The sequence below is a fragment of the Lytechinus variegatus genome, chromosome 11, assembly GCF_018143015.1.
Source record: "Lytechinus variegatus isolate NC3 chromosome 11, Lvar_3.0, whole genome shotgun sequence".
NCBI classification, from domain to species: Eukaryota; Metazoa; Echinodermata; class Echinoidea; order Temnopleuroida; family Toxopneustidae; genus Lytechinus; species Lytechinus variegatus.
Window position 1 is genome coordinate 18,181,043 of NC_054750.1, and position 246,214 is coordinate 18,427,256.

The 246,214-nt window shown below is 35.9% G+C and overlaps 14 protein-coding genes and 1 long non-coding RNA gene across 20 annotated transcripts; 10 read left to right on the forward strand and 5 right to left on the reverse strand.

The window, feature by feature from the left end:
- The first annotated feature begins 7,886 nt into the window (after positions 1 to 7,886).
- On the forward strand, positions 7,887 to 8,886 carry LOC121424318. The gene is made up of 2 exons (XR_005971359.1): positions 7,887 to 8,137; positions 8,225 to 8,886. It is a non-coding gene; the product is annotated as an uncharacterized LOC121424318 (long non-coding RNA).
- Positions 8,887 to 12,040: 3,154 nt separating this feature from the next.
- Positions 12,041 to 27,529, reverse strand: LOC121424365. Its single transcript, XM_041620024.1, has 12 exons — positions 27,316 to 27,529; positions 23,590 to 23,770; positions 23,104 to 23,221; positions 22,331 to 22,543; positions 21,853 to 22,051; positions 21,114 to 21,276; positions 19,517 to 19,743; positions 17,556 to 17,692; positions 15,265 to 15,474; positions 14,170 to 14,816; positions 13,473 to 13,584; positions 12,041 to 12,289 (listed from the first exon to the last, which is right to left on the reverse strand). The coding sequence occupies exons 1-12, from the start codon at positions 27,467 to 27,469 to the stop codon at positions 12,254 to 12,256; spliced, it is 2,397 nt and encodes a 798-aa protein (XP_041475958.1). The 5' UTR covers positions 27,470 to 27,529; the 3' UTR covers positions 12,041 to 12,253.
- Positions 27,530 to 27,694: 165 nt separating this feature from the next.
- LOC121424285 (F-box only protein 4-like) lies at positions 27,695 to 35,845 on the forward strand. Of its 3 annotated transcripts, XM_041619914.1 has the most exons (8): positions 27,695 to 27,787; positions 28,324 to 28,479; positions 29,584 to 29,792; positions 30,558 to 30,778; positions 32,002 to 32,077; positions 32,896 to 33,155; positions 34,138 to 34,310; positions 35,257 to 35,845. In XM_041619914.1, the coding sequence occupies exons 2-8, from the start codon at positions 28,342 to 28,344 to the stop codon at positions 35,335 to 35,337; spliced, it is 1,158 nt and encodes a 385-aa protein (XP_041475848.1). In that variant the 5' UTR covers positions 27,695 to 27,787; positions 28,324 to 28,341; the 3' UTR covers positions 35,338 to 35,845. The 3 variants fall into 3 exon arrangements, with proteins under 3 accessions (XP_041475848.1, XP_041475846.1, XP_041475847.1); XM_041619912.1 differs by lacking the exon at positions 27,695 to 27,787 and having other exon boundaries at positions 27,805 to 28,479; XM_041619913.1 differs by lacking the exon at positions 27,695 to 27,787 and having other exon boundaries at positions 27,805 to 28,479; positions 30,558 to 30,775.
- A 4,018-nt stretch (positions 35,846 to 39,863) lies between these two features.
- LOC121424535 (phospholipase A2-like) lies at positions 39,864 to 46,842 on the forward strand. Its single transcript, XM_041620252.1, has 5 exons — positions 39,864 to 40,103; positions 41,500 to 41,562; positions 42,653 to 42,800; positions 44,633 to 44,763; positions 45,821 to 46,842. Exons 1-5 carry the CDS (start codon positions 40,100 to 40,102, stop codon positions 45,988 to 45,990), a joined length of 516 nt encoding a protein of 171 aa, XP_041476186.1. The 5' UTR covers positions 39,864 to 40,099; the 3' UTR covers positions 45,991 to 46,842.
- A 1,979-nt stretch (positions 46,843 to 48,821) lies between these two features.
- LOC121423985 (phospholipase A2-like) lies at positions 48,822 to 56,608 on the forward strand. Its single transcript, XM_041619544.1, has 5 exons — positions 48,822 to 49,140; positions 50,768 to 50,849; positions 53,452 to 53,599; positions 54,748 to 54,896; positions 56,316 to 56,608. The coding sequence occupies exons 2-5, from the start codon at positions 50,789 to 50,791 to the stop codon at positions 56,471 to 56,473; spliced, it is 516 nt and encodes a 171-aa protein (XP_041475478.1). The 5' UTR covers positions 48,822 to 49,140; positions 50,768 to 50,788; the 3' UTR covers positions 56,474 to 56,608.
- A 5,255-nt stretch (positions 56,609 to 61,863) lies between these two features.
- Positions 61,864 to 72,736, forward strand: LOC121423966 (phospholipase A2-like). Of its 2 annotated transcripts, none has more exons than XM_041619520.1 (5): positions 61,864 to 62,064; positions 64,634 to 64,697; positions 65,023 to 65,176; positions 69,180 to 69,307; positions 71,100 to 72,736. In XM_041619520.1, the coding sequence occupies exons 1-5, from the start codon at positions 61,879 to 61,881 to the stop codon at positions 71,231 to 71,233; spliced, it is 666 nt and encodes a 221-aa protein (XP_041475454.1). In that variant the 5' UTR covers positions 61,864 to 61,878; the 3' UTR covers positions 71,234 to 72,736. The 2 variants fall into 2 exon arrangements, with proteins under 2 accessions (XP_041475454.1, XP_041475455.1); XM_041619521.1 differs by lacking the exon at positions 61,864 to 62,064 and adding an exon at positions 62,111 to 62,250.
- Positions 72,737 to 75,318: 2,582 nt separating this feature from the next.
- Positions 75,319 to 89,257, forward strand: LOC121423895 (phospholipase A2, membrane associated-like). Its single transcript, XM_041619426.1, has 5 exons — positions 75,319 to 75,549; positions 78,692 to 78,745; positions 86,210 to 86,378; positions 87,272 to 87,405; positions 88,525 to 89,257. Exons 1-5 carry the CDS (start codon positions 75,495 to 75,497, stop codon positions 88,821 to 88,823), a joined length of 711 nt encoding a protein of 236 aa, XP_041475360.1. The 5' UTR covers positions 75,319 to 75,494; the 3' UTR covers positions 88,824 to 89,257.
- LOC121423894 (transforming growth factor-beta-induced protein ig-h3-like) lies at positions 79,117 to 82,609 on the reverse strand. Its single transcript, XM_041619425.1, has 5 exons — positions 82,258 to 82,609; positions 81,655 to 81,869; positions 80,377 to 80,563; positions 79,921 to 80,136; positions 79,117 to 79,349 (listed from the first exon to the last, which is right to left on the reverse strand). Exons 1-5 carry the CDS (start codon positions 82,523 to 82,525, stop codon positions 79,210 to 79,212), a joined length of 1,026 nt encoding a protein of 341 aa, XP_041475359.1. The 5' UTR covers positions 82,526 to 82,609; the 3' UTR covers positions 79,117 to 79,209.
- A 3,661-nt stretch (positions 89,258 to 92,918) lies between the features above and the next one.
- On the forward strand, positions 92,919 to 96,791 carry LOC121423846 (plasminogen receptor (KT)-like). The gene is made up of 5 exons (XM_041619352.1): positions 92,919 to 92,958; positions 93,737 to 93,842; positions 94,227 to 94,357; positions 95,010 to 95,116; positions 96,632 to 96,791. The coding sequence occupies exons 2-5, from the start codon at positions 93,762 to 93,764 to the stop codon at positions 96,742 to 96,744; spliced, it is 432 nt and encodes a 143-aa protein (XP_041475286.1). The 5' UTR covers positions 92,919 to 92,958; positions 93,737 to 93,761; the 3' UTR covers positions 96,745 to 96,791.
- Positions 96,792 to 102,947: 6,156 nt separating this feature from the next.
- Positions 102,948 to 144,796, forward strand: LOC121423897 (fibropellin-1-like). The gene is made up of 20 exons (XM_041619428.1): positions 102,948 to 103,471; positions 107,272 to 107,360; positions 112,157 to 112,396; positions 113,376 to 113,538; positions 114,201 to 114,328; positions 115,104 to 115,361; positions 115,874 to 115,999; positions 121,905 to 122,015; positions 122,701 to 122,814; positions 125,638 to 125,748; positions 130,800 to 130,910; positions 131,403 to 131,519; positions 132,533 to 132,649; positions 133,169 to 133,282; positions 134,252 to 134,362; positions 134,826 to 134,960; positions 136,495 to 136,686; positions 137,509 to 137,581; positions 138,118 to 138,190; positions 142,058 to 144,796. The coding sequence occupies exons 2-20, from the start codon at positions 107,282 to 107,284 to the stop codon at positions 142,268 to 142,270; spliced, it is 2,586 nt and encodes an 861-aa protein (XP_041475362.1). The 5' UTR covers positions 102,948 to 103,471; positions 107,272 to 107,281; the 3' UTR covers positions 142,271 to 144,796.
- LOC121423898 (5-hydroxytryptamine receptor 1-like) lies at positions 116,130 to 119,424 on the reverse strand. Its single transcript, XM_041619429.1, has 2 exons — positions 118,580 to 119,424; positions 116,130 to 118,204 (listed from the first exon to the last, which is right to left on the reverse strand). Exons 1-2 carry the CDS (start codon positions 119,220 to 119,222, stop codon positions 118,005 to 118,007), a joined length of 843 nt encoding a protein of 280 aa, XP_041475363.1. The 5' UTR covers positions 119,223 to 119,424; the 3' UTR covers positions 116,130 to 118,004.
- Positions 144,797 to 145,777: 981 nt separating the features above from the next.
- Positions 145,778 to 162,352, reverse strand: LOC121423429 (speract receptor). The gene is made up of 23 exons (XM_041618765.1): positions 162,066 to 162,352; positions 160,890 to 161,059; positions 160,217 to 160,339; positions 159,314 to 159,497; positions 158,934 to 159,083; positions 157,948 to 158,183; positions 157,271 to 157,406; positions 156,793 to 156,956; positions 155,928 to 156,042; positions 155,346 to 155,424; positions 154,801 to 154,984; positions 154,309 to 154,386; positions 153,551 to 153,655; positions 152,467 to 152,707; positions 151,665 to 151,817; positions 150,685 to 150,865; positions 150,163 to 150,303; positions 149,743 to 149,866; positions 149,130 to 149,198; positions 148,583 to 148,757; positions 148,070 to 148,168; positions 147,473 to 147,564; positions 145,778 to 146,337 (listed from the first exon to the last, which is right to left on the reverse strand). The coding sequence occupies exons 1-23, from the start codon at positions 162,304 to 162,306 to the stop codon at positions 146,197 to 146,199; spliced, it is 3,381 nt and encodes a 1,126-aa protein (XP_041474699.1). The 5' UTR covers positions 162,307 to 162,352; the 3' UTR covers positions 145,778 to 146,196.
- A 2,407-nt stretch (positions 162,353 to 164,759) lies between these two features.
- Positions 164,760 to 179,989, forward strand: LOC121424428 (ureidoglycolate dehydrogenase (NAD(+))-like). The gene is made up of 9 exons (XM_041620115.1): positions 164,760 to 165,019; positions 166,323 to 166,508; positions 170,145 to 170,206; positions 170,892 to 171,044; positions 172,051 to 172,192; positions 176,708 to 176,832; positions 177,624 to 177,719; positions 178,926 to 179,036; positions 179,710 to 179,989. The coding sequence occupies exons 1-9, from the start codon at positions 164,860 to 164,862 to the stop codon at positions 179,752 to 179,754; spliced, it is 1,080 nt and encodes a 359-aa protein (XP_041476049.1). The 5' UTR covers positions 164,760 to 164,859; the 3' UTR covers positions 179,755 to 179,989.
- Positions 179,990 to 183,780: 3,791 nt separating this feature from the next.
- On the reverse strand, positions 183,781 to 208,711 carry LOC121423722 (macrophage colony-stimulating factor 1 receptor 1-like). 3 transcript variants are annotated; one of them, XM_041619158.1, is made up of 12 exons: positions 208,406 to 208,710; positions 202,092 to 202,358; positions 200,986 to 201,119; positions 196,623 to 196,826; positions 194,917 to 195,118; positions 193,588 to 193,710; positions 192,798 to 192,970; positions 191,932 to 192,063; positions 188,435 to 188,502; positions 186,571 to 186,611; positions 185,832 to 186,028; positions 183,781 to 184,864 (listed from the first exon to the last, which is right to left on the reverse strand). In XM_041619158.1, the coding sequence occupies exons 1-12, from the start codon at positions 208,512 to 208,514 to the stop codon at positions 184,775 to 184,777; spliced, it is 1,740 nt and encodes a 579-aa protein (XP_041475092.1). In that variant the 5' UTR covers positions 208,515 to 208,710; the 3' UTR covers positions 183,781 to 184,774. The 3 variants fall into 3 exon arrangements, with proteins under 3 accessions (XP_041475092.1, XP_041475091.1, XP_041475093.1); XM_041619157.1 differs by having other exon boundaries at positions 183,781 to 184,870; positions 208,406 to 208,709; XM_041619159.1 differs by lacking the exon at positions 196,623 to 196,826 and having other exon boundaries at positions 183,781 to 184,870; positions 208,406 to 208,711.
- Positions 208,712 to 214,846: 6,135 nt separating this feature from the next.
- On the forward strand, positions 214,847 to 236,902 carry LOC121423584 (tubulin polyglutamylase TTLL7-like). The gene is made up of 18 exons (XM_041618951.1): positions 214,847 to 214,916; positions 216,356 to 216,481; positions 219,457 to 219,591; positions 221,650 to 221,707; positions 222,866 to 222,929; positions 224,497 to 224,564; positions 225,355 to 225,513; positions 226,388 to 226,604; positions 227,653 to 227,817; positions 228,833 to 228,991; positions 229,482 to 229,670; positions 230,086 to 230,346; positions 230,908 to 230,994; positions 231,547 to 231,936; positions 232,314 to 232,442; positions 234,003 to 234,244; positions 234,999 to 235,181; positions 236,107 to 236,902. Exons 2-18 carry the CDS (start codon positions 216,445 to 216,447, stop codon positions 236,231 to 236,233), a joined length of 2,670 nt encoding a protein of 889 aa, XP_041474885.1. The 5' UTR covers positions 214,847 to 214,916; positions 216,356 to 216,444; the 3' UTR covers positions 236,234 to 236,902.
- The last annotated feature ends 9,312 nt before the right edge of the window (positions 236,903 to 246,214 follow it).

Consider the following 246,214-nt stretch of genomic DNA (forward strand, 5'->3'; position numbering starts at 1 on the left):
CTAAAGCTTATCAAAGAGAGGTTTATGGTCCAGAATGATGATGTAAACCTTCTAGACTATGTGTCAAAGTTTAGAGAAAGGCTCTCAAAAGCTTGTGATGTGGCTAAGGAACACTTGAAAGAGTCGCAGGGAAAAATGAAAGCTCAAGCTGACAAAAATGCAAAAGAGCGAAGTTTCAAGCCTGGAGACAAAGTGTTAGTGTTGTTGCCTTTGCAAGGTGAGCCCTTGAAAGCTAGGTTTAGTGGTCCCTACATAGTCAAAAAGAAATTGAATGATGTCAACTATGTGATCAGTACCCCTGATCGAAGAAAGTCTCAAAGAGTTTGTCATGTAAACATGTTAAAAGAATACTTTGAGCGAGAGGCTAGTCAGCCAATAGGTACAACACAGGTCAAAGAAGAAGAAAAACATGTAGATGTACATGGAGAAGAATGCTATGGAAAGACAGATAATGAATTGTCTTATACAGATGTATCTAAGAACGAACCATGTGGTATAAAGTTGTCTAACTCAGAGATGTTAAGAAATATGGATGAGGCATTAAAACACCTGCCTGAAGATCAGAGAAATGATATATCTGGCCTGTTAAGAGAATATGAGAATGTATGTAAAGACAAACCAGGTCGTACACCTTTAACTGTACATGATGTAGACGTAGGTGATGTAAGACCTATCAAACAGAATCCTTATAGGCTCAATCCAAGCAAGTTGGAAATGGTGAATAAGGAAATACAGTTTATGTTAGATAATGACATAATCGAACCGAGTCAGAGTAGTTGGAGTTCTCCCATTGTAATGGTTCCAAAGCCAGACGGCTCTCAGAGATTTTGCATTGATTACCGAAAGGTAAATGCAGTAACTAAGACTGACTCGTATCCAATTCCTAGGTTAGAAGATTGTATTGATAGGGTTGGAAATTCTGCCTATATCACAAAGATAGACTTGCTTAAAGGATATTGGCAAGTGCCACTGACTGACCGAGCCAAAGAGATATCAGCCTTTGTTACACCTGAAGGCTTGTTTCAATGCAAAGTCATGCCTTTTGGAATGAAAAATGCACCAGCAACCTTCCAAAGGTTGACAAATCAAGTGATTGCCGGACTTGACAATTGTGTCGTATACATAGACGACATCCTAGTATACAGTGATACTTGGAATGATCATCTGAATCATTTGCGAGCACTGTTTGACAGGCTGGACAAAGCCAATCTAGTAGTGAATCTGATGAAGAGTGAATTTGCCAAGGCAAAGGTCACATATCTTGGTCATGTGGTTGGTCAAGGGCAAGTGCTACCAAGAGAAGCCAAGATACAAGCTATCTTAGACTTCCCAATTCCCACAACTAAGAAAGAATTGCTCAGATTCTTAGGTATGAGTGGCTTCTACAGGAAATTTGTTCCAAATTTCAGTACAGTGGTTAGTCCTCTGACAAACCTGCTGAAGGCAAAAGTGAAGTATGTTTGGTCTGACGAATGTCAAAGATCGTTTGAGAAATTAAAGGCCATTTTGGTGAATGAGCCTGTTTTGGCAGCTCCAAACTTCACAAAGCCGTTCAAAGTAGCTATTGATGCATGTGATGTTGGAGTAGGAGCAGTATTGCTCCAAGAAGATGAAGAAGGCATCGAAAAACCAGTGTGCTACTTCTCTAAGAAACTCAATCGGTTTCAAAAGAAATACTCAACTATTGAAAAAGAGGCCCTGAGTCTCGTACTAGCCCTTCAGCAGTTTGAGGTGTATCTAACCAATGGAGAGATTACAGTCTATACAGATCATAATCCTCTTGTGTTTTTGGAGAAATTCAAAACAAAGAATCAAAGACTGTATAGATGGAGCCTAATGCTCCAACCATTCCCTTTGAAAATTGTACACATAAAGGGAAAAAAAATAATGTAATTGCTGATGCTTTATCAAGAGTTTAAAAAGTGAAATTGTTCATGATTTTGACCAGGTGTGTCATTTGAAGAAAACATCTTTGATGTTTATTTATTTTAACATGTTCGTTAAGTACTATATTTTTTAACACGATAAATATAAATGATTTATCAAGATGACTTTGAACAGTTAAAAGAAAAAGTAATCTTAAAGAAACCTTTACTACGGTAAAGCTTTCTTTTCTCCGGTGGGGGAGGTGTTACATATATGAATAATTGTAAAAGAATTTTAAAAGGCAATTACATTTATCTATTAGTTATTTCCCTTTAAGGATAGCCAAGAATTGTAAAGAACATTCCAGGATGTCTTTTTATTATGCAGGCCTTGCCTATTTAAAGGCCAAGGAGTTTTATTGTTGAATAAGGAAAAGCCAAACAATAGAATTGTATTGGTAGTGGAAATGAATAGGCTTAGGTATTTTGTTTACACTGTTGATTTCAATGAGGTCATTCAAGAGTGTTCTGGATTTTGACTGCTCCTGAAAGGAGAAAGTTCTTTTGGAAGAAGGTGCTAGAACCTTCTATGGTGGTGACATTTTTTAGAAGCTTCTAGATTAGTTGAAACTTAGTATAAATAGCTGCAGTTTCTTTAATCACATCATCACACCATCACATCATATGAGAGCAGGAGATCACATCACATCATATGAGATCACTTCACCAGATCAGATCAGAGCAGTTTATGCATCAATGAACTGTTTGCAGTTATTTTGAGAGAGAAATTATCAGTTCTCATCAACATCATCAACCTGTTCAATGAACACGTTTCAACCCATGGATTGCTGAAATTGACTGTTAATCATCATCAACATCGTCTTCACGGACATTTCAACTCGTTACAGTGACTCTTATTATTCATCGGACTTCAACATCAGTTTCATCATCACCATCATTGTGAATTTTCGCCAGTCAACTGGGATTTTATCATTTGGATTATTACTTGGATATAGTATCATCACTTCGGGATTTTACATCGGACACTTCAAGAGATTTATGTAAGATCATTATTTGTTTTATTTATGTATAATTATTTCCAGTAATAAAAAAAGAGGAAATTAATCTCAATTTCTGATTGTTATTTGTTGCAGTATCGTAACACTATGTACATCACAATATAATATCAACCTCTTTAGGTGAAAATCATTAATTACCTCTAAAAATTCACTACTAAACTAGATATGAGATATAAGAACATACATACATATATGCTGGAGTTCTTGATCGTAATCTTCATGTGAGAACAAAGTAATTTTCTTTTCTTTGGTAAAAAAAATTGAAATTGCATAGATCCTATTGCAGAGTAATTATTACTAATGAAAACACAACAGAAAAAAAATCAATGGCTAATCAACTCTATGTGGCACAAAGTACCTTCTCCTATCTATTTATCATTGAACAGAATTACTTTAAAAATATTTGTAAATATCAAAGAAAGCAAAATGGGGATGACTATGCCTTAAAGCCAACATAAGTTTTGATAGTTTCTCAAAGAGTATTTCTCATCACAGTCAAATAGTCAGATAAAATGAAGAAATATCCTTAAATGCCATATACAAAAGATGATGGTAATTTAAAACCAATACCATCCATGGGATACATGAAAAGTAGTCTTTATGAGCAGATGGCCTAGCTGTATGCACTGTTAAAAATTGGCATAATTTTGTGGACAAAATTTAACAGAAATCGTCCGTAAACGATAAAAAATACGGAATAAAATTGTAAATTTACAGATTTCTATAGAAAACCCGTAAAAATTACATAATAATCAGGTAAATGATTGATTTTACAGACGTTTTCTGTAATTGTACAGAAGATCATTATTGAAAGGAGACATTTACGATACATCTTGTAAATTTACTGTAAAGTAGATGTAAGTTTATGGATAAGATTTTAAGGCAATGCCCTGAAATTATATTGTGTATAATTTAAATGATTAATTTATTACATGTTTCTCTAATTTGTATGTAGACTTTATTTGATGTATAGATTCTAGAATTAGATCTTAAGGTGTAACACAAGGTTTTACCAAAGAGAAAATTAATGATAAATTAAAAAATGGGGGACATGACCAATATTACACCACCTAGTATGGACTGGAAGTCCCAAGACCCAAGGCTCTATTATACTTCATTGGAGTAATTCCAAAAAAGAAAATTTTCCATGGTTAATTTTAATACTAATTTGCATCTTTCAAACAGTCTCTTTTCAAGGTATTCCCATACTTTTCTACTAAGTGGCATTCAAAGAACAAATGTTCAATTGTTTCAACATGGGAGGTACAGAAAGTACAAGTACTACTTGATTTAGCTTGGATTGTGCACAAGTACAAATTCATTGTAATAATACAGTTAATTAAGCAGTATTGAAACCACCTGATTGAAACATCTGTCATTACTTGAAACGGCATAGAATTAAAACAACGCCATTTCTCTAGTGAGACTTGTTTTCCGATTCTCTCTTCCCATTTTTCTTTTCTTTGAAAGTTATTTGATACCTTTTCTTTTACCAATGGAACATAAATATTTTTACAGCCTTTATTTTGCTTCATCAATATACTAATGACATTTGGTTTGAATGGAGTGGTTAACTTCACAAAATCGTTATCAGGTTGCGAAAAACTCTCCAACTTTTCACTGATCTCTTGTTTTATAATGAAATATGTAAGGTAATCAATGGAAACATTGTACACTTCAATAATTCTTTGTCTACTTAAAACCTGACCATCTGTTCCTATTAAGTCGTTGACAAATCTTAAACCCTTTTGACTCTAGTGTCTAAAGTTAACTAGATTTCTGTTAATAACTATGTCTTCATTATGACAAAGGAGTTCAGAAAAGAATTCTCTTCTACTGGAAAATCTATTTGCTTTCCGAAAAATACACCATGAGGAGAGTACATCTTTCCAAAAAGAATTTGTTATTATACAACAAACTTTTCTAAATAGCCATGACTATAAAGTAAAAAATTGGAGTCTGAAAGAGGGATGGCATGCAAAAAAGAATTTAAGCATATATTATCCATGAATCCATTATGCATTCTTCGTATCCAGGTTAATTTCAACAAAGTAAAGAAACATGCAATATTTACCATTTTCACACCACCTTCCATATAGGAATTACAGATCTGAATTCTTTTGATACGATCAGGTTTTTATTCCACAAAAAACTGAACAGAACCCTTTCTAGCTCTTTTATAAACACAGGTGACGGATTTGGTAAAGACAAAATTAAATAATTAAATTGTGAAAGAAAAAGGGTTTTAATGAGAGTTACTTTACCCAGTGGGGTTGTTTCTATTTAACCAAACTTGAATTAGACGCTTCACCTTGTTTAGGGCAGGTATGTAATTTAGAGATACAATATTATCTAAATTTAAAGAAAAGTTTATACCTAAACAAGTGAAACAGCCATCATCAACCAACGAGTTTCATTTTTGTTTTAATTCTGTATGGGCTATATTTTTTCGATCCAATCCAAACAATTTTAGTTTTACCTTCATTAACTTTCAATCCTGAAAGTGAATCAAACATCTCAATAACAGAAAGGGCACTGTTCAAAGATTCATTTGAACCATCTAAGAAGAAGGTTGTATCATCTGCATACTGAGTAATTTTTCGAGTATTGCATAACTGCTAAAATTTCAGCACACAACAAAAATAAATACGAGGAAAGGGGATCATCCTGCCTACAGCCTCTATTTATAGAGAAACGTTCTGACAAATAACCATTTATGTATACTGAAGACATATTTTCATTATAAAACATTTGAATCCACTGATGAATGGCTAAGAAATTTGATGACGAGAAATGCAATTATACTCTCCTGTGGCTAGGACAATAAGGGATACAAGTATATAGGTCCTGGGCTAAGGAATTCAAGACTCCTGATGAGATTTTCTCCAAACACTTTGAGCCTAAATCAAACTTCCGTGTGAGTAGACTCAACCTCCAGAAGTTCAGACAAGATCAACATGAGACAGTTGGTTTTGTGGCCAGGTGTAAACTTCAAGCAAGGAAGTGCAAGTTTACAGATGCTGAAATGGAAGAACGTCTCATAGAACTCATCATTGTTACCAAGCATGTCAAAGCTTAAGAGAGACTCTTAGGAAAGGACGAGATACTCAAGCTGGATGCAGCACTTGACACGGCTAGAACACATGAAGCAACAGAAAGCCACATGAGCATGATGAAGGCTGTTGGAAACCACAAGATGAACATGGACGCAGTTCGAAAGAAAACACACACCGAAACTAAGTGGCAGAAGAAATGCCAAAACTGTGGTAGATCTCATCCGAGTAAGCAGTGCCCAGGATATGGTACCCAATGTCGCGGATGTGGAGGACAGAACCACTGGCAGAAGTGCAGGAAATCCTCCCAAGGAAAGAAAACCACCTCAGGGAAATCATATCAGAAGAAGCAACAGGGTGAGAAGCATGAGATGAGACCAAAGAAATACCAAAGTCGCCATTCATCAAAGCAGGTCCATGAAATGCAAGAGGATGATAATCCAGATGAGGTTGAAATATGCAGATACGAGACAATTTCTATCGATTACATTGAGCAGAATAAAGCATTTGCAGACATCGATATCATGCTTAAGCCAAAGAAACCAGCAACCCTAAAGGTTAAAATGGATACAGGAGCCCAAGGAAACCTCCTACCTCTACGTTTGTATAAGCTAATGTACGCAGACCGAGTGGGCAAAGATGGCCGACCACTACCTGGGATGCTCAAGAAGACAAGGACAATAGTCACAGGATATGGCCAGAAGGTTATACCATTGTTCGGAATCAACACAATCACATGCATGTGAGGCCACAAGAATATTGACGCGGGATTCTATGTGGTGGATGCTGATAAACCAGCCCTAGGAGGATTGCCATTATAGCTGAAGTTGGGTCTTGTGAAAATGAACTGTGAGGTGAAGGAGTCCTCAAACTGCACTATCACAGACAAGGAGCAATCGAGAAAACTCTACCCTGATTGATTTAAAGGCATAGGACAGTTCAGTGGAGAATATCACATAGTCATCGATAAAGATGTGCAGCCGGTCATTCACCCTGCAAGGAGATGTCCAATACATATCAAAGATGATATAAAACAAGAGTTGGATGAGATGGAGAAACTAGGTGTGATAGAGCCTGTTTTCGATCCAAAAGATCTTAGTGGGCTGTGTGTATAGAGCCCCGGGGAGTGATATTAAACTTTTTATTGAAAATTTTGAGCAACAGATGGCATACACTAATATGGTCAAAAGGGATACGTATGTGCTAGGTGATTTTAATTGATTTAATATCAATCTGTTAAATCTGGACTCTGATAATACTGTGAATGACTTTGTTCATTGCATGTATTCACATGGCTTATTAGCTCTGATTTCTAAGCTTACTCGAGTGGCACGCACTTCGGCAACTTTAATCGATAACATCTTCACAAACTGCATTCATAATGAATTTACTTGTGGAATTCTATGCTCAGATATATCTGACCACATGCCTATTTTCTGTTTTAATCAGGGAAGGGTTGTTGATTTCAAGAATAAAGGTCAGTCAGCTCTCAAGCGTGTGATAACTGATGAGAAAATATCAATTTATAAACATGAACTCATGAACCATTGCCCATGATATACTTTTGAAAAAGCTTGATAATTATGGTATCCGAGGTGTGACTCTAAACTGGTTTCATAGTTACTTGAGTAATAGGAGGCAATTAGTTGTTGTTGGAGGTTGTAAATCACAGATTGCAACCATACATTACGGTGTGCCTCAGGGCTCAGTTTTGGGCCCTATGTAGTAGATTTATCTAGTTGTTTTTAAGCCATGTACAAAGTAATTAGTTGTGATTTTCTGAGGGACCTAATTTACAAGCTCTGCTTCTCCTGGTCACCTCATCTTTCTTCTCTTTCCCAGTTGTAATATATCAAAATGTACTTTTGTATGATTATGTGTTGTATGATTATGTATTGTACAATGATATGAAGTAAGATAAATAAATAAATAAAATAAAAATCCATCGTACAATGTCTTTCCAAAGAAATAGAAAATTGCTAAAGTTATTCCGTTACACAAAAAAGGTGATCGGTCAAATACAAATAACTACAGACCGAGTTCTATCTGTCTTGCTTATCAATGGTTCTTGAAAGATTAATCCATAAACAGCTAGTACAACATTTAAATTGTAATAACGTTATCACTTTGGACCAATCAGGTTAATCAATGGTTCTTGAAAGATTAATCCATAAACAGCTAGTACAACATTTAAATTGTAATAACGTTATCACTTTGGACCAATCAGGCTTCCATTCTAGACATTCTACATCAACTGTCCTAATCAAAGTCACGGATGATTGGTTATGAGACCTTGATGATGGAAAATACACAGGCGCGGTCTTTGTTGACCTCCAAAAAGCTTTTGATATGGTTAACATTCAATGTCTGCTTGAAACACTTATAAGAGCTGGGATTAAAGAAACGAATTAGAACTGGTTTCAAAGCTACCTTTCAGATAGAAAAATTGTAACATGTATTCATAACTGCAACTCTGAAGAATTACCTATCAGGCATGGGGTTCCTCATGGATTGATTTTAGGTCCGCTGCTTTTTATAATTTTTATTAATGATTTACCTACTTTTTTCAATTCTTGCAACATCCATCTCTATGCAGATGACACTGATTTACTTTAATCACAAAGATCCCCACATAGTTTCAACGTTAAATAGAGAGTTGCTTGTTCTCGATAGATGGATGGACACGAATATACTTAAAATTAATTATGACAAAACAATGTGCATGCTTTTTGGAAATAGACATATGCTAAAAAACACAATATACTAGATATACCATCAAACAAGTATCTTTAATGAAATACTTGGGTGTGTATATTGATTCAGAACTGAAATGGGATGTTCATGTTAATCACTTAAGTGAAAAGGTGGGTCGTATGATTTTATTCCTACGTAGATTATGAAAATTTATCATTAGGAATAATTTGAAAATTATCTGAGTGTTACACTGCCCAACTTGGATTATGCTGATGTAATATGGCAATCTTGCTATGACAAATACACAGATCGGCTACAAAAGTTGCAAAATAGAGCTGGAAGAATTATCCTCAATATTAATAATTGATCACATGTTTCTACTGACTCAATTCGTGAAATAATGGAATGGCAAACCCTTAAGTCTAGGCAAAACTTTCACCTTCAAACAATGATGTATAAGATCCTCCATGATTTGGCTCCCAATTATCTAAAAAGATGCATATTTTACCTCAAGACCTTACCATTTTAGAAAAAATAATTTGTGAATCGCCAAACCCAGAACTAATTATTGCAAATGCACATTTTTCTACAGGGGAACTAAGTTGTTTAATAGTATCCCAGATATTCGTAATTGTATGACCTTAAATTCTTTTAGATCAGCGTTGTCACATTTGAGACCTTGATTTTTTTTTCTGGGGGAGGGGGTAGTTGGGTGGGAGTAAGCAAACTGAGAGTGACTTTTTTTCTTTCATTTTCTTCTCTCTTTTTTTTTCTACTTTTTCTTTTTTCTTTCTTCCTTCCTTTCGCTCTTTTGTCTTTTCTTTTCAATTCTCATGTTCCTCTTCCTACCATACAGCTAGGCCCTCCGTATAAACCATAATTGCTTACATCCCAACCACGCGACTCCCATCTTAATGAACTCCAACTTCACAATTAAGACCCGGAACCCAAACAAGAACAAACCAATCATGCACCAAATTCCAAGTGAAAAACTACACTCTAAACGTCTCCCTTCCTCCGAACACCCCGAGTGGTCACACATGATCTCACCACAGCAGAAATCCCACGTATCAATCAGAAAAACAACTGCACACTATCCCAAACTTTCCAACATCCCCCGTGGGTGCCTTCAGAAGAACGCACACACTCTGCGACCTCCTCAAAACGATGTATGATGCCCATGTAGACATCATAGGCTCACATAAACAATAGCACAGTAACTAACAAAACATGTCCCACCAATTCCCAATTGAAAGTAAATCTGATTGAAACTAATCCCAGAGGTTAGAAAACTTAGTCATCTTGAGACGCTCCAAGCTTTTAAACTAGCTACACTGGAGTATCAGAGACAAACAGCTGATCATATTAAACTCTTTAAGACGAGTGGAAGAGAAGATAATCACAAGGAAAGCTTATTTTCTTTGAGTAAGGAAAACTGAACGAGAGGTCATATCTTCAAAGTTGATAAACCACATACCGGTAGGTCCTTTGCTTTTCGGTCCATTAATAATCGGAACAGGCTACCACCTGCAGCAGTACAAGCGACATCTGCTGATAATTTCTAATTTCTCTTTGAAAAGTATCGGCACCACCATCCTCTCTAGTACCCCTTATCATGGCAAATAATATCATGATTGTCAAGATGGGCTCATAAGGTTTATGCTTCAAGTATCAACAACCAAGTAAGTAATAATTATATATTGGGCGATTTCAAGTTCAGTGTCGACCTTTTGGTGTTGGAACTCAATTTTTACACGATTATAACACCAAACATAAAACGGAAAAGTCACTCACTAGTTGTTGAGATGTCAATAGCGTGATCTGGATCAGTTTTGCAAACTCTGAATAAGTTTTGGAGCTAGGGGAAGCAATCAAAACTTCAACACCAACACCAAGGCCAACACTGGACTTTAAATCAACGATTGACTGTGTTACAAACTGGTGATTCACAAACATGTTCAATTTTATGTGTATATTGGCACATAAGCAGAACTTTTAGTTAGATTTTACTCTTTGTGATCCCCTCCATTGTTAATGTTTTTCTTACTCATCATTTATGAATTTGTGTATCCCCCATTTTTTGTTACTTTTTCGTTTGCCCTTTTATTTATTCCTCTATTTTTCTTGTTGTATTGATATTTTTATGGGACTCTCACTGCCTTTAACCAACAAGCTCTGCTTTTACCTTTGGATCCTCATATCCACACCTCTCATTTTCTTTCTTTCTTTGTCATTATATTATAACCAATTACAAGAATACATTATAGTACTTTTTTCTATTGTTATATTAAGTATACATTTCATATTTTATAATATTATTGTTTGTACTGAGTTGTTGATTTTGTTGAAAATGTGACATGTTGATATGAATAAAACCTTGAACCTTGAATCTGACCAGAGAACCTTGGAATGACAGATAGGAATTGGACAAAGTAACATTAAATTGCACATAGGAATATTTGGACACACATGCATGTACTTGGAATGTCTCCAATTACAAATACCTTATTGGAGAGTATCATTATTCATATTATATGGAAATGTATGGTAAAATTCAAAGTTGATCTCCAAAGTCTGTGCATCAAATTAGATACCTACATTATCTAAGATTTAGTAAGCTTGGGAAAAATGTGTAAATGCATTACTGGTGATTGTTAATTACCTTTTGGGCTAATCTGTAATTTGTTTTGAAATTGCACATAACAAAATCAATTGTTTTGTTTTGTAAATATTTATTTGGAAAAGTGTACCAAAATTAAACTTTTCTAATAGTTCAAAGGGAAACTCTGGATTCCTATCGAGACTGTGAAGGCAATGGTTGTGAGTTTTCAAATTTTTTTCATGTAATTTAGGAAGCATATTTGAGTAAAAATGTCTGCAAGAGAATGCTCTTCAGACGCTCTGACCTAAGAGATACTACATAAAATAAGCTGAAATGTGAAGACCACAAATTAATGTGTAGTCCCATAAATGCATTTCCATGTGCCGTGCAGGAGACTCACAGCAAATCAGAGTTAATTTAAGACCATTTTGGTGGTTACAAAATCTTACAGTATCATAACAATAAACAGTTTTTGTATAGTGCATATCACAATAATGAATAATGTCTCTATGTGCTTCCAAGGGACTTGGATATTCTTACCCCAGCTTCAGCTTGGTAGCCGTAATTACTAAGATTACAGCGTACACGCATTTCAAGGAATAAATTCCTGCCAAGTACCCATTCACCTCACCTGGGTTGAGTACAGCACAATGTGGATAAATTTCTTGCCGAAGGAAAGTACGCCATGGCTGGGATTTGAACCCACGACCCTCTGTTTCAAAGTCTGGAGACTACTCCACTGGGCCACAACGCTCCACGTATATACAAGGTTGAATTGCAGAGGTAAAAATCAACATTTTCTAATCACTTTGAAAAAGCCCCTACCACATTTCCATCTTACAACATGAAGTTACACATTTGTTTATACTTTAGTTTCAATTAAAACTGTAATGTGATGATATTAACCTCAACTTTCACCACAATCTTTGTTATTGTGTCCATGATGGATATCTTGGGAAACTAGGCCTCGTCTCCTACTGTCAGCTCCACAAATTTCTGTAAAAGCAAAATGAAAAATGAAAAATAAGAAAACGACAGGCAAAGATAATGTTGGTATCAATCTTTAATGAAAGAAAGATTTTGATTGTTCTGTAAACAATGTTGCTATGTTACAATGGCCATAAATAGCACAAAATTACCCGATTCATTTTGATGCAACATGGCAAGTCAAGACTACCAAAGCCTTCATGCATGAGGATTATATCTAAAGATTCTCTGTTAACAAAGCGGCTGAGTTTCATTTCCCCAGTACAACTTTTATGAAAGAACTTTCAGAACATCAGAGAAGGTAAACTACCACTTACACCCGCTTTTAATTTGGTCTCTTCCCATATAGTCTCATCCATGTTCATCTACTAACCATTTGGTCTTCTTCCCATAAGTCTTTTTTTGTATAATATCCAGTTAGGCTACACACATTGGCCCGTATTCTGAAGTCAGGTTTAACTTAAACTCAGGTTTAAAATTGTGGTTTAAGTATGGGAAGCCAAAAGTATCAACATTTTCATTAAGTTGTACGTTTCTTATGTTTACTCTGCTCTTTCCTGATCCATCAATGGTGAAGACAATCATCTATTTATACTTCCTAGATAACTATAGCCATTCACACTTGAACCACAACTTTAAACCCGAGTTTAACTTAAACCCGACTTCAGAATACGGGCCAATTTGTCTAATATCCGCTTGGTCTAATACTGCTTGAGTGTACATGATGTGACAAACTGTTTATGAACCAATTTTTTGTTTGATAAAGTGAAAAATACTGAGTACATGAAGTAGAAATGCATCAAGATTACAGGGGGCCGTTTCATAAAGCTGTTCGTAAGATAAGAGCAACTTTAAGAACGACTGGTGAACCTTTCTTACGCGCTAAACCATCACCAATACAATATACCACTTACCGCATGAAGGGATCACCAGTCGTTCTTAAAGTCGCTCTTAAATTACGAACAGCTTTATGAAACACCCACCAGGTAAGTGGACATTAGGGAAGTGTAGTGTGGCCCAAACGGCAATTTGACCAAATTGAGAGTAGACTAAATGGGTTTTAGTCCATGCGGTATTTGACTTTCTGCGAAGGAGACCAATTTCTTGTAGACCAAGTGAGCATACACCTTGGGGGGAAATTTAGGTCAGTTAGAATGCAACGGAACCCATTATTAAAGACGGCTTTATTCACCTGCGTGATGTAATCTCTGTACTCTACTTGGTTGACCTGCTTCGTCTCTTCTCGCAGTCGCATCATATTGTCCAAGGCAGGTTGGGCGGGGTAATCCTCACAGTTTGATGGACTGCAAGTTAGTGATGAAAATGCAATATACAGTCCACTTAATTTAAAGCCATTGCATGTAAGTCACAGCCAATTTGAACAGCACCAGCTCAAGACCTTAAACTTCTCCATAATTACAGTTCCTGGATTATTACCCAGGATGAAACAGTCTGGTCACGTACATGCAGTGTCACATGATACATAAAGAGTGGGTGTTCAGGGCTTGAATTACTCCACAACTAAGGCCAAGGTATTGAATACCCTTTTGATTGACCTCAATGCCTCCTACTGACCTTGAGGATTTTCAGTGCCCTCAATGTTTCCCATTTGTGCTGTAATATCAAAATGTGCCCTTTTGAAAAGTGACATTACACTCTAAATATTGAGATCTAAGGCTTGGTGTTATTTTGCAAATATTTTAAGACAGACTGAAAGTTCCTGTTGGCATGACTTTCATCAAGACTTTAGATAAAAAAAAACATGCCACAGAACATTAAAGGGTAAAATGTACTATCTTGTTGCAAAGACATGCTCAATAAAACTGAATCATTAAGAAAAAGTTAAAGGGGCTTCTACTGCTCAGTGATGACTGACTGTAAGAGCTTACCTGTCTACGGCAAATCTCTGCAAGATCTTGTATGAAGCCATCACAAGAGACAAGCAAACAGCATGGGGTAGCACTAGGCGATCATCAGTCGATAAAATCTTCTTCAGGATATCAGGCACCCTCCGACCAAGGGTTACAGCTAGCTCGGCCCAGAAAGCATCAGTCACACTCACATCACAACGCACCAGATGGAAGTAGGTAGGTTTCTGAGGGATCTCGGAGACCCGGATCGGGAGCATCAGAGGGACGTCTGGATTGGCGATCCTCTGTCTCCAGATGGCGACATGGAACTCCTGCACACATTCGGGACTCTCAAGGTAGTGAGGAGACAGGATTGGTACGATGCATTTAGCCTTCTCCAAGGCTCCCAGCTTGTCCTCCAAGTTACTTGGAACAGCGCTGAACTGCAACCCTGGGGCTGTCTGCTTGAGGATTTGTCCAAGGAAGTCAACATACTTCTCATCCTCGCTGTGATAGCTGAAGATAAGGTCTTCCGGAGAGTGTGCATAAGAGGGCTTGAGGATGTCAGTCAGAGTTGGTGGAAATGGGGTTGCTTCCCCTGGAGGGATGTCAGTTCCGCCAAACTCCTTCTGGAACCGAGCTCTTCTGAGACCCTCCATCTCAACATCTGGTGACATATTGGGAATCTGAAGGAGTAAATCAGAATTCTTACATACTATGCTTCTCATGAGTTTAAAAAGGCCATATTACTGCTGGAAGGCATAGCCTTGTATGTTTTTATAGAGTCAAAAGTTTAAAAGAGACAGGGAACCCCCCCTCCCATCTTTCCATCAAATGCAATGTCACAGTCTCTTTGAGGTGGCAAAGTGACCTTATTTTAGCTATTAAGCCCTGGGACTTGGATAATGTCCCACAGATTATTTAGTTATTAAATAGACCCCCCCAAAAAAAATTGACTTACAAGCAGCCTATAACACAAAGCATGATGATTGATAGTACATTTGATTTGTACTCTTGACTGCATATGTTGATCAATGTCATCAGGTGCAAAGCTATGTATTACAGGGCACTGGTCTTATCCTATTATCTATTACCTACAGGAAGTGCATCCTTTGAACTCAAGAAATTCCATACCTTCTCTTTGTCAAAGAGTGAAGCAATCTTCGCACCTACGTCACCCAGCTCCCCTTTCTTGATCCACCGGCAAACTGCTGGACAAACGACCTTGACGACATCCTCAAAGACATCGGGTGTCCCCTTAACCATCGGGATGTGGGTGAACTCTGGTTGCATGGTGTCCAAGTTCTCAAGGGTAATGGGTATCAGTTGAAGGTGCTGTTTCCCCTGCGGAAGAAATTAAGATGATACTTCAGCAAAGTCATTTAAAAAAAAGCTTGAATGATTCACTGTGGGTGCAATGTCACAATGGACAGATTGAACATTGTGTATCTCAGGTAGCTTCCGCTAGGGGGTCAGATTACAGGCTTTACCTTGATTGATGTATAACATGGCTAATATTGAAATACTATGACAAAATATATGTTGGCTGATCGAGGGACATTAATACCATGTTCAAAATGAAATAAAATAAAATCATATTATAATCAAATTAAAACATACACAGAAAGACTTTTAAAAGAGTAAAAAAAAAAGATGAAATGGCTTAAATTTTTACCATAGGCTTTACACATTCATCATATGATTTCCATAGGCAATGTGTTGAGAATCACCTGTGATAGAAATGCCATCTATACCCATGTGTGTGGGCGCAAGATTCTCAAAGGCATTGAAAAGGAACAAAGAAGTGGATGATGTTCACACTTTATTGTAACAAGCTGACAACAATCCATACAATGAGCATTTCATGAAGCAAAGGTCAGTGGGTTTTACTATTTGTTACAAGCTACTGAAATCCTAGCATCTGATCGGCTCAGAGCAAATTTGTAAAGGAAAATCACTGCTTCATACGACACTCCCCACATGTGTTTAAAGGGCAAGTTCACCCTGACAAAAACTTTATTGTAAAAATAGCAGAAAAAATAATAAAAAATATTGCCGAAGGTTTGAGAAAAATTCATCAAATTTTAAAAAAGTTATTAGAATTTCAATTATTTGATTTGTGACGTCATATGCGAGCAGCATTCCTACATAGCGAATGGTAAAAAATCAATGAAATGTCATTTTCTCAGAAAATTGAAAATGGTTTTCACTGTACCTTTTGTATATCAATAGGCAAATCATTTCACACCCAATCATGAATAGAAAACAAAATTAAGTCATCAGGAACCATGCAAAATTTGAAATTCATGCATTTTATATTACATAACACATGGGGCAGCTGCTCGTTTATGACGTCACAAATCCAAAACTTTGAACTCTAATAACTTTCTTACTTTTTAACTGAATTTCCTCAAACCTTCACCAATATTTTTTACTATTTTTTCTGCTATTTTCACAACAAAGTTTTCTTCAGGGTGAACTTCCCCTTTAATGAGTGATTTAATGGGGCAGTAAATGCTGCCTGACAAAATCATGACGTAATTTGAAGAAAATAATATGACATGCAATGGCTGGTACATTGTAATACCAACAATAAAAAAATGAAGGTACTGCAAAGTTGATGCAAATGTAGAATATACTAGGAGAATAAAATGAGATTCAAATCATGCATCAATATCTCCACCTAATATACCAGGTCATGCTACCCCTCAAAACCAAGAAAAGGTGAAAATTAATATTTAAAAAATCATATAGTATGTGTATATACTTTGCAAAGCATGTGTTTTAAAATTCTTGAGAAAGCTACCTAGTGAATATCAGTAGCCGTGATAGAATTGTTACAGTAATAACTATGGAAAATTAAAATTCATCTTTCCTAAAGTTGCACTAAAATTTGGAATTGAGAATCCTCTACAAATTGCTGTATCTGGAAGGCCTACAAACGACAAAGTTAACATTTTTCTGAATGGGGATATCCTTTGTTTTTCTTATGCTGAATTTGTATTGAGCCCAAAAGTATTTAATGAAGGCTGGCTTATAATTTACAAGGGTTATGACTTTTTTTCTTGTTTGTTTATTTACAATTTTTATTATCATTTTTTTTTTTGGGGGGGGCCCTTTCTAAGGCCGTACATATGTTCAGCTGTTCCGCAGGTAGCTAGACATCAACAGTTAGTAGTGAGTGGGTTAGGTTTAACTACCAAATGCCTCCAGGCCCGTCTGAAAAAGAGTAGTGATATCTTCACATCCAACTCAAACTGAGAATAATATAAAAATCAATGATCTACGAGATTGGATCACTCTCAATTTAAGCTGGATTCTAATATGAATTTATCGCAATCCTCAACGGGGGCCCAGGATCGACCATGCTAACACAGAGTGTGGCAGTAGGCATGCCGTCATGCGTAAAGATAATCATGCCTCACTTTTGAGAAGTGTTTAGCCTGGGCCAATGCAAACTCTTCCTGACAGACGGCCGACTTGATGTATGGTGTAGATATAAGGGCTATCATACACTGGGAACCGTCAATAGAGTGATATAGGGTACGCTGCCAAGATTTTCCTGTAATTGCAAGCACACCCAGCGTGATCACAGCATGAACCAAGAAAACATCCCCTCTGTTTTCCTAGTTTCTTTCATTTTAATTTGATGTTCTCATCTCTATAAATATTATGCTCTTCCCGTATTGCAATTAAGCAATGCACGTACAAATCTAGGATGTTAATACACTGGAAAAAATTGATCGAGTGATATAGGATACACTGCAAATACTTTATGTAATTACATCATGAGCAAAGTATGACACTCAAATCATTTTTTCACAAGTTCTATTAAATATTTCCAACTCTATAAAAATTATCACGCTCTTCCTGGATTGCAATTTTGCTATGCATGCTAAAATTCTAATGTATGTAATTCTATACTTTTAAGTCTCGTCGAAAGAGACACATATATGCATTGTTTAAAACATTCCATATGTTAACACCTGATTTATGACCAACTATTTGTTTTTAATGAAAAGTGTTATGGGCTAAGTTCTTATTCAAACCTAATGCTTCCCAAACCAAGAAAAAAATCGATGTAAACATACATTCTTATATCATGGATCTGGATTATACAATGAACTACCACTTAAGCTTTGCCAGCTAGACATGCTTTATATATTCAATAAACATGTTCAGGGATTCTTTGATTATTTTGATATTTGAACACCCACAATCCCTTAATTTGCTATAAAACATGGGTGTTTGCATAATTAACAGTTTTAGATGGGTGAGTTAAAGGGAGTGGTCAATTTTTCATTCAACCATAGAAAGATAAATTTACTTTAAGTTTGATACTGTATGTTATGTCATAACTATGTTTTATTATACCATTGTTCTTGCATATTATTATCATTATATTGGACCCCATGGAAGAACAGAGCTGTTATGCTCTTCAGCTCTGAAATGGGCTATCGAATTGTGTCTATTATTGTTGTTTTTAAAGTTATTGTGTATGTTATATTATACGTATGTTACAAACAAAATCTAAAATGCTCAAAGACATTAAAGTTTAAATCATACATCCATCTGAGGCCTCATATATGATCAGTCTAGCTTCTACTTTAATTGCCCAGCACATGAAAAACCACAACACAACAAAATTCATTACATATTGCCAGTTACATGAAGCTGAGCAAACTTCCTGAGAAAAATTTGACCCCAAAAAAAAAATTGAAGGTAATTTCGTCCAGATAAAATTTGACAAGCAAAAATAAGGTCATAATGTGTGTATGAAGGACATATTCCCATTAAAAGTATATGATGTAACTTTCAAATGGGGGAGGCACACTTTTGTAAGAATGGCATATTTACATTGAAAATATTGACCATGGCTCTCAAAGGGGGGGGGGGGGCACGGGCCGGATGTGCCGATCCCCCTGGATCCGCTACTGGTCCCAGAGCCCTGGTTGGTGATTTATAGAAATGTTGGTAAGTTACAAAGGACTTTTTTCACGACTGGTGACCCTTTCTTGTGCTAAATGATGTATCCCTATGTAGCGGACTTGGTACTTGAGAAAATATTCCAGTCATATGTAAAGCGGTGTGGAACTCTGAACATCAAACACTCACCAGGGGGGTATTTCACAAAGTATGACTTAGAGTCGCCTTTAAATGTCTAGTTGCGTTGTATAAAGGCATGACCGCATTTGTTAAGGTCATGCCAAGAGGATGCCCACTACTTATTGATTTATAAGTATGCGCGTTGCTTATCATGTATGCATCAGGGTTAAAGTGCGATTTAAGTCATACTTAAAATATCTTTGTGAAACACCCCCATGGTCTACTTGTATGAAAAAATACACAAGTAAGATGCCTGTACAAACATAAATGTACAACTCACCAGTCTTTAATTCCTGTACATCAAAGAAGATCTTCATCTCCGGTTCAATGTTCTTGAGGGTTTCCACAAACCGATTGGCCTTCTCACTGTCGCAGTGGGAGTATGATAGGAAGACGTCGTAATGGAGTGGATCAAAGTCCGCCACCGTTAGCTCCTTGTGGAGCTTAACCGAGAGGGAAACGGCGACCTGGGAGCAGGCTTCCTGGATCTTCATATAATCAGCAGGCCTGCAGGAGAAGAGAATGATTCTGTTGACTTGGATCAGCATTCCATAACACAGAGCTTAGTGATTGATCGTACAATCATTAGATGGAAAGATAGAACAATGTGGCCGATGTCAGCATCAATAATCCTGTTTGTTCTCTACTGATACCTTTGGTCTTAGTGGTCTCCAAAAGAATCTGACAGACCAGTGAAAGTCCATAGAGAACCATGTCAAGTGATTTATAACTTAACAAGTGGAATGCCTCTGGCCGTCTCACCTGCATCACGCGGTTCAATATAGCAGCATAACTGACTTTGAATACTACTCTAACTCGCACAAGATGTTCAGTGATACATGGTTACTCTTCTGTCCACTTTTTATGAACTAGACCAATAAACTTATAGAGATATGATGGTTATTCAACAAAAAACCCCAACATGGCCAAAGTTCATTGACCTTACATGACCTTTGACCTTGATCATGTGACCTGAAACTTGAACAGGATGTTCAGTGATACTTGATTACACTTACGTGCAAGTTTCATGAATCAGATCCATAAACTTTCAAAGTTATGATGGTAATTCAACAGATACACCCAATTCGGCCAAAGTTCATTGACCTTTGACCTTGGTCATGTGACCTGAAACGCGCACAGGATGTTCAGTGATACTTGATTACTCTAATGTCCAAGTTTAATGAACTAGACCAATAAACATTAAAATTATGATGGTAATTCAACAGATACCCCCGATTCGGCCAAAGTTCATTGACCCTAAATGACCTTTGACCTTAATCATGAGACCTGAAACCTGCACAAAATGTTCAGTGATGTTTGATTACTATTATGTCCAAGTTTCATGAATCAGATCCATAAACTTTCAAAGTTATGATGGGAATTCAACAGATATCCCCAATTCGGCCAAAGTTCATTGACCCTAAATGACCTTTGACCTTGGTCATGTGATGTGAAACTCATGCAGGATGTTCAGTGATACTTGATTAACCTTATGTCCAAGTTTCATGAACTAGGTCCATATATTTTCTAAGTTATGACGTCATTTCAAAAACTTAACCTCAGGTTAAGATTTGATGTTGATGCGCCGCCGCCGTCGGAAAAGCGGCGCCTATAGTCTCACTCTGCTTCGCAGGTGAGACAAAAACCTTTTTTTTTCATCTCAATTGGGCATGAGGTAACGTCTATTCATCTTACCTAAATAGAAAAGAAACAAATTTTGACATATTGACCCCTCCCCTTTCAAAAAAAAGGATTCTACAGTATGGGCTTGCAATTGCTTTCACCAAAGTTGGGATTAGATCAACAGGCATTAGACAAAATGGGAATAAACCAAAGAAAAGCACAACAAAAATGTGTGTGAGACCAATCCAACTTACCTACAGTCCACATACTGCACAAGACCCATGTAAGTTGGCATAATATCAACAGAGTGCACATAGACTGGAGCTAGAACGTCTCGCTTGGCTCTACGATTACAACAGAGGGCGATGTTGTATTGGTCAATGCAAGCCTTGTTCCGAAGATAGTTGGGTGTCAATACTAGAGGCAAGAAAAAAAATATGAAAGGAGTGAGGAGGATGAAGTTGCTTTTGGAGACAAGAAAAGAACCAAGGTAATAAACCAATTATACACCACATATCTTGATGTCCCATTGGTTGAAAGTCAGTCATGTGACAAACTATAGTCTGGTCCATCACTAACAAGGTGGAGCCTCATGCTTAGCTACTGTACGTAATCTTCAAAATCAATAGTTTTGATGCTTAGAGCTACGCAATACATTAACAAAATTTGTAGTATAAGCGAAATGAGAGTTGACCTTCACTGTGCAGATTGTATAACATTAAGGAATTTTACATTGTGAACATGCAACCTAGCATGAAAGTGTGTTGCACTGTGAACTATCTAGCTTCAAGTGTGTTGCACTGTGAACTATCTAGCATTCAAGTGTGCTGCACTGTGAACTATCTAGCATCAAAGTGCGCTGCACTGTGAACTATCTAGCATCAAAGTGTGTTGCACTGTGAACTATCTACCACTCAAGAGTGTTGCACTTTGAACTATTTCGCATTATAGTGAGCTGCACCGTTTTCTATCAAATTCTGTCTTTCGCCTCACCTGTGACTACCCTAGCACTCTTCATCATGACAGAGTACATATCTTGCTGGAAGACGCTGTCTCGGTCCAAGGACTGCTGGGAGCTGTCATAGATACGGATGCCATCTTTGACTACACTTAGTTTCTCCTTAATCACCTTGGCAACTGCCTCATCCTCCTCACTGAATGAGAGATAGATGTCAAATTCCAGGGGTATTTCCTACACAAATAAAATAAATGATAATGATACAACTTTTAACAATCTCAGACTTGCCAGGTCAAATATGCTGGGACTGAGGAAATAGTTTTGACTTGGAAAAGAAAAAAAAATGACTTACATGACCGACAAATAAAAACCCTGAGGGGTCTAATACTTTTGACTGATCCCACTGTCGGCAGCAAAATAATTGATCTGAAACCACTAAAATATCTTAATGATAATAAAATGTGGTTTACTGGTCATGGGGTAGAGTGAAGTGGAAATTATCCAGAAATATACCTTTGGAAGAAGGAGTTGCATCTCGTAACGCTCCTTGAGCTCGCTGAAAGTTGCGATAACTCTATCAAAGTTTCTCAGCGAGTGCTTCTGCATTTTCCCGTCCTGGATCCGGCAATAGAGGACCAGCTTCATGAGCCGAAGAGGAAGACCAGCTTTCATCCAGCTCACTGCTCCTTGGACCATTCCTTTTAACATGCTCACCTCCCCGTATCCCTGTGTATGAATGAATGAATTTTATACTTCAATACCACAAAAAACATTACTGAAAAAGAAAATATGAATCTAACATTGTAACATCAATGCTACATATGAAACACCATTTCTTCAAACTTGTTAATCTGACAAGTTGTCACATCTCACAAATTTCGTTGATTTTGAAAAGACTGAAAAACAAAGTTGTCTGACTTCTACTATTGTAACTTTCAGATAAAACAGACTTTGTAGTTACAAAAGACTTCTTATGAAAACATGCCAAGATCACAACTTGAGAAAATTTATGTATAATTAGGTTTACATGTAAAACGATAAATGAAAGTATTTCAGGAAATTACCCTTGAAGGATGCACAATTTTCAGACTGGTGGCCACTGAGAATAACATCATCATATAACAAATTAATTAGGCCTATATCATGGATTGTCTTAAATTAATCTAAACCCTATGATATACAGAGAAAACTGTATGTCATCAACGAATATTTTTTTAAAAGAAAAGAGCCTAATATTCTACTCATAAATCACTCAAACTACACATTGGCTCTATCAGTTTTCTCACCTGATCGCCAGTATTGAGAAGCGGGGTGATAACAGATCCATCCTCATTCTTCAGTATAGACACCAAGCAACGGAATACGTTTGCAACCAACTCTTGAGGGCGCCCATCATGAAATTTTCTGTAAAATTAAAAACATCAAACTGCCATTTATTGACAACATTAGCATACACTTAACAGATTTGAAGAGAGTGTAGTACGGGGTACTGACAATTTCATATTCCTAGCACTCTTAACACAGAGGCAAAAACAGTTAACTGACTAAAGTCATGTGTATGTGCCAATGCACACATGATATCTAACAACACATAATTTCAATGATTAACATGGAGTAGACCATTCTCCTTCAACAACATACCGTAGCCTTACCTATGTGGAAACAATGCCAAGATGTACTAACCCAACAGGGAACTGCAGTGTGAATGTTAGTCAGACTTCATCTTGGTGTAACCTGCTCCCCCCATCCCCCCCCTAAAAAAAAGTACCTACCCTCTTGTTTCAAAGCATAATACTCTCTTGAAAGCTAGATGGTCGGGTAACGGCTTGGACCACCAACAAGAGTAAAGAGAACGCAGGTCTTCTTCCTTGTCTTGAGCTAGGCTGGCAACCGAGACATTGAGACTCTGGCTGAGCGCCCCAATCACCGATGTCCTGGACTCGACGTAACTACCTGAAAATAGCATGAATAAAACAAGACTTTGGTTAACTTTATGAACCTGATGAACTATTCTTATCTTGGGCTAAAATCATGGTGGGGGGGGAGAAAATCAGACACACTCTTCATTTCATTGTTTTATTTGTCAATATTAGTATTTATATGCTCTATTCTTTTTTTATATCCGAATGTGTCACCATGTTTTATATTTGTGTTTGTTTACGAAGGGCCCCAACGAAAACCAGCTTGTTGCTGATTGAGCTACCGTTCTTTTAAATATTTGAAATTAAAAAAATTAAATAAATCAATCAATCAAAACAGGACGCGGAGAATCACATAGCAAGAACTCAGAAGGCACAGGAATATAATTGAACTATTAAAATTCAATGAAGCCTGGTGGTGCACTGCTTCAATGAAAGAATACTTTGCCACATCAGAACTCATAGAAATCAAGTTCATTTGCATATTTGAATTGAAGAAAGACTATCCAATAGAAATTTTAAAAAATAGATCCATGGGGCAACAAAAATTTAGGAGTCCAATAGAGAAAATAAGCTTGAAATTTAATCAAACCATGGACCTACTACGATCAAACCAAACAGCAGAATACCTAATCTAATTGTCAAATATACAGTCCTCAAATATTTTCCTAAAATTGTAGGAATAAAATTAGACTTTGATGACCTTTTCCTATATCTTAAGGACCAAAATCTGAAGATGTCCCAATTAGCTCCACCCCCTATCTCCAATTTCAGCCATGGAGGGTCCTTTATTTCATATTTTCCAAAATCTTGCTCCTTTATTAGCATCCTCTAGGCCTTCCAAAAATGCATATTCACCCCTCATAATTATTGTTTGGTAAATGTAATTCAATTCGTAGTTTGTCGGAAATGGTGGTTCCCCGTACACCACCAGAGAACATTTATTTAACCAACTTTTTTGTATTGCCTGAAGTGTCTAGTTAATGAATCTTGATATTCCCTTGCAAATTGAGTTGCATGGGATTCAAAATTGGCAATTTTTGTGGCCATCTTGCCTTCTTGGGTTAAAAAAAAATTGTCATATATTTTTACCATGCAAGACAATGGAAAAAAGAATGTGCTTTTGACTATATTTTTAGCAGAAGTTGATTGCATTGCAATTTTTTTAGACAGTCTAGATGACAGTTTTTGAGAAAAAAAAGATTTTGTGTCCAAATTTCCATGTTCTGGTAAAAAATTTGGTTGTAGATCACAGCCTCTAGAAGTGCAAGCCTAAATTGCCATCTGTTTAAAGGGGAAGTTCACTGGCCCTGACAAAAACTTTGTTGTTAAAATAGAAGAAAAAATAATAAAAAATATTGCCGAAGGTTTGAGAAAAAATCATCAAAGAATTAGAAATTTAATAGAATTTCAATTATTTGATTTGTGACGTCATATGCGAGCAGGGGCCCGTTTCTCAACACCGTCATAAGTCTAACTTCTTGACTAAATCGGAGATAGTGAGCTACTTGTCCGTTAACCGTTTCACGAAGCCCTCTTTACCAAAATCGGGTACAACAACCTCACTAAATATTTATGACACCTCCGAACCTGTCATAACTTCTTTCTTAATGACGTAGTGGCATCACGTGGGTAGACTATGACATGCAAAAGTGCCGAGAAATTTAAAAATTGTAATCTTACGTAATCAATCATAGAGGTTGAAATTACATCCCAAAATAAGTGGGATAATGCATTCAATGATCATTATAATACAAAGTAACTACGAAAACTGTTGGTACAACGCCACAAAACCATTCATTTTGAAATAGTAAAATAATTTAATCGATAAAAATTCTACCACGTCAGGCCATCCATAACTGGACTTGTATTTGTCGTTTTCAGACCCTATTGACATTTGGATAAATTCTAATCTCTAATTTATGCATAGAATTTGTCAAATCGTAAGATCGGTATCAAAGATTTATAAAAAAAAATGTTCAACTATATTTCGATGATGGTTGGAATCGGAAAACATTGTATAATTATCATAATTTTACAAATAAAACCGTTATGGTTTACTTTCGTAAACTATTAAAATTGGATATCCCGGGGGTACCCATCTCAACGTCCACTTGTGATTTTTTAGCCATGAAATAAATTATTCATAATTCAATTTTTCAGCAATTGAATGCCCCAGTCTTCATGGTCTAAGTATGTATGATGCATAATTTACCTGTGCTATTATTTTTAAAAGATGTAATTCCCAATTCATCACAATATTTGCAATTTTGTCATAATTTTTCTTTTTGAAAATTATGCTATTTTGTGACTAAGGCTACGTCTCGTCTGCTCTTTTTACCGATAGTATCGATATCAAGGTATTTTAGTTAGGAAGCCTTTCGTGAAACAGGTTTAGTAAGATTGGAACTAACTCCGTGGTTTGTGGATAAAGATATGACTAACTTGTCCAGGTGTTGAGAAACGGGCCTCAGCATTCCTACATAGCGAATGGTAAAAAATTAATGAAATCTCATTTTCTCAGAAATTGAAAATGGTTTTTACTATACCTTTTGTATATCCATATACAAATCATGTCACACCCGATCATGAATAGAAAACAAAATTAAGTCATCAGGAACCATACATAATTTGAAATTCATTTTTATATTATATAGCCTATAGGGCAGCTGCTCGTTTATGACGTCACAAATCCAAAACTTTGAATTCTAATAACTTTCTTAATCTTTAATGGATTTTCCTCAAACCTTCGGCAATATTTTTAACTATTTTTTCTGCTATTTTTACAACAAACTTTTCTTCAGGGTGAACTTCCCCTTTATTTATGAACAGGTCAACAGTAATGCCATGAATAAGTATGGTAGGGGGTCCTAAAGTTACGCACCACTCATCGCGCATGCAGTTTTTAATGGCAATTAAAAATGGGCACTTTGTGTGGAATTGTGACTGCAGAGTGACGAACGATTCCTATTCAATTTTTTCCAGAGAGGCTGCAGTAAATCTCTAAATGCAGAGAACACCCACAACTGTTTTGAATTTTTGAGCTATATTCTCTTTAATTTCATATTATCCTATAATAGTATGAACATATTTTAGAAATTGAGGCACAGGAAATTCTATTTCTCTGCATGATAAATCGAGTGCGTAGCTTTAGGACCCCTTCTAACATCGGGCGGCGAATTCAAGAGGTGTTCGGAAAACACGGCGGGATTTTCGTATTAGTGAGTTTTGTTCTTGCTTAATGATCTTTAGAATATTTGTCACAAGTTAGCGACAGATAATTTGTTCAAATATTAAAATGGCTGCCTATTAAAATTGGCATAGTTTCTATTGTTTGTAAACAAAGTCCGTAGCTTTAGGTCCCCCCATCATACCATCAGTGTTTGATACACAATTCAAGAGGATAGACTTTGATAGAGGGCAAATACTGAGCTAAAATGAGACCAAAACTTATTTTGCATGCTTATTGCTAACCATTAACCTCTTCTTATTTTGAATTCGCTCAAACTTAGAATTGATTCAATCTCCAATTCCAAATCCAGTTTCAAACTGCAAAATGCAAACCCAACCCAAAAATACCTCTGAAGGCTGAAACGATTAGAACGTCAACACCATCCTCCTTTTTCAGCTTCGTAATATCCCCCAGGCACAGGTCAATCTTACAAACTCCATTCTGAGTTAAAACTTTAATGGAGTTTTCCACAATCAGTCCATCTCCAGCAGAGGCAGCCATTTCTCAAAGTCAAGTCTAAGCAAAAACGCAGGTGGTTTCCGAAATCCGGATTGCGCCAAAGCAGCTAGCGTGTCGTGTCTACCCGGAAGTAACGTAGGCGGCTAGTTCGCTGGGCCTGCCGAGTCGGCGAAGCGCGCGCCGGGCGCCCAGCGGCGGGCCGTCGAACTGAAAGCTCGGCGGTGTCTCTGCGAAGTGTTACCGGCTTCTTCGACATCGATTACGCAATAGCTTCCAACGTGTAATTGTTTACAAGGAGCAAGTGACGAATAATCACAACAGGTTGGAAAAGATTTAAGTCAACCAGTCGACAGCTCGACGGTAAGATCCAATCATTTAGCTCTCAGAATTCACATAAGGACAGACCTTTAAATTACCTTGGCTGTTTACAGGCCTAGATCTAGGCCTAGTTGAATTAATAAAGAATTGCACACTGTCACTGATCACTGCACGTCTGCCTGAGATGAATTGAAGTTAATGCATTGTGTCATTTGTGAATTCGTGAATAACCCCGTAGGCCGTACGAGAATAACCAGCCCGGATGACCAGTTGGCATGGTTGGCAAACGTAACTGATTGAATATATCTGAAAAGCTAGAGCATAAGCCAGGCATAACAGTCCGATAATTCAACTCTTTAATCGAGTATCAATTGCTTTAAATTCAAGCATATATAAATTGATATTGATCCATCATGTTCGGGGACCAGAATAACGTTCGTGAAGTGGAAGAAGCCTTGGCGAGGCACGCCTGTCAACCAGCTGGATTTGGCCTTGGCAGTTTCTTAGACCTGGACCAACTTGCACAGCAAGTCCAGACCTTAAAGATGAACCTAGATGTATCTGTTTTACCCCAACAGTGCAAGTCCTTCTTCACCATGGAACCATCAAGTCCAGGAGTAGAATTAGATGACGGTGGAATGAGCTCGATAGAGATGGATGATTCTCGTGCTCACTCCCAAGAAGGAGGCTGTTGCTATGGTGATGATGATGAAGTTGGTCTTCTGAATATTCCTGTGAGTATATCTCCAGCTGCTTCGGTTTAGTTCCAGGGAGAAAACTTGAGCTCTCACTTTTTTTTTTATTCTCATCTCAATCTTCAACAGCTTGTTCTTTTCTTGTTTTTCTATTTCTTTTATTCCTTGGGATGCTTCTTTATTCTGTATTCATTTGTTTATTTTTCTTCATTATTATTCTTTATTAATTTTGAATTATTTTTTATTCATCATTTTCATATATATTCATTTGTTATTGTTCATTTTCATTAGTCATTGTCCATTGTTCATCATTTGATTTAATTTTTCTTCTGTGAATTGAGAGATATTTTTCTTAAAATTGTTTTGCTATTTTACCATAGTATCAATACAATTATCTATGATTGTCATCCCCCACTCTGCCGGGATGTAGGAAATGATGAGGTTCGGTGGTTGCATGTTTGCCTTTGACTGCTTTGAAATTTTCCAAATAAACCTGATTTTTTTCGATTACATTCACGTATCGTTTCAGTAAGCAGTACGAATAAAAACAATGTGGAAGGACACGTCGAAGAAAATAATAGTACGCCTAACGAGGGCGCCCTAACGAGTTGGCGGTAATAGTAAAAAAATGACTGGTCGCCATTAATATCCAACAAACAACAACAACAACAATGTCCAATTGTTGTTCCTCTTGACCTCTTCTCTATCTAGGTCCAAGCATTTAATAATAATAGCCAATTTTTATAAAGCGCTTTTCCCAGGATGGCCCAAAGCGCGTTACAGCATATTATTATCCCGGTCATTGGATTCATTTCAATCCCGCACGAAAAGTGCACAGTTTCCACTCCCTGGGGAGCATTCCTTGCATTCATTGCAGCCTCATTATGGCGCTGGCAAAATCAAACATACAATATCTTTCGCATCCTACCGGGTTCCCATTTAGCACCTGGGTCGAGAGTGGCAAAGTGTGGATTAACGCCTTGCCAAAGGACGCTAGACCGCGGTGGGATTCGAACACACGACCCTCTGTTTACAAGGTGAGAGTCATTTTTTTAAAGATTAAAGCATTTCTTCACATTCTCCAACACCTTGATGCCAAAGACATAAAAATGTCCAATTGCTCTTGACCTCTTCTCTATCTAGGTCCAAGCATTTCTTCACATTCTCCAATACCTTGATGCCAAAGACATCTGCAGTCTCAGTTCGACCTGTAGGCAGTGCAATAGCTTCTGCAGTGATCAACATCTCTGGAAGTCAGTTCTCAACAAGGACATGGTTAAGTGGTCAGAGGTCAGCCATGGAACCTATCCCACAAACCTCACTGCTTCGCAGGATGTGGATTATAAAGATGTGTAAGTTAACACTTAACAGAAAGAAGAAATGATTTTTAAAAGATCACTCAAAACAATTATGAAATAAGTGTATAATTATGTGCAACAGCTAGCCTATGTGCATGTACTTTTAGGGGATCAAGCAAGGGGAATAACTATAATTATTAATTTAAAAAAAAAGATAAAGAGAGGGAGAGAAACCAGGAAAGAATGGGAATCCCTCTACTTTCTTTCCACCACCCCTGATCGATGCAAGTTGCATAGAGTACAGGGGGATTTTCATAAAATCTATATAAACTACTCGTCATGTTGGACATATTTTGATACCTAATTTCTTCACTTGCTATCCTAAGAAAACTGTGCCTCAGTAAACCTGATTGCTACTTTTATATGTGCTAGTCTTCTTCGGTAGAAATGGTTGTATGGTGAAAGGAAGGTGAATTTTCAAGATGGTTTTGATTCTTTGGTTGTAACGAGGCCTAGTTGTAACCATTGTTTATACAGTAACAGAATTCATATATTATGGCACTATATTCATCAGAATTGTCTTTAGGCAATTGCCTGATTCATGATTGTTAAGGTACTGCATTAATCAGCCAACTTTTAAAAGTCTTGAGGTTTGATCTCCGGCCCCTAGCACCTATGCCCATGAGCAAGGCAAATGGATCAAACATGCTCTTTCATTCTGCATAAGAATAAATGAAAATGCCAACAATGGACTTGAGGAATAACATTTATGAATGTATTTTTTGTTGAATTCTGTTTCATTTTCTCTCTGTATTTTAGCTACATGAGATGTCATCCAGAATTGCAGCGAGATCCAGCCTTCAACCTTGCATCCATTCCGCGACTTCTTTGGTCTTTCCTTCCGCATCGCACCCCCATCATCGTCATGTTCGGCCCCGGCCTAGAGACCGACACCTCTACCATCGTCCGAAAGTTCATCACCGGTCACGGTTCCAACATCATCAAAGTGAACGGTGTCTTTCCTGCAATGTACCCAGGTAGCTTGTAGTTAGGCCAATTCAATAAAAATGATACTACTGGGTAAAGATAAATAGTTCTTGTGAAGCGCAGATCACATTTGTCACATTATGACTACATCTTTGCGCTTCCAAAAGATTTGGATATTATTACCGAGGTTTTAGCAGCCATTTACTATACACAGATATTTCAAAGAATTATTTCCTTCCCGGTACTCAATACCTATAAACCTGGTTTGAGTGAATCACAATTTTGATCAATTTTGATCAATTTTTTTGCAGAAGGAAATTTACATTAAAGAGAATGGGAGGTGTATATTCTTTAGACCAGTTCAACCTTGGTCATTGTCTAACTCTGTGCTTACATTATGGGAAGCCAAATTGTGTTTATATTATATGTTGCTTATGTTCTTTCCCCATGCTTTAAAATGATGAATAAAAGTCAAATATATTGACAAATTGAACCTCTACTGTTAAAAATTAGTCTCACAATTGGTTAATGGAAAGTTGACCACAACTTTAGACCAAAGTTTGATTTCTAAAACCCAATTTATGGACTGAAGTTTTCCACAAAGCATCTCATCTGTGAATTCACTGCTAAGTTTTTCAGTAGGTTGTAACAGTTGTCAGTGAAAATTAACAAAATACAAATCTGGGAATCTTTCCCAGAGCTGCCAAGTAGCACTGATTTTCAGTATTTAGTACTGAAAAGTGAGAAGAATACTGATAGTTTCATGTAAAATACTGATTTCTAAAGTTTCAGTTGTATGTGTGGTCCTATGGTATTTTTTGAAAATACTGATTTCCTCACCGAAATACTGATTTTCAGCTTCAAAAATACTGAAATGTTCCTTATCAGGTTGGCAGCTCTGCTTTCCCCACAAAGTGTGGATAATGGATGTAGAAAAATTAAACCTGAATTAGGGTTTAATCCTAATTGGATATGAAATTAAAAAAATTGACATGATGAAGTTCGGTTAATTACTTTAACCAAAGAGTTTGGGCACAAATACATGTAAGTCGTGGATCTGCTTTGGTCTTGTCTCCATGAAAATAAAAGCAACAGAGCATATACATGTACCACGATACTGAGCATCAATTCTGCTCATGAAACTTTTCAAGAAATCCTTTTTCTATATAAAAGTTTCAGATAAAAAGGGTAGTAAAATTTAAATATAGTTCATAGAGTTTTTTAGTATGTCAGTGAATGATGAATAATAATGGAGATTGTTATCATATCTCTACAGGTGTCGGTACCGGTTTTGAAGTGACAGTGAATGACAAGAGCAGAATGAGACTGGTAGTCCTGTACTCAGCTACTAGGTTGGTATCACTTGTAAATATCTACTCATATACAGTGCTTCCCACAAAAGAAGGAAACCGAGATTTACCGATGATTTATCATAACTTAATCACAAATACAATAGACAAATGTCCTACCATTGTAAAGCTTAGAATCTCTTCTTTCATCTGAAATTACTTAGATTATTTCTCATTCATGCATGAGTGAGCAAAAACAATTTGAAGAGGGGATACCTTAAAGTCATTTGGTGGGCTGTATCTGGGTTTCAAAAAGAAAACCACATTTTAAAAAAGTTCAATATCTGCTCTTTAATTTGATACCTCAAATGGTCAATAAATAATAGAGAGCAATTATTGCAGTTGCATATTGTGTATACCCAGATATTGCTTTCAGGACAGATGTTATAGCAATTTAAAGAAAATAACAAGAAATATTTCACAAATTGGTTGAAAATCATTTTGACAAAATTATATCAGGCATTTTTTAGCATTGACTGGTGCTCTTTAGAGTCGCAAATGAAATCTTGTGAATTCAACCCAAGAGCAATATGCATGTAAGACTTAGTAAACACATTGGTGTTGGAATTGGCATGAGCTACACTCTTTTTTGGAAATGTCGTGTGATAGGGTTGGGTCTTACTCTCCTTTTTGGGTATTAATTGTTTTTTATCTTTTATCTGATTTCTATGAAATATCATAACAATCAGAATTGTATCCGTCTGACACGAATCCTTATTCAAACAATCATATCCAGTTTAAATAAACATTGTGAATATACTATATAGGTGATGGTTATATTTTTCAACCATGGTATGAATTTCATGTAATTACTTCAACAGGAAAGAGCGTGAAGCACGTGACTCCAATCAGCCCAGAATGAGCAAACTCATCAAACGAACTTCACCTCCTAACCAAGGTGAGGAAGAGGGCGCTAGTCGTAACGATGGAGAGGATCATGGGAATGGTGCTCCAGCCAGTCGTGTGACGGCGGATGATGAAGATTATTTGAACTTTGAACCCAATGATCATGTGAAGTCTATGTGTCGAGTGGTTGGAGGATTTATATTTGTGGTTGATGCAGCGCAGCAGTTAAACCAAGGTAAAAGACTCTATTTTCACAGGATAACACATGTTGCAAGATATTCATTTGCAATTATATGACACCTAGATAGATCCTTGTTATTTGATTGGTTGTTTGATATCGTTCATTCCGCCCATTTTGCAATGACGTCATCAACCGTGCAATTTTGGATCCATACGATTTTGTCCATTGCACGCGCGCACCGAGACTGCAGCTGCAGGCACCAGCAGTGCGCATGTTATAATGACGTAACAGTCAACAGACCGAACTCGCACTGCATGAGCATGTTTTCATGCATCGAAATTCATAAATTTCATATGAACAAAATAAAAATCAATTTTTAGGTGTCATATAAACTAAATAATGATTTTTTTCATTCGTGCAATGGACAGAATACTTCATTCGGTGAAAGATGAAATAATGATCCATTCAACTTGGCTACGCCTCGTTGAATGGATCATTTCATCTTTCACCTCCTGAAGTATTCTGTCTATTGCACTCTTAAACATTCATTATTTGTATACCAATAGCATAAACGGATTTATGAATGAAAGATCAATAATTGCAAAGAAATTTTACCAGCCAATAAGATTTTTTTAAGGTTTGTCATGTCTCCTGGAGAGGTGTTTAAAATATGAGACAAAACACAAATTTTATTAATTGAATACCAAAATTGTTGACTTAAGTATTGAACGTAACCTCGGCATGCATGTACCCCAATTGTATCCTGGCCTAACATAGTGGGATGAATTTCTTACAACCCAGATGCTTGTAATAAAATAGTACATAAGTAATCTACAAAGATCGGTTTTCATCATCAGCTGATAAATCAAAAAGATTTAGAGTCTGATTTCGGCCCAAGAAAGGGTCAACAGTCATGCTCAAAGTTGTTTGTAGATTCGCTCTTAACTTATACAAATAGCTTCATGAAACACCACTTCAATCAGTACACATTAGCGTTTTTTGTAAGCAATCCACTTCATTTTGTGTTGTAAATCAGGTTCTTGTAGCTCAGGGAGGCCGGAACTATTCGCCTTTATGGATTCAAGATGGACGCCTGAACGGAAGCCACTTCTTGTTCTGTCCAGCATAGCCAACCCAGATGTACCCAGAATACCTTGCGTGAGAGTAGCGGATCAGCTTTCACTGGACAGACTACAACGACCTTGGAAGGTGGGTTTCATTTGTTGTCATGGAGAAAACTCTACTTTTTTTTGATGGGCATAAATGATGACTGTATTTGATTGTGTTTTCATACTATTAAATGGTTATTTGCTTAAACTCACCATAAATTTTGGTTTACATAATCTTTTTCTTCCAAAATGAGAACCGAGATAAAAAAGAATAGTCCCAATGGCCTGAATTATAAAATTGGAGTTGATTGTTCCGTGGTACAAAACCATGGACTATGCTGATTATGATTAGGCCTACACATACTTCTTCACATACACTAAGAAAAGTCAAATTATGGATGCATGATTTTGGCTGATGGGGCATTGCAAGAAACTTGCAATCAATTGCAAGTCAATTTTCATTCACGAAATCAAGCATATGCCGTGTAATTAATTGTAAATTTGCGATTGATTGCTAATCTGCTCCATGAAACAAGGAGCGTAATATGATTTGCTGTAGTTGAAAGTGATCAATCAATTGTAAAATTGCAACAGAATATTTGTGATTGATTTTAAAATTTTCTTGCTAAATCAGTGCTTGAATGAAGCACAATAAGACAAGAAATCTGGTTCTGTACCATGGTACAGTTGAAACCACCTTTGTGAATTTAGGCCATTTGAATAGCCCAAGACTGAATAGGAAATAGCCTACTTCCTATCCTGTATTCAATTATCCACGTAAGAGACTTCTATTACTAATAAAAGTTTGAAGGACAAAGAAAATGTGTGTATAGGTTTAGATAGGTTTTGATAAAACTGGAATTAAACTTAATTTCACCTTTCTGCTTGTACAATCATATTGTGCATACATATAGTTGATTTTATAGGGGGAGTTGATGAGTAATGTGATTTGTTTATGAAAACACTTGGTGTTTGCTGGGATGTGATTTTGATATTTTCTATTGTAATAATTTGATTGATTTCTGACAATTTTTTTTCTCCTTCAGGTTGTTGATTGTGATGTTTCTACACTGAGTGGCCTTTCTGAAGGGGTTGATTGGCTCGTTGGATCAGCACAGAAAATGTAAGGAACTCCAGAACCATTCTAGATCATCTTGATGTTGATTGATTACTCATCAACAGCAGGGAGGAATCTCTTTGACCTTTCAGTGAGGGGGAGTTCATCTACAAACCCATTTAAAACCAATCTGAGGAAACATTGGTCAAGTAAGAAAAGTAAACTCGACCCAGAAGTAGTCAACTGTCTATGCCCTTTAGTGGCACAGAGCCCTTGATAGTATAGAATTTCGTCATCTTTATGGTTGCAAAGGGGCAAATATTTTTCTTTGTAACTATAAGGCTACTTAATAAAAGGTTGACTACTTGACCATACCTTACATTGAAGGAGGGAAAATGAGATGTTTCTTTTTTCATGTTATGGAATACAAAAGAAACAGTGTGTTTGTGTGTGATGTCATCAGGGCTCTTATTTGCATAACCCTGTGGTGGTGATATTTTTTATCTAATTGCTAAGAAAGCATGAATGCTTGTAAACAAGCAACCAGAGGACTGATAGCATAATGTCCTATCTGAGGGACCTGGTAATGAGGATTAATGCCTTACCAAAGGGCACTAGCTCACCAAGTGGGAATCGAACCCGGGTCACAGGAATCTGAAACCCCCGCTCTACCGAGTGAGCTATCGCACCTCCTGTGTGTATTCGGCACAACCGTAAAAAAGGGTGAAACTATTAAATGCTATAAATATGTATTGTGTATCAAACTATGATAGTAAGTGAAACTTTCACAATGCTATTTTGTTTCTATGTTACAAATTACATATAAATGATTAGAAATTTGATTGGAATCATGTTGAATTTCAAATTTTCAGCCGTCTCCTAGCTCATTGAGACATATTTAATGTATGTTCGTCCATGTCATTTGTGGGAATCAATGAATTAAAGGGGAATCCAACTCAAATAAAAACTTGTTTTTATAAGGAAAAGAAAAATCAGACAAGTTGATAGCTGAAAGTGTGAACAATATTGGACAAACAACAAGAAAGTTAAGAATTTTTAAAAAAGTTGTAAATATTGGTAATCACTATACCCATGGAGACTTCAAATTGGCCACATATGGGATGTCATAGTGATGTAAGGCAAGGACTACTCTTCCCTGTACTCCAATGCATATTATGGCTAAATTATCATTTTTCCCAAAAGTTTTATTTCAGATTATATTTTTCTGTCATGAGGACATAAAACAATATGGTAATGGGTACTTGGGAGAAAACCACAAATCCCTGATAATAAAGTACATGGCCGATGGGAAAGTTGTCCTAATTTACTTACCTAGTTGCCAATTTGAAATCTACATAGTATTAGTGATCTCAATTTTAAAACAGCAATAACTTTCTTGTTGCTTGTCCGATTTCTTTCAAACTTTCACCATAATTCTGTTTAATTTATTTTTCTCCTTCCCAATACACCATTTTATGGCCAAGGCTGGATTCCCCTTTAATAAAAACTACCTATCTTTCAATTTGCCCCTAATATAAATGGTCCACATTCCAACAGAATTGAGTGGTACAGGTGCAATATTAAGTGTATACATGTATATCAAGAGCTTTCAGCAGAAAAAGCAACTCTGTAAAGTGAAGTAAAAGTTGCATCTCTCTTTCTCGCAGGAAACCCATAATTGGCCCACATTTCATCATAGGAAAAACATTGGGAGATGTGGGGTGCCAACATAAAAAGTCTGAAATCTGATTTAACTTGGGCCGTGGTCTAACTCTGTGTAAAAATTATGGAAAGCCAAAAATGTCAAATTGTTATGAGCATTGTATGTTTCTTGTGTCTTCAAAGCTCTTCCATCATGCTACAATTGCAAAGAATTCTGGTTCAGTTACAGTACCATTCCCGGACAGTTATGAATGACCCAAGTAGGAGATGAGCTTGTAAACCGAACCTGTAATGTTAAAAGATTTATGTCCCAATTGGCTCTCCATAGTTAATTGCAACTTTAAACGTCCCAATTGGCTCTCCATAGTTAATTGCAACTTTAGACCAGATTTTGAATTAAACCAGAGTAAGGAATGCAGGCCATAGTGCCTGTACAATGGGACTCCTGCTAAAAAGTGTGGCACAGAATTTGGACAGGGTGCCACAGTGCAGGTTTGCCCATTTGCAGGTTGACAAGTCATATAATTTTCTCGCAATTGTCATGATAGTCAATGTGTAATAAGTTGCTAGTTTTAGGCAGCTGAGGTTTCTTAGCAAGTCTTGAACCCTTTATCAGATTTTCATCATGTGTTTGGTATATGTATTTTGGTCAAAGCATATTTTCATTATGAATATTTGTAATCAAGAAATGATGATGAAGACAGTGATAATGATAATAATAGTTCTGTAATGATAATGATGAATATAATGAAAACAGTGATAATAATAATAGTAGTAACAATGATAATGATGAAAACTGATAACATAATGATGGTAACAAGGTGGTTCACAAACCACAAATTTCGCCTGATTTTGCGATCAATAAAACATGCAATGTGATGCATTGACCCCTAGATGAGCTTTAACCTTATGATCCTCAAGGATATCAAATTGTTTTCATCAGTGTACTTTAATAAAATGTTCTTTTTTTAAATAGGTCTTAAGCTATGAAGAACCATGGTAATATATTTGTTATTTTAAAGTTATTGATATAATATAATCTATATTTTTGTAGAATGTCATACTTAGTTATTGCCTGGTTACTTTACTGTGCAGTGCCTATCTGTGTTTTTCTTATGACTCTTATATTTTTAAATACAATATAGTGTACTTAAATTTATTATGAAATGTTGTATGGTGCATCTGATTTTTTATTTCTAATGGGGTGTTGCAAGAAACCTGCGATCAATCACAAGTCTATTTTGGTCCCTAAATCAATCATATGTCTTGTAGTTGATTGCAAAATAGTGATTGATTGCTAATCTGCTCCTAGAAACAAGAAATTTAATCTGATTTGCTACAGTTAATATTTATCTATCAGTAAAATTGCAACAGAATATTTGCAATTGCTTGCAAATATTTTCTTGCAAATATTTTCTTGCAACACCCCCTAAGTCTACAAAACATACAAATTGGCATAAAGTTTTAGTCTGAATATATTCATGGTATATAATATTCAATGTCACAGTGATGGATCCACACTTATGAGAATCTGAGGATGAGGTGTGGGAAGGGGGGGGGGGGGGTATGACTAATAGGAGCAAAAGGGAAAAGACATGCAGAAGTCTATATGCAAAATCTCTGCCATTCCTCATACATTTGTATATTTTTCTTTTTGTTTAATAATAATTTTGATATTGGTCTTGTACACCTATTTCTGTATAAAATCTTGTCTTACTGTATAAAGATAGTCATTTGTAAATATAGATATTATATATTTTACATGCAGATTTATGTAAATAAAAAAAAATGGCTGAAAAGAAATATCATTGTATGCTTGTCTGATTATATGTTTATATTTTCAATTACTTGTGTCGTTAATGTGGAGTTATCAAGTAAAATAATTATAAGCGTTTGACAAATAGAAATGTTTATTTTAAAAAATTAAAACAAACTTAGTATCATGCAATTATTATCTACTTTTAAAATCAAATCTTCTTGATAAATCTGCATCTATCTTCAAATTAGATATTTTTTCTTAGTGCAATTTGCTTAAGCAGGGTAAATTGTGTAGCTTGCGTTCAAGATCTATATGATAGAGGGCGAGATCTAGAGGGAGAGAAAGAGAAAAGAGTCAGGACAAACGAGAGAGATACAAGTAGAAAGAGAGAGGGAGAGAAGGTGGAATGAGGAGTGAATTTCATTTGACATTTGCCAAACAAGTGAGATGGAGGTATTGAACAGACTTCTTCCTTTCTATCTTCCTCCTCAATCATCTTCATCATCGTTTTGTCTTCTTCATCTCTTCTCCCTTTCTTATCTCCTCCTCTGCCTCCTCCTTGTCTTTTGCTTCGTCGTCTTCTCCATTTTTATTTCTTCTTTTCCCCTTCTCTCCCATTACTCCTTTTTATTCCTCTCCTTTAGCTTGCTCTTCCACATCGCTTCCCTCCTCTTTATTGTTCTCCTTATTTTTCGTCTTTTTGTTATGGTTCTCCTTTCTTTTGTTCTTTTCAACCTCTTCGATTTTCTACTAAGGAGCTACATGTTGATGAACTATCTTGAAAGTCACGGGGACACCTCCGTGGGTTATCAGAGAAGTTTCATTAGTTATGGGGACGTCTCTTAGACATCTGCTTTCATGATGAAAAACAGAAAATAGTCTGACCCTGAGCCAAATAATTGTTGAAATAGAACACTATTGTTTCGGCAATTGATGGTGGAATCGTCACTGAAACTTGGAATTCTCTTAAGATCACATAAAATCTATAAAAAAAATCTTGCAATTTCTCGGAGACGTCTCTACGACTATTCAAATTCAGAGTTAAGAACACGAACTTCAGCTTTTCAAGCCCATTGAAATAGCTCTTTACCCCCCCCCCCCCCCCTCCTTACCGCCACAAAATCGATACATGTCGAGTTTCCCCACCTCTCTCGTTATGTAGAGAGATGATTGTCCTGCCGCTGTCCAAACTGAACTGAATCGTCATAGAAAGTTAACCTATTGTCCGATCCCAACACAATATTTGCACTCACACCACTCGGTGCCATACACAGGTGCATATTCCTTGCACATTTTATGTTTTGGGGTGGTTTTGGCGTCCTTAATTAAGATGGCGCCTGCATAGATACGCATCGCGACCTACAACCTGTAACCTGCAACGCCATGATCTGTCGTGTATAATCGTGTACAAATGGGTAATGTATTTTTCACTTCTGGTATTCTATAGATCATGAATTTTAATAGTAATATATGAATATTAGTTTGTTAGGATACATTCTTGCGTGGCCACTGTATAAACAAGCTTTGGTTTTAAATGGTAGGCCTAGTCCAACCATTTGCTTTGATGATATAATATATCATCATATATGTATGTTATATTTCATTGTATTTTATGGCTGAATAACTCGACGATTATGTATAATTAGTAATCGTCATGTATTTTGGGGGTCAAATTATCATGTAAAAACAAGTGGAGGAAACGTTTCAATTTTTATATCAGAGACTCGGTAATCGAACTGCATATTGAAATCGACAGTGAATAAATTAGTTGTTTTGAAGTGCCTACAAATAACCGAAAGATATTCAATGTGACATAACAAATTTCCCAGTTTGTGCATTATAATGTTATGCCACACACTTAAAATAGTTGGGCAAAAATGCTAAACTTTTAACACTAGGCAACATACTGACCACACAACTATTGGTTAAAATCTGCCCAAATTGGGTGATAAACACTAATTGTGAAATAAATGTGCTCGATTGGATGATAATTGCCCAGAATATGTATATATATTTTTTCATTGTAAACATGATTTATTACGAAATGTACTTTGATGATTGTGGAATATGAATATATCAATAAATAAATTAATTGATTTTACCAACACACATTACCCAACACATCACTGTGGACAGTATGTGCCCAACATGTTAAGAGTGTATGCAATTATAACATGTTGCCATGTTGGACTTGTGTCATTTTTCTTAATACTGTGTTCGTGCACATGTTTCATTGCAAGGACCAAGAAGTAATATAACTGTATTCCTGATTATGTAAAAGTGTATCAATATAATGAGCAAGTGAATAAAGGAACGGGGATCAGCCATAACTCATATTTTGGCTTCAGGTAGGCCTACTAAGGATAATAATTTAATTTTATTCTATATTATAAAATATAGGGGTGGAGAATTCTAAATTAATGTGTCCTGTATTCTTAAAGAATGAAAAAAAACATATAAATATTTTGGCACAAGTTGATTTTTCAGAGATATATAGGCCTATTTTGATCTAATATTCATCTAACTATAAAAAGAAATAATTCAAGTGATTGGATATCATGATGATGATGACGATGATGATGATGATGATGATCTAAGGCATTTATATTGAAACATATTTCTGTTAAAACATTCATAGACGCAGGCTTATCAGATAAGTTAGTTACTACTCAACCGCTGAAATAAGTGAGTTTGGGGGTGATTTGAAGAGAAATATATAAAACTCTCAATGAAACTTAATCGAAACGGTATTCAAATTAACTATTAATTTCATGCATTCACAATAATATTTTATGCCCTTTTTATTCCTAGAAATAAACATGACATCTTCAGGACTGATCTCCGTTATAATCGTGCTTTCTCTCTTGTATAGAGGTAAGTCATCTTGGTTAAAACAAAATTAATCAACTATTAAACAAATATTGAGTTTGGTTTTATTCATGCGGTTTTATATAATACTACTACTACTATAATTACTACTACTACTACTACTACTACTACTACTACTATACTACTACTACTACTACTACTACTACTACTACTACTACTACTACTACTACTACTACTACTACTACTACTACTACTACTACTACTACTACTTCTACTACTACTACTACTACTACTACTACTACTACTACTACTACTACTACTACTACTACTACTACTACTACTACTACTACTACTACTACTACTAATAATAATAATAATAATAAGCATTAATTTATATAGCGCAGCTTTTATATGGATATATTCAGCTACTACTACTACTACTATACTACTACTACTACTACTACTACTACTACTACTACTACTACTACTACTACTACTACTACTACTACTACTACTACTACTACTACTACTGTTGCTGTTGCTGCTGCTATTGATGCTGCTGATGCTACTACTATACTGCTATTTTTACTTTTTGGTCTACGTAGAATTTACATAATACCGCATTACAATGATCATGCATATAATATATATATTTGGGGAGAGGGGAGTGGTAAGGGGGGGGGGGTTGTAAAAGGAGGTACTAGGCGATAAGATGTTGTTCAATGCTCAGCATGAATTTTTTTGGGCAGAAGTACTAAAATTAAGTTAATTCACACTTTGAGAAAATAAGAGCAAATATGACCTCCTATATATTTACCCAATATTGACTCAATTTTGACACAACCATTTCTCTAATTTTTCTTTTTTTTCACCAATTGAATGAAATGTGATAAGCTTGCTTTTATTATCGTTTATATTGAAGTAAATTACCTAAGAAACATGCATAACATGCTTTTTACCCAACATTAGGTTAATATTGACACCACTTTTTTCAAACAATGGATGGTAAAGTGATAGTTCTTTTTTTTGTTCTGATAAAGTAAATTTTACCCAATAAAAATCGATTTTCCATCCTTTTAACCAGATATTGAGTAAGCATTCACATAACCTTTTTAATATATGTTTGTTTTTACAGTGGAAGGAAATGTGATAAGTCTGGGTAGCATGCTCGGATGGCTAGATCCGCAGCTACATTCTATATTTGGAGCTTATGGAAGGTTCAATGGCTACGGTTGTTACTGTGGAATCGGTGGGACAGGATTGCCTAAAGATGAAATAGACTGGTAAATATATCTTTTATCTTCTCTCAACCGCAATGTCGTCATTCAGGAGTGGTGCTACATGGGGCGTGTGGGTGTGCGTGTGTGTGGGGGGGGAGGGGGGGGGGTTCATCGCCCACTTTTGACTCACGGCCCTCCTCCGTTCACTTTTAAATTCGTTCCACGCCCCGTCACAGAGTAAAAATTAGCACGTTGTTTTTAAACTTCTTCTTCTTTTTTTTTTTTTTTTTTTTTTTTGGGGGGGGTAATTGTTTAAACTTTTTAAACAACAAAACAGTTGTTTAAACAGTAGTTGTTTAGAAGACTGATTTAAACAACGTGTTTATTTTCAACAGCGTTTTTGCAGTGTATGTACGCTTTTAAAGTGATTTGTTTTATTTCATTTCCAAGCATGTTTTTGAAATATATATACGTAAACTACTTTGCTGTTTCGCGGCTTTCAATTAATAATTAAAATACAATGCTTGTCAGGTAGAATGATACCGCAAACAAAAAGGTAATTTTAACAACAATAATGATAGGAAAGTATAGCGCCATCTATCTAGAAACAATCTATTTCGAGGCGCATTGTTATTATTTTTATTATTATCTAATAATATATTGTAGAAATAAAACGATGTAGTATTACAGTTAAAGTCGTCAAAGTAAATATTCATTGCTATTATCTGATAATGATCAGTCATGCATGTAAACCAGGGAGTTGCCTAGTTAGTCATATATTGCCGTTTTGCTGCTTTCTCGCATCCCATTCATTACCTTAGGTATTTTTTGTTATTTTGTCAAAATTTTGTACTTTTCATTGTTATTTTACTCTATCATTATGGAATCATTAATTTGATTGTTTCGATCACGATGTACTGATTTTTTGTTTTGTTAGAGATGTGAAAATAAATGAATTAGAATTTGATCAGCGTAACCGCTCGAAACATAAAAAAACACTTCAAAACATAGTTGATTCCTATTTTTCATCCTATTTTTGTAGGATATTGCTGGATGACTTTGTAATGCATTTCTCCTTTCAACTTATTTCTTTTTCTCTGTTTGTGCATCAGAAAAGTTTGCTGGATGAAGCATGATGTGTATATTATTATAATTACTATCATTATTATTATCATCATCATCATCATTATTATTATCATCATCATCATCTTCATCATCATCATCATCATCATCATTATTATTATTATCATCATTATTATTATTTCCATCATCCACAACTTGATGTTCTGTTGGTATATTAAACAGCAACCGGACTTCTTCCAGAAATCTAGGGTTATTGTTCTATATTCTATCAAATGGGTCATTATCATTATTACTATCATTATCATTATTGTGGAAGCGTCGTGGTGTAGCGGTTCTGACTCTCGCCTTGTAATCAGAGGGTCGTGTGTTCGAATCCCGCCATGGCCTAGCATCCTTTGGCAAGGCGTCAATCCACAATTTGCCACTCTCCACCCAAGTGTTAAATTGGTACCCGTTAGGATGCGAAAGCCTAGTATGCCTAGCAATTGAGTCTTGGAACTCTTGTTAGAAGCTCCCCAGGGAGTGGAGAAGGTGCATACATTGTTTGCGGGCATGCAAGGATCCGATGACCGGGGTAATAATATATTTTGTAATGCGCTATGTAAATGCGGAATATTATTATTATTATTATAATTATTATTATAATCATTATTATCATTATTATCATTATTATTATTATCATCATCATCATTATTATCATTATCATTATTATTATTATTGTTATCATCATTATTATCATTTTTATTACTATTACTATTATTATTATTATTATCATTATAGACATTTCCAATTCATATTATTCTATTTTTTAGTTGTTGTCAGCAGCACGACGCCTGTTATCAGAGTCTATCAGAAGAAGGATCGTGTACAATCAAAGGAACATTTAGTCATCTTTATCAATTCACTAAATACACAGAGGATGGAAAACCTCACATCAAATGCAGTGAGTAAAACAAATTCTAAATTCCTTAATACAGGCCTTTTTTCTTACAATGTACTTCGGCTTTTGCATAGAATGAAAACGAACTTAAGCTCAAAGATGATTTAATCTAAAAAAAATGGAAATTCATGACATAGATATTTGGTTTGTAATATCTGGCATAAAAAACACATTGATAGTTCTATACATATTGTATTGATAACTTATTTTATTTATTTCTTCTCTTCAAAGAAGGTGGCTTATTTACCTATAGTGAAAAGGAAATGTGTTTGAGTCTGTAAGGTCGACAAATTTCAATTCCAAGTTAACATGGATTAATGATATAATTTTACCTTATTGTCAGAAAAAAACCTCAGAATTATAATTCACTCAAAACTATCATTTAAACTCCTTAAAAATCAATTATTCGATCTTTCTCTTATTTGAGTGGAAAGATCCAATACAGATCGACTACAGGCATTGAGGTTTAGGGGATTATTTTGCACACAGAGAAAAACTCGTTCAGGGGGTGTTTGAAAATTACTTGGTCTCGCGTATTTACAGCAATATATTTGACCCCCCCGCCGGGGGGGGGGGGAGAGGGCGCCCAAGTAATATATATTGAAGAAGGGAAAGAGTATTAAACAGGTGGACTTGCAAATGCAAATACACAACAATTTATTTTGTTTTAAACTAAAACTTAACTTCGTTCTTCTCCCCTTTACAAAATACCCGTGAATACCGGTTTGAAATATTTACACCCATGATTTTGTTGTATATAGCTTATTAATTATAATGTGGCACTGAATAAAAATTTGCAGCAAGAAAATTGCAATGTATTTTAACCAGTCTTGTAGGCCTATGATTGAATTATTAATTTATTATACCCTTTTCTAGCTGGATTGCATAATATTTATAAAATAATCAAACAATTTGAAATTGTGATATCATATAGTTCATTATCCAATAGGAGTTTATTCTACAAAAACAAGAAAAAAACAAAGGGAATGGTTAGAAGAAATCTATTTTATTAAGAGATATCATAACTATGTAATAATTTCGTCTGTTTTCCCTTCTTTAGCGGAATCTGACGACCCATGTGCCTACGAACTCTGTCAATGCGATCGAACGGCTGCTATTTGTCTATCTAAACATGAATCCAAATACGATATTCAGTATAAGAATTACGACCGGAGGACTAAATGTGAGAGACGGAAATGGATGCAAGCTGACTTTTGTCCACTAGAATAAACATCTCAAGAAGGAGCGGTACCAGCGTATTTTTTTTTTTTGGGGGGGGGGATTAAATATATTACAGGGGTAATATAGAGTTCAATACACGAACAAAAACTTTTTAAATTATCTTTTGTCTTCTGCCCTCCCTTTCTTTATCTGTTATGGTCTTTCTCGTCTTTCTTCTACTTTTATTTTACTATTTGGAAAGCAATAGAGCCCGGGTGCCCCTTAAGCGCCGCCCCTAATATCCAGTCAATAAACTTTCCAACATGAATACCCCCAATCCATATATCTTTTCTACAATTCCATATACATTTGAATTTAACATGTTGCTCAGCCACACTGACACAACGTATATACTCTAAACCGACAGATGGTATATTCCATTGGAAATAACGTAGCTGATCGGTCTGGTGTCGGTTTTTTTAACAGTGTGACTGTTTGCATGAAATCAGGGGAGGGATCTCCCCTCCGGCCCCCAGGGTTCTACAAATTCACGAAAGTCGGGGCATAGAAGGACATAACTCACTGTTGTGGCATTTTGAGAAATTTCATCAACTAATGAGTAGCGCCATGGACTGACTAGAGATGATAAAGTCTCCAAATTCATTTAACATTAGAGCCTAAAGTTTTAACCCAATCCATGTTCGAAATGCATACCAAAACATCAACAAAACAAAAAGGAGTTCTTAACATCTCAGTCATGTTAATGAAGTAAATATTTTGCTAACACGCAGTCATACATCTGATTTTCAAACACAACTTTTCTCAAAGTCATCATTGGTGTATAGAATTCCAGTATTTAAGGTCTTTGCTTTTTTAGCCACCTTACTATACCCATTCACAAGGTTTTAAAAAAGATTTAAAAGGGAAAGGGAAAAGATAAGTGAAAAAGAAGTAAAAAAAACATAAGAAAAAGAGTAAGGAAAGAAGAAAAGGGGTGTCAGAAAATATAAGTATAAGTTATGTAGCACTATTACTCCTGTGCTTCATTTGAAAAAGGATGGCGTCACCTGAATATGTCTGTACACATATTATAATACAAGAATGAGAATCATGTTGTAACCTAAATTGTATAGAAAATTGTATTGTATAAAAGCACTGTTCAAAAGAATTGTATAAAAGAATTGTATAAAAATGTATACGTAAATTAATAAGATTTTGTTGTTAACAACTTTCAAGTTTGATTTGTGACCGTTTTATGTATGTACTATCACGTGACTATTTACAGGTGGAATGTGGAGGGGGGGGGGGTAGATGCGAGAAAGACGGGAGAGTTGAATAGTGGGAGAACAGGAATTAGGAAAGGGATGTGAGTGCATTGGGAGAAGAAGAATGAGAAAGTGGTTCAGATTCAGAGATATATATTTTTTTGTCTCCACGCAGATTTAAAAAATTGCAATGTTGATTAAAATAAAAAATCAAAAATATTGGGTAGATTACAGCACATGAAAAATGTAGGTATATAGAATGAGGCTGGGGAGGGCAAGAGGAGAGGGATGGAGCAGACCGACAGACAAGAGATGGAAAGAGAGAGAGAGGAAGAAAAGAGAGAGAGAAGGAGGGGGGGGGGAATGGAAGAGAGAAGACCGGGGATACATACTAGTCATGCTAGTAATGGAAGGCAGATGACACAGGGCAATGATACCATTTTAATTGTATTGAGTGTGAATCTTATTACTGAATAAACAAAAAGAAGAAGAATTAAAAAAGAGCAAAACAAAAGAAGTTGTTATTATTATCATTATTATTATTACTGTTATTATTATGGAGCAGTTGTGTTGAGTAAATAAAGATTGATATCTATATAAATTATAGATTGTACGCATGAATGAATGAGTGCGTGACTTATTATGCAGGTAGGTCATATTTCACGAGAAGTCAGATAATGGAAAGTTAAACACAGGGAGTGTTTCATGGAGCAACTTTCACTGACAAATTTGCTCTGAGCCAATCAAAAGCAAGTATTGCAGTAGCTCATCGGTGATAATCACTTACTATTTATTTCATGAAATGCTCACATGGAGTTTGTTTCCTAAGCTTGTCAGTGAAGTGGGAAATGACACTTGACCCATATACTTGACTGCGTAAGATATGCTGGTCTTAATTCTATTATTAATTCGCATTAAATTAACCAAGGTCGTTCTCCTCCTCAACACAGTTCCTTTATTTTCTATTTCTCTCTCTTTCCCCCTCTACCCCCTCCCTTTCTTTTTCTCTCTCCCCTCAATATTCCTTTCTCACATTTCCCCCTCTCTCCTCCCCTCTCAGGCTCTGTTCATTTCCATTCTCTCCTCTTTCTGTTCCTATATGTGTATATATATATATATATATATATATATATTACTTATCTCTCATCTCATGACTTATCTCTCATCTATTTTTTTCTTTTTCTCTAACTCCTCATAATTTCCCTGTTAACCCCTAATCACAATTTTATTAATTGTGTACAATTTTTTTCTCTCTTTTCACTTTTTATTGAAGTGCCACATATATGTTACATGTATATTATTTGGCGAATAAAGATGATATATATATATATATATATATATATATATATATATATATATTCCTATATCATTTCCTTTATTTCTCTGCTTTCTTTTTCTTTCTGCTGATGAATCCCTTCCCCCTTCTCTTTCGAACCAATCTTTTTCTCCACTTCCTCCTATCTCCATGCATGATCTACGATAGGCCCCCACTATCTATCTTTCATTCTCTCGCTTTTTCATTCTTTTATCTCTTCTCTTTCTGTCACTATCGATACCGAAATCCGATCGATACCTTCCTGTTTTTACTGACAAATAAAGTAACCACACACCAGGATATAATATAATATATGTTTTATGGAATAAAGTACTGGTTGCGATGCAGTGCGACAGACTATGATCAAACACAATCGCTTTATGACGAACTCCACCGATATTCCATAACACACGATCAATAACACACAATCAATACTAGCTCCGAAGCCAAAAAAACGGGGATATACAGCCGTAGCTGTCCGACGTTCTTTTCAATACAACTAAAAATGGCGTCGTGAATGAATGATCAACAACCAAAATGGCGTCGCACTGAGAAGACCTGTTCGAGAGTCATCAACCATTCACGCAAAAAGATTGCTCCTGTATTTCATCTACAACTCCGATTTGATAAACACATAAGGTATGATGTATTTTTTTTCCTATGTGTATTTTCCCGACTATATTTCGAAATCAGTGCATGCAGGCATTCATCCTATGTTGTATCCGGTGTATATCCAATGGTTGAACAAAAAATGAACGTTGGATGTTGCCTACTCCTTGCTCGTTTGCTTTCATGGCATTTACATTTTCATAATTTTTATCCAAACCATGTAATAATGCATTTTTATTGGTTCTGTATCATAAATCGAATCTAAAAGTATGCCTGTACATGTTAAAGGCTAAAGGCAAACTGATTGGTATGCGTGTTTAGCGATTTTATGCGGCGTTCTCCAATACAGACCTTTACATGTTTATAGATCTACTCAATAAAATGCCAAAATATTGATAAAATGGACGAGGAATCTATCTCCTTTTCGAAGATAAATTATTTGCAGATTTTGCAATATATTCTTGTGTTTATTTTTGCTCATATGACTTAAGCAAAGATTGTTATAATACTAATTAGGCCTATTATTTTTATTTTAATTAGCATTATTATTATTGTTGTTTTTATTTTTTGTTGGTGATTACATTATATTATCATCATCATTATCATCATCATTAACAATATTGTAATTTTTATTACATTATTGTTATCATATAGAAGAGTAAAATGTTCATTCAAATATAATATGGTAGGTTAAATTATACATCACTATATAGACCAATTATGTAAACAAAACGATTTTACAATACCTTTCATTTTTTCATTTCATTTTATTTGTGTGACCATTTAAAATCGACATGGTACATGAACATCATAATCATATAAATCATCCATTGACAAACGAAATAACAATTTAAAAATGGCCAGGACCCAAAAGAAACAAACATGCTATATAGACTGGACCCTACATAAAAATACATTTAAATATTAGAGAATAGTTTGTACACATACACACACACCCATCTACATACCCATCCTAATACAGTCATGTACATCCACACATTCATCCATACACAGCAAACACATAGCTCGAGATTAGAGAGAAAGTAGAAAAGGAAAAAGAGTGATACAAGTATAAAGAAGTAAAAAAGAAAACTTTAGAAGATGAAAGAGATGAGTATCCTACTCAACTATGGACTTAGCCTGATGGAAAAAAAATCTGAAGTCACAAACTATAGACTCCGTTAAAATCTTCTTACCCTCATTAGTTCGTCTAGTTTCTTTGTTTACTACTCGATGGTCCAAACTGTCTGTCCTTTGTAATATTTCATTTAGTTGTCTGCCTGGGGTTGTCTCTTCCTGCAGACTCCTTATTCATAAGTCCGAATAGTTGACATTAATAAGAAAGAAACATTATTCTCTAGGTTCATTTCCTAGTCTTCGGACTACACCTTTCAAAGGCTTATGAAGCTTCCCTTTGAGTTTGAGGCCTTGATAGAGCAGTGCCCTAATTCAAATCAAGCGACGTCATTGTTTCGAACGTATACCATAAGTTGGGACTGGGAGTCATAATGTTTGGAATTAACACTCGCCTAACATGCTACCTATCTAGAGCGAATACACATCATATTTTAAGAGTTTTGCGTTATTATCATCATTGGTTATTATTTCAACCATCATTGGTATTATATATAAATTGTTCATTTTGTCTTTCTAACAGGTATCTAGACCAGAGAGGAAAATGGATAAGTCGTGTGTAATTTTAAGCATCGTCTTTCTTCTGTCCGTCTCCGTGTCACTCGGTGAGCATCTTTCTCTCAATTTCAGCTCGATTGAAATTACCAATCTTGTCTCGATACAATTTGATAAAACTCTGTCTATATTAACAATCTTTGTTACATAAGATACGGTGTCATTATCTTTGTCTTCTATTATTTCAATTATTTCTTTATAAATTTATATTTAGAGCTTATTTAAGATAGAAAACAACTTGAACACGACTGAATTGGCTTGTACTAATATCGATTTGCCTCGTCATATAACCGTTCTTAGATACAACACTCATTATAGTGTAAACACACTTATATAGGCCTATGAAACAGCACTTCTTGAAACTCTCTAAGAACAATAGAAAGTTTTGCAGTAAACCAGGTTAAAGAGAAATTTAATATACAACTTTTGTTATTTTTTATTTCTTCTGTGCACCTTTCATCAGCTCCTCAGGTTAAAGGGATGGTCTGGGCTGAAAATATCTATATATCTAAATAAATAGAGTAAAATTCACAGAGCAAAATGGTGAAAAAATCATCACAAAATCGGATAACAAGTTATTGAATTTTAAAGTTTAGCAATATTTTGTAAAAACAGTTATGTGCACATCGTCATGAATATTCATTAGGTAGGTTGATGATGACATATTCACACTTTTCTTTTTCTTATGTTATTACATGAAATCAGAATTGTTTCATTTTTCATACATGTATAAATGATGTGTCTCCATTATGATGAAATAAGTTGCGGCAATAAATAACTAATGCGCTTAATCAGTTTTTAATCCAATTGTTTTAGTTAGTTCTTGGTAGAACATTTTTTAATAAAACCTTTTTTCATGTAATGAAATACAAAAGAACAAGTGGGGATATGACATCATCAGCCCATCTAATGAATATTCATGCAGACATGCCTAAAACGGTTTCAGTGGAATAATGCAATCTTTAAATTCGAATAACTTTGTTAAATTGTAATTTGTTATCAGATTTTGATCAAATTTTCAGCATTTTGCTCTGTGAATTCTACTTTATTTATTGAGATATAAATATTTCCAGCCTGGACCATCCCTTTAAGGATTTTTTTTAAGAAACATGCCTCCTCGACTTTTAGGGGTTAGGTGTTACTTAAGAATGTGACAAACTGTAAAAGGTAAAACAGTGAAAATAGAGAAGTTAGGTGAAAGCCTGTCTTGCTAATGAACAATTACTTATTAGTTACAATCTATTCATCTAAATATCTATTCACCCGCATTTAGATGGGGGCTTGGGGGCTCTTGACTACCCCTCCCCTAAAAAAAATCACGACAAAGAAAAAAGATAAAGGAAAGATAGGGAAAGAAATAAGGGTAAAATATGATATCATTTTCTGAATATCAATTTGTCAAAATATATCACAAACTTGGATTTTTCTAATAAAAATGGATTTTTTTTTATCACTCGCTTCGCTCGCTCACAACTTAAACAAGTTTTACGCGATACGCAAGATCGAGCCCCCACCATTGCTTGGCTCATTACGCCACTGTATCTACCGTCCATCCATCCATCCATCCATCCATCCATCTGTGGATGTAGCTTATTAACAAAATAGCTATCAAATATCACATAAGCACACAAGTGCCGACAGCTGGATGGACCCACACAGGTTTACTCATCTACCATTGTCTACAGACTGAATAAAGATGGTTTACAGTATATTGATTGGCAACCGACCAAGAAATCACTTTTATAATATTAGAATGAATGCTTAATTTCTTGTCATATTCCTCGCGTTTTATTTGTAAGTAACCCACAGGCGGTGGAAATTGAAAAGAAAAAAACTTTCTTGAATATGACATTTCAGATTTAACTACATATGAGTTTAAATATATTATACAAAAAAATGCAACAAAATAGGTATATGCTGACAATTACGAAACCCTTAGTGAATTCATACTATCATGATGACGTGTAGCAAAACATGATCATGTCATTTTGAAACACTACAACTGTTGAGTTGTTAAAGCTTGTGGTTGAACAATCGATTTCCTGTTCGAAAGTGGTATCCTGTTTGGTCAAATCAAATCATTTATTTCTGCAATAATATAAAAAAACATTACAAATGTGTACAAAGTAGGAAACAAACATAATTGAAAAGGAAAGTTAAACGAGTTGTTCAAAATAATGCAAAGAAATGTACATTACTGTGAGTGGATTTAGCATATGATGTTCGAACCTTTGGAAAATGAAAGTCATTGGTAGAACGGGTTTCATAAGAGGGTAACACATGTAGAAGTATGCTTTTTATCTATATATCAATTTTATTTAGCTCTTTGTTTATTTTTTTAATGCGCCTTACGTCTTAAGGTTTAACAAATATCTAAACATTTTTTCAGTAAGAAAACTTCGCAAACTACATGAATAGACTAGATAAGACAGTTCAAAATATACTTTCCTTTTACATTTCGTGTTGTAGGACATAACGAATTTGATTGTCATCGAAAAGATGTAGCATTGTAATTTTGTAAAAATAAAATCCGATATGGATATAAAAACTTTTTAAAAATAATTTTCTTATCTAACATCCGAAAAAAATGAATATCAACACAATAAACAGATAAAAATTGTGCATTACCCATGATTTTCTTTTCTTTTCTAGTTAAAAGTGATGTGTTCGGCTTGGGGACGTTGATTGAATGGGAAAACGAAAAAATGCATTCCATATTTGAAGTCTTCAATCAATACAATGGATATGGTTGCTTTTGTGGACTCGGTGGATCCGGTTTCCCCGTCGACAAGGTTGATTGGTAAGTTGAACAACAGTGATACATTCATTTTTGTTATCAGAAAATAATAATGAAGATCATAGAATGGTAATTATAATGATAATGATGATGATGATGATGATAACAACTACAACAGCAACAATAATAATAATAATAGTAATAATAATGATAATAATAATAATAATACAGTATTGATGATGAATATAATAAAGGAAAAAAATGTAACAATAAAAAGCTACCATTACTACTAGATACACTACTCTTTCTTTTTTAACAACAGCTACTACTGCTGCTTCTATTATTATTACTTGCACTACTACTACTACTACTACTACTACTACTGCTGCTATATTTACACTACTACTACTACTACTACTACTACTACTACTACTACTACTACTACTACTACTACTACTACTACTACTACTACTACTACTACTACTACTACACCACCACCACTACTACTACTACTACTACTACTACTACTACTACTACTACTTCTACTACTACTACTGATACTACTACTACTTCTACTGCTGCTGCTATAATTACACTACTACTACTACTACTACTACTACTACTACTACTACTACTACTACTACTACTACTACTGCTGCTGCTGCTACTACTACTACTACTACTACTACTACTACTACTACTACTACTACTACTACTACTACTACTACTACTACTACTACTACTACTACTACTACTACTACTTCTACTACTACTACTGATACTACTACTACTTCTACTGCTGCTGCTATAATTACACTACTACTACTACTACTACTACTACTACTACTACTACTACTACTACTACTACTACTACTACTACTACTACTACTACTACTACTACTACTACTACTGCTACTACTACTACTACTACTACTACTACTACTACTGCTACTACTACTACTACTACTTCTACTACTACTACTACTACTACTACCACTACTACTGCTACTACTACTACTACTACTACTACTACTGCTCCTACTGCTACTACTACTACTACTATATGTCTATACTACTTTTGATAATGATAATAATAATAATAACGATTATGATTAGTCAGGACATGATAGTAATCATTATAACAGCAAAAACAAGAAAAATAATAATAATATCAATGATACATGTACTCTTTGCATGTTTGTTTGTTTCAGCTGTTGTCAAGTACACGATAAATGTTATGATGACTTGCATGCATCAAAAAATGGTGAAGGGGCAGCTTGTAAAAAAGACGAATCAGGGGTCAGCAAGGCATACAAGTACACAAGGACAAGTGCCGATGGAAAGCATACTATACAATGTGGTAGGTATCCCCCCCCCTGGCGGGCTTTTTCACATTTCATTCCATTATTTTTTTTTATTATTATTCTCTTTCTCTGAATAGAAAGATATCCTGTAATGAGGAAAATAGCCTTAGTATAATGTCGCAGACATGCACTCCAATGAAACTGCATCCAGACTGATCATTATTTTCAATGACATGCCATATTGCGACATCACTATCATGACTTGAATCCTGATTTTTTAAAAATTCCTATTCATCTGAAGAGTAGGCTATATTTAAATGATATAACATTCTACATGTTCTATCAAATGCTTACTGGGTCTCAATCACCTGTACGTTATCTTCTTGAATCTGAATTAATGTCAATTCAATTCAATTCAATTCAATTCTTTATTCCATTTCCATTCAAAACATGATAAAAAGTAATGTAAAGTAATACAAAATCAAATACAAGTTTACAGACGAGCATTCTTACAGTATGATAAACAGTATAATATTGAGCATAAATGGAAATGTCAGAAGCACCAACATAACAATAACTCCGTAATCATCACTTTTCTATTAAATCATCTCCATAGTGGGCGTTATCACAATTTTCATCATCATCGTCACTTGCCTGCATCATCATCATCATTTATCATCATCATCACGGCCACAACCACTGTAATCATCACCATCATCATAACATGGAGCTATTATCACCATCTTCCAGACACCTTCACCATCTTTATCACCACCACCACCACCACCATCATCATTATCTTCATCATAATTACCTTCATCATAATTATCATCATCATCATCTTCTTCCGGACACCTTCACTATCACCTTTATCACCACCACCACCACCACCATCATCATCATCATCATCATCAGTATCATCATCATCGTCATCATCATCATTATCCTCTTACTCATCCTCCTCCTCATCATCATCATCATCTTTACTACCAACATCACCATGTTCCATTATCACCATGGTTACTATATCAACAATGATCAAACGATCTTCCTTGAATATGTGTTTTTGCACATAACTTTTTTTTTTATTCAAGCATAAGCTAATTGATAAACACTATTTGTTCTGATAAAGCAATTCAAGTTATTCCTAATCAAACTTCACTCATCGTCATTTCCGGATATATATTTTTTTTCTGTATCAGAGAAGACGTTCAGCGGGAGAATTTTTTACTTTTACGGTTTAAGAAATAATTTTAAACAGAAGAGTGAATATGAATCATATTTGGTTTTAATTTGGAGTGGAAATTGTACTTTCACTCATGGAGTATTATAGGTATAAATCTAAATGTAAAATATTTACTCGGATTCGCTCTACTTTTTCTCTAGAATACACCACTTTGTGGTATGTTTCCACTCTTTTATCAAGGGAAAATGCGGATGTTACCGATATAACTTCATTCTTTATTCCCCTATAGGTTCCAGTTCGGATAAGTGTGCAGAGGGGGTATGTGAATGCGACAAGGCACTAGCGGAATGCTTTTCAAAGACTGACAGCTATTACGACAAGAATAATAAGAAATATAACAGAAGAACATGTGATGTCAAGCCGAGTCCGACGACTGTCTGCCCGTAAGGACCAAAGGCCGGGACCAAGGCTAAGACCAAGGACTATAATCGTCCGAGGCCGGGGACAAGGCCGCGAGGTCATACAATCGTCCTTGAGTCCGGTCTCGAGACCGAAGCCGGCCCTGAATACAACGTGATAAAAGATTTTTTTTTCATTAGAGTAGTTAGATTTTAATTTGTTGCCTTTTTATTTCTGAAATATTTCCTGGCTTCGTCCGATTACTTAAACACCAAGGCAAATCATTTTATACCTCTGAGGCGAAGGCTGAAAACATTGGGAATGATGAAGAGACTAAAATAAAAACAATATAGTACAACTGCTATTGAGATTTTATTCAGGGATAAAAAAATCAAACAGATGATAAAGCGGATTTCGTATTTTTAGTTCTGATAGAACAATTTCGCTATTTCATCGTATAATTTGCTGTGAATTAAATAAATGTAATTACCTCACAAGAGTATATGAATACAATGTGATGACTTTACGGATACTGTATACATTACTCTTTATTTCATTTAAAGATATGAAATATTTTGTGCATTATACCTATACTTACCCAAGAACTCAAATAAGTAATATAGATGTTTGACGTACTTAAGCCATCTTGAAACTGGTACTGGGTGCTTTATGCGTTTGTCACACCCATTGGCGGCGGAAGCAAAACAATTTAGGGGGGTCACCCAAATTGTTTGACAAGCAAAAAAAAAAGGTTATCAACCAAACATTTTAGGGGGGATCGTCTCCCACCTCAAATTTAGGGGGGAAACGCCCCCCGGTCCCCGCCTATGGTCACACCAACGAAACTGACTCCAGACCGATCAACGGTATTAAATTGTTACCAACACATATACTATCGGTCGATTGAAGTTGATTTCGTTGGTGTAACTGTATAACATTCGGTAAATTACCAATTCGTCAATTGCCAACTCGTCCACCCATCACGTGGTTTACATTCGGTTAGTCTTACTGACATTCCGTTAATCAACATTTCGCCTAACAATTTTGGTCTGTTAACAATTTGGTCCAATAAAATCACTTTGCCGAATCACCAGTTCCTCTGTGACCATTTCGTATCATAACTAGTTGGTCTGAAACCCAGTTTTCTTTTAATTCATCTCGCCCAATTAACACTTAGTCCAATTGGACCAAATGTTATTGGACGGACCAACTTATTATTATACGAAATGATGAGTGGACGAAATAACAGACAATGTGGATAGTGGACGAACTGATGGTAAACCTAATGATTGTAGACGAGTTGGTAATTGGACGAGTTGGCATTAGACAAATTGAAAATAAAACCAAACATCCGAGTTGTAGTTGTATGCAGAGTGAAACTGAACCTTTTACTGCAATGAAAAATTTCGTAGAAATTATTCTTAATCAAGAGTTTGATATTAGAATTATTGATAGTTGCTGATTAAAAAAAAATCACCATGATTTTTATGATTATGCAAGGTGCGGTGTAAGGGTACAGTTTGATATGGGATGGGGACAAGGGGGAGGAATTTGGGTATTTCTTCTCAATGAAAAAAAGGTCACAACTCACCCTTTCCTATCTTTAATAATGAAGTTTTGAAAACTTAAAACAAACATAGGGGTCAGTTCTTCTGCCCTTCATTGAAACGACACCCCGTAATTACTAATGTATTCATACAAATCGATATTTTTATATCAATCTCAATGTAAATTAAAATAGCAACTAAACATATTACACTGATCGGATATTCTCTGTTATTTTGAGATTATGTTTATGGAAAAAATTGCACAGTTATTCGGCAGATTCGTTAGATGGATATAAATTTTAGTCGTGAAATGTGTTAGATTTTACGGAATTCACTATTATACGAAATAGGAAAATTTATAGTCATATTTTTATCATCATCTTTGTTATAAATGATAATCATTACTATTATTATCATGATTTTGTTGTTATTATTATCGCTTTCATTATTGTTATTACTGGAAACAATGATATCATTATTTATTTATCTATCACCATCATATCACCGTTATTACGAGCACTATCATTATTATGTATAATTTTACCATTGATGAGAGAGTTATTTATATCTTATAATTTTACCATTGGTTTTCTGAATGTATATATATTGCTTCATTATTTCATTTCAAATAAAAATTATTTTTTCTTTGTTTCATCAAAAAGTATATGCATTACATGGATTCCTATTGTATTTTTGTTTCTAATTATCGATGTAACAATCATACCAGTCAGGAGCGTTGCTCCCCTAGTTGCCCCCAGAACTTTGGAAAACTGAAGAAAAAAAGTATGTCAAAAATTCTTGCCCGCTTTTGCCCCCAAATTTCCTTTTACTCCTACTTGCCCCCCCCCCCCCCCGTTTTAAACATCCTGGTGCTGCCACTGTCCCTGATCCACAGAAATATCAATAAGCGAGTATAGTCCTTCATTCTTTCTATATTTGTCATGTTTGTTGTCCTTCGACCCAATGCGTGACTGATAATGCTATTTAAATGTAAATTCCATCCTTTTCATTAGAACAAAAAAAACAGTGGTAAAAAAGCATGGTACACCGAATCAGTGGCGTACAGATGGGGGGGGGGGGGCGCTTGCCCCCAATTTTTCACAACCAAGAAAAAAAAGGAAAGAGAAAAGGCTAAAATGCGATATTATTTTCTGAATACTGTGTTCATATCTATCACAAAAAATGGGTATTTGTGATGAAAATGACGATTTTTTTCACGCTCACAACTTTGTTATACATTTTGACCGATACACTTTATTTTTCTAAATTTATTTATACGCCATATCCAGCCCCCTCAGAATTGTTTGCTCGTTACGCCATTGCACAGAATAACCGACTGTTTCCTGTTAAGAGGATATAGAGTACAAATATTAGTTTGTTGGCCTATATCATGTGAGATGAGTTCTTGTGTAGGGAAATATGCATTAAAGGGTTCAGAGGGGAATATGTCAGACGTGAAATGCCAACCGAAAAACGTCAAGGGTTATAATGAATTCCACTTTGAGATTATATCAACATTGTCCGTGTCTTCGTTTCTTATGAGTGTAGGCAATTCGTAATGGATTGTTCTCTCTCACTGTGCCGACATGTTTATTAGTCATGTCAGTAATGTGAAATAAAAATGATTTATATCTGTTAAAAATCCAGGGAAATTTTACAAAAAGATTTATTGATTTTTCTCTAGAAGGGGATTCATTCTCAACACTCTTCTAAACAAAGGGTGGCGCTACAGGTGGGGGCAAGGGTGACCACCCCCTATGATTTCAATATTGTTAAAGAGAGAGAAGGAAAGGAGCGGACAGAGAATGAGAAACCGCCCCCATAGGCCTATTTTTCTCTACCCAATGTGTACCCACACCTTTGAGGCTATTTTGTACACCTTTATTGTTTTCTTGTTTTGTTTAATATGTTTTGTTTTTGTTATTATTATTGCCCTTTTCTGTCACAATAACTCTGATCTGTCATAATAAGTTGTGAATATTGTGATTTCACCTTGGATATGACTTTTTGTTTCAATAAACCATACAAATATATCATATAAACAAAACTCCTACACCTTGCTTGGTGGACATCAATAAATAATGTTTGATTAGTTGTTAATCATTATTTAATAGGATTGTTATACAAATAAAATACAACACTTGTTTTCATTATTGTGGTAGTTCAAAATTGAACAGGCCTACAAATCATTCCATCAAACTTTTCCTTTTTCTGAACACTTGCAAATCAGGTGAGCCATCCGAAAATGTAAACAATAAGTCACATGATCAAACATCCCTTGGACCGGTGTGAAGAAACTTTCACTGGGGTCAATAAACTTTCATCGTGGAGTTGTTGATGATTTATCGTATGACAATGACATCCCGATGTCGTCTATCAAATACCAGTTATCTTCTAATGGATTGACAGTAGTTCTGAAGTGTGTTTGAACAGTAGGGTTGTGACGAGGGCATCGTCTGCTCAAAATGATAAGAATAATGACAGTAGGTTATCGTATGATCACTTAATCTGACAGGTACATGTAGCCATGGACCTATCACAAGTAGGTCCATGATGTATCTGAGATGTTTAGCATTGACTTTACTATGTCAATGCATGGTTTCACCATCTATCCAAATGCTCTTTTATCATATAAAGCTTCCATGACCTGTGATAGTGAAATGTAGGCTAACGGAAAAAATGACCTCAAAACAATGATTGTTTTATTGTTCATGCCATATCCACTGTATACGAACTCGGGGGGGGGGGTTCACGACCAAGAATAAAAAGAAAAGGAAGGAGAGAGGGGTGAAATACTGAATGATATTATTTTCTGGACATTATTTCAAAATCTATCACAAAATTTGATTTTTGTAATAAAAATGTTGAAATTTTTAGCTTGCTCACTTCACTCGCTTGCAACTTCTTATAAATTTTACGCGATGTGACATATCTAGCCCCCTCAAAATTTTGGGCTTCCTACGTCTTTGGGGATCGATAACCCTATTGGTAATAACTTTCAACCCCATGTACCCAACAATATCCTTAAACCCCCCCCCCCGATATTTTATGTGTTTTGAGGGATGGATGGCGAAAGGGGCATGTGCCATTGTCATCGGGTGTGCCGAAGAGAAAGGGAGGGGTCCCCGGGGTGGGGGTACATAACTCACCTCAGTGAGACGGATCCAGTGTTGACTAGTGAGGTCCAGTGGTGTACACAAAAATTATGTCGAGCAAAGGTCACCATCGTAGAAGCAATTATTGCCACAAAAAAAAAAAACGGGTCGGTGGCAAGTCCCACCCCTGGTATCTACCATGATTGTGAAATGTAAAATTATTTGTGTACAAAATTGGAAGAAATTTAAACCATCTCCTTTAAATCTACAAACTATCAAGAGTAATGTTGAAGAAAATTGCTTGTTATCTTTGTTTGTTTGATTGATTGGGCCCTCCGCAGAATTGGAAAAAAAATCGACCTATATATATGCCCATTTTACGAAAGGCCCTAACCTTGTCCTGCTTATCTCGACCAGTTTATCAGATGGCATTCATTCCATTTCTATTTTCAGAGTGTTCTTTTAATTGTCATCGACACATCGGCGTAGATTACATTGGGGTATAAGGGGGGCAGAAGGGGGCACATATCATGTCCCCTTATTTTGGTCCAACGTACGTTAATTCATTAGCATCATGCATGCTAAGAGATGTGTCAACCCATGGACATGTTGGCATACATTGCTGGAGTTTGATTATTATTTATTATCATTAGTATTATTTCACTTTGGGGGGTATTTTTTTTAGGGGAATGGAAAAATAGATTTACCCCCCCCCCCCTCGCCCTCACCAATAATCCTCCCGGACCAACCAATTTCCATAGACGTGATAATTGCTCTAAACTCGAAAACTCAGCCACTTAGCAACAATTTCATGTTTGCTTTTTTCATTGTTGAACCGAAACTGGTTAGAGTTCATCTTCGAAGGTCACACTGTATTCTATCGATAGCTGAGCAGAGAGCTGAGCCAGTTCGCATTCATCAGAGGCAGTCCATTGTCCTGTCTTTGCTTCACTGCTTCTACACGCAACTCATCAGCGCTGCGGGAGAACGGCTATTGGTAAGTTCACCTCTTATGACGTCGGGTTTTTGTGTGTTTCTTTTAATTCGGTTTCTATATGCGAGAGTTGTTCAGTGTTTATGGCGGAGTGAAGCACTAAAAATGGCGTCACCGTAAATATTGTGAAGATGATTACCATTTCAGTTATTTTTTCAACGTTTAACATTTTGATCAGCGATCATTAAGGTAATGACTGTAATCATATTCTCATGATTATTGGCCAGTACGTAAACTCCTACGTGTATTGGTTTTTAGTGTGAATATTATTAATATATAATTATCCCGGATATGTTACTGTGATATATGTATAGGATGGTATGAATAACGATGTAAATATGTTTAACGTGAATTGGCATGCATTTTGATGACTTGGCATATGATATGCAGCAATGCAGTTTGTGTTTCGTTTTATTTTTTGCAACTCTCAAAACTTCCTGTGCCTATACACTTAAATAAAGATTTGATAGAAGGGGGGGGGGGGTAAGTTCAATGAATATTTATAACGAAATTATTTTCACAAAATAAACCATCATGCAGTCACGGATAAGATAAGGTGTCATATTTACGCACAAAGAATAGAAAAAAAATATTACAGATAAGACTTTAGATCGTCCCGAGATCAAATTCAAATGACCGACGCCGACAGTGTATGTCAACATTATGGTTCAATGTTCTTGTAATAAAATTGATAAAAAGATAGAAATTATATCTTATCATCTGTTTTGACACATAGATATAGTCGCTGACTTTAAATTCATATGGCAGCTGAATGAGACACCGAAACGTTTATTCAGACCTTCATAGTGCCATTGGAGATGTTATTATTATTATTATCATTATTATTATTATCAATATCATAATTACTGTTACTATTATTATTATATTATTATCATCATCATTATTTGAAAATTATTGTTGTCATTATTATTATTAGCATTATTAATAACGTTTTATGACTCATGTTTTTCTTGTATACATTCAATTCAATTCAATTCTTTTATTTCATTTCCATTCAAAACATAATACAAAGTAATATAAAACAATACAAATCAAATACAATTTTACAGAAGGGCATTCTTACTTCGTAAAAAAAACAGTATAATATAGAGCATAAATGGATATGGAAATGAGGGGGATCCACTAAAAAGCAAAGCTTGTAAAATTGTGGATTATTTAAAGACACTATCCAAATGTACATGTAATAAATAATAAGCACAATTTGACTTATTAAGCGCCAATACTCTGCATTAATAAGTAGGCCTAAAGAGAAATGTTTTGAGAAGAGTCTGAAGAGATTCAATTTGGAATTAAAGCTATCCCAAATTGTCCGCTTGGATCTGTTTTATCACGAATAACGATATATGTATACGTATTGAAACAGCATACTTAAATGCATATAATTATGTAATTAATATCTATCAACTACAAGTTTCCGTTTGGCTGACGAAAGCGAATTATGAATTATAGAACTTACTCTTGCCTCTTCGATATTTCTATATTGCGCCAAGTGTAAACGAGTCAACACTATACCTGCATGCCTTTTTGTTAATCCGTTTCAGTTCTCGGTTATGAATTTATGATATTTTGGTTGTCATGGGAACCAGTTGAAACGGAAAAATGCCACCTGCTTCATGAGCTGAGACGAAGCTAAACTAGACCTACGAGATACGAGCATTGATGATCAGAACTAAAATATGCGTCTTTTCTTCCGCATTTCTCTCCTTTAATTCTGCAGCCATGTGTTTTCAAGTAAAATCAAAGCTATGTCTTTTGATAAGCTCTATTTCCATATTACAGAGACGCACTAACGATATATTTCAACCAGTTTATTATTACCTGTTGACAATTCAACTATGAGCCTGCCAACTAGGTTGAAAAGCAATTGATGATATATGTAATTTTGTTTCATTCCTTATTCATAGGTCGACCAGCCTATATATTTGTACAGTGTTGGGCGGGGGACAGGGGGGGGGGGCTACCCATATGATTTTTCAACCGATGAATAAAAAAGGAGATGAAAATGATTTTGAACTGGGAAGGTAATTTCGAAGGTCGGTGGTGACCCTTGACCTCTTCTTGTGCTTGACAGAAATTATTTGGCCCTCCAGTAAAATTTTGTCAGGTAGGGCCCATGCCATAATCGTTTGGTCGCCCCTTACAAAAATGCCTTGACGTCGCCCTAGATCATTTTGTTTCCTTTCCAGATTGCACGTTTAAGATGAGCAACTAGGATTTTCCAAAAGGGGACAAAATTTTTGGAGGATACCTTGTCCGCGAAAAAAATTGACAAGCAAAAAAAAAAGAAAAAGAAAAAAGAAGGTCTTTAAGTTCAAAAGATGGGGCACACGTCTGTTTTCATTGCATTTTTCATTACAAATTATTAATTTTGCTTCTCAAAACTTGTGAGGGGGGCAGGGTACGTCCCCTGCATCAGTTGTGACTCGTCAGGGGGCAGTTTGCCCCCTGCCCCCCCCCTTAGGTACGCTAGTGTAAGCAACTGTCATAGATGTAAATAATGTAAATGTGTTTTTAATATTTTTTTTCATATTTTTGTACCCCCCCTTTATAGATCACAATGGAACGATTAGGGCTATTGGTCATCGTTGTGCTGTCATTGACATGCATTTCAACAGGTAAGAAAAATACGAGAGGTTCCGTTGATTAGAAATTTATAATAAATAGAGGAAATCAGACAATTATTGCATTTATTGCAATGTCATAAAGACGTAATATAAAAACATCCTTGTATTTTAAAAGTATTGCTTAATTTCATAAAACAATTTTGTACCACACACGTGATATACAAATGACTCTATGGTGTGTAAACGATTTTTTTTATAAATCTAATGTGTACCCAACAAATTTGCATGTTCCCCCTAGTAATTCAATATAAGGTACATAATTAACTCAACCTTATTTTTGAGATTATATTATCAAATTGAATCCTTCTCTTTTCAGTGGAAAGCAGTAATATGGACATCGGACATATGATTACGTGGACTGTTCGAAGTGTAGGGTGGATCGTCGGTGCTCGAAAGTTCCAAAATTATGGATGTTACTGCAATGAAAAGTTTCCTATTGGAGGAATGGAGCCCCTAGACAAGATTGATGAGTAGGTATATGGGTAATGGATGATCTCATCATCATCATCACCACCGGGCATCACCATCATCATCATCATCATCATCATCAACATTATCATTATCATCATCATTATCGTCATCATCTTCGTCATCATCATCATCATCATCATCACCATCATCATCATCAACATCATCATCATCATTATCATCATCATCATCATCAACAACATCAACATCATCATCATCGTTATTCTTATCCTCCTCATCATCATAATCACCACCAACGTCATGATGATGATGATGATATGGTGACGAAAATTGTGAAAGGGATGTTTGAGGTACTAAAATAAGCAATGATGACGGCGTGAAAATGTTCTTTAGAATATATATATATATATATATATATATATATATATATATATATATATATATATATATAAGCATCTTGTTTTTCCACGTATTGGCAATAAAAAGACATCAGGAATGCGAAACAAATTCACGAGTAATGCAGTTTTTGTAATGCCAACAATTAAGTTCTTTTATTCAATAAATAAAAGAACTTAATTGTTGGCATTACAAAAACTGCATTACTCGTGAATTTGTTTCGCATTCCTGATATATATATATATATATATATATATATATATATATATATATATATATATATAGAGGAAAAAATGACTACGAAGTGGTCGTTGCTCCTTGCTTCTCCATTTAATCAAGCTTTCGATAAATGCATGATCTTCCTCAGGACTATAAATATATAAACAAAGTATAAATACAATACAATAATATAATAATACAATATGATGGCCTCTAAAATAATCTAAACATATTGAGAAAGGCTATATCTTCGTGAAATTAAAACAGTTCAATCACGTACGTGACGGAGTCTTTGATGTCGAGATTTAAACCAACCCCTGATTGAATCTCAAATGAAAAGTCAAAGTCCAATCCATTGTTCTTAACTTAAACTAACTGATTAGTAAATAGGTTAAAGGGCAGTATTTAACCAGGAATTTATTCAGTGCCTGAGTGGTATGTGTCGAGATGGACTGAGCTCTAGAAGAATGTGCAGAAATTGTCGCATGAGCGGGTGGGAAGGATTGGGGGGGGGGGGGCGGGTACTTCCCCACCCCGCAAGAGCGCAGAAGCTTTGACGCTTTACGAAAATTTGAAAGATTTTGTTCATATATATAATTCATTTATCTATTCATCTAACTAGTTTTTTAATACTATTTTATTTATGATTTTTCATGATATGTTTGAATTTGATTGTTTTTCATATATATATTTTGTGAATAAAGATCACTGATGAGGTAAAATGAATCAGGGAAATGTTTAGAAAATATTTATTTATTATCATTATTATCATATTTTTTTGAGGGGGGACTATCCATCCTCCCCACCACCCTACAATCATGATTAATTATCATTTAAAATACAGAAGGACAATGATACTACTTACGTTGAGTGTGATTAAGTATGGAGATATCTATAACAAACATGACTGATGACTACATACAGTTGAAGGCCGTGCTATACCCGAAGAAAGGACGATTTTAGCAAACCGTATTGGAACATAATTAGGGCAGGGGCGTATCTAGAGATAGGGCGGCAAGGGGCACTTTTGTTCAAAGATCATAAAACGACGATTTTTTTTAAAGCAAAAGTAAGGTAATGAGTACTTTGAAACTATAATGAGGATTAATAACGATAATGATGATAAACACATGGCTACCCCTGAATCTAAATTATGTTATGGTAGGGGAAAGAAACGGCATATTTTTTGTTCTTGTGATAGGCGCTGGTATTTTTTATTCAATATTTATGAATACCCTCCGATCCATGGACTTGATAGAGTACATCGAAAGCAATCACCATGCATTCCATATGGTAGGTGATGCATGTAATGTCTAAAAACCATCGGCTTTTTAAATATTGAGAAACAAAATACCTTCTCTAGATTAAATGACGTACCTGCTTGGCTCGGAAAATGTAGAAAGTTTAAATTTGATATGCAACTTGACGCTCGCGCCATACAGGGGTGTGTAAATCCTGTTTTCAGGTGATCAATAATAATACGCTTGCATTGATGACCATCGGGGCTTCTTTCGAATAACGAGGGGGGGGGGGTGCTTTAGGCTGCCCCCCCCCCCTGGTGGGACTGTACCCGTGTATGATACTTGTACGTGGTTTAAGACCACTTATACTGTAAAAACACTGTTACAAAGCACGTACAAGCCCGTCACTCTGTTTAACTCAACTGCTGTTTAAACCTTTTTAAACAAGTGTTTATATTTTTTAAATAAGTTGTTCAAAAAGGTTAAACAATTACAAAAAAGTTTATTGTTAGAGTGACATCAGGCTCAAAACAACATGCTATTTTTCTTTTTACTGTGTAGTCCATTATGGTTAAATGAACTGCTTATGAACCAAATTTTCATTTGACAAAGTGAATAATCATAGACGAAGTTGAAATAAGACCAACTTATTACACAGATAATGAGAAATACGATTATATTTAACCAATAAAAGTGCAGACCAACGAGGTAATTGTCGTTTTACCAATGGAAGCTGAATGGAGATCTCGCCAATTACCTGTTTTATATGTTGTCTGCGCGTCATACTGTTTTTTTTCTTGATGATTATTGATTTGAATTGCTATTCTTTATCCTGGCCTCGCCTATTAAATTGATAAATGCCATATGTGGGGATTTTCAACAGGATACAAAATTGTATATAATTGTATAGTTGTTGCACTCAATAACATATTGTATGTACTTGATAATGTTTCACCTAAAGTGTTATTTCCTTATTTAGATTGCCATTATATTTCTAAGGTTTATTTCAAACATTTCCTCGTCTGTTAAATGGAATTCCAACATGATACAATTATGATATTCCTTGATAGCTGTTGCACTCAGTGATAATGCATTACGTTTCACCTAAAGTTTGTTCTTCTTCTTGAATTTTAAAATTGCTATTCTTTACGTTTATTCTAAATTTATTCAGTGTATCCCATCCTGACAGACACTCGTGTTAGTTGCCATACTGAATGGAAATTCACGACAGAACTACTAAATAGTGATATTACTTGATCGCTTTTGGATTCAATAACAGGAAGTCACTTGATTTTTTTTCACCTAAAGTTTGTTGAACTTTCATGCCTCTGGTGATCTTACCCATTCAATACTCACATGAACTCTATTGTATTCAGATTCAGTTTTGTTGCCATGCTAGGTCACTGGCATTCCCATTCAAGTTCACCGAATTCATGCCAACAGTGCACCGAAGCATTGCAATATCTATCATGGCCATATGCAGGAATTTCTTGCTGGGGGGGGGGGGGAGCAGCTAGGAGGTGTTAACTTTTTCGAAAAGAAACTAAAAACCTGTGGAAAATCCTAGGTACGCTACTGGTGTAGAGGGTATATACAATCGTTATTCATTGGATACTGTTTTACACGTAAATCTATTCTGATTGGATGTCCGACCACTCAATCAAAATAAAATACCACTTTCTGTTCTCTCTCTTTTTGAAGCCACTGCTCAAGAATGGAACGGGACGACATTTATTTATTATATTGATGTGATATTTATCCGTATATGGCGCTCGAGGAAATAAAATAACATAAAAAAAAATTATTAATGAATCATGGGATGAAAATGAGTTGCTTTCACTTATTTTGTCAAAGATTTAGACAGTCTTTTGAATGTACTTGAATGTGGGCGCGTCATGGTCTAGTGGTTTTGAATCTCGCCTTTCAAACAGAGGGTCGTGGGTTCGAATCCTAACCATGGCGTGTTTTCCTTCAGCAAGAAATTTATCCGCACTGTGCTGCACTCGACCCAGGTGAGGTGAATGGGTACCCGACATCAGGATTAATTCCTTGCATGCACTGAGCGCCGGTGATGGTGGCTCGAGCTACAGCCGGGGTAATATTAGTAGCGCTTTGTATCCTCATGCAAAAGGCGCTTTATAAATACAGCTATTATTATCATTACTTCTCGATTGCTTCTCTCTTGTAGGTGTTGTATGAGGCACAACCAGTGTTATGAGAATCTGGTAAGGGATAATCACTGCCCACGTAACAAGCTTCATCAGAGTTACGGGTATGAGAAGGTCACAGAAAATGGAGTTAAACTCATCAAGTGCAGTAAGTATGACTCTTATTTCTTTTTCAAAAATTCTGTTTTTGTCTCACCTGCGAAGCAAAGTGAGACTATAGGCGCCGCTTTTCCGACGGCGGCGGCGGCGTCAACATCAAATCTTAACCTGAGGTTAAGTTTTTGAAATGACGTCATAACTTAGAAAGTATATGGACCGAGTTAGAACTAGAATTGGGTGTATCTGTTGAATTACCATCATAACTTTGAAAGTTTATGGATCTGATTCATGAAACTTGTACATAAGAGTAATCAAGTATCACTGAACATCCTGTGCGAGTTTCAGGTCACATGATCAAGGTCAAAGGTCATGTAAGGTCAATGAACTTTGGCCATGTTGGGGTTTTTTGTCGAATAACCATCATATCTCTGTAAGTTTATTGGTCTAGTTCATAAAAAGTGGTCTAGTTCATTAAACTTGGACATAAGAGTAACCATGTATCACTGAACATCTTGTGCGAGTTAGAGTAGTATTCAAAATCAGCACTGCTGCTATATTGAACCGCGTGATGCAGGTGAGACGGCCAGAGGCATTCCACTTGTTATTATAAAAAAAATCAATTGCAAAATTTACAAAGGATTAATGAATGATTGCAAATCACACGAACATGTGGAGCGTTGTGGCCCAGTGGATTAGTCTTCGGACTTTGAAACAGAGGGTCGTGGGTTCGAATCCCAGCCATGGCGTAATTTCCTTCAGCAAGAAACTGATCCACGATGTGCTGCACTCGACCCAGGTGAGGTAAATGGGTACCGGTAGGAAGTAATTCCTTAAGAAGCTGTGTGCGCTATGAACGCCTAGCTTAGCCGGGTAATATAGGAGCGCCTTGGGCACCTAACAAGGTGGAAATGTGCGCAATATAAATCCTATATTATTATTAACTCAAGATGGTTGCACAAGAAGCAGTAACAGGGAAAAGGGAAGTGGCAAAATGATAAATTAATAAGTTTTACAGAAACAAAAATACTTTTTGGTATTAAGATATTTTATTATTTATTTATTAACTTATTATTTTTCTTGGGGGGGGGGAGACCTCAATCAAATATCTACAATATACAAAAAATGCATCCAGGTATGTGTATATGCTTGGCCAAGGAATAACTAAGCCCTGTTTCTTTAACATATGATGATTGCATTTCCATAATTTCATTAAACAAGTGCATTTTCACGGATTGGCTAATGATCGTTCTGTAAATCTGAGCAAGATTGACATCATTTACACTTTAGGGGGATACATTAAAATAGAATTTGAGGATTACATAATATTATTTCGTTCAATGTCAAATGAGTGCATTTGCTTAAAATAAAAAAAACTTTCCTTTTCTGCGATGTGTGATTGTAGGTTTTTAAAACTTTTAGTCTTTGTATTCATTCATTGTGTTCTACAAGTGAGCTCATCAGAAAAGGGTTATGGATATACAGATCAATATTATGATTCTATATTTGAACCCCATTCCCCACTCATTCCTCATCACTCCCATCCAGTTTGCCTGTCTGGGTGCTATAGGTCTCCCGTCTCATGAACGGGAGGTTGTGGGATCGATGCCCTCCCGAGTTATCCAAACAAGACAGTGTAAAAATGCGACTTTTCAATTAATAGCTGTAGGCACTCAACATAAAGATAACGGTTATTATATCGGCATCCGTGGGTCCTATACTAAGAAACCAGACCATGCCAAGACCATGTTACTTCTCTAATTATTGTATCAGTTTATGTCTTTTATTAGGAAGTCATTTTTTTGTATTACACCTTTTTTAATTAGTCTTGTTTTTCCTTACAGCATCGCACTCGGATGATTGCAAGTACAGACTGTGCAAATGCGACGCCGAAGTAGCCCATTGTTTTGGTATTAATGAATATCACAAGGAGCATAAGGATGTGAGTAAATCATCCTGCGTGACTACAGGAAAGTAAAAACACTCACCGATGCCTCGAAATGACTACTATTTAAAAAAAATCACCCATTTTTAGAGATGATTAATAATCATTTTATACGATAGAGCCTTGAATAGAGCCTCAATTAGACAATGTCGATTTTTTTTCTAGTCAAATTGATATTTATGATTAGTACAGAAAACGGTGGCTTCGTGCGGAGTACGAAGTAACTATGGGCCTTTTCACACGTGAATCTTGAATCATCAGACATTGTACTGATGATTGCAATTCGTCTTTATATAGAATCATTCGTACCGTAACTGGAATTCACCTCCGGTGTAGAATTTGAACTTGTGATTCTAGTTCGGTTTCAAACGTGCTAAAAATCCGTCATTAGCCTTTTCACTGGTATCATCTTTCAAATTACGATTTTTTTTTACCGTGTGAAAGGGCGGTATGATACTTTTCTTTTACTGAATTACATTCTAACTATGCAACTAGCTTTACATTAATAGGGTCATGAGTAATCTGTGTAGCCTTTATCACAATGTGACTTTAGCCGCTATATCACTTACATCCAATCTGTGTGCTTTATATTTATATGAATCAATATATATTATTAGATTTTCGACAATCAAGAGAAACTGAGAAACTCCTATTTTTCGAATCTTTTCGAGAATGTCTCATCATTTTATCTTGATCAGGGGTTTCTGTTAATAGAAAGAGAAACTTGGAAAAAAAACTGCGATTCCAGTTGAATATAAAGCTCATGTAACTCCCACCAAAAGGTTTTGATTATTCATGAAAATAGTATTGGATGAGTGATACCATCATAATTGTATATAAACTTGTGTGAATATAGCCCTGTGCACTGTAAAAACTGTGGTGTTAAAACTGACACCAATTGGTGTTAATAGAGGACCACACCCTGAGGTGTTGAAATAACACCCTAGAGATTGAACATAACACCAAAGAGTGTAAATGTAACAACCATAGGTGTTGTAATAACACTTATAGGTGTAAAACTAACACCACCAATTTAACACCGGTGTAAAATAACTGGTGTGGTCCTCTATGTACACCGGTTAACACCACAGTTTTTGCTGTGTGGGCACTGTTACAACAACCATTATAATGAAGTGTGGATGTAAGGATAAAACATGTAATACACAGTTAAAAAATTGCACGTTGTTTTAGCCTGTCACTCTAACAACAGATTGTTTAAACTGTTTTGTTTAAACTTTTTAAACAACTCGTTTAAAAAGTTTAAACAGTTGTTTAAAAAGTCTAAACATTTGTTCAAAAAGTTTAAACAGTAGTTGTTAGAGGGACGGGCTTAAACAACGTGCTTAAAATCTTAAACGGTGTTTTTACAGTGTGAAAGACTTCCGGAAAGTATTGAAACAGGTGTATTTTAAATGTACAGTTATATGAATGCATAATGACGGGTTTAGATGAAATAGAAAGAATTTAAGAAAGCAGTGAAAAATGGCAGTATGATATCGAAATGAGAAAGTTATAAATCAAAGAGAATAAACAGGATTTTGTTAGAAAAAACAACAGAATGCATCACACTATATGAAATAAAGTATGTTCATGGTAATAATCATTAGGCCTTAATGTTCGTAGACAGTTATGCCAAAATAATATTTTTTTGATATCATATTGTCATATTTTGAAATACTTTTAATTAAATAATTATTTTGTAAATTAGAAGTTGTAATTGAATAATGCGAGTCATTGAATACTTTATTTTTCCTATCGCGTGATAGAGCGAAATTTATTTATTTACCTAGTGAGAATGCAGAAAGAGGGAGAGAAAGCCGAGAAGAGAAATATATATATATAGAGAGAGAGAGAGGGAGAGAGAGAGAGAGAGAGAGAGAGGGGGGGGGGTGCGTGGGCGGGAGAGCGGATTGAAGAAAGAAAATACAGTGGAATCGGAAAGGAGAAGAGTTTCTGTTTCTGTTTGTGGGAACTCCAGTAGGAACTCGGCAGGACAGCATTTTGCTGGTAAACGCCAAGCTGGTATATAACCAATTACCTATGAAACATTTTACGTCTAGGTAAATCAGTCATAATGGCTGACGTTATAGACGACAGATATCACTCTCGGGCCTTTTTATTAAAGTGGAGACAATGGCAGAGTTGGGATTCGAACTCACAACCTTGCGATTATGAGTCCAATGCTCTAATCACTGGACCACACGACCCTGGAAGAGAAGAGAGGAAAACATGAACATGGATAAGGAAATTAGAAACAAGAAGCTTTACAGAGAAACATGACGAAAAGGAAGAGAGGCGGCCAGTGAGAGAAGAAAGAAGAGGGAAAGGGAGGGAGAGGTGGAGAGAGATAGGAGGGTAGGGGGGGGGGTTAGGGAGTGGGTGTACATGGTAGCTTATACGTTGGTAGAGGGATCATCGCAGGAGGTAATACGAAGGCTACATCGTAATTAATGAATCATAATTTCATCGTTAATCGGGAAGAGGGGTAAAGAGGAAATTAGAGGACCCGAAAAGGGGTAGTTCTTTTCAGAGAATCCTGATAAGTAAGGAAGACATCCATATTGAACTCTTATGCGATACAACTTAGAGCATGAACTTGTAAAAGCAATGAATTTAAACTCGACACATGCACACCCATATCAAGAACCCTCACACAGAAAAGAGAAGTCATTAAGGTATTAAGTCATTAAGATATCTTTCTACGAAACAATCTCTCAAATCATTCTATCATCTGCATACAGTTGAGGCCGAAAGTTTACATACACCCATGGAATTCAGTGAAATTTGTTCACTTGCCAATCATCGTCAAATTTACTATATCTTCAGAAATATAAATACTACCATGAAGAATTTGGTATCAAATGAAAGAGCATATAAAGCTCTTCCACATGATTGGAATACCGTTGAGATCAAAGTATATTTCAGGTGGAATTTTCTTTGAAGAATAAAAGTAATATTAATGCCATTGTATTCTATTGTTAGTTTTTAATATTTTCAAACATCGTTTCATAAAAATACATAAATGTCAAATCTATGATTTATATTACATTTTCTATCATGATATGTCACCACTGAACAAAAATGTGTAATCTGAAATGTTTGGTATGAGAAGTAACTAGCACAAATATGAAATGTTTTTGTCAAGTTTTTATTTTTAATTCGTCTAAAATATGAAGATTTTGGGGGAAAAATTTTCACCTAAATATTTTTCAGCTCCTGGTGACAAAGCAATGTGATGAAGGGGCATGACATACTCATTAATTTGATATCAAATTTGTCATGAGAGCACAAATATTTTATAAGATACAGTAAATTCTATGACGTTTGACAAATGTCAGCTTTTCTTTGAATTTCCTGGGTGTATGTAAACTTCTGGCTTCAACTGTATATACAATGATGAAGCAATCAGATATTGCAGTAAGGCGATTTGGGTATTTTTACTTCCTATTAATAGTTAATAATAATAATGATATTATAATAATAATGATGATGATAATGATAATAATAATGATGATGATGATAATAATAATGATAATAATAACAATAATAATAATAATATTAATATCAATGATAATAATAATAATAATAATATCAATAATAATAACAATAATAATAATACAATAATAATAATAATAATAATAATGATAATGATTATGATAATAAAAAAAAATCAATAACCATACTACTTTTTATAATGATAACACAACAACACAAACATGTAGTTACTAGATAGAATTAACAAAGTTAAAACATAATCTTTTCAGCAGACACAACGAAAAACTGTTATAAAAGTCTCATCAAAATATTAAGTTGAAAGATAACTTCACTTTTGAGAAATTAAGGCCTACTTTTTACGTCATTTATTTCTAAACATACTGAAAACTCTAAATTTGGACGAATATTAATGTAACCCCTCCCCAGAATAACCGAGCCCCTGCACGTCAGCTTTTCCCTTACATTTCCGAATTAGTATTACAGCCTCTGGTTGCCTAGCAACCAGCGACCAATCATGGATGACATCACGACTGTGCCCCCTATCTAGTCACTCATTCAATTACCGACTTTCCCAACTTCTAATGAGTCATGTCCAGTCCCACCACCGTGGTCGACCCCAGACCGATCATAGACATTACATTACTTGGAATTGAATACAATCGGTCGGTTTGGATTTGGTTTCGTTGGTGTGAGTGGGGCTCTAGTTTGGAGGTATTACATATAAATGAAGGTACGTTTAGGTGATACAAGACATTCTATAATTTTCATTTCACGACGAGAGTGAAGAGGACAAACAACCATGGCTTGTGAAAAGAAATGGGCAATTTTTGCCGTGTTCGTATCTTTCATCGTGGGTGAGTATTATTTGAAATTATACTTCATCGGAAATTTGGTTTCCCATTTATTTAAATAATTGGTTCAAAATTTTAAACTACAGTTTGGGCGCGTTGCGAAAAACTCACGTTCAATTTCAAATCAAGCGTAACATGGTAAGTCTAAAATCAAACTTATTGGGCGTTGCAAGAAAGTTGATGCAAATAGACCAAAATTCATTACATATTTGCTTTTAATCAAAGAACTCTCGATGGGGACTTTTTTTTGTCTTGAATCGAACGTATTCGTGCAACGCCCCCAACAATAAACGTTTTTTTCTTTCATGAGTTCATGAACTATACAAAAATAATGTAAAAAGAATATTGAATGTATGACGACCAAAATTTGATTTTAAATTTGCGTGGGACATTATGTCAAAGTACGCGACATTCTCAAACTCATTTTTTATCTATTGTTACACGACAGATCGAAACTCAAATTAGAAAAAAATACATGTAATATGCATATTACTATTTTCATTTAATTTTTACACTTCGTCAGCAATCGATGAAACTGTCAGACTCTGGTTTCTCTATGTATTCAAATATATTTTATGTTTTAGTGAGATTGACCATTACAGGAGATGTTAATCCTGAACGTACATTTAGAAAGATGTTTTAATAAGAGCAGAAAAATTCGGGAAAAATATTGGTTAATTCAATTTTGACGATTAAGAAAGGGGTCGATGGCTTATAAAGGCTTGAGTTATGTGACGTCATACTGGGCGAGCAGCTGACTCGTTGGACAGTACCATAATTTTCGTAATATTTTAATAGGAAGTGATTACTGGAAATATTTAAATGGTAGAAACGGTAATGAAACTATCTGTCTGATGGTGGTATAATGGATGCAAAGCTAAAACAACTTTCTATACATGTATTTTCTTTAGAAAATATATTTTTTCAACTGTAGTTTAGGAGAGATGCTTTTATGGATTTTTGCCAATTCTTCACATTTCTTTTGTTTTCTAATCCTATTAAAGCCAATTTTATGGTTACACTTCGTAATTCGGAAGGTTCGTAATTCCGAAACACGTAAATTGCCTATACATCGATGTTCGTTAATCTGAAAGGGTTCGTAAATCCGAACATTTGTGGCGTTATTCCGAGGTTCGTTATTCCGAAGGTTCGATAATCCGAAAACGAAATAAGGTTCGTTGTTCCGAAGGTTCGTTAGTCCGAAAAAAAATAAGGTTCGTTAATCACGACGTTTTCGGACTAACGAACCTTCGGAATTACGAACCTCATTTCGTTTTTCGGACTTACGAACATTCGGAAATACGAACCTTCGGAGTATCCGAACCTTCGGAATAACGAAGCTTCGGAATAACGAATGTATGCGCAATTTTATATTAGTGTGACCTTTTGCTAAATAAGTGCTATAAGCAAACGAGTTAAAAAAAAAATTCTTTTAGCTTCTATATATAGTTTCAGGTTATTTGTTCTCTGCGTGCCAAAATATAAAACTTGATCAAGGGCCTCGCAGGGGCCAGGAAAGTTTTGATGAATGACTTCCTTACGGTTTGTCACGATTGTTACTCGACATTGGCACGATTGGGTACCCTTTAACAATAGATTGTTTGATCACTGTGTATGTGCTGTTTTACAAGAGACATCCAGGGTCTGTTACCATGGTTACCCCAAGGATTCATAATGACTCAGATTAAATCATGTTGATTCCCATCACCTCAGCTCCTAATATGAACACGGGTTTGAATCAATCCCCTGTCTAAAGTTGTGGTTTAAAGGTAATAGGAGAAAAATAGAACAGAATGGTGAAAGATTGAAATTAATCGGACAAACAATAAGTTATGGCTGCTTTAAAATTTCAAACTTTCAATCAATTTCTCTGATATTTATTTATTATTACATTATATCTTTTATCTTTATTTATTTCCTTTTTTTTTGGGGGGGGGGCTGGATTTTCCTTTAACTATGGATAACTGATAGTGACAGAAATCTATAACTCTACATGTTCAATGTACCAGCTCATTGAGTCAAACTTTTCAAAACTGTCGGGAACAACTTAGTGACTCACTAGAGTTGTTGAACTAAAAAGCTGTGGATTAAAAAGTTTCGTATTGCAAATATTTTAAACCCGATTGGCTATAGATATATCAATTTGACTCACTGGATGTTGAATTTTCAAAAGATATGAAAGATGTTACTGAAAGAACTTCCGGCTGATAACATCAAGATCTAACAACCGCCGTGGAACGGGAGGGGGGGGAGGGTGTCAGTTATCATGTGCAAATATGACCACAGATGTTGAATGTACAGTCCCCACCCCCATTTATGTTATACGGCACCTATGTAGACAATGTAGTGTTGTGACTTCTAAGCCTTCTTTGTCTCAATTTTATGCGTATATTGAAGGGTGTATCACTCATTTGGTTGTGACGAATCTACATTGGCGTTCTGTTTGGGGATTCGAGGGGCTGTTAATGTCCATATAGCCAATTGGTCTAAGAGTCAAATTTTAATTATAAAATGTTATTCCTTTCAATGTTGATCACTCTAAATAACCCCTACGCATTAGCGACATAGAAAGCTTATTCTGATTTTTACTATTAGAATTTTCATAGTCATGAGCTCTGAATCATAGTGCTGAAATGGCCGGGGTGGGGGGGGGGGTGGTGCTGAAATAGGGGAAGAAGGGTCCGTGGGAGGGTAAATAGAATAACGTCTCTGGGAAACCCCCCAAAATGGGGGCGTTGAATGATGACACACTTTATCCTTCATTAGTGTAATATTACATAATCCCAGGAATTGGTGTTCTTCCTTTGGCACGCAATATACATCTTATAATACCTCAGAATATATTTCATGTTCGGTGAATCAGAAGAGTTCTTTTTGCAAGTACTACGCAGACGCTTTCTGGAACATTGAGTATAAATTATATTGAACAGATTAAGAGGTTCGGACCGGACAAATGGGTTGCCTTTTCATATGAAGGGCTTTCGAAAAAAAACAAAATATTCCAGAAAGCGTTCGCGAAGTGGTTGCGAAACTGTCCGATTATCCCCATTTATCCCCCTCCCTCGAATTTAGAATTCGACAATATCCCAATGACAGATTAAACAGATTTATTATTTTTTTTTTACTTTCTTTTCTTATTCTGCAGTGATAGCTATAGTTGTGCCTATCGCAGTGTTTAGAAATACTGGACAGTCAAATGGTAAGTTATAACTCCATACACTTTTATCCAACTCCAACTTGGACTTGGAATACACACAAACAAAGCAGCATGGCTCTGGGAAGCGGTGGGTTAACAAAATGCATGCCAAGATTCTTTTCTGGGGTGTTGCGTAGTTATACAATATAGGCAGCATCTCCTGGAAATGGGATCGGCATTTTATCGATCAAAATCTCAAAATTGGAAATGAGTTTTTCTGGTTCAAATCAGTCAGTTTTTGAGTGAAGATTTAAATCACTTCCAGACCCTTGCTATATACAACACAAATGCTGTTTAGTAACCTCACACAAATAAAAATCAGAATACAAAAAGTTATGCAATATACAAAAGGGGTAGTTTTATTTCTGTAAAAAACAGAATTATTCAAATAATCATTTAAAGTTTGAAATTAATGGTGATATGTGATAACGATCAATGTATGGTGCCGATCGCCAATTTGGTCTGGTTTATACGAGAACGAAGTGTCTTTGAGGCGGGAGAAGGACCCTATCGACCACTTGGATGACTCCGTTGGTGGTCGGGATATCACGTGAGATCACTCGTGGAGCTTCCGACTGCTTTCTATCCTCGTTCAGGATAATTTGATCTGAAACAGAAAACATAAAATCACGATTAATTTGATATTTTCAGAAGACTGAAAATGCCATACATGCTGTGTAGGGTCGAAAAATGAATGTTTAGAATTTTAATCATAACTCGGTGGCAGTCTTTTCCTCAAACACAACGGCCCATAGGTTTAACTTAAAACTCGGGTCTAAAATTGTGGTTCAAGTATGGATAGCCAGTTATTACATAAATTACAGAGATATACTTCAGCTCATTTGGCTTTCAAATCAAATTATTCATTGTCTAGGAAGGATAAATAGATGATTGTCTTCACCATCGATGAATCAGAGAAGAGCACATTAAACATAAGAAACATACAACTTAAAAAAAATTAATGTTTGGCTTTCAAACCAGAACTGTAAACCGAGTTTAAAATCGACTTCAGGATACGGGCCAATATATTTTTAAAGTTTCTTACAGAAAGAGGTGATTTAGATTATTCTAACCATTTTGAATTTGCACATTTTAAACTAGTACTTTTTGAATTTTAGATTTACATGTATACTTTTTTTTGGAAGGGGAGGGGGGAGTCTAGGTCGATTAATACATACCTTGATTATCGCGGGTAATCAAAATGTCATCCCCCTGTACTGTACGGATGCGCTGTCCAGATGACAAGGAAACAGAATATTTGACGTCAGAGATCACGTGGTATTTGAGTAGGTTACGGAGTTTGTCGTTGTCGCGTTTTAGGTCGTCGAGGACACCGGATGGGAGGGCTTTGAAGGCGTCGTTGGTGGGTACGATAACCGTTATGGGATCATATACTGAAATCGAAAAATGGATTGGGGTTATTCATTTTACTATAGAATGTAACATAAAAAAAATATCCTCATAATAATGGCATAAGTACTGATTTGACCAAGTTAGATAGGTCATTTTATATAAACGAATGTAAAATTTTGAAAACAAACTTTTGTACATATACAAAGTAACCAAGTTCTTACAAATATGTTAGAGGGGTTTTTACAAATCGATAAGTGTCCATTTATTGGATGCAAACTTACCACCAAGTTCTATCAGGTCGGCCTGCTTAACGAGATCGACGATGACGGAGAAGGCTTCGTTATCTTCCAAGGTATCGATGACATTACCAACAGGAAGTGGATAGATGACCTTGTCGACGATCTGGACGATTTCACTTCCGGGACACAGAATGGCTTGAGTGGCTCGAGCACCGTTGACGGTGATGACCTGTAAAATTCAAAATTTTCATAAAAGTTTTGGCTAAACAAAGTCACATACTAGGCCATTTTGATGATAACCGCTGGAAAAAACGCAAGAAAATTTGATCACATTCGGACAATGAAAAAAAAAGTTTTGTATGTTCTGTCAGTTTTATGCACGGCCTCATGAAAATTCATTAAGCGAATGTTGTATTCCCATTTTAATATTTATTTCACAACTAGATATTCATTACAACTTCTTTTATCATGGAGCGTGGAGCGTTGTGGCCCAGTGGATTAGTCTCCGGACTTTGAAAAGAGGGTCGTGGGTTCAAATCCCAGCCATGGCGTAATTTCCTTCAGCAAGAAATTCATCCACTTTGTGCTGCACTCGACCCAGGTGATGTAAATAGGTACCGGCAGGATTGATTGATAAGGGTTTAACGACACTACCAACACAATGTGTCATATAAGTGTAGTAATTCCTCAAAAAGCTGTGTGCGCCTTAATCGGTTGCCTAACTTAGCCGGGGTAATAATAGCAGTGCCTTTTTAAAAGCGCCATGAGCACCGAAAGGTGGACCTGTGCGCTATATAAGTAGCCACCATTATTATTATTATTATTATAAGGGAGACATACAGTGGCGTATAGATGGGGGCTTGGAGGGGGGGGGGGGCGGCTTCCAAAGATTCAAGAAAGAAAAATAGAAGCGTGAAATATAATCTTTATTTTTATTTTTCTAATAAAAGTTGGGATTTTTTTCCTGCTCGCAAATTTTCATAAACACGTTGCCGATACCTCCCTTGATTTTATTTACTCATTTACACCACTGTGCTAACGTGTATGAACAAATTGGACTTCATGAGGGGACAGGACATTAGCCCACCTAATGAATATTCATGACGGTGTGCATAACAGTTTTCACAAAACATTGCTGTGACTAAAATTCAATAACTCAATAATCATTTGAATTTTACTCATTTAGATATATTTCAGCCCGGAGTAACCCTGTAAGTGGCATTATGTTTAGATGATAATTTAAGATCTTCAAACTTTTCTCCTCGGGTTTTAAGCAGGGTAAATTTTGAAAGATCAAAGTTTCAGTTTCTTCATAATTACCTTTTCACCCTCGACATCACTGTAGACGTTGAATCTCAGCTTGGCACCATTCAAGCTTTGTACCTTCTGGTTATTAGTGACCTCTGATGGCCTTGGAACGATCCAAGCCTTGACCAGATTCTTCAAGATCTCCTTCTCTGGCATCTGTCTTCCGGGGAGCTCCTGCCTCCACTTCTGGACAGCCTCGTCACTGGGCATGAACAATGTGACAGATGCTACAGTGTGGAGTGAGAAACATGATCGAAATGTTAGGCAAGCAATAGCACAATATATCAAGTTTGTGGGATTATAAAATTTGATTTTTCAAATACTGTGTCCATTTCTTATTCTTGGAGGGGAAAATTTTAATGAACATAATCATTCAACAAAAATGAGACGTTCGCAGCCCTGCATATCTTCATTAAAAATTAAAAATGCGAAGACATGACAGTTTGCTAATCAAATTTTCACGAAGACATGCCTCGAACTGCACCGAAATAATGCAAATCAACATTCTCGTTACACCATATCCGATTTAGACATTTTTTCATTCTGTTCAAAAACATTTCCTGAAGTACACGTGTAAAATTTATTGGGAAAATTTATTTCAAGAGGTTAACTTACGAAGGTCACTGTCTCGAAGTATCTGCATCAGTTCTACCTGCTTGGCGATGGTCGCTGCCTGGTGAAGCCCTAGGTCTTCTAGATTCCCGACAATGTCTTTGGCGTCATTTCCGACGAAAGAGACCAGAGATTGCTGGAAGATTCGTTTCAGGTACTCCTTGGACGAGATATCCTTGTTCTGTTGCTTCAGTTCATCGGAAGATATTGTCTTCGGCTTGGCGACTGCCGTTCCGACGAGAACGGCCAAGAAAACGACGAAAGACTTCATGACTGGATGTTTGGTGGTGCAAGGCGAGACGCAGAGAGACGTTCGGCAAGGCAGACGTGGTGACAAGGTGTGCCGACAAGAAGAAAATCTCCTGTATTTATACCCTCGCTTCCGTCTCGAACCGCTTGCATATGCCTACTGTACAAAAACATTCCAATCGGATTCTTCTAATGGTTCAATGCATACTTCAATCTTTTCATCAAGTATTTTAGGAGACCTGTTGTGGATATTTTTTGTCTTCGCACTTAGTAACGAAGCATGCCAAAAGTAAAAAAAAAAAAATCATGCAGCTATGTAGGCCTATACCGGTACCAGGCGTTGCGGAACCGTGGCGGGGGGGGGGGGAATACATCCCCTTTCGTTCAATAAACTGTGCACATACGTTACAAAAAAATACCATGAAATTGCAATTTTTGCTTCCCACTTTATTTTAGTTGGCTCAGTCCCCCCCTCCCCGAGCCATTAATATACAATTTCGTAGTTACTTCATAGGCAGTTCTGGTCAAATGACCTTTCATTTCTTTCATTATGATAGGCTGATTTCAAAGAACTGTTTTATGTAATCATGCCAATAACATAGCAGGATGAAGAAATTGAAAAGACAAGGTGACTAGAATAGTACTGTCACCAATTAACTTTCTATGAAGTTATTTGTTGCATTTCAACCTTGAATACATTAACATGTTCTTATAACAACGTACTTGGCCAACTGTGAAATATCCGACGCTAGTGGACGTATCGTTGTTTTTTGTGGATCTAATGAAAAACACGATTCAAAAGAAATAAATGAATAATCAAGAGATCATAGTTGGTGCTTATCATTAAATATTCAATTACCTTCCTATGATCATGCGCTGAATGGAACTACGAAATGGCTCACGAGAGAGTTCGGCCAACCCGGTTTGAATGGGTTACCAACATGCCACAATTTCTCTTGATTTGGGCTGCCTAACAAAGCATTATGCGCAAAGTTGGTAACCCATTGAACTTTTGAAACCGGGTTGAGTACCCTTTTCAAAACTACCCTAGGATCCAATGTCCAATGTCCGGAATACGTATGTCTGGTAAAGCGTGACCAAGGGCGTCACCACGATAATTTTATTCGGGAGGCGGTGGGGTACAAGACGTCTTACCACTGGTGGAGAGATCAGTGCGTCTTACAGGTAGCGCCATATTTGTTCTACAATAAACTTACGTGACCAAGACCTATCCTCTTTATGCTCATCTTCTTTCTTCCTTCATCTCATCATTTTTTGTTACTTGAAGAACTATAGGGAATGGTTACCCCCTACCCCTCCTCACTCCCGAGACCCCTGAATGTGTCAGATTCTGACAGGTCCCTTTTAGGAAGAATATCTCACAAGTATGAATACAATCTATCAAACAATAGGTTGATTCAGTCATAATCACTGCAATTTCTTAAGCGTGTTTTCTATGCACCGTTTTTGTTCTTTCCCAGAACCAAGCTATATATAATATTTAACAATTTGTACGTGTACCTGGTGTCCACATACCATCTGCCTGCATTTTAATGTTGCTCTGTCGGACAATAAGCGTTGACATGGTTGATGTTATAAAGAAAATCTTTGTTAGAAAGCATGCATACGTTTGTGAATGAGTAATCAATTTAGAACAGATTTGCCACATTTGCCCTAAAGGATAATTCCATGTGGATTCCATTATGAAATAGGAAAGCATCTGGCTCATTGCATAGTAGTGGAGGGAAGGTTTCCACATCGTTGCTATGTCGGTAATGATTGAGTTCCGGAGATTTTATTTTGAAATCCTTTACTTGCTATATAGATCTATTACGTAATGATTTCAAATTCCTTGAATCTCCATTTTAACACCTGCTATGAATAGAAGTTGTTCTTGACAATACCTGGAAAGATTAATTGTCAGACTCTGTCAGTGAATCTAACGTGCTCATGGTGGATTCCAAATATTAACAGGTAAAGGGTTACTCGTTAGCGTTGCTTCACAAGAAAGAATTTAAAAAATTTCGATCAAAATAAAAGTATAACCAAGATTGTACATTCATGACTTGAAAAAAATAAAAGATAACAATAATAGGATTCATGCCAATTTGAGGATTTCTCGGTATTTTCGCTGAAATAGCCATCCCTTTTCCCCCTTTCCTTCCTTATTTCTCCTCTTGTTTCATCTTTCACTTCTTGAAGTATTGAGGGTGGGCGGGGTGTGGGGGATCATGGACCTAGGTCCATGTATGGGAGGATCGGCGTTCACTCGCACCTACTCACCGCCCCTAAACAAGCATGATGGCGATCATGGGGAAATTGACACAAATCCGATTTATTCCTCCTTGTGCTTACTTTATTATGAAATATGCTCATTTGGCAGTTGACGTATAGTGGCATACATACATAAAGCTGGTGGCTTTGGGCGCCTGCCCCCCCCCCCAAAAAAAAAGAGAAAAAAATCACGACAGAGAAAGAGAGAAAAGGAAAGAGAGAAGGATGATATAAATATTATTTTCTGAATGTTATGTCAAAATCTTCTTCTTCCTTCCTCCTCCTTCTTCTTCCTTTTCACCTCCCACTCAGGCGCGGTTCTAGACTATTTTATTATTATTCTGTGGGCTTAAGAAATTGTTATATTCGTGGTTGGTGAAGTATGTAGGGAGCTAATTTGAAAAAAAAGTTGCAGTCTATATTGCAGGAGACCTCGTACTTTAAGAGAGCATTAATGTATTCTGTATTTACACATTATTTTGCGAGGGAGCGTTTAGCGACCGATCGAGAAAATTTTCGAAGTTGAATAGTAAAAAAATTGATTTTAGAGCACTTGACGGCATGAATGGGATACTGCATTAATCAATAGGCCTACATATATGTACATGAAAGATCTCCATAGGACTCTCTAAAACCAGTAAGGCCCCAATTCCACAGAATGGAGACCATTAAAAGACCACCGAAAGACTTATACTGATGAGGTCTTACAGCTGTAATTTGTCATCTCTGTGGAATGACTCAGAAAGACCCTTCAAAGAACTCTGAAAGGTCTTTTAGTGGTCTTTCAGAGATCTTTTATGCAACAAGTGATCTTTCAGAATTCTTTCCATGGACTTTGCCTGGTCTTTCAATAGTTTTTCAATGATCTTTCAATGATCTCTCATGAGTCTTACAGTGATCTCCATAAAAATCTTGGGAGACTGCCGAAGATCATTAAAAGATTATTAAGACATTTGAAAGTTCATCGAAAGATCGCTAAAAGACCACTGAAAGACCATTTTCCTGTAAGACCGCTGTAAGATTGTTTTGAACCGTTTCAAAAAGTTTTGGAGCCCATGAAAACAACGAAGACCACTGAAAGATTTGTCAGAACTCGTGTAAGACCTCAAAGACCATTGTAGGTTCATTGAGAGACCTCTGAAAGATCAACCAGAATTCATGGTCTTTCAGCGGTCTTGTTCTGTGTGGAATGGGGGTTTAAGACAAGAAATATCCATCCGTCTTTCAAAGTTCTTTGAGGGGTCTTCCTGAGCCATTCCACAGAGATGACAAATTTCAGTGATCTTGAAGACCTCACCGATTTTAAGTCTTTCAGTGGTCTTTCAATGGTCTCCATTCTGTGGAATGGGGGCCTTGACGTTCAAATCAATAATGACTTATACCATTCTAATTAACAATTATACTTTATAACTTTCTTTTGCTCATCAAACAGGGGAGCTTGTCGATGGTGGCTCTCTGGCACCCAGTGACCTGTTTGTTCACTTTGGGCTCATGATCAAATGCACAACCAAGAAGAATCCCATTCGTTACCATGGATACGGATGCCACTGTGGCCTGTTCAACGGAGGAGAAGGCAGACCTGTCGTTGATGGCGTGGATCAGTAAGAAATATACATTTGTATATTAGTTAATCAATGAATTGATTAATGTTTTTTTTTTAATTCATTAATCAAAAGTTCAACTTTCACTTAGTTCATTAATCAATTTATTATTTTATTATTCTATTAATCAATTAATTGATTAATTTATTATTAAATAATTTATTTCTGTTATATACAGGGTGTGTACATCCTGGTTTGTAACGATAAAACAAATGCAACAAGATATAACAAAGCATGATTATAAACGTGCATAATATAGAATCAATTAAACGTTTTCTTTTGAATTAATAAATCATGATAGCGACGATAATAGTGACACATGAGGCAATATCAATTATAATAAATAAATTAAAGACTGAATATTGTAAAGAATAAATGCTCCGTGTCATTGTATGTCATGCTTTAGTGTTTGGCAAATGTCATCTGAAAAGTTGACAGGTCTTAAAACTTTCCTTGATTTTGATTGGCTGAGAAGTACAGATGCCTTGCTGTTACTATGGATACTTTCAGATAAATAGACGTTGCCGGATACAACATCCAACAAATCCTTATAAAATACTCCCAGAAAGTAGCAACTTCAATAATTTGGTGATTATGATGATGGTGACTTTTACATGATTACTAAGAAATAATAATAACGCAGTTCTTGTACATCGCATATCGCATTGTGTCATAATGTCCCTATGCGCTTCCTGCTTGTAAGCAAGCAAACAGAGAGGCACTAGACAGCGAGGGAAAATGTTTTACTACAGGGTGCTACAGCACACCAAGTGGAGTGTAACCCGTGCCACCGGGTTGCGAAATCAACGAATCTCCCGACTGAGCTATAGACAATACTCATTTACACTATAATGTTTACAGTTTGTTTTTATCATCCTGTAATTATTTTCCAGGTGCTGTAAAGACCACGATGTATGTCTTGAGAGGCTTGAAACGAGCGGTGTATGTACCAAGCTCGCTTTCCTGTACCCCTACACTGTGGACATGAAGGGATGTGGGAAGAAACAATCTGCAAATATAACTTGCAGTAAGTACGAGGTTACACAGCAAAAACTGTGGTGTTAACCGGTGTACATAGAGGACCACACCAATTATTTTACACCGGTGTTAAATTGTTGGTGTTAGTTTTACACCTATAGGTGTTATTACAACACCTTTGATTATTACATTTACACTCTTTGGTGTTATGTTCAATCTTTAGGGCGTAATTTTAACACCTCAGGGTGTGGTCCTCTATTAACACCGATTGGTGTCAGTTTTAACACCACTGTTTTTACAGTGTATATTCGTCTCATTCGATGCCCCTTTCCGTGGGGGCGATGCCACATGGCGGGGCAGGGACAAAACGCCCCTCTGATATTTCAAGAGTAGTGAAAAAGAGAGGAGGAAAACGTGAAAAGAAAAGGGAAGATAAAGGAAGGAAAGCATGAAAGAGAGGAATTGATCATGTGTTTTTATGTTCCCCATAAATGAATTAAGAATGAATTAAAAAAAAGACAGGTCGCCCCCCCCCCCCCCTTTAAAAGGGTCTGGCTGGCGTCGCCTCTGCTTCACCAGTTTGATGGCGTAAAACCTGCAGCCAGTTATTTTAGTTTAAAAAATAACAGGTAAAGGTAACAAGTAATTTCATTCCAAATTATCACTTGACGGCCGATCTATAGGGGTCATGGTAGCGCCTCTGGGGAAAGGGATGACCCCCCATGATTTTCCAAGTGGTGAGACTCAGAAAAACGAAAGGGAAAAAGTGAAAAGGGTAATAGGGAAGACAGAATTAAAGAAGAAGAGTATTGGAAAAGAAAGGACTGCATGGGCAGGCTATTATGATACCCCTGCCATTCTATGAAGAAATAAAGCATTTTTAAATAACAGTTTAGATACCACTGCCTCACGACCACCCCCCCCCCCCCCACCTGCAGTACTCAATGGATTATCATATTATACATATTTTTTTTACATTTTAGCGTTAAAATCAGCTGACATAAAACGTTTATTCATTGTTGTTTTGGGGTTGTCTCCTTCACGGTTTGTTGTTCTCATTTGTTTTACTATTTATTATATTGTTTTACTTTATGGTCTGTTTGAGTATGTACTATTGTTAAAAAAACATGAAAAAAATGAATTCAAGTTTTATGATATTCCATTACAGAGGCATCAGCTAGTTACAATGACATTGAGAGGGCGCTCGTTTTCGGGAAAACTGAATGCGCGGAGGCAAAGTGCCAATGCGACAGGGATGCCGCCATCTGCTTCAGTCAAAACCAAGTTCAGAATCGCTACAAGATGGGCAAGATTCGTCCATCAACCTGCAAGGCTAAACCAGGTGCAGGACCAAAAACGCTTCCACCAACCATGCCAACCACTACAATTCAGCCAGCAGTTCAAACAACCATGCAACCACCGGTACGAGAGACTGTAAAACCGGCACCCATTTACCGTATAGCCTAAGATGATTAACGTTGAGGGATAGGTTTCACGGGACATTCAGTGTATTCGTGCAAAAAAAAAGAATTTACCAAAGTGCAATATCATAAGTCTTTCATGCAATCCTTCAGAACTATTCATAAATATGATATGATTAATTACTATCTTGATCAGTTAAATCGATTGATTGGTGAAAATAAGGAGCGACAATAATTAGTGTAAAGTTATCTGTAAATACTGACTTGTTTTCGTTTCGTAACATTTTCATGACTTACCCTTTCTCTAATGTTAGCTTAATCTGATAAAGAGAAGAGATAAAACGCAATTAGTCATTTCCATTTACAAAAAAACATAATGGTCATAATGCCATGATAATTTTTTTTTAACTGATTGATCGTATACTACTTATTATAATGATAATGCTTTTTAAATAAACATGAGTTTTGTACAAGAAATGTAGTGCATTCGTTTGGTTGGACTTTTTATTCTCGGTGTTTCAATAGGCCTTCTGTACAATAATGCTATAAATTTATTGATGAAGATGGTGACAAGGAGGTCGACAACGATGACGGTGATTTTGATGAATCATGAATAAAATGGAGAAGGGTGTTACTGATGAAATAAAGATGAGGATTATGTAAAAGCAAATACTGGACGAAGACGACAATGATGAAAGTGACAATAACGATGAAAATGATATTGTTGGTAGTGTTGTCTGTGTTGATGTTGTTGTTGATGATGATGGCATAGTGATGGAATGGTGATGGTGATGAAGGTAATGATGATGATAGTGATGATGTTGATGATGGTGATAATAGTGATGATGGTGGTAGTGATGATGATGATGATTATTATCATTATGATGATGACGAAGGTATATGACGTTGATGATGATGATGATGATGACAGTGACGATGATGGTGGTGATGGTGATGATGAAGGTAATTATGATGATGATAGTGATGATGGTAATGTTGACGATGCTGGTGCAGTGGCGTAGCTAGGATTTTTTCCTGGGGGGGCACTGGGGGGTCCTTGCTTTTTCAGGGGGGGCACCGGCCATTTTTTTCCGGTGTGTCTGTATGTGTCACAAGGGCGGATCCGACTTTCGCCAATAAGGGACGGGGCCAGAAATTATCTTCACCTATATTATCCCCGATTAGTCATATTTTAGTTTTATTCTTATAAAACAACATAAACATGAAATCTCATAAGCCTCATAAAAAGTGCGAGCGCGAAGTGCGAGCGATTTTTTTTTTACTGCCATGTATTTTGTCCTGAAAATTTAATATTCTGGGCAATGATATATGTGATCCTGAACAAGATTTTTATGTAACTAGATGGTTACTGCGAATGCCAAGCATGAGCAGAAATTTGTATTAATTATTCTATCAATATCGAAAAGGGACCTGTTAAGGACTGCCTACAGTTACCCACGAAGACGGTATATGTTTCAATAATGCGAGCGCGAAGCGCGAGCAAATTTTTTTTACATTCCGACATAAAAAATGGTAATTCTAAGCACTTTTTGCATTAATAAATGGGATAGGTATGTAACTAAACAATTGATGCGAGCGCGTAGCGCGAGAGGAAGAAAATTGAGATTTTAGACCTAAAAACAGGACACTCTATTCATATTTTGTAAATCATAAATATGATATGTGAAGTGTGAGCAGACAATTATTGATATTCTGATGTGAAACTGGATAATTTAAGTACACTTTAAATAAAGAACATGCAGGCTATCGCGCATGTTTTATATTTAGACCTAGAATCTGGGCATTCTGAATACATTCGTTTAATGGAACATTCGTTGAATGGAATTCACATAGACAATATGAACTTGGCAAATCAAACACAATGTGACCACGCAGCGTGAGCTTAAAATGCATAAAACGGATATTTTACAGAGCACTTAAATTTGTAAATGAAAAAAAAAATATTGAAAGCTAGATGTCCGAGCTAAAATATGTTTTGTATATTGACTTCAAAACTTGCTCCTTATCAGTCTATTGAGCAAGATATGAATCTCATCGAACTGGCAATTCTGGCGCGAAGAGCAAGCAAAAATTGTATATAGTAACATGAAAGATTTTTTTTTGCAAATCTTCCCCTAACATTATTTCATTCACTCGTCTTCCTCCTTTTATTTTCCTCTTCTTTTTTCTTTTGTCTTTCTTCTTCTTTTCCTTTTTTCTTTTCCTCTTTCTCCCTTTTTTTTTGCTCTGCCAATTTTTTCTGGGGGGGCACCTGGGGGGGCACACCAAATCTCAGGGGGGCACGTGCCCCCCAGGCCCCCCGTAGCTACGCCACTGTGATGTGGTGATGATAGTGATGGTGGTGATGATAGTGATGATGATGATGAAGGTAATGATGTTGTTGCTGCTGATGATGATGATAGTGATGATATGGTAATAATGTTGACGATGCTGTTGGTGATGATGATGGTGATGATATAGTGATGATGATGATGATGATGAAGGTAATGATGTTGTTGCTGCTGCTGCTGATGATGATAGTGATGATATGGTAATAATGTTGACGATGCTGGTGGTGATGATGATGGTGATGATATAGTGATGATGATGAAGGTAATGATGTTGTTGCTGCTGCTGCTGATGATGATAGTGATGATATGGTAATAATGTTGACGATGCTGTTGGTGATGATGATGGTGATGATATAGTGATGATGATGAAGGTAATGATGTTGTTACTGCTGCTGCTGATGATGATAGTGATGATATGGTAATAATGTTGACGATGCTGTTGGTGATGATGATGATGATAGTGATTGTGGTGGTGATGATGATGATAATGACGATCATTAGGATGACACGATGACGACAATGGTAATGATAAAGGAACATAAATGTGAAAGTGCCACTGCCAACGGCTTATAAAAATCATTCGACTGCAAAAAAAAACATATGAAAGAAAGTGATGAGTAAAGAAAGAAAGAAAGAAAGAAAGAAGGAAGGAAGGAAGGAAGGAAGGAAGGAAGGAAAGAAAGAAAGAAAGAAAGAAAAATAAAGAAATTAATTGAAGAGAGAGAGAGAGAGAGTGTGTGTGTGTGTGTGTGTATTAAAGAGTGTGACGATTGACCTTGCAAGTTATCATAAGCTACTTTTTCATTTCATGATATAGTCCCATTTGACATGTTTAATCTTCAGTTTATAGTCTCGTTTCTAATTCAAAATAATATATAATAGTTATAATAATAATAATAATAATAATAATAACAATAATAATTATTAATTATTATTATTAATTATTGATAACTATTATTATTATTAATTATTATTATTATTATCATTTGATAGAATATAAAACAATAACCCTAGATTTCTGGAAGAAGTCCGGTTGCTGTTTAATATACCAACAGAACATCAAGTTGTGGACAATGGAAATAATAATAATAATAATAATAATAATAAAGAATGAAGAATAATACAGATAACAATAATAATACTGATGATGATGATGATGATGATAACAATAATGATAATAATAATCATAATAATAATGTAATAATAATAATAATAAAAACAATAATGCTGTGTGATATCGATGAAAATAGCTTTACTGATTACAATAATTTTTTATTCTGTCTGAATATATGAACAAATAGAATAAATAAAAATACATAAGTTCATAAAATATACGAAAAATAGATTGGACATTGAATAAGATTAAATTACAAAAATCAAATAACTGATAGCGGTTATTGATAGTCATGATAATGCTTTTGTTTACAGTTATTATGGTTATCATTATTGGTGATATTTAGTGCCATCTCAATCTCATGCATTAATATATCATGCGCTGCACATCTCTATGGCACTGCAAGCATTATTTATTGGCCACGCCCACTCATCATGTATTAGTCTAAAATTCAATCGTATATATCTACTTGAAAAATAAAAATAGATCTACCACCGGATAATTTGCAATCTATATGTCATTTCATTAAAATTGAAATATTTAGATTTTTTTTGTTTTATACACATCGCGAATCATACGTTTTTTTAGCCGTTTACTTGATCAATTTGGACAAAGTATCTTTGTCGCAGATTTTATTGATAGACTAGACTACGCAGTCAGACAACTAATTCACAGAGTACACCGAGAGTCAGATTGCAGCATTTTTTAGATTCGAAGTAAGTTTAGATAAACGCAGTTTTCCTTTAAAGTAAATTTAATTTATATTTTAAATGAATGGTACTGATAATCTTTCATTTTCGTGAGAAGATAAATGGTATAATTCGAGTTAGTGACTGACTTATTTTTTAGTGTGTATAAATCAAATGAACAAGTTGCCTAACGTTAATGCTGCTCAGGAGGCTATTTCCATTACCGGTGCATGCGATTTCTTTTGCACGCAAAGAAATGAGAGACAACATAATTCCGTGGTACGCATCCTCATGTGGAGAGATCTAGATCTTTAGGTATTAAAGCACTTTCTTTGTCACATCCTTTGTGTGAGGTTATGGCTATAAACCCAGCTTTGACTCAAACTTGTAACTTCAATTGAACCTGAAAAATTATAGAAATATTAGAAATGGAATGCCAGGCCCAAATTGAAACTCAAAATCATGAATAAGTTAAAGTTGACTAGACTAGACTAGAGGGTCTACCTTAGAAAGGTGAATATCTGTGATGCAAATGCATTTTAATATGGATCTGAATGTGTACACTGCTGGACCAATTGTTTTTGGTATGAATGCAGGGGGAGAGAGAGGGCGCGGTGATATATATCGTAGGTGGCTCTTTTTGATCTTCGACTTGAACACCTCTAATATGCTGTTCGCTGTGTCAGGTGGGAGATGGTTCCAGAATCCAAGCCAGAGGGGTACCGTACTAAAAAAAAAATGATCTCTTTTGTTTATGACATCATTAGCGTGTGATGATTCCCCTTCATATTTTTTTATCTTTTAGCTGGTAGACCTGCTAAGACGTCACAATGGGGTCACTGATGGCCAAAGCAATGGATGAGAGTTTCAAAAAGAACAAGGAATTCATGACTGAAATGCAAGTTACCACCGTAAGTTATAACATTAGAATGAATAAAGGATCTCGCAGGCAGAGTCTAGTTGGCTTCATCCTTTCAAGAATTCATCATCTTGGATATTTCTGTCAAACATTGAATTAGATTAAACCACTACAATGATTTGACGCAATTTAGCTGGAGTCTCATGCATTGCAAGCATGAATTGATGTATTGGGCTACACAAAAATTGACCAGTCTGTGTGGTCATTTTTATCATGATTTTCAACTACAAGTGCACTTGAAGAGTCACCCTTTTGAATGGACCGTTTTGTATGATACTCTCTCAAAATATTTAAAAAAAATTTTTAATCTCACAACTTGAATATCACTCTAAGACCTGGATAAATGAAATTGTTGTATTATTGGTTTATCTTCCAGGTCCAACGTCAAATTCAGATGCAGAATAAAATGAGAGAACGTGGTATGGCGATGCAGCTTGCAGGGTCGAGAGAACTCTTCAATTGGTTAGCTTCGTTCTATGGTGTTGTTGCAGTAGCAGGCTTGGCTGGGTAAGACAAATTGCCCTCAATTTATAAATGTGCATTCAAAATGATGGTTACAGAATTAGTTTGTAAAATTAGTTTGTGAAATTGGACCTCGTGAATAATAATTATTGTAACTCAATAAGCAGTGAATTAATGTTCAACACCGAGGTACTGATTTATTTACTAAGTTATATTTCTGCATTGTGTGCAGTGGCAATATTTTATTTATATTCCAATACATCTCTACCTCCTTTTTTCACCCCCTACCTTTGCATTCCCACTTTTCAATGTGCAATATTTTGTGTAAGAGAATTTTATTTGAATTATGTCATGGGAATGACATGTTCGGGGGCACATGCCTCCGGGCAACAGTGCTGAATTTCACTTTTGTGCCCCCTGACCCCTTTTGCTTGTATACTTGTTTTTCTGATGTAATGTATTCATACTTTTCTATGTTGGTCAAAGAAATAATAATACTATAGTAATAATTACAGTAATATAATATGCTAAAAGATGTATATTTGGAGTTCTTGATTCCCAAATCCTACAGCGTGCATTTATTATTTGGGACATTGTATTTATGTATGTAAGAAAATCCAATCAGTTTGTAGTTTGAGGTAGTTTCATCCATAATTCAATGACATGGACAGTTTCTTATTATTTGTTAATTACACAGCGCTGCTAAAGGTAGCAAGGCGGCTCTTGTTCCGCTGATACCTCTTACCTTCCTAGTCGGTTACCAGTGGGACTACTGCTTTAATACCAAGGTAGAGAGAATAAGAAGTAAGTTCAATCGACCCTTTTTTGTTAATTTATTCAACTCTAGTTACAATTATCTTCCATAAGCTATAAAGTATGTACGAACCAGCAACTTGATATAAATCATCTCAAGTCCTCAACTACTCAAATCAGGCCAGGTTTCCAACCCATAATGCAACTTTCATAGCAATGCAGTCCTGTGATATAGGCCCATTTGAATGATAACACACTAATTCACTACTCGATATATTCATACGCCAACAATTATGTTTAATACCAAGTAGCAAAAAGGTACATGTATGTGTATCTTCAAAACATTTCATTTTCCTATACAAATAAAATTATGGGCTAATTTCTTACTAGTTTTATTTTCTCAAATCCTTTTTTTTTTAAGTAATAGTTATCTCAAAAGGTATATTTTAAGACTAGCTATTCATAATAATTATACTTGCTTATATAGCGCTTAATACTTTGTCAGAAGTCTCTAAGTGCTCTACAGTATATGCAGCATAATTACCCTGGCTTTAGCAGTGCAGCTGTTACGCGTGCTGCGTTTTAAGGAATAAATTCCTACCAGGTACCCATTTACCTCACCTGGGTTGAGTGCAGCATATTGCGGATCAATTTCTTGCTGAAGGAAATTACGCCATGGTTGGGATTCGAACCCGCGACCCTCTGTTTCAGAGTCCGGAGACTAATCCACTGGGCCACAACGCTCCACTGATAAAATGATAACACACAATCTGTCATTGAGAGACCCAACACAACACAGGGTTGGTCATTGGTCACTTTTATGTGGGCATACAACACCATGCTGCATGTGGGGTGTAACTATATAGTCTCTTGAACTGTCATGAATGATCATCCCCCCCCCCCCCCCCCCCACTCCTGTCTTCCGCTTTTCTCTTGGTGCACAAATATGTTGATTTTAATCATAACGAGGCTGTTGTTGCAGAATTATACTTTGCAGTTGCAACCATGGAGTTTTGACATGTGTGCTGTTTATTATTATTCTTGATCATCACACTCATCCGGGTAAGTGCTAGATTGGAAGGGGTGGGGGAGGGGGTTGAATTTGGAAAAAGAATGAGGAAGAGGAAGAAAGAAGAAGAAAACAAATCCAGATGGAGTGACATTCTCTTTTAAACAACTCCCAAGAATGTTCTGTAATCTGATTGGTCCAAATCGGATCACATGATATTCAGCGAATTGCATTATTGCATCCAAAATCCACTTTCCTGCACTCTGACGTCAAAGTGCAGGATAGTGCAAGGTCTGGAATTATCTAGATTTATCTAGAAATTAGATCAAATATAGCATTCGGGGCAACTCGGTAACATATGGGGGAGGAGGGGGTTGTATAAAACAAATAATGCACGTAAGTGCGTGCATTATTTGTATAATGTACACCAATTATTTCAACTGATTAAAATATATTGTCAGTTATGAGTCACCTCTAACCCATAACAAACTACCCTTGCATCACTCTCGATCCTCGTCATGATTATCATCATGATTTCTTTTGTTTTGTTTCAACAGAGGAAGCTGAGCGCATCTTGAACGAAGAACCTTCTATCCTGTCACTACCTAATGGTCTTCCAACCTTTGAGGATATCGAAGCAGCCAGGACTAAGGCATCAAAACAGGACTAAATCTCACCTAATACCTATCTATGATGCAAGTGTACAAGTGCTCTTCTCCTGAAAAAAAACTTGTCCAGGGGCCCAAGTGCACAATTTCTACAATAAATGTACTATCAGCCAATCAGATTGAAGGATTTCAGTAACTTTTAACTGTCGTTTTATGAAACGAACCCTGTTTCATAATAATACACATGCATATAGCTATTGATACAGTTATGCATGACATTAAGCAGCCTTGGAACATGTTCTGAGATGGTAAAACAGCTACCTAGGATATGTCATGAGCTATATGTAATACGGGTCACCGGTCATGCTAAAGTCATGCATAACATACAAACAGCATTGTGAAACAGTCCCCCTGGGGCTCCATAGTACTAAACAAAGTTTAGTGATTGCTAATACCCGTAGGACTGATATTTATGATATTGCTGATATGTCCAATCAATCATGAAAGTCAATGATGCAATCAATTACTAATGATTGTGTTACAGGACTGGTATTGGAGCAAATGTACCAGGTGAGTGCTTCATAAAGCTGTTCGTAAGTTAAGAGGGACTTTACAAACGACTGTTGACCCTTTCTTAAGAACTTAATCAATGCCAATGGATAACTTGTGGGTAGCACTTACCACAAGGAAGGATCACCAGTCCTTCATAAAATCGCTTGTAACCTAAAAATAGCATTACGAAACACCCACCAGAATTGAAGATGAATGATTATGTTCAAATTACACCAAGGAAACGAAAAATAATAGGCAATAATAATAATCAATGATAGTCATTTATATAGCGCCATCTATCTAGAAATAATCTATTCTGAGGCGCAGTGTTTATTATCATTATTACCCTGGCTTTAGCTTAAACTGCCTTTCAGCGCTCGGTGCATTCAAGGAATTAATCCTGCCGTGTACCCATTCACCTCACCTGGGTTGAGTGCAGCACAATGTGGATAAATTTCTTGCTGAAGGAAATTACGCCATGGCTGGGATTCGAACCCGCGACCCTCTGTTTCAAAGTCGGAAGACTAATCCACTTGATCACAATGCTCCTCAACTGATAATATACTATTCAAAATAAAAGTAAGGTCCTGGACCCGTAACACAGAGCTTGGCAACGATCGTAGAACATTTTTCTGTGAATGATTGCATTGACTACAATGTACAAACAGTCGTGAAAATCAAACGTATGTTATGATCTTATAAGCGAATTGTGCTTATAGTGTAACTCGCAGGGTAAGTTCGCGTAAAAGTGTTCTATTGCAAATATGTACGAGCGCACAGTGAATGGGGAGTTTATGTGAGAAAATCACTTCAGTACAAAATATTCACGCACAAACACTCTGTATGCTTCTTTCCCAACTAAAGTTTTTCTTTTGGGGTGGGGGTTGTAGTCCGTTCTAGAAAAACACTTCTTTCTCATCACAAAATAAAAGAGATTTAAGACATATAATAACCTGGTAAAAACTGCAGCATATTTTTTCATTTAGAGCAAATTATAGGCAATCGTGTACGTGTGCATGCAGTGGATCCTATGCGTGCATCCGGTGCGTTGGTGTACAAACAAATGTACCAAACAACACAGAGGCAGTGCGTGCACACACTGGAAACATTTTCAAGAAGCCAGGGAGCGAGTTACACTATAACACGAGTTTACAGTTTAAGACCGTAACAAACGTACGATTAATCGCTAACCTTTGTGTCACGAGACCCAGTGGTCAGTTTCACTTATGTGGCTGTGGATTAACCCAACAATCATCAAATGATTGTAATGATTTGGCAGATCATATTTTGTTTAGAATGATATACTTTTTCTCTATGATGCATGCCAAAAACAGTTTGTTTTTAATGTACATGTTTGTTATGTTATGAAAAAATGTATTATACGAAAAACAATCAGTCAAATCACATCAAATCAAATATGAAGGGTTTGATTTTTTTGACAAATTGAGATCAATATGTTGAAATTCACTGGCAATCCATGAGAGTAAATGGACCCATATTTTTTTACTTGTAAATTTTGTCATCCAGGACTTCATAGTACGGTAATAGAAAATAGAATTAGCAATCGACTTTACTAGTAGTTGTAGAAGTAGTGTATGTTAAAAATGTTGTAATTCTTGACGTAGTATTTATTCTTAAATACAAAACAAATTATTTTAGACCGAAAATTATCACATTTTAGATTAAGAAATTATCCATAATAGAAGGTGTTTATTAGCTGTTATATGATAATCAGGATTGGTTGCAATATAGTGAATGAATTCTAATTATTAGTCACTCTAGTGTAATTAGAATCCAATGATTGACTTTTACTGAAATTCACTGAAAATCTTAATGATTAGATCTAAGATGATTCATGTTAATTATTAAAGCTTGTGTTAATGTGTTTTGTTTCCTGCTGTGATTTGCTTGTAATTACATAGTTTATGATTAATGAGAATGTCTTTCTAAAAGGAGATTTATGTTCTTCTTGATGTATTTAGTGATTGATAGTCACCTTTAACATCCAACCATCACATCTCTTTGAATTTAATATTACGCAGTTTGCTTGGAAATGGATCTGATTAGGTAAAATATATTTCTGTCATTCTGTCCATAGATTGGAAGAATATTGTTGATGTGAACTCCTTAATGTGTAAATTAGATGATGTCATATGTATTGAGTATTTGTGTAAAAGTATGTACCATGTAAATGCCTAATGTAAACTCTGTATTCTGAAGTCAGGTTTAACTTAGACCATGGTCTAAAATGGTCTGAAATTATGGGAAGCCAAAAGTGTCAAAATGTGTATTGCATGGTATGTTTCTTACATTAACTGCGCTCTTTCCTAATTCTTCAATGGTGAAGATAATTATCTATTCAGAATTCCTAGACAATTGAGAATGATTTGAGAGTCAAATGAGCTGAAATATTTTATCTCTGCTGTTAGTGATATAAGTCACAATTGGCTTTCCATACTTTAAACCTGAGTTTAAATTAAACCCGACTTCAGAATACGGGCCTGTATGTGGTAATTTTGGGTAAGCCCTCATCAAAATTATATTTGGTATCTTGATATGAATGCCAATGCAGCAATAGATAAGTCAGATGTACTCCAACTTGCGTGTTGCATGCGGTAATTATGGATTGAGTTTTAATTTAAGTAAGTGTCCGGACACTTAATGTAAACAAAACCCACTGATTCGCATTTTGGATTCATCAATATATGTATTGTATGGCACAGAAAAATCTGAAATTTGTGCTTTGCAATATTAAACATAGTGGCAATGGGGGGGTGGTGGTTGCCCCGCCCTTTGAGGATTATATGTGATTTTTTTGGAAAAGACTAGAAAATGTGTAGAACATTTTTTTGTGGCCCCACCCCTTGCCCCTGTGTCTCCTCATACTGACTCTTTCTGGATCCATCATTGGTTAATTGGTATTTATGCTTGAATATTCTTGCAAAAAAAATGTTACGAGTATATGCAAATTGCCAACTTGTCTTTAATTGCCACCTGAATATAAATATTTGTGTACATGTTCAGAGCCAGCGTGACTAGATATATAGGATACTGTAGTTCTTAGCCTTATTATGACCAAACCATCTCAATTAAAGAGTCACTTTCAAACCCTTTGATGAAATTGCTATGTCTTGGTTTGGATGTAGAGATGTATTTTGATAATGACATTTGAACCTGTAATAGCACATCAGATGTGATTGTTATCATGGTTATTGATGAATATATATTGAACTATTTCAAGAAGAGTCGGCCGAAACTGTCATTTCTTTTATCACTTAACATGAATGCATGACAACTATATTTACTCGAGTTATAAACATGTCATGATAAGGAGAAAGAGAAAGATATATAACAACAGAGAGAGGGAGCGAAATATTGAGAGGGGGGGGGGGGGGGTGGCAGAGAAATGGAGCAAGAGAGCAGAAAAGGAAGCCAAGAGAAAAGGAGAAGAAACGGCGATAGAGTGGGTATATAAAAACGACAACTGTACATGCCGTTTGTTGTTGAAAACATATAAAGTAATAACAATACATTGCAATGCGACGTGAATTTATACACGGTCTGCAAAAAATTTGAATTATTTCTAATCTTTTGTCAGCGGAGTCCATTCACCCTAGCTTATTCACCTAGGGCAGTAATTAAAATATTACACTGGAAGTATATCATTTTTATGTCCTCATGAAACAAAGTATAATTGGAAGTAAAACTTTCGGGGGAAAATGCATTTTATCAATTTCATGTATTGGACAAAAATATAGTCCTTGGCTTTAGATCACCATGGCATCACCAATGTGGCCAATTTGAAATCTCCAAGGTGACTTCAAATTAGTGATTACTAATTGTTACAACTTTAAAAAATTAAGAACTTTCTTATTAGTTATCTGATGTAGTTCAAACTCTCACCTATCTGCTTGTCTGTTTTTTTTTTCTCTATTAAAATAACCCTTTTTGTTTGGGCTGGATTCCCCTTGCGCTAGTGATCTTCTACGGGACCTCGGAAAAAATGTATTGGAATATTTGATTTGATTTGATTTTATTGTTTACTTCTGCAATTACATCATTCGTATATAATACATTTTCCATAACATAACAAACATAGTATATTGATAATTTTTTTGGCATGAATCATAACTAAATGTACTAAAATTATCATTACAAACAAAATTGATCTCATACCAAATTAGTTAACATTTACAATTTGCAGGAGAAGGATTGTCATCATAAGCAGATTGCTTGAAAAAATGACAACCCCAGGTTAAAACTCATTGATTAATATAATACATTAATACAGCAGAATCGATATACAGTACATTTTATGAAAAACAGCAGTAATCTAATTTGAGCAATGAAGATGGAGATGATAAGGATGAAGATGACGGTGAAATGGTGAAGATGAAGGTGATGGAGAGGATGATGATGGTGATGATGCTTTAATATTGGACTAACTAAGATGACAAAATTTACTGTGTAATTATATATTTCTTTATCCATTTCGTTATACTTAGCTAATGGGTACTACAGCATTTCCATGTGTATGCCTACTATGATATACATCGTGTCCCATAATGGCACTCTTAATGAGTGTAATGTGAAAATTACCAAAACATATTTTACAAAACTTTATAATCGTCAGCTAGCATTCATTTTCATACAGCTGGCTTAAATTCCATGGGATATGATTCATTAAACACAGAGCTATGAGCCTTCTTTCAGCACTGATCAGGATAACTCTCAATCCAACTTTCGTTATTACGTTGAATAAAATACGTAGTTTAATTACGTCTTCATTCACTCTTTTATCTTATTTCCTTTTATTGTTTTTTTTTAGATTTTGAGCCCACAATAATGTGGGCCCATACTCAAACTGAATATCATGATATATTTAATCAACAATAACTACAAGGAAATGAATCAACGCATTTTTTCAATCCATGATCTCATCTTGAATAGTTACGTACTTACATTATTCAAATTTATTCTATTCATAAACAAGAATATATTATTGTGTAAAAAAAGAAGACGTTTAAAATAAGATCTAGAAATGCTGAATCCATGCCCTTTCTGTTTTGAATAGATTACAAAACGTGTTAGCTGTACCTATACAAAACTAGTCTTGGATTGCCGGGGAGGCTAATTCCTGATGTGTAATAAAAAAAATGTTCATACCTTTGTGATTATTGGACCTTATCACATTAATTCATTCAGTTATAGAAAATGAATTGAAGTTTACTGGTGTGAAGATATAAACAATGTAATATTGTCATTTATCATGCCAATCTAGAGTACCATTAGCAATATTTGTGGTATAACAAGAGGCACACAGTACAAGGGCCGCGGAACGGTTTTCAAAGTGGGGGAGGGGGATGACCATGCAAAAAAATCACAATCATATGGTCATTTTTACGTTTTTGCACACGGTTTTGGGAAAAAAAGTGGAGAGGGGGGGGGGGGAGCTGAAGCCAGTATATAATTACCATAGAATAAAAAAATCGGTGTTTTTAGTTACTAGTACTCTGACCTGCCTGATTTTATTGTATTTGATTTGTTGTTGACGCACTGATTATATAGCAAATTTTTATTATGTTCTTTAAAAAGTGTTAACGCTTCTTTTTTAATGAATATTGAATACAAAGCATGAAAAAGTCTAATTATATTTATACTTATTACATCAAACTATCTCCCTTTCCCTTTTCAGTACCATATAACATTTCACCCTGCAAATATTCTCTCTCATAAAACATTAACCCTGCATATTATCATGCATGGCGTCTAAGTTAATTCTGCTCTTTTAGCACAATATGACAATGAATGCAGTCTACCATAGCGATGTCACGATCAGAGTGACAATGCACTGTGCTTAGATAATCATTATTAATACAGGTAAATGGTGTTCCTGAGCCATCCCAGCCACCGTTGCTCGTACTCTGCTATCAGTCTATTGTAGTAATGCACACACATCACAATGCATTATGATTTCTTTGAAATTGGATAGAGTTGTTCTCTACTGCAAATATGAAATAGGGGAATCTTTTGTTGGCGTCCAGCGGTGTGTATCCCCAAATATTATTCCCCGGTACCTGGTACAGTTCTCTCGACTCATATAGATGCAGACAGACAATGCTCTCCACCATCAATAATCATATAGCTCGGTCATATTTTGTTCAGGATTGTGGTGCGCTGCCGCATTAATTGGCATCTACCTAAAGCTGTGTCGGTTACGAGGTGCAGATCTTATTCGTAAGTTATTTCTTGATATTTACATTTTCTTCAGATTTTCACCCGTCATTTGACATTTGAGACCTTGTATGGCCTGACTGACTATCTCACGTTGCACTTTGTTAGATTACAAACACTCTTTATTTTGAATGTGTTGCTGATGATATTTTGACACAATTATGACGTTGCAATTATGATAATGAGGGCATGTTCTGTGGAATTCGTGTTGCAATTTCGCTTAACATCTTGAAGAAATGATTAGACAGAGAAAAAGATAAACAGAAAGGCAGACATCTAGATGAAGAAAAAAAGAAAGAGATCAACGAAAAAAGGAAGAATGGGTCAGAGGAAGAGGGAGAGAGAGGGGGAGAGGGAGAGAAGAAGGGGGGGGGGGGGAGGTCGCATTGATTGTTCGGTCAATACGCATCTCGTTTATTAAAAACATTTCTATGTATGTTCAGTTTCACCGCCCACATTTTCTAGATGATATTATATATATGCATGTATGTATGTATGTGTGTGTGTATATATATATACATATATATATATATATATATATATATATATATATATATATATATATATATATATATATATATATATATATATATATATATATATATATATATATATATATATATAAACACATACCTCATCATAGTCACGTGTCAGCTTCACGTTCATTCCAGAATATAAACAATCGATAACAGAGATTTCCAGCACTACAGTGTGTGTACAAAATCAAAATTATAATATACATGTAATGTAAAAAAAAATGTCGGAATTGAACATCAAAATCTTAAAAAAAAATATTTTGGTGTCGATGGACTCGTTCATCAGGTAAAGTAAGCAACAAAAAAAGCATGAATTCATACTTGAGCAAACACTGTTTCCTTTTCTCCAGAGTTTCACAAGTCGCTTTGTGCCAAAATGAAGCAAATAAAAATAATTTTCTCTTTCGATTCCTTTTTTAAGATGCCTGAATTGTTTGCTATCTTTCCGCTTGGCTGTGGATTCACATGAAAAGGAATGGACACACTGAACGAGAAATTGAATAAAGTTAGGCTACCAATGGAAGTCCTTTATATGTCTCTTAATAGGGGCATTAAAAAAATGAAATTTTATCGACCTTTTTTGGCAGATTACTTATTGAATGAAATTAATCGATTTGGTACTTGTTCTCTTAACTGAATGACTGGCATTTAAATTCCATGTCTGATTAATTTTTCCTTTTGTTGCACTTTGTTTGAATAAAATATCTTGCTAAATTCTTACCAAAGAGATAAAGTTATGTTTCGGTACTCCTCAACCATGCTTCGAACAAATGGAGAATATGCATGTATTTATGACTATGTAAATGATAAATCATACATAAATAAAACATAATCTTACAGGAATGCAAAGTACGGTTCGTAAAAGCAGAAGTAGGTTATTCAATTAAAATTGTTTTGAAATCATATACAGAATGCTCAGTATTAAGTGGGAAAAATATGTCTTTCTGGTGTCATTCTGACAAACGAGACATGTAAACATCTACCAATGTATTAGAAATTATAATTTTGACATATTTCTTTTTTTTCCCCAAAACATATATCATTTTTTTTCTACACACTGTATACTATTGTGACAGGCACACACATGTACTTTTCATTGTATTGATTCATAATCTGATATACCAACTATGTTGACATTATTCACGGTTTCACTTCAACCATCATGTTTACATGTTACTCTTGAGCACCAGCATACAGAAGGGAGGGGGGTTGGGGTCGTTGCCCCCCCCCAAAAAAAAAAATTCCACGAGCGTGAAGAAATAGAAAAGAGAAGAAGAAAGAATAGCAATGAAAGGGAAACTGCAAATGTGAAATAATTTTCTGGATATTATGTTCAAATCTGTCACAAAATTTAGATGTTCATTTTTAAATGGTCGATTTTTTTTACTTGCCTTGCTCGCTTGTGTCTATATATATTACTCTACACCAAGTTCGACGGTTATCATGTCTGTGCTCAGGGGTGTTATATTATGTAAAAAAAGGGCGGAGCAAGGATTTTTTAAAAGAAGAGGGCAAAAAGTTTACCAAACTCTTTCCTCACAAACAACGCATGGCGTGTATTTGTGTGTGTGTGTGGGGGGGTCCTCACTTACACGGAGCTAAAGGAAGATGAAGGAAATTAAAGTTAATAATAAAGAGGGGATACTTTTTATAGAAATAAACATAGCAATGAAGCCTGTTTAGAAATCACATTAGGTTACAGCAATGGCAATCCCACATTTCCTAGGAGGAATCAAACCCTGTTTTACACTGTAATGAAGAAAAAAATATTAATTTATATTTCGTACAATAAATACAAAAGAAGTAGTGAGTGGGTGACGTCGCCGAATATCCCGGCATTTGCATATCAACCAGAATACAACCGTTCTGTTAGAAAATCGTTTTCTTTTTTTTTTTTCAATCGAATAAACTTTTGGCTTGGGTAGATATGCCCTTCGATAATAATTGACAAGTTACAATAGACTCGAGAGTGGGTAATTTCATAAAGAGTTTGCATTTTTCACCTCTAATAAAGAGTATATAAAGCAGGCGAAATTTGCAAACTTCCCTATAGCAGTAATTCATATATAAATCACCATGACGTGGTTGTTTATTTGCCCAGCGCTTTTAAATCTTATACCAAGGCTAATACCATTGTAATTTTTTATCATTGTTTATTTTATATGTAGATTTGTTCGATGAATTGATGAGTTGTTGATATGCACGCTTTTTTTTTTATTTTTAATGATTAATTTTGATCAAAGTATCGCGTGAGCCCCTTCCCCCCTCCCCTCTCTCTCCCTCCTTCATCGTCCTATACGCTAGCCCTCCGCTATCCCTCTCTCCTCTTTCCCTTTTCTCTTTTTCTTTTTGTTTTCTTTTTTTATTTTTACCTCACTCTATCTCTCATGATTACACACACAAACCATTACTGTCTATCTTATTTCCTCTCTCCCAGTCTCCCTCCATCTCTCCCTCTCTTCTCCATGATTTTTTTGTTTGTTAGAGTCATCCAGCCAACAAATATGTTTCAGTTAGACAATTTAAACCATTTTAACTTTCCGAAAAATATTTCTTTCTTGTTGAATGAAACTGGACTTAGCTTGACCTAAACTGACTTTCACAACATCTAGGCCTGTACGTTTGCTTGATTTTTTTCCTTTTTTTCTGTATAATTCAATGATATGCTATTCTTCATTTATTCTATTCTATTATTCAATGATATATTTTACTTAAACGAGGTTGCAATCTTAAAAAGGTCAGTCTATTTATAAACTCTCATAAACACTTTATTGTTCATTTTTAATCAATTTGTGAAATTGCGCTATAAAAGTCAGGGCTTTGTCATGTTTGATACCATATTTATTTGTAGGTCTATGAATTACAGAACCAGACTTTCCTGAATAAATATGCAAAGTCAGTAAATGTATCTAGGGGCGGATCCAGCCTTCGCCGATGGGGGGGGGGGGCGGATTTTTTTTCAGGCATATTTTCCCCGATCATAACATAAAAGATTCTTTTTATTTTCCAAGTCTTCCCCTCATCTTATTTTATTCACTCGTCTTCCTCCTCTTCTTTTTTCTCCTCTCTTTTTTCCTCTTTCCCCCTTTCTTTCCCTTTTTCTTTTTTTAATTTGCTCCGCCAATTGGGGGGGGGGGGCTCGGGCCCCTGGATCCGCCTATGGAATATCCCAATTTCATGATTCATATTGCTGTAAATGGAAATAAGCAAAATGAAACAGATTCAAATGAATGAAAAGTTTCGATCTTGTTTATTTACCATTACCAGTTGAGAGAGGATGGCATCACTGTTGACCATGATGAATATCGCAATCCGTATCCTACTAACAGTAGGAGGACTACATCTCATTTACGCTGGTAAGTCTCATTACTATTCACATTACATTTACTATTGTGGTTATGAATGCGATATCACTTCAAACCACAGGCGAACATTTGTTGAAAGACTTGGAAACATATTTGATCCAAAAAGGGTGATTCCATGCTAGAAAAATCAGCCATTGTCACCACATTTTTTTCAATCTACTGTCCAAACAAACAAGGAACTTTCATCAATTTTGCTTTGTGGTAATGATAAAGTACCACTGGTAGTCATGTAAACAAATGACAACCAACAAAAATATTTTGTCCATGGGTGATTAGATGTGAAAATGTTGCGTGTCGTACAGGACATTTCTGAGGGTTTATTTCCAATTCTCCTAATTTCAATTGGTCCAATTGCCAACTCGTCTACTATCATTTGGTCTACCATCAGTTCGTCCACTACCACATGGTCTACTTTCATTTGGTCTAATAACCAGTTGGTTTAATAGCCGTTTAGTCCATATGCCCTTTTGGTCTAATAGGACTAAGTGTTAATTGTGCAAAATAAATAAAAATGAAATTGATATTAGACCAACTGGTTATGAGATGAAATGGTCATAAACGAAATGGTTATTAGACGAAGTAATGATTTGACCAAATGGTTAAAGTAACAAATGGTTGTTAGACGAAATTTTGATGGACGGAATGGCATTAGACTGAATGAAAATAGACCATGATGTGGTGAGTGGACGAGTTGGCAGTAGACGAATTGGTAATATACCATTTCTCAGTCCCGTACGACACGCAACATTTACGCCTTTAATTCACCTATTATCAAACATTTTTTTTTTGGTTATCAGTTTTTCACATGACTACCCACTATATCTTTATCACTGAAAAAAAAAATATTGCTCAAGTATTCAACAAAGAGACTATTCTCAACATGCTGTACGACACGTATGGAATCGCCCCATATGGTAGGATTTAACAAGGACAGGAAAGGTCCATTATGTAATGTTATTAAACCATGTGATCTTGATGTTGGAAATGTATATTTATATACAAAAGTGCCATAACAAGACACTGTCTTGATACCAATAGAATCTCAACAAATTTATCATGAGAAAAGGTCCCCACTTGAAGATCTCATTTCAAATGATTTTAATGATAAATGCCTTAATTCACACCATATATAACTGTATGTAATGTAACGATGTATTATACTGTTTGTATTCGATTGATATTTGATCATGTTGCTACAATGTACACCAATAGTTTAGGATCAATAAAATTTCAAAAGACAAGAACAAACACTGTTTTAGTTAGTGTAATATTCCTATTACATTTACAGTTAGGATAAAGGTAACATTACTTTTATTATTGAATTACTATTTCTGTTCATATCACATTCCTTTTACCTTTTTTAAATTATTATTTTAAAATGTCATCATTGTTATTGCCATGCAGTTACAATGACTATTTTAGTTACTATGCAAGTTAATATATTCCATTCCTATTATCTCTACTATCAGTATTACTATAGTTTACTATTATACTATTTATTACTGTTACTACTATTTATTATTGCAGTTACTATTCCTGATGATATTACGTTCCTATTACTTTTACTATACATGTCATTATCATTTGTCATTATGAATATTGCAGCTACTTTTTGCATTGCAGTTGCATTTCTTGTTAACATTACATTCCTATTACCTTTACGGTTATTATTACTACTATAGTTACTATCACTATTACCATTGCAGTATTAAAGTTACTATTTATGTTAACATTGCATTCTCATAACTGTTGATATTATTATTAGTTATTATTATTATAACCATCGCAGTCCCATTAGGCCTACTACCTCAGTTACTATTAATGTTATCATTAGATTCGTATTACACTGTAAAAACTGTGGTGTTAAAACTGACACCAATTGGTGTTAATAGAGGACCACACCCTGAGGTGTTAAAATAACACCCTAGAGATTGAACATGACACCAAAGAGTGTAAATGTAACAACCATAAGTGTTGTAATAACACCTATAGGTGTAACACTAACACCACCAATTTAACACCGGTGTAAAATAACTGATGTAGTCCTCTATGTACACCTGTTAACACCACAGCTTTTGCTGTGTACTGTAACAGATCAGTTACCATTATCATTACCATTGTATTTACCAATACAAGTGAAGTTGACATTCTTGTTCATAGATCTTTACAGTATTAACTATTATATAATATTATTATTACCATTACAGTGACCATTACATTAAATATTCAGTCCCTATTTCTTTTACAGTATTTAGATTGATATTAATAAAGAAATTAATATCGCACTCCATTGACTTTATATTACTGTTAAGTGTGTTTTCTTAATTAATTGGTAGCTTTTATGCAGGGGCGGATCCAGCCTTCGCCAATAGGGGGGGCCCGGAATTTTTTTCAGCCATATTTTCCCCGATCGGCCGCTCAAATATGATTTTTGCCGGGATTTTTTCTTTCTTTGAAGGGGTAGTCCTAATGGTCACTTTTTAGCTTTATTCTTAGGAAACATAAATGTATAATACCATAACCCTTATTTATATAATGCGAGCGCGGAGCGCGAGCTAATTTTTTTGGAAATCTTATGTACTTATTCCTAAAATTTTGATTTTTCTGGGAAATGTTTGTCTTCCCGAAAAAAAGATGTGTATGCAAGGTAATGATTACTATACGAACGTCAAAAGTGAGCAGAAATGAAGTGATGGAAAGGGTACTTTTAAATACTTGCTTGCAATTAGCCACGAAGACGTTACACATTTTTAAAAATCAAATAATGAAATTTTTTGACATTTTTACCTAAGGAATGGAAATTCTTAGCACGTTTTGTTTAACAGAATAGGTATATAATTAAACATGCGAGCACGAAGTGTGAGCAAAAAATTTCGAGATTTAGACCTACTGAACAAGACACTCTATTCAATTAGTTTTGTAAATCATGAAAAGGATGAGTAAGTGGGGATCTTCCTTACATTAATAATGCAAGCGCAGAGCGCGAGCAGAAAATTTTTGTATACGTTTTGAACTGTTCGAAATTGTACCTGTTATGGACTGCTTGCATTTAGCCATGAAGACGTTACATATTTCAACATTCAAATATTGTGAGCGCGAAGCGCGAGCTGAAAAATTTTGACCTTTATTACCTGAATAATGGAAATGCTAAGCACTTTTTGTAATCTTGGAAGGACTCTAAGTATATAAACTAAACTTTATTGATGCGAGCACGAAGCAGAAAAATTCTGGACACTCTATTCATGTTTTGTAAATCATGAAAAGGATAAGTTATTTATCCGCGAGCAGACACTTTTTGATATTGTGATCTGAAACTGGATATTGATTTAAATAGAGAACAATCTGCGTATCTGAATTAACGTGTGTTTTAGATTTCGACCTAGAATTTGGGTATTCTAAGTACCTTTCTTATCATGAAAATCAATAAAGCGAGCGCAAAGCGCGAGCTAAAAACATATGATATTCCGATCTAACAAAGGGTCAATTTAAGCTCTGTATTGCAAACACTTAATTTGTCGGAAAATTGTGAACTTTTGCAAAACGGAGAATTGATAAATAACAATTGTATCATCACTTGTGATTTCAATATTAATCTCTTGACCAGTAATCACTCTGTAACAAACGATTTCCTTGAATTAATGTTAACTTCTACTTTTTTGCCGATTATTTCTAGACCAACCCGTATTACTGATCATTCTGCTACGCTTATAGATAATATTCTGTAACTCTCATCCTCTTCCGAAAGCTGGCATTGTAACGACAGACATTTCCGATCATTTTCTTATTTTTACCCATATCCAAACAATGAAATCACTCGCAAAAATGGAAAAGAAATATAGGATCTGTCGCAACTTTAGTGACAAAAATATTGAACGCCTCCAAGAAAATTTAATCTCTGTTGATTGGTCTGACGTTTATAACTCGAAAGAGAATGTCGATGACTCCTTTGACATACTTATTTTTGAAATGTTTCAATGATTAGATTCTTGTGTTCCTTTAAAAAAATATCGAAATTACGACTATAAACGTGTTCCAAAGCTACCATGGGTTTCAAAATTGATATTAACTTAAGGTCTATCAATCGGAAAAATAATCTGTATGTTTCTTATATATCAAATCCAAATGATGTTTCACGGAATAGATACACGTCTTATAAAAATATCTTAACAACTACTCTTCGAATAGCAAAAAAGAGGTTTTATTCAGAAAAATTGTGATGGATGACAGTTAAAAAAGAGCTGATGTAATTTATTATTATTACTTTGAGTTTTTATATAGGTCCGGGACATTCTATAAGCCAAGGGCATTATGTCATCATAAGAAAATGATGACTATCTTCTTATTTCTCTTCCTAAGCATGAGAGCGCGAAATCTGTTAATATTATGGCCTGAAAAAGATTGATATTTCAAGCTCCATATTGAGCAAGTTATGCAAATCCCCTAAAAGACAATAAGAGCGCGAAGCGCGAGCGAAAATTTTATATCCTAACAAATAGATTTTTCAAAAAATTAATTTCAAAGTCTTCCCCTCATGTTATTTTTTTCAATCATGTTCCTCCTCTTATGTTTGCCTTTCTTCTTTTCTCCTCTCCTTTCCCTTCCTTTTCTTTTTTCCTTTCTTTTTCCTTTTTTTCTTTTTTCTGCTCCGCAATAGGGGGGGCCCGGGCCCCCCCCTGGATCCGCCTATGGCTTTTATGTAGGTCTATATACAAAACAAATGCACTCGTCTCTCATTCAGTATAAGATTCGATTCTTGCAATTTTATTTTGTCTATTTCTTTTACTCAGACGAGATGTTTGTATGCGACTACACGACTAAAGGTATCTACATTGCGTATGTATCCGATGACAGTAGCTTCGAAGGGGCCAAATTCTACTTGCTCCCTCTGGCAAATGTATCGACTCCCATCGCTATTCAGTATGACTTACGATATCGGATGTTGTACTGGACTGATGTAGCTTTAGACGGTATCTTTCGATCAAATATCGATGGATCACAAAACGAACAGGTCGTATCTGGTCTGAGTTGTAAGTAGTTTATTATTCTTTAAAGGCCCGGTCACACCGCCCGAGCGTTGTTGGAGCGGTCGTGGAGCGGAGAAAAAAAAAATCACCACCATGCACCCGCTACCGTTCACCACTTTCGATTTCGATTGTTTTTTTTTCCGATTTTTGTTGTCGATTTTTCCCCCAATTTTGAGAGCGAAATTAGACCCTCTCTCCCTACCGCTCCACGACCGCTCCAACAACGCTCGGGCGGTGTGACCAGGCATTTAACTATAGTACATAAATGAGTTACATATTTTCATTATTTCCCTCTACATCTATCTCGCTCTCTCTAATTATATGCTATTTTATATAGGGCTCATCTCGGGGACCCAATAGGATGCGCCCTCTGATAAGAATTGATCCTCATGGTTACTTCTGATGAAGATGAAGGGAACGTCGAAAATTTGAGTAACTCTGAATAAACGTTTGATTTGCAAAAAAACGTGAACTTTCAGATTTGTTTTGCTATGACTGTATGAAGACAATATGTGAAATTGTATGACGTTTTTGATCCATATATAAATGTGTATACATGTATATTAGAAGTGTGTATGTATATTCTTTTTAAAAAGAAAAACCTTTCTTCTTTATTATCAAACTATTTATTTCTATTCAGGTCGTCTTGTTGAGAATGATTTTGCCTTTGAATATCTTGCACATTTTAGTGTAGAATGTTGTATGTTACGTGCTATGATTTAAGGGTGTTCTTTCATCTAGATCTACATCATTTTAGGTAAAAATGAATAAAAATTTGAAGAAGGCTTTTGGTTGTAGTCAATTAAAAAATCTGTCTTTAAGACAACATCTGGGTTTTCTTCTCCTTTATAGACGTTCCACGTTCGGAACACACAAAATCAAAGTTTGTGCGTTCTATTTCCAAAATATGAATAAAAACAATTTGGATTTTTAAAAAGTTTTAGAAAGAGTAAAATCTACATTTTTTTTCTTTTCCACGCAGCACCACAAGGTTTGGTGATAGATATTGATAACGATCGCATGTACTGGACCGATTCCGGTACGGATAGAGTGGAAACCGCCAATTTAGACGGTTCAAACCGAACGGTTATCGCAGAGACCGGACATGATAAACCGCGTGGCATCGCACTATCCGTGAGACAAAGGTTTGTACTGGATCATTAACAAATTATATCCGATAGTTTTTTTTCTAGGGGCGTCATCAAGGGGGGGGGGGTGTCAAGACGACCTCATATATTTTTCAGAAATTAAATTGTCCTGTTATATACGACACGTGTTGATATTTTGTTTGCTTTTAAATATTGCAATATGAATTTTATAAAGCCGGGGTAATAATAATAGCAGGACCCACTGGAAGAACAGTTTTCGGAACTGAAGTGGCTACCCTGGGTAAATATGCCGTTATTGTTATTATTGTTGTTATTATTATCATTACTATTATTATTATAATTAAACAATATATGGGTAAGTTATTCAGCATTCCAGAAGGATGTACATTTTATAAGACTGAAGTTGAAATATTGGAACAGGGGTAAAGGTCAATAATCATTTTTCAAATTGGCAAGCATTCAAATATGCCTTGATATTCAGCAAAAATAATGATTTGCTGAATTACGAACATAATGATTATCTTAAACGAATTTAAAGCCTCAAGGTAAGTTAATTTTCAAGTCTCGAAATGCATTATCTGTGATTAAATAATTTTTAAGCTTCGACCGACCTAAATGAATATTTGGGACGAGCTTTATCTGTGATTACTTGTTTATAAGACAGCTCGTTGTTTATATCCATCTATCATTCATTTTAGACTGCTGTTTTGGAGTGACTGGGGCGAAAATCCTAAAATTGAGAGAGCGAACATTGACGGGACGAATCGGTCAGTCATTGTCTCTCAAAATCTCACTTGGCCGAACGGAGTCGCGATCGATGGCTCGGGTAATCAATCATTCGTGTTCTAAACGATAGAGTGTGTGATCGGCAGGGCCTTCAAATCCTTCTCAATACTGGCGTACTGGAGGGGAGGGGGGGGGGTGTCGGGATGTTCCACGACCCCCAAACATTTCACGACCAAGAAAAATAGGAGAAAAGGACAAGGAGGAAATGAATAAGGGTGAAATATTATTCTATGGATTTTATGTTTGAATCTATAACGAAATCAGATTTCTCGCTTTGGAGCAATTTTGCACCATAAACCATGTCAGTATTCCCCCCGCCCCCAAATGTAAATATATATTTGGCTTACTACGCCACTGGCCCTCAAGCCAAGGGTATGGAAGATCACTTGCAAACACAAATACTTTAGATATCATCAACTTTTTATAGAAGATGACGATTTCTGGAATACGCCTACTTTAAATTTGAATGTAATACGTGCCTGCAATTAAACAGATCAAACGAATACTTGAAACAAATACTTTGTGTTTCATGAAACTTTGGAAGAAAAGAGCTAATTTTTAGCTTTCTTTCTGTAGTTTTATCGATTCATTTTTTGCTCGTCGAATGTGTCCACCAAGCCTAGTCTTTGCCGACAGTTATGTTATTAATCATTACAGATAATTTTTTTTTATCCAGTCCCAACTCTATACTGAAGCGCCATGAATACCAAAAGGGATACATGTGCCGCTGTGCGCTTTGTAAAATTAGCCACTATCATGATTATCATTATCAAAAGTATATTAAAATCGTTTTTGTCCATCTGTTTCAATAATAGATTCACGTTTGTACTGGTGTGATGCCAGTGTTGACCAGATCGAATCTGTTCTTTTCGATGGGAGCGATCGTCGACTTCACATCTATACTTCCGCTGGTGTCGACATCCATCCATTCGGTATAGCACTCCGTGGAAGTGATGATGATATATATTTCACCGATGCTAACTATAAACGTGTGATTGCGCTTGATCGATCGCAGAGCAAATTTGAGTTTATCGGTTCCTTTGAAGGCCCAGCTGGTATCGTGATTAATCAAGGTGAGCGCCCCCCATGAGGACCGTTCCATGAACTTTTCTTTCTCTGACAGTTACCATGGTAACAGTCAGTTGTTTAATCATGTTTAATCATGATCCAATCGTTGTGTCTGTAACCATGTTAGAAATTATTAAACCATAACTTCAACGTTCGAACTTGTTCCTCGCATCAATTAATTCAGTTTTAATGAAATAAAACTCGTCTATGACTGAAATCATTGCGAACATTTCTGTCTCTGTATAAATGCATTGAAATATGTAGAAAGCATTAGATCTATACAATTCGATTGAAAGATATTCAAATGATTTACAATGTATCATGTAAACTAATGCTGATGGAACATTAAAAAAATTGAAAGTGAGGCTCCCGACATAGAAAATTATATTTCAGGCCCAAAATGAATTTAGAGATAATTAAAAAACATGATATAAATGCCCTATTAATAAGTAATGAGATCAATGATTTTCTAGAAATGATAAAGAATAAATGGAATCATTTTGTTTTGTTCTCAAAGATCGTCAAGCTAGTGCTTGTGAAGCTGATGGGACGGAACCATGTTTTAATGGAGTCTGCAATGATAACAATGGTACAATGGAATGTCTCTGTTTCCCTGGCTACACCGGAGCGACATGCTTAGATGGTAAGTCTGAAGAAAGACTAGTAAAAAAAACGCCCTCTGCTGTTACAGTCCCACCATTGAAACAGACTCTAAACCGACCAATGATATGTCATGCGCAATATAATGATTGTATTGATCGGACTTGGGCCAGTATTATTCGTGTGACTGTAGCATTTCATGCAGTTTGAGAAAACTTTGACTTCGATTATCAAATGCATTCTGATGAGTGGAGGTGCCGTGGCCGAGTGGTCTAAGGCGCCTGGCTATACATGGAAAGTCCGGAGTTCGATCCCCAGACGCGGCAACTATGCCCTAGAGTAAGGCATTTAATCTACAATGCTCTTTTATCTTGCTATCAAATAAATGGAAATGCTATTTGCATTATTTGTAACTAGGTGTGCACTTGTTGGTTTTTTTTTAAGTTCTTGACGTATGGAGATCGAGACTGGTAACATTCGTTATAGCGAAGGTTGGTTCGAGGATTCGTTCTTTTTTGTCCCAAAAAGGAAACCAGTGCCCCAACTTACAAGGAGTTACGATTGATATAATCAATCATAACTCTATGTAAATCCATCAGTGTCATAATTTTTTCTACAAGAAACTTGCAAAATGCCCTTCGTAAACAAAGGAGAACACACTAAATTTTCAAGAGATTAATTAATTCATGGATACCCAATCATATCTAGACATTTTTTAACAATCATGCGTTTTATATGTTGACTTTGCTGGCGTTCCATAGTTGCGAGTGATTGGATCAATCGTAACTCTTTGTAAGATGGGGCCCTGGTTCGGTATGTCGAAGCAATAACGTAAATCCGGTTAGAGGGGAATGTTGGATATCTTCCCCACATTCTGGAGAAAGGGATGGCCTAACAGTAATCCCCCAGTTTTCAAGGCAGAAGCGATAGTTATTCATAATCATCAAATGATTAACACTACTGTTAATGTGTACATTTCTATTGAAATGACGTTGAATTTCTTTAATTGGCCCATCTTTGCATTCTAAAAACGTCCGTGGGCTCAGACTTGATGATTATGATCCTTTGAACTTTGCCACTGACAAATTCCTGCGATTGGCGTTATTACAAAGGTTATATCCAGTGCATCAAGTGAGTATGGTTCTATTATGAATGTTGGGATTCCATCGACTTTTAAATACGGTTATAACTGTTATGATGAATCAGTCATTCATTCAAATGCACTGGGTGGATGAGTAGAGATTCTATTTTGGCACCTTTGGAGGAAGAGGGAGTTGTTCGTACAAGAATAGGCATACCCCATACTCCATACCTCAGTGAAATGTATATTTAAATACTGGATACTGATGACATTGATCAAATTAAAGCTGTTATTAAACAGTTCGTGTGATTACTTTTTCCATATCTTATACGATTTTATTCAGCTACACTGATGACTCAAAACAATATTGGTGCAAATCTGTGACACTATACTATTCAGGTTGGGATTGGATGAAACAATAGATCATACACCCCCCCCCCTGAAAATAGATTCACCGCTTGGATTCACGCTAGTGCAAAATTATTAGCATTGAAAATTCCTGCATGTTTATCATATCAATTATTGTATTTACATAGTACAAAGGGAAAGAAATGTCTTCTTCATCCGATTAGTATGCTACATTTCATGAACAGTTTGTGGGTAAAAGCTTTAATTGACCCAATACGTTCCCATGTAAAAATGAAAAGGAAAGTTACACAGACATCATGTTGAATATACCTGATCATCTAACAACAAACATTAACGGTATTGACCACGGAGGATGTCTATCTGATTGGTATAAAGACATGAGAAAACATTCTTCTTAGCAATCATGAAATTGAACCTGTTTGTAGTAAGCTTTCACCTGCGAGGCTGCAAGCTTAATTAGACTGTAAAAGAAGAACGCTTTCTTCATTTATTCATTATTAATCATGTTAATGGAAACAAAATGTCTCTTCCGTCGTGGGATTATGATTCCTGGTCTTGGCTACTTCACCGACCAAAGCATCGGGTTTAGTCGTATGGTTTAACGCCTCAGGAAGCGACAGAGCGGTCCAGTCCGTCTATTCATAAAGGTGTAAATTAGAGGATCAAGTAAGGAGTTGGAGTACCCCAGCCACACTGCGGCCACCACCAACCAATGTGGGACGCGGATGGAAAGCACACAAGACCTAACGATGCAATACGGTGCCCAACAAACCAGCGTTGTTAACACCAGTAAGGTCCCTGAAAAGGGAAAGCAAAGGCAAGAAGATATCTGTGATATCATTATGTAATTGTTATTTAACTGTTTCAAAATATCACATTAAAAATGCAGTATTTACAAACATTTGTTTGTTTTGTTTATCAGATATAATCAACTTTGACTATTACACACGATGAGTCTATTTATTAGTTGCAGAGTGAATGCAATTATTGTGTCAAGCTAGATAACTGAATTTGAGTCATATAATCCATTTAGTCATAACTTAATGGTATAGTGATAACAATACACTACATGACCTATTTCGCAAAATCGAGGTAACACAGTCTAGCTAGAGAAAGCTAACTGATCTCAGGAAGTAACTAAATTGATGGTATACCTAAAGAGAGAACATTTACCTGTTAGGGCAACCCTTTTCTCAATGTTTAGTTTCTTCTGCAAGACCCTGTGATTTTTATTTTTGATCACCCTAGTCATGATTTCCTGATGCGTATCCTTTTTGGTACGTCCTTTAACGTGTTTCGCCACGGGTTTATCTGTGCTTGATGATTTAGAACAATCCAAGGAATTTTCTGGCGTAAGAATTAACGAAGTAGTGCCTTCGTTCTGCCTGCCATTACCATCCGTTGGTATATCCTTGCCGTAGTCATCGCTGTTGTCGTCATTGCCTTCTACGGGTCGTTCAAGTATGGATGTGTTTACGACGCTTGGCTTCTTGTCGTCATTGGACCGGAGCAACTCTTGTTGACGCCACACTTTTAGGAACACACCAACATAGCAGAAAACCATTGCAGGTACGATTACGGCATAAATGATGATGTTCAGGATGGTATAGTATGAACAGTTTTCCTTCCAATCAGGCGCACAGCTGTGTGACGTCTGTGTATAACTAATTTCAGAAACTACTTCGAACAAAGAGGGAAATGAAGATCCAATGGCGATCGCCCAAGTGATGGCAATGAAAACAATGGTTCTTGGCTTGGAAGGAGGGAACCGGTGTGACCAGACGACGGACAAATAGCGATCAACAGAGATGACCATGACTGTCGCAAAGTTTCCGAATACAAAGAGAACGTTTCCGCTGACCTGCGTACAAACACAAGGCAAAAGAGAAGTTATTATTCTATCAAACAGAAGGCCATGTTTTGTTACAACTTTATTCTGGGCATTTACCAGTAACTGGTCAATGAGACGTAGATAATATCTTCGCCTGTTTTGTTCAAGCTTTTTCAATTCCAAACGATCGTAAAATGACATCTGATTCAGTAGAAATGCAAACCAAAAAAAAATCGTCGATATTACCCCTTAACATAATAAAACCATGCAACCACGTTTTCGGAATGTAAATACTCAGAAATAAGAGTTTTGGGTCCAACCAGTGATGGTGGTTACTATGCATGAATATAGCATTCTGTCCAAATATTTATGAATGCATTTGATTATTTCTTTAGAGCTTTTATTCTTTTATGTTTAAGACAAACGTCAGTTTTGTACACCAGTTGCTTTTATATTCTTATTATTTTCCACAGCGACTGAGAAAAAATGTATCACTCACCAAGCACATAAACTTGTTGTGAAACAGAAAGTATCCGCGGTCGAACACGGATACCATTACCGTAGCTATTTTTATTGTAACGCCGAGATCATTTATAATCAAATTCAAAATGAGCCAGTTATGAAGATTTCTACGCTGTAGCTTGTCTCGAAGAATCGCCGTCATTGCAAGTAGGTTAGCGGCCAACGCTCCAAAGAAGATGGTGGAAATTGTGATACCTTCAATGACAACCGCCAACGATGTCGACTCATGATAACCTCTGACATCATCAGGTTGATCGTAAGACGTCGGCATCGTATTAAGAGGATCCATCCTGGTAAAAATGGGGGAAATGATTGTCTGAAGGTGCTGCTCCGAAAATGAGCATGGTTAGATTTAACGGACACTAAAATAGTACTCAATTTATCCCGTCTGATGTCGAATTGAGCCTATTCACGGCTATTAAATCATCACGTGACTTGTCTCCCAGAACAGCATCACTCAGGTCATATGATTAAAATTTAACTTTGGTTTCATTTTGGAGTTTTTTGTAGTTGTAAAGGGATGAACTAAGTATCAATATTTATAAGATCCAATTGTTCTTCTTGGATTGTCACAATTGGCTAAACATAGATGATATCAACTTAATTAGGCAGTATGTATACATCTTACGGGAAAATAAAGAAAATACCCCCGAATAAGATTGTTTTTCTCTCTTGGATGTCAAAGAGTGAAACAATGATACAAATGACTCAGCAACCCAATTGTAGAGTATGTGTTTATTAAGATGGTATATCAGCAAACTTTGAAATCAATTTCAATGTATGTTGTCACGCAATCCAATTCACGGTTCAATAACAAATTTCTGTAAAATATTCAGTATGAATCAAATACTCTAATAGTATTAAAATATTTATATTCTGATTTCCGTTTAAAATGTAGACATTCTAGTTTCTTACTATTATACAGACGTCTATGTATCAGTTTCGTATCATTGTATTGAGGTATGAATGGTTTGTCTTCATAAACATTTTTTACAGTATTTATTTAAAAAAATACATTCATGGCATTCTATATATATATATATATGAATGATATATCGCAGCGAATTCATTTTTGACAAAAATCCATTAAACCTACAATTAATGACCTTCAGAACTATTGTGAATGACAGAAAGGTAAATTAGTTTGAATAAAAGAGTATACTTGATTTTTTAACAATGCATCATTATTGTTATGTAAGTTTCAGTTTACCAAACCAATTTACACTGCAAAGAGAGTGGTGTCATATCAAACACCACTGATGTTTAATCTCATACAACTCAGTATTAAGCACAACGGAAAATTACTGGTGTGGTGTTACAAGTAAAAATTTATGTGTCACATGTACACTTCGACGTGTTGAATATGAAATCAGGGTTCGTGGTTTTCGACAGTGTGGTGGTGTCGATTCAATAGTGACACTGCATGGTGTTGGGTTTAACCAATTCAATGATTAAACACCGTCAAAGTGTACATAGGAGACTTGGTGAAAACAAATCGTGTTTTTTTTTAACTAAAAAGGATAAACAATTGAAATAAACTACAACCCTTCAGCGCTGTATTTCCTAAGCTTTCTTTCGAGCTGTTGTCGTAAAACCACGCAGAACGTACACTAGTGGTAATAATAGTCAAAGTAGTAGTTGCAGTACAACATATTAGCAGCAGCAGCGGCAGCAGCAGCAACAGCAGCAGTAGTAGTAGCAGCAGCAGCAGCAGCAGCAGTAGTAGTAGTAGTAGTAGTAGTAGTAGTAGTAGTAGTAGTAGTAGTAGTAGTAGTGGTGGTGGTAGTAGTAGTAGTAGTGGTAGTAGTAGTAGTAGTAGTAGTACTAGTAGTACTAGTGGTAGTAGTAGTAGTAGTGGTAGTAGTAGTAGTAGTAGTAGTAGTAGTGGTAGTAGTAGTAGTAGTAGTAGTAGTAGTAGTAGTAGTAGTAGTAGGAGTAGTTGTTGTAGTAGTTGTAATAGTGATAAGTGTTATCCTAATTATTATCATTATCATCATTATTATTATTGTTGTTATTATCATCATTACTATTATCATCATCATCATCATCAATGCTATCATTATATCAACATCAACAATGGAGTGAAGTAATGTGTTTCTTTCATCTCGTGATTTGTGGTCTGTGTTTCATATTTTTATATCGCAGAGCTGAATGAATGCAATTCGTCCCCGTGTCATAACGGGACCTGTGTTAATCTTATCAATGCCTTTACCTGTGAATGTCCCCCTAGCCACGGTGGAATCTTCTGCAATGAAGGTACAGACTAGGTCATTTTCTCTTATAGAAGTAAATCTCATGAATAACGCTTTATAAAAAAACTAGACCAATTTTCAACTTAAAAAATTACTATGATATCATAAATATTTTACAATATTGGTATCGCTCAAACTCTGCAATAATATTACCCCAGTTTAAGCACTGGGGTAAAAGGGTTTCAGATATTTTTAAAGTTTAAAAAAAGACATGTAATGTGATAATCAGATTCTTTCAATGTCTTGTAAAGATTTTTCGTTTTTTTAAATCAACCTTTATAAATTATTTCATATTTTTTTAAGATATCTTCTCAGGGTCTTTAGATTTTTATTTTCTTCAGTCATTTTCATACGAATTGATCGTTGATACCCCTCAAAAAGGAAGACTAAATAATGATACTCTTTGACTTATGGGAAAATAACCTGCGTATGACGCACAATAATAATCGTTTCAGGACTTCTAATAATATAAAGAAATCGCCACAAAGCTCATGTAAGGGATAAAATAATATATTATAAAAAGCTGATTTCTTAAAGTTAATAAATTAATTCATATTACTCCAGGGACACGTTCGCTGGTATTTTTAAAAACATTCTCTTAAACTTCAAGGTCAAGTCCACCCAGAAAGTTGTTGATTTGAATAAATAGAGAGAAATCAAACTGAACTTCTGATTATTATCATTTATAGAGATCAATCAATGTGAACCGACTCCTTGTCTAAACGATGCAACATGTATTGACGATATATACGGTTACGAGTGCATTTGTCCAGAGGGATTCGAGGGAATACACTGTGAAATATGTAAGTATTTTGATAAAGGCTGGTGCGGTATTTCCTTCTTGCCTTCTATCAATCAATATATTTGTAGAAGAGTTTATTAGAATTTAAAAAATAATAGTCAATTTGGCGAAAGTTTGTCATCCCACTAATTTGGCAATTCTACCTGATGGCCCTCTCGTCACCCTACCTGATGGCCCATTCGTCACCTTACCTGATGACCTGTTTGTCACCCAACCTGATGACCTATTCATCACCCTAACCTGTTGATCCATTCGTCACCCTACATGTTGACCCATTCGTCACCCTACCTGTTGACCCATTCATCACCCTATCTGTTGACCCATTCGTCACCTACCTGATGGCACATTTGTCACCCTACCTGTTGACCCATTCGTCACCCTACCTGTTGACCAATTCGTCACCCTACCTGTTGACCTATTCATCACCCTAACCTGTTGATCCATTCGTCACCCTACATGTTGACCCATTCGTCATCCTACCTGTTGACCTATTCGTCATCTTACCTGTTGACCCATTCGTCACCCTACCTGTTGACCTATTCGTCACCCTACCTGATGGCCCTCTCGTCACCCTACCTGTTGACCTATTCGTCACCCTACCTGTTGACCCATTCGTCACCCTACCTGTTGACCCATTCGTCACCTACCTGATGACCCATTCGTCACCCTACCTGTTGACCTATTCGTCACCCTACCTGTTGATCCATTCGTCACCCTACCTGTTGACCCATTCCTCACCCTACCTGTTGACCCATTCCTCACCCTGTTGACCCATTCATCACCCTATCTGTTGACCCATTCGTCACCCTACCTGATGGCACATTTGTCACCTTACCTGTTGACCAAATCGTCACCCTACCTGTTGACCCATTCGTCACCCTGTTGACCCATTCATCACCCTATCTGTTGACCCATTCGTCACCCTACCTGTTGACCCATTCGTCACCCTACCTGTTGACCCATTAGTCACCCTACCTGTTGACCTATTCATCACCCTAACCTGTTGATCCATTCGTCACCCTACATGTTGACCCATTCGTCATCCTGCCTGTTGACCTATTCGTCATCTTACCTGTTGACCCATTCGTCACCCTACCTGTTGACCTATTCGTCACCCTACCTGATGGCCCTCTCGTCACCCTACCTGTTGACCTATTCGTCACCCTACCTGTTGACCCATTCGTCACCCTACCTGTTGACCCATTCGTCACCTACCTGATGACCCATTCGTCACCCTACCTGTTGACCTATTCGTCACCCTACCTGTTGATCCATTCCTCATCCTACCTGTTGACCCATTCCTCACCCTACCTGTTGACCCATTCCTCACCCTACCTGTTGACCCATTCATCACCCTACCTGATGACCCATTCGTCACCCTAACCTGTTGACCCATTCGCCAACCTTACCTGATGGCCCATTCGTCACCCTACCTGATGACACATTCGTCTCCCTAACTGATGACCCATTCGTCACCTTACCTGTTGACCCATTCGTCACCCTACCTGATGACACATTCGTCACCCTACCTGATGACCCATTCGTCACCCTAACCTGTTGATCCATTCGTCACCCTACCGTATGGCTCATTCGTCACCCTACCTGATATTTTTCGTCACCCTACCTGATGACCCATTCGTCACCCTAACCTGTTGACACATTCGTTACCCTACCTGATGGCCTATTCGTCACCTTACCTGATGACCCATTCGTCACCTTTCCTGATGACCCATTCGTCACCTTACCTGGTGGGCCATTCACCACCCTACCGAATGGCCATTTGTCACCCTAACCTGTTGATTCATTCGTCACCCTACGTTATGGCTCATTCGTTACCCTACCTTATATTTTTCGTCACCCTACCTGATGACCCATTCGTCACCCTAACCTGTTGACCCATTCGTTACCATACCTGATGACCCATTCGTCACCCTAACCTGTTGACCCATTCGTTACCCTACCTGATGACCCATTCGTCACCTTACCTGATGACCCATTCGTCACCCTCCCTGATGACCCATTCGTCACCTTACCTGATGACCCATTCATCCCCCTACCCGCTGACCAATTCGTCACCTTACCTGTTGACCTATTGGTCACCCAACCTGGTAGCTCATTCGTCACCCTACCTGTTGGCCTATTTGTCACCCTAAGTGATGGACCATTTCTCACCCTACCCGATGGCCCATTCGTCACTCTGACATCGCATTAATCACTTTCCTGTTGATCTATTCATCAGCTTACCTTTTTGGCGACTGATCACTCTTTTTGTTGTCCCAATGGTCACCAAACATTAGTAAATTAGTCAGCCTTCATTGTGCCTGTACCACACTCCCCACCTTGACTGCAGCAATTGGCTTGCCATCAGGTCACATATACATATCCATCTCAAATCCGCCATTGCTAAAAAAAAAAGATCATCATGTGTCGATCCATTTTGTAAAATGTTTGTCACCCTCAATATCATCCTTCTTGCCAAACTACTATTCCCTTGTATGGAGAAATATCCACACATTTGTCTCATTCTTCATGAACCCTACAGTCAATCAATTTCTAGAGATTCTCAGTACTATCAAATCGCCTATGCAATTTATCATAAACGTTTTGTCAGATAAATGAAAGGCCACTCATTCTCGACTCACCCTAAGCGTCACCCTGTGACCAATTTTACAACCCAATTTCCCCAATTCCTTCAAAATGCTTTTTACCTCGCTCATCCCAAAAGCATGAACCACCCCTTCCTTGAGATATAAGTGGTTACTCAATCCTATAACCAAAATAAACGCAAATGCCCATCCATAAATCAATCATTTTTATTTTACAGCTGAAGATGACTGTATCAGTAACCCATGTGTGAACGGAAATTGTGTGGACGGGCATCGAAAATACACATGCAATTGCCAATCCGGATATGGAGGAATTAATTGTGAAACTGGTTAGTTCTTGTGGTTTTTATTCATCTTTCAATCTTCTGAAGATTCTGCTACAGTCACACCGACCAATGGTTTGAAATTGAAAATAACATGATAGATTCGGTCTGTCTGGAGTCGCTCTCGTCGGTATGATTGATTGATTGATTCTTTATTTCCATGCAAAAAAAATCATACAACAGAAAATATATTGACAAGTTTTCATGGTAAAATAACAAACAGTAAGACATAAAAGTAAAGAGAACTAAGAGAAGTATAAAAAAAGGCGAATTTAAAAATGAGGAAAAATGACTGTCTTCAAACCTAGTACCTGCTGGAGAACAAAAGCAATTTTAGGTTGCCCTTAAAGGATGTTGCAGAGTTTGAGTTCTTCAGCTCCTGTGGCAGTGAATTCCACAGGGCTGGTCCGGCATGACAAAAGGCTCGATCGCCCCAGGATTTTTTAGATAGTGGGATATGCAAGAGACTAGATTGGGATGATCGCAGTGTGCGTGCAGGTTGATAGTGGTGTATAAGAGACATGTTGTAATCGGGTGCGGATCCATACGGATCCATCTATGTCTTACTCCCTTCAAAGCGCCTTGATTGAGCATTTAATCAAAATGGAAAAGACGCTATAGAAATCATATGTATTATTATTATTAAACAAGCATTGCATGGGAGGGGACAGTCATAAGCACAAAGGCTTGAAAAAGGACGCCCCTCAAGAAAGACTACGGCCCTGAAAAAAATCAATATAAGTCATAATTTAAAGATTACATTAAAAGCAGGGCCAAAAGCAAAACATATCAAGCATGTCAAGAATAAATCAAATGATAATAACACACCAGCCGTGTATCGATTAATATTACTATGTTTAATATAGATACGTCGTATAAAATAATACAAAAAATACAGTATGCAATATGATGAAACTAATGATAGAACAATATCTTAACTCAAATTAGTGTTGATAATGGCATGCTTAAACTCAAACTTGTTCAATGTAGGAGCACCAAGTATTGTTAAAGGTTTATCATTCCACATATCTGGACCAGTATGTCTTATTGACCAATGGGCTAAGGGCATAAGATGGTGATGTAAGCTCCATCTCGTTTAAGCATAAGATACATATGCCTTGGGAAGGGGGGGGGGGGAGCATTATCAAAAAAGGTATATTTGAATCAATACCAATATGATTTCAATGAAGATCACCTCCAACTTACATTACCTTTCAATGATTTCTGAATTATATTTCCTATTCACATCCCAGTTCCGAAATATATTCATGAGTACTATTTACCTTCCGGTATTATTCTCAGAATTTTAATCTGTGCCTTGAATATATGTTTTATATCCTTTACACCAACTGTTTCGTTCCGTTAGGGACCATTGTCATAAGCTGTATATGCTTTATGAAAACACCCTGTCAACTATACCATTTCATTTCATTTATTTTTCCATTTCCAACAATCATTTCCAATAAGTTTTGTTACATACATCTTGGAGGTTAGTATAAATACAGTACGATATCGGACAATCCGTGTCACTTGATAAAGAGTTGCAGCGGCACTCGAAAGCTCGTGAACTTGTAAGCTAGTGAACACTTTTTGCGAGAGTGATCACGAATTTCCTTGTTGACCATAGTAGATTGCGAGACAAAATAATGAATACCCTCTAGCGATTATTTCAATCCGCAATAATGAACCTATTTAGTATTATTGAACGAACATATGGGCGCCCCGCCCTAAAGTTGACTCGAAGATACGAACGATGTAGTAAAAAGATTGCTCGATTTTCCAACCACTTGACCTTTCTTGTGCGTTGCATTAAAGCGTCAGTGGTTCCCAAAGACCTGCGGGTCAAACCTCCTATGAACACCAAAGGAGCAAGAAAGATAGCAGAAACGGCCGCCCTCCGTTTTCTGAAAGAACGCATCTTTCTTACTAGATGCACGATTGATTCGGCAAAGACGGAATACGAAACTTTGAAAGCCGATATCAAAGAGACTATGCAAGCCCAACTTAGTACAGACATTCTGAAGGTTAATGAAAATATCTACGCAGATGTTTTCGCTAAATACAAGAAAAGGCAACAGGCTAAATTTGAAAAGTTGATACAACCCAAATCGAAGAAGGTCACCGCCTCATTAGCGAATGAGGATAAATGGGTTGTTAACCTATCCTCGAGACAGATCACCTCCACCGAGGAGCAATTGCTTAAGAAAGGCCTCGCCTTTGCCGTGTCACCCCAAAAATTGCCCATTACCGAGATAGTAGCTAAGGTCGAAACCGCGGTCAAGTTTATTGACCCAGTTTCGGCTGATGCCGCACGTAAAGATGTAGATTCTATTCTACAGAGAGCACGTCTTCCAAAACCGAATACCACAAGAGAGATGCGTGATGCTCTTAAGACACTCAAGAATGATGATAGCATCACAATCCTTCCTGCGGATAAGGGTAGTGCCACAATCATTCTAGATAGTACCTCCTACGAAGACAAAATGACCGAGCTTCTGAGCTCTGGTCCGTATAAAATGCTAAAGAAAGACCCCACAGATCGAATGTGTCGCAAACTGACCAGTACGTTACTGGCACTAAAGAAAGACAAAGTTCTAGATGAGGCTACATACAAAAAGATAAAGCCCACACAGAAACAGCCACCTAGAATATACGGGTTGCCCAAAATACACAAACCCGGGATACCTCTCAGACCAATAGTTTCATGCATAGGTTCTTTTGCCTATAACCTATCAAAGTACCTGGCGGACATCCTGTCCCCTCTCACTAACTGCTCAGAACACACGGTTACCAACTCCAGTGAATTCGCTGAATTCACATCGGAGCAGACAATTAACGAACAAGAATCCATGATCTCTTTTGATGTAGTCTCCCTCTTCACTAACGTACCGATAGAGGGCGCATGCAGTACGGCCCTGCAACGCATGCAATCCGACCCCACTTTATCAGAACGTACCACACTTATGCCTGAACAAATAGTCGAACTCCTCGAGTTCGTCCTCAGATCCACATATTTTCTGTACAGAGGCTCTTTCTATGAGCAAACAGAAGGAGCAGCAATGGGTAGCCCAGTCTCAGCGGTTGTGGCTAACCTATATATGGAAGGATTTGAACAGAACGCTTTGCCCAAGTGTCCTTCCACATGCCGCCCGCGGGTGTGGAAGAGATACGTCGATGACACTTTCATAATTGTAAATAATTCCGAAGCAGACAGCCTACTCGCATACATGAACAGCCAGCAACCGTCCATCCAGTTCACTCTGGAGACTGAACAAGGAGGGAAATTAGCATTCCTTGACACGCTAGTCCAAAGACACGAGGGCGGGAAACTTTCCACCTCTGTCTACCGCAAGCCCACTCATACAGACCAATACATACCATATGATTCTCATCACGACAAATCGGTCAAGAAGGGTCTTATTAAATGTCTGTTCGACAGAGCAGCACGTATTATAACTCACCCGCCTGAACTCCCGAAAGAAAGAGCACACATACGTGGCGCCTTATACAGTAACGGCTACCCACGCCGTTTTATCAAGAATACTTTCAAGAAAAAACAACCACCAAGGGATCAGAAGGTTTTCAAGACTTGTACAGTCTTGCCATACATAGATGGCCTTTCACAACAACTTAAACGCCGATTAGAAGGTCACGGTATCCGAACGGTTTTCCGCTCGGACACCACCTTACGCAAACAGCTTGTACGCCCCAAAGACCCTATCCCTGATCACAGACGTGATGGCGTAGTATACAACATTCCTTGCCAGGGATGTGACGGGTCTTACATCGGAGAGACAGCCCGACCGATAGTTGAACGCATTTCTGGACACAAGCGCGATGTTCGGTTACAGCGAACCGACACATCCGCGGTGGCAGAACATGCTTGGGAGAAGCAACACCACCCAGATTGGGAGGGTGTACATTGCATTGCCAAAGAAAGACATTGGTATACACGCAGGATTAAGGAGGCTATTAGTATACGTCTTTGTCCTAACAATTTCAACAGAGACAGCGGGATCGACATCCCCGATTTCTGGATGCGAACCATCCGACAGCACAATACCCCCTTACCTGGCAGTGCACGCCGACCCGATCGTTCCCGGCCCCGATCGAGGGACCGCTCAGCCAGTCAACCCCCGCCCACGGGAAACTAGCGAGCCCGCCAATTTTGGTCTCATTTGCATATTGCCGACCCACGGCGTATTTGCATATACCCCCGGCTTATTTGCATAACTCCTGACCAATCACACAACGGATCAGTGCCCACCTATTGTTCTCGCGTTTGTGCGTACGGTCTTGGAGGTTAGTATAAATACAGTACGATATCGGACAATCCGTGTCACTTGATAAAGAGTTGCAGCGGCACTCGAAAGCTCGTGAACTTGTAAGCTAGTGAACACTTTTTGCGAGAGTGATCACGAATTTCCTAGAAAGCCAGTGAACACTTTTTGCGAGAGTGATCACGAATTTCCTTGTTGACCATAGTAGATTGCGAGACAAATGAATACCCTCTAGCGATTATTTCAATCCGCAATAATGAACCTATTTAGTACATCTTGATATAATTGTAATCAATAAAACAAAGAAACTTATTATGTGTAATAATTAAGATAACAGGTCGCAAACGGAGGAAGCTGCTAAAAAAGCGAAGCTTGTAGAATGCAGTCTCCTATTACATATTTGTATGAACAATGTAAACAAAAGACAAATACAACATGGTAGAAATTTGAGCTTCAATCTATTTGAATGAATAGGTTAAAAGAAAAAAAGAAAGAAATAGAAAATGAGAGAAAAAAAGAAAAAAAAACATGTATGCATAGTCTTTCTCTTTTACTAGTATTTGACATACATATTAAATCGAATATAATGTGCCAAAATCCAAAATGAAATCTTTCTGAAAAAATACTTCAGTGCATACCTTTGTAACCATATCACACTTTTGATAATAAAAAGACCAATTGGAAACGTACTTTGTAGGCGCTAACTTGTCATATTCTCCATGAATACACTGTGAAGCTCTGTACATGTTTGGTTTCCTTCCTTTCAAATGTCAATAGATATCAACGAGTGTGCTAGTAACCCATGCTGGTATGGAACCTGTGAGGATTCAATAGATGAGTGGAGCTGCGATTGCACTCCTGGCTATGGAGGAAACATATGTGAAACAGGTATATCTACCTTTCTAGACAGTGAATAGTCAATGTGATTTAAAAAAATACTTCACTGCCACTAAAGTGACGAAATGTACTTTATCATCCATAATTCTGTTAAAAAATTTATCGCAGTATATTGGGAGGGTGGTATACAATAAAACATCATTGAGGATACCTGTAGTCCGAAAATTATATCACTGTTAGCCAGTTGACAATAACGGAGAGATGGATTCGCCAGTGGTGCGGTGGTTCTGCATTTTGCCTTTCAATCAGAGGATCATGGGTTCAGATCCTACTCCATGCGTAATTCCCATCCGGCAAGAAAATTGTCCAAACTATGCTGCACTTGACCCAGGTAGGTTGAATCGGTACCCTTAAGCGCCAATTAATATCGCGCCTTGTGTACAGCCGGGCTAATGACATAACTTGTATTAAGCGAAGCGGAATATATATGAACAGATATATAGACGACTGTATTATTGTTCTTATATAACTTTCCGTTCACAGAAATCAACGAGTGTTCTAGTAATCCCTGCCAGGACAACCAAGGCGTTTGTATAGATGGAGTCAATGAATTCACTTGTGAATGCTTTCCTGGTTATGAAGGAATGCTGTGCGAAACAGGTACATATTATACAAATGTTTTTTATTACTTTTTAAAATTACTACTACTACTACTACTACTACCAATAATGATAATATTAAGTGGCTTTTATATAGCGCTTTATCAATGTACTACTGCTAAAAACGCTTCAAAATTTTCATTACCTCTAGAGCCTGTTGCAGAAAGAGTTGCGTTTAAACGCTAGCCAAAATATCAAGCGCAAGTCCCGAATACAGGTGCTTCATTGGCTGAAAATCAAGTTTCGTAAGATTTTTTGAGTTGCGTTTGATCGCAACTCTTTCTGCATCGAGCCCTAGAGTCACTGGATTCATATCTTTTTAGCAGCCTGATAGGCTAATTTCCTACATACACCAAACTACGTCCCATAAATATTATGGATGTAAAAAAAAATGCGGCAATAGCTTACTTGCTCGCCAACTTGTGCAAACTGAATGGGATACTTTCAAGGGCGTGTTCGCACAACCCTGAAGCCATTTCTTATGCCGTCTGACAAGTGATAATTGGGTTTGATTAGCTGATAAACACATATGTCTGATTGTTACTATGGTAACCGACGGACGATGACAGTTTGTCAGTGCAGACATCTTTCATCAAACGGTGCCGATATACAGTCAGCAGTTTCTATTTCCCAGCATTCATCACTAATTTTGACGTCATCAAACCTAGTGGTTCCGATACCAGGCCGAACAAAGTTATCATGTTATTACTAACAACTAAAAACAAGCAAACAATAACAACAACAAAAACTAATGACCCACCGTCTGTCGGCAGGGAGCCCAGGTTCGTTGTTGTTCCTGCATCAGTACACTACCATTCTTTTCATTAATTGACCTTCTGTATACTTTCTACCCTCTCAACTTGCCGAGAGTATTCAATTTTTTCCGCACTTTTTTCCGCTAATCAAGTTCTCTTTTTTTGTTTATAATTTGTTCAGTAATACCATGTTGTAAACTTTAAAATTTGAATGATGGTAATATATTACATTTCTAAAAGAAACAAAACGTATTTACAGATATCGATGAGTGTTCATCTAATCCTTGCACGGATGGACAGGGCTTTTGTCAAGACGAAATCAATAGATACACCTGTCACTGTATCCCAGGATATTTTGGAGTCAATTGTGAAACAAGTAAGTAAAGTTGTTTTTCTTTTATAATTCTTATGCTCAGAAGCTCAAACAAGTATGAACTTCTCCACATTTACAAATAATATCAGCGCGGTTTCAAAAGTTATCAGTGCTTGCAATGGATAGCAGATATCTATTGTCACTTGTAAAATAACTGGGTGATCGCACCAGTAAGGTTCCAGGCCTGACTTGAAAGCGGACCACAAAATGTGAAAATAATGATAATAATAATGATAATAACAATACTACTAATAATAATGAAAAAATATGTAGAATTTATATATCACCTAAAACCAGTAGCGGACCGTGACCCGGAGGAGACAAAGCATTGGGGGCACTGCATTGTGTGTGAACAATGCCGTGCCCCCCATGCTTTGTCTCCTCGGGGTCACGGTCCGCCACTGCCTAAAACAATGTTTCTAAGGTCTGCATACTTTTATCCCAATTTTAGCACAGCTATAGCGCTCGAGCATTCAAGGAATTAAACAAAGCTATAATTTTTTTTGTTTACTTTTTCTCCAGATATTGACGATTGTTCTGGTAATCCTTGTCAAAACGGAGGAACATGTAACGATCTAGTAGGTGGCTACTCGTGTCTATGCCCTGAGGGATTCGTAGGAACAAACTGTGAACAAAGTAAGATCATTTGATGGTTCCATGACATTTGCTCCGGCGACAATTGCTCCGCTCTAAATTCCACATACTATTCGAATGTCCAACTTCAACCCCACCATACCCTAAACCTAACATAAAATCCTATTGTAACCCACAGACGAAATTCAGCCCGCAGCAGTTGTCGCAGGAGCAATGTCGTGTCACCCATTAGGTAGTAATAAAAAAAATATCGTAAACATTAAGACAGTTTTAATGTCATGCTTACCTCCCAAATTTAGAATGTAACCATTATCTTTAACTTTCACATTGGGTGATTTTTTGTGAATTTGTATATGTAGTTTTTGTATATTTAGAGCTTGTTTATTTACAAGAGACCATTATCACAAACATTGATGAAAGTATGAAAAGTTTCAACTGTCTCATCAAAAAAACTTTTTCAAGAAGCTACCTTAGTTAGAGACTGAGAAATGGATGCAGATTGGTGCAGATATTTATTTTCATTTTATTTCTTTATTCATTTTTTTTTGGGGGGGGGGCTGGTTATACCGAGTGGAGTATCTCCTTTCGGAGGCGAGTTCAAGTTTCTTTTTCTTTCTCATCTTTTTCTCCCAGCATTAATGATATTGAATATATTATGCTTGAAGACGTTCCTCTAAAGTAGAGGGCGTCTTTGTCATTTGGACTCTTTTAGCACCCCCTCACACAGGTCCCCCGCTGAGGGGTTTATCTCTAGGTTGTTGAGAAAAAAAAATCCTCAAAACGGGACTATCGTAACACATACATGTTTTTTTCGTTGGTATGAAAATTATCTTATTGCAATCTTCAGGAGAACCGTGCTTGTGTAGGGGGTTTCAGGACCAAATAAAACGCCCATAAAAGGCACATGGTTTACCATAAAACCTCAACATTGATTGTGAAATCAATTTATGAATGGATATTAAAATATCTAATGTATTTTGTTTATGACGTTTTCTTGTTACAATCTTTCAGGTAGTAAGGAATGCAGCAGCAACCCATGCAATCATGGTCAATGTGTTGAACTTCATAATAGTTACACTTGTCGATGCAATGAGGGTTATACTGGGTTTTCGTGCGACACAGGTAAGAAGCTGTAAATGAATCAACTAGGCCTTTGTACATGTATATGTGAACGAACAAATGAATGAATAAATAAATGAATATAACTTTATTCAAAACTAATCATAACCAAGATAAAATTTTGTGTAATTATCATTGATTTAGCGATCCACTTTTTTTTATAAAAGCTTTGCTTTTTAGTTGATCACTATTATCAATAATCAAATTTTCTTTTCTCTGACGTCCAGAGAGTATATATCCAATGTTTCTCTTAAAAAAACTTTGACAGTGATTAATCTTGTACCTTATGCATCTTATACAAATTTTAGAACAATTCGTGACATATATAACTTTGCACCATGTTTTGATTTTCGATGAATGAAATTGAATTGAATATTAAAAAAAAAACACGAATTGAGTATCACTGGTTCAAGGGCAGTTGGGGCACTAATTTTCACAATTAATTAAAATCACTTTTTACTTACAGATATAAACGATTGTAGCAGCAGTAGCGTCGGCGTCGGCGATTCACCATGTGGCGATAATGGTGTGTGTGTTGATGGGGTGAACTCATACACATGTATCTGTAGTACTGGTTACACTGGAAGCAATTGTCATATCAGTAAGTACGAAACGTTTTACAGTACGGTCACACTAATGAAACCGACTTCTGGGGAGAGTTTCATCAACAACTTTGTCCGACAAGTTTGTCAATTCTGACATCTTTCCTAGATTTTGATTGACTGGGAGGCGCTGTTACTACGGTAACTGTCGGATAAAACGTCCGGCAAGCCCTTTCATGAAACGCTCCCCTTCTGTTCCGTAACACAAAGTCTAGCGATTAATCGCTAAATGAAAATGCCAATCAAAATCATCCTTTCCCTGGTATTTCGCTTATTAGACTGACTAGGAACCAAAAGGAATTGTTCTTTCAAATTATGGATTGATCGTTAACGTTTGTGTTACAGGGCCTTGACCGACAAAATCTATTAGGTGATTATTGAAGACATACCATTGGTAGGTTTAGAGTTATTTATACGTGTGACCGTAAGCATATATGGACTATCTAGCGAAACTGTTTGAAGCGAACACCATAACTATTACCAATAAGCCTATAGTTGATCATCAATGGAATTTCCTGATTGGCCACTGTCCTCTTTGTTTACATCACGAACAAGATTAGAGTCATTAGATGTAATAAGGTTGTTCACTGTGATCGATAATGTCATTATTTGCTGCTGGAGAGAAATGAGATTAGAGCCTATTGAAGAGCAGCTTTCGCATGCTTCATATTTTGATTTTTCCTCTGTACGCTCGATCTCATGGAGGATTACTTCGTCTTGATCATCATGATCGCGTAGATCTCTCTGGTCATGGTCGCCATATTTGCCTTGTTCATGCATGGTGACGAAATGTTCACATATCTTAGAATCAAGATGGGGTAATATATGACACAACAGATCTGTCACATAGTCAATTCGTGCTTTCTCATCTTTCTGTTGTATATTATGTTCATAAGAATAATGCAAATGATGGACAGCTAATCGTAACTCATATATTTCGGTAATTTATACCTGAAATCTCCAGAACCCGGGGCTCCGACATGAGTGTTAGGTCTTAGCGTCATTGTGTAGAAAATCGACACTAATTTGGAACTTAATTACTGATAGACTTGATGACACTGTCACAATCTCTAATATGCTCGATAAAATGCCACTGTATACAAATACATGGACGGTTCAGTCAGCGTAACACATCTTTTCTCACCAGTATTATGTTCACTTTACTGTAGGCACTGTGGTGTAAGTCAGGGACTGCGATCTCCGACGTCCGTGGCGTTTCAAATTTCTCAATCACAGCACAAAAATCACTCCAGAATATAAGAATAAACCATCACATGGAAGATAAATAAGCAGTTCCATCACAAGGCAAACGATAACAACGGTAATATTAAGATATTATAAGGCAAATAAAGTCAAAATGAGAGTATTTTCTCAAGCCGTTACAAGCTGTTACATGCAACGTACACTATCTTTCACAGTGTTGTAAAGTAAAGTTTAACAATACCGGATGTTACAATGTATTCTTAAATGCCCATTATGATTGACTTTGTTTTGCAAAGAACAATCAGTGCTTTCACTGCTTTCTTCATACAGAGCTCATGTGTACCCGTCCAAGCGAGGAACCAGAGGGAACAGTGTTCGACAGTCCAGAAAATCTATTCTATTACGGCGACGCCTTGTCTGTTTCATGTCGTGGTACATCGGCATCAACCCTTTGGATCTGTCTCGGTTCAAATAATTGGAAGAAACACGAGCTTGTCTGTACCCCAGACTCATCTAAACAGAGTAAGCAAATTAATATTCAAAATGTTTTGCTGCTTTGTAAATCGACAAATTTGTATTTAGAGGACAAGTCCACTCCAACAAAAACTTGATTTGAATAAAATGAGAAAAATTCGACAAGCATAACACTGAAAATTTCATCAAAATCGGATGTAAAATAAGAAATTTATAAAATTTTAAAATTTTGCTTCATTTCACAAAACATTTATATGCACATCTCAGTCGGTATGTAAACGAGGAACTGATGACATCACTCACTCACTATTTCTTTTGTATTTTATTATATGAAATATGAAATATTTTCATTTTTTCGTCAATTTCATGTGAAATGAAGTTTCATTCCTCCCTGAACACGTGTAATTCCATTATTTTAACATTTTGTGCTTCTGGCAGGGAGGTCCTAATCGTCAAATTCGTAAAAATTGAAATATTGTATAATTCAAACAATAAAAAAACAAAAGAAATAGTGAGTGAGTGACATCGTCGACTCTCGGATGTAACTGGCTCGTTTATATAAGTATTTTGTTCAAAATAAGCGAAACTTTGAAATGTCATAACTTTCTTATTTTACATCCGATTTTGATGAAATTTTCAGCATTGTGCTTGTCTGATTTTCTCTATTGGTTCAAATGAACATTTTCTGAGGTGGACTTAACCTTTAAGGAAAATTAGAAAAAAATATTTAAAAAGATTGTCAAATAATTTTGATTCCCAATCAGCTACAGTTGAAAACCGATCTTTAAACATGTTACCATTCATGCGTTCGTGGTTCATAAGCTCTTTCGTGCACCAAACACGTATTATTTTTTCCTGTCATTTATTCAGCCCTGGTTGTGATTGCTGCAATACTTGGTGTACTTCTCGCTTTCTCCATTATCGTGTGTGCTTTAGCCATCATGTAAGTATTGCGTAGGAGGTTCAAACGAGAATTAACATTTATTTTATTCTATAGTTAAATTGAAATAAAAAGCTAGTAGTCATTTGATATCTGTGTACAGAAAGTTATCTTTGAATTTAGATACCCAACTAAAGTTGTTTTTTTTTCAATCTAAATATGGACTCGAGTATTTACTATTAAACCAACTGTGTCATTGGGGTACTTATAAGCCCATTTGTGTATTTTAAAGTTATTTATTAAAAAAGGTGAAAACCAAACTAAGTCTAAAATTATTTAGCCTGTTTTCGGCCATGTATTATACCCTAATATTTTCTTTTTTAAATACAGTCACTGTCTTCAGAAATATGATTCAGGGTAATGATATTAATATATTTTCTTTATTGAGTAGTTTTTATTGACAACTTCAATTCATATACAAAATAAAATATGTATAACAAATAGAACTTTGATGTCTTTACAAATTGATAAATACCTTGACAACTCATAAATTTAACATCATTTTTTTCATGAATGTTATACTAAAACACAATGTTTAGATGCCGTCATCGATCTGGTTCTGTGAAGATGAATAACTCTGGCTCCAATTCAGTTCGAATGACTGGTGGACAGGTATTTACATTATCTTGACTCTATTGATTTAACATACAGTATTTGTGTTATGATTAGCCCTTCTATAAGATATTCTACTACTACTACTACTACTACTACTACTACTACTACTACTACTACTACTACTACTCCTACTACTACTCCTACTACTCCTCCTCCTACTACTACTACTACTACTACTACTACTACTACTACTACTACTACTACTACTACTACTACTCCTACTACTACTACTCCTACTACTACCACTACTACTAACAGTGGCGTAGACAGGTCCTTAGACCTGGGGGGGGGGGATGATCCCTAGCTGGGTCATACTTTATATATATATATATGTATATATATATATATATATATATATATATATATATATACATATATATATATATATATATATATATATATATATATATATATATATATATATATATATATATATAAATATATATATATATATATATGTATATTTATATATATATATATATTATATATATTTATATATACATATATAGTAAATAATGGTAGTAAAATACGAGCTGTGATTGGCTGGATTTGTACCACGTGACCTCCCTTCAAAAAGTTATATTGTACATATGTACAATATAACTTTCGATTTTTGGATGGCAAAATCCATGATGGGGGGCTTAGATTAAGGGATCTATTTACTATAATAAATAGTGAACGTTCTATCATACAATATTACTGGACTATATGAACTCCAAATATAAAATTATCCCTCGTGCAAGCCTATTTCACCTCGGCCTTCGGCCTCGGTGAAATAAACCTGCACTCGGGATAATTTTATATTTGTCGTACATATAATCCAGTATATTGTACAATAGATTGTACACTATTTATATAATATATATATATATATATATATATATATAATTAATATATAAATATAAAGAATGAAGGAGATAATGTACTCGATAAAAACAAAATATCATGGGCTCAAAGCAGACGAGTTAAAGATAACAAAATAACACGATCTGCCTCATGGATTATCTCGTGTGTCTTTTAATCACTTTGCTTTCAGCAATAAACAGGGCATCCAGTAATAAACAAACTTCCTTGCACATTTTTCATGGCAGTAATCTTTTGTTTGATTAATGACAATGAGTAAAGATGATCATAAGAGAAATGTCATTTGTCGGATGTCTAGTTATCATCTTGGTCATGACAGTCCTGCTAAACATGATCTAGAATAACTAGTATTCCTTATTTTACTAGTATAGTAGTATACTCTTTTAAAAGTAGCGATATTGTTAATGATCAAACGAATGAATCAACAACTAAAGGAATAAACAAATAAACAGCCAAATAACTAAAAAAAATATAAATTACAATTATAGTAATAGGGGTAAAATAAAAAAAGCTCAACATTATATTTCTTATCCACGTGCAGATATGCGGACACTAAAATGATAAGCACACTCTGTTTAAAATTACCATGATTACAAAGGCTTGATTGAATTAAGTATGGAAATGAAATAAACCTCACCGGGTTGTCGGAAGTAAACTGTATAGATAATTTTTATCGCGTAAATGCGCGAGATGATTATGTTTTTTGTCAAAGGTCCGACAATGAACACGCTGAGGGTCGAGTTAGGCTTGTTCTGTGATCTTAGACCATAAATTAATCTTATCCATGGATTGATTCAATCTGCCTTCGTGAATTAAGGCATGTCTATATATTGGATGATTCTACCTTCTTTGAAAAGCGCAAAGTACTCTGAAAAAAATTAGTGAAATAGTTCACTCTTTAAGGAGTGAATATATGAAAGAGTGAATATTGAGTGAAAAAACCTCGGATATCACTGAGGCCATCCAAAATTTGCACTTTCATTCCAAAATCATTCATTTACTAATTCGCTCCTTAGAGACTGAAAATTTTCACCTTTCCTTTGCAAAGTAGGGGTTGAGGACATGGCCAGCAGGGAAAAGGGTCAGTGTATGTGTATAGGTAATTTCTTATTAGTTCGTTTGAACAGTGTTAATGTGTTATGAAAGCAATTGCTCTGAAAGGGAGTGATTAAGCGACACTTTCTTAAATCTGTAATGAAATATTTTGAACTTATCTCCTTTGCAAATACATAATTATTATAAGGAAATGTACTTGGTGAAACTCTGAATAACGATCCTTAAATGTATATGACGACGCAAGACAGTTGTTATTACTTAAAACTTGCAAGTTGTAAATGCATATAAGATGATTGACTCTGAATAAAAGTCCAATTTTGATCATGTTTGTCATTGCTGTACGTTATGATTATTACTGCTATTATTATTGAATGATTTTAACTAGCATTCATTGCTTTATTACTGTATAGTTTTGCTTCTTCCCCCACAGAAACCTGGGGGGGGGGATGATTGTACACACCATCCCCCCGCTATCTACGCCCCTGACTACTACTACTACTACTACTACTACTACTACTACTCATACTACTACTCCTACTACTACCACTACTAATACCACTATACTACTACTACTACTACTCCTACTACTACCACCTGTACTACTACTACTACATGTATACATCTACCTCTCCTAGAAGTAGTAGTAGTAGTACTATGACCATTTAGACCTCTACATGCCATAATTCTACAGTGCGTATCAAAAAAGTTTACACTTAGGAAAATCCTGTAAAAGTGTAAATTTGTAATATCCTGAAGATTCTCCCACATTTTAACATTGGTACAAATACATTTAAGCAAGTACCGATATAACCGCTTGAGTGAGCACCACTTAAAGTTAGTGAAAAATGATTTGCGCAGAACTTTGAAATAGTTATACGAATAAAAGTAGACCTTAATTATGAAGAACACGTGGAATTTAGCTAGTAAAACTGATTTGAAGACATCTTTTACCTTTTAAAAATTGTTTCGTTGCCCAAAACACTTCGAAGAGTGCATTGCGCCCCACCACACCCCCACACAACGAGGCCATCGTGACGGCATTTGCTTTACACTGAGCTGTGACTTACATGGAATGGCTTAATTTTTTTAGGCTTGATTTTCATTTTGTTAATCATCGTCAAGCTTGGGAAAAGTGTCGAGAAATAAGTATTAAATGAAAAATGAAATGTAAACCCACTTTAAATGATAAAAACTTAGTGAAAAATTCTGGAGATGTCTGATATAAACTTTTTCTTTCTGATTCAGTTATGTCCTCAGATCCAGCTGGCACAAAAAGGGTGAAGGTTGTGCTTTATACCAAGTGTTGAAATTTCAACTTGGGTGGGAAAATTGTTACAAAATGCTTAAATGTATCCGTTTTATTTCAAATGACTAAAAGTGCAAGAGAATGTATGAGAAATGTTTCGCAGGGTAAGTGTGATTTCGCCCTTCCCCATGACACAGCATGAAAACGAGCATTTCTGAGCAAACAGATTTCTGCCAGCTTTACAAAAATGGACAGTGCTCACTTTAGTATAACATTCTGTCTAAATTTTATTTTCATTGGATAGATGAGACCCAAACCCAAGATTATATGTGGAAAATATAACGCCACATGTTGTTTTTTTTTTAATTCCAGGGCTTTTCAAAGTGTTAACTTTTTTTGATACGCACTGTCTAAGTATCTAGTAAATATGAAAAGCTTGTGTGAATACTTCAATTTGGTCGCTTTCCATAAAGCGTTTTGTACAAGTTATGCATGTCTGTACACACGACAAAAGCATGTTCGTAGATGTCTGATACATAGGGCTATATCTTTACCATTACCAGTCGTGAAGTTTTCATAACTTACGTTCAGTTTTACCAAACTGCCCGTTAGACAACAAATAAAGCCTTTTCCAAGTATCGATTGTAATTCATAAACGACATTTATGAATAATGTTTTTTCAATCATTTCCTTGACAGGTTCATTTTGAAGATGGTGGGGTGAGCAATCCAAGCTACATGAATTTCTCAACTGATCCAAGCTACACTACAGCAGACACCTTACCAAGAAAGGAAGCCTTACCTGAAGGTGATAGTGCAACCAATGCCAATCCTTCGGTCGGAACTGACGATCATTTCGTGGCAACGATGGACGAAGTGCCTCTACAACCTCCTTCTTATTCAACAAATTGAGTTTCCCTTGGATAAATTCACGAAAATCCTTTACCCAATGTTTTTTTTTTACAAACCTCTAATATTCCCCTTGAAATACGTTTTGCCGAAAAATTAAACATCCCCTTCCGAAAAGGAATTACTCCATTTGAAATAGTCTTATACTAAACTCTGTCACCTTTGCAGGGGCCACGCAGATACATGTAGGGATGGGAGGGGGGTGGGTGGGCTTCAGCCCCCACTTTTTTCTAAAACGGTGTACATAAACGTATTAATGACCATCTTATTGTGATTTTTGCGTGGTCAGTCCCCCCCCCCACTTTTGTATCAGCCCCCCCGGGTTTGAACATGATTTTTTTGAAAAAAAGATACTTTGTGTGTTCCAAAACTTAACGCAAATTATTAACCGTTTGAAAAAGCCTTGTTCAAATATCTTATCTCTATTTCTAGTAACTTCCTTCCAAATGAAGTCTTTGATGTTCCCTACATTAGTAACCTTTAAATAGGCATTTATTTACTATCATTCCTTTTCAATACCCTATGATTATATTCCTCCTAAGATCAAATTATTTTCCTTATTGTCCCCCAATAAAAACGGTGGGTTATTTCGAAATTTATACTTCATTGTAAAGAAAGAAAATGACACTTAACACTACTCTGTGACCATATCGAACTATTTTTTTTAAAACATCACTGTTCTGTGTCGAGTTTAATGCATTTGGAATTGTTACGTTGATAATTTTCACCTCTTTTATGATTGTTTGTTTAAAGTTCTAGAAAAGTACACGAAAAACGTTACACCTAAATGCACCCATGAAACACATCGCCCTAACATTTTTGTTTTGAATGGGCTCGAGAAAAATCAGGAGGTAATTTAATAGCATTTCGAAAGTTTCATGAAACATTCGGTTGTGTTTGGTCAATGAGTAGCATTCCTGGGGACGGGTAAATGGGAAGTGTCACCCCTCGAAAAACGAATTTTGTAGAGAGGGTCGTCTCCCAGCCCCCTTCTCCTAAAGGGTTTATAAGAAACAGATTATTTCTTTTTATCATTTAATTTCTGACTATCTTGTTGTATTTCTGTATGCATTAAATAGTGGTATTCTCAGATTTTATCAATATCTTTTTTTAAACACTTTCAATTTCTTCACATGTCTAAGAGTGTTTTTATATAATATTTTTTTTAGAAATTTGATGTAGATTTATTTCTTTTTAAATTATTGATATTTTCTGTAATGTTGCTATGAATGATTTTTATATTCAATGGTGAAATATAAGATGGATTTATTAATCAGGGTTCGAACGTTTACACAGGGCACCACTGTAGCAGAGTGTTTTAATAAGTGACAATTCAAACAGGAATGCAATCAAAACACTTTCGTGAAATCTAAAATTGAAATTTCCATGACAAAATATTTTCTATAGATTAAATTGCATTTCAGATATATAAATGAAATTATGTTTGAGATTTTATTCATATACCTTAAGTACATATCATATTAACCAGTAAGTTCCGTATATTTTAACAAATATTAGAAGTCATTCATTTATAATTCCATATTATGCCGAAAGTGCACTTATTATTTTTTATATATCTTTTAGAATTACAAGCGCCAGAAAAAAATGTTAATTTCCTGAATAAATAATGAAGTATGATGTGAATATGTAATCATTTCATTATCCATGTAGAATAATGGGATCTTAAATGGGATTTGATCTTGTTAGTAATGAAATAAGTTTATTGCACTGAAATGATGTAATATTAGTATACAAGTATGAAAAAATTTAGGAAGCATACTATTTTGAATTAGTTAATCAATATGTTGAACCACTTGATGTTGATATAAACTCTTTAAAACTTAACTTCTTCACAACATTTAGAACGATTGGGCGTTTTCTCTTTTCTTTTTACAAAATATACATGAGAACATAGAGAAACAGCCTTATTAAATGATCGATGAAATATTTCAATTTGATTGAGCTACATGGATAAATTCTATCATGTCTATCGGGTGTCAATCATTTGTGCCTGTGCTAACGTTGCTAAGCATTATATGTAGTCATCTTTATCAGAGCTTTATACACAGAAATATTACGAGTGTGCATTACTTTGTCAAAGATTGGATTTTGTATTCATACTATATATATATATATATATATATATATATATAGGTAAGTAGGCCTGCTGAAATATATCTTATGGTACGTAATACCAAACTGAATACTTTAAATATAAGCACACTGAAATATAGTCACGTTGTATCAAATTTTATAATTATATTTAGCTTAATTGTGTTTTTTTGTTTACTTTTATCCTCCGATCAGTACTGGGGCTGGTTACAGGAGGAGTTGCGATTAAACTTAACTCACAAACCAAAACACTATTATGTTCATCTGATTGGTTGACAATCAGGTCGCGTTTATTTTATGTAGTTATGTTTAATTACATTTCTTCCTGTAACAGACCCCTCCTCGTTTACGAACGTTACGTTTATATTTTCTGTTTGTATCATATCAATAAAGATTAAACTGCAGATGTTTTTATCAGCTCGACCTCTAAATGTATCCTCCTTTTGTGTGCGTTTATCATTATTGAGCTTTTCAAGAAACTTGCAATTGATTGTAATTCAATATCGGGTCACCAAATCAATCACACGTTTTGCAATCAATCCCGAACTATATAGCACACAATTGCAGGCCTCCGATTTGTAACAAGGATTTCAAATTGATTTGCTGTAGTTAAAAATTAATCTCTCAGTTGTAAATTTGCTTGAGCGATGTGCAATTTATTGGAAATAAGTTCTTCCAACACCCCATAAGATTAAAAAAAACATCCACACAAATTTTGATGAAGTGAATATTGTTGTAATTCGTTAGAGAGTTCTCGATCATCCATATTTTTTTCACATTCTTGTCGACCCTACTCAAGACCAAGGTTTCACTTAGTTATTTAAATCGTTTAACACAGTCTCACTGCACACGCGAGATCACACCATATGGTTTTGTGCAAATGTGCTCAAAATTTTTGTTCATACATCGGTTAGACCATTGAATAAGAAAGATATGGTACGATAAACTAGGAAAAACAAATGGAAGTTGGGTTGGGTTTAAGTATCCATAGCTGAAGAATTCTTCATTTTATTCACTCTACACATTTCATGAACAACTCGGTGACTTTCAACATACTGATTTTTTATTTTTCGATTAGAATTTAATATAGCTAATCTATTCATTTGTAAATAAATATATTCCGAAAAATTATCGAAATAAAAATTGAATAAATCGGCCAAAATTACGACAAATGAATCTATACGTCATGATGAAGCATGATTGGTATATGGATGCTAATAAGGAAGAGGTTTAGTATAACTTCAATAAAATTATTCAAAAAGGAATTCTCGTAAAAAAATGTTTTATCGAATAATTGCTAAATGGAAAGTAATCTTGTAATAATAATTAAAACTCTGCTTCAATTCACATTTTAAAAAATCAATTGAATATTTCAGTCTTCATATTATCAGAATAATATCAAGTAAATTTATCAATATTATCATTTGTATTCTTAAATTTACATTTATCTTTAATAAAACTTTGATACTTAAACGTTTAATTATCGTTAATATAAATTGAATTCTATAATCTGTAACTTATTGCTATTATATTTTGTGAATTTTCAATTCAAAATTTATCGTTAATATCATTTGAATTATACAGATTTTACAGACTCCGAAAAACTCATTCATTATTAGAATCGGTATGAATGAATCAAGAGTGAAAAAAGACGCCATTCGTATGTTAAATCTCCATGGATATCAATTTTGCAATGAAATCTTGATCAAGTTTCTAGCTGCCGTTGGGTATGAAACGATTTGGGGGGATGTTCCTTCGTACTTTCCCTTGCTATTTCATTTTGTTTTTCTAGTTGGTATTTCAATCGGGTATTTCAGTTAGGCATCGTCAGGTATGACCCGATTAGCGGCAGCTTCTATGACCTCCTGGGGAAGTTTTTGTGCTGGAGGCTTAACCTTGGTAATCTTGTAGCTGGGATCCTGTCCTAGCAACCAGTAGGTATGGATTTCTCCTTTACCCTGCGAATAAAGAGGAACAAAACATTTAGTTCGGGAATGGTACTGATATCAAAGCCACAACTGCGAAAGTTGTTCCATGATAAATCTTCCAAAAACGTAACTGAAAGATGAATTTGTATGTAATTAATACTTGCTCCTAATTTTCATTTTAATTTTTTTCCACAGAAAAATCATTTTGAAGTAGCAAAATGGCTTAGAATTAATGGATATTCAAGAAGATCAATATTAAAATCTTACATTCATCAATACATAAATAGTAAACAAACTTCCAGGTTTTGATCAACCTCAAACATTGGTGAAGTTATAAATGAAAAAAAAGTAAAAAAAAAAAGGTAAACGGTTTCAAAGTACCTCTATTCTTTCTTTTATTGGCTTATACCCCCTGAGTTTCATTTTTCTTTGCACTCTTCGCTTCCTTTCTAGGTCAGTTCTATCATTTTCCCAACAAATGTTTCCCATTATTGCATTTTTTTCCCAATTGAACCTAACTTTATTTCGGGGTTTTCTTTCACAAGAAACAATCCTCCACTCTATTTTCAGAATACCAATCGTGTTTATAACTAACACCGATTTTATTTATTTATTTATTGATATATTCATATTCCACAATCATCAAAGTACATTTCGTAATCATGTTTACAATGAAAAAAAATGCATAACATATGCAGGATTGAAACGTAGCAATGAAATTAAAAAAGTGGAGGGGCCTACTAAAAAGCAGAGCTTGTAAAATGTAGACCCCCTATCAAAACTTTATACAAGGGTAATATGATACAAATAGAGTAAAATAATCAGCAAAATTATATAAAATTATATAGATATAAACACTGTAACACAAATGTATTTACACTAACACGGTTTTCAGGATACCACCCCGTTGTTCATCCTGAAACAATTGACATAAATTTCTTTCTACACAGCATTCAATGTTCAAATTACGCATCGATACATATTATGGGAGATACTTTCATCATCTGAGTCCGCCTACTTACAATGTCATCCCATTTCATTTAATCTAATACTGGTTTGTTGTTGAAAGGGTAAATTAACAATTGGTCGGCTCCTAGTTCGTCTACAAGTTGGTCTAAAACATCGTTAAATGTTCTCTAATAATAATAAAGTACAGCGTACTTACTTTCATGGGGACAAGACCTCGATCTTCAAGTTCATAACCACCAAGTTTATCCAGAACCTCCTTGCACCAGGGACTGACATGGATTTTCAGAGCTGTGTTTAAAAAAAATCAAGTCGATTCGAGTATAATGACATTATTCAATTATCTAGTCGTTGGGGGGATACGACGAAATGTATACATAACATAAAATTAGTACACGAGGTTTTGGGAACGCTTATAAGAAGTGAGTTCGGGGGCTGATGTGATATCAATTTAATCACCCAATTCAAGTCCGTCAGCTAACGTTTGTGGTTTAAATGAAATAAGCAAATCATCCTTTCACACTAGGAGGATAGGAACTAGATAATTCATCTTTTGATTTAATTACCTTTTCTGAATTCATTTAAAGTATTGCTTTTCTTTTTCTTTTTCACATTCTGTAAAAAATATTTATAATTTTACTTTTAACAATCAACAGGCATAATATAGGCATTTCTCTTATAAGAGAACTTATAGGACTCATTTTATCAGGCGTAAAAGAATCGAATAGTTCTACAAATCAATATGAAATCCAAGCTAAAATGATATTTTTGTTGAAAAATCAAAGTGTTAACTGACCCAGTCCATTTGATTCCATTCGGGAGGCAGTGTTGACAGTATCTCCAAAGAGACAATACCTGGGCATAGTCAGACCAACAACGCCAGCCACGCAAGAACCTATACAACAAAGAACACAAAAATATTACGTTATAAACAAAGAATCTGAGTTAATCACTTGTTACCCGTAACTTTGTATCGTTTCAAACTTTTATATTTGGACAAATTTCTGTGACTTGTTATAAACTAATTGGTGATACTATACCAACTTCATTAGATATGAAAAGAGAAAAGAAAAATATATTGTAGATATTAGAGTAACAGGCTTCCGCACAAGCTGAACGACTGTCTGCGCGTTTCTACGAACAACATGTATTCCAGTCATTTTATATTAATGGCTGAACACTTTCAACTCTAGTCACATTTTAGATTGAGTGTTTTGCCTGGTGTATATTTTGCCCTAAGACAACAGAGCAAATTGCCAACTTTGTCAGTGTTGCCTTATCCCTCCGAGATGATACAGTAGAAGCTTACCGGAATGGATACCAATACGAAGCTTGAGGAACACGTCAGGTCGATGAGGTACAATGAATCCTTTGACGGCTTCCAGGAGATGGTGGGCGGTAGAGGCAATTTGACCAGCATGACGATCTCCATTACGGATTGGCAATCCAGATACAAGCATGTAAGCATCACCAATGGTCTCAACCTTTACAGAATTTGAATTTAATTTATATTTACATATAAACTTGCATTATTTTCAGCGGAAATTAAAAATAGATAAAACGCAGTCATCATTTTGAGGACATCGCCTTTGGTTTAGTCACGTTTTTTTAACTTAAATAACTTGGCACCGTCATATTCTAACGTTCTTCATCATTCATCGATCAATTACATTTGTCATTTCCTTGATTTCACGCTTTTTAATTCTTGGCAATGGATATTCCTGAACTCAATCTACAAATAGTTTTATTGACTTCTCGCTTTATATACCCCTCGAAGCCGAATATGTTTAATACAAAAATTTGATTTACTTCAGAAATGAAAAGTATAAAGTAATCGATCAACGAAATATAAGTACCTTGTACACGTCGTAGTTGGCAATGATGGCATCGAAAAGGGTGTATAAATCATTCAGCAAGTTCACAACCTAAGAAGAAAAGTAATGATAATTTTTATATATTCGTCCACTTTTACTATTCTAACCTATTGTTATCCTCTGCAACCTGTAATTTTTTTTATAAATGGTTGGAATTCAAGCAGGCTTACTAATGGGTCTCGAAATTGAAAAATGGTTCGCTGTTTTTTTCAAACAAATGAATTCATGCACAGAATTTGGTAGATATTCATGTATAGCTCACTACTTATTTTGAAATGATTATACTGAAGTTGTTTATAAGTATTCAAGTGTTCATCACCTTTCCGTGTATCATCAAAAGAAGAGATAGCATCATTTTCTATATCATGCTAAGATTTTATCATGAAAAAATTGAGATTTTGAAAATTTCAGTGATAAGGAAACTCGTCACTAATTCACATGAAAGGAAATTTGAAATATTTCAAAGTGACTATATCAAAAGTCATGAAACAAAATATATAAAGGCGCAGATTTTCGACGTCAGCCCACTCTCCCATACCTGCATACTCAAGACATCAAATTATAAAGAGATAGAAGTGAGAAGAGGGTTACTTACCTGGATAGGTGTACTGGCAGCAGACAGGGCAGTAAAACCAACAATATCAGAGAAGAAGATGGACACCATATCAAAGGATTCCGGTAAGACAGCAATACCCTTGATCAGCTGTGAGGCAATCGATCTAGTTAAAAACACACACACACAAAATATGAATTAATAATGAATAACTAACGCCTCTAAACTGAGCAATGAAATACCTAATGCGATACTGAGGACCTTTTAAAGCCTAAACTGTAAAACGGAAATTCTAGAACGGGAGACGTTCGCAAGAACTTAAATCAATAAAAAGACTAAAAATCTCAGCACAATAATGAAAAGATTTGAACACCGATTCCCTAAAACAAAATTGATTTCAAAGAGATCCTGATCATACCAAATCATGAGTTTACGAATGATGAACATAAAAGATGTACTCACGGTGGAAGCATACGATGTAGTAGTTGCTCGGTCTTTGCCTTTTCCTTCTGAAGTTCGTGCGTCCGTTCATCTACCAGCTCTTCTAAGTTGTTGGTATATCGTTCCATGATCGCAATCATGTTGTCAAGAATATTAGGTTTCCTAAAAGAGAAAGTTAGAAAGGAATGCATATTTCAACTTCCTTTATGAACGATATATCATGATTTCTGTTAGCACAATCAATCAATAGGGGAATCTGGTAGATAATTTTGTCAGTGTAGATCTTTAGATTAATATCAATATTAATATCAATTATTGTGAATGTACAGTGTAGTAGAAAGGCCCATTAGCCAGTCAAAAGCAAAGTTTCCATGGTAATACGTATAGATTAAAAGAAATGGAAAAAAAGAGATACACAAAATAACTGAGATATATTATGGATTTAAAAAAAGACAATGATAGGAAGCACTTTAACATCGTGACTTCACACATTTTGTACCCATGAAAAGAATGAAAAAAAATCATTCTTAGTGGATCACTTACAATCCTTTCTGTAGCGGTGCCAGCATGGAACGAACTTCGATGATGTTTGGTCGTTCTTCAGGAGTATCAGCCCAGCATGCACGGATAGCGCTGAGCACACAGTCTGGTGCAGCAGCATTTACTGCGTTCAGAATCGGGCGATACGGAGGCACTTCCCTTTTCTTAACTCGATCAAGTATAACTGAGGAATGAAGAAACGTGTTACTATACCTCAACTAACTTCTTTGTAAATGTTTTTATAACGATGACGATGTGTTTCGGTAATGTAAATATATTTAATGAAGAAGAGTAAAGTCAGTTATGTTCATACATGTATATGTACATTTCACGGGTAGAATTGGTTCGAATTGTAAGTATTCATAAATTGTAATTGCAGTCTTTACCTGGGGCGGGACCTGGGGTAAACTTATATCATATTGCTGATCTGTTCTGTTGTTTCCAAATACTATACCCAGTCACAATAATTAAAAAAATATGTTTGACATTGAGATCCCATTCTCTTCATATGTCTTAAAGCATAATTAGATTTTGAATCAATATGAGCATAGATATAAAGTATAGATCTCTCTCGTCAAAACCATTTTGTATATTTCAGGTTGGGTGGTGACAGCTGGTATTGGCATCAGGTTGGTTTGTACAATAGCTACAACACCTTTGACGCCGGATAGCTCGCTCTGAAGAGACAAGAGAAGGGAGGGGCAAGCCCCGCACAAGCTATTGCGTTCAACAAGATAATGTCTTGTCCCTCCAAACTCTTTTTTTTTCATTTTAACACTTCTCCATAGCACCGAATTCGAAATGAGTCTTGTGCTTAGACTGATTTTCAATAGTGGATATTTCTAAAACAGAAAAGAAGAACGAGCGATGAAAAATCTGAGCATGCTCGGTTATCTTCTTATCGTCTGACCGTGCTCAGAACAACGTTTTATTTTTCCATCTTTGTTGTCGTGCGATCTCTGATTCGTAAAGATTATCTTTACCTGCTAGGTCTAGATCGTTCTCATGGAATGGTTCTTGTCTTGAGTAGAGTTCAGTCAGGAGGATAGCAAATGAATATATATCTCCTGCAGGCGAACCTCCTGGAGGCATGCTCTTTCCCTGTACCAGATGCTCGGGTGCTGTCCAGAGTTGACCTACGGAATATTATTTTACCAAATTTATTAACATCAATGCTTTGATGATGTCAATAGTTGACCTAAATTCTTGAATGGAACTTTATTCTTGACACAATAGTCTTTAAGAAAACATAGTGGCCCGTATTCTGATAGCAGGTTTAACTTTAACCCAAGTTTAAAGTTGTAATTTAAGTATGGATAGCCAATTGTGACATAAATCACTAACAGTAGAGATATCATACTTCAGCTCATTTGACTCTCAAATCGTTCATAATTGTCTAGGAAGTATAAATAGATGATTGTCTTTACCATCGATGAATCAGAAAAGAGCACAGTAAGCAAAAGAAACATACAACTAAATAAAGATTTCGATACTTTTGGCTTCCCATACTGAAACCACAACTTTAAACCTGAGTTTAAGTTAAACCTGCTACCAGAATACGGGCCACTGTAGTTATGTTAATATTAGCATTTCTTTTGAATCCCATTACTGTTTCAGACATGGGTGCACCATCTCCAATCCTTAGCCACATGGAGCATTCTATCTAGGACTTATAACATACAATGTTACTAGCTTACTAGTACTACAGGAAGTGTGAGGAAAACTGAAAAATATTGCGATGTACGTATAATGTGAAGACAATAAAAATAAAACACCTCGACTTACGGGCTAGAATCGCATGTTCACCGAGATCAACATCTTGTTTTTGTCCTTTCTTGAATTCGTGGAGACCATAGTCGGTGATCTGAAGCACCCAGCGGTTATCAACCACACAGTTGCTTGATTTGAGATGACCGTGTGATTTGATCTCGGAGCTGTGGAGATAGACAATGCCTTTGACCAGGTCGGCAATCAGGGAAGAGAGGAACATGCTGTCCAGCTTGATGTCTTCATTTTCAAGAATATCCTAAAATTTGATCAATGATTCGAACTAAATATCAATGTCACACTTAATAGGGACTCTGAATGACCATTGGGTGATTTCAAGTTCGGTGTTAGTGTGGGAACCATATTCGGGATTTCTTTGCATACATTTAGCTATTAACACCCAATAGGAGTTAACAAATTATTTCGTATTTTACTATAGAAAATTTTATATTTATTCATGTTATTTTATGAAAATTTTATAACTTTCCTCCCCGTTCGTTCTTTTTTTAGAATTCAAGATCTAGAGTAGATGTGAAGTGAGCATACTCAGTAGACTTAGCTAGAAATCCATAATTCTAGGATATCATCGTTCATTTAAGTAGAACAAGGGGTTTATTCTTTCAGGGCGGCGTCACGACGGACAGCTAGGGGATAACCCATCCTTCATGATTATATTGGCAGACTCCCGGGGGCTTGACAGAATCAAAGCAGTGATCTTCTTTTATGAAATTAAAAAAAAAAGAAAAGTAGAATGAATAGAGTATTGCAACCTAAGGGATGGGAGTGATGTGAAAATGGATAAGTTTCGTATTTTGAATTAATACATTATCATGAGGTCCTCTTGCCCCCACTCCCTCCTCCCCTTTATCATCAAAATTCTTTGGCGCCGTGGCTGCATTCTAAGTAATTTACGTTCATCGTGTATACATAAAAGCGTTTAATTCATGTAATATGGGGTACAGTTTCAATCGAAACAATCACTCTAAAGTTGTATCCTATGATTTTGATGAGCATGAAATAATAATCCTGAATGCACAAATTGAATACAATTTTTCTAATAAAAAAAAATCGGGTACCCACATCAATGTTGGGTTGTGCTCACCTGTAAGCTTCCCTTTGCACAGTAATGCATCATGATACAGATATGGGGGCGGTCAATACAGGCTCCGATGAACGGACAAATGTTATCGTGTCTCATATCACGCATCTGAAAAAAAAACACGGAAGATAAATATGTTTAATGAAGACTTTCTTGATAGGAACGCCAGTATTGCTACTAAAATGGAAAATACACTAATTGGCATCGTAAGAAACTTACGTCCAATTTAAGCGTACGTCCAAAATTCAAAGGCCAATCGTTTGACACAAGGAAACTTGTTTTGGAACTTCCATATACGCTTGATTTGCAAGTAAACGTGAGTTGGTTGCAAATTTATATTGATAATCACACCCTCTTTTTGAGAAGGAAGTTAATCAAAGCTTGCACTATACGTTTACGTAGGGTAAAAAGAAGAGGCGTGATTACTCTGGACTCTGATATTGGCGTACTGCCTTGCTTTCTTGTGGAGAACCGTGTCCTTATTTCCACTTAAAAATGCATAATCTCACATCGTAGTCCTTAATCAAATTTATGAATGGTTACTTCCTCCCAATTTGCCTCTAACTACATCCCTGATAAAAAGGAAAGAAAAGAACCAGGGGTATATGTCACAATCGGATTTGAATTTAAAACCAAGCCAGTCAAACAATTTTTCCTTTTCGCCCATCACACAAACCAAGGTCACTTCACATCACTTCATTGTCATCTTATTACTAGCGTAATAAATCACATCTTTATCTCTGTAAGAGAGAGTTACTTACTATTTTCAGTTCAGTTCGTACAGCCCTTGTCAAATCGATGTGGTTTTTATGAACAGCGTGGATAGCACAGACCGTACCCTAAAGCAAACAGATACATGTACATCACAAATATTTTCATTACAAATGCAAATTTATAATCTAACGTTGCTCATTGTGGTAATACATAAAATTTCACATTCAATCCAGTCGTCCTTTTTTTGATAAAAAAGTAATCTATAGACGCTTTGATCAAAACTACGTTTCAACGAGCTTTAATACATCATAGATTTTAAACAAGTAAAAGTTATTGGCCAAGTCTTAGGTCTTTTTTTTTCAATTAAAGTATTATGGAAAATAATCTGCCAAATTAGGTATACATATATATCACTTTACTTTTTCGTCTCTTTTAGGCCTATTTTGAATAATATTTAGATGACTTTGCAAATTTATTGGACTAAACCCCCAAACAAAATAACTTTTATCAGAAAAAGGTTATCTTGATTCATGACATACCCTGTATGTTCCAATGGTGGCGAAGATCTGTTGCTTTTCAGCATTCGATATGACCGAAATAGCACTGACCACCATGCTCTTCATAGAGAACCCTTGAGAATTAGTTTCGGTTGATTTAGTTTGAACTTCCGACCAGTCAACCTTCCAGACCAAACTGTCGAGTGCTGCTTCGTATGCGCGTTTCCTTTAAAGAGGCAAATAAATATACACATATGATCTTAATTTTAATCCAGAAATCCGAGATATGAATTACACGCCGATTTACGTACAAGATGAGATCATGTGAACTTTTGTTGTTTTATACTCAAATATTCATCTGATCGTACATATTTCATTGGCTAATTCGGCTCAGTAGGGGAGTGGCCAAAAGGGACTTAATTGAGCGCTAATAGAGTTTTCAGAATACGAATTTTGAGGTACATTAGCGCTCCATTAAATGGGTAACTTAAAAGGAAATTTAAGTGGAAACTTACGAGACTTTTCAGAATACCCCCCCGATGAATGACATGTAGCCATCAAAGAATAAATTAAAGGGGTTTAATTACCTGTATATAAAGAACCCGATTAACCCTCCGAAAACAAGGATGAAAGCTGGTATCGACGTTCCGAGATACAGTCCCCAATCTTTAGATTAAGGTATAAGAAAAACAGAACAACGAAGAAAGCTTGATCAAATTAACGTGAATAATGTACATTGCTGGTGTATATTGATTTAAACTGGTTCCCTCAGAACCACTAGATAAATATGATAAAAAGACATATTTTTTCAAACGATACACACTTTTTTACTTTACGAAGTTTGTAAGGGAGTAATAAAGTACATGTAATATATTTATGAGAGAATGGGGCTAGAAGATGATTTCGCACAACAAAAAGATTTGAGAGGGTGTGCATTGCCGTACACCAAATCATAAAATCATATTTTGTCGAGGAATGGATTGGTGTAAGTTGTATATTTATCCTACGTCATCGTGAAGATTAGGACAATAAACAACCAAACAAAATGGGAGTCCGTGTAAGCTACGATGTGAAATTTATTTTGAAAAAAAAGGAACGAAAATCAAGCGGGAATTGTACAAATTGATTTCAAATATCGCTTGCAAATATTGATTTCAAATAATATTGACCTGTGCAAAGTTCCCCGTGGAATCCACAGACAGGCCTGTCAAGAGGAGGCTCATCTCGGTTGAACCAAATAGGTCTCAAAACATTATCATCATCATCCATAGCCTCTTCAAAGCTCTGTAAAGAAAATTAAATTATAAAAGGTGACTGCTAATTCCTACACAAACTATATAGCCGCTTTTAAGAAATTTATTTACTCAATTGTGTTCTTTAAATTTATGATTATCTATGTATACATATTATATTTCGTAGTATTTTCGACCTTGTTTTGTTATGTTCATTATATTATTGCTATGTTCATTATACTATTGTGAAACGGAAATAAATAAATCAAATCAAATCAAATCAAAAATAACATGGGAGGGACAGAAGAAGGGGGGTAGCTTTAAATGGAAATCGATTTTTAAGTCAAATTTTAACTGACCGCTTTCTAAACCTCATCATTAAGATCAATTTGAACCGCATCATTTGGATCTTATATATCGATAGTTAAATTTTAGTTTTGATAAACATTATGATAAATGTCGCATCGTACGCCACTGCCATTCTCGTTATAGGCACGCAGGTCTGCCGCATTGACAGTATCTCGCACGCAACTCACACGCAGAAGCGCACGCAGTCTAAGCGCAACGCAAGTCTGATTTGCACGCAGAAAAGTTTTGAACATGCTCAAAACTTTTTTTGCGGGTGAGTTGCGGGCAATCACCCGCAAGGCTTGCACGGGACGATGTGGCATGGCCTTTATCAATAACATCGGACCGACCGAAATAAAACAAAATAAGATAAATTAAGATTAATAAAACCATCGCATAAATATTGCGAGTTTGCTGATTGTCTCAGTAGGCTATGCTACAAGAATATACTTACCCATTGCCCATTATCATCTCTACTAAATGTCCCGATCGGGTACATGCCAAGAGAACCAGCGGTCGCCCCGCCATCTCCTTTCGGTATAGGTATGCGATGAAGAAGAACATAGGGCTTTACACCATCTCCGTTCTCATCAAATTGATAGAAAGTGTCAGTTTTACCTAGAAATGTCAAAATAAAGATGATTGATGAAATTACAGAATAGTGAACATCTTTTGGGGAGGGGGTGGTGGGGAGCCATTCCTCCCATTTTTTTTATTAAAGACTTTATCTTATTCGCATCAAGTTCATAATTTCATGTGCTTTTTATGATCCTTAAAAGAATTATATCCCGTCGCAACACGGTTATTTTCCAATATAGGCCAACTACAATGTCAAAGCGATATAAGCCTTGGCTTGGCGTGTTTGTTGATGTGATTTTCAAGAGTTGTCTCTTGTCAAAATCATTGAATCATCACACTAGGATAACTCTTACTTCGATAAGTCGTGTTGAAGAGAGTTGAAACGACTTCTTCCCCATCATAAATATCTCCACCAGCTGCCAATGTGCGATCCAATGCCTCTAGTAGCTGCATTGTAGCATCAAACATGTATACTGATGCAAAGTCAATCTGTCAGAAATAAAAACGGAATAGTTTGCTCAATAGATATAGTCGTTTTTAAAAGTTCATAAAATAATGTCAGGGGCACTCTGCCTCTGCCCCTATTTCCTCCCTGATTAACACAAGTGCCTTCTAAGAATCACAAAAAATATAGGAAGATATGAAAATGAAATTGTGATGCGATTTCCTGAAAAGGAGAGCGCAACAATCGATTATTTCACTCGAAATTAACGTTGACAATTCAGTGAATTTTTGGAAATCACTTACTTAAACACCTATCGGAATTTATATTTGTTTTTGCAATAATCATTTATCCGGCTCATGATATCTCCATGTGATTCTATATACAACATTAAATGTTGTCAATTTGATGAGTGAATGTTAAAAGTATAGGTCTCCATCATCAACTTGAAAATCATGAAAAAATTATGGGCTATTCCGTTTTAGATTCAATATTAAGGCAAAATAAATCTAGAAAAATATTTTTGAAAGATATGCTGGGCAACATTAATGAGTTTAAAGAAAAATTCAGACCAACTGAGTTACTCACTTCAGCTCTAAGTTGCAATTCGCCATTGAAAGGTTCATCGAGTGCGTTGTCAATGACAAAGGTTGAAAATCGATCCCAATTTCTTGTTTTGAGTACGGGAGCTCCAGTCACAATGAGAACGCTCTTCAGTGCTTCAAGGGCGTGGTCATCGTCGGTTCTTGTATACTCTCGGTGCTTATAGAGGCGTGCATAGTCGGGATTTATCTGGTTTAGGTATTCAGATGTATCCAGGATATCTGCCACATCACAATTAGATATATTTTCTTTAAAAAATAGCAATTGCGAAATGGAATTATGTAAAAAGATGGACATTACTGCACACTCATCCAAAAAAGAGAAAAAAAAGAAGAGTATTAATAAGAAGAGGGGGAGAAGAATACGAGATAAACCAGGAGGGGAAGAGGATGACACAAAAAATAAAAAGAAGATGAAGAAAACAACAGGAAAAAAATGAACAATAACAACAACAAAGGAGGGGGGGGGTAATAGAATTTAAAAATGCGAAGAAAAAGAGGAAGAATAAGAAAGAAACCATGCATAAGAGTGAAATGAGAATGAAAATGAGTTAAATACGGGAATGTCAATCAATATGTTAGAAAATAATTTTTCATATGGAAATGGTTAAAATAATGACACCTTAGGGGGTGTTGCAAGAAAATATTTGCGACCAATTCCAAATATTTTGTTGCCATTTTACAACTGATAGATCAATGTTAGCTGTAGTAAATAAGATTACACTTCCTGTTTCAAGGAGCAGATTAGCAATCAATCACTAATTTTCAATAAACTATGAGACATATATATGATTGATTTAGATATAAAAAATACACTTGCGATTGATCGCAAGTTTCTTGCAACATCCCAATACACTCGTTAAAAGTGTGGATTAAAATTCTTGCTGTCTGGAAATGCAGACAGATATCAGAATATTATCACCCGTTATATATTTGACGAGAGAAAAACAATGAAAAAACGCGTGGACTTACAATCGAGACTATGATAATCTTGACTGTCTCTCACTTCTAAATCAACGACCGCACCTAAAATCGCATAATCACCCGAGTCCAACATCCCATCATCCAAGGCAGACATAGCAAATTGACGAAGATCGCTGGCATCGCCCAAGAAAATGTAGACTACAAAGAGAAAAACAGAATGTAAAAGACGGAAGATTACAATAAGTAACAGAGGAAGGACATAGGAAGTGGGGAGTCATTATTCAGCCCCTTCTAAAAAAAATTGAAATTGGCACTAAGGGCAAGTGCCTCTTTGCCCCCCCCCCCCCCGTTGTAGTTTTTCACGAACTGGCGTTCATTCGTGTAGATTTATAGCAATAAGACCAAATTCTTTTAATGGGCCTACTTACTTCTTGACGTTACTTTGGTTCGTTGGATAATGTCAGTGAATGGGTCGGCCATTTCCTCGTCCCAAGGATCGAATCCCGGGTAATATTCTTCGTGGAGAATCTCAAAGTTTCGCTCTTCAAACTTTTCTTTAACCGTTTCAAAGATGTTCAGGTACTTAGTGATGTTTTCAACTACTACGGACACCTTTAAAATTAAAAAAAAAAGAAAAATGGATATAAAGGTATGAATAGGCTGATATGTGTGTATTCAACGGGGGCCACGGAACCTAGGGGGGGGGGGGGGGGGAGCTTTCCTTCTTTTATTTCCAAAACCGTGTACGAAAACGAAAAAATAACCATCTGATTGTGATTTTTTGCATGGTCAGCCCCCCCCCTTCCACTTTCGGCTCAGCCTCCCCCCAATGTCAAAACCGATCCGCAGCCCCTGCCCAAGCTGTTGCACAACAAATTAGTGGTGTTGACTTTCACCCAGTCTTCGGTGTGAGAAGACTAAACCAAGCATGTTACACCTGTGTTTAATGTGATGCCCTTCGGCAAAAAAAAGGGGGGTCTACCTGAAATTTTGTGATGGAGGTAAAACATTTGACAAGCAAAAAAAAGTCCCCCCACCTCAAATTTAGGGGGGACCTGCCCCCCCCGCTTCCGCCGCCTATGCCCTTCGGTGTTATTCTGATTATTTTCTACATTTTTTTTATTTCATTTTTTTGCTGTCCTAAACAGACACCCATGTAATGATAGCATAAGAAATTTTGATTAAAATCTGTTCGTTGAAACTTTAGTAGCTGACTTAATTCAGGAATATATGGAGCACGCGTGTGGCTGGCCAGGCCATATTCATGTCGTTTGCATGTATTTGATTGCAACTTTACTGTTTCATTTGTATGAAACACTCTCCTTACTTACCCTACTCCATTCATATCTTTGAAGTGTTAGGATAATTGCTTCAACCACCTGGATGCTAGGGGGTATGGTTCGAAGAAAAGTTGGATAAAGATTTTTGTCCGATACTGGGTTTTCGTCGCAAACCTATATAACACACATAAATAAAAAATTGTTCAAGTTACATGTTTACAAAGCGCGAATAACTTTTCAAGTTGATACAGCTGTTATGAAATGTATTAATAAATGATTTGAATATGTTGTTATGATTTTCATGTGGATTTCCACAATGATAATTACCATACTCTTATTTCTTCTTATTTCTTTTACTCTTTCGGGTAATCCCCCCCCCCCCTCTTCCTTGTGCCAGTTGCCATCCCTGCCTTACTGACGTTGGACACGTTATTCATGCTGACTCTGCCAAAGGTCTTCAGAGAGTGCAGTGGGAATAAGTCCGAACGGTTATTGCAGGGACTCAGGAGAAGTTTCATTAACTTTGCAAGTAATATTTTAAAAGTAATGTTATTGTTTGGTCATATATAGTAGTTTACAAAGAACAATCAATCACAATTATGATCACTGATTATGGTTTCTAAGATCTAGCCTGAAATAACTTTGGGAAATATATGATTATGAGGATTATATAGTTATAGTGAAAGTACGGGTTAGTCTCAGGAGGCAATATTGCAGTACTTACGTAATCAATCATAGGGAAGTTGAGTGCAGATGCAAGACGACCCTCATATGTACAACCACAGCCCGGTCCAATGACACCCGCAAAGCCCCGTTTCCACCAGTCACTAACAGCATGCATTCCGATGTTAATATCACAGTGAGTATCAACCCATTCAAACTGTACGTCATAGCCTGAGAATGAAAAAGACATCATTATAATCAGTATAAACAAAATTAAACAACAATTGTATAAAAGTTAAACAATCTGGTTTACCGAATTGATATGAATTTATAGTGGTATAAAGAATGTATTAAAAATATAAACCGTATTGTTAAACTTTTGAGAAATAGATACGGTAGGCCTATTCGAAATTGATAATTGCCTTTCACATTCCAAGCAAAATTAATCTAAACAGTACATGGGCCCTGTGGGTGTTTCATAAATCTGTTCGTAAGGGTGAATCTTCCTTAGCGCTAAATAATCACCAATGATGAATGTCATTTACAACAAGAAAGGATAACCAGTCGTTCATTAAAATAATAACGATAAAATAACTCTAAACAGCTTTATGAAACGGCCCCCAGTCTTAATTAGAAAGACAAACGATTAATCTAGGGTTTATGATGCATATTGAATTCATACAATCATCGTTGTCTCGACAATTCGGTGTGCTTCTAAAGTTTTTTTTTTAAAAAGGGCTGCATTGCGCAAAAGTCCTGTAGGGGCCAAGGATAGATCTCGACTCTAGGAAAAATGTTGACATTCATGGATTTCTCTTTTGCCTGGAAATTAAAACTTGGTTATTAGGCCTAGCTTCAGATTCATACTTTTCCCCAAGAAGGCAGACCTGTAGCATTTCAAATTTAGGCAATTAAGGCGTTAGAGAGACAGAACGTCAATGTTTCATAAATAGGGAAAGGAGAATGGAGTGCACATCGGCACCTTGTGTGTTTTTGTCAAAATCCGCGCCAAGAAATGGAAACTTCGCCGGTCAAACTTGCGAGTTTCGATTCACGTTTAATCTATATTTAGATCTAGGCTTAAATCTAGATGTAGATCAAGGATAATCTAACGTTAAATCTAATTTTGCCAAAAAGAAAGAGACCAATAGACTCTAACAGTAACATGTCTCAAAACACACAAAGATAGGCCTAGATATATTTTAAGTCTAGAATCTAAAAAAAAAAAAACCCTCACCATCTAAAACGTTCGAATCTTGGTTAGTCAGTGATATTGCCAGGGGTAAAGCACCGAGAGCGGGAAAGCCCCTTACTCCTTGGTTTCCTTCTGTATCTGTCCATTCTGCCAGCAGTCCGATTTTAATCTTTGTTCTGCCACGATCTTGGTTGATGATGGTTGGATTGAAGTCCAATCTCGCAGTCACCATCGTGATCGTAAAGGCGATCAGAAGTAGGAACAGGTGACGTGCATGTGCCATAATGCACAGGTGGGTTGGTTACTTTGTAAGAGATGCACAAAATGTTTTTTTTCCTTATTATTCTAATTCCGCTTTTTTCTATGTTTTAATTCCTATATCCATGGCTAGGCTGGCTTCAATTCCTTCCCCCTGTGTTTTTGTTGTTTTGAGGTAGTGCAGTGTATGGCCTTAGCGCGTTAGGTGTATTTTTCCATTGTTTGAATTCACGCGCGCATTGAAATGCGCGGTGTCATGGGAACTTAGCGGCTAAATCGATACCCGCAGCTCGATACCAAGCAAATTGACCGTCTGCGCATACTGCGCGCCTAAACCTTTTGTTGACGCAAACAGCGAGATCAACAATGGATGACGTGTTTTCACGGCTCAAATTAATTTTCAGTAGATGGTTGCTATGATTATTCGGTTCCCCAGCCTTGATCGATCGAGCAATCAGCGCTAGGTAGCAGGGAGCATTTCATCAAAGTTATATCATCCGGCAAATTATCAGATCTGACAACTTTCCTTCATTCTGATTGGCTGAGAAGCATTGTTACTATGGTAACTGTCGGATAGAATACGACTTTTGAGATTAAACGTCTCACAAGTCATTTCATGAAACGCAAGCATCACAGTAGACAGGTCAATAACGAAAAGGCAATTTTATGCAATGACAATCTTTTAAATAACTAATTAAAAAAACACTCAAAATGACTAAATAGTATAGAGAAGGAAAAGGAATATTTTTCGCTTAAAATGAGATCCAAAAGTCTTGATTCCGAACAGATAAACTGACAAAGGGAAGAAATTTGCTAGAAATATTGGTTATCACAAAGCTCTAAATTTAGAATTCGATTTTTTTGTTCAAAATTGTAATCAATAGGCAAAATATTTATGATGACTGAATCTATAAAATGAGAATTCTCTTAATTCAATCGAGATCAAACACATTAGAAAAACAACAACAACGCGAAAATGGTGATTCTGGCAGGAAACAGGGGGTTCAAAATATTCATCGCTCTCATTTTTACAAAAATATTTCGCATTGTCGATCAAAATGATAAAAGAAAATGGGTGCCGAAAGAAAAGGCAGGTAAGGTTTCGAAAATCGCTTCAGGATTTTCTTTTCTATATAATTGCTTTTATTGCTATAGGCACACAATATTATGCACTTAATACAATGAAGTTTTATTCATAAAGCCCCAGGAAAAAAAAAGGCGGGGCCTATTCTAAGAGAGATTTGATTGATGCAGAAAGATATATCGCATGAATCATTAAAAATAATGATTCACTCGGTCGATGCACTATTTGATATAATACATTATTGCAATTTATGTATTTATTTATTTATTGCACATATTTAAAAAAGTGTAGCCCGATCATTAGAAACACTGGTTTTCATGGGGGCCCTTTGTTTAGTAAGTTTTTTTAAAGGAAAGCCAAAAGTATATATTTTAACCTATTATATAGGCCTATTGTATTTGCCGTAATAATATTGCGCCATGAAGATAACAGCCCCAAGATTTTATCTTTTAAAGTTCTATATACTCCGTACAAAATTTTGTTTTCGAGTTCAGTACAAGCCCATGTTGATTTTGTTTTTAGAAAACAGTTGGTCAAGCAAACATTTTGAAATTGTGTGACACCCACGACCGCACTGTACTTGTTAGACTTTATATTATGCATCAAGTGTTAAAAACAGGGAGATCTACAGGACTAAACCCGCACAGAATGATGATGATGATGATAAAGTCTTTAGTGATGATCGGGATATCCCCGACTGTGTATCCACGAAGACAGTATATTTGGAGATCTATATTTCTTTTAATTTTAGGGCACATTATCATTTCATTTTTGGATGAACAAAGGAAGATCAAAGTCCAGGTACGATTTCAACTCTCATGTCAGACAGCAAATCTTAAAGACCTAGCATTGCTGATTCATTTTCGGATGTGTCCGATGAGTTGTAGTAGGACTATTTCACAGTTGAATGGAACATCACTTTGCCCTGCATTCAATACTGAGGGGCTGCGGAACCGATGGGGTCTTGGGAGAGAATTGGCATCTTAATGTAACACCCCCCCCAAAAAAAAACAAAACATGCAGACATCATGGAACAGAAACGTCCACCCGGGGCGATCACCCCTAGTGAAAAAATAGGGCAAACATATCGATATGCCCCCAATTATTTTAAACAATTTCATACACACATGCACACACACACTCTCTCTCTCACACACACACACACACACATATATATATATTTATATATTTACATTAATCAACGACGTCGATCCTATTCATATTGGGTCCACTTTATTAAGCCATAACTAGATACGAACAGAAAATCAAAGTCCAAGTACCAAGTCCAATCAATAGAGTGTGAAGTACAACCCTTTGTCATCCTTTTGAGCATAAAGAAATACATCAGATAACAGTTGCACTCACAAAAAAAAACACGCACACTGCACGAAAGGTGCGCTATTTTGCTTTCCACCATACATATACGACGTTCCCCTAACAACTGTAGCAAATCGTAAACGTTCTGTCATGGCAGCATAACAGTGTAATAGTAAAATGGAAGACAGGGTGTTTTTAAGTTTTGACAATGTCAGAAAGTTCATCAAGGATGCTATAGTGTTATCTGGATTGAAGGCTAGCCATGGTGAATTACAAGCTGAAGTACTTCTGGATGCCGACTGCAGAGGCAAGGCCTCTCATGGTCTTTCATTATTACGTGAGTATACCTTTTTAATCCAAATAAACATATAAATATTTATAAATATAAGGATAAATATGAACATTTCTTAATGAAAACAAAATGAAATTTATTTGAATTTATCTAGAATTTCTGAAACAATATACCCTGTTAAAAAAATAACTGGTCAAAAAACCCAATACGTTGATGAATATGTGCTAACCGACGAATAAGTTAAAAAAAAATGAATATACCAGAATATTGGTTGATAGGCCTTTTCACAAATTAATCCAAACTATGCTGTAACAAACCTCCCAAGAGTTAGAGTAAATTTTAATACAAAATATTTCCTCAATAAGATTAACATAAAATTGTGTAATAAACACATTTTATTATCAATTTTAGCTTCTTACCTTTACACGGTTCCGTCACATTTTGTTGGGGTATAAAATGAAAGGTTATTTTGGGTTATAATATAATATTTGAGATTATAAGCCATAACAAACCTCCCAAGAGTTAGAGTAAATTTTAATACAAAATATTTGTTCACTAAGATTAACATAAAATTTTCATTATCAATTTTAGCTTCTTACCTTTACACGGTCCCGTCACATTTTGTTGGGGGTATAAAATGAAAGGTTATTTGGCTTATAATCTAATTCTTGTAGATTATAAGCCATAACATTATTATACACCGATATAAAGCACGTTGATTGTCATTATCATAGAGGTCGTACAAATGAACTGTCCAGCTGATCTTCATCTTGAATTTGGTATTGGAGTCGCATTGCGATATGATTTTTAGGAATTGTGACCCTTTTGAATGACTTGTCGTTTTATCACCAGCGCTTTTCTATGAATAAAGGTGTTAGTCACTAACTATTCAATGGTTACACTTCGTAATTCCGAAGGTTCGTAATTCCAAAGGTTCTTTATTCCGAAGGTTCGTAATTCCGAAACACGTAAATTGCCTATACCTCGATGTTCGTTAATCCGAACACGTAAAAGGGTTCGTTAATCAGAACATTTGTGGCGTTATTCCGAAGGTTCGATAATCCGAAAACGAAATAGGGTTCGATGTTCCGAAGGTTCGTTAATTCGAAAACGAAATAAGGTTCGTTGTTCCGGAGGTTCGTTAATCCGAAAACGAAATAAGGTTCGTTAGTCCAAAAACAAAATAAGGTTCGTTATTTCGTTTTCGGACTAACGAACCTTCGGAATTACGTTTTCGGACTAACGAAGTTTCGGAATTACGAATGTTTGCTCTATTCAATATAAACATATGAATTGCCAACTGAGTGAGTTTCAATGACAATTAGTTTTTTTCTTTTCTAACATTTAGAGATAATTTTAGCAAATATCTCCGAGGGCACGTTGGTGGACTCTGAACCCGTTATTCTGAACGAGACTGAAGGGTCAGCATGGATAGATGGACAGGGGTGCCTAGGGGCCGTCGTAGGTAACTTCGCGATGAAGAAAGCCATCGAGAAAGCATCTAAAAATGGTATAGGATGGGTCACGGCGAAAGGTATGCAACTCCCTCGGGTAACGCTCTGGGGAAGGTTAACCGTGATCAGAAAAAATTAGTAGAATTTAACCACTATACTCTGTTAATAAAGTAAGAAGCAAACGATAATGTATCACAGCAAAAACTGTGGTGTTAACCGGTGTACATAGAGGACCACACCAGTTATTTTACACCGGTGTTAAATTGGTGGTGTTAGTTTTACACCTATAGGTGTTATCACAACACCTATGGTTGTTACATTTACACTCTTTGGTGTTATGTTCAATCTCTAGGGTGTTATTTTAACACCTCAGGGTGTGGTCCTCTATTAACACCAATTGGTGTCACTTTTAACACCACAGTTTTTACATATAATTTACCAATCAAACGTTGTATCAATCATAATGATACTATAATATTTTGTAAAAAAAAACAATTTACCAATCTAACAATGCTGTATAGTGTTTTGTAAAATTAAGTCAATGTATTGGAATTACTATTGTTTGCATCACTTTATTGTGTGAAAAGCAATAAAGGAACAGTGTAAGAATGACAATACATATATATTTACAGAATAAAAGAGAGTCCAGGGGAGTGTTTCATCAAAATTTTCATCCGACAAGTTGTCAGATCTGGGGTCCGTTGCAGAAAGAGTTGCGTTTAAACGCAAGCCAAAAAATCAATCGCAAGTCCCAAATGCGCGCTGCTGATTGGTTGAAAATCAAGTTGCGCATGATTTTTAGAGTTGCGATTGATTGCAACTCTTTCTGCAACGGGCCCCTGACATCTTTCTCTGATGTTGATTGGCTGAGAAGTACCGTTACTATGGTAACTGTCGGATAAAATTGGACTTGTCGGATAAAACGTCCGACAAGTCCTTTCATGAAACGCCCCCCTGGGGAGCGTTTCATGAAAGGACTTGTCGGACGTTTTATCCGACAAGTCCCATTTTATCCGACAGTTACCATAGTAACAGTGCCTCACAGCCAATCAGAGTCAGAGAAAGATGTCAGATCTGACAACTTGTCGGACAAAAATGTTGATGAAACACCCCCCTGGACATGGTCACATTACTGACGCAAGCAGGGCAGATTAACATAATGTTACAGTTATATAGTTAAACTACCAAATTAGATGGAACATTCGGTAAAAGTATAATAAACTGTTAATCATCAAGTTAATTTGTAATTAAAGTAATTATAGGCTTGTAGATAAAATCATTTTAGATAAAAACCAAACATTGATAAAAAAAATAAGACCATGACGCATGTGGACTCATTAGCATGATTACACTCTGAATTGATGTGTACAACTTTACACTATGTACGCAGAGGAATTTGATTTTCCCATTGGACGTTATTTTTCGAGTAGTATATTACGAAAAATGATGTCACTGCCAATTTAGAAAGGTTGTCTCTGAAAATTTTGTAAGGGGTTGGTTTGCCAAATTCATTAATCAAAAAGCATTTTAAGTCGTTTTGTGTTATCCGGGGTAATAAAAAAAAAACAATATTTTACCTCAAAATGTCCATGAAATTACACAAGGAATTATGAATGAGTTTAAAGTGTTAGATGAAGTGGTTTTCTCCATTCAAATCCAATTCAATGCAATGCAATTTAATTCAATTCAAGTTATTATTTCCATGAAGAAATTTGTTTTGGGAATTACATATCAAAAGCATGTATTTTTGATAACGTTTGAAATACACGAATGAGAGACATTTAAAAAGTGAAAATGATGATCAATCGCAACTATGGACGACCAGCAATGTCAACATATAAAATGCACGTTTTTTCAACAACAAAAAATATTCTTGATATGATGTATACTTATAATTTCATAGATTTCTTGATGATTTGGTGTGTTCTTCTTTTACAAAGGACATTTTGCAAATTTCCTGTAGAAAAAATTATGACACTGATGGATTTCCATAGAGTTACGATTGATTAAATCAATCGTAACTCTTAACTCTTTGTAAGACGGGCCCTGGTATTTAGATTTCCAGGGGGTGCTGCCTGTGGAAAGTAACAAAGGCATCACCCCCGCTTCCCAGGGCCGTGGACCCACATGAAAAATCCACAACTACCCACCCCCCCCGGAAAAAAAAGAAAAAGAAGAAAAGGAAAGAAACGAAAATTAAAATGGTAAAATGTGATTACATATTCTTGATATATTACTGTCTCGCCCACCAATGGTGAAGGCGAGACTTAGGGATCCAAATGTCGTCCGTCCGTCACAAACCTGTAATGACATCTAACTCCGCAACCGTAAGTCGCTTTTCAACCAAACTTGGATGGTAGATGGACTTGGGGGACCTGCATGTTATGCTGCAGTCTGAGGTCACATGGTAGGGTCAAAGGTCATTTTCAGGTCAACGTTAAAGTTTACATGCAAGACTCTCTTATGACACCTAACTCCGCAACCGTAAGTCGCTTTTCAACCAAACTTGGATGGTAGATGGACTTGGGGGACCTGCATGTTATGCTGCAGTCGGAGGTCACATGGTAAGGTCAAAGGTCATTTTCAGGTCAACGTTAAAGTTTACATGCAAGACTCTCGTATGACACCTAACTCCGCAACTGTAAGTCGCTTTTCAACCAAACTTGTATGGTAGATGGACTTGGGGGACCTGCATGTTATGCTGCAGTCGGAGGTCACATGGTAAGGTCAAAGGTCATTTTCAGGTCAACGTTAAAGTTTACATGCAAGACTCTCTTATGACACCTAACTCCGCAACCGTAAGTCGCTTTTCAACCAAACTTGGATGGTAGATGGACTTAGGGGACCTGCATGTTATGCTGCAGTCGGAGGTCACATGGTAAGGTCAAAGGTCATTTTCAGGTCAACGTTAAAGTTTACCTGCAAGACTCTCTTATGACACCTAACTCCGCAACCGTAAGTCGCATTTCCACCAAACTTGGATGGTAGATGGACTTGGGGGACCTGCATGTTATGCTGCAGTCGGAGGTCACATGGTAAGGTCAAAGGTCATTTTCAGGTCAACGTTAAAGTTTACATGCAAGACTCTCTTATGACACCTAACTCTGCACCGTAAGTCACTTTTCAACCAAACTTGGATGGTAGATGGACTTGGGGGACCTGCATGTTATGCTGCAGTCGGAGGTCACATGGTAAGGTCAAAGGTCATTTTCAGGTCAACATTAAAATTTATGTGCAAGGCTCTTATGATAAGTGTTATTCCATCCCAGATATTTCACAATGAAGTTTCGATATATTTCTCTTGCGTGCCCTCGCAAATCACGATATTTCTGGTTATTTTCATAAGTGGGCGAGACACAAACTTGCTTTTGCCTTGTGTCATAATCCATCACAAAATGAGATCTTCATTTTAAACTGATAAAGTTCTTTGTCCCTCGCTTAGCTCGTTCGTAAGTTTCCATTAATATTATCCCACATGCTTTGTCATGTTCTATCATTTTGTTTTGGGCACTACGCCAGTAATAGTTTATGTTAATCTGATAAGTTATATCCGTTTACTCCGTCCAATACATAAAACTTTGTATTATGTTTGAATGGAAATGAAATAAAGAATTGTATATTAAAAAAATTGTATATATTCTCGCACTCCACATTCACTTGCTTCATGCAACCCTCCCTCTTTCCTCCACCCGCTCCCCCTCACTCACCCCTCCTAGGTTCATACCATCTTGGAGCCTTAGGATGGTACTGTATGAAAGCAGTGAAAGAAGGTATGATCGTAAGTATAATTTGAAATAAGAATCAACACATGAATGATAGTAATAATAATAGTAATAATGATGATAATGATAATAATAATTATGAATAATATATCATATTATATATTATATATATCCATTTTTTTAAATAATAATATGCTGTAACGCGCTTTTGGCCATTCTGGGAAAAGCGCTTTATAAAAATTGGCTATTATTATTATTATAGTAATAATGATAATAATAATGATAATAATAATAATAAATAATAATAATAATAAATAATAATAATAATACTTCTAATAATAATAATACTACTACTAATAATAATATTAATAATAATAATCATGAGACGCCCAAGGCGCTAGCGCAGCAACAGTTCCTTTGGATACATAATGATATCCCAATCACACCCGTGAAACATAGTTTAACCAGTTTCATGAAACTTATTATAATAACAAATTTGCAATTTAGCAGTTAAAAGCTACTGAAATAATTCAATCTGATTGGCTGATGGTAAATGTTATAGAAACCATGCGTTTGTCTTTATGAAAAGGGGCCCTCAACAACGAAAGCTACTAAGATTTATTTCACTGACATAACATTGGTTGTTTTCGAGTCGGTTTCGTTTGGTCAGTTTTATAAATTCCTGCTAACCACAAAGAGCAATTATTCCTTGTTTTTACTTTAAAATCTGTACATTTTCAGGGCCTGTGTATTTCCAACACATATCCCGGCACTGCAGCGACTGGCTCTAAACAGCGAGTTTTGGGAACCAACCCGATTTGTCTGGCAGCAGCGGGTCTGAACGGAGACTACCTACTCTTTGATTCTGCGCTAACAGTATCCGCGATGAGGAAGGTTAGTCTTTGATTGCAAAGTTTTTTTTTAAATAAACCAAATAAAGATTAATCAAGCTTCATGATAATAATGAAAAGGAATAAACCATTTATAACCTTTAGGATGTTAAGAAAATACTTTTATTTCTTACTTTTCCCTTTTTGCTTCAGTTCCGAAGCACGCAACTTCTCCATGGCTCAACCTATACGGTGCGTCCCACAAAAAACGAAACCTAGATTTATCGATGATTTATCATATTTTAACCACAAATAAAATAGACAAATGACAAACCATTGTAAAGCTTAGGGTCTCATCTTTCAACTGAATCAAGTTAGATCATTCTTAGTTCACGCATGAGTGAGCAAAAACAATTTTAAGAAAGGGTACCAAAAATTCACTTGGCGGGCGGTATCTGGGTTTCAAAAATAAAATCGGATTTTTAAAAAGTTCAATATCTGCTCTTTGATTTGATACCTTAATTACAGAAAATGGTCAAGAAAAAAAAAAAAGTTCCGTTCATTTGAAATAAGGCTTGAATTTCAATAATTTCATAAAACGAAGAGGTTTTACAGGGCAGCTTTCAGACTTCCTCGACACTCCTTTAAAGGCTCTTTTTAACCGTGCGATAGCTTCGAAGGGAAACCAGTGAACACGCGTTTAATGAAATTATGGAAATACAAGTATTGTTTCGAAGGTAAAGAACTTGGTTATTTCTTGACCATTTTTTGTGATTGAGGTATCAAACTAAAATGTGCAATGTTAAAACATACCTCTCGTCTTCTGATTATGTCTAGTCTTTTTCAACAAAATTTCCAACGAAAAATTTCCCCGCTTTCCCTTTTTTCCACCCCCTTTTCTACTACTTGAAAGATCATACAATGTAACCAATCCTACCTCCTGTAGCGCGCCATTATATCTTCAGTTGAACACAATAGTATATTTTTGTATTATGAATTAAATAGAATGAGTTAAAGAGCAAAATAACTGTTAAGGCCTCGGTAATGTATTTTCCTTTTTTCGAGTTAAGGTTATGGAAAAGACTAAGGATGGAGACGGTACAATCCCCGAGGGTTGGGGAGTTGACCAAGACGGTAAATCAACTACAGATGGCGCTAGTATCCTGAACAATGGAGCTCTCTTGCCTATTGGAGGAATTAGTACTGCTACAGGTATGACATGTATGAACTGAGTTCATTCTATATGCCAGTGTTCCAAGTGATCTGATGCTATTTTGAAAGTTTGGGTAATTTTTTTAGAGGGCGCTGTTAAGCAGCTAGCACCGCTTTTTTAGATTCTCGTATCACCGTTACATTTTTTTCTGCGTTTTTGTCTATTTTGTGTGGATTTTTAATTTTGGATCATACATTGATGTTCGTTGGACTATATGGATAGTAACTATCATATTTGTGAAAGTTTTGTGACTCTATATCAATTTTCTGCTGACATTACATTCATACTGTGTCGATGTCGTGAGTATACCCAGAATGTACAGTAACATAACAAGCATTCGTCAACACGCTAACAACGTTTGCAACACGGCGTTCGGATGGTTCGGACCCATGATATTGATTTTTTTAGCCGGCATTGTTGTGTCCGTGAATGCCATGGCCATGGACAATAGCCACTCTCCGGACAATAGGTCGATTTGCTATTCACGAGAGGAACTTTTAAAGTTTCGAAACTTACCCAAACCTAGACCTCGTTTGGACCAAGACGTGTTTTCCATTATACAGACTCTTGGATGTGCCCGCAAACGAGGTCGTCGCGCAGGAAGAAAGACTCACCGGCCAATACAGATTGTTACCTCGTATCTTCGAAAGCAGATCGATCCTCCTATTGTTATTCGACCAAGGACCTTAAGCTACTACAGTATCATTGACCAGAATGGCACATGTAAGAATTCTGAACGCAGGACACCGAACCTACCTAAATTCTATTTGTGCAATGCCAGATCTCTGAACAACAAGCTAGATGAATTGCAAGTGGTTACGTCCCAGGAGAATATAGGAGTGGCAGCAATTTCTGAAACCTGGTTTCATACGGACATGCCACTAAATCTAGTATCTCTACCTAACTTCGTGCTTTTTACGAATTCAAGGCGTGACAGACAAGGAGGTGGAGTTGGACTCTATGTGAAAAATCACCTAAAACCTGAACGATTCTTGGTTGATGTGCCTAATGATCTGGAAGTCCTTTGGGTGAAAATCAGACCAGAACGGCTCCCACGCTCGATCTCTCAAATTGTTGTAGCTGTTGTCTACTATCCACCTAACAGCCCCTTTGCTAACACCTTGGTTGATCATCTTCAGGATACCATAGACCAAATCCTCAGCAGTTATCCTGATGCTGGTGTTGCTGTGATGGGAGACTTTAACCAACTAGACTTGTCCCCACTCCTGCGGGATAGAAGATTCAAGCAGGTGGTGAATAAACCAACAAGAGAAGACAGAACCTTGGACAAAATCATAACGAACTTTTCTGTCCAATACCAAGAACCGCTGATCACATGCCCTCTTGGTGCAAGTGATCACAATGCTATTCTCTGGACACCTAGCATACCATGTAACCATCATAATAAAGTAGTGAAGAGAATCACAAGACCATTGCCAGATTCAAGACTACGAGAATTTGGATCTTTTATCACGGGCTGTGATTGGTCTCCGGTCCTCGAGACATCATCTGTCAATGAAAAGACTGACTTGTTCTACAAAATGATGAATGGTATGATTGATCGTTTCTTACCGACACGAGTTGTAAAGATGCACTGCTGTGATAAACCCTGGATGACTCCTGCAATTAAAGCATTAATCCAGGACCGTCAGCGAGCTTTCCACAATAATGACATAGCTCTGTCTAAAGCAATTGGGAACCGTGTCAGCAGAGAGATCAAGAAAGCTAAACAAGATCACTATGTTGAGAGAATCAAAGTCCACAAGAAGTCAAACCCTGCAGAATGGTATAAGCAGATTAAAGTTATGACAAATACGGGGTCAAGTAATACTAGCATTCGAGTTCCAGGAGTTGACGACAATAAGCAGATTGCTGATAAGATCAATGAAATGTTCACTTCAACCGCCAGGGACGTTCCTCCTATGAAAAGGGAAGATCTGCCCTCATACCTACCTTCACCGTCACCTCCTCCACGAATCGAACCATGGGAAGTGTTTAGGCAGCTGAAGAAAATAAATGTCAGCAAAGCAGTTGGCCCTGACTCGATGCCTCCTCGTATCATAAAAGAATTCGCATGTGAAATAAGCGAACCGCTTTCGGATATATATTCTGCATCACTAGCCGAAGGCTGCGTACCAGAAGTGTGGAAAAAGGCAGTGGTAATACCTGTGCCTAAGAGTACCCCTGCAGTAATTGATAATTTAAGGCCAATATCCCTGACGGATTCCTTTGTAAAGGTCTTCGAAGGATTTGTTGTCAAGTGGATCCTGAAAAGCCTAGCACCTCATCTCGACAGGAAACAATACGGGAACATGAAAGGGCTTTCAACGTGTCATTATCTCGTAGATATGTTGCACACTTTGTATCTGCATGCAGAGAAAAGTAAATCAGTATCTGACCTTATCCTAACAGACTTCAGTAAGGCATTCGATCGAATTGATCACACCATAGCGTTACAGAAGTTAATAGCCTACGGAGTAGCTCCTGATCTTGTGCAATGGGTCATGGATTTTCTAACCAATCGGAAGCAGTGTGTTCGCTACAAGGGCTCTGTTTCAGATTGGACTACACTTCACGCTGGTGTACCTCAAGGAACATTGTTGGGGCCGATACTGTTCCTTGCTGTCATCAACGATGCTTGTGAAAGTGACCATCTATTACACTGGAAGTATGTAGATGATATGAGTATCATTAACACAAGGTTTGCGTATGAATCTCCGGAGCTCACTGTCAATGCCTTACGGAAGTTACAAGATTGGTCCCACCTTAACGGAATGACCCTCAACCCAGTCAAATGTGAAGCAATGCAAATATGTTTCATGAAGTCGCCTCCTGAGCCCCCAGTGTTCAGAATTAATGGCCAGTCATTGAAAACCCTGGAAACTGTTAAAGTTCTTGGAGTGAGAGTTCAAAGTGATCTTAAGTGGCAGTGTCATGTAGACTACATGCTCCAGCGAGCGAATGGGAGAATGTACATGATCAGGATATTGAGGAGCCACGGTCTTTGTGTGGATGATCTGTGTACAATCTACGTTGGCTACTTAAGACCCCTCCTGGAATATGCGTGCCCTGTGTGGAACGGCGGACTCACGAAACAACAGATTGCCTCCCTAGAACGAATTCAGAGGAGAACTGTAAGAATTATTCTAGGTCCCCGCTTCACATCATATGACTCTGCACTAGAATCACTCCACTTAAAGTCTCTTGCAGATCGAAGGAAAGATTTATGTCTTTCCTTTGCACAGAAACTGGAAAAGAATGAAAGACTATCACACCTGATCCCTAAGCCGAAGGATGTCGGCAGAACCCTAAGAAACAGTAGGGTCAGGCAACAATTGAAATGTAGGACTCAACGACTTCGACAAAGTGCCATCCCTTACCTTATTGACTTATTGAATTCTATATAACTGAATATTCTCATAAATTTTTTGAAGATTTTGTTTACTTTGCTTTTAGATAATTACTTTTCCAACACCAAACTAAGCTTAGATTTTTTTTCTCTTTCTGTCGTTTAAATCTTTTTCATCAACTGCATTATAGCACGTTTGCTAATCGCTTTATATATCAATTAATGTATGAGTTCTCACAGAGTTTTTTTTTTGTTTTAATTGCCAAGTCTTCCAGAATTCAAATACATCTGTTAGCCTTCCTAAACAATTACAGCATTACTTTTCAAGTAATTATGACATATAACTACTCACATCGTAACAATATAAACCAGTGGTAAACTATGAACGAACATCTTTCATTTATTTTTTATGAGTGTAATACAAAGTGTCAATGTTTCTCTATGTGCAATACTCAATTTTTTATGATGATAATGTGAATAATAAAAGGATAGTTAAATATGATATCAATAATAATGATAAAAATAATAATAATCAAATCTTAGATTAATTATGATAATGAATCAAATAGTAAATGGTTACAAAATGATTGTATTACAATGATGACTGATTTGCCAATAACGTATGTATGTATTTACCCCAGGCATGTGATTTCCCCCCCCCCAAATTATGTTTTTAATTCCCGTTTCTCATTATGTTGTAATTTTCATGTATATTTTTGTATTTGTCTGAAAATCTGTAATTCGGCCTTTGGGCCGCGAATGATTTCTTTTGTTCAAATAAACCATTTCTATTCTATTCTATTCTGTTTTCCCTTATCAATTCGTTTCATTTGGGACATGTAGCAGTGGGAATGGACCAAAACTACAGGTACAAATGATTAGCTGAAGAGTAAACTTCTCTTTCGAACCAATATTAAGCTCCAAATAAAATAATCTTTTGAAAGGAAGGAGAGACAGATTGTGTGAACGTGCGTTTTTGTTATGTTTCTTCATAGTTTTTGCCATGTTTACCCTTACAAAGGTCAATGACAAAAACAATTATTCAAAGTTTACAGTAATCCAATTATAAGATTTGATTAGTATTTTTTTCTCTCTTCTTTTTTCTTACCGGTATCTTCTCTTCTCTCCCCCACCTCCTCCTCTCTCTTTTCTTTTTCTCTCATAGGTGGTCACAAAGGTTTTGGTCTTATTCTATTAGTCGAAGTTCTAACGAGTGTTCTAGCTGGTTCGGCCTTTCCTACAGACATGGGATGGAGAAATGAGTCTGGGGTGAATGTTGGCAAAGATTTTGTGAGTAATTTCATTCCATAGAATGTAGAAACTCCGTTATCCAAAATATAGTTTTCACTTCGATAGTTACACATTGCAGCGGAAAGTAAATTGCTCATGAACTTCTTTTTTCTCTCAAAATAATGCTGGAAAAGTTGTGAAATCAATTAAAATCCTGCATCCATAACCTCCAATCATTACATTTTCGTGTCTAATTTGTTTCTTCTTTGTCCTCTTTCTCTTTTACTAGGAGAATTTGTTTTTTTTTACCAAATAAAAATGTACATACAATATATAAGCTCTATAATAAGTATTTCATCATTTGTCTTTTTGGTTATAAACTCTTTCTACACTTCATTGGTTCATTCATTCATTCATTAAATAATTCATTTCATTTTTCATTTCAAACAAACATTTGTTTTCCTCCATTTTACAAAACTTCTTCATTTTTGTTAACAAGAATTCATATGAAATCAATTTCCATAAAGAATATAAATATATACAACTTATACAGAGGAAGGCGTAGGTCCCAAGAAGCACATGCTTATTGCGGGATATGCCTGTGGACATATAAATGTATACAATACACAAAATACAATACAAAGATAAGAAGGGCTAGGAAAAGAGAAGAGAAGAAGGGAAGAAAGCCGGAAGAAAACGATAGAGGGAGAAGTGAGCAGGATTAATCAATCAATTAAACAGTTTCGGTGAATTGATCATTCATACATTGACTGACCGGTTGATTGATACTTCCATTCGTGAATTCATTCATTGATATATTCATTGATCAATTTTTTCGCTCATTTCGACAGGGCCAGACGTTCATTGCTATAGACCCACATCATTTTGGTGGAGGATTCGCCGAGAGACTGCAAAATCTACTGGATTATATCCGCAACGCAGAACCTGTAAGTATAATTGTACTGATCATCATAAATACAGTTTATAGTGTGTAAAATATTTTAACACCATCACCACCACCACCACTACTACTCTACTTACTACTTCTACTAATACTACTAATACTATTACTACTACTACCACCACATACCACCACCACCACCACCACCAATACTACAACTACCACTACCACCACCACCACTACTACTACCACTAGTACCACCACTACCACCACCACTTGTACTAATACTACTACTAGGCCTACTACTACTACTACTACTACTACTACCACTACGACCACTACCACTACCATCATCACCACTACTACTACTACTACTATCATCACCACTACTACTACTACTACCACTACTACTACCACCACCACCACCACTACCACTACTACCACCACTACTATCACCACCACTTGTACTAGGCCTACTACTACTACTGCTACTACTACTACTACCACTACCACCACCACCACTACCACCTCTACTACTACTACCACTACTACCACCACTACTACCACCACCACTTGTACTACTACTACTACCACTACGACCACTACCACTTCTACCACCACCACCACCACTACTACTACACTGCAAAAACTGGTGTTGATTTAACACCAGCCCGGAATCTATATATGTCCACACCAGAGAAGTATTGAACCAACACCAGTTTGGAATCAAACCGATGCTGTTTTAATACTAATTGATGTTGTATAAACACCCATGTGGTGTTAGACTAATAACAAAACCTGTGTTGTTTAACACTTCTCTGGTGTGGACATATATAAGTTCAGGGCTGGTTATAAATCAACACCGGAGTTTTTGCAGTGTACTACTACTACTACTACTACTACTACTACTACTACTACTACTACTATTTCTACTACTACTACATCCTTATTATACAATAGTGCTTTGTGTTTTGCTTGTGCATAGTTCAATGCTTTGTTTAAATCATATCATTTATAAGCAAAACAGATATTTTGACCATTGGAATGAATAGTGTTTTGTCTGAATAGTATGATTATTGGGTTCTTGGTTGTGCACCTCAACTCACATGTTTAAGCAGATGAATTATTGAATAGTTTAAACGTACAAAGTGTGATAGGGTTGATACATATGTTGCTACATTTTTTTCGAAAAAAAATATGGAAACCTCCGAGGATTTGTATCATATTGAATGTTCAATATGATTTTCAACAGGTGGATGAATCCAATCCTGTGCTGATACCCGGCGATAGAGGGCGACATATCTCCCAACAGGCAGAGAAGGAGAAAGGTTTATGGTATCCAAAACATCTTATTCATCAAATGGTAATTATAACAATTTTCATGTGGATTTTGATACATAACACAAGATTATGTTCGATGTTAAAAATAAGTTTCAGAGTTATGCATATCATAGTATGTTTGCAAAGTTTTGCTACAGACTGTTTTTTGTATCGTGTTCAAATAGCTACTATCCGCATACTGTACTTCAAGTACCATTAACAATTTCTTTTAAAAAATGACAACCTGAAAGATTGTCAGCATTTTGTCAGTCATAGCAACAAGAAACATAAAAACTGGATTACAAGTATCATAAGTGAAGATTCATGACATCATTCTTTTCAATGGACAACAGCAGATCACCCCCCCAAAAAAAAAAAATCATATACATGTCTACATACTGTATGTACAATGTATCTACCCAATAGGTTTGTTGTTACAACCACCACTCATGCAGATTATTGGAGTTTATTTAATACTTACAGGAACATCTTATGAGGCTCCCCTCTCCTCCCAAAGATAAAAATGAATCACATAGCAAGCATGCCTATTTTGATGGACATGACATATTTTATGAAATACTGGACTTGATCATCACTTGAGAAATATGTATCTTTCAGAATGTTATCGATTTAAACACACTTTGTAATTTCATTTCAAAGACAATGATGACAAACAACCTGACAAGAAATACATTTTTCTTTTTCTGCTTGTTTAGAATAATCGAATGAAGAAACTTGGTGGCGAATACCAGCTACAATGACACCTATGGTATCTTCAACTATCAACACCATCAGCAAACACAAATCTCACATCAATGAACTTTTCCTCATCGTGCGAGGTCAAAGGCAAAGTGACCTTTATTGCTCACCTTTGACCTCCGAGTATTCATGCTTCAAGCATATTATCTTTGAGATTATTGGTATTCAAACCTCTTGGTTTCTGCCGAGTGTACATTTACGTCTCGGGATTGCATCACCATTTTCCTAACACTCGGGGGATATGAGACGATTGTGGCCAGTAGTTTTCACTATTTGTTATAAGCTACTGAAATTCATGCATATGATTGGCCAATAGCAAATTTGACACTAAAAATCACTGACAAGGTGCTTTCTTTTTACACTACACATGCTGCACACCTGTAATTATTCATCTGTATACGCTGCACAAACAGCAGTGTTAACACAACACCAATCAGAGGTGAGAAGGCAGCCATTTACACTAGTCTTTATTTTACAGTATTAAACTGTTTGTTATGGACATTCTTTGGTGTTATATTCAAACCAGTGGCATATCTATCATTTTCCACAGGGGGGGGGGGCAAATTCGTCTGCCAAAAAATTTGACCAAAAAAAAGGTCTTCAACCACAAATACAGGATTTCGTACCAGAAAAAAAATTGACAACAAAAAAGTCTTCAACCACAAATACAGGATTTTGTACAAGAAAAACATTTGACAAGCAAAAAAAAAAGTTCAAAGGAGCGGGTCACTTGTGGCTCATCAGGGATCACTTGTAACTCGTCGGGGGGGGGGGGGGGGGGGCAGGGATACGTCCCTTGCGTGGGTGGTGACCATCCCCCCCATTCAAACCCCATGGTGAATTTTAATAGCTGACTATCATATCAATCTACCTACAGGTCCTGGAATATGACTGGACCTAATTAGAGGTGTGTGGCCTTTATCAATGAAGCTATAACTGAGTTGGTATGCATGGAAGCTTTTCAGACATAAACATACAAAGCAACAAAACGCATCTTAACATTTCAGTTCCAGTATCACCAAAATATATTTATTGACCGATAAATTAGTATAGTATTGTATAAGGTGAGATAGTACTTGCTTTTATCACTGAAGCTACATATGGTCTTCATTCAAGGCTTGAAAAACAATGAAATTCAGTATTATTAATAATCATAATACTATTTATGACAATGATAGGTCAATCTTATCTAAAAAAAAAATTAGTTTGGCCTGTACACTCAGAAATATGAAGTGTAAATCAAATAGAGATATTTTTAACAAGGTTTGGTTGGTTCATCAATAGGTTGGCTAAAACATTTCTGAGATAGTATATTATCTATTCTGCAATGTTGCAAATAAGCAAGCATGAATCTAGATAATGTTAAACATTAATTCAATTAAAGTAGAAATAATATAATTCAATATCATCATGCTACGTGGTGAACAAAGAGAACATATTGAACGTAATATTATAAAATCAAACTGTTTTAATACTTCACCTTTTAATTACAGTTGCACTGGTTACTCATACTAGTTAATTGCTTCTTGCAATCTTTTTCTTAAGAATTGTACATCATATTTTGTAGACAAAATTAGAAGACCAGCTTTCATGGTATAACAGCTTGGGGGTTTTATAAGATGATGTACTGAACTTTTTTCACTCCTGTCCTCTTAGTTTACAATGAATTAAATGTCAAGTCCACCCCAGAAAAGTGTTGATTTAAATAAATAAAGAAAAATCAAACTAGCATAACGCTGAAAATTTCATCAAAATCAGATGTAAAATAAGAAAGTTATGACATTTTGAAGTTCCCCTTATTTTTCATAAATCAGTGATATGCACAACCTAGTAACATGTAAATGAGACGGTTGATGATGTCCTTCACTCACTGTTTCTTTTGTTTTTTATTGTTTGAATTAAACAATATTTCATTTTTTTTGCAGATTTGATACTAAAGACCAACTTGACTGAGCAATATAGTATTACACAATGCTAATTCTACATGTTCAGGGAGGAATTAAACGTTGTTTCACTCGACAACGAGGAGAAAATTTAAATATTTTATATTTCATACAATAAAATACAAAAGAAATAGTAAGTGGATGACGTCATCAGTCTGCTCATTTGCATACCGACCAGGAACCGTTTTGTGAAATTAAGCAAAACTTCAAAACGTCATAACTCTTATTTTACATCCAATTTTGATGAAATTTTCAGTGTTATGCTTGTTGGAATTTTCTATTTTTATTCAAATCAACTTTTTGTTGGGGTGGACTTGTCCTTTAAGTGTCAATTCCTTTAATCTTTGCCACAGGCCATTTTTAACACCCTACACTAAAAAGGTACAGTAAGTACTGAAGCATGCATGAAAAAGCTTTTTTCTTTGATACCGGTACTTTTCTGTCAGCGTATCTGGTGAAAATGATCATGATCAATGATTAGTACTGCCACTTACCACATTTATTCAAAACTGAATATATCATAGATTAAATACATTGATACATAATTAAGTTTTTCATACAAAAAATATAAGTCAGCCTTTCCCAATAATAGCAAATTTGGAAGTTATGATAGTTCGCTTGAATACAAAGTTTGGAAGAAAATTCCAACATAATGGAAGTCAGTTTGTGTAGAAGACCACTGTGATATATCTATTGATTAATGTCATGACTTTATTATCCAACAAATATGAAGTTTGCGGTTTTTATAATGTGGCATGGTATTTGGAAGACAGACATGAATTGAAGGTGAATGAAAGACTATGTTTTGAATATTTTTTTCAAGGCACATACAATGGAAGTAAAAACATTCAGCGGTAAATGCAAACAAATGTCAGCCTCTTTTCAAGAATATAATGATAAATGTAATAATAGCAATGGAAGTAAAACCTCTACACAGCCTACATGTACACAGGGCTACCACTTCAGCAATTATCAACATGGTCCCGTTGCATAAAAGTTACTATTATTGTAACTTTGCTATCTGATGGTAACTACCATGAAATCCTCGATTTTGATTGGCTAATGAGCATTGTTACCATGGCAGTTACCATTGGATGACAAAGTTACCATCATAGTAACTTATAAGCAGTGGGGCCCTGGTCTTTTAGCAAAAAAATGCATAACACAATTCTACTGTAAGGCAGCTTGTGAGCTTATATGTACTGTTTCTTTAAGGCACCTTTTCATATATGTCAGAGCCATATCTTTCCCCCATAAATCCGGCTGCAAGCAGGTTTTCATTACAAATCATCGCAGTTACCACAGACAAAACGGTGACTGCAAAAAAAAAGCCACAATGGAGAGATGCATAACATCCTTAAAGCAGGATTCCTGCTAAAAGACATGAAAAAAAAACATAAACTTTAGCAGGAATCTCGCTATACAGGGGCTATGCAATGTCGTATAGCAGCTTTCCAAAATACGTGCCCCATTATTATGTCTATGGTTAGGATTGGAATAATAGGCTGCTTGCAGAATTCCTTTGGGAAAGACACAGATTTCACTTTTGACAAGGTTCCTTACCCGCACTTCAAATATATGCATATTATGTCTGTATCATCTATCCAGAAGACTGATTAATTAAGGTATAGGGAAAACAAGGTATCGCAATGAGTAACTGAACAAGGTGTAATCCATGTGCAATATAATTATACGGTAATGCCATGGTCACATTTGTTCTACGGCGGCCGTACGGCGAGTCAAAAACAGCCGTTTTAACATTTTTTGTCCAACTACATATAGGTGGTTTGAATCAAAATTGATAAAACGGCTGTTTTCGACTCGCCGTACGGCCGCCGTAGAACAAATGTGACCATGGCATTAGTCTTTGAAATAACATGACATTAAAGGATTGAACCCTAGATTTATGTTCATGAAAATGGTGCTGTACCACTGTAATAACCCAAGTAATTCCAACATTCACATCAATATTCATATGGTAGTAGGAACTTTTGAGGAACTATAGTGGCTATCACATCTAAACATTTAAGCCAGCATATGCCAACGCACTAGTATGGCAAGCTGTTTCAACAAATATAAGTTTTCTGTTCAAGATGTATATTTTTAATGTGAAATACTATACTGTATATTGAACAATATCATTTGTGTAATGTAACAATGCCATGTTTTGTTTAAGAATTGACAAAAAGTAATTGATTCACATTTCAATGTAATACTATATATATTTCATGGCCATATATTAAAATTTTGCCAATTAATTCTTCATTCATTATATTAAAAAGTGTACAGATTTGCTAACTGCTCTTGTTATTCTTACTTTCATGTTTGACATTTACAAAAGCAATGGATGGTGAATTTGGAATTTGGCAAACTGATTTTTATATTATTTGTTTCGGAAATTAGATTTCCTGTTGAATGTTTCGTACACAAAACCATGACAACACAATTGAATAAATGCTCAAAGCATCATTCAGATAATGACCATGATAATAGTGAACAATGAAACAAGTCAATGCAAATCAATTGGTCTAATCACCACAACAACACAGTGGAACAAATACTCAATCCACATGCATAGGACTTATCACCACATTGCAGTAAATATGGAAATACATAATATTGAGTTGTAATAAAATACTATAATTGTTTCTATTAATCAGCTAAAGTATAGTACTCCTACATAATTTCTTCAAGATCTACATACATCACCAAAACACCCTATCCATTAATCATTGTGACATCAGTCAATCATCCATTCATATCATCCATAAAACAATTTATGGAATGTAAACAATAAAATCAGGCACTTTTATCTCCAATAAATACTCTCAAATTTCAAAATTCTTCTGGATCTACCAAAGTATTGATATGAACATATCATTGTCAATATACAAAATAATGTATTACAATATCACAAAGAAAATATATTTTAAAAGAACTCCCACATTTTCCTGTTATAGATACCATGTAAGTATGAAAGACATTATACATTTCCCTTACTGTTATATTTCCCCTAAATTCTTGACTTACAAACTTGAATACTTGAACTCAGACCTTAAATGATCCGATGATGAGTTGGTTAGACGAATGAGTCTGTCAGTCCGTTGCTTGTCTCTAAGTCTAGTCTGATCGGTGCATACATCTGATATGTATAGTCCTTCAGATTGATCTGTGGCTGAACAAAGAAAACAATAAAGAATGTGCAAAGTCATAATCACTTTCCAGGTGAAAAGAGATTGAAAGGAGAGTAGAAAAAATGGACAAAGGGAAAGAGGGTGTGAAGAAGTACAATTCATCAAATCAATCTTGGGTTGTAAAAACAAAACAACAGCAAGAAGTGAAGTCATAATCGTTTTAAAGTGAAAAGGGATAGAAAGAAAAGCAGAGGAAAATGGATGTAAGAAAAGAGAATCTGAAAAATATTGTAGAGATTGACGATTCTTGGCTGTAAACACAGAAGATCTGTAAAAGCAAAGTGAAAAGAATACAAACTTGATTGTCGTGATTGTGCATATGATGTAAATTAAAAATCTTAATCAGAATCGACAAAAATCATCACAAAATTAATAGAGAAAGAAGAAAAGAATAAAAAAAGAAGTGAAAACAGGAAGGAGGGGGAAGTGGTGATAATGGAGAAGGAAGATAAAGAGATGACGAGCAAGAAGCTGAAGAAAAATGAGGATGAAAAGAGGATGGAGGAGAAGGAAGAATTATAAAAAGACAAGGAGGATCAAGAGAAAGTAAGAGAAATAGGATCAAAAGAAAGTAAAATGGGAAAATAACAAGAAAATTATGACAATGAAGATGGTCATAAAGCAGAAAAAAACTAAAAGGAAGCAGAAGGAGAACTCTATAAGGAAAACAAAAGAGAACACACTGAGAAGAGGTGGAAGGGTTGCCTAAACCAAAGATAAATCAATAAGCTTTCAAACTTTGAACCAACATAATTTTGATCATCATTAACAGGAAACTGTGACTATGTTGAATATTTTAAGACCAGAGAAATATATTCGGCTTTAGAAGAGGTATATAAGTCACGTTTTGCATTATCTTGTTTAAAATGATGTGTCAACTTTGGTAAATATTTGACTTATGGCAGGTTGACTTATTTAAGTTTGCAAGAGAATGATTCTTACCGTTCCTGTTTTCTTGAGTGCTTTAATATCCTTGAGGATCCGATCGAAGGTCGGTCTGCTCTCAGGTCTTCTGTGCCAGCATCTTAACATGATATCATAAAGCTCTGGTGAACAATGCTTAGGCCATTCTAAACGGTTATGATCACGAAGCTCATTGATGACATCCGATTCACGCTTGTTAGCATAGGGCACCCCACCTAAAAGGATAAAACCAAATGCATTGTTTATTTTAATCAAACTGAAAAAGACAATAATCATCATGCTTGAATGACTAAAGAAAGATTTTAATCAGAATCTGAATATGAAAACTTTATATTAGATCTTTACCTTTGTACGACCTACATGTAGGCCCCTAACACAAAGGAAAGCAAAAAATCTTTAATTTGAAAGAACAATTCTGATGGATTTTTAATGAATCTATTGAGCAAAATAAGCATACAGCAATGATTTTGATAGGCCATTTCATTTAACTATCAATCAATAACCTTTGTGTTACAGGTCCCCAGGTCCTATTTCATAAAGACTTGTTGTACAATTGCAAAATTGCTATAACAAGTTTACTATTAGTCAGTCAAATTGAATGATTCCAGTTTTTAACTGATAATGAAAGATTGTAATTACAACAAAAAGTTATATTCCATTCTTCCTTACATCTTGGGCACGATACAAGGTGGTTAGGGTGGATTTGGTGTGTTGTCATCGTCATCAAGAAAGACTCATGCTTTCCTTGTATACTCACCTAAAGTTACTATCTCCCAGAGTACAATGCCAAATGACCAGCTGAATAGAGAAATAGGAGAATAATCAACAGAACATTAATGATAGATAAATAGATGTATCTATTGATAGATATTGACAATCACTCTACTGACTAAGTTACCATGCCTCATAAACAGGAAAATACCCCTACCCTGAACCCAGCCCATACTCCAAAAATTTGATGACTGTAGAATAGAATGTACATCACAATGTTTGTGTTTTCATGATTGTGTAATGCTGCACTCTGTCTATGATTGTTATATCTGCCCTTTCAGACGGCAGCTGTTTCTGTGAGGTAAAGCCTGATGAAGTTGACTCAATAAACCCTCTTATTACTCTAACTAGTTAATCATCTGTTGTATAATTAATGGTGTGGTGGCAGCGGTGGGATGTATTCTCAATACTTCTATAATCCTGCATTGGTCTTGCAACAAACTAGCCATCAATTCAACCTCACCCCCATAACCCCGAAGTTGGCTCAATAAACTCTCTCGTCACTGTAACTAGTTAATCATCTTATGTCTAATTAATGTTGTGGTGGCAGCAGTGGGATGATCTTCTCAATACTTCTATAATCATGCATTAGTCTTGCAACAAACTAGCCATCCATTCAACCTCACCCCCATAACCCTGAAGTTGGCTCAATAAACTCTCTCATCACTGTTACTAGTTTATCATCTTATGTTTGATTAATGTTGTGGTGGCAGCGGTGGGATGATCTTCTCAATACTTCAATAATCGTGCATTGGTCTTGCAACAAACTAGCCATCCATTCAACCTCAACCCAATAACCCTAAAGTTGGCTCAATAGACTCTCTCATCACTGTTACTAGTTTATCATCCTATGTTTAATTAATGTTGTGGTGGCAGCGGTGGGATGATCTTCTAAATACTTCTATAATTGTGCATTGGTCTTGCAACAAACTAGCCATCCATTCAACCTCACCCCTATAACCCTGAAGTTGGCTCAATAAACTCTCTCATCACTGTAACTAGTTAATCATCTTTTGTTTAATTAATGTTGTGGCTGCAGCGGTGGGATGATCTTCTCAATACTTCTATAATTGTGCATTGGTCTTGCAACAGACTAGCCATCCATCCAACCCCACCCCAAAACCCCTACTCATTCAATCTTTGAGCACCCTCACCCCCCCCCCTCTCCTTCATCTGATTTAAGACTATGATATACAAATGTAACCGTTGTTCTTCAAGAAGAGCTTGATGTCATTTATCTGAACAACCAGTAATACCCCCCACCTCCATGCTCCCTCCTAGGAACCCATCTTTTTATAGGACTGCGGCCCGGGGGGGGGGGGGCACTTACATTGACGAGTGAATACCATGCGCAACCAAAAAAAACATGTAAAAAGGACGTCTTTTTCAAGATAGGGCTCGTAACGTAATAAGGGTGTCAAAAGCACTAAATTAATGAAAAAAGGGTATCTATTTCGCTAGGAAAGCTACGTGTTTAGGGTCAGATTTGCGAGGGCAGAAAAAAATCAAGACTAAAATGTTTCATAAAGGATGTACTTTTTGCCCCAGGAGTCAACACTGCGTGTTTAAAGTACGATTTGCGCGGGTTGGGCTGTACTAAACCCAATGATGTAGGTAAAGGTAAAACCAATGACCAACGTCCATGACGTAACATTGAAATATCGCTGTACTTGTTTAGGGGTTCACTTCTGGGAATACTTGCCAATAGCTTGTTTTTTCCAATACTTGTTACGGGGTGCATTTTCAGAATATGGAAAATTTGTGTTAAGGGTGCTTTTTGAGATCTCATGGTTGCGCATGGTATCCACTCGTGAATGGAAGTGGCCCCCCGGGGACTGCGGTAAACTTACACATCACTCTTCATTGTGTATTGGCCTTCCAACAGGGCCTCGTATGCCATCCATCGCTTCATTCCACGCTGTAAACAACATAAAACGTGATAAAGAGATTCAAGATACGGTATATTAACAAAATATTGTTCAGGTTCATGGGACCATTGCACAAACTTCTTCATAAGTTTACAAATGATTTTTAGACATGACTGGTGACCATGTCTAGTACTAAATGATATATCCCTATCATGCCTACATAATTGACTTGGCACCCAAGAACATGTTCTAGTTGTCATGGGTAGCTCTACAAACAGCTTTAGGAAACACTCATTAGGGGCCTGTTGCACAAAAGAAAAAACTCTGGCAAATTTTTTGCCAGAGTTGTTTAATGTGCAAGTGTGAATAGCAAAGTGTTGTTTGCCAGAGTTCTTTTTAAAGGTAAAAGTTTTATGCAACAGGCCCCAGGTGTCAAATTTCACATAAGGTTTTTAAGTACAAAACTAGTTGTTAAATATTATACAGATATTGACTGAAGGGTTGTGTAATATAACAACCTTTTGGACAGCAGAATTTATATTTTCCTGAAGCACGCAGCACTGAGGGAAAACATGATGAGGGGAAATATAAATCCTTTGGGCAATTCCACAGGTTGGTGGACATGAGCTTAAAAATTCAAATTCAATATTTTCTTGATTTTTTTAATACTTTAAGTCCTTCATACATGATAGTTTCAGGAACAAGAAATAAAAAGTTTATTTTCATATGTATACTTTGGAAAAAAATGGTCAAAAGTTGTGTCTTCCATTGTGTACCAAAATACAAGAAAAATAGTGAAAAATGAAATATGCCTTATTACCATTTTGTTGTTGCAACAACATACCACTTTACATATTTCTGAAGTTTAGAAGAGTCAAATTACTTAAAATACACAACCGCTTTTCAAGTAAATTTGTAGTACTCATTCAAAGAATAAATATTGCAAACTGCTAAGGTGATGTAACGTGAGTAACCGAAAAAACTGACTTTGTTTTCTGAGAGAAAAATTCTTCACAGTTAATTGGTGGGATTTTAAATTCTCTTCCTTCAAACAATCTTTGACACAGTGATGACGATCAAAATCATTGAAAAGTACAAATTTTTTTTTAAATTGATGAAGAAAAACTGTAACGTGAGTAACTTTGTAACGTAACCATCATGTAATGTGAGTAACCAGTAAAAATTATTCAGTTCGGTAACATTTTCTGTGGGATGTCAAGTTTTAAGTCTCATGGTGAGTTGCGAAGTTATTTTTTATTAATTAAAAGCAAAATGAGGGTACATCTCTTTGATGTGACTCTTTGTTCATCAAAATATCAGTGGTCATACAATCACACAAAAAAATTGAATATTAGTAGAAGTATTCACAATGCAAGAGTGCATTAGTAAGACTTGGTTTTGATTAACCAAACTTTAAAGAGTGTTTGAACAAGACATTGAATGCCCTTACCTGTAACCCTATCTAGGCCGGGGTATTTTGGGAGTTGATATGGCCCGGGGGTGGGGGAGAGGGGGGGGGGGCTCCCAGGCCCCCCTTGAGATCTCGGCCATTGGCCGCACGATCACGCCAAAAATTTGCATGCAGGTTGTCTTGGACATAATCTACAATACTAAACAGTAATTTATTTCACGCAAATTGGTATTAAGCGATTATGCTAATTAATGCATAATTAGTAAGCGAAATCATACTTTTCCCTCCTACTCCCTAATAAAGCTCCAATTGTTCCAATTTTTGGTATAAAATCTCTTTTAGATGTTCCTAGCAATGAATTTTACACACATTATTGAATTTTTAATGACATGTGTGTTGTTAACCATACATAGACAAAATGTAACGTGAGTAACCGTAACGTGAGTAACCATATTATCTGCACCCCAAGTAAAAACCATGTGTTCTTTATTTTTTTAATTATATACAAAGTTTGTCTCCCTAATACACTTCTTTGAAATGGATATAATCAACTTTCATAAAAGCCTTGTATGAGGAGACTTTTCACTTATGTTGACTTTTAATTTTGTGCATGTCCAAATCATGTAACGTGAGTAACCGACACATTCCAAAGATTTGCCAGGAGCATAATAGAATTTCCCAAGTTTTGTTTTTATACGAAGGATAGTCAGACTGTGTACTTTGTTGTGATAAGGAGATGTTTAGTTCCTATCAATAATAATGGAGTTACAGCTCCAAGTATGAGTCAAGGTGTCTCCAAATGTAACGTGAGTAACCGTGGAATAGCCCCTTTAGGTGGTCCAAAGAATATCATTTTACACACCCCATCAGTCAATATATGTTATAATTGATAGCCTTGAATGATGAAGAGTCATTAGATTTCTAGAAATACTAGATCTAGATTAATCCAGCCTTGATTGAACTATAAGGAAAACAATCTATGGAATAATGAACAAAATCACAAACGCAACATATTACATAAAGTACAATGTAGTAGACTTATTTTTCATATTCACAGTGACTGATGGAAGTGGTAAAATGTTAGTCTAAAGTTAGGTAGGTCTACACTGCATGACCCTTTTCTGATCAAAATCAAGTTTGTCTGACACAAAGTTCATTTAAGGTAAAAGTCCTTTCCAGGTCCAGGACCCAAGGCAGACTGAGAATGTTGAACCATGATCAGGTGCAAATTCTGATAATCTGATCTAACTTGGAATGAGACAAACAAGACTTGGTGGCAGCCTACATGATGGTTGTCGAACTGGGTGTAGAACCGATTCTAGCACTATTCATAGTTTTTTTACATTAAAAAGTTAGACATAGATCTATTGACCTTGGCCTATCAGTTAACTTACTATGCTAGGCCTTGGGCCTACTTGGACTAGATCTACTTACCTAAACTTATTATCAAAAAGCTGATATAATTCCTCATTGCTCACCAACACAAATCTAGGCTCCATTTTGAAGTATTGTTGGAGTAAATCTAACTTTAAACCTAAATGGGACCGGACTCACTGCATTATTTCATAATCCGCGATCCGAAAATTGATTCCACCTGATATCGAATGTTGATTGACTGCATACCATCACTACCTTAGTCCCACATATGTTACATCCATGTAACATATATTCCACGAAAGGGCACCATACACATAGAAAATATATTCATTGGACCAGCTGGTCAATATTTCTATAGAAGGTGACCAGCCGGGAAAATATACAGATTTCGATCATAATTACGTGATATGCTATGGTTTACAATCATGCTTGGCTATCTGTATTGTCTACCTAATATTGTTCTGTATTGCAAGGTCTAATGAATAAGAATCAATAAAGATAATAATAATATTGGATAGCTCTTCTTTGTGGGATGCCAGAAAAAATCCACTCATCAGTGCCAATATTACACTCATCCCAAACTCGTAGAATATTTTTCGTGTCCCATTCCGAGACATCCATATGATATACAGTCATTATTAGTCATCCATTCAACAAGCAGAGAAAGCAGTCAACGAATACAATCACTTACATTTCGTGGTTCCAGGAATGGTATTGGTATCAATGGCTTCTGAACCTCGGTAGCCATGCTGAAATCACACAATTTAGCTTTGTTGTGGAAGGTGATAAGGACGTTCTTGGCACACAGGTTCATATACACATACTGAAAAGAAGGAAATATCAAAAGTTATAGCAACTTGTTTCGAGATACATAAAGACAAATAAAACACATTTTCATCTTATCATTTTTGGTTTTTACCTTCTGATCTTTCGCCTACTTGTTTCTAGAAGCTTCTTCAGACTAGTGCTGACTTGCCGTAGAAAAATTGTTTTGAGTTCTACCATTTAGAAGAATCTCTACAGATACATCAAGAGAGTTTTTAGACATATCCCGTGTGATATTGACTGCACGGTATATCGACAATTTCAAAAAACGTTCTTATCCATTTTCTTCAGCAACTAATCCTAAAACACTTGGTGATGGGTTGAATCATTCCCCTAACTTTCCTCACTAGGATATGCAAATATTAGGCCACGCTGCTTACTGACCTTAACTTTCTGCTCTCACGCATCTTATGACACAATTTTAAAAAGATAGAATTGTTGCATTGGATGGGATTAATCGGTTTAGGTCATCACCATTTTCCTTACTGGGCTTGATTGCGGTAAGATATAAAGATAATGCCTTGGATCTATAGCAATTCCTTCACTGACTATAAAGCCAATTAAGGCTTTTTGATGTCAAAAAGATATCACACCCTGCCTTTTTGCAATATTGTGCAAGTTGATGTATTGTAAAACAATATCATTGATACATTGAGGTTTTGATATTCGAATAAATGTCCTCATTATGCAACCCTTGTACCACCCAATGTAAGCATTCCCTTTGTAACTTACCCTCAAAGCAGCAACATGTCGCATTCCTTGCGCAATATCACAAGCAAAGTTAAGTAATTCATCCTGAGGCAACGGATCCAGAGGAGGTTGATCTCGCTTTCGACTTCGACATCGACGAAGGATTCGAAGCATATCACCACGAGCAACATACTCCATAACCAGGCACGTTTGAACTATATGGGGAAACATATAGATACAAAGTTTAAAAATATATATATAAAACATTAAAAATACAAAACATTAACACATGCCCACCAAACTCAACCAATAATAAGTTGCATAGCAAGATTCTTTGAGGAGCAAAGGGGTTCATATGGGCTTCAAAAATAAAAATTGAGACTAGATGGATTTTGACTGCATACAATCGAAGAATTCCCCGCGCTTAGAACTTTCATTAAGTTTTAAACTAGGTAAGCCCTTGAAATTGGTTCTGGGTAATAACAATGAACAGGATGTGCTCTAGTGTGCTGACTTAGGGTTACTTTATTGAGAATTACTTGAGTAAAAACTGTATTGATTTCTAATCTTCTTTTTGTCACCTTCACACACAAGTACGTAGATGTTTTTTCTATATACTTTCAATAAGCTTTTAACGCCATATTTGTAAAAAAACGTCTTATTTGTAAAAACTTCTTATGGTAGTGAACCCTCTTCTCTGGTTAGGAATTAGGATGACCCAATGGAGGCATATTATACATAATTTTAAAGAACACCCTCTTTCAGAGGAGATATTTAACTAGAATTCAAATACACTGATATTTTGTGGTACATGTCTTGTTCAAAGATTTACCTGATTGTTCAAGTACTCTGTTGCACTGTCCCAGTAGCAGGAGAATGTTTGGATGTTTGCCAAGGTTTGCTAGAACTTGGAATTCATTCCTCATTTCAGTTATTGACTCTTGATCATTCTCATCTGAAAAACAAACAAAATGATTTTTTTCAAAATCTTTCAATTCTGTTATTTACTCTTTATAGTATTCATCTGAAAAGCGACAAGACAAAATAATTCGCAACAATAAACCCATTCAAATGTAGCTTTGTTTATTCAAGCAAAATAATGCAGGCTTTTCACTTGAATTGATGACATTTTGCAGAGTAGATCAATTCCATGCATCCATGAAAAAAACACAAGTTTCCCTTTTTTGTACAATTTGACAACAAAAGGTCAATTATTGCTGGTTACCCGATTGAAACACGAATACTTCAGGCACTTCAGATACTGGGCAAAAACATATACAGAATATTGCCCCCATAGAGGTGTTGTGGCTCAGTGGATAAGTCTTCGGACTTTGAACCACAAGGTCTGGGGTTCAAATGCCATCGCAGCACTAGCGTCCTTTGGCAAGGCATTTATCTACATTTGCCACTCTCGACCCAGGTGTAGTAAATGGGTACCTGGTAGGAAGGAATTCCTTGAGTGCTTGATGCGCCCGATCAGGGTAGCCGTGCTAAAGCCGGGGTAATAGTATGCGGCACTTAGAAACATTTGTATTAAGCGCTAGATATAAATGTTGCATATTATTTTATTATTAGATGTTCAGATTGTCCTAAATAAATTGCAGAAGAGCCCTTGAATATTCAAAATGCAAAAAGTAGGGAAAACAGAAGAAAGTGATGATCCCCTCTCCCTGGACATATTCTGAAGATTGTATACTCAGTCAACATAAATCTGTATTATGAAAATTGTCATAATTTTTCTCTTATTCCTTTCTTCTGCCCCCATTTTTTTTAGAAATGTGACCATATGATAGAGAAATATTCAGTATGATCAGCCCCCAACCCCAATTAAAAAAAAGCTTGCACATGTCATTTTTACAAGAAAAATAACCCACAAAACAAACACATGGTTAATTTCAAAGATTTCTGAAAATGAATGTTATATACTTTCCCCAAACAACATCTTTGCAGACTATTATCACTCCCAACATTTTGTATAAGTTTTCATCTTACAAGTTACCATTGACCTTTCTGTAGAGCATTTCATAAAAACACAATCAATGATTTTCAGAAACTTTTTGTTATAAGCCACTGAAATCAATGCACGTGATTGGCTTAGAGCAAAACACTAAGCTAAAATTACTGACTGATTGTTTTGTAAAACACTCCCGGGATTACATACCTCTTAATAGTTTAAGAGCCACTTTGATTGGGTCATCATTGCCTTGCTTGAGCTCTCCCTCACATACGTATGAGAACTCTCCACTGTAGAGTAGCTTTCCCATCTCCACCTCGCTCTCCGGAATGATCCATTTATCTTCAAGGTGTTGTGTTCGATGCGTAGCGTTACCGTTGGAGATTAAGTAGATCTTTGATGCCCTTTTCTGCAATATCAAAGGAAGATATATCTCATCAACAGCTCCTCAGAGATTCACATAAGTACATGCTTTTATTTCCTTTTTAACTCGACTCAATTCAATAACATAAAATCCTTACACAGTACAATATACCAACCATAAACATTAATACAATGTATACAAACTGACAGTAAAGAAGATTTATATAAATTTTTAACTGTAAGCAGTGATTACCATTCTCATTAATAATGTTACAATAAAAATAATGGCTAAAACCTAACTCTTTTTTTTCTTTCAAAGAAATGTTGAGAAAATGATCCACAAAAAGAGAGTGCTTGTGGATCCCCAGAGAATTCACAAAATGAATTTTTACAAACTCACTTCCAACTACTTTAAATCTATAAATGTTTGACTTGGTTAAAGGTATATACATGTACATGTACTTGAGAGTGAAGAATTTTGAGAAAAACTATTAAACAATCTATTTTTTGGTTCTCACTTCTGTCTATTGAGATTCAATGCTTGTTTAAGATAAACATGTAGATTTATATCATTTTATATTTACAATAAAATATTTTCATGTCAACAAAGTGGAAAGAAATTAATCTAGACATTCTTTACATTAATTTTTAAATTTAATAAAAGTTTATTTACCATACTTAAGAAATTGAAACTGTGCCTCATTTTGATTGATTAAATATCTGCCAATAATCAATTCACAAAATCATTTGAGTTCAACATGATGTACATGTATTGCAATTTCAGACCCAAAACTACTGCCAATGAGAGATATACAGATGTCGTCTATTGTTAAAGGTCAAGTCCACCTCAACAAAAAGTTGATTTGAATAAAAAGAGAAAAATCCAAGTAGCATAACACTGAAAATTTCATCAAAATCAGATGTAAAATAAGAAAGACATTTTAAACTTTCGCTTGATTTCGTAAAACAGTTCCTAATCAGTATGGCAACGAGGAGACTGATGACACCATCCACTCACTACATGTATTTCTTTTGTATTTTATTATATGAAATATTCTAATTTTCTCCTCCTCATCAAGTGAAACAACAATTCCTCCCTGAACATGTGGAATTAGCATTGTTAGCATTGTTTAATACTAGTTGGTCCTTATTGTCAAATCTGTAAGAATGAAATATTGTATAATTCAAACAATACAAAACATGTAACTGAGTTGTGCATATCACTGTTTTGTGAAAAATAAATGAAACTTTAAAATTGCATAACTTTTCTATTTCACATCCAATTTTGATGAAATTTTCAGCATTATGCTAGTTTGATTTTTCTCTATTTATTCAAATCAACATTTTTCTGGGGTGGACTTGACCTTTAAACATATTATTGAAGTGTAATAAATTGATAAAATATTTTGAAAATCAAACACGGATTGCTTCGACAGGAGACCTTCCTCAAGTTTACACATCAAATTTAGCCACATAGGCATCTTTTTAATTAGTGGCCCAACCCAAAGGAACAACCCAGAAGGAGCTATGAAACAGGTTGCAGGACTTACATTGTATACATCATAGTAGACATCCCCGTTATCTTGTCTATATTTTCCATTGGAGCTATGCGTTCCTGATGAACATAACGGCTCGTCGTGAATGTGACGCCATGTTGTCAACCATAATAACCATAAGGTGAAGAGCAGAAAGAGAATTGGAAGAACGCTCAGTAACGTGAAGGCGATAATTGTACCAAGTGATAGCGGTTTTGGCTGGAAAAAAGAAAGAAAAGAAAGAGAAAATGCTCAAGTATTTAAAGGCATAAATTCTTCCCACCCACCTCAACCAGGGAGAAACAATATAAAGTTAAGCAATCGATCATACACAATGATCAATGCAATCAATCAAAGAATACAGCCTTATTACAGGGCCAAAGTTCATGGGGAATTTCATCCTGGTGGGGGTTTCATAAAGCTGTTCGTAAAGTTACAAACGACTATACGCATGACCGGAACATGTTCTCAGGTCATAACACAATTACATAGGGATATCACATAGCACAAGAAAGGATCACCAGTCGTGCATAAAGTCATTCGTATCTTACAAACAGCTTTATGAAATACCCACCTGATGTCTTTGATGATAATAGCAGAAAAAATACAAAACAACTGCAACATACATGTACATGTCCGTAAAGGTGTGTCATGAAAGATTATCAAAGAATGAGTGAATATTTTAGAGGTGGTCATTAAGGTTTCATGGAAAGGTGATTTTAAGATAATACAATACATTATAAAGCATACAAAAACATCACTTTGCCATTTATCTTCCTCCTTCACTTTTCACTTCAATGTGATATTACTGGTTTACTTTTCCATTTAACATTTCTTTCTCTTTTCTTCCTCTATCTTCTTCCTTCTTCCTTATATCCCTATCTCATTCTCTCTTTGTTACATAAAAGTTGTCAGGCAGCATACAATATCAAACCAGTGAAGAGAATAATATCACTGACACTTCAAAATCCTTTGTAACAATACTTTAACTGATAACACCCATCAGTGAACAAATGTATTGCAATATCACGGATAAATGCTTTCAGTACCTGAAATGGAATAAAACATATTCAAGATTGGGAAAATGATATATGACACCAATCTGTCACCGTGTCAATTACCGGTACTAGCTTTATAAGCACCACTCGGACATGAAGTTTGGCCCATTAAACACAATTCAAATACAATTATACATCATGTTATCATTTAATAAGGGCACAAACAAATATGTTTGTATCTGATTTATATTACTTTTATTATGTTTGAATGAAAATTTAATAAATAAAAATTGAATATATTGAATTGAATAAGCCTCTTATGGTAGGCCTCGCACATGACAAAGATAACTGTCATACATGTACCACTTGTATACAGGTACATGTCGTATTGCAAGGCCAAATCAAACATCAGCAAAACACTCTCCACAATTACATTTTAGATGATTTTTTTTATTCAAGCTTCAAAGATCAGAATTTAAAAATATATCAACAGCAAAACAAAATCACAATCTTTACCAAAATATTTTTAAAGACTCTTACAATAAGTGTTATTGAGATACTATTTTCTGATAGCAGTGTGAATTATGTCATATCAATTATGATTTAATAAGGGCTAGACTTCTTAATATCTGTTATACTATATACATAAATATATCACAAAGCTTACCATGCTTGTATATGTATATGTCACATGCATCTGTGTGCACAGTTCCATAATCACAAGAGATGAAGTATTCATGGTGAAATTCTACTAATTAATACGACACATGATTGCAATTTAAATCTGTACTCCCTAATGGCCGACAATCTCATTAGTATGCATGCATTGATGCTTCATTAAATTGATCAATAATAAATCTACAGAACCTTCGGTCCATCATCGTCACATGTCATTGATGAATATAGATGCCATGCAGTGTTGTGTATGTACGTACATTGTACATAATGGGATGTCCAATTCTCAAATAGCAAAAGGTGGAAAAGAGATAATAATCAAACAGTGTGTTTGATACCGGAGGAATACGCACTATCGATACAAGATAAACACAATGGTTGCCAGCTGCACCAACAAAGTAAGTATATATGCACTTTTATTGTCAATATTTACAATCAGTTTGCGTACTTTCTAATATGGAAGAGGCCTCAATGCTGCAATCACTTTGCTCAAAATGTGTATTCATTTAGTATGTGTCTAGTAGATGAGGAATGATGTTGATGATAGCATGGATCCTACTAGTAACGGTGGTGGAGATGCTATTCATGATGGTGGTGATGGTGGTATTGATGGTGGTGAAGGTGAATGTGCCTGGTGTTGATGGTGATGGTGGTGGTGGTGATGGTAATGGTGGTGGCAGGGGCTGAATCGTGATTATCCAAAAGGGGGAAAGGTCAAATTTTCTCAATGGAAAATTAGCAAGGGGAAAAAAAAGGTTTTCACCTAAAATTGAAGGTCATTTTTCCATGGAAAATCTGACAAGCAACCCTCCCCCCCAAAAAAGGTTCTCACTTTTAAAAGGGGGGCACACTACTTGGAAATTTTGACTATGGCTCCCAAAGGGTGGAGGGCATTGGCCGGGTGTGTCCCCCTCCCCCCCCCCCCCCCCGAATCCGCCACTGGGTGGTGGTGACATGAATTTGTAGATCTCCAATCTCGTGGTACCATACCTCTCTCTAAACTTGTCTGGAATATAATAGCCAGTGGAACTGACAACATGTCAGCCAACTTGTAAAATATATGAGGGTGTATAATTCATCAGGGCCAAGGGATTTGCTTAAGTTGTGTTTCCTAGAAGATTTGAAACATTATTTGATGTGATTTCCAGGATATCTAAAGCAGAATCTGTCTGTCCTGTCTTTCCCATATCTCTCTGACTCTCTCTTTCATTTAATTTTGTTATGGCCTCACAAATAATAATGCAATAACCTTTGGTGGAAGGTAAGCTACCGTAGACAACCAAAATGAGTTGGTTTTACACAAAGGCAATACTAAACCCATTGTTGATGACATGCATGGAGAGTTATATTAAATGCATGTTTGCATCTAGATAAATGGATGGTATCCAAATATGCAGTGATTCTATTTCAGATGGGTGTACATGTACAGTATGTACAAACTACAAATACAATCAAATGTATGATGTAGGCAAATATTTTCATATTAGTATTATTGTTTAAATACATGACTGGGATCTCTAGCGACAATTCATATGATACTCCAGGGGCTAAATTTTAATTCAAGATTTCCTGGAAATATAATACCAAGAACCTTACACATTTTTAAAAATATGTACAACACAAATTGGCCAGAGCTACCAAGTCTCACGCATTATGCGTGAGACCCAAGCATTTTGGACTCTTGTTCATCCCCTCAAATCTCTGTCTCACGCAACTATCACAGCCTATCCCCATATACATTGTACACAATGTCTGTGATCTCACTCAGATTCACAGAAAATCTCACACATAGCTGGTCTTTGAACTTGGCATCTCTGATTGGCTACTTTTATTTCTGTCATTTTACTGCTAGCTTTCTAAAGATTATTTCCTACTGGAATCCAGAAAGTGGCGCCAGAATGTTCGCTGATGACATAACTTTTTGTTTGTTAAAATTGGAGAATAAATAACTTTGTGCATGATAAAAAACTTTCAAAATGGTACATATCCTTTTTTAAACTATATGCATGTATGTAAACAAATTTCCAGCATTACTCCTATGTGTTTAAGATCGCATGCTCGATCTATAATGAAAAATCATAAGTCAGAAAAATTGGAACCAGTGGGATTCTAACCTGTCATCTACTGCTTGCCAGGCAGCAACCAACCAAAATTGAACGTGACTTAGATTTGAATAAAAAATAAAAGTTTTCATTTTTTTTAAAGAGAAAATAAATTTACAAAAGAAGGTTTAAAGTGACACACCTGGTGCTAATTTTTACCAAATAGGAAAACTTTTTGTTTTAACTGCAAATCAAAAATCGGTATTCATTATTTTATTTTGAAAATGTTTTTACTCAGGAATGTGAATTACCGTGGAGTTTTTACTCAATTACTAAAATGAAATAAAACTTTAGACAGGGGCCAGCATTCTGAAGTCGGGTTAAACTTAAACTCAGGTTGGCAATTGTTACATAAATCACTAACAGTAGAGATATCATACTTCAGTTCATTTGGCTCTCAAAGCATTCATAATTGTCTAGGAAGTATAAATGGAAGATTGTCTTCACCATCGATGAATCAGGAAAGAGCATGTGGCAGTAAAAATAAGAAACATACAACTTAATAAAAATTTTGACACTTTTCGACCTCCATAATTAGTACAGATTTAGACCATGGTCTAAGTTAGACCTGATTTCAGAATACAGGACAAAGTTTTTACTCACTGGTGGTGGTGGTGCTGGCGTAGTCATGTTGTAGGGAGTGCATGTGTAGTCTGCGTCAATTATAGTCTCGCATATTTCATTCTCATAACATGGATTCAACGAGCATGGATCGGTGTACACCTCGCATCTTCTCCCTACAAACAAATCAAAATAAAGCACGATCAATAAAATATTAAATCCGCGGGAGGAAGAACATGGTGTATTAGAGTTGAACCATAGCAGTTGCAGTGAGCAAATAAAACAGAAAGCCTTATAAATGATATGATAATAATAACTGCTTGGATAAAGACTAGCTTACTCTGATATTACATCTAAACAATAATCATTTTTCACCAGATTCAATTGGCATACATAATTTTTCATCTCTACAGTACATAGAAACACTTGGTTATTTTGTCAGATTTTCTTTGAATCCATTCAAAATCTTGGAATAATTGTAAATTATGTAATTCCTGCTTCTATACTTTACTTTATACTGAAAGTGAAAAGTTCTGGAAAAGAAGTATTTTTTGTGATCATTTGTTTCAATTGAGGTATGAAACAAATAAATTCTAACTCATTTACATTTTTACATCTACAATGTACATACAATTTTGCTACAATTATTTATCAATTCATACAAAAACAGATTTGATGTAAACAGGAGTGGATACAAAATTTTGACAAGTAAAAAAATAAATAAATAAAAATTATAATAGGTCTTCACTTTCAAAGGGGGAGGGGAACACACTTCTGTTTTAACAGCCTTTTACAGGGGTGTGAGTGGTCACAAATAAAAAGATCTGAAAAAAGCTGAAGAGTATTGAAATAGTCTGAAATAGAAAGAGCTCCCATTCTTTTTGTACAGAGGAAAGCCAAATATAAGCTGAAATTCAGCTGAAAATCAAAACAAAAAATCTGAAATCAGATAAAAATCTTAACTCTCACACCGCTGCTTTTACATTACATATGGGGGGCACACTTTCCCAAGGAAGTATTCAAGAAGCAAAAAAAGTTATATAAAGCCTTTTAATAACCTTATTTTCAAAACCCAGCTTTAGAATGACTCCGAATTAAGTAAAAATCTCATATCTGGAAATTTTGAAGTGACATACATTGTAATTTACCTGAATAACCCGGTCTGCAATCACACACATAACCTCTTGCAGTATCAGCTAATATACAATCCCCATTCCCTAGACATGGTTCATAGCGACAGGCTCTTTCATCAGCATCTCTAGCTGTGCGTGTTGATCTTTCTTGCCCGGTGGATGTTTCTAGAGTTGTTGCGTTTATGTCATCATAGACCGTTAACAATTCTGTCATTAACTCAGTAACGACCGTTGAATATTGAGATGTATTTTGAAGAGGCACTGTTGTTGTTTCATTGGAAGCTGTGAATGAAATGAAAATGTGAATGAAAATATTACATCCTGCATGTATTAATGCAGTATTAATTTTCTATATTCCGAGCTGACACAGGATAATTAATGGTACACAATACAAACAATAATTGATATAAAATTGAATGGATTTCTGAGGGGCCGGCATATAGGAATCTCTCAAAATTGTTCAGGCATCCATAGTATAACCCCAATATATTCATCACTACAAAAATTTGGCTTTTGATTCTTTTGAATATTCCGAAAAATAAACAAAATATGAAAACAACAAACCTGAGTTATTGCTGATGTGGTTTACGGTACACCATGTGGAGTGTTATAGAAGCAGTGGATAGAAGAAGAGAGGAAGTGGATAGGCGAGAAAGTGGAGATTTTGAGAATAGAGTATTCTTTCTTGAGAATAGTCCTGAAAAGGACTGTAAACCAGAAGGAATGTTGAGTGAGAACAGCTTGAGTAGTAGAGCTGATGAGGAGATGCTGGCTTGCGTCGGCGAGTAGAGATGATTAGTAGAGAGACTCGACGTTTCGGACAGGTTGACTGTCCGTCAAGCTGTTCTCACTCAACATTCCTTCTGGTTTACAGTCCTTTTCAGGACTATTCTCAAGAAAGAATACTCTATTCTCAAAATCTCCACTTTCTCGCCTATCCACTTCCTCTCTTCTTCTATCCACTGCTTCTATAACACTCCACATGGTGTACCGTAAACCACATCAGCAATTGTACATGCCACCATGCAAACCTTCAAACAACACCAAACCTGAGTTAGTGTTAGGACTTACATTGTAGGAGCATATACATCATGTGCCCCCCCCCCAGTCTACCCTCAAACAGCACAATACCTTTTTGAAAAAAATAATTTCATTGATAAATAAACACATGTCAAAAAAGTTACAGAATTAAACATACACATTTATCATACAAAACAGATGTTTCTTCAGTAATGTTGTTTTCAAAACTACACAATTTCTTATTTTTACATCGTTTCTCTGTTTCTAAATGATTACATATCAGTCTTTTGAATAAACAAATCATACCAAACTCATCAAACATGCAACTCTGGCACAGGTTATAAATAAAAATTTAATGTACATGACTACATGTACTTCCCTAATAATAACAATTATACAGGTACATTACCAACTATTGAAAAGTAATCTAACTAACCCACATTATAATCAGTTTTTAAATCTCACCAGTAAATGGAGTCCATTGGACTTGACCACCAGCATCAATTGAAATGCACCCAGCATAAATTTTAAAACAAATCTTAACTCCCAAACCCAAGATAAGAAATGTTTCATTGTTTACCAGTCTCCTCCCGATAGGTTATTCTCGAGAGTCAAGTAAATGTCAATGACTTGTTCAATGTTGACTTCAAACATGTCTTGCTATTACATACACTTTAAGAATTTTTAATGGTTCTTTCACACTGCCTGGTTAAGAAAAAAATACTTGGTATTTTCTGAAAAATAATACAAAAAATATAGTTTTCCAGTGTGACAGTACACATGATCCCCTATTAAGCATGTGTACCTGTAATGTAGTACATGTAGGTAGGCTACTTGTCAAATTTATTATTATTTAACAAAGGGTGTGGGGGGATCTTGGGAATATTTGAATTTTTGCACTTTTAATGCAAAGAAAGACGAATGGTCATCATAAAATTAAAATGCAAGTCTTCGTACAAGTTGATAGTTCTACAGTGTATGAAAAATTTATCTGATTTCGATATAAGTGCAAAACATGTTACTTTGAGTCCCCCCAAAAGTAAAGTAATTTGCAGGGTGTTTTCTAATAGGGCAGTGTGAATGCCCTAGTTTCTTTTAAAGGACAAGTCCACCCCAACAAAAGCTTGATTTGAATAAAAAGAGAAAAAATCAACAAGCATAACACTGAAAATTTCATCAAAATCGGATGTAAAAAAAGAAAGTTATGGCATTTTAAAGTTTCGCTTCATTTTACAAAACAGTTACATGTATATGCACATCTCGGTCAGTATGCAAATGAGGGAACTGATGACATCACTCACTATTTCTTTTGTATTCTATTATATGAAATATTGCAATTTTCTTGTCATTGTCATGTGAAATGAAGATTCATTCCTCCCTGAACACGTGGAATTCCATTATTTTAACATTTTGTGCTTCAGGCAAGGAGGTCCTAATCATCAAATTCGTAAAAATTGAAATATTGTATAATTCAAACAATAAAAAAACAAAAGAAATAGTGAGTGAGTGACATCATCGACTCTCTCATTTGGATGTAACTGGCTCGTTCATATAACTATTTTGTTAAAAATAAGCGAAAGTTTGAAATGTCATAACTTTCTTATTTTACATCCGATTTTGATGAAATTTTCAGCATTGTGCTTGTCTGATTTTTCTCTATTGATTCAAATCAACATTTTTCTGAGGTGGACTTGCCCTTAAAGTAATTTGCAGGATTTTTTTTCTAATAGGGCAGTGTGAATGCCCTAGTTTATTTTAAACAGAGGTTGGGCAGAAATAAAATCTAAACCCAATTGAACTTATGAAATCCTTTGGACTTTGGTAAGAGAAGTTGCATTCTAAGAGAACTAAGTGGTCCTTGTAAAATATTTTTTGTTGTTGTTAGTAATTTCTACTCTTGGGCCTAAGATTAGTTTTGTAATTCTTGCAAAAGTTTTGTTTTAAATTTCATAAATTTTCTTATTTTGTATGACAATGCAGTTGTCTGCATAGATGTACAAAATTTGCATAAAAACAGCAGGGGATTGATTACAGGGGTTTAATGAAATTTTAATTGGATTTGGGGGTGAAGGCATTTTGTAAAATTTCTCCCAAGAGGCCAAGAGTGGCAAGATATTATTATTTTGGGGCAAACTTTATCAAAATAACCAAAACAATATGATGATAAATACGACATATATTTATAGAATTATAGCTCAGAAGTTTACTCATAATGCCTTTCCCATCCAAAAAGTGGCAAACCTTTTTTCTCTTAAAGGTATTGTTTGTTTAACTTTGTGAGCAGCCGATTTAAAAAATTCTCAAGCAAAGATGAAACATGTGTACAAGTGCATGTATTAGAACTAATAAACCCTGAAAACAACCATTATTGAGAATGAAAAGCTAACACTACAAGGCAAACCCCGATTTTGTAAATAGGCGTCTTATAGACGCCTAAGTAGTAAACATAAGTATATGGGATGAAATTAAGATGGTGTTTCCGGTCACTTTTTATTTCAATTTTTGAAGCATTAAATAATTATTTTTGAACGCAACTTTTTCTGGGCTTCATTTTTTAAACATATCACAGACACAGGTGACAAGTGTGACCTTCTAGCTCAGATTTTTAAAAGTCAAACCAATGTTAACCAATCACTTTAAAGCCCTGAAATATAAAGCTTGTCAATTGATCTTGGGGCTGGCATACTATACAATTGACTGTAAAGAACATTGTGTATAATGACCCGTCATAAAATCAACACAATTAATTGCTAAGCATTACACTGTTACAGAAGGGCCACGTACATGCAATATGCTTTTCACACTGCACTTTTTTCCTTGACCCCAGGAAATTGGTGGGGCTAAGGGGGGTCTTAGCCCCACCTATTTCCTGGGGTTAAGCTTAGCCCACTTCTTTCCACACTACGTTTTAGCAAAGTGGGCTAGCACGGTAAATAGTATGGTACTATCTGGCCCTGCAAAAAAGCAGGGTTAGCTGGCTTATTGTGGTGCTAGCACCACAATTGCGGTGCTAAGAGATGCAGTGTGAAAACGAAACAGGGCTAAGGAAAGTGGGGCTGCATTAGCCAATCACAGAAGTCGGATTGCACGTTAATCGTGCTCTGTACATATGGTAAAATCATCAATATTCATGAGCTGAGGGATAGTCCAGCGTTTAGGCATTAACCCCAGCTGAGCAGATACATGTAGTATGGGGTTAAGAAAGACAGTGTGAATCGAAAATAAGATAGTATGGGGTTAAGGATAGTCCGGGATTAGTCTACAAATGTAGACCCACATCTGCAGTGTGTGTACCTTAGCTGATTCAACGAGTCTGCATAGCAGACTAGGTTTACTGAGGCTGCAGAAATGGCTCGCTTCGCTCGCCCTTTCAGGCTGGTTTGCTTCGCAAACCAGTAGCAGATCCCACCTCATGAGCCATTCAGAGTCTGCATAGCAGACTAGTCCGGGATTGAGAATAGTATGGGGTTAAGGAAATGCAGTGTGAAAAGCATAATATTGTACACGGAATGGTATTGTTTTGACAGCTGATCCTTTCCGAATTTAAAGGCCATACACACAGCACAGTAGATACTAGTATTGTAGTTTATTTTGAAGGTTGGAGGCTTGTTGCAGTACTACGATTTGTGATCAAATATTAAAGTATTGATCTACCAACAGATGGTGTGGGAGGTGTCCTTCATGTATAGACATTTTCTTTTGGAGGTAAAAACACAGCAATGAGAATGAGCAAAAGTGACATACACCTAAAATACCTAAAAGGTAATGTATTACCGAACGTGTGATTTCTATGGCAAAAGTTGGGAAAATAACATTTTTCCAATTTCAAACATAATCACTGATGAGCTATTTTGACCATATTATCATTTGAGAATAAAGAGTTTTAAAAGGTGTTTTTGATCATTTTTCATCATCTTTCTATTCAAGTTTAAAATGCCATAACTTTATTATTTTACATCTGATTTTGATGAAATTGTGAGTGTTTATGCTAGTTTGATTTGTCTCTGTTTATTAAAATCAACATTTTGCTGGGGTGGAGTTGACCATTAAATAATATTTGATTTAATTAACTACTAAACTAGCCTGGAAAAAAAGAAGAAAACTGAAAATGAAACTAAAATGAGAATAAAAACATCACATGAAAAGAGAGCTACATGTAGGCCAGGAAGGGGGAGGTTGGGAACAAGGGGAGACAAACTGTGCTGACTTCAGGAGTTTGAATGGGTTGGAGCCCCCCCCCCTCCCCTTGCCCCATCCCAGGTCTTTGAAAGCAAACCCTCAACAAATGTATTTCTTAATTGTCAAAATAGGGGCATGAACTACTGGAAATTTTTGGATGGACTCAGGTAAAAAATTGGACAAGCCCCACCAAAAAAAAGCTTATGTTATCAACCTAAATTTTAGTGGCTAAACCAAAAAAAAAAAGGTCATCAACCTAAATTTTAGGGGGCGACAACACACGTTTCAGGGGGGGGTCCATGTGAATTTGGGGGGACGCAGGAAATAAAATTGACAAGCAAAAAAAAAAAAATTTAAGGGGGGGGACACGTCCCCATCCCCCCGCTTCTGCCGCCTATGGGGAGGGGGCATCCCCTTGCCCAACAAAAAAAAGGGAAATTGCAATATTTCTTGGCTAAAAAATCCTAGTTAAAAGCTAGTGCATAATTTTTCATCATAAATTCCTAGCTGTCAAATCTAGTAGTAGTATGACAGAAACAGGCATAAAATTTAAGTTAACTTATGGATACCGTTTTCAGCTTACTCGTTCACTAAAGTTCATCCCCCCGCTTCTGCCGCCTATGGGGAGGGGGCATCCCCTTGCCCAACAAAAAAAAGGGAAATTGCAATATTTCTTGGCTAAAAAATCCTAGTTAAAAGCTAGTGCATAATTTTTCATCATAAATTCCTAGCTGTCAAATCTAGTAGTAGTATGACAGAAACAGGCATAAAATTTAAGTTAACTTATGGATACCGTTTTCAGCTTACTCGTTCACTAAAGTTCAGAAATAAAACTCAGCTCTAATTATAACTCATCTCAGCCTCAGACATCATCATTATGATTATGCTCATTGCATTGTGAAGACTACATACTTTCCATTTATACTTGTAATGTATATTAATATATTTTCAGTTTGAAATATTGTCCAATCAAAATCAAAGTTACGCCTGCATCAGTACAACTACAGAGACCAGTACTTGATTGATACCACGTCCCCGAAAGTTTGGCCAAGATCACTCCGTCACTGGTCATTCGCGCAATCAATCAGTGATTTTTCTACACCGCACAATAAATTTACGGCAAAACTTACTTGAAGTTGTGAATGTCGTAGACGAGTTCTGTGACTGGACAACTGCGGGAATATAAATCACCCAAACGATCCAGAAAAGTCCCCGTACTCTCCGTAAAAGTGCCATCATCTGGTCCTAATGAATATTATCTACATGATGATGTACATCAATTTAGATTTATCAGTCGGTGACAGATTGCAGAAATAAAAACAAACAGCTGTGCAGTCTATGGACGTGTTCCTACGTACATGCATTCAAGTAATACCGCGGTGCACGCAGCACGATGTGGTTCAATCAACAGGTGTTGTGGTGGGGGTGTATTCTTTACAAAGTTTTTCGCTTTGGGATCAAATGACTCATTCAAAAATCCCATGTAAACGGCTGGGAAAATCGATTATGTTGTTTTTATCTGTAGGCGTTATCCTATCTTTACACCGAGTCGTAGTATGGACCATGGGCGGAAATCCCAGGGGGGACAGGGGACCCGTTTTGGGCCTTTTGGGAAAGATTTCCGCCCCTGATCCTGTTCATATTCTTTTTAAGGTGCTATGAATCTCCAGTTTTTAGGTTAGAAAATAAAAAACTTTCAGCTCGCGCTTCACGCTCGCATTGTTTTAATAGATTCCTATCCTGTTCATGATTTGAAAAAGTGTTACGAATGTGTAGTATTTAGGTTGGAAAATAAAAAACTTTCAGCTCGCGCTTCGCGTTCGCCTTAATTGATTAGATTCCTATCAGGTTCATGGGCGGAAATCCCAGGGGGGACAGGGGGACGTGTCCCCCCTACTCAAAATAGTAGGGGGGACACAATATCAAATATCCCCCCTACTATTTGTGGACTTTTATGATGGTAAGAAATACATCATTCAAAATCGAAATAAAACATGTATTTTAGGACGCGGATGACCTTTCTTTTGGGATGGTAACCCTTTTTTTTCTTGTCAAATTTTCCAGCCCCTTGTCCCCCCTACCGTTTGGGAGAGATTTCTGCCCCTGGTATGGACTTATCGTTGCAAGCTCTCAAAAAATCAAAATTGGCGTGCAGGCCGGAGGAAGGGGAGGGGGGTACGTATATAGGTTTAGGGTATACGGTGGGCCTATATGCCCTAATATATTTCGCCCCCAGAAAAGGAAATTTAAGGGAAGCGGGAGATATTATATCACTTTCTCAATTTATGCCAAAATGAAATCTATTAAAAAAATTGTTTTTATTACAAACGTAACCAAATTTTTTCGGTCGCTTCTCTCGGCTAGCATCTTTTTTTTTATATATATAACTTCTGCTACCGGGTTGCTAATGCTACCTCATAATATTTGACTCTCTGAACTATTTCTATTTCCGATGCTGTTTGACAGATAGCCTGGATCTTCGCATATATTTATCTTAATTGGTTCATGTATGTTGTAATTTTCCAAATGACAAAATGATGAATGAATATTGTTTAGTTTCGAGGCCCGGAAGCTTCAAATGCAACACCTTTCTCCCATTCTCTCGTTCCTAAGATCAACAGCCTCAATATGATGTGTGAAAAGTTTCAATTTGGAGAAATCCAATAACATTGATAGCCCGGATATTAATTAGATTTTCTCTTCATATATATTCTTGTACAGCTTCTCTTACAGAGCCTTTATGATTGACAGAATAGTAACTTGAAAGAGTGTCAAGTTTCTGATTATAATCATAAAGGGGAACTCTCGCATTAATTTTAGGAGGGCGCAATATCAATTGTACCAGTATAGAGTATAAGGTTGTCGATAAGATTGTGATAATTTATTTATCAACATGTTGATTTCCCAAAGCTATGTGTTCATAGACTACCTATGATAGGCGGATCCACTGAGGGGATGGGACATCATGGGGTCGAAGCGACCGTGCACCCCCCTCCCCCCCCCCCGTTCGCGGAGCAAAAGTGGAGGGAAGGGCCGGAAGGAGGAAGGAAAAGGGGAAAGAAAGGGAGAAAAGTTGATGATATATCCACCCAAAAGGATTACATGGGAATTATTGACATATCCCGTTTTCAATTAAATATACTTATGCATTCAAATAGATCTGTCTTGATTATTCAAATTAGCGAGGTAAACATCATAAAACGACCCGTTCTTTGATCTGAATATCCCTTTATTCAGCTCATGCTGCGTATTCGCATTATATCTTATCACTGAGATATGTATCTTCGTCATCATGAGTTCTATACAAAAATCTCGCTTCGCGCTCACATTAATATAACTTCCGTTTGCTGATAAATGCACCTTGTTCTACATTATGAAACGTTTGCAAAGAATAGCAAATATTGGCTGCACGAATTTCGCACTCGCACTTACTTTGAGTATAGTGAGATTATTCTTCTTTATCACTGCAAAACAGTTCTTAAAATGTCACTTTTCGGGTCAGTAGGCCAGCTCGCATCAGGGCCATTCTTGGTCACGTGTAAGACCGAAATTATGACAAATCTTGACTTTGATTAGTTATAAATCTAAATATAATTTCAGAGATTTATTATGTAATATGATGATTTTGAAAGTTTGAATGAAATTAAACTTTCTATGTGAAGTCACCCACTTTTTGACCTCTGGCTTTGAACCGGCCTTGAACCTGCATATTAGAGACAGCAAAAAATGTTTCCAAATGATAGCTGACTAAACCTGTTCAAGTTATATAGCTTTTAAATTAATAAATTTCTCAATTTTTACATTTATCATTAATTAAATTCACGATTTGTCATAATGTTGGTCACACACGTGACCAAGAATGGCCCATCACTATATCTATACCAGCTAAAATATATAAACGTCAGCATTTATGACTCCCCTTCCTCCCAACCCACCTAAGCTTTTAGCTCTTCGAACGACCGTGACCGGGTAGCCCCCCCCCCCCCGGCAAAATCTGAATCCGCTCATGTGTGTATATAATTATATATTATGCTCTATATATAAAACGCGCAGAATCATAACAACATCAATTATATAGTAATAAAAAAAGGATCTGAGCAAACCTGTGTAGTTTTATAGAGAAAAGGTGCACGTGTCCACTATAATGAGCTCCACTATGTTTTTGCTTCATTTGATTTTGTTTTAGATAACTAGAGTAGAATACACTATTATGCAATGAAATATTGTGCATTATATACTGAGAGAAGAACTTTACTTAAAATAGGGCGTTGTGGTCCTTTAGTCTCTGGACTTTGAAACAGGTCCGTGGGTTCAAATCTCAGTTATGGTGAACATGTTTTTTTTTTATTCAGCAAGCTACTTGTGTCGCACTTGACCCAGATGAGTTGAATGCCGGAGTATAAATGCTTTAGCGCCTATATGGCGGCTCAGCTACAGCTTAACTTGGGTAGTAGGCTATATTTGTATTTATACTACTATACTATACTACTACTACTACTACTACTACTACTACTACTACTACTACTACTACTACTACTACTACTACTACTACTACTACTACTACTACTGCTACTGCTGCTGCTGCTGCTACTATTGCTACTACTACTACTACTACTACTACTACTACTACTACTACTACTACTACTACTAGTAGTACTACTACTACTGCTACTACTACTACTACTAAAACTTCTACTACTACTACTACTACTACTTCACTTCTACTACTACTACTACTACTACTACTACTACTACTACTACTACTACTACTACTACTACTACTACTACTACTACTACTACTACTACTACTACTACTACTACTACTACTACTACTACTACTACTACTACTACTAAAACTTCTACTACTACTACTACTACTACTACTACTACTACTACTACTACTACTACTACTACTACTACTACTACTACTACTATACTACTGCTACTACCAATACTACTACTACTAATAATAATGATAATAATAATAATAATGGTAATGATAATAATAATATTGATAATAATATAGTAATGATAATAATAATATATCAATAATGATGATGATGATGATAATTATAATAAAAACAACAACAACAACAATCAAAATTATTGTTATTTGTATTTTTATTTTTATCATTATTATTTTTCCCTTGTCCATGGCTCTCTTGGTATATTAAACAGCAACCAGACTTTTTCCAGAAATCTAGAGTTATCTGTTCTATTTTCTATTAAATAGGTCCTCTACTCATTGTTCACTTCTCTTTCTAATTTAGAAACCAAAACCCAAGAGGAAAGGCAATCTTCCAGGAAATAGTAAAATGATCGAGAGGAACGATCCTTTAAGGACAAGTCCACCCCAACAAAAACTTGATTTGAATAAGAAGAGAAAATTTAACAAGCGTAACACTGAAAATTTCATTAAAATCGGATGTAAAATAAGAAAGCTATGACATTTCAAAGTTTCGCTTCATTTCACAAAAACAGTTATATGAACGAGCCAGCTACATCCAAATGAGAGAGTCGATGATGTCATTCACTCACTATTTCTTTTGTTTTTTATTGTTTGAAATATGAAATATTTTGATATTCTCATAATTGTCATGTGAAATGAAGTTTCATTCCTCCCTGAACACGTGGAATTCCATTATTTTAACATTTTGTGCTTCAGGCAAGGAGGTCCTAATCGTCAAAATTCGTAAAAATTGAAATATTGTATAATTCAAACAATAAAAAACAAAAGAAATAGTGAGTGAGTGACATCATCAACTCTCTCATTTGGATGTAACTGGCTCGTTCATATAACTATTTTGTTAAAAATAAGCGAAACTTTGAAATGTCATAACTTTCTTATTTTACATCCGATTTTGATGAAATCTTCAGCATTGTGCTTGTCTGATTTTTCCCTATTGATTCAAATCAACATTTTTCTGAGGTGGACTTGACCTTTAAGTCTAAGATTATGTTATATATATTTTATTATGTTTTGCAGTATTTTCGACCTTGTCATGTTATATTTATCATACTTATGTTGTGAAACGGAAATCAATAAAATCAAATCAACGATTCATCAAAATCGGTTGTGAAATAAGCAAGTTATAGATGTTTAGAAGGTCTTGTTTTTAGTTTCTATGGGGATCCTCAAATTGGCAAACATGCTTCAAAATGGCTGATTTTGTGGACAACTCTCCATTTGTTTGGTAATTTTTCAGATCTTCTTCATTATCTTTCAAGTTGCATATTGCCTCATTCTGAGCATAATATCTGTCATGGGAAAATTATAATTCACACCACATATGTCAAGGTCAGCAGGAAAATATGTGAAATATGTAAAATAAAGGGGAAAACCTGAAAATTCGTTCCTCCTGTTTTACTCTTTCCAATAAGATTGCTGCTTCTCTTCTTGGGTTTTGGTTTCTTATGACTTTCCGTAAGATATGAGCTGTTACCAAGCAAGCTTGCCTTCTGTATCGTTTCAAAGGACACCGATTATTATTATTATTATCATCATCATCATCATCATCATCATCATCATCATCATCATCATCATCATCATCATCATCATCATTATTATTATTATCATTATCATTATCATCATCATCATTATTATTATCATTTTGACTATTTTATGTATTTAAAAAAAAGATTTAAAGTTAATAACGTTGATAAGGGGCTTCCAATTTCGAATCGCCTAGTTGGGACCAGTAGAATCTATCTCACCCCCCCCCCCCCGGCCCCGGCAATCACGTAAAATGACTGTATGGGTATGTGTGGCCCAATAATTAACACCACCTTTTCACACCCAGCCGAAGATGAGAAAGTTTTGCTTAATAATGATATCACAAAACAGTTCACACATCCTGGTCAACATGAAAGTGAGGGGATCGATGACACCCCCACTCACTTATCATTTTGTTATTGAATATGAAAATAAATCAATTCTCTCCTCATTTTCATAAAAAACAACAACAAAGCTTTAGGCTCTCTGAATATGCGGAATTATCACTGCATGATTTATTATTCAATCCAGAGGGTCCTTATACAGTTACTGTCAAATCTGTAAAAATTGAAACATTTCTCTCATTTCACTGAGCTGTGCATGTATCGTGTAACTGCCATGACTTGTGAAAAATAAGCGTAACTTTAGAATGTCATGACTTTCTATATTTTACATCAGATTTTGATGTTTTTTGTGTTGTGATTGTTTACCATTTCTCGATTGATTCAATTTTTTTCTGGGGGTGGGCTTGACCTTTATGCTTTAGATATTAATTGGGGATGGGGCCCTCACCCAAATAGGCCTACCCCTTCAAAATTAAAGTCCCCCCGCGTTGATAGAAGGATAGAGGGAGCAAATTTAATACCCAGATACGGTACCGTAATCACAGAAAGCGAAATCAGGTGAAAATTTGATAATTTATGGCACCAAAATTATTTTCAGTGCCATACCAGGAAAGAAAAGTTTCGACTCCACTTTGACGGAGCGTCTGTTGCTAAGGAAACATCATTGCACCTGTCGTCTCCTGTCAAATTCGACGACACGGCGCGGCCGGATCGACGGACGAAAATGTGAAAATTACGTACGCGCGTACGATTTATCGTGACACTCGACAGCTTGTTTCTTAATCATCTTTCTTGAGAGTTGAGGTAAAACGAAACTTGTTTTGATAATTTGAATTACTCCATTATAATCATTTGTTTATCATGAATTACCACTGCTGGATCTCACTGTTTTTTTGTGAAATGTTATTGATAACTTCAATAATTACGGTACCCGGTAATCGTTATCTCGATCTTGACATCGCGTACACACTGGTCCAAGCTCCCGACTGCTGGCCTGATGATCGGGAAGCACCGGTACCGGTACGGGGTACCTGTACTCTTCCGTCCGTAGAGGCGCGAGGCTAGGTCTAACTGTTGTTTGCACTGGATAAAGTAGACGGTGATTTTCCGTTTCAAAAATTGCCTTTTCCGTGTCAGAAAATGTCAAATTCCGTTTCAGCATGTCAGAAAACGAAAATTCCCTTTCCCCATAGTTTAGAATTTGTGTACACGGAAAAAGACAATTCCATTTATCCATTGAATTTGAACAAAATATCACAAGACACAACACTCGCGCTGGTAAAAATTTGTATCTGCCAAAACAGTGCAATAGAATCTATTCTAATTGGATGTATGCTGGTACACAAAATATTTTGACAAACACAATTAACATGAATACATCCTCCGACAGTAGACAGGAATAACCGTCGTTTCTGGGGATTTATTCAACAATTTCTGACATTTTACTATCATCCCCATTCACCTAGCCAGGCGGCCGATTCTAGAGAGTAAAAATAATTTACTGACGTCAGGTTATTCTCAATGAAGCCAGGTATTCGTATATATTCACGTGCGTGTTGGCTGCCAAAACCTGAAACTTTCGCTCCCGAGATTTCTACTTTCCTTCTCAGATCTAGCCCTAAATCATGTAGGCCTACATGAGATGAGATAAAATTTCATTCCCGAAATTTCTACGCTCTCGTTGTTATTTTTAAACATGAAATCATCAAAAAAAAAATGAAAAATAATGAATATTTTTTAATTTTTTTTCAAACAATAAAAACAAAAAATAGTAAGAGACATCACTCGATTGCTTGTCACTGAGTTTTGCATTTATAATCATAATGTGTGAAAAATAAGTGAAACTTTGAAATGTCAATTTCTTATTAAAAGTTATTAGACCATATGGGATGAGGGGAAATGTAGATGAGGTGACCAATCACCAGTACCATTTTGATAATGACCCTTGATCTGGGCCCTGTCTTACAAAGAGTTATGATTGATCCGATCAATGGCAACTATGGACGGCCAGCAATGTCAACATCTATTATGCATGTTTGTTCAAAATGTTTTCTAGCTGTGATTCATGCATTCATTGTTTTCTTGAAAATTCACTGCGCTTCTCTTTGCATATAAGGTCATTGTGCATATTTTTTGTAGAAAAAATGACACTGATGGATTTCCATGGAGTTACGATTGATCGGATCAATTGTAACTCTTTGTAAGACAGGGCCCTTATGTGTCTATTGACTGATTCCTTTCAGGTGACAGTATGACATCATTATGACGAGAAGAATCTGCAATTTCAAACAACGGCATAAACTATAACCTCTTGCACTACTCGCCACTCAAAATGGAGTCAAGTGAAAGGCCTTCATCATCAAGGGGAGGTAAGTAGACTCATTCGACTTGTATTTTTCACTTGAGTTTTTAAATTCAAACTCTGAGTCCAAAATTGAACAACTTTAAAAATTGATAGCTGATTATGACACTAATTTGTAAAGAATATAGGTTAAAAAACCGTTGGTGCATTTGGTCTTCATGATGTATAACTGTCTGGGAATAATACATGTACATGTAGGTTATATTATTGTTTTGTGCAATGGAGGGGTTATTGTTTAAGAGGTGAGGAAGGAGTGAGATGGGACTGGAATAAGCCTGTTCATGGTTGTAAAGTGCGCACACACAGTGAAAGGTCATTTGAGATAAACCATGAAGGTGGTTTTCAAATTCACTGACATAGGCATTAGTGATTTGATGATTATTCATGTATTCCTTTTAAAATATTCTTTTCATCACATCCAAGCTGAAGAGAAACAAACGTCTTCATAATCACTGGTATTTGACAGTAGCCCAAACTATAGTCAAAATGTGCCAGAAGCAGACAATATAACAAGCAGATTTCAAAAACTTTACCCTTGATGTACTATTCAGTCACCTGGTCTGTACAGTACCTTTCATTCTTAGATTTTGAATGCTTTGATTGGAAAACATACACAACATCTTCATTTAAAAAATGTTATTGCTCATCAAATTGAAAAATCGGAAAGGTCATTTGAGAAAGGTTGATCATCAGCTAACCGTGAACTGGCTTATGGGGTCAAACTGCAAGCTTCATGCAACAGCAAAAGGACAGTACGACGTTGTGATCGATAAGCAAGAATCAGAACCATTACCCCACAACACTTCAGTTTACCATGTCACTAATTTGTGATTAGGGCAATTCCACAGGTTGGTGGACATGAGCTTAAAAATTCAAATTCAATATTTTCTTGAATTTTTTTATACTTTAAGTCCTTCATACATGATAGTTTCAGGAACAAGAAATAAAAAGTTTATTTTCATATGTATACTTTGGAAAAAAATGGTCAAAAGTTGTGTCTTCCATTAAGTACCAAAATACAAGAAAAATAGTGAAAAATGAAATATGCCTTATTACCATTTTATTGTTGCAACAACATACCACTTTATATATTTCTGAGGCTTAGAAGAGTCAAATTACTTAAAATACACAACTGCTTTTCAAGTAAATTTGTAGTACTCATTCAAAAATAAATATTGCAACCTGCTCAGGTGATGTAACGTGAGTAACCGAAAAAACTCACTTTGTTTTCTGAGAGAAAAATTCTTCACAGTTAATTGGTGGGATTTTAAATTCTCTTCCTTCAAACAATCTTTGACACAGTGATGACGATCAAAATCATTAAAAAGTACAATTTTTTTATAAAATTGATGAAGAAAAACTGTAACGTGAGTAACTTTGTAACGTGAGTAACCATCATGTAATGTGAGTAACCAGTAAAAATTATTCAGTTTGGTAACATTTTCTGTGGGATGTCAAGTTTTAAGTCTCATGGTTAGTTGTGAAGTTATTTTTGATTAATTAAAAGCAAAATGAGGGTACATCTCTTTGATGCGACTCTTTGTTCATCAAAATATCAGTGGTCATACAATCACACAAAAAACTTGAATATTAGTAGAAGTATTCACAATGCGAGTCTTACTAAAGTCTTACTAATGCAGTGCATTAGTAAGACTTGGTTTTGATTAACCAAACTTTAAAGAGTATTTGAACAACACATTGAATGCCCTTACCTGTAACCCTATCTAGGCCGGGGTATTTTGGGAGTTGATATGGCCCGGGGGTGGGGGAGAGGGGGGGGCTCCCAGGCCCCCCTTGAGATCTCGGCCATTGGCCGCACGATCACGCCGAAAATTTGCGTGCAGGTTGTCTTGGACATAATCTACAATACTATACAGTAATTTATTTCATGCAAATTGGTATTAAGCAATTATGCTAATTAATGCATAATTAGTAAGCGAAATCATACTTTTCCCTCCTACTCCCTAATAAAGCTCCAATTGTTCCAATTTTTGGTATAAAATCTCTTTTAGATGTTCCTAGCAATGAATTTTACACACATTATTGAATTTGTAATGACATGTGTGTTGTTAACCATACATAGACAAAATGTAACGTGAGTAACCGTAACGTGAGTAACCATATTATCTGCACCCCAAGTAAAAACCATGTGTTCTTTATTTTTTTAATTATATACAAAGTTTGTCTCCCTAATACACTTCTTTGAAATGGATATAATCAACTTTCATAAAAGCCTTGTATGAGGAGACTTTTCACTTATGTTGACTTTTAATTTTATGCGTGTCCAAATCATGTAACGTGAGTAACCGACACATTCCAAAGATTTGCCAGGAGCATAATAGAATTTCCCAAGTTTTGTTTTTATACGAAGGATAGTCAGACTGTGTACTTTGTTGTGATAAGGAGATGTTTAGTTCCTATCAATAATAATGGAGTTACAGCTCCAAGTATGAGTCAAGGTGTCTCCAAATGTAACGTGAGTAACCGTGGAATAGCCCATTATGTTAATGGGTAGTAATGGGTATAGCTCTGAATTTACTTTTACTGTTTCTTTTGATATTATTTCAACTCGCAGTAACATATCTTTTTTCATCTACACAACAGATTTACTTTAAACTTCAATCACTTGACCTTTGCTTCAACTACACCACTCATTTTCTGCTTTGTTCATTGTTGTTCATTTAGGTCCTATTTTTTGTTTCTGTATTTTGATTTCAAACATAATAGTAGAAAATCAATTTATTGTCATTTCTACCAATCGCATTTGACATTTTATCAATTTTAATTCAATGTATGTTTTATCTCTCACCATTGTATAATTATGCTATCTCTGTTGACTTTTTGCTTGTAAAATGAACATTTTCAGCCTGTGAGCTGCCTGTTTGATATTTTTTTCAATAAACCATACCAATTCAATTCAATCAATTGAAAAATTGTCATTCTTTCTGATCTCCTTTCCCTTTTTGCTTTTTTTCTATTCAGGCATCCCGTTTCCAACTAGTAGAAAAGCTACATTCAGTGGATATGGTGAAGAGACGCGCCCAGTTACCAATCACAAGAAGAAACGAAAAAAGCGTCCTATATCCATCAATGTCACCGGCACAAAATATGAAGTCGGTAAGTTCATGCTGCCATCAAACAATGCCATCTCTACAGTCACCCAGCATTTGTAAGATGTTGTTCATCTCCAATTCAATCCAATTAAAGTTTATTCACATCACTTAAAGAGAAATTCCAGTAGTTGCAGTAAACACTGATTTCATGAGAAAGTCTGTAACACCAGGCTTAATTGTCAGAATATCATCGAGGATCTAGATCTGGTACAGTTACATAAGCTGAAATTTGTGAAATCTTGAAATCTACGCTGAAAAATGTTCACACTGAAGATCACCAACACAGATAGGCACACGTGGGACAGTGTATTAATATTGCTGGAATAAAGACCCGACGGAAGTGACCGAATCCGCGCTTATTTTGCTTATTTCTCAGCAATTACACAATTTCTTCCAGAATCCTTTGGCACATATTTTTTATTCATACAAACAGACACTTGGGTGGTCATTATATCACATTCTGTCAAAAGTCATTTTGAGATCGTTACCATAACTGGAATTTATCTTTAACAACAAAACACATTAATAAAGGGTGATCTAATTTACAAATCCATACAAATAGTATAATACATCATACATTATACATAACATTATAAAAGAAATAGTGAAGATGAAGTGTGGAGGATGTGGGGCTAAAGTAAAGGCCATTGGTTTGTCAAGGTTAATACCTGAATTTACCCCAGTTCAATTTTCAATTCAATTCAGGTTTATTGCAAAAAAAGAAGATTGGCAGTCACAGACTGAATTGTACATGTTCACACAATGCCAATATATAAAAATAATCAAAATGACCAAGATAAACAATGAATATGCAAAGTTACATATATGCAGTTAAAAATGGAGTTAAAAGTTAAAATGGATAAAGATGGAATTATAGATTATACAATATTGCACAACCATTACACAAAAAATAATATACATCCTGTAATAACATACATAATAAAGCTAACATAATACAATAACATACACATAACAAATCTAAACACATAAAATGCAATCAATCAGTTCAAATTTTTCAACTGAATAAGAAACTTTACTCACCGTATACTATTTACTTGTATTATTTCTCCTCTCTTAACTTCTCAGAAGACATGTATTATGGTAAGGCTAGTAAAAAAAGTTTTTTTTTAATCAGAATAACGCCAAGAATGTGGTTAAGATTAAGATTCAAGGTATGATATAATTTATGTCTTAAAAAAAAATGCACAAAATTTGCTTTCGGGCATATAAAAAAGTGAATGCAAGTACAATATACACTGACATACATATTATACCTTTGACCTACATATTAAAGGGGAAGTTCACCCTGACAAAAAGTTTATTGTAAAAATAGCAGAAAAAATAATAAAAAATATTGCCGAAGGTTTGAGAAAAATTCATCAAATAATTAAAAAGTTATTAGAATTTCAATTATTTGATTTGTGACGTCATATGCGAGCAGCATTCCTACATAGCGAATGGTAAAAAATCAATAAAATGTCATTTTCTCAAAAAATTGAAAATGGTTTTCACTGTACCTTTTGTATATCAATAGACAAATCATTTCACACCCGATCATGAATAGAAAACAAAATTAAGTCATCAGGAACCATACAAAATTTGAAATTCATGCATTTTACATTACATAACACATGGGGCAGCTGCTCGTTTATGACGTCACAAATCCAAAACTTTGAACTCTAATAACTTTATTACTCTTTAACGGATTTTCCTCAAACCTTCACCAATATTTTTTACTATTTTTTTTGCTATTTTTACAACAAAGTTTTCTTCAGGGTGAACTTCCCCTTTAAACATTGGGTGTGAGATCAGATTTAGCTTAATGTGCCGGTTGCATATCGATGCGTAGCTATGCACTTGGCCTTAGCCAGCAAAATCATGGCTAAGTTCTATGAATTACAGCATTAAATAGAACGGCCTTGACATATTTGCATCTTCTGGTATTGTTGATTATACACAAGAAAGGGATACAGTATACAAATATTGGATCAGAAGCATTTTTTTCTGCATTTGACAATGTTGATTCAGCCCTTTAAATTTTGTTTCATGATTTTTTTTTCAGTGCGGAAAGTTGCAGAGAAGTATGGGGTGTTGACAAACAGAGAAGATGATCCCAACTGGTAAGCAATCATCCATCTACTGTATTTATTTATTCATTGATTTATCTAATATCCACATAAATAACACAATAATAAATCTTACATTCAGTCATTTGGAATTGTTGAGCAGTCATTAAAAGGCTTGGTAAGGATGACTCCTGTTAATGTTTCCCAGTTATATCATTTTGTTCCTTTTGTGAAAGTGGGGCAGCATGATATGTTCTTCCCATTTTTATGAATCGGTATCCCAGCCATGGCGTAATTTCCTTCGGCAAGAAACTGATCCACAATGTGCTGCACTCAACCCAGGTGAGGTAAATGGGTACCGGTACATGTAGGAAGTAATTCCTTAAGAAGCTGTGTGCACTCTGAACGCCTAGCTTAGCCGGGTAATATAGGAGCGCCTTGAGCACCTGACAAGGTGGATATGTGCGCAATATAAATACCCTATATTTTTGTTATAATTATTATTATTATTGGATGCTTACTTAGGGGCCATTTCATAAAGCTGTTTATAAGTTATACATGAGTTTTCACAGGATTGGTGACCCTTTCTTGTGTTTATACATCCACCCCAGATTTTAATTGGAATTGATTTAGCTGTTGAGAAAGGAACACCAGTCCTGTTGGGTGTTTCATAAAGCTATTCGTAAGTTAAGAGCGACTTTAATAACGACTGGTGATCCTTTCTTGTGGTAAATGGTATATTGAATTGGCGATGGTTAAGCGCGTAAGAAGGGTTCACCAGTCGTTCTTAAAGTCGATCTTAACTTACAAACAACTCTATGAAACAGCCACCAGGGGATGTCAACATATAGAACTCTTTTTTTTCCATCCTATACTTGAACATCTCTCAAGAAATTAACCATTATTTATAAGTGGCAGCTTTTGAATCATTAATCTCTCAATTGGCACAAGAAATGAAAAAAAAAAAGTGTGAGCCTTTCGCAGACTGTGACCGTTACTTTGCATTCATCTTCCATGTACATATAAAAAAAAAATTGCCAGAATGTACGAAAGAAAATTTCACACTTATATCTTTCTATGCATGCAAAGTAATATGATATTTCATTCAGCAGGATTTAATCACCCGTTCCACTACTATTTTATCATTTTTAATGTTGATCACTTGATACATATAAAAAGCTTCGTAATTGTATTTGTTTGTTGTTTTTGTAGCTTCTTGTTCTGGAACGATACAGCAATTCCACCTGAAAGAATAGGAGAATTGAAGTCATATCAGGTAAGCCTTTCAATCTGTATCTATCTCTCACTTTCCATCCTACCTTGTCTGTCTGTCTGTCTGTCTCTCCCCTTGCTCTGTGACCATTTCAGTGCATTCAGATACTGGAATAAAACCAATTATTAAGAAAGTACTTTTTCCCTATTTGAGGATTGGGAAACATTGGAAACCAATATCATGAATAAGCCACTCAGGCACATTTAGTGTTTAGTGAAGGAAAGTGTACCTGGAGCTAACCCGTGTGAGCACTGCGCTATCATGCATACATTTGTCACATGTTTGTCTCTTCTCAGGGTACCGGTAATCAAAATCCCTGTGGGGGATGTACAATACATTCAATTTATCTTCCATTTGTACAGTGGGGCAAGGATGAGCTTACAAGATTTGGGGGCTACAAGTTCAAAGGTTGAAGGTCACAGGTCATTTCAGTCAAGAAAATTCTCAGTTCCTGTGATCGTTGAAACATTTTAATAGATCAACTTCAACTTGGCATATGGGAATGCCAGTGATTAGTGGTCCATTCCATAAAACTTGTTGTTATAACAAATTTACAATAACAGTTAAAAGCTACTGATATTCCTCATTCTGATTGGCTGATTTTATTTATTTATTTATTTTAAATTGTGCATTTGTTATTATGAAACAGGACCCTGATCATTCTATCTAGGCCGGGGGGGGGGGGGGCTCGGAGGCCCTTCCCTCAACGAATCGCGCAATGTTTTCGCCATGCAAAATTTTTTGACCGCGCCGCACGCTGACTTTTTACTTTCAAGTCTTGCGCAACTTTTGATACCAATTTTGTGTCACCCGGATACGTGGTTTCAAAATTACGCAACATTATGTAAGTGCATGTCAGACCGAAAATTGCTCAAAAATGTGGTTTTGTGTACAAAGTCAATTGCAAATTGTGTTTTCAACCAGACTTCATAAATGTATGATTATTTTTAGTTTTGCTGGTCTAAATGTATTTATTTTATGCTTTTTATGATGTCAGAAGAGTACCCAACAAATTTCATTGAAAATACAATGAAAAACAAAAGGTAAAAAAAACAAAGAAATACATAAGAAATTGCAAAAAACAATATAAAACATAAGAAAATGATTTACTATCGCAATTTTTTTTCATGTGCTTTGTTAAGAACACCACAAAGAATTTCTATACCAAAAATTAGTACATTTGGAGCTTTATTTAGGGAGGAAAAAGTATGATTTCGCATACTAATTATGCATAAATTAGCATTATTACTTAATAGCGATTCGCATGAAATAAACTACTATGCAATCTTGTAGATTATGTCCCAGGCACCCGCATGCCAATTTTCAGCGCGGTCAACGGCCAAGATCTTAAGGGGGGCCTGGGAGCCCCCCCCCCCTCCGGCCATATGAACTCCCAAAATACCCCGGCCTAGATAGGGTTAAGTAAGTGACACCATCATCAAAGCAGGCCTGGATCAAAGTCAAGAGTGCATTTTATTTGATAATGAACCAGTTCATATGTTTTGGGATACTCAATGTTGTGGTTGGATATCTTGTTATTCATTCAGTTCTTTTCCTGTTTATTTCACAGAGAATTAATCATTTTGCTGGAATGGGGGAAATATGTCGGAAAGACTGTCTTGCCAGAAACATGACCAAGTAAGTTGCTTCGGTATTGATCCATATTAATTCTACAGATGTCATTGCTGGGGGAATTCACAAAGTGATACATGTATGTAATCTGCAATCCCATTCGTCAATACTCAGGGATATTAAGCGTGTTCCATCAGAGTGATCTAACGTTTAAGTTACCACACACAACTTGGCATTTACACGCAGGTTTGTACCAGAATACCGGTTAATGAAAGTAGTTGCAGTAAACACTAATTTCATGAGAAAGTCTATAAAAGCAAGGGTAACTGTAACTATATCATCTTAGATCTAGATCTGGTACAGTTACATTAACTGAAATTTGTGAAATCCTGAAATCTATGCTCAATCACAATGAAGATCACCAACACAGATAAGCACATATGGGACAGTGTATTATTATCATTGCTTGGGAAAAGACCTGGGGCCCGTTGCAGAAAGAGTTGCGTTTAAATGCTAGCCAAAAAAATAATCGCAAGTCCCAAATGCGCGTTGTTGATTGGTTGGAAATCAAGCTGCGCGTGATTTTTAGAGTTGCGATTGATTGCAACTCTTTCTGCAACGGGCCCCAGACCTCATTCTTGAATTTCATGCTTGTTTGGCTAATTTCTCAGCAATTACACAACATCTTCACGAATCCTTTAGCACATATTTGTATTCAGAGACACTTTAATAGATGTTCATTTGATTCGATTCTGTACGAACTCATTTTGAAACTGGCATTTATCTTTAAAATGAGTGATTTTGATTGTCTTATTCCTCATTTTATTGAATGGCTTTGTCTTTTTTATTTTCCAAGGATGGTCAAGAAGCATCCTGAAGAATTCAGTTTCGTTCCCCGAACCTGGATCTTTCCTGCAGAGTACTCAAGTTTTCAGAACTATGTTCATGATCTCAGGAGAAGAAAGAAGACAAGGACTTTCATTGTTAAACCTGCGAACGGTTCCATGGGCCAGGGGTGAGTTCTTACTTCATCCGTATGCCTCTTTGGACAGCTCTTTATTACAATATCACCAACATTTACAAGCACCAGTATTCTCCATTTTCTTTGTCCTTTCCAGTTCGAAAGTTGAAGAGTGGTTTTACCATTGCTTCCATGTTTAAGTATTGAATGTGGACTAGGCCTAATGTGGACCTTGGTAAACTATTTGAATATAAGAATAATTTTGATAGCTCACCATCAATGGGAGATAGAATTTCATGTTCTTTTTGTACCACTCGGATGTTCATCCCAGAGTGAATTCTGATTTTGATAACCAAATTTGTTTAAGGCATATACCATGTTCACTTTGAAGAGCATCAGCTCAATTGCATGAAAGATCTAAACTCAGGGTTGGCCAGGGTGGGAGATACCGGTGATAAATACTGGTAAATACTGCCGCAATAATTTTCTAGGAAAAGGAGAAATTGTAGGAAATGCTGCAAATTATACTTCTTGAATATTTTCAGGGTTTGCCCAGGTGTTTCTCAAGTACATTTTAGTATTTCTGTGTACCCCCTTGTACGTGTATTTTATGATTACTTCCCAGAAATTAGAAGGTTTTTCAGAGTATTTCCCACCTGGGCAGAAAATACCTACATTTTTCGGAAATTGCCATCCCTGCTTACACTACTCACAAAGTTCCTAGTTTCTTTACTGAAGATACTACATTTTGGGTTCCATGACATTTGTTCCTGTGACAATTGCTCAGATATTACAGTCCTAACTCTAACACTATTAAGACCCGAGCATATGCTGTGTCACCACATTTTGACCATGTAGTGTTCAGATACCAGTATATTGTATTACTGAACTTTTTATTTGTTGATTTTTGTTTGTAATGTACATGTAGCATCACGTTATACAGGAATGGTGAACGCATACCAGCTCAAGATCACATGATAGTACAGGAATACGTAGACAAACCTTTCCTCCTTGAAGGATTCAAGTTTGACCTTCGCGTCTACGTCCTGGTGACGTCGTGCGATCCTTTGAGAATATTCCTCTACCCGGATGGTTTGGTCCGTATGGGAACGGAGCAATACATGCAACCTACTGATAACAATGTGGTGAGTGGATGGATGGAGAATGAATAGATGGAGGATGGGAGGATTAAAGTAGGATGGATGGAGGGAGGGCGGTGTGGATAGATAAACAAATGGATTGATGAATTCATGTTTGACTAGTGTGTCTACATCCTAGTGACATCATGCAATCCTTTGAGAATATTCCTCTACCCGGATGGCTTGGTCCGTATGGGAACGGAGCAATACATGCAACCTACTGATAACAATGTGGTAAGTGGATGGATGGATTGACGGATGGATGGAATGATGGGTGGAGGATGGATTGAAGGAATGATGAATGGATGGATAAATGAATGAAAGGAATGATGAATGGATGGATGGAATGATGGATAGATGGATGGATGGATTGGTGGGTGGGTGGATGGATGAATGGATGGATGCATTGATGAATAGATTGATAGATAGATGAATGGATATTAATGGTGGATGTATATGTGAATAGAGAAAAACCTGTAACCTACTGTATGATAACAATCCAATCCAAAGGACATTTGATATAGTGCCTTTGCCTTTCGGTTACAAAGTGCTGCACACACACTACTCCATGTTTGGGCCACGAGAACAAAAAATTAACATCTCAGAGTGATCAGTTTAGTCCATGTAATTCATTGTCCTCCTAGCAAAATATGGTAAGGGATGGATAAAGGAATAATTTGTCCATGTTCTGAATGTATGATTGATTCAGAGAGAGTGTAAGTACTCATTTATTTCTTACAGTATGTACGAATAAAAACATACAAATATTTGAATATGAATATTATATTTTAAAAAAATGAAAGAAAAAGAATTCCCAAAAAGCATCAAAGGTTTGAAAACAAAGGGATACAGCACCAAGAATGAAACAAACGAATATAGAAAATGATTCACAAAATACTTGCAATCTGTTGTTATAGTAGAGTATCAATTCCAGTAAATCTATAATTCTGGGGGTCGATTGTGAATTAAAACTACCCCGAAAGATTTTCAATTCTCTTAAACATTGTTTTTGTGTGTTTTTTTTTTCTTCAACATATTTTTTTTTGTCCTATAGGATCAACTGTACATGCATCTCACCAACTACTCAATCAACAAGAAGAATGCCAACTTTCAGCGTAGTTCTGACGTGAGCACGGGAAGCAAGCGCTCCATCTCCTACCTGACTGACTACCTGAGACGCAAAGACTACGACGTCAATACTATGTGGAAGAACATTGCGGTAAGTCATTGATCCTTTAATCACCATATAGGCATCAAACCCATTGCATAACAGACACTGTTACAGTAACTTGATCCATCTGAAAGTAATTACCATGATACTCAATAGACAATCAAAATCATTGAAATTTACCATCAGATGGCAAGGTTGCCATAATAGTAACTTTGAACAGTATGTCGGAAGGCAAGGTTACCATAATAGCAACGTTTAACAGGGCTGTGGTTTGATTGTATGAATCAAAATCTTTTTTGGTTATAGATGCAATTTCTCAATAAACAACCACAAAATGTTCTTTTTCTGACATGTGGGTAGCAAGTGAATGAGTAACAATAATATTGTAAAATTAAATGCAAATTCTTGTGAGTCAGTGACTTTGTATACACCCTCATGACCATAAGGTTGAAATAGCTCCCCAGGGAGTGGATATGGACCAAAAATGTGCATTATCAAACTCAGAGTCAGATATTTCACAGTTTGGATCCAGAGTAATGAAATAAAATAACAGACTCTACACCTTGAATACATCAAAATTGTCATTGGTTTTAGGCAGTTGAGAATCTATAAGCTGTATATAAAAAACAACAACATAGGAACATTAAAAACAGGACCAAGCCTTGGGCCCCATAACAGAAAGGTTAGCGATGGATTGGAAATATGAAAGCAATATTTTGATTGGTTCTTTGTCAGCATTTGGAATTAAATGCGTATTCACCAATGTTCTTGATCGGCCATTGAGTTTAGTGATTGATCGCAAACCTTTGTTTGGGGGCTGTTTCATAAAGCTGTTTGTAAGTTGTGATGACTTTACAAACAAATGCTGACCCTTTTAGGGCATGTGAACATGTTCCAATCGTACATGCGTATCTTTACAATCAGCTTTACGAAGCACAACCCAGGGCAACAAAATTACAGAAATAGAAAAGTGTGTAATTTATCGACCGGATGGAGATACACAAGAGTCATTTTAAAATGATCAATCGTAACGTATCTTTATTATGTCTGTTTATTATGACAGGATGTGTTGGTGAAGACCATCATCGTGGCTGAACCCCATGTACTTCATGCATATCGGAACTGTCGACCTGGAGGAAATACCACCAATGACAGTGTGTGTTTTGAAATCCTAGGCTTTGATGTTCTACTGGATAGGAAACTCAACCCTTGGGTGCTCGAGGTCAGTTCTATCGTGATGATGATGATGGTGATGATGATGATGATGATGCTGAAGATGATAGTGGTGATGATGATTATGGTAAATGTGATGGTGGTGAAGATGATAATGACGATGATAATAATGGCAATGGTATTGATGATAATGGTTATGATGATAGTAGATTGTGATGATGATGGTGGTGATGATGATGGTGATGATGGTGATAATGATGGTGATATGGTATTTGATGATGATGGTGATGATGATAGTAATGATGATGATGATGATGTAATGATGATGATGATGTAGGTTGTGGTGTTAATGATGTGGATGCTATTGCTGCTGCTGATAAGGGAAATATCAATGGCAAAATTCAAAACACTCTTTACAATCCATATAGAAGTCCCTTGGTGTAGGGGAAAAAAAGAAGGAGCGAAAAGTGAAGAGATTAATATCAAAGGAAATGTGTGAAAACATGGAAAGATGGCATCATTTGTGATGTTTTTGATAGGTCAACCGAGCACCAAGCTTTGGAACAGATGAACAGATTGATCTGGACATCAAGAGTGGTCTGTTGACGGATTCATTCCGTCTCATCAATATGAGAACCTCGGATAAAAGAAAGGGTATGGCAGCTCAGAAAGCTGAATCACAGAAGAGATTACTCAGACCAACTAAACGACTCTCAACAGAACATAACGTGAGTAGCCTTCCTTCTTTGGACCAGAAATGTTTTGGTTATGATTATTATGATGCTTCCAAAAAGACTACAGAGGGCAAAGAGGATGTTCAGATAGAAATTTATTCGAGTACGCTTTGGTCATGTTCTGTCTTAATTGGTTCGAGTATGCTTGGTCAAAGATAATTTGAGCATGCTCACCCTTAATGATCTGAGCATACTCATTTTCTTAAATTTTGTTTTGTGAACACATTGTGTCACTCTCTTGTACTCATGAATTTTAACTATGTTTGAGATTATTACACATTACAATTAAGTATTCATGAAATAAAGTGTTATTGAATTAATGACAAACTTATATTCAAGGGTTGTAAATGTAAATTCTGCCTGTATGAAAAAAATCTTGTGCACATCTTATTTCCTCCCCATAAAACAGGAGTTGGAAAAGAGGAGACTAGACATAGAGCAGCGAAAGGCCGAGATTAGGGTCAAGTTGACGCAGGTTCGACGAGAGAATGCACGGGAGGATTACGAAAATCGTAACATGGGACGATTCCGTCGTATCTACCCACCCCATGATAGAATGCTAAAAGAGAAGTATGATAGATTGATAGACGATGCCTTTGAGATCTTTCTATCTGGTAGAGCTGCTACTATACAAAGGGATGCGTATCAATTACTATCTGGTCAAGTACAGGTACAGAATATCTTCTATTCAATGCATCTCTCTCACCCTGTTTTCTCTCATTAGCTGTGTTGTGTGTGTTTCTCACTCTCCTCTCTCGATGACTTTGGCTAAATAGAAAGGGTATGAAATCTTAATGACCTTATAAATATAAGATATAGACATAATGCCACTTCTACATATAAAAACTAGGTACATTATATTAAGGTTTAGATGCACAAAATACCTTTGAAACAAAGCGGGTCGCAGTTGCAGCACTTTGTAGGTTGGCGCACTCTCTGTGATTTTGTTGCAATATGATCTTGGTGCAATCGTGTCGCATCGTGTGCACTGGGACTTGGGACTATTTCAAAGGTAACAATTATAATGCCCACGCAAAATGTGTGTTATATGTTTTATAAGATAATGATGTAGATCCTTATTATTCAATAAACCATCTCAAAACCGTAACTGCTCATCAATGTTCATATCTACGTGTCAGACCAAATGAATGACCGGTAAACATGTATATGTGCATCCAATCACATTATTAGAGTCTGCTTCACCACTTATTAATTCATGTTATTATTACAGGAAGATGAGTTACTGGACATGTTACAGCAGTGTGATTTATCAGATGGTGAGAGGGAGGGCAGTGCAAAGGTGTTCAGGGGACCAAAGGTTAGTCTTTCTAGATGATTATTATAGTAGCAACTGAGAATTCTTGATAGCTAGATAATTTCTAATCATTTCAGTAATTCCCAAATCATGATGACGAACAGCATATGAATGGCGCCATTTTCAGTAAGTGGATCAGTTTCCAGACTCTGAAACAAGAGGGTCGTGGGTTCAAATCCCAGCTGTGGCGTAGTTTCCTTCAGCAAGAAATTTATTCACATTGTGCTGCACCCTACTCAGGTGAGGTGTGTACCTGTTAGGAATTGATTCTTTGAAATAAGTGTGCGCTGTGAATAATTACAGCTGCAAAGCTAAAACCGAGGTATCAATATCAACATCCTCTGGAAGCAAATAGAGACATTATAATGTGATATGCATTATACAAGAAATGTTTAATATTATTATTATTATGTCCCTGTCATGTCTTTCACACCTCTTCATAGGTGCATTATAATCAGCATTTCCCAATCATGTTGAGACTGAATCTATAATTACAATTCAATCTTACGACCCACTCACCTTTATTTTTAAATTCATTTTGTTTGTCTCTTTCAGCCTCTGTCATCCATGCCAACGGTGGTCAATCATGTTGAGGAGGAGGACGACGATGATGAGGATGATGATGACGAATCCGAGATCTCACCATCTAGTACTCCATCCTCCTCCACTAACACCATCGATGCAACAGCTCCGGAGGACCGTGTCAGACCTCATGCGCCTCCACCTAGGACGTCCCGCCCCCCTACACGCCCCTCTCCTCACCCCTCGCCAAGCCCAATCAGTCCAGGGGTTGGTAGTAGGGCCAGACCACAATCTGCTCAAAGGCCAGGATCGGCAAGACCACTGTCAGCATCCAACAACATCCGTAGTCTGTCATCCTCACAGAGGTCTAGATCGTTAACTCGTCCTAGGTCTTCAACCAATAGAATAACAACAGGGTCAATGGTAAGATGTGGTCTTTATTTATCAGGTTTAACTAATCTGTTTTAACTCCTTAAATTGGCAACCAATGTATGTTTTTACTCCCTATGAGGCTGAAAATGTTTATAAATAAATTTCTTATGATGGTGGTCTCCTGCATTCCTTTTGATTGTCATTATGTTGAATGAATGATACAATTTGTTATTTATTTTTATTGCTTGTATTACATTAATTGTATTATTGATTTGTTATATATCAGCTTTGTATGTGTAATGATTTGTGCTCAAGTCTGATGTGAATGCAGAAGCTTGATCAATCGATCGATCAATCAATTGATCAATCAATCAATCAATCAATCAGTCAGTCAATCAATCACATTTATGAAATTTCTGTGTTTATAGGACGATCTGTCGGCTGCCATCAGGGATAAACAGGATGAGATTATCAAGAAGATGATAGCCTCCTTGAAGGAAATGAAAATTAAATTCCCAGGAAAAACAGATGATGAAGCCACAATGATACTGGATAAGGTATGTCCTTGACCTACCCTTAAAGGTCAAGTCCACCTCAGAAAAATGTTGATTTGAATCAATAGAGAAAAATCAGACAAGCACAATGCTGAAAATTTCATCAAAATCGGATGTAAAATAAGAAAGTTATGACATTTCAAAGTTTCGCTTATTTTTGACAAAAATTAAATGACCGAGCCAGTTACATCCAAATGAGAGAGTCGATGACGTCACTCACTCCCTATTTCGTTTGTTTTTTATTGTTTGAATTATACAATATTTCAATTTTTATGAATTTGACGATTAGGACCTCCTTGCCTGAAGCACAAAATGTTAAAATAATGGAATTCGAAGTGTTCAGGGAGGAATGAAACTTCATTTCACAAGACAATGACGAGAAAATAAAAATATTTCATATTTCATATAATAAAATACAAAAGAAATAGTGAGTGAGTGATGTCATCAGTTCCTCATTTGCATACCGACCGAGAAGTGCATATAACTGTTTTGTGTAATGAAGCGAAACTTTAAAATGCCATAACTTTCTTATTTTAAATCCAATTTTGATGAAATTTTCAGTGTTATGCTTGTTGAATTTTTCTCTTTTTATTAAAATCAAGTTTTTGTTAGGGTGGACTTGTCCTTTAAGGTCATAACTTGTAGCGAATTATGATTAGCATCGAAAGAAAAATGTGTGCTGCTTCAAATGATCAGAAATAAAAAAAGAAAAGGCTAGCACACAAATGCAGCACGACAACAGCTTATTGATAACTCGTAGAAGCTACATATTTGGAATGGCAATGAGGGGAAGACATTGTAAATGCTTTCTTGAAGATTTGATTGCAGAAGGCGAAGCTACAGGATATGAAATTAAAACAGTTAGCTTGAGACCATAGCGATTTGTTAGTTTTCACAATAGATTCTTCATTAATGTTTGTCATCATGATAGGCATTATGAGTCAACCACTTCTCCTTATAGGCCTTTATAGGCCTAAATCACACATTGGGTGCATTTGAAAATTAAATATTTAAGTGAAGGATGAATCCCAATGGCACTGAAGAATAAGGTCTAATTAGTAGGTGTATAGGTGTACCCCAGGAAAATTAATGCTTAAATGTAGTTTGTAGTCATTTACATTACAACATTTTTAAAAAAGAAACACTGAGAAATGCATGGTGTTGAGGATACGTTATCAGTATCTCAGGATGAAACATGTATAAGTTAGCATGTTGTGAAAATTCCAGGAATTTACTGACTCAACGATTCAGATGCAGAATTTGGATGTCGCATTAAGGGCACAACTTGTGTACATATACTATGAAATGCACCTTTTGGAGTGCCTCTTGATTTAAATTTTTCTGGGGTCACTGAACCAATTATGTTCTGACCAATCGCTATTGATGATTGACAGTATGCACAAGTGCATATCAAAGACAGTAATAATCATATATTAGGTATTCAAATAACTCTTCCTGAATTTTAGCCCATCCTAGATGACACAGATATATATTACTTGATAAGAGTCCCTAAAATATGCTAAAATCAAATACTTACATACACATATCTTGCTTCGTTTTCAGATACATGACAACTGGAAGTATCACAAACCAAGGATAGCATCATATTGGCTTGTCAAACTAGATTCTATCAAGCGCCGTAAGGTGATTGACATCGTTCGTTCCAATGTGAAGGCTCTCATCCAACGTATATGGCGTTGTTCAGAGATAGAGAACATCCGTCTCTATCGTATCTTAAGCAAGGTGTTTAATAGGCTCCTATGGAGTCATGGACAAGGATTGTGGAATTGCTTCTCATCTTCAGGGTTAGTATTATATTATACCTTTTTGTCTCATCAGATTTAAAGCTAAACCCAAGTATCCACAGCAAATAGTAATTTCATGAGAAGTCGAGGTCAATTGTTGCTATCATTGCGCAATCATGAAGTCTAAGCTGAAAAACATATACTTAACTATGTATTACATGATAAAAAGATTTTGATGTTATTTTGAATACCAAATGTGACCCGCCACCCCCAAAACCAACAATTTTTCGCCCAATATGAATTTTGTTATTTTTATCTAAAAAGAAAAACCATATTCTAAGCCGATATACAATGTGTCAAAATCTATATTCCACACAAGTACTTGATTGAATGTAGGAGGAATTCAGTGAGATTTGCAGAGAATAAGAGGAATAAGGTTGGAAGTTTCGGGCTGCCTTAAGTTTGAGATGTACACATTGTGCAATCGTCTTTTATTTAAACGTCACAACTTCAAATGTTGTCAGTTTGAAGATGAAGAATAATTCTTTCAGATAGCAAAGTTTATCATTTGAATCTTTGAAGATCCAAATTTCTTTGTCGGCTATATTTACAGAGAACCTTCCCTGGCAACTTATTGTTAGTTTTGAGATGTCTGGTCTTAAATTTCAACAATTTAAATGACTCAAAATATGAATAAGCAGGAACATGGTGAAATAATCTTTAGTGCTACAACGATATCACCTGCATTTTTCTCTCTTTATCAATCATTATCTTTCTTGTATCATATTTTTCTGTTTGGTTAATGATTGTGTAGGAGCTCTTGGGAGACGATCTTCAGCAAGAGTACGGAGGCAATAACAGGATTGGAGATGATCTGCTGTAGAAGGGTTGTTGAGTTATGTCAGGATTGTCTGCTTATCGTTTATCAGTTTGCTGCCGACACCAAGACTAATAATAACAACAGTGGAGGGTACTCCGATTCCAGAACTCATCATAGGTAACTGTTATGTAACATGGGTGTACTGCTTATAGTGGTATTTATATTGTAATGGATGGCTGAGAAAGGGATACCAGAGATATTCCACGAGCTGGGATCAATATTGCATGAATCAAAGATGAGTGGAATTTATGTGGTGTCTTATAGTAAAAGAGCCATCTGATACATTATGTTAATGATCATTATTCAGTAGACCATGCAATATAGCATGATATTGCACGGCAAGTTTTGTACATTAAGCATTTGGGTAAATTTCAGATTTTGATGGAATATGCAACATCTCATGGTGAACAGGAAAATCATACAGCATTCATTTGCATTTTTTAATGCACATCTAAATTATATAGATACTAAGTTGTGTAGTGATAAAATGAAAAGTTGTAGAAGAGATCTTCAGGTATTTCAAGAAAAAATTATATGAATCTATCACATGAATTATATTTATTCTAATGACTGAGTGTTTATAAAATAATATGTCTGATTTTATATGAAAGCTAAATGACAGTAGTTGCAGTAAAACACTGATTTCATGAGAAAGTCTGTAAAACCAAGTTTAAGTATTACTATATCGTCGATCTAGATCTGGTACAGTTACATAAACTGAACTTTGTGAAATCATAAAATCTAAGCTGAAAAACAATCACACTGAAGATCGCCAACACAGATAGGCACACGTGGGACAGTGTATATTATATTGCTGGAATAAAGACCCGACGGATATTTTATCTGCTAGTCTTTGATGCATTTTGCCACACCTTCATTATGATGTTTTCTTGTAATTCATTGAGAGCATACACTTCTGAGTGATCTTCAAAATGAGGTATAATTTCATTGTAACTAGTTTTAATTAAATATTTATTTCAAATGAGATATTGTCCAACAATGCATTGTATGTGGGTCTTTGGTATTTTTTTGTTTCTTACAGAACTCAGTCCTCATTGGGACCACCTACGAAGATTGGATCCTGGAACAGTGCTAGTCCTACAGCTATGGTACCAATAAGTCAACGTATGTCCCGTCTCTATCCTACAAACTCGCTAGAGAAACTCTAGAATCATGAATTGTGTGAGAGTGCATGTCCTACAGCTGTAGGACCGGTCATTGAGCATATGTCGTGACTCTATCCTTCAAATTCACCAGAGTATTCTCTAGGAGCAACAAAGGTTGACAGTTCTAGTCATATCGTATGAAGGTGTCAGCGTAAGTGTCTATCCAACAAACTTGCTACAGAAACTCCATAACCATGTGTTGTGTGAGTGCTAGTCCTAGAGCTGTTGGACATTTCATTGAACATATGTCAAGACTCTATCCTTCAAATTCACAAGAGTATCTCTATGACCATTGATGGATGAGGGTTCTAGTCCTGCAGCTATTGTATGAAATTTTCAGTATGAGTAACATCTCTGTCCTACAAAACTTGCTACAAAAACTGTAACCATTTGATGTGTGATCGCTAGTTCTAGAGCCGAGCTATGTTACCAATGAATTAAGGTATCATGTGGTCTCTATCCTACAAACTCACAAGAGAAACTCTAGAACCACTGGTCATATGAGAGTGCTTGTCCTCTAGCTGTGGGTACCAATCAGTCGGGGTAAAACTTGTTTCCAACAAACTCCGCAGAGAAATTGTATGACCATGGATCGTATTTGCATAAGAGTGCTAGTCCTATGGTACTGAGCAGTTATGGTATGGCTCGTCTATATCCTATAGATTCGCGAGAGACCATTGATCATATGTAAGTTGGTCTTGCCGCTATTGTACCAACCAGTCAGTGTTAGTCATCTTGTCCTACAAGTTCACTGGAGGGTTCTGGAGGTTGACTGATTGTATGAAGATGCCCATCCTACAACTACGGGACCAGTCTTCAGGCATGTGTCTTGTCTCTCTTCTTTCATTTCTGAAGGCTGATCACTGTACATATGTTGAGCTGTGTGTGTGTTGAGCTAAGTGCAGAAGGTTCTGGACCATAATTGGGGTTGCCAAAATTTTGATGATCGATGGGTTACCAAGCTCGCAGGCAGTGCAGCAGGGAGTGTGAGTCGGTTGTTTCTAATATCAAATTATATAATTTTTTCCTTTTGTTCAGGAAAATATATTGCCATGATGAAAGACTGTTTTACTTTAAATCGGCAGTACTAAATCTGGTATATTCTACCTCCATGAAAAAACTCTCAATAATTATTCTGCATTATAAAGAAGGTTCAAGAATGCAGCCAAGAGTGAATGTGTATGCCAGTCACACGGTGGTGGGTTAATTTACCCAAATATCCAGCTGTGCTTTTTGAACCCATCTCTTCGCCTGTGGCGCAAATAACGGAGATGTCATGAAAACAGCCTATTTCAAAGAAACATATGGCAAGGATTAACGAGCTGTATCGTTTATTTTTTTTCTTATTCATGATATAAAACATGTTTGTCTAATAGAATGAAGATATTTGAATTGGATTATTTCAAAGGCCCATGTCAACTATGGTGAAAGGTCATTTACATAATAGAAAAGTGAGATGTAAAGGCATGAATGCATCATTATGACACAAATGGACATGAAATATTTGATAAATATCTTAAGTTCTGTATAAAGTATTGCCACTTGGTTGTCTAAAAGAGTAAATAATTTGCTATAAATTACCCAAGGTGTAAATTTCTGTTATGAGATATGAAATAATTGCTGTATACTTGTAAATAGTTTTCAGAGTTTATGTGAGCTGTCAATCTTTATGTGTACATCATATATTAATTATGTTGTAGATTACAGATCTTTTAAAAAAATCCTTAGTACTTTTGTAAATATGTGAGCTTTTTAGGATACCATGTTTGCCTATCTAAACTATGCAATATATTAGATATGAAAAATTAGATATAGAATATTACAGTAATGAAGATTGTTCTTTTTGTGTATGTGTTTCAGGGTTGAATCGATTTCAGATATAGACCCGAGGAATTCCAAGTTGTTTATGCATTACAGATATATGCCTACATAATTATGGAACGATCCATACTGGTGGTTTTAAATTCAATGTTTGTTACGCAGTTATTATACTTAAACAGGGATTGAGTGAATTTATTTAAACAGGCTTTTTTAAATTTAACTTATTCTGAATATATTGAAAGCAATGCACATCTCATTAAATTTCTGTTCTTTTATACATATTTTAAGCAATAATTTTTATTTACTAATAATAACAATAATTATGTTCACACATAGTTGCGTATTCTACAGATTTTTAAAATATATTCTTTTACCATTTTATACATCTGTCTGTTTTGTCAGATTTTTAAAAGGATAGTGCTAATTCTTTGACTCTCACTTTTTTTTCAATGGATGTCCCCATGCCAAAGGTTATAGGGTTTTGCAGTTTTAGAAATTTGTTATCATATGCCCATTGTACAAAATAGAATTCTATCAGATATAAAATTTTAAAAAGGAGTGGATTTTTTATGTGAAGAATTAATGGCAGTTTAAGGGTTTTAATCTTAAAGAGGGATTTTCATCATGAAATGATCATAAATTAATAAAAATATGTCGTAGGAATTAATGGAAGTGTAAGGGTTTCAGTTTTAAAGATAAATTTTCATCATGAAATTAATATAAATTAATGAAAATCTGATTTATCATAAAAAATAAGTGGCTGAATATATAGATAAACTGTTTCATAGTTTTTAACCTCTTATTCTGAAAATGGATTATAGTTATTGTGCATTGGGCTTAGTATAGTTATTGGAAATATTAGTAAGTTCTATGTCTGTTTGTAAATCAGGGAAAGATGAATATCAAGGGGAAAGCTGTGTGTTAAATTCATTCCTTTTTAAAAACAATAGATTTGGTTTAGTTTGCAGTGTCAAGGCTCTTTCAAATGTGATGCTTCATAATGGAACAGCCACACACGCTCAACTGACTCCAAATCAACCGATGGTATGCTGTTCAACATAATGTAATACCATTGATTGGTTTGGAGACGTTTTTTTCTTACTGTAGCGTAATTCATCAACATTGTTCATGGTGTTCAGAGATATTGAGACAAATCACCACACTTATTAACGTTCATTGCCCCCAATTCTTTAAAAAAAATGTTCAAAAGTGCCTAGATTCCTGGTTCATGACTTCAAAAATAAAATCATTAGATGATGTTTTGAATATTTCCAGAGCACTCTGTATAGATTATTTTATAACTTTTGTCTTTGAAAGACTGAGATTGGTCAATCGATTCTGTCATCTTGTGTTGAAATGAAGTTGCTTGACTCTGCAACACACCTACATGACTCTTTATTTGCTTTTCAAACAAGAATGTTGATGAGTTTTGTGGCATCACTCCTGAACGAGTCTTTAGTTGATCTAGATCAGTCGTGTCCTGATTTTAGAGGGGGACATTCAAACTCAGGTAGAAGGCTCTGTGTGATTTTTTTTATTATTGCTGCATATTTTATACAAATAATTTATTGTTATGATTGATAAATAGCTAGTATTTTCCGTATTGGTTTAGGTGGTTGAGCAAGCTTTGTTACTACCGTAGTCTTACTCTGTAGCTGTGATTTTATTCAGTTGTGATGTGAATTGTGTGAAGGTGGTTTAAAATGGAATGAACTATTTAGAGCCAGACAGATTGTATGAAACAAACATAAAGAAAAGAAACAGATCAATGAAAGATTGAGAAAAATCACAAAAGAAAGTTATGAGCTTTTGATTGTTTTAATCACTTATCCTATCCTCTCATTGGCAATGCGGCCATGATGTTTGATGTCATACATGAATAACTTCCTCATTACCTAAGCATACTGTGCTTCACTTTGTCTCTTTTATCAAGGTTATCCATTATTAAGTCGGGTGTTCATTTGATTGGATGACATCTAATACAGGTTTCACAAAATATATAATGGATGAAGTGTTTAAACTATCTTTAAATTGCAAAAAAAGATGTGCTTTTGGCATTTCATTTCCATCAAAGCGTAGCTTTGTTTTTGTGTGACAACTTTATAGAACATGGTCATATTGCCAATTGGGGGTATCCATGTGCATAGCTTTCTTGTTATTTGTCATTTTTTTTCTGAAATTCATTTATCTGTTTCCATTGAATTTTCTCAAAAAAGATAACAATGCTAGAGAAATTCCATTGATTGCATGCACATGAAGAAAACTGGCATTGCTAGAACTTTGCCTGTAGATGGCAATTGGCTGATTATTTCACAGATTTCATCCCACATCATTTCTGTCAGATTTCTTGATAATTTTGTAAAGTGTAAGCCAGATGTTTTATTGATATTTGTCACACATTATTTCCTGAAAGTCATAGGGAAATTCCTTAAATTATGTAAGTCCAACCCCAGCCGGTCCCCTGTATGTGGGAGCTTCCTGATATGATTGTCTTTTTTTTGTTAATTGTGCTTGAAAAAAATTGTGATGCTCCCAAATGATCATGACTTAGGCAGTTAATGAAGTGAAGTAGGAAAGTAAGGATATAGTGTTCAAAATGGTTGATTAGTTTATGGAATTACCATGTAGCAAATTCTTTTTTTAATATTAAACTAAGTTAAAGTTCACAATAAAATGTTTTGATATTCAGTAAGAATGTTCATTCACATCTGTAGTTAAACCTCTGCTAATGAAATATTGAAATGGTGTTTGGAATTTTCTGTTCCGATTTTTAGTAAAGTTGTTCATAATTATATGAAGGGCTCCATTAAAGTTCAGCTAACGCAACTAGAAATCGGAATGGGGCATTTTCTGTTCCAATTGTTTTTTAAGCTGTTTGTAACTTTACAAAGAACTCTATGAAACACCCCCAAATCCATTGTCTCCATAAGAGACATAAAATAACCATGGAACAGGACATGTTTATTGTGATATGATGTTAGTTCAACCAGGAGATAAAGAGGAGCCTACCAACCTAAACATGACTTAATTTCCTTTTTAACATGAAGTTGAGCCAGAAATGTGGTTTATATTAGATGACCTACATGTATAAAATGCCCATTGCCCAACCGACCTATCGTCAAGGAAGCATTTATGTTTCGGGTATGAAAGTTTTCACGCAAATAACTGATTTCATGGGATAATAAGCCTATTCACGGTTGTAAACTGCGCACAAGCAGAAAAAGGTCATTTGAGGTAAACCATGAAGGTGGCTTTCGAATTCACTGACATAGGCATTTGTGATTTGATGATTATTCATGTATTCCTTTCAAAATGTTCATTTTATCACATCCAAGCTGAAGAGTAATAAATAGAGCCTTCATAATCACCGGTATTTAGCCTAAACAATAGTCAAACGTGCCAAAGGCAGACAATAAAACAGATTTCCAAACTTTATCCCTGATGTACTATTCTAGTCACCTGGTCTATACAATGCCTTTTGTTCTTAGAATTTGAATACTCTACTGGTAAAGCTTATGCAACATCTAGATTTGAAAATGATAGTGCTTATCCTAATGAAAATCACAAAGGTCATTTGAGAAAAGTTGATCATGTGCTAACCGTGAACTGGCCTATTGATAAAGAAATATGTGTGACTTAAGTTGGACTTAAGTTCCAAGTTACAGAGGAATATTCCTACTTTAGGGAAGGAAAAATTGTTGCTTTTGACATGAGTGGTCCTACATCTGTCAGATATTTTATGTCATATTAGGAAATTTAAGAAAGTTCCCATTTTTGGAAATTTTTTAGTAACCTTTTACTATTTCTAGGCTGACAGGGTTGGCGTATATGTGCACATTGATGGAGATGTAGTCCTGAAACATTTTGTTGAAAGTTCTGAAAAGAACTGATTTCTGCTCAATATTTGAAATGATGACCTCTGTTCTCCATTAGGAGAGGAATGTGGTATATCATTGCATGTTGGTTAGACCACACTTAAGGGTACACACACTATATAGCATTATCATCAATGAGATAAGAACTTAAACATTAGGGCCCGTATTCTGAAGTCAGGTTTAAAGTTGTGGTTTAAGTATGGATAGCCAATTGTTCCATAAATCACTAACAGTAGAGATATCATACTTCAGCTCATTTGGCTCTCAAATCATTCAAAATTGTATAGGAAATATAAATAGATTATTGTCTTCACCATCGATGAATCAGGAAAGAGCACAGTAAATATAAGAAACATACAACTTAATATAAAAATGATACTTATGGCTTCCCATACTTAAACCACAACTTTAAACCTGCTATCAGAATACGGGCCCATAATATGTGAGTTGGTACTTAAGAATGACTTTATGTCAGACTTATCTCTACGTGCAACAACCCAAGATCCCATAAATTTCTTTTCAGGCCTTCTCTTTTTTTTCTTTTTTAAACACATTTTTGTTCCAAAACAGAAGTGAACATTTCACATTATTTTAAGCTACTGTTATTAAATTTCTTAGAGCTGATAGACAATATCTCACAAAAATTACTACTTTGACTTCTGTTTAACTTTCAGTAGATTGTAAGGAGTGAATTTTAATAAATACTTGCCCTTTTAGATCAAGAGGTAAATAGGAAGCTTATTAGATTTTCGGAATATGTAAAGCATCTGAAATGAAAAATAGACCTATATCTTAGGCTGAATAATCTAGACATTTGTACATTCCAAGTGAAATTCCAAAAGAAGTCTACATTTATGTATAAATCACTTAACTTTTTGAACTGAAATTAATTTTCCAATTTATAGATAGAATGGATGTTATATAAAGAGGTATAATTAAAAAAAATATATGAATAGATTCACGGTGTATATAAGATATTTTCAATGGACCTACAGGTATGTAATGTAGATATCCCGATTTTCATATAAATTTAATAAACATGGTACATGGTATTTGTATCTATCATTGCATTATATTAATATGTTGAACTGCATAAAGACTTCAGAGCTGGTAATTAGTACCAGTCATATGCAAATTTTCCATAAATGAAAGTTACATAAATTACTGATCATTGATTGATATCAGCTAATTGATTAGGATCCTATCACCTTTTTATAACCACACGTGTGTAATTACAATTTGACTCAGTGTGTGAGTGTTTGTGTGTGTGTCATGACTTGTGATAAGTCACTCTTACTTAATCAAGAGTAACATACAAGTCTTGATTTTCTGTATTTCAAGAAGTCTGCTGAATTGTTATTCATTTAAATTATTGATTTGTATTAAATGGATGGATTAATATTATTTTGCTTGTCACTGCATACATGTATGATCATAACATTTTGTCCTAATTCTGTAATCTTGTCTTAATTGTAGCACTATGCAAGGTGAAAAAATGTTATGCCAATAGTCATAGCCAACCAGCTGTTAGGCAATCATTGTTTTGGCCATTTTAGGGCCTGTTCTTTAACATTTTTTCTATTCAAATGACATATACATCACTTGAGTTCAGCAGCCAATCATAATCAAGGTTTCCATGGTAGTTACCATAGTAACCATAAGTTACCATAAGTTGTTATGAAACGTTACCCAGGACTATTAGATTCTCTGTTATTATTCAAATTCAACCAATTTGGCAACAAAGATTTGCAGTTTGTTGGGTTGACTTTTTACACAAAGCTTGGCAAATTATTGCACATTTTTATTAGTACGTGTATGGTCTCATTAGCAGTTGAGGGTTTAATACAAGATCATGCATTAATGATGCGACGAAGCAGTGGGAGAGTCAGCGCAATATTAAATTACTTGTCAGTTGGAATGAGAATGCAGTTAAAGCCGAAATAAGTCAACCTTCTCTAAATCAACAAATTGTCCAAAATCAAAAGCATTTTCAGACCAAATTTTTGCAAAGCTTTTTTTCACCTCTTCTAAATCAGATTTTAGTCACGCTATGTTGAATCCATACATGTGCAGGTGTTGTGGCTATTTTGGGGTAAGTCTCCGGACTGTGAACTGCAAGGTCTGGAGTTTGAATCCTACCACAGCACACCTATCTTTTGGCAAGGCGTTTATCTTCATTTGCCACTCTCCACCCAGGTGTAGTAAATGGGTCTTGGTAGAAAAAAATTCTTGAATGCTAGAGTGCCCGATGGGAGTAGCCGTGCTTAGGCTTTGGTAATATTCATGGAAGAGAAAATCAGTATTGATTCGAAAGGATATGTAGCAATGAATTTGTTGAAATTAATTTTGAAAAGGATATGTAGCAATGAATTTGTTGAAATTAATTTTGAAAAGGATATGTAGCAATGGATTTGTTGAAATTAATTTTGATCTATTAATATTTCCCTGAAATTTGTTTGGGGGACACCTATCACTGCAAAATATTGATAAAAATGATAGGTACCTTATTGAACTGGCGACATGCACTCCATAAAAGCGTGGCTGTGTTCCATGTTGTTAGAATATCAACCGTAATTGAATATTGAAACAAATTGTTGAAATAATCAATGTGTTACAGGGAAATGAAACTAAGTTTTGACAGGGGTGCATCTTCATTTTGTTTTTCTTGGTAGAAAGGTACATACTTCAATTCCTGGCCGTAATAAATGGAAATATGCTGTTTGACTTGTTGAATGTTTTGTCAATCCGATGTGTGTTAAAAAGAGCATGTAACGGAAGAATAATAAAAACATGTCTTTCTCATCCAATACTTGTATTAGAGTGTTTTTTAATCATCAATTAAGGGGGGGGGGGTGGGGAGGGGGGTTCACAAAGAGTTAAGTATGACAACAACAATAATCATGCTTCACTGTAAAAATTGTGGTGTTAAAACTGACACCAATTGGTGTTAATAGAGGACCACACCCTGAGGTGTTAAAATTACACCCTAAAGATTGAACATAGCACCAAAGAGTGTAAATGTAACAACCAAAGGTGTTGTAATAACACCTATAGGTGTAAAACTAACACCACCAATTTAACACCGGTGTAAAATAAATGGTGTGGTCCTCTATGTACACCGGTTTACACCACAGTTTTTGCTGTGTTAATACATGTTATGTAATGCATAATGTCATTGATAATTACATGAGCATGATCGACATATGCTGTGATGGAATTACACTGCATGGCAACTGGCAATTTAATAGTGATTTTATTCAGATTTATATCTTTGTGAAACACCTCGGATTATCACTTTTAAAAGCACTTTTTACTGGATACTTTATCAGAAATGGTATTAGAAATTGTATAAGAATAACTAGATTCTTTTCAGAAATATGGTATATTCCATCTCTATTCAAAGTGACAAAACTACTTATATTGGACAAGAATTGAGTCTGTTTTACTTCCGAAAATATGAAGAGTGCCAAAATGATGCCGCTTCTATCAAGTTTTAGTCGACTGTTTATATTTTAGTGTAGGTCTAATTATTAACTGGTCAGGGTTGATACTGTATAGAAAAAGCATCAAGGTGAGTAGAAAGTTTGCAAGTAATTTATCATCACACAAAATGTTTTCACCAACATAGACCAAAACTTTTTTAGATCATGGCATTTTGTTGCAGCATCCTCATAAAAAATTCCTTTTAGATTTACGATTTTCTCTGTTTTACTCTAAATTAATTGCTTATCTCCAAATCTCCTCCTCTATGTCTGTATGCCTCTCTCTCTCTCTTTTACATATTTGCATTCATGCATTTGTCATCTTTTCGTTCTTCCTCTCTCCAGGCTCCATATATTCTATCTTTACTGCCTCCTCGAAATTGCGAACTTTTTGTGAGATTCAACGTATCTATTGAGGTGTCGCCGTGCCAGGCGCAAACTTGCACGGCTATTTATCGTCCCAAGGCAAAAGGAAAAGAATTATCCGTAGACATATTACTACAAATAATACCAAAATCATCAACATGTTAGTATTAAGTCATTTATAAGCTGCTTCTTGAGATTCATTTTTATGTTTCTACCGTTTCCCCCACATTTTTGTGCTTGTTTTCTCATTATACAGAAGGGAAGGAAAAAAATACGCACCTGTAGAATTATCTCTGTTTTGCCTGGAAATAACCAAATCATGTGATTATTGTGGGCGAACCAAGGAAGCGATTTACACCCAGGATATTGTTCATGTTTATTTATATTGACAAATTTACAGCAATTATTGTTACTTGGTTACAGTTTGCCTAATGACTGAC

Coding starts and splice junctions, on each gene's coding strand:
- LOC121423966 (XM_041619520.1), top strand. CDS start 61,879: ATGTTTGCTTTTTTCATTGTTGAACCGAAACTGGTTAGAGTTCATCTT. Junction 62,065..64,633: donor CTGCGGGAGAACGGCTATTG/GTAAGTTCACCT, acceptor CCCCCTTTATAG/ATCACAATGGAACGATTAGG. Junction 69,308..71,099: donor AGTTAAACTCATCAAGTGCA/GTAAGTATGACT, acceptor TTTTCCTTACAG/CATCGCACTCGGATGATTGC.
- LOC121423897 (XM_041619428.1), top strand. CDS start 107,282: ATGGCATCACTGTTGACCATGATGAATATCGCAATCCGTATCCTACTA. Junction 115,362..115,873: donor TGGTATCGTGATTAATCAAG/GTGAGCGCCCCC, acceptor TTGTTCTCAAAG/ATCGTCAAGCTAGTGCTTGT. Junction 134,961..136,494: donor TGGAAGCAATTGTCATATCA/GTAAGTACGAAA, acceptor TTCTTCATACAG/AGCTCATGTGTACCCGTCCA.
- LOC121423985 (XM_041619544.1), top strand. CDS start 50,789: ATGGATAAGTCGTGTGTAATTTTAAGCATCGTCTTTCTTCTGTCCGTC. Junction 50,850..53,451: donor GTCCGTCTCCGTGTCACTCG/GTGAGCATCTTT, acceptor TTTCTTTTCTAG/TTAAAAGTGATGTGTTCGGC. Junction 53,600..54,747: donor CCCGTCGACAAGGTTGATTG/GTAAGTTGAACA, acceptor TGTTTGTTTCAG/CTGTTGTCAAGTACACGATA.
- LOC121423722 (XM_041619157.1), bottom strand. CDS start 208,514: ATGATGGCACTTTTACGGAGAGTACGGGGACTTTTCTGGATCGTTTGG. Junction 193,711..194,916: donor GGCTCTTAAACTATTAAGAG/GTATGTAATCCC, acceptor TTTGTTTTTCAG/ATGAGAATGATCAAGAGTCA. Junction 192,971..193,587: donor CAGAGTACTTGAACAATCAG/GTAAATCTTTGA, acceptor TTCCCCATATAG/TTCAAACGTGCCTGGTTATG.
- LOC121424428 (XM_041620115.1), top strand. CDS start 164,860: ATGGAAGACAGGGTGTTTTTAAGTTTTGACAATGTCAGAAAGTTCATC. Junction 170,207..170,891: donor CAGTGAAAGAAGGTATGATC/GTAAGTATAATT, acceptor GTACATTTTCAG/GGCCTGTGTATTTCCAACAC. Junction 171,045..172,050: donor CAGTATCCGCGATGAGGAAG/GTTAGTCTTTGA, acceptor TTTCGAGTTAAG/GTTATGGAAAAGACTAAGGA.
- LOC121423846 (XM_041619352.1), top strand. CDS start 93,762: ATGGGGTCACTGATGGCCAAAGCAATGGATGAGAGTTTCAAAAAGAAC. Junction 93,843..94,226: donor CTGAAATGCAAGTTACCACC/GTAAGTTATAAC, acceptor TTTATCTTCCAG/GTCCAACGTCAAATTCAGAT. Junction 95,117..96,631: donor CAAGGTAGAGAGAATAAGAA/GTAAGTTCAATC, acceptor TTGTTTCAACAG/AGGAAGCTGAGCGCATCTTG.
- LOC121423898 (XM_041619429.1), bottom strand. CDS start 119,222: ATGGTCATCTCTGTTGATCGCTATTTGTCCGTCGTCTGGTCACACCGG. Junction 118,205..118,579: donor GAAAAGGGTTGCCCTAACAG/GTAAATGTTCTC, acceptor TTCCCTTTTCAG/GGACCTTACTGGTGTTAACA.
- LOC121424535 (XM_041620252.1), top strand. Junction 41,563..42,652: donor GCTTTCTCTCTTGTATAGAG/GTAAGTCATCTT, acceptor TTGTTTTTACAG/TGGAAGGAAATGTGATAAGT. Junction 44,764..45,820: donor AAAACCTCACATCAAATGCA/GTGAGTAAAACA, acceptor TCCCTTCTTTAG/CGGAATCTGACGACCCATGT.
- LOC121423584 (XM_041618951.1), top strand. CDS start 216,445: ATGGAGTCAAGTGAAAGGCCTTCATCATCAAGGGGAG. Junction 234,245..234,998: donor AATTGCTTCTCATCTTCAGG/GTTAGTATTATA, acceptor ATGATTGTGTAG/GAGCTCTTGGGAGACGATCT. Junction 235,182..236,106: donor GATTCCAGAACTCATCATAG/GTAACTGTTATG, acceptor TGTTTCTTACAG/AACTCAGTCCTCATTGGGAC.
- LOC121424285 (XM_041619912.1), top strand. CDS start 28,159: ATGTTCGGGGACCAGAATAACGTTCGTGAAGTGGAAGAAGCCTTGGCG. Junction 29,793..30,557: donor GATGTGGATTATAAAGATGT/GTAAGTTAACAC, acceptor TCTGTATTTTAG/CTACATGAGATGTCATCCAG. Junction 33,156..34,137: donor AGCGCAGCAGTTAAACCAAG/GTAAAAGACTCT, acceptor GTTGTAAATCAG/GTTCTTGTAGCTCAGGGAGG.
- LOC121423429 (XM_041618765.1), bottom strand. CDS start 162,306: ATGGCACATGCACGTCACCTGTTCCTACTTCTGATCGCCTTTACGATC. Junction 159,084..159,313: donor AACCAAAGTAACGTCAAGAA/GTAAGTAGGCCC, acceptor TTCTCTTTGTAG/TCTACATTTTCTTGGGCGAT. Junction 154,985..155,345: donor ATCGGGTTCTTTATATACAG/GTAATTAAACCC, acceptor GCCTCTTTAAAG/GAAACGCGCATACGAAGCAG.
- LOC121424365 (XM_041620024.1), bottom strand. CDS start 27,469: ATGGCTGCCTCTGCTGGAGATGGACTGATTGTGGAAAACTCCATTAAA. Junction 23,771..27,315: donor AATCGTTTCAGCCTTCAGAG/GTATTTTTGGGT, acceptor TGCTATTTTCAG/GTAGTTACGTCGAGTCCAGG. Junction 19,744..21,113: donor GTGCAGTATGTGGACTGTAG/GTAAGTTGGATT, acceptor CTTCTCCTGCAG/GCCTGCTGATTATATGAAGA.
- LOC121423895 (XM_041619426.1), top strand. CDS start 75,495: ATGGCTTGTGAAAAGAAATGGGCAATTTTTGCCGTGTTCGTATCTTTC. Junction 78,746..86,209: donor AAATACTGGACAGTCAAATG/GTAAGTTATAAC, acceptor CTCATCAAACAG/GGGAGCTTGTCGATGGTGGC. Junction 87,406..88,524: donor ATCTGCAAATATAACTTGCA/GTAAGTACGAGG, acceptor ATTCCATTACAG/AGGCATCAGCTAGTTACAAT.
- LOC121423894 (XM_041619425.1), bottom strand. CDS start 82,525: ATGAAGTCTTTCGTCGTTTTCTTGGCCGTTCTCGTCGGAACGGCAGTC. Junction 80,137..80,376: donor CGACCTGATAGAACTTGGTG/GTAAGTTTGCAT, acceptor TTTCGATTTCAG/TATATGATCCCATAACGGTT. Junction 79,350..79,920: donor GATTACCCGCGATAATCAAG/GTATGTATTAAT, acceptor TTTCTGTTTCAG/ATCAAATTATCCTGAACGAG.